General features: G+C 32.4%; 2 protein-coding genes across 2 annotated transcripts; both read left to right on the top strand.

Annotated features, from left to right (window-relative positions):
• The first annotated feature begins 28293 nt into the window (after positions 1–28293).
• Positions 28294–79870, top strand: LOC124359337 (proteoglycan 4-like). The gene is made up of 11 exons (XM_046812003.1): positions 28294–28427; positions 52217–52281; positions 63681–63907; positions 64690–64777; positions 66235–66339; positions 68937–68979; positions 72140–72378; positions 73553–73694; positions 75956–76625; positions 77407–77646; positions 78766–79870. Exons 2-11 carry the CDS (start codon positions 52218–52220, stop codon positions 78904–78906), a joined length of 1959 nt encoding a protein of 652 aa, XP_046667959.1. The 5' UTR covers positions 28294–28427; position 52217; the 3' UTR covers positions 78907–79870.
• Positions 79871–128964: 49094 nt separating this feature from the next.
• On the top strand, positions 128965–244571 carry LOC124359336. Its single transcript, XM_046812002.1, has 4 exons — positions 128965–129336; positions 233658–233794; positions 239053–239113; positions 241066–244571. Exons 1-4 carry the CDS (start codon positions 129261–129263, stop codon positions 241200–241202), a joined length of 411 nt encoding a protein of 136 aa, XP_046667958.1. The 5' UTR covers positions 128965–129260; the 3' UTR covers positions 241203–244571.
• Positions 244572–276703: the final 32132 nt, after the last annotated feature.

The raw sequence follows: 276703 nt of genomic DNA, 5'->3' as shown, positions 1-276703 counted from the left end.
ATTAATTATAGATTACACTGACATGATTGTAAATAATAATAATAGTAGAAATTGTTTACCTAATTTTAAATACTTATAGAAATTACTGTCCTGATTGTATATACTAAAAATTATAGAAATTATTGACCAAATTGTAAATAAGAATAGTATAGTATAGCAAATAGTATAAGAATTAGTTTTAAGATGCATATACCATGTATATAATAGCCCACAGGCGCAAAAGTGTTTCTAAGTTGCAGAACATAAGACACCACCGCTGACCAGCAGCCATTGTGCAATTAGCACAGAAGCTGCCTATTGAGGGGACAAGGACTCCCCGTCATCCCGTCGCCATCGCCATCGCCATCGAATTTGGTATGTGATAGATTCACATTAAAACATCAAACAGGGAAAAAACAAGTCTATAACCAAGTGGTTTAGGAGCCTCCAAATTTATAAGTACAAAGAAGGAATCAGGTAAGTCAGTGCGTACAGGGAAAGAACGAGGTAAATCATTTCTACTTAGCCAGCTGTCTCACGACCAACATGTTTTTGGTGCAGTCCTCTGCTGTTTGTTGAGATAGTGTTTTATTTTAGATGTATTATGTAAAAGTTTTACGCTTAGACATTCTGTACATTTTGACCTCAATACAAAACACTGTAATGAATTCAAATTTAAGAGACGACATCTTACCCTGTTATAAAGAAAAGGAAAGTAACAGGTCGAGTTTCAGATGTAGGAAAAACAGATTAGGTAATGTTCAAATGAAATGGGTAGGGGGTTGTCAATGTTCTCGTTTAAAATGTTTTAACATTGTATCTTTAAATGAAAGAGAGGACACATTACGCAACTTTAATAGTCTCAGACACTACATGATGATGCTGAAGAAATTAAACTGTTTTATGACCCCGCTGGAGGTGAGAACAAAAACTTTACCATAATATGCTTTATACACATTGTTACCAGCAAACAAATTCATGAGTTGAAAAATATCAAGATTTCTGTGGTGTTCGGGAAAAAGGGGATAAGTTCATTTTTTGTGCAAAATGAGTTAAGTATAGTATCGTGTTCATGAGATTCCCAGCTGTGTTTGGGTATAATGGGATAAGTTCTAAGAGAATATTAGGAGGTTCTATTTACTTGTGAAAAAGGAGTTACTTCACTGAGGGAGAATTACTGTTTGGGAAAAATGGGATATGTCAACTTATCCCGTTTTACCCGAACACAAAAGGCGACACTATCAAACTCAATGTTTGTGTAAAATGGGATAAGTTAGAGAAACACATGTTGAAAAAAGCACTCATCTGATAGTTAACAGCTGAGAAATTGATGAGAAAACCCTGGTTGAGGATGCATTAGCAAAACATCATGAGTTAGCAGACAGAGCTTACACATCTAAAGAGAATGACAAAAAGAAAACCATGAATGATGACAAATCTACTACATTAACCTTTGACCTTCAACAATGTCTCCCAACCCCTCATCTTCAGTCTTCTGTGGTATTTTATAAACGTCAATTATGGACTTTCAATTTGACAATCCATAACAGCGAAGTCAACCAAGCTTACTGCTATATGTGGAGCGAAGTAGATGGAGGAAGAGGCTCAAATCAGATAGGGTCGTGTGTGGCTAAACACCAAAACAATATTCCTGAACAGCTGAAAGATGTTATTTTGTATTCAGACACATGCAGAGGCCGAATAGAAATTCAAATATGCTTGCCATGTTCCTCTCAACAGTGAAAAATCATACCCATTTGGAAACCATTGATCACAAATTCTTGATACCTGGAAATACACATATGGAATGCGATGGTGACCATGCACAAATAGAAAAAAGAAAGAAAAAACAAGATGCACCCATTTTCCATCCTCATGATTGGATGTAACTAGTTCGTCAAACTGGAGGAAAGACTAAATTTAAAGTTGTGGAAATTCAAAAGCAGGATTTTTTCCAGTACGCTGGCCTGTATGAAACAAGTCAAGAAAAGACTAGACCCCTACGGATTCCTGTGAGGAATGGAAAAAATCTATGATGACAATGAAGACCGTTTTTATGGCGAAATGTAAAGTGGATGCGATTTACTAAAAATTCACATAGAGTACTCTACAAAGACACTTTGGATGAAGATGTACCATTCAAATCCATCTCAGTGATCAAAGCAGGGCAGTCAAGAAACAAGTTGATGCCACCGCTATCATATAGTGGAAGAATCCCGATCTCTGAAAAGAAGAAAAAAGATTTAATCAGTATTCTAAATCTCATACCAACCGTATTCCATGACTACTACAACAACCTTCCATCAACTGACAAACCAGACATTCTCCCAGATATAACCAATGAAGGTCAAGAGAGTGACGACTGATGTAGCCAACGTACATGTACTAGTCATGTAGGAAATGTTCATTAAAGATTATGTACTGTATTTCATGTTATTATTCACCTGTCTCAATGAGATATAAATCACAAATATTTAGAGAATAAGGGGATATGTGAGGAAATTCCTATTTAGAATGCGGTAAGAATGAAGGTCTGTGAAACTTGAAAGAGAAATGGAAACTCCAAAAGATTTTATATCTATGATTAGAACTCATGGAAAAAGCCCATATCCTTTCAAAACAGTTCATGGTAAAAGGCAAGTTGTTTTAGTTTGGAAATCATCATTTGGTGTAAAGTATGGTATAAAATGCCCCTTTAAGACCAACCCTACTAAGGAAATATCATATTCTAACTACCATCCTCACCTAATCAGCAGGAGATCAACATAAAATGGGCTAGGTTTTTATTTCCATCATCAAAAATATAAAATGAAGCAACTCTATAGAATTGAACGTTGGAGAGTTTTAACTACATACACAGTCCTATTCAAATTGGCCTAAATAAATGGTCGCAATAAAATTTATTGTATTAAGATTTAGTTACTTAACTTGAACTTAAAATGAATATTTAATTGTAATTAAAACCTAACACCACCCATTTAAGATCTGATTAAACATTCGGATTAAAATTTGAGACATAACCTTATTACAGGAGTTCTACCACTTTAACATGTAAAGTACCAAGACATAATAAGTCTTATGATGTGGCCCGGGAGCAAAACTTCTCTTCAACGGTTTACTCCATGATTAGAAGGACGGTCTGCAAATAGTGCATCTTCCAACGAGCATTTTCTATAGGCTAGGTAAAACACATTGTCAACTATTGTGATACATTTATAAGAATATACACAAATAAACTGTGTGGGCCTAAATAAAGACGTTTATTTTTTCTGCCACCTGCCTGGTATAACAGTTGTTTTGGATAACTTACCTGATTAATTTCTTGAAAAAAAGGAGAAGATTACACAATTTACCTCTTTGTGTAGACAAAATAATTATGATTTTAATGTTATTATAAACATCAGTAATCTAACAAACAATATTGAAAAGCTATAACTAAATGTTTTTTAATTGAATTTTAACCTCTGGGAAAGTTAAAACTTTAGAACTCCATTTACTCGTTACTTAATGTTTATGACTTACCTGGCTTTTCCTGCATCCTTCATATGCAATTCCAGTGTCTCTGTGGATTATCGCACTTGTAACGAACCATGGAGCTTGAAGTATTGTTTGTTCTCAGCAGTTTGGATTGGAAGCGTTAAAATATTTTCAGATTCGATAAAAATGCAGTACGCCTCAGTTGAATCCCAAATGTCCAGATAGGTTTCAAAACAAGTATGGTAACAATTTACTTTTAGGAGAGAAATGTGATTTCCTTCCAAAGAGCCAATACATTTTCGAAAGCTTTGTATTTAGCTGCTGTCGTTTGTTCCTGATGTTCCAATTAAAAAAAAAATGTTTCAGCGCTTATCGGTCTGTATGGAGAAATCTGAAGGGGGCAGTTTGCCAGGTTTCGGGATAACAACTATTTCGGCTACCGGCTACCTTCAGTTGCGATGGAATGTAATCAAGTCTTAGAATGGCATTAAACAATAAAGATAGATAGGAAATGAATTCCTTTTTTGGGGAGTTCTCTTAACAACTTTCTTATAATGAGGTCACAACAGGGAGATATTTTGGTATTCAGCTCTGATTGTTTTCTTCACTTCCGAAAGTATGAAAGAGTTTATCGGCATTGAAAGCTAGCTAGTTTGGCAATTCTAGGAATTTTTCGCCGCAGGGCTTTTATTACAATTCTTGTCTGTATGGTTAGGTTTGAACACGTTAACAATGGTCGGCAAACAACTCTGCGTTTTCTATCCTAGAGATAGGAGGGATTGGGGCTTGAGTCTGTTTCATCCTTTTGGTCACTTTCCACAATGAGTAGTAAGTCATCTCAGTAAGGGAAAGATAGACCGTGAATTCCTGAAACCATACATTGCTTCTGTTTTTCAACATTCCTTTTAACTGTCTTGAAGCTCTATTAAAGTTTGTTTGATAAATATTATTCCTTGAATTTCGCCAGAGTTTTCGTAAGCTACGTTTCTCGACAATCTTTTGTTCTATGTACAATGGATAATTAACTATACTAGTAGTTTAAATGTTTTAGCTTAGGAGTTGATTTCTAGACAGAATACTCTACGGAAGAAGAAAAGATTTTAACAGCATTTTCCTTGCCCTCGCCAACGGCATTTTAAGGGAGTGTTCACCTTAGAATACCATTAAATACATCCCCAAATTGGTTTCAGTCAGCACTTTTGTTTGTCAGTGTAAAAGGTTTTTCTTTTAACATAATATTTGAGCTGATGGTCAGTATCAAGGGCGAATAACCCGATGAAAGATCAAGGAATGAGTTGATATCCATATAGTTCTGTTGATATCCATAAAAAACTTAGAAAGCTGGAAAACTGGTTAACCCATTGTTTTGGAATGTTAAATTTAGGAGGGTAATAGAGTGATTAAATAGTTAATGTACACATTCAATCTTCCAGCACACCACTGGTAGTTCGTGATGTCTTATAGTCTTCTCAATCAGCACAGCCATCTTAATGAGCTGTGTTATTGGGATGATTAGTTCTTTAAACAACAAAATTAGTAATTTTAAAGTACGGTAATTCATGTCCGTGAAATGGATTTCAAAAACCAATATTATATATATCTTATGCATTGGAATTTTAGGGATCAATTTTACAAAAGTTATTCATTTTAAGTTTCGATGGTGGTTGTTAAGAGATTAATGAATACAGATACAGATACAGATGGATTTAGGCCTTGGGAAAATTTATTAGCCTTGCCATTTTCTGGTGATGGAGTAGGTGTTTTGTTAACACTTGGTTTTAGAGGTGGAGAAGATTTATTTTGTGTGTCCTCTTATACAGAGCACCCTTTGTAATTTGCTGGGTTCTCACCACGACATAAGACGCATTTGGGGGGAGCAGTCGCAGATTTGTTACAACTAGTAGTATCATGATCAGAACCACATTTTACACAACGGTTTGGATGCCAGCAATAAGACTTAGTATGCCCATACCTCTGGAACTTTAAACTTTGTATCACATCATTACGCTTTTGTGGAGGATCAAATACAATTTTGGTATTTAGTAAGAATTAGACGTTGAACACTTCATTGTTAGTAGGCGTTGGCTCTATATCGATAAAATATAGATAGAAGATCATTAGAACTTGCATCTCTTAGGTTTGATATATTTCTTGTGTACGATTATAAGCTTCAGTAGAAGCTTATAGCTTGGTAGAGAAGTGAATGTTTTTTAGAAGAACCCTGTAGGCCCTGTTTTCTTGAGCGTTAATATTGTTGGATTAAAGCTCACGTTAAGCTCAGTTAAATGATTAACGAGAACACGGTATGCATTAATGGTCACAGTGTTAATTTTCACACAAGTGAAAATGGTCACAGTGTCTCTAGTAATCCATTTAAACAAATAAGAGTTACTCGTTATTAATTTTTCAGTACGGTACTTACAATCATAGCCTTTATATGAGAAATGTTGGGGACAATTATAGGAGGTCTTACTTCCGTAGATTTACTACTACGTTCTTCCTTTTCGGAGTTTACTTCAACATACAGCTTGTTTCGTACTTTTTAGTTCTGCAACACTATTTTGTAAGCTGATAACGTGGCTTATACCACACCCTTCACAAGATTATTTAGCATTTGAATCATTACCTGAAGGCAAACGTCTCTTATTTCTAGTTGGCACCAGTTGTAATCCAGTTTTTGTCTTCTTCATTTTCACCAAGAAAAGTTGTTCTGGGCCTTTCATGAAATTTCGCAGCAACACAATAACTATGATCATTCAAAATACTTGTAATTAACCTTTGTTAACGGATGAAGGTTTAAGGATGATGAGATATCCATTTTGTTATTCTCAAGTTCAAGCCAGTAATTTTCGTAACCTAATAAACACTGACCAGGAATTTTACTACACACACTTAAAAAATAGTATCAATAATTATAAATACCACCAGCAAAAGAATAACAACCTATGCTCTCAAATCACTGGGAAGTGGAACTTTACATTTACATGTCCCAGCTGACACTACCAACATTGCCACTATTGTTTTCCCAGTAAAGAACCTTCATCCCACCTTGTCAGATACCTGGGTTTCCGGGGCGCCTTCAATAAATATATACTATAGCGGGACATTTATGTCTTGCTAATTGCGCTGCAAGGTGTCTAAATAGATAATAATATAGACTTTGTTTAAAAAATATAGTATTTATATTACTGTTTGTTGTCTACAGTACTTGTCTTGTTCAATTAAAAACTACAAAAAAATTAATTTTGTTAAATTACATTTAATAATTGGTTCAACTTAGTTAAATGTTGCTAGTGTTGGTTATATTTTAAAATAATGTTTGGTATCTATTTATCTATTTATTTTATTTATTGAAGATTTTATTAGTGTTAGTTGTAAATTAAGCCTAATAGCTGAACGCCTTATGCCTTTTTTGTAATATGTAAAAATGTTTTGTATTTTATTTGAAAAATAAAAAAATCTAAATAGTTTTCTAAGTAATGAATAAAAGATCTAAAACCCCTAAAATGGTTTGGATGCGTATTTAAAATGACACTACTTTTATAAGTCTAAGCCACAAATTCTGTTATTAGAAACCAATTAACTAATATTGTCATCAACACAATGTAGATTCATGGAAAATGAGTGTGTACTTATTTCCTAAGTCATTTAGCATCGGACTTAAACATTGTGCTAACACATATTGAATTATATTAAATTGTTTCATTGGAATAAATATAAGCCTATTATAGTAATAAAAATACCAGTTCTCCTGAGTAGAATTATTAAGGCTAACCTACCACTCTAACCACACCAATTAAAAAAGGTATTGATTCTTAATGGATTCTATACGTTTTTCCATGGAACCATATTTGCACTGATTTTCCCCTCTAATTATGAAAACATGTCGCCTAAATAAGGTAACACGAGAGCGTTCAAATTCGGAACAACCCTTTCAATGTACAATTAAAATTATAATTCTTAATGTGCATAATGTTCTAAATATTTGCATTTAGATAAAAATTACCTGTTACTATGTTAAGGTTCTATTGAAAATTTTAAGACATTTATATTTTCGATGACACTCTTTTTACAAATTTTTGTTTTACACTGTAAAAAGGCCTGAATAAGGAAAGAATTGTCGCTTAAATACGGGAAGAATGATCCTTTCTATGTCTACTTTTCAAATTATAATTCTCAATGTCTTAATAATTCAGAACTTTGGGATTTTTATATATTACTTAATATTTATTAGTCGTACTATTTCGAGAGTATCTTTCGATCGACGTCGGCAGGGTGGGCTGTTGCAGCTTGCACTGGTGGCCAGAAGCGTTCGAGGTAAGATCTTTAAAAATCGATATAAAAGATTGATATAAATTTAAATATGCTTACCATTTGAAGTAACCACAATATGCAGATGAGATTTTATTATTCTATACACTCTCTGTTAAGGGGGATACACAGATGTCCATGCAAATAGGCCTAGCATTAAGCAGGTTAGAAAAGTCTATTATACGAGTTCAAAATTGGATGCTAATAAAATGAATATAAATTAATGACATTCACTCGTAAATGAACAATAGATGATAGTGCCACTCAAATCAGATTAAAAATAACCAACACATTCATGTACAAAATGAGATTAAAGCACTTAATCATATATTGGAATATGCTATCTCAACCATATAAACAACTATTATTACATAAAGAATCATACTAAAGAAATAATTTCTTTTCTTACTATACAAAATACAAACAAGCACACAGAAAATAATACGGAAAAATCACGAATTTCAACAATACATACTCGTTATGCCAATACTTAAAAAATACGAAATATGTTATATTCCTCCCTACACACAAAGTTTAAAGAACAAATATACACGGTTTAGCTTTAGAGGTTACAGGTATAAAACTTTATACTCCCTCCCCCTACACTGATAAAATTTGAAGTATTTGGTATGAAAGACGACCATCCAAAGTTTTCATTACGTATCATAAGAGCCCAATCAGGATCAATATACGTAAACCTTCCCCTCTCCTTATTTGGGCTCTAGCAAATTATTTGTTACACAATATTGATGATATTTTGAACAATGCAAGTAGGTTATAGGTTGGAGCTTTCTACCTACCTTTCTAACTGATATATTGTTGAAATCATATTACCTGTGGGTTTGTAAAGAGCGTACAGTTCTGGAAGGTGTTGTTTATACAGTAGTTACATTAATTTATGACAAATTCACGACTCAAATTTACGTTTGTATTACATAATCCTTCTCTCACACTACTGGAAACATAAATGAAAGCCTCACTATATAAAGGCTATCAATAGATTAAGGGCTATTTGTCCTAATAATGTTGTTAATAATGTAACTTAAGTTGTGATCATGAACTAACTCCGCCTAGGCTTATGATATGTATTGAAAATTTGTACATGCTAATTACATTATGGAAAGGGGATTAAATAAAGCTAACATCAATCAAAGTAGATTTTTAAATCATAAACATAACATGTTAATACCATCTTTATATGTACATTAATTTGTTTTATTATGTTACTGACACTGTGATGTCATTTTGTAATAACAGTTATGACTAAAGACATTTTGACTTATATGATAACTTTACTTACATTTACATTGATGGTTTCAATAAGAAAAGTTAATGCTACCTTCTGTATCCCTCGGCTATCGATAACTTTTAGAATCGAGTCGGGGCAAGTGCCTTCGAATTATATTTCAAATTATTATATTAATAAATTATTAAGTTATGCACCACATACAAATTAGTATCTTTAACAATACATACTAGCTTGTAAAATAATTTGTTACACGATTAGTTATGTAAGTTGAATGGCATCATATTAGTACTAAAATAAGAAATTCTTAGCTTTATTAATTTAATGCCATTATTTGTCTAAGCAGCATACAGGGTATTTTGTATGATTTCTTCTGAACTTAACGTTATGTAAAGGTACTGTTGATAATAAATAAATATAGGCGCCGGTAACCAATTCGCATTTTACAAACACATAAACTGGTTTTCACGAAATCAATAGAGACATATTTTAAATGAATGAAATCTATCATCAGCCACGTTAGTTTTAGTGGAAGTCGAAATGGGAAGGTATCATAAGGGTTAAAGATAATATAAAATGATAATAATTATCGATACAATTATTTTCCCTGTAGATATTTTTCCTAGCTTGATACACTTAATGCCAACCGTCAGACACAACAATAATAGTGATGTCACCGTCAGATAACTAGACAAAGAGATTGAAATGTGTTACTTTAAGATTCGTTATAAGGTCACCTCATGCTGATTTCGCATTTATTTAAGTTTCCGAAGTGTTTAAGCTAAAAAGAATGTGATCTGAAAAACATGACCATTTAATATTTTTAACCTTTTTGATACCCTCTCATTTCGACTTCCACCAAAACCAATGTGACTGACGATAGATATCTTCCTTTGGTGATGTTTCTCTATCGATGTCAACAAAATCCAGGTTTTGTGCTGGCAAATTTGGTTTGGTTGCAAATTAGTTCTCGGATCCTGCGTAAAGCGTATCCATAGCTTCAAACCTACAGATATACCACTGAGTTTATCAGTTATCTTAAATAGCCTACTCATAGATTCAGATTCATAATGGCTCAAGCTCAATACAACACCAGTAAGGGTAGTAATGAATGTGTATTGACAATATTTCTAGAAATCAATAAAAATATTATCCTACAAAAGATACATTTTAATTCTGAAATAAGGGGTAAGGTAAGATCCGCTAAACTAGCCAACAATATTATTTTCAGTTTTCACAATATCACAATTGATCTTCTTTATTGCCTGAGTAGTTATAATAACTTAACTGGATTACATATCCCAGACTAATAAGCATGATTCAAAGCTTCAATTAAGCTCAGTGTTACACAAAATTATATAACAAATGTTGTCTAAACCATGGTGTGCAAGTTCTAAACTTAGTAGGTAGATGCATGTAAATATTTGAAGAATGTGATTTGGCAATAACATAGTTAGTACAAATCTTTATCATAACAGTAGTTATTTTTTCTGTATATTATTTTTATACTTCAGATGTTTTAGTAAGAATGTATTTAGAGAAACAAGCGTATGCAATCAACACAACAAAATATTAAAAAGTTTATTATATTATGTTTTCTGTGATTGTTATACTGTGATGTGCTCAAGGATGTCAGCATTTATTTTAAATTCATTAATAGAGCAAGAAATAATGCATTCTTGCCATTGGAACCAATTTGACCATTTCTCAGACTTTGGGTTTTGTCGAATGTAGCCCTTTTTACCACAACAGACGAATGTGATGAGCCCCTAACAAGGCATTTTTTTATTATAAAATGTTTCTGTTATCATATATTCTAGAACAGTTATCATTTAGTAAAGGTAATAAAAATAAAAAAATAGTACTAAAGGAAAGAAATAAAATAACATGGCAAACGTACTATATTTTTAATCACTAAAATGTACACAGTCGTACACTAATACACTAATAACTAATACACTAATAATAATAATAATACACTAATAATACACTAACTGTACACTAATAATCTGTGTAGCAAGAAAACATTGTTTATACGAGGCTATATAGACTGTAGTTCCTTAGTCTGTCTTTGTACTAACTGGGAAACAGTATTTTTGTAAGCACGGGTGGTAATGATAGTGTCATTTGTTCGTGGGAGTTCGTTTTAATTTCATTTGTTGATGTCTATAGGATATTTGAACTCATAAATTTCACACATAACGTAGAACGTAGAGGTGGGAAGGGTTCATTCAATGTGAATTTTGAGCTCCAGTTCACCTTCCACTTGGTGTAGAGCTTGGAATCTGACGCTGTACAGACTTGACTCCTGGAATCTGGATTCATGTTGCATGAAGAGTTAAAGAAGTCGGCGAAGAAGAAGTTTAACATGAACTGTTTACATTGTTTGGACATCAGAGACACCTAAACTACAAAATATTATTATTTTCCCATCAATTTCACAATTGAGTGCACTACGATGTTTAAGACACGATCTCTAAGCACAGTGGAGCAACCGCGTCTTCTACACATAGCGTAGCTATGGTGGATAGCTATTTCTCATCTGCTACAAGTGATAGCAATGCTTGTGGTATGAGTTGGAAACTGAATTTATTATCCGGTGGAAGTACCAATCTTACACAAGACTTATGTTGGACCTCCTATACTTCTACAATCTTGGTTTTATGGATTAACTAATTAAGATTGATTCCCGTTAAGCCGGCAATAATCTTTTTTGCTTTGATACAGAATATCCTCCAAAACTTACAAACGATGTCGGCAAATCTCTTTCCTTCAAAATAATCACTGAATAGTCTCCATGTAACACGAAGTGTATAACTATGTACAGGTAAACACTACATCACCACGTATATTTTATGTCAATAGTCATAACAGGCCACAACCGGTACTTCTACTCTATAATGACAAGTAATCAATCATTTCGCTCTAGAATAGTCTGCTGCGTGTGAGCAAGGAGAACAGCTTTCTTGGAACTGTTTAAATCATGCTGAAACAAACGCATTGAAACGAACACGCTCAACTAAAGTCCATGGTTTGACATTCACCATCATAAAATACATTCTTGAGCATGTAGAAATGATTATCACGGAGAATTTAAAGTCAACAGATGAAATCTTTCTGGAGATCTCTTGTCACGTAATGCATTTCTATTTCCCGCTATTTTTCTTTTTACTTTATGAATAAAATTCACACGTTGAAATATCAAGGATTTTTTAAAGTTTGTTTGCAAACTTATTCATTCTGCTATTGTCCCGTTACCCATAAGCTCGATATAAAACTATTTACTAACGCCCACCCAAAATCCCATGGCGTGAAATGCTCCATTATCGAACTCAGTGTTGCTAATTTATAAAATAACGAATTTATACAACATTTAAAACCTATTAGTCAGATTCTTTTAGAGATATCGTCCGGATAGACATATAGAAAGACAGGGAGACAGAAATTAAATTTTCACAGCCCCACGGGCGATGGATTCTCTAAAGCTCAGCCAACTAAATGAAATTTCTCTGTAACATTCCATGTACTATACGAGTATTTAATAGAATAGCTCCAACGATTTCGGTAACACCTAAACTGTTTTCGACCTTAAGTCGAAGACCGTAGCTGTCTGAGTGAAACTTGTAAAACGGAATTAGGTTTTAGGTCAAAGGTTTTATGTTTTAAGAATTAGGTACAAAAAGGTATATATATATATATAGTAGATATGAATATGGCGGTTCTGGCGCACTTTTTGGGACAGACAGAAAATCAAGGGAAAATACTGTTTAAAGGACAATAAACGAATCTGTAAAATCAAACAGTATGGCGGTTCTAGCTCACTTTTGGGACAGACAGAAAATCAAGGGAAAATACTGTTTAAAGGACAATAAACGAATCTGTAAAATCAAACAGTATGGCGGTTCTGGACCACTTTTGGGACAGCCCAAAAATCAATACAAATACTGTTCAATACACCATAAATATGTAAAAAACAATTCACAATACCAATTTACTTAAATAAACTATGGTAAAACTGTATTCAAGCAATTTTTCATGACAGTATGACAACATAAATTGTGGAATTTATAATACTCGAATGTTGAATTTAGAATATGTTGGCATTACCGTTGAGCGAGAAATGTTTGGTAGCACTGCGCGGCACACAGGAGAACTTAGTTAAAAGATTTTTTCTATAATAATAAATAGAACAATCTGAAAACATTTGACCAGAAAATTGTGCTGATTTGTGTCAAGTTGTCACAAAAATCACCACTTCTCAAAATTTTAGTTTACAAATTTTTGCTCTTTAAATATGGAGCGGAAAAAGATAGAGTGCCCATACTGCAAAAAAGACATTTTTGAACATCACTATACTCGTCATTACAATTCGAAAAAATCATTTGAAGAACAAAGATATTTATGAAAAAGAACTAAATTATTTGAGGACTTGGGCTAAAGAGAATCAAATCGATGGTCACGAAAAGATGTACAATATAGAAAAATTGCGTGAATTAAAGAAAAGCTTTAAGGAAGATAAAAAAGATCTCAATCTATTTAATGATGAGAAAATTCAATCAATCGCTGAAAAATTGTCCTTAGAAAACAAACGATAAAACTAAGTCTGAAATGATCGAAGAAATTGACAAAACTCTTAACGAAAAACCTAAAAATATCATTGATGTAGAAGTTTTATCCTCAATACACGGTCTTTTCAAATAGGTAAGAAAGGAGGGTTACTATACTACTTTTCAACTACTTTAAAAGAAATCACATTTTTTGCAAAAATTATTGAGAAAACTCTTAAATATAGCACATTTTCCCCTGAAAACTTTGTGTTTTTTGTTTAAAATTTTAGGCAAAAGATTTTCAACTACTTTTACTTTCTAGACATTTTTAAGTAAATTTAGAGCTTTTTAAGTAAATATTTTAGAAAAAACAAAATCCTAATTAAAAATTTTTGCTATTTAAATGGAAGTTGAAAATAAAATCTGCACTACTGGAAAAATATTCTTTAACAGAACTTTTTAGGAAATAAAATTAAACCAACTAACGAAAGATTTGGACTATGGCTTTTAAACGAAAATTTACATAACGATAATCTAATTACAAATATTGGAGATATAAACTACGTAGAAAATGAAGAAAGAATGGGGAAATTTAAAAGAATTACAGAACCCTTATTGCGATAATATTATGATTGTTAAAATAACAGATTCTACAGATTTAGAAGGAAAATTGTTAAAAAAAGATGCTTGCGGATCATTTAATAGTTATTTAAGAAGCAAATTTTCGAGATTTCCATTAGCAAAACATGGTGTAAAAAGCGAAATTGCCACAATTTTTAGATTCTAATACAATAACAATAAAAGGAGTTAAACAAATTATACATAAAGATTTTAAAAACCATAACAAATAAATATAAAAAACCAGTTGCAATACCTTATAAAATTGAGTTAGCAGATGTAAAATTATTAACACTCTTGGAAGAATTACCAGAAATACTAGAACAATTAGCTATAGAACACTATTATTTGCGCTAGACTTAGACATAACACAAGATTTTTGCTGGTATCTGTAACAAACAAGAAATGACCGATTATTTAATAGAAAACTATAATTTTTGTAAACAAGGAGAAATTAAAAATAACTCTAAAATTATTGTAGATAACGACAAAACTGTTGGAAAAGATTGTTTAACTTGGTTAAGTTCTAATTCTAGGGTAAAAATATATAATAAATTTATCTGCCAAATAACGAGTCCAGGAATTAATAAACAATTAGGTAACCATATAGTAAATTTTGCAAATTGTCCCGACAAAAGATTAAAAGAAACATTCTCTTGTGAGTTAGCAAAAAATAATGGAATTACGAGATTAGAAGCAACTATTTACAATTATGTAAACGAAAATGTCCAAACTGATAAAGAATATGATCCGCTAGATGATTGTATAAGCTTATTAAAACAAAGTAGAAGATATTTTAAGAATGCTCTCCATTTTATTCTGTATCTTTATCGAAAATGTGGACAAAATTAAACGAAGGCATTAAAAAACAGTTGCTGTATAGTTTTTAACGATATTTTACAATATGCTTATTGGGGAAATAAAAATACGAAAAAATTAACAGGATTACAGATCAAATTACCAACAGATAAAGAAGAAAGAAGCAAGTTGATTACATACGTAATATCTGCATTTAGCCTTAATCTTTTACCAGTTAACTTAATCTATGTAAAAGAAGACAAAGATGACAAAAATTTGGTAAAGATTAAACATAAATGCTATTTAAAAGAAGGCAAAACATACTTTTCTAAGTCTCTAAATACATTATTTTCGACGATTCCAAAAGAGATCGATTTAGAAGAATTAGGACTAATAAACACCAAAAATGTTGTTCCACACATCTGTCGAAAGAGATTTAATATTACAAACAACAAATTATTTCCAAATACATTTAAGAAAATTGATCCAATAAATTCTATATTTTTAAAAAGTATTAAAAAAAAGAGAACAAGAATTGGAGGAAATAAATATGGAAACTAGGAAAAGAAACTATCTAGAAAACTTAAAAGAAGAACAGGAAAAATATAAAGATAGTTTGGAAAAAGATAAACAAATTAGAGAAATCGAAAACGAATTAGTTGATCAATTTTCGAAACAATGGAAGGATTTAAGTACTAAAGGACACTATAAAATCTCTGCATTTGTAGTTAATAGAAAGACTAGATTTAGCTATGTTGGAGTTTTAGCAGAAAAAGACGGTAAAAAAGCTGTATATTTTGTTAAAGGACTTTTTTAAAAATAAGTTTATCGAATTGTACAACAACAAGGAAAATTTAAAGGAAGAAGGATTTATTTTAATTCCATACAACGATCTAAATATAATTTACTATCCAATCGATAAACCAATTATGGAGATAAAGACAGACGGTTTAACTTCTTTTAATGGCAATACTTTTCCTAAAATTATAACACTAAACGCTTTAGATCTTTTTACAAATAAGGAAGATATTATTTACAAAGAAGAAGATAGAAATCAAGTACAAAATCTAAGAATGAATAACATTCTTGGAACCATAAAAGTAAAGGATTGTAAAAGATTAGAAGATTTACAAGAAGGATTAGAATTAAAAATAACTGCTTTATCTACAATAGTTTTATAGAAAAACTGAAAGATATATCTTAAAATTCGAAAATGTAGAAGATTGTTATATTTCTAATTATTGGTTAGAAAAAGAAATAAAAGATAGAAAAATTGATCTAAAATTACAAGTTAAAAATAAAGTTAGACAAGATCAAAACAACTCCTAATAAAAAATAAAGAAAGATTCGTATTTATTGGATAAATGTATTAAAATTAAAAAAAATGTTTAAAAAGAATAGAAAGACGTGTTTAGAATTTTTAAATGTTGTCTTAATCCACTACCATACTTAGAACTTCTAAATCTGTATTTATAGAGTCTTCCTCCAGAAATATTATGTAAATCGTTAGAATCTACATCAATTGTGCTGTTAACAACTTGTTTAATAATCTCTAATATTTTATCTTCGTCTTCTGTATCTAATGTAAAAGAATCTGATTCTGTATTGTTTAAAATATTTACAGAGCTTTTACTATTTTTAAACTGTATTTCTAACGAGTTTTCTGGCTTATATTTTTCATCTAGAAGATTGTATAAACTTGCTCTTAAATTCTTAAAATCTGTCTCGGCATTTTGTATTAATTCTAAAATTTTATTATTTCTTTCTTCTTCGATTTTATCTTTTTCGCTTTGTAATAATGTTAGTGCTCTATCCATTTATTAAGAAAAAAATTTGGAACGTGGAACGTGAAACGTAGAACGTGAACGTAGAACGTGGAACGTGGAACGTAGAACGTGGAACGCGGAACGTGGAACGTAGAACGTAACATGAACGTAAATTTTGTGTTTTTACGTTTAATTTAACGTGATTTTACATGTAAAGGTTCAGGTTCCACGTTTCTACGTTCCACGTTCCACGTTCTACGTTCACGTTCCACGTTCCAAATTTTTTTCTTAATAAATGGATAGAGCACTAACATTATTACAAAGCGAAAAAGATAAAATCGAAGAAGAAAGAAATAATAAAATTTTAGAATTAATACAAAATGCCGAGACAGATTTTAAGAATTTAAGAGCAAGTTTTATACAATCTTCTAGATGAAAAATATAAGCCAGAACTCGTAGAAATACAGTTTAAAAATAGTAAAAGCTCTGTAAATATTTTAAACAATACAGAATCAGATTCTTTTACATTAGATACAGAAGACGAAGATAAAATATTAGAGATTATTAAACAAGTTGTTAACAGCACAATTGATGTAGATTCTAACGATTTACATAATATTTCTGGAGGAAGACTCTATAAATACAGATTTAGAAGTTCTAAGTATGGTAGTGGATTAAGAACAACATTTAAAATTCTAAACACGTCTTTCTATTCTTTTTAACATTTTTTTTAATTTTAATACATTTATCCAATAAATACGAATCTTTTCTTTATTTTTATTAGGAGTTGTTTTGATCTTGTCTAACTTTATTTTTAACTTGTAATTTAGATCAATTTTTCTATCTTTTATTTCTTTTTCTAACCAATAATTAGAAATATAACAATCTTCTACATTTTCGAATTTTAAGATATATCTTTCAGTTTTTCTATAAACTATTGTAGATAAAGCAGTTATTTTTTAATTCTAATCCTTCTTGTAAATCTTCTAATCTTTTTACAATCCTTTACTTTTATGGTTTCCAAGAATGTTATTCATTCTTAGATTTTGTACTTGATTTCTATCTTCTTCTTTGTAAATAATATCTTCCTTATTTGTAAAAAAGATCTAAAGCGTTTAGTGTTATAATTTTAGGAAAAGTATTGCCATTAAAAGAAGTTAAACCGTCTGTCTTTATCTCCATAATTGGTTTATCGATTGGATAGTAAATTATATTTAGATCGTTGTATGGAATTAAAATAAATCCTTCTTCCTTTAAATTTTCCTTGTTGTTGTACAATTCGATAAACTTATTTTTAAAAAGTCCTTTAACAAAATATACAGCTTTTTTACCGTCTTTTTCTGCTAAAACTCCAACATAGCTAAATCTAGTCTTTCTATTAACTACAAATGCAGAGATTTTATAGTGTCCTTTAGTACTTAAATCCTTCCATTGTTTCGAAAATTGATCAACTAATTCGTTTTTCGATTTCTCTAATTTGTTTATCTTTTTCCAAACTATCTTTATATTTTTCCTGTTCTTCTTTTTAAGTTTTCTAGATAGTTTCTTTTCCTAGTTTCCATATTTATTTCCTCCAATTCTTGTTCTCTTTTTTAATACTTTTTAAAAATATAGAATTTATTGGATCAATTTTCTTAAATTGTATTTGGAAATAATTTGTTTGTAATATTAAATCTCTTTCGACAGATGTGTGGAACAACATTTTTGGTGTTTATTAGTCCTAATTCTTCTAAATCGATCTCTTTTGGAAATCGTCGAAAATAATGTATTAGACTTAGAAAAGTATGTTTTGCCTTCTTTTAAATAGCATTTATGTTTAATCTTTACCAAATTTTTGTCATCTTTGTCTTCTTTTACATAGATTAAGTTAACTGGTAAAAGATTAAGGCTAAATGCAGATATTACGTATGTAATCAACTTGCTTCTTTCTTTCTTTATCTGTTGGTAATTTGATCTGTAATCCTGTTTAATTTTTTCGTATTTTTATTTCCCCAATAAGCATATTGTAAAATATCGTTAAAAACTATACAGCAACTGTTTTTTAATGCCTTCGTTAATTTTGTCCACATTTTCGATAAAGATACAGAATAAAAATGGAGCATTCTTAAAATATCTTCTACTTTGTTTTAATAAGCTTATACAATCATCTAGCGGATCAAATTCTTTATCAGTTTGGACATTTTCGTTTACATAATTGTAAATAGTTGCTTCTAATCTCGTAATTCCATTATTTTTTGCTAACTCACAAGAGAATGTTTCTTTTAATCTTTTGTCGGGACAATTTGCAAAATTTACTATATGGTTACCTAATTGTTTATTAATTCCTGGACTCGTTATTTGGCAGATAAATTTATTATATATTTTTACCCTAGAATTAGAACTTAACCAAGTTAAACAATCTTTTCCAACAGTTTTGTCGTTATCTACAATAATTTTAGAGTTATTTTTAATTTCTCCTTGTTTACAAAAATTATAGTTTTCTATTAAATAATCGGTCATTTCTTGTTTTGTTACAGATACCAGCAAAATCTTGTGTTATGTCTAAGTCTAGCAAATAATAGTGTTCTATAGCTAATTGTTCTAGTATTTCTGGTAATTCTTCCAAGAGTGTTAATAATTTTACATCTGCTAACTCAATTTTATAAGGTATTGCAACTGGTTTTTTTATATTTATTTGTTATGGTTTTTAAATCTTTATGTATAATTTGTTTAACTCCTTTTATTGTTATTGTATTAGAATCTAAAAATTGTGGCAATTTCGCTTTTACACCATGTTTTGCTAATGGAAATCTCGAAAATTTGCTTCTTAAATAACTATTAAATGATCCGCAAGCATCTTTTTTTAACAATTTTCCTTCTAAATCTGTAGAATCTGTTTATTTTAACAATCATAATATTATCGCAAAAGGTTCTGTAATTCTTTTTAAATTTCCCCATTCTTTCTTCATTTTCTACGTAGTTTATATCTCCAATATTTGTAATTAGATTATCGTTATGTAAATTTTTCGTTTAAAAAGCCATAGTCCCCAAATCTTTCGTTAGTTGGTTTAATTTTATTTCCTAAAAGTTCTGTTAAAGAATATTTTCCAGTATGTGCAGATTTTATTTTCAACTTCCATTTAAATAGCAAAAAATTTTTAATTAGGATTTTTGTTTTTTCTAAAATATTTACTTAAAAAGCTCTAAATTTACTTAAAAATGTCTAGAAAGTAAAAAGTAGTTGAAATCTTTTGCCTAAAATTTTAAACAAAAAACACAAAGTTTTCAGGGAAATGTGCTATATTTAAGAGTTTTCTCAATAATTTTTGCAAAAAATGTGATTTCTTTTAAAGTAGTTTGAAAAGTAGTATATAACCCTCCTTTCTTACCTATTTGAATTGTGTTGATAAATCTTGATACTTACAAAAATTCCTAAGAAATTCATCAATTAAGTCTTGATTATCTTGAAAGAACGTATAATATGGGAAAAAATGTCATAAAAAAACGATGAAAACTCTCTGTTTGTTTATTTTTTACTTTCTTTCAATATCTTTCGTAATTATATTAAATATATAATCCCTTACTTTTTTAGTTTTTTGCCGATAGTAAAACACTCCATTAGACGTTTTTTTCTGCAAAAGACTTTACAAGTTCTTTGAATTCTGTATCATTTAAGGAAAGTATCAACTGTTCTTTAAAATGTTTTGGTAATTCGTTGAACTCGTTAAAATTGTCTTTCTTTGTAAGTTTTTGAAATGCTAGAAACTGAAGAGAGCTTGGTGAGTTCATGTTGTTTATTTAGTAGAAAAGTTTTTTATTACAGTACAGTATGTTTTTAGTAAAAATGTTTTAAATTGATTAAATTTTATTAAGATAAATCCTTTATTCGTAGCAGATATGACAACATTTTACAAAGCACAGCTTAAGAAAGTAGAAGCAAACAGCTGTAGATTTGGTTAATTTTTCATTCCACAGAGTAGATAGTAATGTACCGATCGCTTTTTGGAGACGAACGACTGTAGATTCGGTTAATTTTTCATTGAGATTTGCTGTGTTATTTCTCAGCTTCCTTTATGGTACATTGAACAGTATTTTACATTGGTTTCTGTCTGTCCCACAAAAGTGCGCCAGAACCGCATACTGTTTGATTTTACAGATTCGTTTATTGTCCTTCAAACAGTATTTTCCCTTGATTTTCTGTCTGTCCCAAAAGTGAGCTAGAACCGCCATACTGTTTGATTTTACAGATTCGTTTATTGTCCTTTAAACAGTATTTTCCCTTGATTTTCTGTCTGTCCCAAAAGTGCGCCAGAACCGCCATATTCATATCTACTTATATATATATATATATATATATATATATATATATATATATATATATATATATATATATAATGTATCAGGTACACATTTTTCAGTGTTAAGGCAATCAGAGTTCAAGCGAAATTACGAGTGGCTCTTATTTCAGGGTTTGCGCAAATATTACCACATCTAATTAGGATTAATTATATTTCCGACATTAAATTTGAGTTTGCTTTTCATCCTCGGTAAACAATATATCATTCAAGTCTCCAAGACACAACCACAAAAAGGTTTCCATCAGCTCTTTCTATACAATATTTATAAGTTTCGACTAATAAAGAAACTTTAGAACTGGAGCTAAACTCAACATCCGCAAAGAAATAAAGATAGAAAGAAAAGAGGTGCATCATATTTTAGTAGTTACCCGCGGTTTAGCATGCAATTTTCTATTGAAAAACAGGGACACTATGATAAAATTCTTTTGTAATGCCATTTTAAACACTCATGAGACATTTCTGGTCATTGAATGATAATCCAATCTCCTGAACTATTTTAAGTTTGGGTTTAAAGAACATTGTTTTGGAATCCCGAAGTTGGAGAGAGAAACAGTATTTTCTAAGTACCCGTGAAATAACTCCAATTGCTCCACAGCATTCCATGATACTTGATTGAATAGCTACAACTATTTCAGTAAAAATTAAACTATTTTGAGCCACTGTGGATGAATCCTAATGTCAAAGTCCTTGTCTTTTAAGTAATGCATGATGGGATCTGTATACAAACTGAAGTAGACATATATTATGGCAATGTTCATGGTTAAAAGCTTGAGATGTTAAGCGAAAGTGCTAATAGGGCTCTATTTAGGTTTGTATGAGCACTTCTAGTTTGACTAAATAATTATATTTCAGAGGCCCCAATCAAGAATGTGTATATATGTATAATATATAAAACTCTATACTTATGGCCGATGCAATTGTGAACTAACACTTAATAGGAGATTTTGTTCGTCACCTTTTTTTTAGACATACGCTAAGCTTTTGATCAGGTGTGGCTTTCATGGCCTGCTATTTAAATTGAAACGTTGTTTACCACACTCAATATATGCTACTCTTAAATTATATTTAAGTAACAGGTATTTTTAAATTAAATTTTATGGCATGTAGCACCATTGGGTCAGGCGTTCCTCAAGGAAGCATTCTTGGCCCTTTACTGTTTATTTCCGTCGGGCATACCACCTTAAATTGAGACAATGATAGCTACGTTTGCAGTCATCACTGCTATATTTCATGCTATAGATATGCCGCGTCTGCTTCTGAAAGTTTATAAAACATTCTTGATGAATTTTCCTGTTAAAAAAGTTGGAGGGTATGTGTCATTGAAATTGAAATTAATCCATGTTACGATCTCGTTAAGACATTAGATGTGTCAACAAGCCAACCTCAATAACATTGTAATTTCAGAAGCTCAAAGTGTTAAATATCTTGGGCTGAACCTTGATAGAAGACTGTATTGGCGTCATCACATATGGACAAAAAATAACAACTAAATACAAAATCTCGTAAGTTAATTGGCTTCATGACAAAACATCCCAACTAACTGTGAAAAACAAGTTACTCTTGTACAAACATATTTAAAAACCTATATGGACTTACGGCGTATAACTAAGGGAAATTATTCAGAGTTTCAGTTAAAAGTCTTAAGACAAATTGTAGATAATCCATGGTAGGCCTACATCTTAAATAACACGACTAGATTTCAAAGATGTTACATACTGGACCTTCCTGACTGGTTATGGTAAAAACAACCGATATAATTAATTCATTGTTGCTCTTTTGCACTAAAATTATTAACTTTTTGTAATGCCACGTGAACATTTACCCACAAAAGTATTTACTTAACGTTTGTTGTAATATATTGCAAATGAAATATTGTTAAAACAAGTTAATTATATTAAGAGATTTCTTTTAGGTTACAGAAATATTTTAAATTTATGTTGGTAATGTTAAACTCATGTGCATGTAAGAGAGTGCACAGAGATAGTAATATTTCGAAATATAGTAATCTTTGTTGGTGAACAATATCAAACCAATGATTAGTTATTCTACAATAAAACTCACTTAAAAGAATGTCAGTTTTACCTACATAATTATTGGTACAAAATGTACATACCTACATAAGTTGGACTGGGACGCCTACTAGTCAAAAGCTTCTACCATGCTTTATTCCACTTCGAGTATAAGGGGGGGGGGGGAGTGAAGAATCTTACCTTCCGGCTGTAATTTATTTTTCAATGGACATACATTGGTGCAACCCCTCTCCATGTACAGCCAAGCGGAGCTTGTATGTGATTGTTCATGTATTTCAATTTTGAGTCTCCAAACACATTCATGAGCACTTAGATACCTCTTATTTGAAAAACTCATTATTATTTCGCCATAATTTGTTAAATGTTTCACAGATGCAATATTAGCCACATAGTCACCATTGTAATCATATTTAGACCAATATATGACGTTTGGCACAACATAACGGTTATCCACTATATGCAATCCCTTGTATGTTGATCCCATATCTCTTTTGTTATATTTTGGATAAAAATCATTATTTAAAATAGTATCATCACAAAAGTACTTTGGATAACCTATTGAAAATGTTCCATACTTGGTACATAACGTAACATAGTTTATGTTTCGATATCCAAATGCGCTATGAATCATTGTACTTCAACCATTAATTCCATTAAGTTTTGGAAACTCTTGCGGATTGAGTATCTTTGCGCAAACTAAATTGTTAATATATTCTGGTTTGTGAAACAGCATTATCTGCATGTAGCAATGATTAAACCTATTTTCTGAAACTTAGTAACGTGTACATACGTCACAATCCTTCCAAATGCATTTCAGTTTAAACTGTCATTGTTTTATTTTGTCTAGTACTATTAACTTAAATACTCAAGATAGAATATCTTGTCTGCCAGAAATCGTTTAGTGGGAGTCAATGACTTTATTGTTGTTATATTATACAGGTAATTGTTATAAGAAATCAGGATTTTCATATTTACGTGCTATAGCGGTCTTGATACCTCAGGAGCACATTTCTCAGAACCCCTCCCCCCACAAAATGAAAGGATACAAATTTTTCCAGCCCAAACGTTTTTTTGCTGAATATGGTTCATCACAAAGTTTCGAAGTCCGTTGTATTGCTCTTTCCTGAGCTTACTGTACTCTTGTGTAATGTTAGACTTAAATCTAATTATTGCTCTCTTTATCACTCAAATATTGTTAAACCTGGGTTTTACTCGAATGTTAGTGAGAAACACCATCCCTAATAGCTCTTCTGTAAACTAAAACATTGCTGACGTATTGATCTATTATGTGTCATATCCTTATCCAATCCCTACACAACATAGGACAAAATCTAAGCATACTGCCATAGACCTCCTTCTCGTCCATGCACAACTATATGACGAGTTTCTGGTGATTCTCCATCTCTAGATGTGAAAATCCTGACTATCTCATGTACAGTGGTTTGATTATAGCGGCGGCGTTTATCCATAGGCTCTACCAACAAATCGTAAGTCTAATTTGTTGTGGTGGGTTTTGATATCATTTATTTAATAACTTCTCTCTTGTACTTATGTATGCTTGCCTGTAAGGATTATATGCTAAAATATCGGTTAGCACAACAAAGTTTAGCAGCTGTTTTGAGTCACTACTAATGTTTTGCGAGGGAATTCTATCTAAATGGATTTAGTTTTAATTTTCTTTGGTGCACTGGTAAGCATGTTGCTTTACTCTAATTCGTTAGTGACGTCCCAGTACACAATTGGACAAGTAAAGGACGGTGCAAAGAACAGCTGATTGAGTGGGCGAGTACGCACACATTCAGCGCCAACCAGATCGGGCGGAGTGTAGGCATACAGGTGCTGTATATGGGTATACATAAACACCCACGGCCGCCTTGGCTTTCTAAAACCTTGTAGGTTGAATTAACCTCTCTAGGCTGCTCGGAAGGATTTCCGTTATTTACTTGAGATTGGGACCTTGAGTATACAGGGTGTACATAAAGTCCTGCACGGGTATAATATTTTCTGAACGATAACAGATAAATAAACAAGATTTGGTACATCAATACTACACCTAAAAATTTACTTTTTGAAGGAACTATCAGTTTTCTGTAATATCATGGGGGACGTCCCGCAAGGAGTCAGAAGGAAATCTTAAATAGGAGCATAGGTCAATATGGACATCATTTTAAAGGGCTTATCTAGCAGAGTTTAATGCCGCAAACCGCACTCAAAAAGATTGATCCAGTACAAAATGGCGGCTGTTCAAAGATTTTACTTGGTTACATTTTATTAGTAGCCATAACCCCAGTAAAGCAAAAACTGCAACCAAACAAATACTGCAGCTAACTACTACATTATGCTTGTCAGTTGTACAAAAGTGAATTATGACATTAGTTATCCTCAAGGGTTACAAATTTGGTCCTAATATATTGATAACGGGGAAAACCTGATAACAGTAACAATTAGAAATCTCAGCGACCTATGACGATCGGAAACACTTCCTGTTTTCATAAAGTGTTGAACAGTTCTCCCTACAGTTGTTCTAGAAATTGGCTGCCTCTCGTGAAAGTAGTCATTAAATTAAATGGCATGCTTCCTCGTGTGATCGTCTGTTATTTCCCCAACCAACCATCATAAGAAGTGTTATACGTTCACGTTCGTCAAGCGACATAGTGTAGTTGAAGAACTACAAGCAATACGACAAACTCTTTTGTACTAAAGCGCACTGATAAAATGGATGGACAGCACTGCTAAAACAAGAAAACTAGAATAGCCTACTATGAATAGACTGGCTAATAGGAAAGTCCTAACTGCGACCCAAAGATAAGAGATTTCTAATTGTTACTGTTATCAGGTTTTCCCCGTTATCAATATATTAGGACCAAATTTGTAACCCTTGAGGATAACTAATGTCATAATTCACGTACAACTGACAAGCATAATGTAGTAGTTAGCTGCAGTATTTGTTTGGTTGCAGTTTTGCTTTACTGGGGTTATGGCTACTAATAAAATGTAACCAAGTAAAATCTTTGAACAGCCGCCATTTTGTACTGGATCAATCTTTTTGAGTGCGGTTTGCGGCATTAAACTCTGCTAGATAAGCCCTTTAAAATGATGGATATTGACCTAATGCTCCTATTTAAGATTTCCTTCTGACTCCTTGCGGGACGTCCCCATGATATTACAGAAAACTGATAGTTCCTTCAAAAAGTAGATTTTTAGGTGTAGTATTGATGTACCAAATCTTGTTTATTTATCTGTTATCGTTCAGAAAATATTATACCCGTGCAGGACTTTATGTACACCCTGTATATGTAACGCATCGCATACAAATTTATTAAATACATACTCTTATAATGTACGAGTGTTATAAAGGATTTACCAAAAATACTGGGACGAAATGACTTACGTGGTATCAACAACTAGTTTTTCACCTTCTCTGGGGGAGTTTAGTGAGTATTCGGTGGAAATTCTTTACTGTAAGCTTGGATCAAGATAAGTTAAAGTGTCTTCATGAGACAATATCCAAAACAAAATGGCAGCCATTTAAAGTTTATAAACATTCAACCTAAAGATTAAATTAGGGTAAAGAGAGCTAAAAATGTTATTGCCAGAAGTACAGTTTCTTTCAAAATAAGTTTACACCTTCAAATCTCTCTCCCCGAAAAGAATATAAACCATTTTTAAGATTTTACCGTTATTTACATATTTTTTGATTCGGGCCCACTCTAATCAATCGGTAGATTTAGTTAATATTTGTTAATATATAGTTTATAATATGATTGAGATATTTTTCTACTTGTGCATACTGAATTTTGTTGAAAGTTTCAACGTTTATGAATTTAGTCGCAATGCTATTAGTGGGTAGGGTACGATAAGCGGAACCGGTTTTTTATATCGAAGAATGTAGTCATCGATACCTAATATTCGCATCTCAAATCCTAGACTATCAATCGATATCAAATTACCTATAGTATTGTCTTCAATAACAATCATATGTTTTAAATTAAAATATAAATTTAATATTTACAGTGATCAAACAAATTATTATAACCAAAATTAGGAAAACTGAAGACCACATTTGCTCCTCTTACAGTTACAGTGTTGTTTCTTTCCCTCAAATTTCACATAATGGGTTTTTCGGAACGAGTCCAACATGAAGCCACGAAGAACATGTCTTATCATCTTTCAAAGCAATGTCGTGTAGTTTTCTAAAATTGACTGCCATTTTTAATAATCAAAATTACTTATGTAAAACTGAAATATTACTCTATGTGTACTATTTTTAAAGTGTTTACAGCTGTTGAAATAGATTATTTAAGTTAATAGTTCAAAATAATGAATCAGTATCGATTAGTTATATCGATGGTTATGATTAAGTAATATCGTTTTCCAATTTCTATATAAAAAACCGAGTCCGCTTATCGTACCCTACCCCTATTAATTAGAGTAGCAATAAAAAATCTCAATAATGATGTGAAATTGACGTTTTAATTTGGATTTAAAATATTTTGATTGTTACCAGAGTGAGACCCTCCATGTAAGCACCTTTCTTTATTAAAATTGGTACTGCATCAGTGTATGTAAGCTATGAATTACTCGAAAAGATATTAATTTCTATTTCATCCTAAGAGGAGTTCTTATATCTAATTTAATAAAGCTACATGTGATCACCTCTAAAATAATTGCGTCTCTATTTCTACTGAAAAACTGAAGTCACTAAACTTATACCATATACTGTACTAATTCTTTTGTTCATCAGTGAAAACTTATGTACAGAAAACAGTCATAACTGTTTCAAAATGAAAATGGATGTAGCGTTTTTGGCTATTTAACGTCCTGCAAATAAAGATAACTGTGGTTGTTACTAAACGCACACAGGAAATTATTGTAGAAAAATGCATGAATGGCAAGTCGGGCTCTGTCTGATCATTACTAGCAACGATGCAATGGAGGAGGCAGTGCACTGGAACATCTGTTCTCATATCCACTGTCAAGAGCTTCAGACGGTTCACCACTATTGCCGAAACACGAGATGATGCAAGCCACCAGCTGATCACAAAATATAAACAGCTGTGCTCGGCTTCTTCTATCAACGTTTCACTTGTCAACACGGAATATTAAACAGAGTCAAATAAAGGCGCCGCTAAACGGAACTGCCTCTGCGCGTTTTTATTTTCGCGCCGATGTTGGCGGATTCCAGCGCCGACTGTCGACTACGCTGTACCAGTACCAGTGTTCCTCCCGCCGTGGCGCGCACTGGATGCCTGACGCGAGGTGAGACGCGAGTGTAGTGTTTGTCAGCTGTCACCAGGACTAGAGGGATACTGACCCAGGTAAAACAGGAGTTATTGTTATTCAGCCAGTTATAGACGCGGTCGAGAATATTAACAATGGAGCGCAGATTGTCGCAACTATATATGTGGCCGGTGTAGACGCCGGCTAAAATAGCTGCTGCCTTCTGCATATTTATACGCAGCTGATTTATTGGCATTTCGCTCACAGAAGTTATTATGTTGTTTATTTCATTCTCAAAGCGAAATCATCACACTTGGATCTGTGCCGTAGTCAAGAACGCAATCAACACATCAACTTGTTGCTAAATAACGAATATATTTAAACATGTAATCTAACCACTATCACACTATTAATTTAATAATTTAAACAGTGCGATCTGTGGTGTTAATAGAATCATTACCGTCAGTCACCACATTATTTGTAAAGTATCGAAATGCAACAAAGGGTTACATGTTCTCTTTCAGTGGAAGGCTTCAAGCAAATGTTTTAAAGAGCTGTTGCATAACGAAGTCTTTTGATGTGGTGCTTTTTCTTTATTTGAAAGTATTCACAACAGTATTGTTCCATGTAATTGTGGTTATCAACCGTGTTTTTTTCAAAACATACATTTCTAATAATTTATAGCAAGCAAATATTTCTGTTTCCGTTTCAAGAATGCTGTTCATTAGGCCGTACTAATATTGATATTTTACGTGGATATTTACCGAGATCGCTGAAAGTAATAGTTTATTAAAGCTTTACAATACGTGACAAATAAATGTCCAAGCAATGTATTTCTATTATGATGTAATAATCAACACTTTTGTGTGACAAGTGGCATACACATATTGTGCATGTTGTTAGGTTCTGGATGTATATTTTACATTTGACTTTTCAGGAAATACAGGTTGCATACATATAGAAATTGTGTGGGGGAAACTCTGTTCGGTGGAGCTAGTTCTGCACTTTAAAACATAGATAGCGCTACTGTACTAAATGTTTTGTTCAGCATTTTAAGTAATTTTAATCTTATAATAATAATCTTAATTTTTTAAATTAAATTTTAGATGTTGAACGTTTCAAGTGGTACAGATTTTAGCGTTGGATGCAATATCTTTTCATAGACTGATACACAATCAGAGGTTTTACGAAGCATGACACACTGAGGTCACACTCATGACTGCGCATACAAATTGGTTCTGTCTCCGAAGAGCGATACGAGGCAAATAGCATTGTCTCCTCATAGTGCAGAATAACCAACCGGGGAGTTAGCTATCATGAAGCGCGGTGTTCTTGGTGATTTTGGGTGTAACTCATCGACTCCTAAAAGGAATCGCGATTATGGCTATCTGAGGTAGCCATTTTAACTTCAGTAGGAGGGATGTCATGACTAGGAAAGCTACAAGGGTTGCATGGATTAGTAAATCCATTCACTTCTACGCATGTAGTGTGTGGGTGGGTGAATTAAACAGGTGTCGTTTTATAGGTAGACCTACCTACTCCTAGCCTACCTCTCTTATGTATTTGTGTCTTTACTCATCCTCGTCTCCGATAAAAGGAACGTTTTTAGTTCTAGAGTTTTTTTCACATTTTGCTTAAAATGTTTTGAGAATAAAATATTAGAAAAAAAAGTTATTTTGAACTATGCCAGTGTCAGACGTATCCTTCAATAAAAGTCAAATGTGTCATTCAAATTTAGCAATTAACGTAAATATGTTACACATTCTTACAACATTGTTATTTTTTCACTGAGCACTTTTTACATATTTGTGTGTTTTATAATTTAATACAATAAAGACTCTTAAAATTGAAGATTAATAAAAAAAAAAACAAATAAAATGTTACCTTGATTATTAAAAGAGATTTGTGTGTGTTGACAATCAAAAAAATACTAAAAAATTATAAATTAAATGCAACGAACCCACTAAAAAGAACCCCTTACTTTCAACATATAAAAATTATGTTATTTTTTCGGTATACAAATTTATTGATGACCGCCAGGTTAATCGTATTGAATTATTGATGACTGAATTATTGGTATTGAATATTAGTTGTGTTTGCAGAATGTACCGCGTTAATAAAAGGGACATTTTAAATGTAAATTTGTATAAAATAAACGTAAAATACGAAATGTTATATTTTTGATATGGTATCGTATTCCAAACATCCACATTACCGGAGGAATTTCATACATATTAAAAAAGTCGGGTTTCCAGGACCTGGTAATGTAGAGGGGGTGGGTTACCGAGGGGGTCGGTTGAGGTTAGAATCCCAACAGTTGACATCATATCTGGAGACCTCTCCCAGGGACGGAAGTATAATTAGAGGTCTCAGAGATTAAAAACTAACTAGAGCCAAGACTAGCTCGCATGTACTCATATTACAACATCGCCCGAGCTTGACATAATTTTAACGAAGAAAGCGCGTGTACACGGCTCGGTGCTACAGTACAGAGCGCTCTGTACACCTTATCAGACTTGCGATTGTGATAGTTGTCACCAGACGCGGGTTTATGGGTAATATAGAATAATGTCGTTTTGTTTGCCAAAACGTGTGTCGACCAGATAAAATCTCTAGCGTGGCTGCTGGAGAATAGTTGAACATCGATCGCGTACTATCTTTCACCTTCATGTACTAGTAAGTGACTGCCAATACTTTCGTCCGCCCGTCAACACACACACACACACACACACACACACACACACACACACACACACACACACACACACACACACACACACACACACACACACACACACACACACACACACACACACACACACACACACACACGCACGCACGCACGCACGCACGCACGCACGCACGCACGCACGCACGCACGCACGCACACACACATACACACACACACTCTCTCTCTCTCTCTCTCTCTCTCTCTCTCTCTCTCACGGTTATGCTACAGAGTAAGACATAGGATAGCTAGGAACTCGGGTCGGGGTTTGGGAATCTATTGTATGAAAAGACGTTCTATAATACTGCAACTAGAAGAAAGTCAGGAAACCTCTACGGAAAGGAAAAGGCAAAGACTTGTAAAGTTGCGACTTTTGCTAATATTGGGATTGACTCTGCCAAACCTGTATATTTTATACTGAAACCTCTTTATATTGTATGTTTATATGTGCTTTGACTGACTTCCGAGATGTACATTTACACGAACCTAGAGGCTGAGGTTGCTGTCGGACATTGAAACACAGGACGTTAGGTCCTGGACTCTTGCTTGGCTTCACAGGCACATTCAGCTCATCAACACTTTACCAAATGAAATAAAAATGAGCTCACGTTCATAAATTTTAAAACTTGGTTGAAACGCTTTTTAGTATCAAATGCATTTCATGATGGAAACGAGTTTCTGGCGTCTGATTGAAACTGCACAATCATAACAATGACTCGTGCTCGAAGAATGTTTTAAATTATGTATGAATGGGTGTTTGGTGTGGTTTGAGTGCCTAAATATATTTACGTTTGCTATACGAATATATTTTTTCTATGCAATAAATACTTGACTACTTTTTCTGCACATTCATAGTTGGTTTGCGCAACGTTACTGGATGTATAAGAAATCCACTTCTCTTATAAATTTATGGATGCTCTGTGCAAAAATTCAATAACGTTAAGTGTTTAACCGAAATTTCAACAAAGCTATTGGCTATTGGTTCTACTGCAAAGTGCTTGAATTCAGCATTAAATATTTCAGTAATCAGTATGCGTTTTGATATAATATCTCATCACCAAGAACTGTATTAAATCGTTACTGTCATTTGGTCATGACATTGAATCTATTAAAAAAATCTCAGCGTTTAGGAATAAATTGAAAAATTAAGAAATAAAATTGAATGACTAAAACAAATCAACATGGCCGTCAGTAAAGAGGGATCAACCAAATCATTGGCACTCACCGATTTTTTTTATCTCTATAACAGCTCTCTCTTACTTAAGCTCTAATTACGAAGGGTAAATATTATTAGAAAATGTTTGTTTAAACAACTTATTAAGAATTGCACTTTTTTATTTAAAGGCATATATATATATATATATATATATATATATATATATATATATATATATATTTATGTACACAACAAAAGCATAGCAATTGCAATGGTCAATGCCGTTGTTTTATACTTTTCAGTCCCCTAATTAACTTGACTTTTCCACGAATCTGTTTAGATTGTCAGTAATTGCCAACACATAAACCAACATCTGACTCTCGCGTGTCTAACAGCTATTTCAGTCCCCCATTCATCCAGTTGCTCAGGCGGAGTGGCGACACTGATGATGACCCCCGCCTCCAGCCGGATACAGATGCCATCTCTGTGACGGATGTTGCCTCTGGAGCTGCACTTCCGGTCTTGGCCTGGCGGTCACCCTAGTCACCCTTCCTTGACACTTCCCCACCCCAGTACTAACCACGGCTACTACAACCACTGCATCTGAGTGATAATAATTTGGATGTTAAAAGATTACCGCCATTAGTTCCGAATGAAAATTAAATGTTCTTGAATCATAAAACTAAACAGGAAACTATCTTCGAGTTTTTTGTTGTTTTTGGCTGTTCGGGAAGCCGAATCATCCATGTTTTAAATTTCAACGACATGATAATGAATGCTCCACACGTTGGGCAGGGTTGGGTAGTTTGTTATGTGCTAGAAGGAATGTTGTGAAAAGTGGACAGTATTTTATGGGGAGGGGGGGGGGCTCGTTCATATACACAACTTAGACAACTGCCTAGGTTGAACATTTCTATTTGTTTGGGACGTTTTTACATAAACTAAATATACGAGTATATGTATTACTTCTGTGCGCTACTAGCATAGGTAGTCGAATTAATAACTAAATAATGGTGATGTGTATTTTATTTTATATCTTCCAAAATAGAAAAGTATGTCCTAATGCTAATACTACTCAGTTTAGCCAACCTCCCTGTGCGTAGCGGAGTTTAGAGCGTCAGCCCTTACTTTGCCCCTTAGGGTTACCGTTTACCGATTTTCTGCAAAAAACTCAAATTTGCAACTTTTTTTATTTTCGTACAAAAGTGCAATAATGGATCCAATTATTGTAAAGGACAAGCTGCCATTTGTACAGTACGAGATGGATAGGTAAAGCCTCTATTAGTTCTCATATTTTTGATAAAAACTCTTAGGATTTATAACAATTTTGGTTGAACTATTACTAATTGTAGCGCATTACATGCTTAAGAAATGTATACAATTCGGATCTCAATAACAATTCTCTGTGAAGTTTATAAGCAATTCAAGTTCAGTTTATGTTAAAAATACATTTAAACCTTAATATAAGTTTGTACTTGATTCAGATGAATTGGATAGTAAACTTTTGGTAAAATTTTAGATTTAGCTTTTACTTTTAACAATTTTATTGATCAAAAGTAGCACATTGCATACTAATGGAAACAGCCCATTAGAAAACTGCACACTAAATTTCTATGAAAACATATTAAGTCTGCAGTGAAAAAAACCCGAAGCCATGCTGTGCTAAAGAGGACGGTTAGAATAAGCACACAGATTTCAAGATGCATAACACGTAACAGCGTTTTTATAGAAAATATAGCTATCTGATCACGACCTACAGGGAAACTTCCAGATCATCTTTAAAAGTTATTTCCCTGCACAGCTTCAGTTAATTGCTATATCTGAGAATTTGTAGCCTCTGCTCTATTCCAGACCATGCTGGCATAATCATTATGGTTTCAGACCAAGAATTTATTAAACATAGAAAGAAGTTTCATCGTCCGACAACATATAGAAAGAAAAAATGAAAAATTTCATAAGAGAAGGATGTTTATTGTTGTGTAAACAATTGAGAAATCCAAGTAACAAAACCTATGTTCCTCTTAGCTTTCAAAACAACTTTGCCGTTTTAAATTTTTTTCTGATAGGTCTGTTATAGTAATAGTCTGTGAGTCTCAGAATATTAAAATTGGTGTACGAAAAAATCATCAAAATTAGACCGGGCCATTAAAAATGACAGTTGCGTATTAAAAACATACCAGTTTCTATAAGGTGAAAATTTATATTCATAATATAGATTGTAGGTGTTTAGACAAAGTGAAATGATCTTGAGCTTTCCTTCATAAGAACAATGTTAAAGCTCATGCTTTTAATTTTGTTATATTTTATCGTATAAATATACGATAAAAATGGAAAGATTCTCCTCTTGGATTATGTCTTTCTAAAATCCAATCTCTGTATACTTTTTCTTTTGTAAAATGTATACTTTTCGAATATTTAAAACGGTTAAGTATAAAGTTAATGTTTTCGTTTTTTATGAATGACGTATTAAAAAACTAAAAAGCGTTTGGACTCGTGTTGTTTAATATATTTCAAATGAGACATCCCATAATTATACAAATAAAAATAAGTTCGTAAAATCGCACCAGGTTTAACATTGTTTTTATAGGGCTATAATCAACAATAGGAACTCTTATTTTGTCTGGCTAGCAACCAGTACAGCCGGATCTTAAAAGCCTAGTTGGAGAAATGAGGATTTTATGTCGAAAATATACACACGAATGTGACAAATAAATTTAGAACTTCTCTGCGACACAAAAGAAGTTCTTGAGCTGCAAGTAGTTCTAGGCGGCAAGACGCGCCGCGGTGGCGGGAGGCGTGGGTACTGTATATCAGCGTGACACTTCAAATTGGGTCAAATAAGTGTCACAGAAGCTAGCTATAAAACAATCAAGATAGTGGGTAATTATTTAGCAGTTAGTGCTAGTGGCGGGAATGCTTCCACATTTCTTTCTATTCTCCTCTCTGAAGCGGCGATGTGTAAACAGGGCGAGCAGGCTGGTATTCTATTCTCTGCTTGAAATCCCGTCTTACCCGCCCATGAATTATGTCAGTACCCACATAAATACATTTGTAATCTACGTAGGGCTCCTTTTGAACTATGAAGTTGTCTACTTCTCCTAACGTCAAAATTGTTGTAACGTTGATTCTTTTTACTTTGTATCTTAATTTATGTTCTGATATAAGTTACTAATGTCTTATTACAACTTTAGAATATTTTAAAATAAACCAATACAACGCAGTATGGAAATGATACGATAGAACGTAACGAAAGTCTTAACCGAACTCACTGTAACTTTTTAGTGATTAGTGCCCTTTGTAATGTTGCTGACCTTTGAACTTTCATCCCAGAACCAACAAGAGTTCCTCCTTGGACCAAGATGAACATATGTACTACTCGCCAAGTCTCTTAAGACCTTTATATTAAGAGTTATCGAACTGATATACATACATAGAACGGTACGTCGTTAAGAAGGAGCTGTCGGAAGGTAGAAAACATTTCCATTGGTTGTTAATCTAACTCGTTGCTCTATAATCCAACTATTACCTAATGTTAATCGAAGCATTTAAAGCATTACCGCTTGACACATTTTCAAACTAGTTGTACACATTTCAGTTACAGTAATTCCTTGGTATAAATGAGTAGAGAAATCAGGTCTGTAAATCGACGAGACGTTCTCAAATCTTTAGCAGACAACAGTAAAGGTCTGTCCTAATGTTTATTTTGCAATCAGAGATGAGCTGTGCGGAAAACAAAATCAAACAAACAAAACGGTTTGTTACTACAGTCTCAAGTATAATTATGGTTAAAAAAGAGAATATAATCCAAATGGACCTAAGCTGTTTCACAGATGGGATGGTGCCACTCAGATAAATGTAATACTTGTATGGTAGACGTCTGCCAACACACAATGGAGGCACGACACCGTGGAGGGCCGGATAGAAGCACTGTAACTGATATAGTAGAGCAACAGCTGCCTGTAGACGTGACTGTTGCTTGGCAAACAAACACGTGTGACCTGGCGTTGTGGAGTGTGGAACTTGGTATAACCAAGGTATAAGTATTAGATCCAGTGTTGTGCCATTTATAACAAGATCGAGCTGCAACAAAAGTTAAATGATTGTGATCGGAATAAACTCTTGAAATAATTAAACACATCAATTGCATATAAATAATTGTGAAGCAGATTTATACAACAAAATACGTAGGTTCTGTCTCTATTTATGTTTGCTATATATTTGTGTGTGTGTGTCAACAAATCAATTGATATTTTAAAATTGGAAATAAAAAGGATTATTTTGTATTAGTTTAAATTTTGTCTCATTATATAGGTTCCAAAACTTGAGTGCGTAATTCTAGAATTCCATCTTGGAATTAGTCGACCGGTTTTGTTTTTGTATACGAATTCTTTTACTTCCAGCTCACTCTACTCCTAGTAACGAAAACCGGACAGTTATTGATTGGGCCGAATTTTCAGAGGATGGCTTGTAAACCGGATCTACTAATGACTGACTACGCCAACCTGGTAATGGCCAGAGCGTGACTGCCAAAGACACTCCTTCAATCTCGACACAGTCTGCCGTTTCACCTCTTCCCTCCAACTGTGTTTGTTGGCGTATTTATTTTATCTTATCATGCCAATAAAACTCCAACATGTCCATATTTTAGTTCCGTTCCACAAAAACGTAACAATCGATTATGAAACATATTTAATTATTTATAAACGTATTTTCAATTTAAACATTCTTAGAAGAAAATAAATTTCTTGTGTTTCGTACAATGTATATTAGTTAAATTAATAAGGTTTAATACATTATTATCCGAAACATAAAATATAGGTTTATTTTAAATACTTTGGTACGCAGTAATTTTAAAATTATAGCACAGTCTTTGTATTATTGTAGTAAATATGAGTTTTCAATAATAGGATATTCCACAAATTCAACCAGTGTTTATAAAGTTGACCTGTTATCCTTTAATTTTAACGTTTATAATCATTAAGAAGTCTGTTTTATAAAATATGTAATACTGTACAATGGTGCCACATATTCTTTCCTGAAAATACCATTTGCTCTATAACTGCAAGGAATCAAAAACATGCTGGCTGGACATGTTGTTATATTTTCTTAATTTATATATTTATAGTTATTGTATAAAATAATATTTGCCAATGGATAAATGACCCAAGTATGACAAATACTATGTGACTGAAATGTCCCCCCCCCTCTGCTCCTGGAATATTTCTGCTTTAAAGGCTGAGAATAGACACTGATAGTTTTGTTTCTTTGTCATAACCACAGAGAAAAAAAATCATAAATCAATATTCCTTAATGTTACAATGATCATTTGAAACATGAGTTATTCGTGATGGCCATACTTTCAATAGTAATTTTGATATAATTAGTTTAGTGTAGAAAGATGTTAGATTTGAGACTTTTAATCGATTTGTTGTAAATTTTTCTAGAAACTATAGCTTCCTATCTATCTAGTGGTTAAATCATTATTTATTTTGACGTAATTCATGATACGCACGGATTAACGATTAGTGAATTATGCAGCATAAAAGTACAATCTGCCATAAAATAATAGCAAAACAACTACGCTTTTAATTTGACTACGAAGGTCTATTATGATGAATAGAAATGTTCCTTGTATACAGAGTGTACGGTGCGGTGCATAATTTCTATTCTAATACATAATTTATATTTTAAAACTAACGTAGGCCTACATCAATATGTATTGACGTGTTTAATTTTAAGTTTTAGGCAGTTTATTTAAATTAAAATTAAAAATTACGGTTGTTAGGTCGTGATCACATATAAACATCAACAACTTCTTAACTAAAAAATTTATGCAGTATTTAAATTAACGAAGGAAGCAAAGACAAAACAAATACATGAAGTCTACATCACTGGTCTATACCATAAATAACTTCTGAACACACTCTTTCCAGAAATATTTATAATTATATATTTAACTCTACAGAATGTAGTTCTTGGTAATATTCATTTGTTAATGTCTATTTTTATGGGAATGTACCACATACGGCCAGTTCACCGAATGCGTGGTCGCTTGTTCCGCATGAGCGTAGGGTGTTCCAGTCGTCCGCCTACCGCAATGAAGGCACTGTCTACTTGGTACTTGCATTCCTAGTACCGCCCAAGAACCAGCCAGTCATCTAGAATTTTTTACAATATGAGTGTTAAGATTTTTGCCCACCTTCTAACATTTTTAAGTTATGTTAGTGATGTTTTCTAATTACGCAATCCAAACAAAGAAATATATAATTCTTTTACTCATAAATAGGCTACGTAGCGTACAAAGCAGGGAAAATCTCGTTTTAAGTCAAAACAATTCCCTTCAGTAATATTTTAAATTTTATATTTGTTAAACTTCTTCTAAATTCTTTTTTCATTTCCAAAACATGTTCAACATCTACTCAACATACATACAAAAAACCTCGATTTTTCAGAAAATACCTTTAACCATCAGTACAATACCCGTCACAATGTTAATACTGTCTGCCCGATCCATAGATACACCTAAAAACCTATCCATCTTAAAACATTTTCTAAGAAAAATTAAACCCATTTTGCTGGACAGATATCCATTTACTATACAAGAATTCCTGTCAGATCTTACCAATATGTAAATTATCTACCTTATCTGATTACTATTATTTTAGTATGTGTACATTTTGTTATTACCAAAATAAATGGGTTCTGATTTTGCCACATCTTTATACAACATCACTGTTGGTTTGAACAAGTATAACACGTAAACAGTTTATATAATAGAAGTAGAACAAATTGTTAGACATGTTTGATTCACTAAGAAGCTTTTTGATGTCTCCCGTGAAAAGCAATGCATTATTGATGCTTCCTTCTCCAGCACAAATTAACAATCTGCCGCCTCCACTCTTGTGACCGAGTGTAGCGGAAAATGCGGGTCGAAAATAGAGATGATTTAATGGGGGCTTAGAGGCCGCCGTATTTTTAAACGAGTTCTAAAATAGAGGCACTTGGATTGATCAACTGGGTGAAAAGAAATGGACGCGCGGCGCCGCCATCTTGATGGCTTCTTTATTGGATCTGCCAATGTTCATTCACAACTCACGAAGTTCAGAGATCAGTGCCATCCAAAACACTTGAATAAAATAGAATTATGAATAAAAATATGGCAGATGTAGTCATGAAATATAGAATTATGTTTTATGATTATACTTGAGTTATTTAAAAGTGGAACCGTCATAAGACTTTAATATTGTTCGAAAATTACATAAATACTCGTATTATTCCATTTTTAAATTTCCCTACGTGTCTAAATTGTTATATTCAGGATTGTATATATTTTTTGTTTATTTTCTATGAGTACCACTATAAGTATTAACAAACGTTGGAATTAGAAATGGAATTTCTAAAATATTATGATTATTAAGAGGGAGGACGGTAGAATAATTATGTATTCATCGATCTAACTGTTGATTTTAAACGCAATTTCATCTCGAACACGAAAAGGTGACAACAAATGCAGTTAAAATTACTAGAAATGCGCATAACAACTTTTCTCAAAGTATTTTTGAGTTCTAGGTAGAGAATACCACTAGTAAGAGCTGGCTGTAATGAAAAGATTTTGAGTTTACACCGTGGGAACAATATTTAGCCTGAACGTCAAACAGTTTTTGGTCTTACAATAAAAAAAAAAATATTGAAGATATCTCATTAAAGCACATCCAAACCCTTTTGTTCTCATATAACGTGTAAAACAGTTTGAGATTATTTAGAAGAAGCAATGACAAATTTGGAAAATATTTGAAAGCATTTGGATGAGTAGCCTACAAATGACATGTATAAAATTATTACATATTCTCACAGCACATATCATAAGAGCTGTAAAGACAAGCAACTTGATTTAGCTCTATAAGAGTAATATTTAAACGTTTACCCTTAGTTTGGATTATAGAATAACGGAAAGTCAAACGGTTTGTTCGATACGGTATTTATTGGTTATTCTGAAATAAATCTCAAACATATTTGTACTTTACTGTATAAATATTAAAAAAGTATACAGTTTACGAGAAAACTACGACAAAAAATAAAAAAGGTTTGAGGTTAAACATTGATTTTTAACGTTCTAAAGGACGTGCTAGAACCAAACAGACGTTTCAAGCAAGAAACGTTACGCATCATCGCGCCAACGTATGGGCTAAATCAGGTCCTCCTAAATCGGGGTTAGAAAAGTTATTCATGCAATTGACAGTTTAAAATCAAAAGTAAACAATATCCTAAGGATATCGAGCTCTTACGAGAGGAGACGTGCTCAGCTGAAGTATAATTTATCATATCCCGACAATATGCTTTGTTCCACAATCATAGCTGACCGCGTCACCTGTGTTTGTAAATACAGTATAAAGGATACAGCCAGCGAGCGTAGCTAGGCATTCAGTTGAGTAATTCTGATAACTTCCGGTCGTTTACGAGTGACCGGATAGCTCATGACGTAGTCACGGTACTTATGCCCAATCTCAAGGTCAACCACACAGTGGATGAGTGACTCGCGCTGTTCGTGGTCACTACCACACAAGTGAGTCAGACGTGTGACCACAAGTGATTGTATCCGTACGTCGATGTTATCAGAATCAATCGTCATACAAGAGTGAGCACGTCTTCGTCATACTCGGTCGGAAGTGGAGCATCAGAACCATCTTAATTTAGATCATTTGAATCATCTAACTATTTCTCGATACTACCAGTACGTTAGCTGATTTCCCATTCTATATACTGAATAATTTCCAAAGGAAGTTAGTGATATCCCAAATAGCCGAGTGTAGATATGATATTTTTACTAGTGGCGAAATATCGGCTATGTTATAAACCATACTACGTATTAAAATTCATTAGTAATGCTAAACGCATGGTAGGTGTCCTTTGGTTTTCGTTTTAAATTTTGGGATTGTTTTAATATGTTTAAAAAATATAAATTACTAGCAGTAACTCGCGGCTTCACCCGAAATTCCTCTGCTTTGGATTGCATCTAATAGTCCATGTTTTTGATAGAATATTTACACAGATTTTAGTACCACTGGATCTATGTACCAAAGTCGAAGTTCTTATTTTTTTTAGTGAAAGCATTTGTGATATAATATGATGAAGTGAAACATTTATGCAATGTCCTTCGTCGGCTTCCCGTATGTCATTAAATAATTATATTTAGTGTCTGGTGTGTTTCCTTGAGATTCTACTTGGATTTACCCGCGGTTTCGAATACAAGATTTCGTAGGCATTGCTCGTGTATGAGCTCTTATTTCCTACGCCAATGTTGAGTTTGACTTGTCACGATTAGGGCAACTAACCAAAAATTGTACATTTATGGCTATTTATCCGGCCTTAGTATTTTTCCATTGTAGATTTTTCCTTACTTCCCGAGCAAGACCATATATACGTACGAAGTTATAGAAAGCCTACTGTAAAAAAAGAAAATTGGTCTTATAACGGTCTTAAAATCTATAGTCAAAGCTAGAAAGTAAGTTTGTCTTTGATATCTACACTACTAACCATGTACTGCATCTATAATGTTTGCTCAAATGTACTGTTAAATATATAGTTTTACTAAAACGTTCAATTTTATCATCTGGAGATAAGGTTGAAATAATAATAAGTGTTACACTCAACCTTATCCCATAATTAAAAACTATAAATTGATACATTTATCAAATTGGAAATAAATAAACAAAGCATTTGCTAGTTTTGTCATAATACAATGTTTACATAGAACAGTTAATTACATTTAATATGCTCTTCCCATTGATATTTCAGAAATTTCCCTCTACTCCCTTCTCTCTCAAACCTTTGCGTCGGTATTCTATTGCCAATATTCATAATATTCATCCATATGACATGTTCATCCATATCCGGGAGTTCATCTCATCAACAATTTGCCACATGGAATATAAATGTTGCTTACGCTTAAAGCGTTCAATAGTAGTGTCGAAAGCGTTTTATAGCGTGAATGTTTTTATGGCGTATGACTGGGAGACCACATAATCAGAGGACTTACTACCGAATTGAGGTGGGAGAAACTGGTCATGAATGGAGCAAAGCAAGTGTCAAAATGTATGAATGAGAGTTTGATGTTTGATGAGTGTTACATTATTTGTTACATATTGTTAGATATTTGACGTATTGTTTTGTTCCCGAAATAAATATTTTACTACTTTTAATATGTATTTTCAGTAAAAAACTTCTATTATTTTGATTTAGAAGTAATGAATTTGCATGGCTTATGTGCTTATTTGCTCCATTCAATATAAGCTACAGACAAAATTACCTAAGATAAGTTGCAATATGTCCAGCAGTTTATTTAATAAGCCATTTTTAAAATTCGGACCATATTTATACAAACGGCTTGAAAATTATAATAAAATTTGTAATAAGCAAAAAGAGGTTCAAGTATGATTATCATCTTCCCGGTGCGGTGTGAGACCGTGGTTTGAGGTCGCCCTTCCACCCTAAAGTTATATCCTGGACACATCTTATAATTATTGTTAAGATATTAGGATAACTGAATTTTTGGAACCAATTACAATAAATTTAATTCTATAAATTCAGTCTTGCAATATGGACAAGAGGGAGATTATGAGCTAAAGAGGGGGCAGGATATAATTGCAGGATTCCAAGAAGTCTGCTAGGCTTGCTGCACGCACATCCACAGCGTAGGTGCCAGGGCTGTGCCTGTTCTGCCTACGCAACATCTGACGAATCGCCAAGAGTCAACCACTCTTGTTGGAAACCAGTTAATAATAGAAGTTTCTAATCCTCTGGAATTGTAAATAGATATTTAGAAACTGTGGTTTTGGATTTTCCTTTTGTAAGTTGAAACGACGCAGTGGTAGTATTTTAGTCTTAGTCTAGAGATAATTTCTTTGAATCGTATGCAGTACCATATGTTCCTATAACCGATCTCCATCGTGATGAATTTACGGTCACGCCTTTCTCCTTTTTGAAAATTGTATCTGATCGAAGGGTATATATATATTATATAAGACAGATTTTTGTATTTGTAAAATAAAGAGGCCGCATTATATAGGTAGGCCTAACCTAAGAGGAACTTAGAAATCACTAAGTATCTTTTTATAAAGCACGCTTTCATATACGTAGCAATGAAAGTAGTTAACATCCTCGGCACAGGAAATACCTACCTAGCTAAAAGCAGGTAGAGCTCTCTAGGATTGTATATGCCTTAGTTTCTTTGTTTTGTTTCTTGATGGTCTTAAAAGTTTGCAGACATGTAGTGAAAAGTGCTAAGCTCGGAGAGATGCCTAGAAGCATCATCCATGAAGCGACCACATCCGTTCAATCAAGAGAGACACACGGTGTCAAATCAATTTTCCTCGGTTGGCTGCACTAGACGGAGCAAGTGAACAAAAAACGACCACAGAAATGTGTCATGGCTCTGTGGTCAACTCGCACCTCAACTAATTTTATGTCATAGGAACATCTTTATGGGTCATATAGTAGTGTTAGATGTTCGAACATGTCTTGTTAGAACTGAATTATGGTTGTGATATTAACGGATAAAGTTGTTCATGCAGTGACGTGGATCGAGTGAAAACTCGATTGTCGTGATCTAAAATAAGAAGCACCTTGACTGAGACTAGTGCCTACATCCTGTAATTCAATTAGAAGTCAGATTTGAAGAAAGGATGAGGTTGAAGTGCATTGGAATCTACTTTCATGTCATTTAAAATCAGAACTAACCCTTTTAGTGGCATATTTGTTTATAGAGTCATCAAAATATTGGTGAAGGAATGGAATTTGAAATGGGAAGCTGAATTTCAACTATGGTCACATGCCGGTGATCAGCATGTTAAAATTTAGAACCCCTTAGTTGACATAGATTATGTTATAGGACATTTAATTAATGAATTATAGATGCAAAAATGGTCAATCTTAGTATTAAAATGAACCTTTTGTTCATTTTAGCGATCAAAAAACAACATTAACAATCTTGTTTAAAGATGTGATGAAATTTACCAACAAGATAGAAAGAATAGAAGGTATAGAAGAAAAAGCATGCAAATGAAATGTAATAACTGAATTATTTTGCTTATTCTTACAGTGAGTGGAAATAAGTTCTTGGTTCATTGAGAAAAGGGGAGTTTCCATTACAGTCTCTATGTACCCCTTCAGATATATCTATTCTAAAATAGTTATAGCCTACTAGTAGTCATAATATAATATGGGATATAGCATTAACATATACAGATACAAGAAATCACATACAGGCGTACTAATACCTACAAAATGGAATAGATCTTACATTGAGGTATGTCGAAACTACATACATTATATCAAGTTGCATATTAGAAATTGAATTTAAAATCTATAACCTAAAAGTAACAGTTTCAGCCTATTCAAATTTACACGAAGAGGATTTTACGATGAGTAAGTGAAAGAGCGTCTTGGAAAAGACGTTTCACCTTTCACCCTTATTAAACTGCCATTGGCGCCTGACTGTTTAACTTAACAACAGCTGTCGTCTGGACGGGGTTCTGAAAGGTATTATCGTAGTTGGCTTCTCTTGAACACCGCCACTGAGTTACCAGTTGGCTGCTGTGGTTGTCGGGCTGGCGGCCAACAGCGCGTCACAGGGGTATTTCTGGTCCATGACACACTGACGCTCTAGATCTGAATTATACTTTGTCGGTAAATAATCTGTGCCTAGAGTACTGCATCACTTATAACTGCCAATCAGAATGTGATTTAGGGATTGCTGAAAATAACTTGCCCGAGACTGAGAAGTGTCCTCGCCCTGTTCTAGTTATGCATCTGTCATCTTGAAATTATCCGTCACGTTTGCACTAAATTTCCAAATATGCCCTTTACTATACGGACTTTTCTTTGCGAAAGTCTCTTTGGCTCTTCTAGAGCATACAAAAATATATGTTTTAACATAAGCCATATCTACGATTTTTGAAAACTTAAAGTTACCATACCAGCAGTTAGAACCAATGTTAGTAAGCGTATACAGTGCATCATTCTCCATATTGTATACAAATAGGGATGGAGCAGAGTAAGGATTGTCTCTTATAAAACGTTTTAGGTAAGGATCTGTTATCCAATACATCAATTTTATGAGTTTAGAATAGCACCCAACAGTTTGCTTGAAGTTCTGTCAAAAGGATTCAGGATCTAAACCACTGGTTCTTGAGGAGTTTATAGCCTTGCGCTAATGAATGTATTAATTGAGTCTCTTCAGGACCTAGATTTTAAATTAGTAAATGTTCAAGAAAATTAAAGTGATGTGTTGAAGACGTTTAATGGATTCATCGATAGATGCTCGTGTTCCAATTTTCCAGCCTGCCAACTTAGGTCATGTATGTTTCCCCTTCAGCAGTCTCGGTCGCTTGTTAACTTCACTACATGGCTGCCGATGCTTAGTTTACACTGAAGTAGACCGGCACATTGAACACAATTCCACGACTTATTAGATTTGTTCCTCATACGATTTCTGAATAAAACTTTTCCTCTTCGGTACCCTATGCATCTTGTAAAATTTACTGAGTACCTCTTTGATCCCTCTTACTATAACCTTGCGGCATCTTTTTTCCAAGAATGGGCGTGCAGAAGTCAGTGTTCCACGAAAGAGGTTAGAGTTGACTGTATCGTCTCTACTTACAGCTGATGCTAACTCATTGTTGGAGCGAGTTGCTGACGTCATAGCTATTCTTAGAGGTCAGCTGTTCATTTCATATCCCCTCCTTCTAGTCTTCGCCTCGTGTAACTGGTTATGCTAAGTAAACACGTTCTTGAGCCTTCTCAGGCATTAAAGTGAGGTTTAAGTCGAAGCTGAAAAATTCTTTCTTTTGCAACGAGGCATTTGCATTTGTAATATCCCTTCTAGGTAAATGTGTTTTAAATATGAATGGTGGTGCAAGTTTAAATACAGACTATGGTGATCTAAAAAAGAAGTGCAGTTGTAGAAGAATCTAACGTCATTGAACATGTTAAAAGTGACAAATACAACTTGTGCAGAAATATGTGCATTTCAATTAACTATCCATTCTTATTGTATGTGAAACATTACTATTTTAGAATGAAGAGTGAATATTTAATGGTGTTTTATGATTCGCAAACCAACAGTATTTTTTTAAAGTCTGATGCTGGAGTTTGTTGATTCGTATAGTATTAGAAACGATAATCCAAATTAAATTGAAAATTATGTGAAATGAAGCAAAATAAATACTCTAGGAATGTTAACCAAAGTGTACAAATTATCATAATGAACGGAAAGGAATGTTACTAATTTATATGTAATTATGTATAGATACAATGATAAAATCACAAATTTCACCCGAGTTTCCCTAGGGTTTCATAAAAATCTTTTCTACTTTCCTCAGCAATATTTCTTTGCAATTCTCCAGCAAAAAAATTCAGTTCCGCTTATATTCTATTGTTTTCAGCAGGTTTAACTTCTGAAAACATCTTTTGGCAGAGTAAAATCATGCCAAAGAAAGGATGAGCGAACTTTGGAAATTCAGCACCTTAGTGGTTTTGGAAACGCAAGCTTAAAGAATCGCCCCTAAATTGTGATGGTCAGAACTTTTCCAGCGATTGTCTGGTATGTTGACTCAAATTATTGGCCCAATTTGTAGCGGCACCGTATCGCGCAGATTGTGTTGACGGACGGTGAGGTCATGTGTGGTGATCGCGGACAGATGAAACTCAGAGGCCGTGGTTGTGACATCACGCCGCACCTTAGCGTCCCACACTCCAGATATAGGAGGCCATGAGTGAAGCAGTGGGCAGCGGAGAGTGCCAGCAGCCACGGCCACCGTCGCGCTGCGGTGAAAGGCGGGTCCTTTCTTGGAAAAGCATGTTGCGTCTAGTTATGTCAGAAAATCCTTGAAAGCTGTAAGGATTCTTCCTAATATGCTGGTTTATTACTCGAAGTGGGTTGAAATATTGCGTATGAACAAAGAATGAAATTGTAGCTTTCGTGAGGCACTAAACCTTCTGTAGAGATGAGGGTTCAATCGATTTTGGATTTGGAAAATACTTTTTGGAAGTTAAATTCGTGGCCTTTAAGATAACTTTTCTGAATACACAAAGAATAGAAAGAGATTAGGAATTGTAAGGAATGTTTTTGCAATCAAGTCCAAATGAAAACAGCGAAAGACAAAAATGTTAAATTCGTACAGTTTGTACATGCGTTATGACTATAGGGGGTGACATGTTTTCATTCATTTTCATTTATCTAAGGGATGTAAAGAAATTATATTTTTTCAAATTAAGAATTTAAGAAAATTGGGTTTTTATTTTATTTTCTTTATGAAATTACATTTTTTTAAATAAAAACATGTCACTCCCTTAATTATCATCTACATACTGTAAAAGTTTTAATTTTTTACCTTTTACTTTCTTATTTGAGCTTAGTTAGTAAAATTGTATTAATTTCGTAATTTAAATGCCTTTGACGTGGGGTAGTGAAAATCTACTTTTCCTGTATCCAGGAAAGTTATTTCAAACTATAAATTAAAAATTCCAAATCTGAAATTGGTTGCTTTACATCCTACCAACAATGTTAAACCTCAGGCATTTTACGCTCTTATATTCGGTCACAATATCATGAGAGATGTCTAAAAGAACGAAACTCATCCAAACGCTCTTAGGCTATCCTATTTAGGCCTACTCACACCGGAATGTGTGACGCCCATGAGCGTGCCAATTCGAACTGCATGGCGGCGTATTTATAGGAAAAGTGTTATTTTCCTGCCCACTGCCTTCTGCAGTAGTTATAGCCGACTGCGCATGTACTTCCACTCAGATGTCTCCGGCTAATTACCCTTCGAGCGATCTGTGTGGTCACCCGATGACTTCCATATACGTCAGTATGAATGGCTTTTAAGATATATATTGTGGCTTTATTTCATTCCCAATTCCCATTCATGGTCTGAAGTTGTGTCCAAAGGATATACTTTTTAAAAATATTTTTGCCATGTAGTAAAATAAGTTTGCATTTTTCTGAATGGTAAATAAAAATATTCAAAAATCTATAAATCATAACCGTAGGACATCTTCCATAAATTGGCCATCAGTACAGCCGCCACTTATGAAAAAAGGCCAAATAAATTATCCCTTGCGTATAGTGGCTTGAAATGAATATATAATTAGTAAATATCATAACTTTATTATTTTATTTGTTGTCAACGATTTGAATAAGCTGTGTTGCTTGAGAGGAGATATGTGGGAGAAGCAATGAAGTATATTTAAAATGTAATACAATTTATTTATTATTTGTATTTAATGCATTTTGCAGAGTATTTCACTTAACATAATGCATGTTTTCAGCTATCTTTGTTCTAAGCCATAGAATTTTATTTTACTCATATTTCCCGTACCTCACTGTAAGTAAAAGTTGAACATGTGAAGTTGGAGTTTGAATTTTGATAAATCTGCTTTTTTCGGTATACATGAAGTAAGTTAACAAGTATAAACTATTACCTACTTAAATTGATACTTTTTTTGGAAATTGATAGCCTTATAATACATTTTACAGTTCCAGAAGTAAAAATCGTTAGGTTTCTGTTTGTAACTTCTAACAATTGTTCAATAATTATTCTGTGTAATTGACAACTAACTGTTCCAACTGACAACTGAATTGTTCCGAGAGTATTACCTGAAGAACTCACATAACGTCAACATTACCAGAAAAGGTAAAGTGTTGAGGACTCCGGAACCAGATGATGCCAGCTCAGGAATGCAACAAGTGCAAGGTCAAAACTCCGTCCTTGCTTTCAGTCCGACTCTTTGACGGTAGAGGCTGGAATACTCGGAATGAGGATGGCCCGGATTCCTTGAATCTCAGTAGCTCGGCAGCTTCTTGTCCGTGCATCAGCTATACTTCCGGATGTCGTCAGAGTTCGCCTCTCGCACTTGTAGCCGGTATATTTCCGGCCCCACTAGACAGTCCATTGACCCTTCACCTCTGAGAAGCGTCAAGAGGCAAAACAATCCCGAGATAAAAAGATTCTGGACATTGATTTATTTGTATTAAAAATCAAGATAGATCAGTGGAAGATCGTCTTTTAAATGTCAGGACGTTGTATAAGAATTTTAAAAAAACCCTAATGGATTCAAATTCATAAAAAACGTCTAATTTAGATAATGTACACAACGGTATGTATAAAGTAGCGATTTAATGTCAGTCGCATTAATTCCAGTTATTTAGCAATACACTGATATATTTATCTATTTTATGTAATATTGAAAAAAACTAATTAGTTCTCGTTTATCCATTAACGTATTTTTATATTGTTTATTACTCTTAAGAGTTTTTCTGAAATTGATTTAAAACATTTGTTACGGTGTAGTGTTGAATATTGAAATTTCGATATTGTTTTATATTACTAAAATGGTTACCCTAAAAAATTGTGATATGAAGACATCTTTAGCATATTAGCATTAGCGCATTTAAAATTCATAGTTTATCTCCTAGAATGCTTAAAACGAGCGTTGTCATCAGTGTTGCTGCAACTATGATGGTACTCCATAAATAACAAAGTGACGTCTTTTTATTACATACAAAGAGAATAAGTGTATAGAATGATACAATTCCATTGCATTAGATTTTGTTCTCCCCACGCATTTCCTCGCAGAAAATCAGTCAGTTTTCATATTAATATAAAATCATGTACACTAGTGGATGTAAGTATTTTCTTTGTCTCTGTCATATCGTTACCAGGTAAGATAAAACACGTAACGATTAGTATACGGTAACACAGACAATACTGGTTGATCCGTACTGGTGCTGCAGCAGATTCCCTCTCCTTGCCGAGATCCAAGATACAAGCCAGACACAATATTGTAATGCTCGGCCAGCACACTTGTCAGAGTGCAGTGACGTAGCGGCTGCGGCTGGGTCCAGGAGCCGGGCAGAGGTCCTAATATGGTCCGTGACCTTGGGTCCGGTCTGCAGATCCCCTATAAGGAGTACCGCCACGCTGTGATGTAGGCCGAGGCTGCAGCGTCTACGTCACTCTGGACCATCGTCGTCACTGTCTGAGAACTTGAGGGTGGGGTTTTCATCGTAAGAAGGAAGAGGGGTTCAAGGATTTAATGTAAACAAGAAATTACTTATTTCAATAAATCGATTTACACAGTCATCCCACATCGTGGAAAGCGGGCCCTCGCGGCTCTGATGGGCTGAATGAAGGTAATGTGACTAAGGACGTTGGAACTTTGACGAAAGTATAGTTTATTGTCACTGTTCCAATAACTCATTATCTGTTTAGTTGGTTAAAATTATTTATACCACTTTGTTCAGTAGAGGAATATAATATTTAAATCCTCAAATGTTAATTTCTGAAAAAAATATATAGACTGATTAGTGTTAAAAAGAACTCTTGTTAGTAAAAATGATAAAAGAGTCATATTAAGAAGAAACCGTATACGATTATATTTATTTTGATGAAGCAAAAAATAACGTAATTTAAAGATGTTAGCTTTTTAATCGATTAGGTATGCTAGGATTTAAACAATCCCTATTTGGTATTTTTGATAAAGTTTATGTTTCAGAATGGTGTGTTATTCACATTAAAGGTGCTTAAATATATTGAAAACCAACGGTACTGATTGTAATACACAGTGAAGGTGCGTTTTCGTTCGATCAGTTCAACCAGACAGCCCAGTCTCGCTGAGACCAGTGACTATCCAGTCATCAGAATTCGCTAGTGTTGTGATTGTGATAGGTCTTGTCAATGGTATATCGTCTCATCGCGCTGTTGGTTGAGTAATTCGTTTTATTTATCCCATGGGAAAAAAACTATTTGCTATTGGTAATTGTGCTGTTTAAAAATTATTGCTGTGTTCGTTTTTTTATTTTTTATTCTATAAACAAGAAGAGGAGATAACGTTGAAATATTTCTTAATGAAAAAGTGAAGAATATTATTTGAATTTTTGACATACTAGAATGTAGAATCTAAATGTGAATTTCCTCATAAAATACAAAGAAGCAACGAAGGACATGTAAATAGGGGATAATCGCTTGCGAAAGCATCACCAACCGGTCCTGGAGCTGCAGATAAGCCGTATAACGTCATACGGCAATTTGTTCTAGTGCCTGACGATGAAGTTGTAGGTTGCTCTAACGTCTAGTGCTGAAAATTTAGGTTGCTACAATGTCTGATGCTGAAGGTGCTATAGTGTCTGGCGCTAAAAATGCACATTGCTGTAGCACCTAACTCTGAATTTGTAGGTTTTAGTGTCTGAAACTGGAACCCCATTGAAATCATAAGTACAATTTTATGTAACTTAATGGTGAACCCCATCCGCCCTGAATCCGTCCACCATGCCACATGAAATGACAAGTGTACAGATACCGTGAGTATAGCGGTTTTTGGTTCATTTACTTTTTTGTGTGTAGATTTTTAGGTGTAATGTTGATGTACCAAATCTTGTCGATTTATCTGTTATCGTTCAGAAAATATTATACCTGTGCAGGACTTATGTAAACCCTGTATAAATATTTAATGTAATTTTTAAATATTTCTAAAGAATGGCATTCAGATGAACCCCTGTTTAACGACGTAGATAAGATATTTTATGTAAACTATAAATAAGCTCTAGTTTACCATGATGCCCTTTAGTTTAAATTTTACTACGTGAATCTTGCAGTGATGTGGAAGTTGGACAGAGGAAGTAAACTAGATGCTAGGTGTCTCTCAATCTTTGTTACTCTTCTATCCTCTTAGTTACACAACTTAGCACTTACTATTACACAAACAGCTTACCCAGCTTACAGGAAATCAATATTCATTAAGTTTTGTATACTATCTTGCTATATTATTAGTAACAGGAGTTTAGATGAGACTGATGAGGATCTCAACAGAACAGTAGTTCTCCCACAGAAGACTTACCACTTAGGGTGCAGAGTAACAAGAACGGTGTATTTCTCATGTCCACCATGATCTAGAGATTCTTCAAAATTCTAGTAAACAATATACTGATTACTTTAATGTTTCAGGATGGCGAGCGTCAGACAAAATCACGTGACCACGATGTCCACTACCAATCACGACAACAATCTCGGTAAGTCACTGATAAGGAATAATCTAGAATTTGGTTAGATTGCTAATTAATATTTGACCTTAAATCCCGTGGAAGATTGGGAGAACGTTGTTTTAGTAGGTATTTCAGCACTTAAAAGCAAAATTTAAAATCCATGAAACATCTTTTTATAATCAAAATACAATGTTTTACTTACTAGTGGTTCTAGTTATTGGAATATATACCTTATAATTATTTTTGTTAGGAAGAATTTAGAGTCGAAAATCATGCAGAAAACGGTAAAGACGTTAACGTTGCAAAAGAACAAGTATCATCTGAACTAATATAGTACTAGTATAGTACTAATATATTTTAGACAATTTTGAGTTTTAATTTAATTTTTTATTTCAGTCATACCATAGAGTATATTCAAAATAATAGTGATTATTCAGTAATAATAATGTGGGTGAAAAATCTTTAAGCACTCTTCAAAGCCCTTGCTTCATATTGGTTTCTGAAATGTAGAAGGTCTGAGAAAAGCTACAAGTTTGTTGTACCAATATAATGCTATAGTGTTGTGAGTTCATGAATCACAACACTAACGATAGTCATTATTAGAAATATTCCACAAAGATTGCACATTATAATCGAACTGATTACTTTTAACATTCAAATCCACTTGGAAGCGAACGAAATCTCTATTTCGGTTGCATCAACAAAGTTGTTGCAAGTTTTTGAATTCCTCATTATCCCTCTTAGTCTAGGAATCAAGAGTCAATTTGCACCGTACATGTCCTGTATACACTCAAAACCGAGCGTCAGGCACAGAATTATATATCACAGTCAGACAAATAGATAGATTGTATATAATTAACTGACGCTGATTTAATGTTTATTTACGTTTCTCGTGGTTGGTTTTAAGTTGATGCCCTCACATTCGATCTCCATGAAAACTGGCGTGGCAGACGATCGATCCTTTCCTAAGGGAAGTTCAGTATTGATTTCAAGAAAAACGAAATTGTGTAATTTGCAATGAAAAAGAGCTCTCAACTCATGGACCAGCAGTAGTGTAACTAAATAAATAAAATTTATCATAAATTTTAATATTAATAACGCAACGTTGTTGTTTTTGTATAACTGCATATATTTATGTTGTCTTCATTAGTAAAATACTAATTTAAATAAAATCACTTTAACTACATGTATTATAGAGAGCCAGGCAGTTATCGTACAGCAGTTTAGCTACATGTATTATCCAGAGCTACACAGTTATCCAGCTACATGTATTATAGAGAGCCAGGCAGTTATCGTACAGCAGTTTAGCTACATGTATTATCCAGAGCTACACAGTTATCCAGCTACATGTATTATAGAGAGCCAGGCAGTTATCGTACAGCAGTTTAGCTACATGTATTATCCAGAGCTACACAGTTATCCAGCTACATGTATTATAGAGAGCCAGGCAGTTATCGTACAGCAGTTTAGCTACATGTATTATCCAGAGCTACACAGTTATCCAGCTACATGTATTATAGAGAGCCAGGCAGTTATCGTACAGCAGTTTAGCTACATGTATTATCCAGAGCTACACAGTTATCCAGCTACATGTATTATAGAGAGCCAGGCAGTTATCGTACAGCAGTTTAGCTACATGTATTATCCAGAGCTACACAGTTATCCAGCTACATGTATTATAGAGAGCCAGGCAGTTATCGTACAGCAGTTTAGCTACATGTATTATCCAGAGCTACACAGTTATCCAGCTACATGTATTATAGAGAGCCAGGCAGTTATCGTACAGCAGTTTAGCTACATGTATTATCCAGAGCTACACAGTTATCCAGCTACATGTATTATAGAGAGCCAGGCAGTTATCGTACAGCAGTTTAGCTACATGTATTATCCAGAGCTACACAGTTATCCAGCTACATGTATTATAGAGAGCCAGGCAGTTATCGTACAGCAGTTTAGCTACATGTATTATCCAGAGCTACACAGTTATCCAGCTACATGTATTATAGAGAGCCAGGCAGTTATCGTACAGCAGTTTAGCTACATGTATTATCCAGAGCTACACAGTTATCCAGCTACATGTATTATAGAGAGCCAGGCAGTTATCGTACAGCAGTTTAGCTACATGTATTATCCAGAGCTACACAGTTATCCAGCTACATGTATTATAGAGAGCCAGGCAGTTATCGTACAGCAGTTTAGCTACATATATTATCCAGAGCTACACAGTTATCCAGCTACATGTATTATAGAGAGCCAGGCAGTTATCGTACAGCAGTTTAGCTACATGTATTATCCAGAGCTACACAGTTATCCAGCTACATGTATTATAGCTTAACTGTTACTGAAAATACTTGTAGTCACTCAGCATAAATTAGCAGAGATGGTAGTTGAACAGAATGAGCAAATAATGAAACAGTGGAAAAAATAAAATAAAAAAGTAAATATAAAAAACCAGTAATATACACAATATTGTATTACAGACAATACAGTTTTCTATACGTTATGGCTGTAAAAGAACAACGAATAGCACAAAAATCGCATACAATAAACATAAAATTTACAGAAATAAGTATATTCTGGCTAATAATGTATTTTATACATGTCGGTCTCTTCATTATCTTGCCAAACGTTAAGAGCCTTCGTGCTTTTGTGTTATCTGTATTTAGTATATAATAAACACAAATGCCATAATGGGCGGACTTCACACACATCATTATCGATGCATTTCTAAAGTACACCCAGAAATAATATAAAACGGGGTTTAACGCTAGGTCACTCGACCCCTTGACCTTTTATCGCGCTTATCTTTGACTTCAGCTCATATCAATTGACTTGTTTGATAAGGCGATGAGGATGTGGACAATGTGCAATTAATTATTGAAAGGGACGGTACGACACTAAATATTCAATTCAATTCAGTTTGGACCCTTAAGGGTCCTGGTAGCCAGGTTCTCTGGTGACTGGTCCAATGCCGGAAACAAATCTATATAGATCCCTTTTTTGTAGGGCTTACCACCGACCTCTTTAAGGCGATTAGGACTCTATAAATCAGAAGGAACGCTCTATAGGGGTTGCGTTCATGGTTTTTGTGATGTCACCGTCTGTAATGTATGTTCCCATCCAGAAGCCACGGACGAGCAAACGAATTCAAAGATCTTCAAAAGGTATTAAAAGTCGCATTCAAGTTCAACAGACTAACAAACTCATCTTAAAAAATTGGGTACCATTGTTGTGTGTCTATAATCGTCCTTCAACAACGTGATGGTTGTTCATTGTTTGTAGTAGTTAAACAAAAATAAATAATTTATCACTATTCAAACGGTAATAATTGTCCACCTGATGTGCAAGTGGGAATACCTTCTCACTGTATTACCCTTCATGGCTGCTGGAAAACCAGATATATCTCTTTTTGTAGTTTATGGGCTCTGATGTCGAAACTATGCTAATAGTTCGTTTTGAACTTCATCTTCACCGACTGGTTTTGTATCTCCTCAGACATAGACTCCAGATTTCAGGAGTCAATTCTGTAATAGTGTCAGATTTTAGAAGCGGCGGAAGGTGAAATAGAACTAAACTCAACATTTGTTTTGAACAACTCTTCCCAACATAACAACATTATTTGTAAAACAAATTACTCAAAATGTGTCTATTCTTTCAAAACGTTTCTTCTTGGTACGTAAACACATGTAATCTGCCTAATGATTGAGAGAGAAAAAAACATTTATCTTAAGGAACTGAAAGTTAATCGGTACATATAATTCTTTGGAATTTCACATATTACGTGATCATACTGTAAATTTTCCATCTGTAATTTCAAAATTTATTGATTATTCAAAATGTAGAACATATATTTGGCAGCCATTTTCAAAATTATTATTTATATAGACCAAAATCATAAAGTGTATAAACAGTAGAACCAATAGTTGTATATTGCTAATGGTTTCTTGTCCAGAAACTGTCGAACGAACTCAAGTATGCTTGAAAACAAGGGAAAGGTCAAAGGGTTGGCAGATGGGGAATATGGAGTCTTCACTCCCTTCGACAAAAGCCCTAAATATTCATTAAAATTTCTAAAAGTGAATTAGCAATAGGTATTATATTATTTTATGCACGGAAATTACAAATTATATTTTTAAATGAAAAATATTACAATACCTTACAAAATTATCAATTCGAAATTCCGAAACTTTTATACATTTAATATACTTAGTAACCCTTAAATGAACATGTAAGGCACTTAAGTTTGAGCACTTCTTCATTGTTGAATTTTGCCTTATAAGAGCAATTTTAAAATTACCGTATTTTTATAATGGTGTTACTTTCTAGAATTTTTACTCAAATTTAGAAACGTAAAATTTTTGAAGCGTATTTTACTCTTATACGTAGTGAGCGTTATAACATTTCACAAAACCCTAACTCGAGTAAAATAATAAAATGTTATAAGGGTTTCTGGTGTCCATAAAAGGACAACACTCAACATTGTTTTAGTATAGCAGAAACAGAAATATATCATAATTATTTTAAAGACCTTTAACACTTCAGTCAAAAATAAAAGATATTTTTATGGCCTTATGGTAACAGTTCAAGCGAAAGTGATGTCATTTTCGCGTAATGTGCATGAGTCAATTCCCGCACGAGCCACCACACTCGGCACCGGTTTTAACCGTGACGCTGGTACACAACAGTGACCGGCACAAATGCACAGAACTAGTGTGTTTTGGCACCTCTCCTGTTTACAATGGACCCGACCCCCAGCCAGGAATAGCTGGTAACAGAATACCACCTCCACATTAGTATGGTGCCAGTCGCTGCAGACTTAGGCTGTGTTTACAAAATTCGCCGATGAGCGCCCTTGTAAACATATACAGAAGAATTCGTTATGGGAATTACATGGAAGTCGTGATTTCTGATATGATAGATTTATACGCTGTAAGTTGAAACGACCATATGTATGAAAGTAAAATTGAGCTAAAATTCATAATTGACGATTGATTATTTGAAGTGATATTTGACATAGTTAAATGAGTTTCTGTTAACGATGACAGATATCCGTAATCTCTCAAGTAAAACAAGTCCACGGTTTTAAACTGTGGACCACATCAAAATACCATTATAAAACGGTTAACAAATAACTCTTGTTTCTGGCGCTGGATAAAAATTACGCAAACTGTAAAAGAAATCACAGTCGCCTGAGAGAAACCGTTTAGGCCTCAGAGACCTTCTTCTCAGGAAGGTCTCTGAGATGACAAAAATATCGTATACAGGGTTGTGAGCCTTAGCCAGTTCGACGTCCCCTAGGGAAATGTCTTGGCTGTCCCTCCATTTCCGGATATAGTACTACGAAAATTGCTATTGTGGACGTTACTAGTAGATAATCTTCGTGGGAATAAAATAATTTAAAAAGCAAGAATAAAAAAAGCACAGTCATAGGGTCGTCCTACAGCCAGATATAGTAACTACCATTGATCACATGCAGCGTAACACTAGCGAAATATGCTTACAAAACAAACAGAATAAGAGACTAATAACAACGCAAGTGTCATAGTGAAATATTAGATTGAGAATATTTTTAAACACTTAACAGATAAATTAATTAACTGTCAATATCCACTAAAATACACTTATAAAGTTTAAAAAAGCGATTTGTTGCTATGGATATTCATAGCATTGTGAAACCAACGATTTTAAAAGAAAACAACGAACATAGGTTAAATTCCAATTAATTGTAGTATGTTATGCATTCTGAGAACAAGGTACGCCACGTTACGTGTCGTGTAACAGACTTCGCTAAGGTTGCATGCTAAACTTCAAGCCTATTGCTCATTTAACTATGCTACAAGTGTTATTACGTAACATGTAAAGGTGTCATATGATTTCACTCAGTATTATACAAATTTATTTATTTTTGAATTATCGTTGGTTACCCATCGTAAAACTTTTCACTAATGCTTAACAACATCATATGGAGTGGCATTCACCATATCGAACTTGATATTATCTGTATAGAAATGAAGTTTCATGCAAAATTTCGTCTAATAATTAAACTGATAATTTATCAAACTACACATACATGGAGGTTAAGTGGTAGAGAGGACTAAATTCGCCTCTGTAAATAAAGACATTTTTCATTTCATACAAATGTACGTTGCAGGAAATATAAAAATGAAGTTAAATATACAAAGAAAATAATCGAATTGGTGGCTACAGTCTTTTACAGGTTAATAGACTACAACGTCACGTATCATTTCCTTGTTTACATAATTTATCATCCAAATATGGGAAGCTTACACCGTTCGTCATCCGAGTAAGGAAAGCATGCGCTTACGTAACTGTATATTCCTATACTCGAATAATACAAGGCCGGACACTTCATTCTCTCACTCACCCAAATACCTCTCACTCTCTGTCATAGAGAAAGCAAGATTTCGTCACCATCGCCTTGCCTATTAGTAGTGCCTTTACCACGAGAGCGGTCAGGGTTTTCAAAATTGTTTTTTAAATAAAATTATTTTTCAAAATTAAAATTTTTGTCATACTTATTAGTTATAGAAACAGATAGAACCGCTGTGACTTCTGCTGTGGTCAAAGGCTCTTGACCAAAGGCTGCTGTAAGGCAAAATATTGGAAAATAGTAGAAACTTTATTCGAAGCGTATTTTATAAAGAAAACGGCCTACGCTAGTAAACTGTAGTAGGCGTAACTGGTGGAATTATAGATTTATTATAATTATAAATCTATAAAACCTTGTTGAGACCTCCGTAGTATGAATGAAACGTCCAAGTTTAGGGTTCTGCAACTGCCGCTGCCGTCAACCCATAACATTCGAAGGTTACACCAAGTCTAAAATTTCATTTAGTGTTTAAATAATAGGACATCTTCTCGTAAAAGAAAAGTAAATTTCATATGTGGATTACATCTTAAAATATCAAACTGACCATACATTAATAGTTTTAAAGGCCAATCTGTACAACATTACAGTCATGAGGATACAGGCTGGGATGGTATTATGGTACAAGATTTTCCCCAATTCGGAAACTTCCACATAGGAAAACCTTACAAGATATTTAAGTAGTTAATGCCACATAAGTTGCTGCTAAAACTGTATGGTTTTAAACACTGTATTTTAAGTTTTTATGGGGTAACAAATTATATGCAATTTATGTATGAGTGTAAAACAATATAAATTTCTATAAATTAGTTAAAGAATCTATATTTTGATAGAACTAAATGACACTCTAAAAATATTATTATTAGCCTTTATTCTGAAACGTTTTATTTAGTTTTAGCTTACAAACTTGCTCAAGGTTTAATAAATACAATAGTTCCAAGTTTGATTATAAACATATAGAAATTCTTACAGTAATCTTGTTCACTTGAATTGCTTCCATTTTAAAACCTTAATTTGTATAAAACTGACAAGAAAACAGTTTTTTTAATTAAGCAAAGGAATTTATAACACTGTTTACTTTTACTACATACTGTGTTATAACCTATCTGAGACAAAAATCTGCATATGCGAAAAGCTGCTATATTTAGACCATTTATCCGATAAAATTGGGTACATAATGAATTTATCCCAGGCATGTGTGCATAATGTTTCCGCACCAAGTTTTGCCTGATTTAGTTACTTTTGGAATCAGGGAGTCATTATCGTCGAAGGTGTCCTGAATTTTCTGAAATTTCACTTTATGAAACGTCAAAACTCGGCATTTGGTCGGGGCTTAAGTACCTAAGTATTTGATGGGAGTGTAATCTGTCAAAAGTATTATACCTCATTATTCGGTCGGAGTGTTGTATGTTAAAAGTATTATATCTCAGTATTTGGTCGTAGTGTAATCTCTTAAAGTAATAGACGCAAAATTTTTTTCCGCTGTTTACACATCACGTATTAGAATTTTAACTCAATCTTTTTCAGTAGATTTTATTATTTCTATACACCATTGTTGTTTAAATCTGTTTCAATCCATTTTGCTCAAGGACCTTCTCGATGCAAATCAGTAACTATTTTAGTATTAATTAGGACTAAGTGGCTGACACTGCAAGTGTTAGGAATCATAATCAACCGCAAGGTCTGTCTCAAATGGTGGCGAGTTGTGTTTTTCCAAACAGAGTGTTCTTGAGGATTTGTCCACTCAAAAGAAGCCACAGTCCAGACGACCCTGCTGCCGAGGTCGTTTTACGACACTAGGCGAGGCGCTATGACTAATGAGCTGACGAAGAAGAGCGAACCAGCGAGCTGTGGCTGCACTAGTGCCAAAACTTGAGAAGTGTGTTAAGGTCGACATCGGCAGTCGGCGCAGCCAAGCCCTAGTGTTGGTTTGTCCAGTCAGAAAGCACACAGCTGTCTCGATTCCGCCTTTGTTGGCGAGGCACATTTTTACCTTCACCATGAATTAGCATTTCTTCACCTAAAATACCCAACGCTACTCTTGGGGCTTGCGAGCCATTGTATCTGATATGGCAACATTTACATCTACAGTACTGAGGATAGAAGGCAATGTTCATCATACAATATGTTAACAATTTTTAATTGTATTGACTATTTTTACACCTTTGTTCTACTTTTTATATTTAAGAACCATATCAGCAGCCGACGCGACGCTGAGCGTAGTGTATACATGAATGTTTGTAACGCAAGTTTATGTAAATACATTTTTGCAGTGACCCTAGTCTAGCTTCTACAGTTTATTTCCAATTTTAAGGCAGAGATAAAGCTAATTTATAAATGGGAGGAAGGAAAAGAGTTTTATTTCACAAAAATACATATTTACACTAATATATTTATTTATATATCAAATATTGAACTGTCCAACCATATTTATATGGACTCAGATTCGTATATTTAATCATTATTATTCTTAACAATATACAGGGTCGGATCAACCGTGCAAACCTGTGCCATTTCGGTAAGGGCACCAAACTGAAAGAAGTATAAAAATTTGCTTCTTTCATTTGCCTTTGGATATTTTACAATTATGATTCAATCTTACAATAGACTACATCCATAACAAAATATTATACCTTTCCATAGTATCACTAATCTATTGTATTCCGGTAAGCTCCTGCGTAATAAAACCTTCTTTCCTTCCCCGTTCTTCTAAAAATTGAAAAGTAGAAAGTTAAGTGAAATCAAAAGTTGATAAAGAATATCACACTACCGGTTTATGCGTGATATAGCAACATATTCAGGAGCCACAGGATGCCCTCCTTCCCCAAAACTGTTTGATAAAATACAATCCTCTAACAAGGATATTTTAATTTCTAGTTATAACTATTTTCGAATGTATTGTTCAATTCGTAACTGAAATATGCTAAGTCCTCCTTTTATTGATTTTAAAATAATAATGTCGCAAATTTACTGTATTCTAACCTAAGTTCAAACATAAAGTTCAATACGCAATTATGCTTTTAATTTTGAATATCAATAAAGGAAACTAAAAATAAGTTATTTTCTCAATAATCCATATTTACAACCCTGACTGATTAATTATCATTCTCATTATTACAGAAAAAATAATCAAATATTTATATTTATAACTGAGTCAATGATGTAGTGCAATTTATAAATTTGTAGCAAATAGCAAATCGTATACACCTTGAATTTGCTTCCGCTGCATTCGTCTTTACACGTCTAATGTTACAAGAACAATTCTACAAAGCATGTTTAGTAAATTAGGGTACATTTTAGCAACAAAGGATATCTAGTTTTAGTTGTAAAGTAATTACTATATGCTTTTTTCTGAAAAAATATATTCTCCATTAATACCCCTTTTTCAAATTAACCATGTTGAAAGTGTTCTAAGGTACGAAATAATGTATGACATACAACGTATTTAGTACTATATAAAAGTGTTTAATTAATTATAATATTAAATCACCATTACAAACAAACCAAGTTACAAACGGTATTCTCATCCGTTGGAACCACCTGACCGTGCATTGGTGAATCACGGATGTTTGAAGTTCCTTCAATTTTTATGTTCCGCTAAATGCAACACACGTTGACAAGCTTTTCACCTGTATAAGTTAACCGGCGCGGTGTTACAGCTACTTTACTCTGCTCTGACCTTTACCTTTAGTGACATTTCAACACTTTCATGGACTTTCTCACATTAGAGACTATATACCGCTACTTGTTTCTTCAGTTTACATCAATATGATTGTAAAATCCAACTATTATTTTTTCTTATTTTGGTTTTATGCATTCTCAGTAAAACTGTCTTTAGTTATCGTCTACATGTAATAAAATAACATTTTACTTTAATTAAGAATGAAATAAAAGTACAAAATATAAAAGTTCATGATGATATTATAATCTTTATTGTTTGCTTATATCGACACAAAAATATAAATGTAATAAAAAGGACCATTAGGATGTTTATAGGATTTTGACAGTGCAAATAATTATATATATATATCAATCACAATATGTATATATATATATATATATATATATATAGATATATATATATATATATATATATATATATATATTGTGATATATATATATCACAGTTTTTCTATCTGCCAAATTAAAATGAAACCATCTTTTTGGTTCTTATCAAGATTTCAATTTTACTTGGAATCAAATCTAAAATTGAATATAGATTAATACATCTGCAAGTTTTACAGAGCATAAATGTTTTCTATAATTGGGATTTTCAAATAAAAAAAATAAAATAGAAAAGTTTATGAATAAAGAAGTGGAAATTTAAAAACCTTGTGTTTATAAAATGGTCTATTTACATAAACAGTCATACAATCATTTATCACTTTTGGAGTTGTTCTGAGACAACTTTTGGATATGTGATGAAAGGCAAATACGAGAATTTGTCTCGTACTTGTCTCACCTCACTTGTTTTATTATTAACTTTATTTAAAGATTTAAAAAGTGTTTTTATTGCAGTACTTTTATGAAATTACTGGTAGGAATTCTATTCTAGGGATGTAGAATTTCAGAATCCTTGTGGTTTGTTAATACCCAGTATTCTCAGTGCCAATAACCTTAAACTATAAGATAATCAGAACAAAATATTCCAAACTAATAAATGGAAAAAACACTCATTCTCTATATCTTGTGAATAACTGTAACCAAAATTTGATTATCTCATTTGAATGATTCCTATCACTCAATATTATGTATCAAACTAACAAAAACCAGATATCTTTGGAACTCTCCAGCACCGGCAGAAATATAGGTATTTTATTTAAATTTGGATATTTTTCTTGAAAAATTAGGAAAGATTTGTCTATACAAATTATCTTCCAATTTCTTAACATTTGATTATTCCACCACGAGGTACTTCTCTCACCCGTCTCATAGTTTCTTTTCCTAAATGTTTCCATTTGTGGTTCTGGTAATGAAAATTAATATACGTGTATCTGTACTAAAATACAAACTAATGAACAAATCAATGTTTGGACAGATGCACTGCTGGAGGAACTACAGACCAGCGTGTCACGACCTGGGTCCTCGTTGGGTCACTCTGTGAATGGGCCAGTGACAGGTTACCGCCAGGTGACTCGCACCGTCACCACAGAGACCGATGGCCACCCCACCGCCAAGACCTCTGAATACCAGATAGAGTACCTCAACCCCTCCAACAGCACAACAGTTTTACAAGAGCTACCACACCGTGATCTCGCCATTATGGTGAGTTCATAGAGGTCTAAGTTTCCAAACTCCACGATGTAACTGTCTGGAGCAAGAAAAGTAGTCCAGTAAAATTTCACTCATGAAAGTCATTGATCAGTATTAATGTTACTCCTGAATAAATCCGATGAAAATACGATCAACCCTGATGTCAGGTAATCAATTTTTTAAAGTTTGTAATCCTGATAAAAGTTTTTCAAAATTGTATTACAAGAACCAAACTTTTGGTTTTATTCAACTTGATTACATTTGAAATAGTTCAGTAGATATTCAGTTTTGATCTAGAAATTTTATTACTATATAATTTTTAGAATAAAATTAATATTTAAAGGGGATTTCCACCAAATATAAATAATTAACCGGATGCTGCGAACAGAACAACTTCAATCCAATGAGTTTTGATTTTTGATTAGGGAAAAATGCTCACCCAGTGTAAAATTATCAAAGCAAATAAATTCCTTGGTTTGAATAATTAATTATGCCGTGCTGCAATTAATTTATCAGTAACTAACTCATTCAAATCAATCTGTGTTGACACAGAACATGACAGAACTATAATCTCAAACCAAAAGAAACTACTTTCCCCACATGTTTATAAAATTAATTTCTGTTGTCTATTAGAATAAAATTAATAGCACTCCATCAGTAATAACTGTTCCATTTTCCATTCAGTTGTGAGGTTCTATTAATTGTATTAGATAACTGATAGTAAATACTCTGTTTTATGGTATATCTGTAATTGGCACTAAGTGTTTCTACAAAGTTTATTGTTATGTTGATAGCATGATGTACAACCTGGACGTAACGTAGCCTACAAAACAGTCCAGTACCAGTACAATACTTCATCCACATCTGGCTCATCCCTTCAAGGTAATTTTAGTAACCTTGATCTAAGTAACTCTAAAACTTCAATCTGATATTTTATAATGGCACTGTTAGTGAATCAATATCCAAAAATAAATTAGTTAAGAAAATATCTGTGTGATAAATTGAAAAGAAGATTGAACTAAATAAAATGGAAAATAATTTCTCCAATAATAAAGATTTATAACTTATAAGACAAGTTGTGTGTATTTCCTTTACTCTTAGATGAAAACAATGTATTAGCATCATAGATTAACATAGTTACAATCATATCAACTAATTTTCACCATTTTAACATGCCAAATATTCAAAACATTTCAAAATTAATAAGGTGTATATTATCTATGGATTTGTATGTATTTTAGTTTAGGTAAAGAGTGGATATACAAGTACATCTATACAAGAGAATTTTCATGTATTAGATTAAGGACAACAAGGAAATATAGTTTTACACCAAATACATGCAATGGGAAATTTTACACAAATCGTATTTTGTTTACAAAAGTTATATTTTGACAAAACTGTTAGTTTTTTTTGTTATAAACAATGTAAACTAAAATATTGTGTAACCTAGATTGGCTTCAATCTCCTGAATATAAATTTTCATCTTGAGCAACAACCCTTAGGAGGTTGTTTGATGATTAAAGGGTGTATTAAAGTTGGTTGTCCTTCAGTGACTTCTGATGTCTTATATTGAATGCAGTAAATGTATGATGATCTAAATCGGAACAAATTATAAAAACAGAATAGAATGGGAAATGGGAAAATCTGTAGTAGCGTAGTACAGGAGGAGTCTAGAAATTTGGTTTGGCCCACTGCCCAGAGCAGAGGTCCAGACATCCATTCCCAGAAAATGCTGAAAATTTAAGACTTCAAAATGTTGTATATAGCCACTTTTAGACCTTTGAATAAAAAAAAAAACACAAAAACAAAAAGAACTGAATCTTGTATTAGTTTAGGTATTGATATTAATAGTCTACATATAATTACTATAAAATAATATTATGTTACAATGTACTATTTTACACTATTACTATATATTTTGCATGTTTTGACTGATATGTCATTAAGAATACTGGAAATAAGTTTAAAAGTCAATGTGATTTCTATGATAATAATGATTTTGAATGATTTGTGAAATTTTTGGATCTATTTATTTTAACTAAATTATTGACACAATAATGTCAACAGTGAATTGCAAGGATCAAAAGTTAAAAGTCTGAAGCATTGAAAGTTTCAAAGATTTAAGCTAAAAAGATATTCCAGTGATGTCTAAAGATAATTAAATTTCTTTTTGTCATCATAAAGTTGTCGGGAGTAAGAAATGGCTTTAACTTGTAATGGTTAAAAAAATAGGCTATAAAGAAGCAGCACAGATAGCACAAAAAAAGGCTATAAAATCTTATAGTAAAGTGTGTGCTAGTATTTTGGGTTGTAAAAATGTTTATTGGTTGATCTTCCAGATGCCAGTTTGCCAGTGGCAGATGCCCGCATGCGGCAGAACATCACCGAACTCGACTCTCTGCTCGACGACCTTCACACTGCTCAGAAAACAGGATTTGCAGACGGTAAGACCTTGACTGGACTCTGTGGTCTTTATTACCTCCTGTTCTTTATTGCTTTGGTTTTACTGCCCTTATGCTCACTCATCTGAGATACATTAGAGGAATGTACCTAACCATTCTCTCCAACTCTAAACATTGCTTTTAAACTTTCTGGAATGAGGCTTACTCACTTGAAAGTATGTTAGAAGATTGCCTTTGTGGGCAGAGTGAAAAGTATATTGGTGTAGTATAGTTTCTTGAACTTGTCTTCATATTAAATATTGGCTTTTGTTTTGGATGTTCAGTTATAAAATAAATTTTTCTGGCAAAATCCCTTAAGTTTCTCCTCATGATGTACTTAACAGACTTATGAGTAATTATGATATATAATTAAGGATTATAGATATATCTAAAGTGTGTACTTTACACAGACTTTTAAGTAGCTACAGTAGTTTTAAGGACAGTTTCAATTATTTAATTAAAATGTATGGAATGTGTACTAAAGTATGCATAGTTGACTTGAGAGGTATAATTAAAGGTATATATTAAATAGAGTTATACAAGGCTGTATAAAAAATAATGGGACTATGGCAGTAACTCAAATAACATGTTCATTCTTTTTTGTGATTCTATCACAAACTTCAACAAACTCTACTTGTGATGTTATATAATGATTCCCATTCTCTCTACCAACTTTTCAAAACATTCACTAAAGCTCTTCTATTAAAGTCTGTTTAGTATACCCGAAAGAGCTTAACTCACTCACTGAAAAGTGTGTCCCTGAAGGTCCCTTTTCACTTGTGGGAGTCACATGGTGCAAAAACTAGATAGTACAGTGGACAGGGTTTGATGTTAATGATTAGATCCTTTATGTTGTCTTGTGTTACTTTCTCTCAATAAGCAGGGAGATTATCCTGATGCAGAATCCATCCAACTCACTGTGGATTATGTCTTAAACTGATCCATATAAAATATGCATCGTCAGCAATCTTTTGTATTGCCAATCAGTGATATTTCCATACCATGATATCAATGGTATTGATGTTTACCTTGTGTTTCTCCCTCCATAAACATTTTGTATCATTCAAAAAGACGTGTTTGGGATATAAATTTGTTTCCATACTCTTCTTGAATTATTTCCAAGGTGTTGGTGGGAACTTTCTTCAAAAGAACACAAAACTTGATGCAGATCTTTATACCTAAGTTGGGTACATGGTACATGTCCTTACACAACAGCTCCCTCTTATCGATGAATATATCCATGCAGATGGAACACATGCCACAGCGTGAATGAAGGTCAGATCTTTCAAGGACCACAGATCCAAAATATTAGAGCAAGCATATTTGAAAAGTATTATATAAATTCTGTTATTTTTTAATGCACTCTTGTAAATTTTGCAGTAGATGAAGCAAAGGAAAAATATACAAATTTGAATATACTAGCTAAAATTATATTTAATATTTTGATCGGCTAGTAAAATAATGTGAACTATAATATATTAATAACAAAATGAACTGAATTGGACGTAAAATTCCAAAGTGTTGTGTACCAGTAATTAATTTTCTTCTTCAGCCACAGTAAATTCTAATACTATCAATAATTATTCAATAATAATTTGAAACTGTGTTTATAAGTAGTAAGTAATAAAGAAAAAGTTGTAAGTTCATGAAAACTGACCCCTAAAACTATAACTTAAAATGGATATAATGTTTTCTGTAAAATATTTAAGCATAACTTTTAATTGAAATTAAATATTAAAATTAATACAATGACTGCTGTGGACACAAATCATAACTTCTCCAGCTGTCCTAAAATCAGTACATGACATGTCACAGTGTTAAACCATCACAAAGGAAAGTTTTATTAACTGGGAATGTGGTTTTTACTATTCAGTATGTTACAAAAGAGTGAAATGTCTCTATCAAATAAATATTAGATCCATAAAGTGAAATCTGAATAAAAATATATTCACATAATGTAGCTATGGTGGGAAGGGCCGATTCAATGCAAATGATGAATTCAGCTCCATTTCATCTTCTGCTTAGTGCAGTGTCTGAAATCTGACGCAGACTTGAATTCTGAAATCCGGAGTCCAAAGAGATCCAAATAAAGTCAATGAAGTTCAATGATCCAAGAGCAACATTGAAGTTCAAAATGAACTTTGCTTTGTTTCGACATGAGAGACACCTAGATTGTGAAATCAAGTGTAATCTAGGTGAATAGTTGTTCTCATTGTCTAATCAGTGCACAATTAATTGTGAACTTTGATGCTGCACTACGCAGAAGGTTAAATGGAGCTGAAATCAAAATTCACAAACGTATATTCTGATTTTGCTGTTACTAATACCAGAAAAAAATCTTTAATATGGAATATTTCAAGCATTTTAAGGACAGTTTTACAATAGGGAGATCGAAATTTTTCAAAGTTAGAGAAAACTTCATTATTTTCATAACCAATAAACAATGTTTAAATATAGTAATCATTGGTTGATAATAAATGTTAGTGATTATAATTAAGGCTAGTACTGAAAGTATTAGAGTGTACATTCACATCTTTATACAGTGATAGTTGTCATTGTGTTAGTTATCTCTGATTTCTAACCAAACAATGTTTTCACAGGCAGCGTTTCAAGGCACCATGGTGGAATTGATCCTGGACTACTGTAAGTCTGATTTTAAAATTACATTTTTAATCACTGAGACACAGTTCATCATTTAAGCAAACATTTTACACTCTATGTATTATAATCATAAGGTAGTTACAAGGCTTTTATGATATTCAGAAAATAACACAGTAATGATGGTACCTAAAATTTAATTAGTGTTGTACTTTTGATATAGTCAAAATTCATTATAGAGTGTGAGTTAAAAGTATGGATACACCCGTTTAGTTTTTGATGGATAAAGATGGAAGGATGGAGTTTTTCTAGGATGGGGCACCTTTCTAGTAAATAGAAGTGAAGTTTTTAGTCACTGTTACAACTTTGCCCATTTCCCCAAAATGGGATTTGAGGGGAGGAAATTTTTAATGTAAAGACCCATTAAGTGGCACCTCATTGGAAAGGTCTTGATAAAAGAAGAAGAACAATGAAAACTAGAGCTTTCTATCTCATCTCTGTACAAAATGCAGCGCATTGAGGCAAAACATGAACATCCACGTTCAGAAGGTAAATAACTTCTATAGACAACCACTTTCCTTCAAACTCAAACCTGTTATACAGTTATTTCTTGATGCAGGGCAGGCCTCCCTTATCTTATCAGTTTTGAGAAAGTGCAGTATCATGTTCAGTTTCTGGTTGGAATTAACAAAGTTAAGATGTATTTTTGTGATACTTTAGATGAAATGGAGTGTTTAAGTGAACAAGAACGTATTGTGATCCTGATGATCTGAGACTACTGAGGTTGGGAGAGATCTTATGATGAAATAAGGAATTTATTTAATGACTCTTATCCCAATCAAAACCCTGTATCTAAATCAGGAGTTTATAAAACAATCCGATGTTTCCAGAAAACAGGCAGTGTTAAAGTCCGCCCCAAATGTAGATGACCAAAATCGGCTACAAATGAAGCATTGTCACTTGATGTTCTACAGTCTGTTGTAGAAGATTCTCATGCCTCAACAAGAAATGTTTCTCCAATATTAAGTATATCTCAAACATCATTTTGTGAAGTTTTACATGACAGGGGTTATAAAGCGTACTCATTTTGTCTAGATAAGTGTGGGCGATTTTGATTGGCGAGTAGTTTCTGGTGAAATAATGATGCAGAACATTGATAATAATACAATTTTATTATATTAAACAAAATTGCTTGCTAAGATGAAGCAACTTAATTGTTAAAGGTTAACAGACACAATGCTCATTATTGAGCTGATGTTAACCATCATTGGAGGAGAGAGCAACATACAAAGCACCCTGAAAAATTAAGCATTTGGCTTGGCATTATGAGGGATTAGTTTATTGGACCCTTTTTTACTGATGGAAACCTTAATGTCAAGGTATACCAGGAAATATTACAAAATCAGGTTTATCCAGCTGTCCAAGTAACAACCAACAACTGCAATGAAGTTTGGTTCCAACAGGATGGAGCATGTCTACACTATGGCCTGCATGTCCGCGACTATTTAAAGAATATTTTTCCAAATCTCTGGATAGGCAGCAGAGGAAGTATGGAGTGGCTACCAAGATCGCCAGATCTATCTCCACTTGACTACTTTGAGTGGAGTCACATTAAAAACAACGTCTATACAATGAAACCTCATTGCATTAATGACCTTAGGGACGTGAATCAATATAGCATGTCATTTCAAGTCCCTACAACAGGCTTGGACATTGTCAAACTGTCCTGGGACAACGATTTGAACATCTGATATAAAAAACACAGGTTAGTAGGTTTTAGCCGTTTTATTGCTTAACATAACTGTAATTACTAGTAATTAATAAAATTTTTAAACTGTCCTCCAAAAAAAAAAAAAAAACATTTTGGGTAAACGGTTCGCTTTTGTTTCCTAGAGGGATGTCCTGAGTTTCATTTTTCTATGTTTATCCATTGAAGGTTAAGCAGGATCCTCCCATGCTTTAAACTTAATTCATTTCAATGAGCTGCCATTTTGTACTGGGTCGAGATAGAACACTCTAGTGTTCACTGTTCTTCTTCTTGTTTTAAGACCTTTGAAATGAGGTATCACTTAATGGTCTTTACATTTAAGAATTTTGAGCCGCCTTCCCGAAATCCCATTTTGGGGAAAAGGACAAAGTTGTAACAGTGACTGTAAAATTCACTTCTATTCCCTAGAGAGGTATCCCGAGTTACATCCCTCCATCTTTATCCATCAACAACTAAGCAGAGTGTATCCATACTTTTAACTCCCACTGTATTCAAGCCACTCATCTAATTATAAAATTGATTACATACTGCGTGGTATATTTTGTGCTCTGTGAAGAGAGGTTAAATGAAAATTTACTACTGACAGACGAAGTATGTTAGGATTTTTTAACATAACCTAAAGTCCAGTATGATTGAAAATATTGTGACCATTATGGAAGTTTCTTCATCCTATCTTTTCATATAAAACTGTTGTTTGCTGGATTGTCATCATTGTACTGTGTGAAGTTTAAAGAATACTTCACTTCTGTTTCTAAGTTATATTTTGATGAACAGTTTGATTCAGCAACTTGATATAATCTAAAGTCCAGAAGTGCTGGCATTCAGAGGGCTATCAAATGCTGATAGTTCCCTTGGCAAAATTTTGATACATTTATTATTGAGTCATGACCATAATAATAGCTTTTAAGAGGTAAAAAACCATACATACATGGCTCAGGATTTTCGACACATCACTGAATATAATAGCCGGGGTTGAATGAGTTATATATCTGTATTCCAGTGACAATTCAGTTTATTTATTTAGAGCTATTAGAAAGTATTATTTCAACTACACTGGAGGGGGTGGCATTTTCTTGCATTCTTTAAACTCACATTTACTTCTAAAATTTTATGTTGAAATACAAGTATTTTCTGAAGAGGGTGGTTTATACATGAAGCATTTTGACTTTTTACAGTTAATTTGTACTAATTTTCTTAGCATTTCTTGAAATGTTTTAAAAAATTTCCAAACTGAGATTCTTACATATTCAAGTAGTATTATTACAAATTCACTGCCACCATTTTATAATTCTTTTAAAAATAGAGAACAAGTGCACATTTCCAAAGACACACAGGTTTTCTTACAAGAGACCAAGATTTCACTTACGTGTCACTAAAAATACGTGTGAATCAATATGATATATTCAGTAATAAGTAATATTTCTGTTCTGATGACAGTGAGCCAATAGACACAAGCACTCCTAAGTCTGGCCACGTTTCACGTTCGCTGGAGAAGAGGTCATACCAGGAGCAGCGCTATGGCAGCGTGGGCCAGAACCGATCCAGTCCTGCTCCAGAAAGGGATGTGCGGAAGGAATTGGTCTTCACTGGTGGCAATACTAAGAGAGAGCAGCCATCACCTGCCCCTGTTGCTCGCAAAGAGATCTACCATTATGAGAGCAAGACCACACGCTCAGGTATACCTGTTCGAGATATGATTAAACTGGATTTATTAAATTCATAGGCCAGTTGATGATGATTGTTTTGTTTGAAAAATGATTGTTTTTTTTTGACAATCATTAAGGTTTTGAATGAAACTTGAAATTTACTGGATTTTTGTTAAATGCTTTTAAAGAATTTTAATTTTTAGAATAGTTCACCATTTAAGACACTTAACACTTTGAAAAAAAAGAGAAAATGTTTAAAGATTAATATATTATTTTATTAACTTGTCATTTATATGCTTATTATTTTGTAGTACACTATAACAACTGCTGAATAAAAGTGGAGATGTCTTGTCATTTGTTTACTGAACACCTTTAGCTTTAAGGTTAAGTTAATATATGCTTTTTTAAATTTAAAAGGTAATATAAAGCTGCAATTCAAAATTTGAAATTAGAACAATTTAAAAGTTAAATATTAAGTCTTCTGAATATTTGTTTTTGGCTTTGATAAACAATATAATATTGAATCATGACCCAGATTATTGCAGTTGATTGTTTCATTATGACCAAACTCACTATCCAGTAAAAATAAGAAAGATTTATTACATATCCTCACTGAAAAGTGTAATGAAACATAGCTATAATCCCAACACTATTGGCTCCTGTGCATTAAAATTGACTCACAACGTATTCAAATGTTTTCTAGCCTCACACTACAACAGAACCATAATAGAGCCAAGTTGTTGTTATGTACTTCAAGCATACCCGTACTCAGACTGGTTTTTCCAGACAATTTTACGGAGCCCGGGCTCTCAGGTGGCAGGGCCATGCCAAATATCTATTTGAAGGGATCGTGTTGATGGACAGGTTGTGAGACATGATGGGGCCCGGTCAAATTCCATTTCTGGGGCCCTCCAAAGCTGAGAATGGCCCTGACTTCAAGATGTTGTGTAAAATTTAATGGAACAACTAATTGTTATATTTTTCAAAGATTCATAAAATTTTTTTAAAATCAAAGTTGAATTTTATTGATGTTCATGTAAATGCTTCAGGATTTATTATAATTATTCTAAGAAATATATTGTTTGTATAAATTATTGTCTACCCGTATTTACGTAACAATAAGAGTATTCATGAACAATAACATAAGAAAACACAAGGAAGAGTAATTGTAGAGAAAGAATATCAGGATTTAAATATTTTGCAGGAAGTGCCAATTCTCGAGACTTGTCACCTCCCCAGGATCGCAGACAAACATCTCCTTCTCCTGCAAGGCAACAGCTGGCATCCGTCCGCACCTACAACTACTCCAGCTCTGATGAGGTACCCAGGACACCTACACTGCACAGGTTGGTCTTACCCTATCGTTAAGTTAAACAATGTTGTATTTTTACAAAACACATTTTAGTGTTACATGTATACTGTATTGTTATAATGTGATTACGATTATTGTGGAAACAAATTATAATTGCAATTTTTGTCTATACATGTACATAAGCACATGGAAATTGCAAACAAGTCATTATGTGTGGATAATACACTTACAAAAAAGGAGTGTACTGTTAATTGTCTTTTTGTCTTTTGTTTTTTTTTTTTTTTTTTTTTTTTTAATAAAAAGGAGAAGCCGATCCCCTTTTAAGCCTTATTCTGCCCGTCCTCATGGGCCACTGGCCTGTGCGAGGATCTTAATGTAATATAATTACATTGCATTATATTGTAGTTTTCTTGCCAATTATTGCTAAATAAGGAAAGTAAGATTCCATTACGATTCCAGTTTCTCTGTAATTATGTGCTACAGAATAGGCTCTCATAAATTTTGTCGTTGTGGAATACATAAACAGGATTAATTCTAATCAAATGCTGCTTGGATGCAAGCCTCCTCAATAATAGATTTTATATAATTAATTAAAATATCCTATCAAGACATTGTAATGTAGTTTAAAAACCTTCCAATCTTTTTTTACTTAATTCTAATACTACATGAATAAACTGCATGGAATATAGAGAGCACTCACCATGTTGAGGCTTACATCCATGACTACAATTTATAGCAGACAAGTATTGTTGGTGTGAGTAGACTCAGGGATGTTAATAAGGAATTATGGCTTTAAATAACAAATGGAAACTCATTTGGTATATGTCTCATCGCTCACATTTAGTATAGTATCAAAATTGCCATCAAACAATATTGTTTACCATATTTTATTGGATGGAAATAATTAATTTGAAGTACATTAAGGAAAATGTCAATCTCCCCACTTGGTGACCCATTACAGAAATAATTAATATTCCAATATCACATAAATACCAGCTAATTCTAGAAGAAGAAGAACAAGAAGACGAAGAAAAAGTGCATTTATTCATACAAGCTATAACTAAACCATTTTTTAAAGTGTTCAATCAAGTAGTAGTCAATTGGATCATTTGTTTTGTTTGTATGACCTGTTTATAGGGTAGAGCTCCCATCAAGTCAGTAGGTCATTTAGGACATGAAAACAACTGAAGATAGCTCCTTTTCCTAGTTGTCTGTTAGCTTTTGAAATCTTCTCTTGACACAACTGTTCGTAAAATATACATACAGCGATAAACCTTTTTAACACTTTTTGACCTTTTTTTATTTTTGTTCACTTTTATGATTGTAGGAAAATAAAAAAGATCAAAAAGTGTTAAAAAGGTTTATTACTGTATTTATCAAACACTTTTCGAGACTACATCTCTAATATATTCATAAAAATCATATCCACTAATATTATATTTACAGGCGTGGAATACTGATTGCAAGGAATCTCATACCCATAAGATTTTTGTTAGCAGTTTATTATTTTGTTGCTAATTCCTTGATGAAGATGTTGAGGTGGAGGAAATGCATATAAATTGAAGAAATTTGAGAAGAGATGAAGAGGTGCTTGATGATTTGGCCAAAGATAGGGAATTCCTGCTGAAAAAGTAATTCCAGAATATTAGTGTCCATTGTTAAACAATAATGACCTGTTCCAACAGGTTTGCTGATTTGTGCCCAACAAAGTTCCTTACAGGCATGGGTGTGTCCTTCCTCTTATATATGGTGACTTGTAGGGAGGTTCTCACCACTTAAACGCCTTTCTTTCCTTTTTTCTTCCATCTGCACTTGTTGGGATCAATTCTAGCTTCTTTAGCTCCTTTTGAAGCTCTTTCATTCAATCTTATGTTTGGCTTTGGTGACTTCTCAAACAATCTTTTAGTTATTAAAACTTTTTAATTATTCCTAATAAATGCAACTCTGTTCAGTCAGCTGACTTTCAATCTATGACTTTCAATCTATATTATTTAAACTCAGTACAATCAGGAACATAATTAAGTTGTGCCAAATAAACTTTATCAATTAATGTGTTGGAAATTTCTCAGTTCTAAGTTGTTTCTGCAATAAAATTATTTGATACAATAAAAGAACTTCTTGATACATTCTAAAATACTTTGATTTAAAAACCTTAAGTTCTGTGACCATCTCCTTTTAATTAAAAATGTTTTTGTAAAGTGGCAATGTTTAAGAAAATGTACACTCCTCAAAAAACTAAATTTTCTCTATATTTGGTGATTTATCTAAGTAACAAAATGATGATTTGTAATACAGGTCACCATCACCTGCAGGAGGAAGGAGCTCTTCCAGCACAGCAGTCCGCCAGTATAACTATTCCAACCGGGACTTCTCTCCTGACAACCACCGTCAACCGCCAGTCCGCTCGCCATCCCCTACATCTACTACCAAGGTGACCACTGTCCGAAACTACTACAACACACCACAGGAGCCTCCCAGGAACACTTCTAAGATCACCACTGTCAACAGCTACTCTTACAACACGTCTTCCCGTGATACCAGACAAGAAGTTCCTCGCAGCCCACCCCCTCATCGGTCACCTTCTCCTGTATCTTTCACCCCTCCACCACTACCCAGCACGAACAAATCGACCACTGTTAAGACTTACAACTTTGAACAGTCATCTAATGCTCCCTACGTAAGGCCTAAATCGCCACAGCCAGTTCAGAAGTTCAGTCCCTCTGATCCCAGTCGGACCTTAACTTACCAAGTGTCACCGCCCCCTCTTCAGCCTTCACAGCCCACTGTTATCACCTACAAATACTCCAGCCAGACCACTCACTCTACCAAGTACCCTGGAGAGGAGAATGTGCCACTACTGCCAAGACCATTCCCCACTCCCTCACCCACCCCAGACCAGCAGCAACAGCAGCCACCCAAGAAACTTGATGAACTCATGGCTCAATTCTCTGATACTGACATACAAGTTAGTAGAATTCCTATTTTTCAATAAATTAACTATTAGATATTCCATCAAAATAGAAACTGTTAGCTTTTTTCATGTAAAATGTTTAATTTGTTGAGGAAAATTATAGTTCTAAGATATTCTATGGATCTGGAGAACAGATGTTTTGAATTTGTAGAAATTTATTCCAAATTGATTTAAATCTCACTGGCTATTTAGGAAGTTCATTAATAACACCTTCTAAGAAACATTAATCCTTAAATATTAGCGATAGCTCCATCCCATCACAAAGATCGTTCAATCTTTATTTTCTTGAAATATGAATTACGATAAGCTGGCAGCTCATATTCGTATCTTCCAGAACTCATCCATGATATAAGCCACTCATGGCTTATATTGCTATTATTGATACTGAAGGAATTAACAGTCATGGATTAGTCCTACAATTAGGGAAACAAGCTTAGGGTTCAAGTTGTGAGAGATTTGAGGTGATGAAATTAAACATAGAACTAGTGTGTGTGTGTGCGCATGCATGCGTGTACATGTGTGTGTGTGTGTGTGTGTGAATTGTCACACAGATCCTTAAAAGAATGTTTTTATAATTGTTCCAACATTAAACTAATAATATAAATGAAAATTCAAAACATGTTTTGTTTTTATGTTGATATACACTTTCACTGATATTTTGGAATAGTTTTATAAAACCTGACTCTTGTGTAAATCAACAATTTTTTTTAATATCGAGGATTAATGTTACTTTTATGTGTATGGTGTAGAGTTATAATTTTTATTTCCGTTTCAGCATCATCAAGAAACATCTACTCGGTACTTGCCTGTGAGGGAACCGGCAGTTCAAAGGATGGAAGCGTCCCCACCAGTAGCTCCTGCAGCTCCCCCCACACCTCCACCCTCAGGCCCATCTCCTGCTGCCACTGCTGCGGCTATGCAGGTCAAATCCAAGAACATCGCTGGACCACCAGTATACTATCCTCCAGGTGTTGAATTATTTGCCAAGAAAGAAGAGTCTATGATGCAGTCTCAGGTAAATTTTGTCCATAAAGTAGATAATCTATGAAAACCCAGTTTAATGTTATCAATAAGCAATAAAAAAAGAAACGTAATTAGCTATTTTTCCTAAAACTTACATTATCACAAATGCATATTGAGTACAATATATGACAGTATTAATTTACAATAATACTTTATTTTGCTCTTTTATTTAAGTTAAAATGTTATTTTTAGTTAATTATTAATATGACATCCTGGCAGTGTTTATTAACTTGCTTTAGCCATCATTGCAACAATACTTTACAGGCAGATGTGAGTTAATGTATTCAGTTTTCTCTAAAACAAGAAATTTAATTCACTCCATCGTTGTATACACCAGAACCTTTAGGGGTCCAGTTGAACTAATCTGGTAACAGGAAAATTAATCTTATTTAAATTTGGGCAATGTATTGAATGGACATAATTTAATTTTGGAACATAATGCAAGGTTGTCATACTTCATTACACTGTAGAGCGCGTTGGTTGGAATAAATGACTTCTTTAGTCTCAACATAACTGAATACCGTGTAACAGATTGATATAGTATGCTAAGCATGCAAGTGGGCTCACTTTTGTCTGATTTATAACTACTGTCCAGTAACACCTAAAGAGAGTACAACAAAACTGTTGCTGTCACTGAAGTTTCTGGGCAACTAAAAAGATGTCCAAGAACAAATGTCATAAGCTACAGAGAAAAAATGTTGAAATGAGTGTTCATTTACTCAATACAATAAAATTGGTCTTGGCTAAAAATCTTTCTTCTTGCCAGGTAGGAATAACTGAAGCCAAGATTATTTCACAATTTCCCCATAGTTTGTTCTGACGGACCATGTGATCTGAGCAGTTCTCTCATGGCCCAAATTATTTCACCTGTACATTTCTTGTCATTTAGAAAGTACCATTAAATTCCTTTTAGTTAAAGTTTAATTGAAACCGAATTTGTATTGATTCCTTGAATGTACCACACAAGCTATGACCTTTGGAGCAATATCATCCTTAAACAGTTGATTATATTCAATAACCTTAAATAAATTAAAATATGTCATTATAAATTGGTGTTTATTACAAAGCATTAGGTAACAGTTCTGTGAAGTAATAGATAATTACGTTGCAGAGTGGTGGTGGCAAATACAAGGCAAAGGCAAAGTATGAGTACGAGTCCAGCAGCAAAATGAAGACGAAAGAAAGTTCTGGAAAGGCCGTAGTTCCTGTGTGTCTTCCTGTTTGTTGTGCTATGCCTTGTGTTATAATGTGAACCGTCCATAAAAACTGTTTTGTGCTTTAAGTCAAAATGTCTGTAAATTTATAGAACCTGCCATTTTTGTGGTAAGATTAATATTAAATAATATTTTTATGAACATAGTAGATTATATTTAATATTTTTCTCCTTCTATATAGAAAACTTTTAGTGGACTTAGTATATCTGTTGATCAGTTTAGGAATTTTGTTCAACTTGGTGAAGTGTTCAATTGTTCTAAATAAACATGCTCACTACTCTGCTTAATTAATTACATCCATAAAATGATTTATCCACATGTAGTTTCTGTATTTTTTTGTAATGTAATTTTTTATATATTATAATTTAATTTTATAAAATGTCTCGTTTTTAAAATTGGGTTAAATAATGTTTTAGGATAAATTATACTGTAGTTATGAAATTACATTAAAGAAAATATTAATTTTTTAAACTGTAAATTTATTTTTAGACAGATTTCTATACAAAGTGTAATATTATATATGACTCAATGTAAACTTGACCTTTGCAGTAGTTTATTTGCTTATAGTAACATTATTTTTAGTTTTGTAAAGTATGTATATATGTATTTTATGGTTTATATTAACACTTATCATCATTGTAACATACCCTACTGAAGATTTTGAATGAACCTTATTGATTTTCTAGATTGTTATACTCTACAACCAGAGAATACCATTCTTTTCACTACATTTTATGTTTATTTAAAATGCTTTTGAAGAAGAACTTGGGGAAACTATATTCTATGATCGATTAGAGACGAACTCATGATTATAATGTAAGTTGATGTAACATCCTAACATAGTTAAGAATAGAAAGTAAGAAAACCCCTTTTATTCATTGAATTAAAGATGCTTATTAAAATAAATAAACCTTTATATATGCTGTCTTTAGGTTTCCAAGAAACGATATACTTTGGAAATATTATATAATGTAACATAATAAAAGATTTAACTGTTGATTATTAAATTCTTTTTTTTTCATCTAACCTTACGTAAGTTATGTTTTTGTTGTGTACTGACTTGAATCCAGTCTTTATGAAATCCTCTTATAATATACAATGGTCACTTGTGAAATAGGGTTTAAAATAGCCACTGAATGTAAAAAAAGTAAAATAAAGAAATAAATATACGTTATGGCAAATATACTGAACACAGAGATGGGGGTACACTAATAAATATATTATCTTAGCATTTATCTAAGCGGACTGTAAAACCTGTTGGGGATAAAAAAAACATCTGATGTTTTTGTAAATTTTATGATGAATTCTCATGATTCAGTTGTATGGTTAGCTTCTGATTCAGAAGCGTCTGGCTCAACGGTTTGGATGATTCTAGTAGATAACAACCTGAAACCTTTTCGAATTTCTTTACATCAGATTCTCCAAGAAGATGACTGCCTTCATCAAATGAACTTCAGCACTTGGGCAAGAGAATAATCCCAGTAAAATGCATTATTTTTTATATAAGTCCTATGGTGTGATGAGTTAATGTTCTGTAGCAACGGAGAAGTAAATCAGCATAACATGAGGTATTAGTCTATTGAAAATCCCCACTGTATGAGGGAAGTAAACAACCAGTGGTGTTGTGGGCTTTTAACATGTGTTGTAGAATAATTAACAACATTATTGGTCAACAATTTTTCTAAGTTAATTGGAATGGTGAAATGTACAATCACTTTCTGCAAAATATTCTTGCATGGTTGTATGGTACTTTCTAGGCACACTCGTCAAGATATGCGGTTTTTGATATAATTTGATTTTAAGGACTTTGAAATAATTTCTTTGCTTACAACTATTTAGATACAGTATCCAGCAAGATTTCGTATTCCAGTATTTTGTTTTTTTTATTGTGGCAAATTTTTGAATATAATAAACTTTTAGTATAAAAGTTTTAGAAATATGTCATTCAATAAAGAATCTTCATGGCATTAACTTTATGAATGAAATATACTTATCTATTTGTTTACATAGCTCTAATCTGATATTTCATTATGTCAGCTACACATGGAATATGCCTCTCTTCTGATGGGGCCGGAGGGAATTTTTAACTTCAATTAAGTTTTTAATAATCGGCAATCTGAATATCAATGTAATGGACACCCCCCCCCCCAAGGGGTGACTTCACAATGTTCTAAATTCCTTCAGTCTTAATTGATCCATGAACTCACCACCACAACTATCACCACATTTCTGACAATACAGTTTTTTCAGTGTAACTAATAATACTTAAGCAATTTTCCAAAGTAAATTTATGTTTTGTGTGTTAGAGCTTTCAAAATAAAATAAAGTATTATTTTCATGCATCTCCACAAATAAATATCTATATAAATTTAGATCCAAGACAAATAGATCCACAATTGATGCTGGCTAATTTTGGGCAATTTCATTTATGATTGAAAATGTCACATAATACCGGCAGCAAGCAGAAAGTGTTTATTGATCCGTACAAGGTTTTTTACTGTGAACGGAATGAGTGATCTGATGAACTAAAGACCTAGAGATCAGGTGATTCTAGATGATTTGATGAGAAAATTGAAATATCCATTAAGCAGGAAATATATAGTTTACTTAGTGCCCAGGACAGTTGGTTTATGGAAGATAGAAGATAGTTACCAGTAACTTTTTTAGGATCCAGGTAGCCTCACACACCAGTGGATCCCAATTAGTACGTGATTTCTGAAGCAGAGTGCTTTCAATAATAGGATGATATCAGAGTGAGGACTCATATAGATCAATCAGTTATGTATACCAGGTAAATATACTAGGCTGAAGGTTTTAAGAGTTGAGGATATTTCAGAGGCTGGGTGCTCCCAGAAGCCATATTACCCAGAAGTTGAAGATTTTCTGAGGCCAAGGCTCGCCAAATCTGATAACCATACATTTATAATAAATACCCTTGGAGGCAACACTACAGCATCTACAAGATTTGGTTGTGGCTAGTGTCTTCTGCAGACCAGAATGCCAGAAAATTCATAGGCTAGAATCTTTGGAATATTAGCCTCAGGGTTTGGAAACTTTCAGAGTTTGGAGGCCTTCAGAGAATTCGTAATTACTCAATTCAACTCCCTGGTGTCTCAACCAGGGTTGGAGTGTTTTTAATCATTACCATTGAATCCACTTGACACATGAGGCTTCTAGATGGTTACAGTGTTTCGGTGCTTTAGGAGCTCAGATACATATATCAGCAAATGAGCCTCTTGGTGAGCAGCGACTATCAACCGAAGACCTTTTTCCACTCAATATATTATAATTAATTACTTTCCATTAAAATTCATATGTTAGTACAGGAAGACCCAAAGGAAATTTTGATTCAAACTCCAAATAGTTTGCAAATAAATCTTGCCTTTAATTCATAAAACAAAGTAAGTAAAATTATATAAGCATCATTTATTAATTCTTTCCGTAATATTTTCTTCCTAGATTATTTGGATTAGCCAAGATGACAGGCAAAATATAATGCAAGTATGAAATATTAGAGAAGGAAATAATCTAAATTGATCATTCTGTATTTATAACATTTAAAATTTATATCACCAGAATGATAGTTGTTTTAGTAATTTACCACATTCTTTAACAGAGAAATTGTAGTTAATATTCATGAACTAAAACCAAATTAAATGACTTTACTGAATATTACATGAAAACCGGCAGTTAGGAGGGGAATATTGAAAGTATAATAATATACCCACTCATTAATACTGCAAAGTGTAGTGCGATAGGATGCAAGTAGCGAGAAATTTTAATGATGGATTGTTATTGTTTTCGCCACAATTGAAAGTGTCCTCTAAGCCCTGTTCACTTAATACTTCAGTTATTTGAGTAAACCATGGATTTACCAGTTTACTTTGATCTTTTATGTTCCCTATACTGCATGTAACTAAAATATTTACAGTTGAAACTGTACTGTAAATAAACAGTTATTATTAGTTGTGTCTATTAAAAATTGAACTATATACATTTGTTTTTTTAATTACAGTGTGCGTTGGAATCTGTTTAAAATTTAATTTAAATATTAGCCTTGCTCTAGAAATTATGCACTTTGTTGTGGTGTAACGTTATTGTTAAAAATACACAAAATGAGCAATAAAAAAAAACTCAAACTCAGTTACTTCTTGACTAGTTACAAAAATGGTTGATAGGGTTGTGTTGTGATGTGTCAGTTGTACTAAGAATTTGACAAATTTGACAATAATTTTCATATTTCTTTATTTATGACCTATATAAGAATTTATTAAGGTTTAGTCTATCTATGTTTTAAAGTTCCATTGAAATTGTTAAAGATGATGATAAGTAAATAGTAATTTTTAAATTACTTTTGATCCTAGATTATCAAATAATCAGGCCAAATATTCCTAAATAGCGAGATAATGAAGGGTTTCTCTTAAAATAGACAGATATTTCCAAATCATTTACAATATACTTGATGGATTGTGAACATGAAGAAATTTATAGAAAACATTTACGGCATGCTTAAAGAGAAGGAAGGCTAAGCTCCCTTAAGATTTTTGTTCCAACCTACACAGGAAACTTGAAAACCAACTATGGTAGGAGTTTTCATGACACCAACTCAATGCTTTATCTATGTACTTTCGGTCTCTTTTCCAAGCATAGTGAAGATAGTTTCTGACTAAGATCAGCAAAATGTCACAAAATAAATAATATTTGCTGTAGAAAAATCAGGACAAATACATAATATCGCCAAAACTCCTACTAACTTCTGATAAAAATTTTCCTTATATTTTCTTAGAACATTAGTTTTTATACAATGACAATAAGATCCTGCGCGCCATGAAAACATTTTTACGATTGAAATGAACTACTACAATTTTTATGAAGTCCAGGGGTACGTGTTGGATTCTATCTACTCAACAGCATAATTAGTAATCACTGGAGGAAATTTCGGTGATCGGTATAAAGATCTTATATCACGAACAGTAGGAATATGTGCAAGATATTAACTTATCGGTTGATACTTCTTGAAGTACTAAGCTATATTAATTGTAGACTTTTTGTATACTCCTTAAGTTTGTTACATACGTGTAGGTTGCAGCAATTGAGGCTATGCAGAGGTAATTCTTATTAATGGTAGTCTGAAACTTTCTAGTGTTCATTTAGGTATCTAATATTGGAGTATAAATATGATAGATAGATTTGCAAAAGAGTTAAAGGTTTTGCATGGTGCTATTTAAAATCATTGTTGTGTAATTGTATTGATTTGTTTTTTTACGATTTTTGTTTGAATGCAATGTATTAACATATAGACCTAAGAGTTTTAGGATACTACTTTCAAATGAGACGCCGTAATAAACATGAAAACACTTTAACAATAAAACATTTTTCGATTACGACTTTGGAAACATGTTGGGAATTGTAAAAACTGATTGTGAAACTGGCATTCATGTGTTAACATAGTGATTAACACTAATTATTAAGTCTTTAATTCAAATAGTTGTTAATTCGTGATGTTCTTATAACTCTGAAAATTACTTAGTTGGCGTAGGCCCAAACGTTAGGCCTAATAGGATTACTTTTATATTCTCTCCCATATATTAACTAGTGTAGGTCAAAATATTAATAAAATATGTATGGTTAATTATGAGTATGTCAGTAATTTTCTTGGCCCTAATTGTATGGGCATCACACTGAAAAAGGCATCAGTCTAGCTACCTTGTTTATTAGGCGATGGTCTAAAATGAATTAATAACTAATTTGGAATTTTAAAAATATCAATGAATTGTTTTAATATTTTCAAACCACATTGTGAATGTCCGGTATCGTACCTGTAACTTTGCGCAGATAATAAAAATTACATATCTTATATAGCTCATCGGATTTTGTACAATTTTAAAACTGTTTTATAAATTAAAAATATATGTTGAGTATGTTGTCATTGACAATTTTTTTATTTCTTTCGATATTTTATATAATTTAACTTAGTGATATTTAATGGTTAACATTTTGTAAGGGGTAAATTCACAATACCAAAATAGCAACCAAGAATTCTATTCTGTGGCCTAAAAACTAAAAGGAAAAAAAATCATTATACGCAGATTTACTGGACGAATTTAATTCTATTATTAGATTCTTTTGTTTAGCAAGTTGGTAACGAGGTTTGGAAATGTAACACCACGGTAATTTGTGTACACCACTACAATACACAAGAGGTGAACACAAAAGTCAAATAATGATAATTAGCCAGTCTATGTGACAAAACAGCTGCGGCGAATCAAACACCCGGAAGTAGGAGAATTATTTGGGACAATTCATCACTCGCAGGAATAACGCAATGAAATATTAGCGGACGATTCAACCTTCTCTTTGTTTGAATATTGTGAGGATTTATGCTTGTAATGAAAATATGTCAGCACGATATTATTATTTCATTCAAATAAATTGTTAGTGCTGTCACACAATTCGCAAACATATTTTATCGATGCAGACTCTAAGTTTTAAACCTAATAGGATTTAGTCTTGTTCATGAGAGTATTACAGTTCTCTTTGTAATAAAACCTGCAATGGTACAATGATCTTTGCCAATCTAAAAATGTTTAGACATCACTGAATCTCGTATTGAGGATATAGACGAAGCGAGCGATGTCTGGACAAGGATGAAAATTGTATATTAGTTTACTAGCTACTTTTATATTAGTTTTAAACTGTTAAGGTTTGTCATACCGTGGACGTACAAGTTTTGAATAGTAGCATATTCAGTACTATTTTGGATATAGGCCTAATGCAGCAGTTTCTAACCGAGTCAAACTGAACTTGGTACTAAGTTACTTATACGTACAATGGTTAAATAAGCTGGCCTCACCCAATGTTGTTTTAGTTTTGATATGGCGTCCATCCAAATTTGTGCAAAAGCTTTATCTGACGGGTTTTACAACATAAATAAAAGAATCCATACAAAAATACAATTGCCAAGCAATTTAAGGTAAATGTTATTCTTACAAATTATGCGATAACTGGTATGATTCAAGAAGGTAACTGTTCATATGTTTTACAAGTATACGATAACATTGATTTGTTATAGGAGGATATATTTACAGATAAAATTTCAGATACATTGTATTAAATCAAGTTCATATAATTTTATATACAAAAAATCAGGATTTTGTTTTGCAAGGTTTATAAATATTTTGAAGTTTTACAGTATATTAAAAATAAAGTTTTAGAGTCATCACACTGTCAGTCTTGTGCAAATTAGAAGTCTGCACTAATAATGCGTCTATAGCTGACATTTCGAGATGACAGCCTCATGTGAAAACAATGTTATCTCTGAGTAGGCCGGAAGGGATATTTATAATTGAGATTGATTTCTCGGTTTGACAAGAATTGCCTTTATGACAAAATAAGTAATATCTCTGAAGGGTACGGTTTCCAGACTCCCCCCCCCCGTCCTTCCATATAAAAGCACTGTAAAATTCCGATCTCATCAAGAGATTTGAACATGAAGCCACTATTACATTAAAATCAACCAACCGTAATTACTACGAGTATCATATTTGTTCAAGCCCAAGACTATGGCTTAATTATTAATTAATTCATTATATATAATCTTCGTACTCGTTATTTAGATTGCGAATGAAAATATCCCTGATATAACTAGGCCCTGTACTCCCCCTACAAGAACATTCAGTCGCCCCCAGGCCCAACGCCCGCTCGCAGTGATCTCGTATCACGGAGCGCATTCCGCTTGCCATGGAATACAGCGTATCCCGTGCCCCGGTTCTCGGGGCGACGGATTTGCCGGTACGCGCGGGGACGGCAGGTCGTCCAACTCCACACGGGCACAGTCGGCAGTCGCGATGAAGGCGCAACTTCACCTGGCGTCACTAGTGAACATGTCGTTTTCCCAGACCAAAGATTTAAAATAGAACTTACGAACACTAGTTTATTGTAGCTCTTTACTGTTGACCGTGCAATCTTCCTGTATAAGATTTTGTTATGTGAATGGAAGACCTCGAACTTATTTTTGGCCCTTCGCATACAATCTCGTGACTTTGCTATTCATTGGGGTGGTTTCCGTAGATGCTTAATATGTACCAGTAAAGATTGCTATTTGTTGCAGTTACTGTGGTACTCTAGAATCAAGAACTGTCAGGAGGCACGACGCGCTTGCGGCAGCGCATACTTGGCAAGAGATAAATACCAAAAATAGTGGAAAAAAGGTTTTGATCGAATTATTCAACCAATTTGAAAAGTACATATTTGAAAGTCTTTAAAGTCTACAAAATGACTGGTTACAAATTTTCATTTTACAATGTCAAGTATTGTTTGTTAAGTATAGTAAAGTTGTTATAATAAAAATATTCTCTGCTTCTATACATTATGTTCTATAACGTTATAATTTACAAATCAGTAAAACCGTAAAATCGGGTATTCATCCGAATTCAAAAGAGAAAACAGAAAAATCAATTTTGTCAGAGATGTGCTGCCCACCATCGGATAAATTCCCTAACATTTTCCGTTACGGTTAGCCTTAAACGGCCCTAGACTTCGTAAATGGAACATACGCGTTAAAGAGAACGTTACTCTTTTCCTGTATACAGTTTATTTCAAAAACCGATTCATGTCGTATCAATATGTGTACTTCATTACAAACTTCAAAGCAAAGTATAGTTCGACATATGTGTTTACTTTTAATTTCTTCAAATTTTTCAAAATAAGTACCCGGTCCAAGGAATTATAATTTTTTATTTTAAAGATGAGGATATGAGATGTGAAAGTTCCAGTTCATATTATGCTAGATATAGTAGGGAAGCAATGACTTATAGATAATTTGTCACAATTATTTTTGACCACCAAATGTAGGCAAATACACCCTCTCAAACAATTTCACATCGGTAAAAAATTAAATATTATTAAATTGTATAGGCAAAAAAATAGTTATACAGACAATAGTCCGTTTGAGTGTAATAGCGTATTGGAGGAAATCGAGTGTAAATCCTGCTTTGTAGACGACAATCGCTGCCCATGTGCAATATGCACTGTTGCATTCCCGTTCTAACTTCAAAGGCGGATTGTTGGGACAGTGTAACAGCTCTTTGCCCTCCAGATACTCATAGTTTCTTTTAAACATGCGTGTAATCTGTTATAGCTGTTTCCATATGAACACTACATTTTAGGCATAAAACAAGCATATTTTAATACAATTATCGACTGGTAAAATATACAAGGTAATCAGTGATCAATTGATAAACCGTAATTTAATATAAACAGACCTAGGTTTGTGTAAAAATACGTTTTTACTAAATTTAGCAAGTAAATTGCAAGTAATATAATAGTACCCTTGTCTGGTATAAGAAATCTGAGTCGAAGTTTGCATGGAGAACACTAAAGGTCGATGTTATATGTGCAAGTCAAGATGGAAATTAAGTGTACGAAAAACACGAAGAATAGATGTTCAAATGAATAAAAAAGGGAATATTAAAAATAAAAAAAAATACTTACTTAAGAAAAAATTGTCTGTCAAATCATTGCTACCTTTTGGAGAATTGCGCGTTATGGGTACGTGCTGATATTCTACACATTCGTATATCATATCTTGTTCTATCTGCCAATGGTTGTACATAACGCAACATTACAAAAAAAAAAATCTGAAGTTAGTTATTTTTATTGTATAAATGATATAATTCTCCACTTCGCGTACATTAATGAATAATTTCCTCTGAGATATTTTAAACCACTTTTGGGTCTAAACGTATAGAACCTCTAACAATAAGGACCGATTTTTAATGGCAATTTTCGAACTCAGAATGAGAATCGAGATATATATATATATATATATATATATATATATATATATACAATATTATACAATATTATATATACAATATATATTTACAATATATATATATTATATATATATATATATATATAATATATATATATATATATATATATTGCTTCATAAAATTACTATTCATTGATCTTTGTACTTGCCAATACTGAGAATATTAGTAAAGCTTCTTAATTCCACATTGAGAGGAGCAAGACAACTAATGGTAATTTGGTTTAACTTTATTTCTATGGTTAATGAAAGTGAGAGGTTTTCCTTAGAATATAATTCCACGAATTTACAAACAAGATTCACTTTCAAACGACGTCCGAAGTGTATCGCTCCATAACTACTGTAGGTCATTAACTGAATTTGTAATTACAGCAACACACACCCACATGTGCATGCTTTACATAGTCTTTACGACCAGATTAAAGTGTATCTAAGGGTGAAGTCACCTAAGTTCCGCAAGCGAGAAGTTTTAATGATGGTATTGCTTTCTGTTTTATTGGAGTTGTAAAACGTTTAGACACAAAATTTATATTTATTTGTAACTTACTCATGAATAAATTGTGATGAATGTAAAATTGATATACTTATTTAGTACTGTTATATATATACTTATTAAACAGAAGTATTTAAACATATTATTGTATAGTCTTAGATGAGTGATTTCCACCAACCGATCACTAGAGTAGACCGCTGCAAAATAGTCTAGGGACAAAATGACATTGAGGCGGCGTTGCCATATCGCGGTTAACCACCAGCTGTTCGTTTCCACTATAACATACTATGGTCATTACTCCATATTTGATATAAATGTCGTCTTCAAAACAGATAAATGGCCAAAACTCAAGATATAAATAAAATAAAGAAATGAAATAAACTAGTTGTAAGAAAAGGATGAAAATCAGTAGTTAAGCCAAACATAGGCGTAGTGCTATACAGGTTACAATAAAGCAAGAGCTTAGAATGTAATGAGAATAATTATATTCTACTGCTTATATTCACATCCTTACTAAACAAAACGCCCTATGTCCATAATATTATATAGATTATGCAGTTAAGGATCCTTCTCTGGGAAATGAGTCATTAGTGTCAGTTCCAGCCACAAGGCGGCACTGGGTGTGTATGTGGTACCTCCATTCTGTTCATACTTGGCAGGAGCCGTAACAGCTGGGACATGACCATAATCCATATTTATAACGTATGAAAATAACTAGAACAATTTTTATTAAATTATTACGAAATACGGTATACTCATTAATATTGTATTATATACTTCGCCTGATAAAATTCGACATTCTCTACTTTACATTACTTTTACTATATTATTATTATTTTTGAGAAATGACATTGGAAGAACGTGATTATGTCGCACAATTATGTGACTTATTATAAATTATGTGGAAGTTGATTATAATAATTATGATCATACTCAAACATTAACTTAAGCTTTAATATTAAACACAGTTACAGGTTGAATTTTCCAAGATCCTTTCTTACTACACATCTACAGTCTATGAACAAAATTTGCCATGGTCTAAAGCCATATAGTCTTTGAAAATAAAAGTGTTTGGTTAGTTAAAGGCTTTTGTATATTTGAACTCCATATAGGAATTACGGTGCAAATAATACTTATTTCGTAAAACGACATGACAAACTAGACGTGCAGCATTCATTATTAATTACTTTATATGTTCTTCTTAGGTGGTTTTATTACCTGAGATTACAGGAATATTTTATTTAAGGAAAAATTATCAGGAAAGGACAAAATCTAAACTGCTTCTATTTTGGATTAAAATTCCCATAGTTTTGTTGTTATATTGTCTTAGTATTTCACCACATTCGCTAACATAGAAATTGTAATTAAATTTATGAATTAAAACCCATTACATTACTTTACAGAATTTATCACTTCATAAACAACAGGAAATATGTACGTATGTATGATGATAATGAACCATTCATTAATACTGTAAAGTGTAGTGTGATAGGATGCAAGTAGCGAGAAATTTTAATGATGGATTGTTATTGTTTTCGCCACAATTGAAAGTATCCTCTAAGCCCTGTTCATTTAATACTCCAGATATTTTAGTAAGCCATAGATTTAATGATTTACTTTGATCTTTTATTTTTCTTATACTGTATGCAATTGAAACATTTACAGTTAAAAGTGTGTGCTAAATAAACAGTTACTATTAGTTGTAACTGTATTAAACTTAAAACTGTAAACATTTTCTTTTTTATTTAAGTTATAATCTGTTTATAACGTTATATATCAATATTAATAGTTTAGCACTATTTTAATTTTAAAAATGTATCTTAGCCTTACATTTTAACTCCCTCTAATTTATTTCAACCTGCACAGGCAACTTGAAAAGCATGTACGACAGGAAGTTCAGCTACCTACTCAGTGTAGGTATATCAATGTAGTTTTGGTCTCTTTTCCAGGCATACCCAGATATTTTCTAACCAAAGATAGGCAAAACAGCATGCGATGCATAATGTTTACTGTAGAAAAATCAGAGATTCACATAATAGGGACTTTGCTTACATGTTTCGAGGAAATTTGTTTTTATACAATAAAAATTTTACAATGCAAAGTAGTTACCTCCGGTTTTTCTGAAGTTCTGCGGTTCATTGATATTTTCTAGATTTTAATCCAGTATACAGCATAGTCAGTAGCTGGAAAAAAATGTCTGCGATTAGTGGAAAGATTTGTGTATCACAAACAGTAAGAATGGGTGGAAGATAGTAACTTCTCGGCTGATATCTACTTTTTGAAATCTGTACACATATTTCTAATTATAAAGATGTCTTAAGTTAGTAAAAACCAAGAGGACTAAACATCGTTGACTTAAACAAGGAATTGGTTTGATACATCTGTGTAAGATGCGGAAATCTAGGCTGTACAGAGAGAATCCTTATCTAGGGTGGTCTGAAAATTACCGGTGTTAATTCATCCAAAATATAATTAACAGAATTGCAAAAGTGGCAACGTTTTTGCGTGGTGCTATATCAATCTGTTGTAGTGAAATTTTATTAACTTGTGTTTTGCGACTTCTGTTTGATCACATTGTATTAAAAATTAGACCTATTAGTTTCAGAATAAAACTTTCGAATGAGAGCCACAATCTTTTATGTAGGCTATACCTGTATGTATGTGACCCCGTAACTTTGAAACAACTTTTAACAGAACAACAATTTTTCGATAATGTAGCATTACTAACTCATGTGTTAACGTAGTGGTTAACACTAGTTAATAATTTCATTCAAATAATTGTTAATTTTTGATATTTTCAGAACTCTTTAAATTACTCAATTAACTTATAGGTCTAATATGATTGCTTTTATATTCTCTCCCACATTTTTAGTATTTAGTGTTGGGCACAATATTAATAAAACATCAGTTATGATTATATCGATATTTTTCCTTGATCCTAACTCAATGAATATCACACCGGAAAGGACATCAGACCAGCTACCTTGTTTTTTAGACGATGGATTAAAATGAATTAATAACAAATTTTGAATTTTTAAAATATCAATAAATTGTTATAATATGTTCAAATATTTTTATGAATGAGCGGTTAAATACCTGTAATTTTGCGCAGCTGGTACAAATTACATATAATTGAGGTCATCGGATTTAATACAATTCTTAAGCTTTAATACAAAATTTAAAAGTTGTATCTTTGACAATTTTATTGCTTCTGGCCCTTAAAATAATTTAAATTACATATATAAAACAAAGTTTTGAAACTGATACATTTATAAAGACGCAAAAATTTACGCAAAAATGTCCTAATATATAAAATGCAATAATAAATATTACAATATGTGCAGATTCACTGGACAACTTTAATTCCATAGTTATATTCTTTTTTAGCAAGTTGGTAACGAGGTTTATTTATGTAACATCACGATAATTTGTGTACACCACTACAATAAACACGAGTTGAATACGAAAGTCAAATAACGATAATTAGCCAGTCTATGTGACAAAACAGCTGCGGCGAATCAAACAACCGGAAGTAGGAGAATTATTTGTCACACGTAACAATTCATCACTCGCAGGAATAATGCCATGAAATATTAGCGGACGATTTAACCTTCTCTTTGTTTGCGAGGAATTATGATTGTAATGAAAATATGGCAGAACGATATTATTATTTCATTCAAATAATTGTTAGTCGGTGCTGTCGCATAATTCGCAAAAGTACTTTTTCGATGCAGACTCTAAGTTATAAACCTATTGATGTAGCCCATTTTGGTTTTGAATAGAAATATATGGTTTCAGAAATTCATAAATATGTATTATGTGTTATATGTTTGGCTTAACTGTAGTAATAACCATAAAAAAGAATGTTTTATTAAATGTAATAAAATGGTTTATTTTATAACATTTGCCCTACAAGAGTATACTTATTCCTCACAAATGAAGTTTAGAAAAATGTAAAAATTGAATCTCTTTGAAAATGACAAAGAATTGGATTTTTGTTACAGGCTAACCTTTTTGTTTCTAAGTCCATATTAGTACACACATCGTAAGATATTCTGTTAATTTGTTAAAGACTGTTAATTTAAGAGATTAAGTTGAGATTGCAACTCAAAGGTCTGGATTTTTATTAAAGGTTAAACGAAATTAAAATCTAATTTAGACTATTTCATAGTTTGAATGTTTTGCTTGTAAGTCCATATTTGTACAAACATTGTAATATATGCTCTACATTTGTTAACGATTATTTATTTTAAGAGGTTAAATTAATGTTCCATCTCAAAATATTGGATTTTTATTATGGGTTAAACGCAATTGAAATCTAATTTATACTATTAATTAATTTTATCTAATGTACAAATGTGGACTTACAAGCAAAATATTTAAACTAAAGTTTAAATATTTTGCTTGTAAGTTCACATTTGTACAAAGATCGTCAGATATTCATTTCATTTGTTATGGATTTTTAATTTTAAAAGGTTAAATTAAGCTAGCAACTCAAAGTAATAACCCATCCGCGTGAAAATGTTCTGAGAAAGATTTAATTTGACTAAGGATCCAACTTCATCCCGAGGAAGACTCTTTACTATTTAGGAATAATTTAACATTAAAATAAGACGGTTAGATTGTAAAGAAAGGATTTTTATACATAATTTGTCAGCACTGATTTAAAAAATGCTAATAAAATTTAATTTAGAAGACAACTTTCGTGGCATTAAAATATTGAGTTGCCTTGTTGCTTTAATACGTCGCGATGGAGAGTTCTCTCTGCTCCAATGACCATGAGAGTATTACAATGCTCTTTGTAATACAGTCTGGATTGGTACAGTGGTAATCTATCCATGATAATATAAAAACGGTTTAGACATCACTGAAGTTCATGATGAGGATATAAACGTGATGAGACCCGATGGCGGGACAGGGATGAAAGTTGTACTCATTTATAAATTTGTACTATCATCTTGACACACAAAGATGTGGAAACCGATTGTGCATTTTAATGATTCATGTTCCTGATACAAAATTTGTGCTTCAATGAGGGATGTAAAAATCTCATAGCAATTAAAATAATAAGACTATAAAATAATAAATTAGCTTCACAATAAACCATGAGGATCAATAATAAACTAAATTACTAATTTAGGATGTTCTTAGTCTACTCCAGGACAAAGTTAAGAGATCGGTTGTTTCAATGCGAATATAGAGTTTAGCTTCATTTCACCTTCCGCTCTACGTCTAAAATCTGACACTGTCATAGACTTGACTGCTGGAACCGCATGGCGCTGCACTTAACGGGAATCTTAGCTAAACGTACCGGGATTAGTTCCAAACTGAGCTACCACTGAGCAGCACCAAAATGATGCAAATATATGTTTCTGTTTTCCCTTAATTTTCAACGGATTTGCATTTTGAAAAGTGATTTATAAACTATATGTTCATAGAAGATGAGTCTGGAAGCAGAAAGTTATTTTCTACATAATAACAAAATTGCTCTACACAACTTCTATTCAAATTTGAAAAGAAAATTTGCAAGTACCATTTCATGAAAAATATATATTTACGATTTTAGAATTTCTTTTAAAATAGGTTTAGTAGTTCGATGAGACTGCTTTTTTATTCGGTAATTGTCCATAAAGTATGCGTTACCGCATCAATCATCGACTGCTAATAACTTCCACTGTATACCTGTCCATGAACTTGGACTCTCATTATCTCATTATTGTAATAACATTAACAACTGACCTAGGTAGATAATATTGTTCAGTGCCTATAGGTCATTGTATAGCCTCTAGAATCTTCAGCTTAGTACAGGCAAAGCCTCATTAAATACAGTATACACATATATTTGTCACAATAAAAAGTTCTCTTACAACACTACTTGAGTACAAAATTAATAGTATTATAGAGCATGTAAGGAATATAGCAAACCTCTATTTAATATTTTTAAGCGAGCGTACATATTACATTAGATTCATTAAGAAGTTGACCCTTATCCATAGATCTAAAATATTCTAAATAAAATTCAGGCAACATTTACTGATAAAATTAGAAGATTAGTTGATGAAGTTGAGAAGATAAGTATCTTGTGAGCACCATAAATTGGCTATTGAAGCGCACTCTAATTCAACATTCTGAAACTCTTTTATAATGTAGGAAGTATCCGATTTAAATGTTGTTTCTTAAATGGGAATCACAAGTGCAAGGATCTAGATCTCGAGTCCTCGTTTTGGGCCAGGCGCATGTCACTTAAACGGTCTTCAAATGAACTCTTTAAAACTAATTCCAAATGTAACTTTTGAGTATGTGGATCGAAATTTGAATCCAGATCATTATAAATATCGTCAGATATTCTTTTCTTGTTAAAGATTGTTCATATCTAGGAGTTTAGGTTATGGCTGCACCTGGAATGCATGGCTCATGCGTATTACAACGTCACGAAAAAGATTAAATTTGATTTAGGAATGAAAATTAAATTAAAACCATAAGATCCTAAATTCATTCCGAGGAAGACTGTATTATTTACTATTAAGTTAACATTGAAATAAAATAATTTGTATTTAAAGAGAGGATTGTGTATCATACATTACCAGCTTGATGTAAAAATGTCAATACTATTTAAATAAAAATAACAAGAAAAAAATCCATTTTTTGATTTGCTCCTAAAGACATTAAGTTGCTTTATTGCTTCGATACCTTGTGGTGGGGTGTTTCCCCTACTCCAAAATACCATTAGAGTACTACAATATTTATTGTAACATAAACTGCACAGTTACAATGATCTATGCTTATCTACAAACTGGGTAGACATTATTGTGTCTCATAATGAGGATTCCTTGTTGTGTTCTAATGAAGTCTTTGTTCAATCATCTTTCCGCATCTAATGATTGGAACCAGGTCGTAGATGTGCAAGAATCATTATATTTTGTGTACAATCCAACTACTTCAAGGAGGGATCGTTCTTCTCAAATCTCATCGATAAGATTGTAAATAACGAACCTTCAGAAAAAAAACAAAATTCAAATATATTTTAGTATATATTTTGTTCTATAATTATTTGCTAATTAAAGTTTAATTTTGCACTGTCGCAAATACTAAATAGACGATACTCCGTTTGAGTGCAATAGCGTATTGGACGAAATCGAGTGTAAATCCCAGCTTTGTAGACGACAATCGCGGTTCATGTGTAACATGCACTGTTGCATTCCCGTTCCGTCTTCAAAGGCAGATTATTGGAACAGTGTAACAGCTCTTTGCCCTCTAGATACTGATAGTTTCTTTGGAACATGTATGTGATATATGAAAGCTGTTTACATGAACAATAATTTCTAGGCATCAAACAAACATGTTTTTATAAATCCATAAACAAGCAAAAAAAAAAAAAATTAAAATACTAGGAAATGCAATGATCAAGTGATAAACAGTCAATCTAAAAAAAATTTGGATTGTGTATAAATACATTTAGCAAGTAAAGATTTTGCATGGAAAACTCAAAGGTCAATGTATGTCAATCAAGTCAAGATATAAATAACTATACGAAGAAAGTATTGAATAAATTAAATTTTGAAAAAAATTAATACAAGCAAGTACTGTTAAAGGCAAATGGAAATATTTTAATGATTACATTACACATTACAAAAAATGTCTGCCAAAGAAAGGGATTTTAGACAAATTCTGATATATACAGGGTGTTCACCAAAGGGTGTACAAACTTCTGTGGCTGATACATGTCATATCGATATAGGTAAAATAATGTGTCGTTTAGCCGCTAGCTTCCAGTTTGTATTTTATAACAAATTAATATCCCTAGAAATATTTTAACTATGGAAACCAAATTTACCACATAATGAAAAAATTATAAAAAAAAATAATTGTGTTATTTCTTAATATTAACAAAATGGTATTCGTTGAAAATATTTAGTCAAATAACAAAAAACTCAAATATCTATAAAAAAGGACTAGATACCAAATATTCGAGCAATTGTACTACAATTCCAACCGTACTTGTTTCGACGAAAACCATCAGTGCATAAGCGAGCACGACCACTTTAAAGTACGCTGGCATAAGCCGGTTGCATAAACAACTGATACCTGTCAACTGTGACATGTTTGGCGCTTATGTAGTTAGTTACTTTTACTGTATAAACGATATATAGTAAAAGTATTGAATAAATTAAATTTTGAAAAAAATTATTAACTTATTTGCGTTAATTAATGAAACATTTTCACTGACATATCTTAAACCAGTTTTGGGTCTAAACGTCTTGAACTTATAACAATGAGACAATTTTTTAAAGACGACGTAATCGCTCTGTAACTACTGTAGGTCATTATAGGAATTTATAATTACTGAAATACACACCTACATGCGCGTGCTATACATAGTCTTTATAACCAGACTAAAATATATTAGAGGGTGATATCATGCGGTTATGCAAGCGAGAAATTTTAATGATCAAAGGGCATTGCTTTTCTATTTTCTTGGCGTTGGTAAAGAATTGTGACACTAACGTTTTACTTATTTGTTGTAAATAATTTATAACTTGCTCATGAATACATTATAATATGCGTGAAACTCATATATGAATTGATATGAATATAAAGAATTTAAATTAAATAAATAGAATTATTTAAACATGTTATTGTATAATCTTAGGTCAGTGATTTCCACCAACCGATCATTAGAGTAGCCCACTCCAAAATAGTCCGATGACATTGAGGCGGTGTTGCCATATCGCTGCTGACCACCAGTTGTTCCCATTATGTCGTCACTATTAGCCCAGGATTGATTTACATGTCGACTGCAAACAGATGAATGACGTCAAATATATATATCCAATTATTTTAATAAGCTTATGGGTAACTATAATGGTAACGTGGAAATTGCAGAATAATAAATTCGGTAATAAATTGAGTACAATCATACGAAATTAAAGTATGTGACATGGTAACATGTAGCGTGACTATCTGTAAGATATCACGAATAGGATTTTATCTGTAAACTTCTTTTCTAGAGATAAAATCTGCTCATGATGGTGGATCCCTATGAGCTGCCTAAGAGTCATTAAAATCTATCTCTTTGAAGGCATGCAAAAATGATCATTTGCTTTCGGGGGATCTATAGACTTGAAATTTTACATTCAAAATTATCAACGCAAATATACGAGTACAAGCCTGTTACGCAACAAATGGTGTGGCGTACTCCTTATTTAACGTTTTAATAAATTTGAAACCTCACTCCACTGTTAGGTTTGAAGCAATAGATATCATGCTACTTGTGCCACACATGATTAATATCAAGGTTTACTTTTTATTAAAGTTTAGAATATTAATCTCACAGTGAGGAAATAAAATGAAATATTTAACAATAGTTAACTTCCTGTTCCTTAAAAACCAAGTGTAACTTCAAAAACGAACATTTATGCACTCTTTGTATTTTGAGAAGAAAGTTTGGGGTTATCAATTGTATATGCTTAAATGGTAGAAAATAAATTAAAACTTAATATATATTTTATAATAATCAATAAAATATTGGCTGTAAAATGTTTGGAATAACTTTAATACATTTTTTATAAACCATATCAGATAAAATCTAAAATCTTTGCACAATATTATACGGCTATCTTAACCACTTTCTTGTAAAATTATCATCACATGCGTACATTGGAGGAACGATTGAAAGGTTCGATATTGAATCCATACACGGCCGTCATTTTATGTAGGATTTATCAATCATTCAATCTGAGAATAGAGCACTTTATTTATTGAAAATATTGAACATCGCGAAAGTATTAAAACTTTCAGTTTTGAATCTAGGCTATTGTTACGTAATATTTTGGTGTTTTGAGATATTTACCACTTCCGAATATCTATTGGAGTCCTTCAGACATTATGGGTCAATACTCATAAGTTTCTGAGTAAAGGAGCCCTAAGTGATGAAATAGGCTTCAACGACTCTCAGGCAAATTCCATGGTTGGACATGCAACATCATAGAATTCTTTCTTGGTTATTTATAAATGTAATTTCATGGAAAACTTTCCAAGTCTACAGATGAGATCTCTCTCGAGACATCATATCAATGTTTAAATAATAAAATCTATACACGAAGTCACCATAAAATTATTTTGGATGTGTTGGGATAATTAGACTATATGTGTTAATATTACTCATATAAAATATCTGATAAGTGTACTTGTGAGTTTGTTAACAAATTTATTTATTCAGCTATTTTTTGTGGCATTATGGTTACTCATATGGCTCATGTGCGACAAATTTGTACACCGAATTTGGAACGACTGGGCCCTAATTAATTAAACGAGGTCGTGAAACGTTGATTGGAAGGTAGGCCCCACGATATTAACACCAAAACACCGTGCCGGTTCGTCGAGGGAGCGGGCAGCTAGCTTTGATTATAAAACTCCGACCACTAAAACTCTAAGACGTCCTCGCCCTACGGAAGCCTGAAGAGAAGAGAGCAAGAAACCTAATTCCAGAGATCTAGAAACCTGAAAACTAGAACCAATCAAAACAGGCAGAATTCCACAGAAACATCTAGAAGTGGAGGTTAACCATCTGGAAAAACAGACGACTCGACCAGCTGTAGGGAAACTGCTGCCGGCTGCTGCCGGCCCGTCCAACGGCCAACAAAATAAAGTGGCAAACGCCACACATGTACAAATATTCGCTAACTCTTCGAAAAATGCGATTAAGTAACACGCACTATAATCGAACTCTGTGTTCCACATATAGAAATGAAGCTTCTAATTTAAAGTTAATAGGTCAGTTAGTTTTCGAGATATCGTGCGGACAGACAGTCCGATAAACAGGCAAACATACAGAAATGAAATATTTCCAGCCCCACGAGTGGTAAGGTTAGCTAACGCTCAGCCAAATATAGCTTATATGCAGGTTACAATAAAGCTAGCGTTTAGAATTTAATGATAACAATTATATTCTACCGTTTATATTCATACCCTTACTCATTAAAACGCCCTATGTCTATAATATTACGTACATTATGCAGTTAAGGATCCTTTGCTGGAGAAATGAGTCATTAGTGTCAGTTCCAGCCACAAGGCGGCATCACTGTGTGTATGTGGTACCTCCATTCTGTCCATACTTGGCAGGAACCGTAACGGCTGGGACGTGACCATAATCCATATTTATAACGTATGAAAATAACTGGAAAGTTTTTATGAAATCATATCGAAATTCGGACTACTGCTTAAGTATTGTAGTATACTCGAGGTTAAGGGGTAGAGAGGACTGTATAGTCCTAAATTCGCCTCTAATAAAGACATATTTAATTAAATTAAATTTCATTATACTTTGGTTATTTTTTTAGTAATGGCCATTAAAGGAGGGGAGATTATTATTCCAAGCGTTTCGTATGGGATCGTTACATTACTATTTCTATTTCCTAATGGTGGTCCCTCTTAGATTGAAATCTAAATAGTAAACGTTATATTATAGAAAGCGATATAGTTTAATATTTTTATATTACTTATTTCCACGTGTTTATATATATAAATATTCATTACACTTTTGGATGTTGCATTACCATATTATACATAATATTAATTAACTATTTAATATGAAAAATGAATAAAAAGAAACACGCCGTGGTTCATTAAAACTTGAGAACTCATAATAAACAATTCTTTTATTTGGATAGTTAAGATTTTTTTCTGATAAATGTTACTTTAGTAGAATTCCCTAAGGTCTTGTGAATATTAATGGCTCTTTTAGTCAAATTTCAGATTGCTGAATTATTGAAAAAATATATTAAGATATCTACTGCATAGCAGGCACTATCCGGTCAGGGGATACAGAAAAGGCAACGGTTGAATTGTTTTTGATAATTTTGATAGCTAATGTTTTCCAGCCTTAGCAAATAAACATGAACAATGGCGGAATTTCAAATTTCCTAAATTTATTACCAACTTAAAAAAACGTAATTGGAATGAATTTTAAAATGCATAGAAAAAAAAGAGAGCTGCTATTAACCTGAGTTCAGCTACATTAGAACTAGGACACTATAGTCATGCCATACCTGAATAATAGGAATGCGATACATCCATGAGAAAAGCGATAGCTATTTGAAGATCACGTAAACAAAATCTCCTAAACTATTGAATGTCTAAATTAATCCTGAAACGTGTAATATGTGGAGAGCTTCACACCCTAGACTGCGACAGACGCTTTCTATGAGATTAGGTACTTTACATAAATCGGTATAGAACTATAATTTAGGTACCATTTCCTCCATATAATGCAAAACACAACGATGTGGTTATATAGTCATGTGTTTCGGAGCAAACACTCCATTATGGTCAGTATAAAACACTAACTGAATACCAGTGCTTTTACAGTGTTTAATTACCAGATCAATACATGAACTTCTTTAAGTTAGTGTATTGTGTGCTAGCTATTAATGTGTGTCGAATACTGTAAAAAATAAGTCACTCGTTAATATTTGTCAGTTTATCGTCTAAGAAACCTCTTGAGTGACACTTGCATTACACTCCTATCGACTTTCAAGAGAGCTCATCTTACTCAATAGTAGGCCACATACAGCCGTGGGAGAAACAGGGGCTCCTAAAAGTAACTCCAGCTATTTTAATGACTTTTCGTGTACATTGTCATTCAAAAGAGTTAGACTTTGAGCAGTTAAATAAAGTTGAGACTGGTAAATCTAAATAAATCGTTGGCAGAGATGAAGACTCTTTATATATATATTTTAAGATATGTGACGAAATACGCGAAACTTGGTCCCGAAAAACAAGTTACATTTAGGTTTGAAGCAGATTTACTATGTTAAATGTACAATAAACACAAAATATTTTTTCACGGTACTTGTAGAAAATTTAATTTCGAAGAGAAAGATGTAAAATAAGTCTATAATAGACAAACGCAAACTTTAAAAAATAATCCTTAATTACATACAAAACGCATGAAAAATAGACAAAATCTGTTAAGCTCTCTACAAATGTAATATTGAAATTAAAACAGCTGTTTTATTAAAATATTTGATTTGAGAAACAAAATAATTTCTATTTAAAACATATGTTTTAACAATGTAACATTGTTTATAATAATTTAAATAAACATTACAAGCAGCTATTTTTCCATTGCTCATTAAGTGCGTGTGTTGATCTGTACTTTAATACAAGTTAGTGCGAGTGCCGTTGAAGTTAATTTTTGATAGCTAATAATATCTTATTCATCATGGCAGGTAATATGAATATTATGTACACTAATGGTGAAATGGCAGACATGCATTTAATGTACGGTCTTGCACATTGCAACAGTCGTCAGGCTAGACGACTCTATCAGGAACATTTTCCTCATAGACAGTTACCGACTCATAAAATGTTTTCTTCCATTCATAGAAGGCTAAGCGAGACGGGAACCTTTAAATCTGGAAAAGTTGGTAGATCAGGACGGCCACGTACAACGTGTACAGCTGAATTGGAGGAGGGCGTGTTGGAAGAAATAGAGAATCATCCTGGAAGAAGTACTAGAGAACTAGCCTTGGATTTCGGTGTTAGTAATTCAATTGTCTGGAAGATTTTACACGAGCAGCAGTTGCATTCTTATCACTATCAAAGGGTCCAGGCTCTTTTGCCTCGAGATTACTTTCCTCGTGTTCAGCTATGCCAATGGCTTATCCAAAGGTGCAGAAATCCACATTTTTTAAATTACATTATCTTTACTGATGAAGCAAAATTTTCAAGAATGGCTATTCTTAACACCCACAATACTCACATGTGGGCAATTGAAAATCCACGTGCTATTTCAGAGAACCGTCACCAATATCAGTTTTCTAAAAACGTATGGGCTGCTATTCTGGGTGATAACATTTTTATTAGTTTTTTACCTGATACGCTCAATGGTGAAAATTATTTACATTTCTTGACGACTAATCTGAATGAGTTACTCGAAGATTTGCCACTATACACACGCAACAACATGTGGTTCATGCAGGATGGAGCTCCAGCTCATTACACATTACAAGTAAGAGAATTTTTAAATGAAGCATATCCAAACAGATGGATTGGTCGAGGAGCCCCAGTAGCATGGCCTGCAAGGTCACCTGACCTCAATCCTCTAGACTTTTTCTTATGGGGACATTTAAAGACGCTTGTCTACGACTCGCCTGTGGATACCATAGAAGAGTTGCGAATAAGGATTGTTAACGGGATTAAAAGGATACGTGAGACACCTGGGATCTTCGAAAGAGTTCGGCAGTCTATGAGAAGACGGCTGGATGCTTGTATTTTGAATGAGGGGAAAAATTTTGAACATCTACTGTGACGTGGTTAGTTTTTTAGGACAAGTGTAACTTTTTTGTTGAATGATAATTCAGATAACTTTTTTGTGTATGATAATGTATGATTGTTAAAAATATTTACTTGATAAAAAATAATAGTAACTCATTAATTTGTTTTAATAAAACAGCTGTTTTAATTTCAATATTACATTTGTAGAGAGCTTAACAGATTTTGTCTATTTTTCATGCGTTTTGTATGTAATTAAGGATTATTTTTTAAAGTTTGCGTTTGTCTATTATAGACTTATTTTACATCTTTCCCTACAAGTACCGTGAAAAAATATTTTGTGTTTATTGTACATTTAACATAGTAAATCTGCTTCAAACCTAAATGTAACTTGTTTTTCGGGACCAAGTTTCGCGTATTTCGTCACATATCTTAAAAATTACTGTAGCTACAGGTCTGGAAACGGTTTTATTCAATTTTTCAGTTCATTTGACATAAAGTACGCTAAATTGTACATCTTAATTAACAGCCAACAAATACCCGTAGGGCTTCGTTGCAGCAGGGGAACTGAAATTCAGACGAAATCTTTCACCCTGTATAACTTGGTAACTAAGCATTTTCGGACCTATGTTAATTAGACCTTTTTTTCTTATTTTGATATGAGGAATCACGCCCTGACTTATGGGCACCTTTTTTCAGAACACCCTGTATATATATATATATATATATATATATATACACACACACACACACACACATATTCATGTTGTTTAATAGAACTTCTCTGGAAGCTGATTTTAATAATTATTGTCACACGGCCAGAAGAAATAAACTGGAGTCAGCTGGACCATTAGTTAAATTAAAGTAGAGAACAAACACGTACGTTTTTTTTTTTTAATTTTACACATTAGAGCCCAGAATTTTCTAAGATCTTTTCTTAGTACACATCTAGAGCCTTTAAAGAATAGTTTCATGACCTTATAGTTTTTGACCTTATAGTCAGTCAAAGGCTTTTATATGTCTGAACTCTAAATTGTTTCTGTTAGACATAATATAAACTGATAATAGGCTACCGTTTTCCAACATTTTAAATATTAAACCCTATAATCATAGTAGATTTAGTATTTCACCACATTCCCTTACAAAGAAATTGTAGTTAATATATATATAACTTAAATCCAAATTACATCACTTTACTGAATGTATCACAAGAAAAAACTACAGTTAGGAAAAAGTATGTATGTATAGTAATATATAATTCATTAATATTGTAAAGTGTAGTGTGATACAGATGCAAATAGCGGGACATTTTAATGACGGATTATTATTGTTTTCGCCGTAATTGAAAGTGGCCTCTAAGCCTTATTTATTTAACACTCCAGTTATTTGAGTAAACCATGGATTTACCGGTTTAATTTTAATCTCTTTTTTCTGTACTGAGTGTAATTGAAACATTTACAGTTAAACCTATATATTAAGTACGCAGTTAGTATTGGTTGTTTAATACAGGAATTTGTCTATATATACTTGTTTTAGAGTTATATTGCAAGTTACAATGGGAAAATTATACTTCAGTATTGGCCTTGCACTTTAAATTATGCTTTTGTCCTGGTATTATGTTACTATGTAAAATATATGGTCAGTATCTCCAAATATATCAGAATCTGTTATTGTTCTGCTATTGTTAGAACAATAATAATTATTTCAGTACAATACTCGCACTTGATCACTTTTCAAACTCAGTTATTTATTGATACTAGTTCTAATACCAAACAAAGTGGTTGATAGGGTTTGTGTTGGGATACCACAGTTATACTGACTGTTTCACAAAAATAATATTCCTATTTCTTTATTTTTGAACTATATGGCATACTTAATAGGGTTTAATTCATGTTTGTTTTAAATTTTCATTTTTAAAGTCACGATTGAATGAATCTTAATTGCCAAAGTATTGGTTTGTTATGTTATTTCCTCACATTGCTATACCAAATTTATATAGATATTGGAGAACACTCCTAGAGAGTAAAGAAATGAAGGGTATGATATAGATATTTTCAAGAAATATTTGACAGTATTGCAACCTGGTGGGTCATAACCATGAAAAATTCTATGCAAAAAGGTCTACAGTGAGCTTGAAAGAGAAGGAATTCTAAGCTACCTTTATATTTGTATTTCTACTTCCACAGGCAATTTGAGTACCATCTACGACAGGAATTCCACTACATCGTCTCAGTACTTGATCTATGCAGTTTTGGTTTCTTTTCCAGACATACTCAAGGAAGTTTTTTAGGCAAAACAGCAGACTGTAAATAATATTTGTTGCAGACAAATCTAGAGTTTTACATAGTAAGAACCAAGTTTCTCCTAGTTTCAGATGAAAACGTTGCTTATATGTTCAAAGAAGATTAGTTTTTAATAAATGAGAAAATACCCTGCGTGCTGTGCTTGCTTTTGTTATTGTTGCCTTACTTCAATAAAAATAAAGAATGTTTTACAATTAAATGTTGCTACCTCTGTTTTTCTAAAGTTCTGTACTTCAGGGATATATGCTAGCTTATAATTCACGCAACAGTATAGTCAACGCTGGAGAAGATTTCTGTAATCAATATAAATGGTTTGACCTACAAACAGAATGTCTCGATCAAATTTTCTCGATTTATTATAAATTATTAAACTATTTGCTAATTCTGTAGATATATTAAGTTAGTAAACACAAAGGGAATACAAAATCAATGTATACAAGGGTTCAGCAATGGAGGCTGAATAGAGGGAATAGTTATCAAGGGTGGTCTGGAAGTTTCCGGAGTTCATCTATGTAGTGTTGGAGTATAAATAATATTTATGCAAAAGAGGTCAATTTTATGTATGATGACAATTCAGTTTGAGTGTCACTGCATTGTCTTATTTTTTGCGACTTATTTTAGATCACAATTCAAAAACACATAGACTTAAGTGTCAAGATACTACTTTCGAATGAGAAACACAATTGCTTATCTACACTTCAGTGTGAGTGACTACGTAATTAACTTAGAAACACTTTTAAAAATAAAAAAAATTGTTTCTTAAGACTTATTAAAAAAAAATAAAAATTAGTTTTTGAACTGATGTGATAACTTATGCATGGTTAATTATGATTATGGCAGTAATTTCTACGCTCTTGGGTATGACTGCTACTTTAATAGGTACCACACCGAAGAGGGTTGATGTATTGGTATCACAACAGGTACCATACATTTCAAGCTGCATAGTGTTGTAAAATGATCAATTATCAATGAATTATCAATACATTTATACATTTAAAAATACCATTTGTTGTAATAGTATCAAAATTTTCATTCTGAACGGCCCGTAGACATGAGTTTTAAGCCCACAACACAGTTTTAGCCCTACAACTTTGTGGAGCCGGGCTAAAACTTTCCCATCTGAAAACTTATCGGATTCAGTTTTGAAATCGTAAATACATTTAAAGAAAAAGGGTTCCTGTATTCCTTCTGGCCTTTATATTATTTAACGTGAATATGTTAAATGGAAACATTATGAAACCGATAAACTTATCAAATCAAATAACCATGGAACATTTGAATCTGTGTTCAAACATTATGAAACCGATAAACTTATCAAATCAAATAACCATGGAACATTTGAATCTGTGTTCAAGTTTTGAGTAAAAAATTATAAGTATAAAAAAGAAAACAAAATTTACAATATGTTTATATTCACTGGGCGAATATAATTATATAATTGGATTCTTTTGATTGTCAAGTCAGTAATGAGGTGCAGAAAAAACGTAACATCAAGGTAATTTGTGTACACCACTACAATAAACAAGAGATGAATATGAAAGTCAAATAACGATAATTAGCCAGTCCATATGACAAAACAGCTGCGGCGAATCAAACAACGGGAAGTAGGAGAATTATTTGGGACAATTCATCACTCGCAGAAATAACGCAATGAAATATTAGCGGACGATTTAACCTTCTCTTTGTTTGAATATTGTGAGGATTTATGCTTGTAATGAAAATATGTCAGCACGATATTATTATTTCATTCAAATAAATTGTTAGTGCTGTCACACAATTCGCAAACATATTTTATCGATGCAGACTCTAAGTTCTATTCTGTGGCCTATAAGAAAAAAAATAAAAATATTACAAAATGCGCAGATTCACTGGACGACTTTAATTCTATAATTCCATTGTTTTGTTTGGCAAGTGGTAACGAGGTTTAGTAATGTAACACCAAGGTAATTTGTGTACACCACTACAATAAATACGAGGTGAATACAAAAGTCAAATAACGATAATTAGCCAGTCTATGTGACAAAACAGCTGCGGCGAATCAAACAACTGGAAGTAGGAGAATTATTTGTCACACGTAACAATTCATCACTCGCAGGAATAATGCCATGAAATATTAGCGGACGATTTAACCTCCTCTTTGTTTGGCTTTTGCAAGGACTTGCGCTTGTAATCAAAATAAGTCAGCACATTATTATTATTTCAATCAAATGTGTTACTGATACATACGTAATTTAACGCATTTAATTGGTACAGACCCTAAAATTGAAAGCATAAGAATTAAGAACCCAATTCATTCCGAGGAAGGATGTACTATTTGGGAATAAGTTAACGTTCAAATAGAAAAGCATGTACGGACAGGATTATGCGTCACAAATCACCACCTTGATTTACAACAAGACCTAAAACTTATAACTTTTTAGTAAGATCAATTATTATAAAAATTAGTAAGATACCGCACATAAATATGATGTATACCAGACGTGCTTCACATAGCAATTATATACGCATTCATTTATTGCCATCCATTTTTATACTTGCGAATACTAAGAATGTTTATTATTAAAGCTTCTTAATTCTCCTTTGAGGGAAACTGGATGATCCTATCTAGTTAGTCCCCAATTTGAATGAAGAAGATCCTTTTTAAAGTAGAATCCCACGAATTCATCAACGGAATTCATTTTCAAACGACTGTTCGAAGTAATCGTTCCTTGACTACTGTAGGTCATTAACTGAATTTATAATTACTGGAACACACACACACCTACATGTGCATGCTTTATATAGACTTTCTAACCAGATTAAAGTATATCAAAGGGTGATATCATGCGGGTTCTGCAAGCGAGAAGTTTTAATGATGGAAGGGCATCGCTTTACTGTTTTCTTGCAGTTGGAAAAGCTTTTAGTTAATAAATTTATATTTTTTTGTAATGTATAATTTATAAATAAATTATTATCTGCATAACGTTCACATGAGTATTAAAATGAACAAAGAGTTTAAATGAAATAAACAGAACGTTTAAACGCATTATTGATCTTAGGTCAGTAATTTCCATCAACCGATCACTATAGTAGACTGCTCCAAAATAGTCCGATGACATTGATGCGGTGTTGCCATATCGCTACTGACCACCAGCTGTTCCCGCTATGACGTCACTATGGTCATTATTCCATATTTGATTTAAATATCGTCTGCAACACTGTCGTCTGGATAACCACTGGTGGTGTTTGTTTATTGCAACATGTAATGCGATTAATCAGTAGTTGTTCATGTACGTAAAACTTGCAACAGTGTTTGGCGCCTGGTTCTGGTTCAATGGGAAATATAGGCACAACAGCCAGCAATCAGACTATTCTGGTGCAGGCTGATCTAATTATTAAATATGTTTAATTGAAGTGACAGCGCGTAAAATGTATTCAAGAGCGTTGTTTGAACACAATAGTTTAAAATACAGGTTGTGGCATGTAACAAATGTTAGAAAGACCATTAAAAGATTAATATGGTTGAAAATAAACTAGGTTAGTAATATTAGAAATAACTTATGAAAATTACCGTAAAACTTTACAACCAATGCCATTACGCTAAAAAATGCTATTTACGTTTCACGGACATGTAAAAGTTACCCGGGTATGGAGAACCAAGGGAGCAAGTTCCCATCACCTTTTGTGGTCGTTATTGAAAAATGTAAATCTTTAAGATATTGATTTAATGGAGGAGTTAAACTGGAGTTTTAGCTATAAGGAAGCGAGAACTAATTTAAAAGCCACAACAGATTCCAAGACTCCAAAGACTACTCAATTCTGCATCAAATGACCGTACATCAAATTGACATGGTGTTTAAGACACAGTTTTAATTTCTGTGAATGTTGGGTTCAGCTCTCTTTTTATTCACTTGTTTGTTTCAGCTCACGAGCTACATTGGACCGCCGTTACCGGTTCGTGTGACCATTGCTTGAATTAATTTATTTTTTAACCAATTTCGTGTTTCCGAAGACCGATCAATATTCTAAATAGCGTATATTTCACTGAAGTACGGAGAAATTCTTATATTACAATTCAGTGAATGGATTTACGATGGGACCTCAGAAATTTATCTCGAAAGCATCTTAAAATTCTACAAATAACGTAACTATGATGGGAATGGTAGTTGAATGTGTTGAGTTTAGCTATTTTCACCTTTTGCTTAGTGCAGCATCTAAAATATGTCGCTGTCACAGACTTCACTCCTGTAATCTGGAGTCCACGTCAGTTTCAAGAGATCCAAGAACGTAAACGACAAAGAATCTCAAGACGAATTCTGCACCGATTCGACATCAGGAACATCAAGATTCCCTGATGAAGAGTTCTTTTCCGTGTCTCATCAGGTACAAAATTGAGTGCACTATGGTGTTTTAGACACGGTCCAAAAGTACGGTGAAGCCACCGAGATTTCATCACATAACGTAGTAATGGTGAGAATCAAGCTTTCCAGTAGCATCTGACAGATGACTAGTTTTCTTGTATGGCAATAATTAATATATTGTCTACTATAGTTATCTACTACTCGTATATTTTTATCATTAATATACATTAATGCATTTCTCCTCATCCTCGCTCTGATGTTCCCAAGTTATCTGGCACATGATTACCAAAGAAAAAACTTAATAATGAACTAATTAAACTTGCAGAGAGGAAAATATGCAGTGTACATCAGTCACTAACTCGTATTCAATTATTCATTCACTTTTGTTGTTAAACTCTGTGCCAACTTTCACGAGAGTAGAGAGGTAAAGTTCGCAGTTTACGTTGTTGTCAACTTGTGGAGTATGGGTCCCCTCGAGCGCACCCTAGTTATACACTGAGTACTCGATTAACAAGCAATCTCAAACAGAACTAAAATGTATCGCTTATAAAATAGCAATGTAGCTCAAAACTTATAACCGTGCTTTTTTCTATACGTTCCATTATTATTTCCCATATATAATTTTACATACTAAAACACTAAAGTATTCTTAGTAATAGCACCACGAAAAATGTTTCATAAACAAAACTCCTGGCAAATGAGAAATGAATATATATAATTATAAGTTATATAATTAAATGGATATTTACTTTATTCCAGTACGGGACCTCCACTGTAGAAACCGTAATAGTATACAAAACTAATTTTGTAAGAATGTCAATTTTAATAATGTCTCTTAAAGGAATTGAAAAATCTTGTATACTCATCTCTACTCGTATTTTAGCTTCACTATATTTTATATCCTTACAAACATTATATATAGACAAACAAAAAAGATGATAAAATAATACAATTAATATAAGTAAATTGTTTTCTTCATAGTAAATTCAGTGTAAAATAACCTAAATATTGCATTTGCTATATTTATACCTATACAGCTGGCTTAAGTGCTCCTCGTATTGTCTAGAGAGTTTTCAGTGCAACATGATTTAAATTTTAAATGTAGTGATATTTAAATTGTAAAATAGATCAATGTTTGATCAAATTAATTTTCAGTGTATTTATTTACAAATATCTTGAATTAGTCATTAGTTTAATATCAAATAACTTAAATCTCTGTCCTCAATAAGTTTTTGTCTTTTTTAATACTACTCTTTTGTTCTTTTATTTATAAACAGCTGATTTGTAAATTGCATTTTTACGCAATCCCAATTTCCCAACCATACATAAAGGAAACGGAGAATGAAGCAAAATTCTAATAAGAATCAACTCCAATTTGTCTAAAAATTAAGACAGAAAAATATAATATATAGGCAGTACAGATATAAGAAATAATCCTTTATAATTATAATAATCTTTATAATAATTCTTTATGTCCATTCCTTGTACTTGTACAAGATTCGTAATTATGTATTAATGTTGTACCGTTATTATAGCACATATATTTTAAATTTATATGGAGCAAATACTTTATAAATTAAACAACTTTTCGGAAATACTTGCTTTATTCCGAAATTTAAGTTCACCCAAAAGTTTACAAAGTTTACAAACTTTTGATTCAATTTTCTTCAAATGTCACTCAATCGAACAAATCTAATTAAGAGTCTGATTAAAAGGTATTAAAATTAAAATTAAACTAAAAATGTATACTTCTCCAAAAATGGTTTAAATTAACAAAACAAAATAAAAAGTTCTCTTCTCAAAATACTCAAAATTAATATAACACAAAACTTGATATTTACTTTATGACCAAAATTTAATTCACAATACTTCAAAAATTGAATTAAATTTTCAGACTCTGAAAGATGGGAAACTTTAGAAATTTTAATTACAGTATTATAAAATAAAAGATATTAACTATACGCTGGTACGGGACTTACTACTTTGAAGATTACGGAGGCAGATCAGAAAATTAAACGCACTAAAAATTTAAATACAATACTTGAACTTGAATTTACACGCGATAAATAATTACTCTAAATCCCAACTATAGGGTTAGAGGAAGAAAACTTCAGCTTCGACCGGTACACCTTCTCGTCGTGGCTTCAAGACTCGACTGACTACTTCTGACCCTCTCCAGGCTTGCCGGGTCGGAACGTAGACCGATCAGCTGATTACCGGTTCAACTAAACAAACAATGTCCACGCACCGCGTCTAGTTAACAGGAGCCTACTTCCTACCGCGATTCAGCATAAAGAATTAGAACTATGGTACATATTTTCCCTAGCCCGAAGCTGCAATCACGGTAGGAACCTAAACCTTTAAACACTCATCCCGGACTAAGTACAATCATATCCCTCCACATGCACACTTTTAAATAACAATTCTTTTGTACTTATCACTATAGCCTGCCCTCTTCCTGTTAGCCGAAATGGACTTTTTTAAGTTTAACACAGTTCTTTGAAACCTATCCAAATTATCCGGCTTTGACACATCACAGTCCAATAAATCATTAATGTTCCATCTGTTGGTCAATTCCAAGTTAGGCCTATTTCCGAACATAATTTCGTATGGTGAATTTTTGGTAGCTTCCGAGGTCGCACAATTTATCGCTAATTGTAATTCAGTTAATTTGGTGTTCCACTTAGTTTGATCCGAATTAAAGTAAATTTTTAACATCTGTTTTACTGTCCTCAACTGACGTTCACTTTTGTTTCCCTGTGGTACAAATGGAGTTACAAATTGATGATTGATTCCCCGGGCGAATAAATAGTTCTTTAGTTCGACACTTCTAAAACACTTTGCATTGTCCGACACTATATTTTTGCAATATGCAAAATTTTTAAAAATTTCACTTTCTAATACTTTTATTATTGATTTACTTTTCGCGTCTTTTATCGCGCTTAAAAATACCATTTTTGAATGGTCGTCAAGTACAATCAGGATATTATTATTTCCACTACTGGACCTGGTTAAAGGGCCAAAAATGTCTATGTACAATTTGTCCATGGGCCTATCTGATACACCAGAAATCAGTTTGCCATGAAAAACCTTACCGGTTTTCGCTAACGCACAAGCTTCGCACATTTTTACCTTGTCTTTTATCAGCCCGGCAAGATCCGCATGGTAAAATAAATCGCATATCTTTCTGGTAGTTTTTAATATTCCATAGTGGCCCCCGATTTCCGACTCATGGTAATACTTAAACACCATATCTACTAAATGTTCTGGTAGACATATCTTTGGCTTACTAGTAGGCTTACTTCTATACATCACAACTCCCTTACACAAGAAATATTTTTCAGAGTTAGTACCACCTTTTATACTATTATATATTTTTCGTATTATATTGTCCTGGGTTTGGTGAACCTTAAAGTCCGTATAAGCTAGTGGAAAATTACCTACACTATTTACATTTTCTTCCTTAATTGCTACTCTTATACTATTGTCCGCTACACTATCATTTTCTATACCGTACTGGTATTCTTCAATTTCCTCCACACTTTGCATCTTATCTCTACATTCAAATAGTCTAGATAAATAGTCTGCCACCGCATTGTCTTTTGATTTTACGTGTTTAATTTTAAATGGTAGGCTCAAAATTGTAGCTGCCCACCTACCTAATTTTCCTAATTTCCTAAAATTGCCTAGTACCCACGCTAGTGCACTATTGTCCGTTATTAGCGTAAAAGGCCTTACTTCTAGGTAGCTGCGAAATTTGTTTATCGCGCATACCACTGCAAGTGCTTCCTTTTGGTACACAGTCAAATTTCTTTGTTCGGATTCATTAAATTTTTTGGAATAATAAGCCACTGGTTTATTCTCACCTTCTATTTCCTGCATTAAACAACTTCCTGCTGCCTTGTCACTCGCATCCGTACATAGGATAAATGGCTTATTATAATCTGGTATTATTAATACCGGTGGTGTACTTACACTTTCCTTTAAGCTGTTGAAGCTCTCCTGGCACTCCTGAGTCCACTCAAATTTCCTATTCTTTTTTCTCAATTCATTTAGACATGCTGCCTTGTCTGCATAGTTTGGGATGAACTTTGCAAAATAGCTCACTGCTCCGATAAATCTACTTACGCCTTTTGCGTCCTTTGGCTCTCTCGCATCTCTAATGGCAGAAGTTCTATCCGGGTCGACTCTTATCTGGTCCTTAGAGATTAGGTGACCTAAAAACTTGATCTCTTTACATGCAAAGCTCACCTTATTCGGGTTAACCGTAAGTCCATGTTTGGCCAGCCTCTCTACAACATCTCTGACATGTTCTATATGCTCTGGTAAACTTTTGCTAAATATTATTATGTCATCTACATAATTTAAAGCATACTGAAACTTTACACCTTGCAACACTTTGTTTAATAAGCGGCTCATTGTTCCGCTTCCCAAGTGTAACCTATATGGTACACGATTGAATTCATATGATTCAAACGGCGTAACAAAACCGGTTAAATGTTTGCTTTTTTCTGTAAGTTTTAATTGGTAAAACGAATTACTCAAATCCAAGTTTGAAAAATACGTACATCCTTGTAAGTAGTGGTATGATTCGTATACGTCTCCAATTGGATGTTCCACTCTCTTCAACTTACTATTTAATTTTGAGTAATTAATCACCATTCTAGATTTATCACTTCCCGGTTTGGTTACTAAAAATGCGGGGCTAGCATAATTTGACACACTGGGTCTAATTATGTTCTGTGCCAACAGTTCATCTAAAATTTTTCTTAATTCTTGCAGCTTGGGGGGGGGATAGCGGATACGGCTTCAATCTCACTGGCTCGGGGTCGCTGACTTCTAGGTCAATTTCGAAGTCAATAGCTTGCCCTATTTTATCAGTAAAAACTTGAGGGAATTCGTTAATAATTTTTAAAATACCTTCCTTTGCCTTATTGCACCCTACCACAATACTCTGGTTCACATTATTTATAAGGATTGTACTATTCTGAAATAACTCGATTGTAATTTTTGGTTTAAACTTAAACCAACACATATCCTGTTTTAAATCCACCACCATGCCAGTTTCTTTTATAAAATTTGAACCCAGAATTATTGGCCAAGACAAATTTTTCGAAACTAAAAACTGAACTTTCCAAGAAAAACATTCTATCTTTATTTTTACAATACATTTACCCAGGATCGATAATTCATTGTTATCTGCCGACAAACATTTAATGTCAGTATGTTCAAGAATACTGGCCAGTCCTTTCTTTAATAATGAGTCGTAAATGCTTTCGCTTATCAGGTTCACTCCGCTTCCCGTGTCCAATAATACATTATGGTATGTACCCTTACCAACAAACACTTTCACAACGGGCAGGGTCATCGAACCTTGGCTACGTCCGGTCCTTTTTACATTCATACAGCAATTTCTCACATTATTCTTACCCCTTGCCCTCATTTGTTCTCGACCTCTTCCATAATTATAATTATTTTTAATTTCAGTGGGACGTGACCGGGGAGATTCCACTCTCGCACTACCTTCTTGGAATTCTCCCCTATTTATAAGTTTTTTGAGACCGCAGATTTTTCGAATCTCGGTATCTGTGCTCTCTGAATATTTTTAAAACAATCCCTAGCGATATGTCCCGGTTTATTACAAATAAAACATTTTATTATTGCTTTCTTTACCATCATGGGATTGTTTACATACGAGTTTGCAGTTGAGTTTACATTACTTTTCAGAACAAAGTCCGATTTACAAACTTTACGTTCCTCGCACACCTTCACTTCTTCATAGGCTACGTTCTGCTCATATATACATAAATTGTCAAGGTCGGCAAAATTTTTCGGATTTGTACAAAATACCAGTCGGGCCCTTACTTGAGATGAGATACCTAATTTTATCAATTCCGTCAGTTCGGTCTCAGAATAATCACACAATAGCAATTTTGCATTTTGCTTAACGTTTAAGATATAACTGCTCAGTTTTTCATCAGGTTTTTGTGATCTAGTTACTAAGTCCCTCTTCAAGGCTTCTCTATGACCAAATGGAACAAAATAATCTAATAGTCCTTTGTGTACTTCACTAAAATTACCTGCATTTACCTTAAATTGAAGCATTTTATTGTAAAGTGGACCAGTGGCATAACCTACACTCATATTTATGATCTCACTATCACTTAAGCTAGTTTCACCCTTAATTTTTAACATTATTTCGATATAATTCAACAATTCTGAAACATTTAGTCCGTCTGTGGGTTTAAACATTTTTAAAAATCGCTCTAGGGGATTTGGCAATTTTGCAAAATTCCCTTCTACATGTTTCCCCTGGGGAAGACTCAAACCTAAAATATCCTCGTTTCTCGTTTGAGATACGGGCTTGCTCATCTCTTCGAATTCTTCCTCTTCCAGGCTTGTATTTAAAAGACTGGTTTCAAAATTCACTATTTCCTCCTCGCTTACGCCAAGTTTTCCTAATTTTGCCTTAATTTCAATCAAACCATCCTTAAGTTTTGAAATTAAGGTTTCAGACGCTCCTTCCCACTTATACAACTCATATAATACATCAACTCTCACAGTGAGATGTTTGTGCCTACACACTAGTCTCAAATACTCGCCTGTCGATTTTTCCTCGGACAAGTTTCCTATCTTGACAGATAATGCCTCCAAATCAACTTTTATTTCCTTTAATGCAGTGCTAGGTTCTATACGCCCCTTCAGATTACCAGCGTTGGCCCTGATATTTAATTTCAAAAGGGACCTCAACATTTTTCTAAGATTCTGGACGGTGTCGCTTTCAGAAGCATTTCCGCCCCTAAAATTTATTTCAAATATTAATTCCTTTTTGAGCAACAGATCCACATGCGCTAGCTCCATTTTTATTTTAAAATAATTTTCTTAAAATAAATCAAATATTCCAAACTCACAATATTATTCTAAGTCCTAAGTCTTACTCACTACACAAAATTATGCAGGTTTATACACAATGTTCAAGTTCATACAAGTCTTATACAAGGTACACACACTTTCATGAATTATACAAGTTTATACCAGTTTACAAGTTCTTTCCTGTAAATAACCTGTTGTACAAGTTTATGCTCAAAAAGAAATAGCAGATTGGCGCAAATTATGTACCGTTATTATAGCACATATATTTTAAATTTATATGGAGCAAATACTTTATAAATTAAACAACTTTTCGGAAATACTTGCTTTATTCCGAAATTTAAGTTCACCCAAAAGTTTACAAAGTTTACAAACTTTTGATTCAATTTTCTTCAAATGTCACTCAATCGAACAAATCTAATTAAGAGTCTGATTAAAAGGTATTAAAATTAAAATTAAACTAAAAATGTATACTTCTCCAAAAATGGTTTAAATTAACAAAACAAAATAAAAAGTTCTCTTCTCAAAATACTCAAAATTAATATAACACAAAACTTGATATTTACTTTATGACCAAAATTTAATTCACAATACTTCAAAAATTGAATTAAATTTTCAGACTCTGAAAGATGGGAAACTTTAGAAATTTTAATTACAGTATTATAAAATAAAAGATATTAACTATACGCTGGTACGGGACTTACTACTTTGAAGATTACGGAGGCAGATCAGAAAATTAAACGCACTAAAAATTTAAATACAATACTTGAACTTGAATTTACACGCGATAAATAATTACTCTAAATCCCAACTATAGGGTTAGAGGAAGAAAACTTCAGCTTCGACCGGTACACCTTCTCGTCGTGGCTTCAAGACTCGACTGACTACTTCTGACCCTCTCCAGGCTTGCCGGGTCGGAACGTAGACCGATCAGCTGATTACCGGTTCAACTAAACAAACAATGTCCACGCACCGCGTCTAGTTAACAGGAGCCTACTTCCTACCGCGATTCAGCATAAAGAATTAGAACTATGGTACAATGTTTACAATGTATATACGTACATAAGTAATCTGGGTGCCCTCGATCTTTATGTGATCCTGTTATTATGTATATTTAGCGTTTACTAGAAGATTTCGTCCTCCGAAAGCTCCTTTTCAATGTGATATCCAGGCAACTAATATAATCCATCTATGCCTAGCCTTTGGAACCCCTGAACTCAGGTATTAAAGAAACATCCAGACTTAATAGTTTTCGTCCTCCAAATATGTACTTTCGGGAGATTACAAACACCTAGTCTGTACGTAAAAATATTCATTTATAGGCAACTAGTGGAAAAGTTAACCAATTTTTGGTATTTTAAAAATTTGTTAAACCAAAATGATTTTATTATTTTGAACGGGTTTATTTTTTTATAACTTATGCAAGTTTTAACCCCTAATGTCTTGTAAAATATATGTCTACAATGTAAAGTTTTATTGAAGAAAGATTTAAACACTATAACTAATTATAATAAAATTTCGGCCATTTTCCAACGTAATGTGTTATAAATGTAGAAGACTAAGTTTGCAGGGTTGAGGTTAGGACCAAAAATAAGGCGAAAGTTGCTGCCTTATCACTTCCCTCCCGACTATTGCCTTCAAGTTCTCATTGTTTCTGATGACTCGCCGCGATACCACAGGAAATGTTGACATTGATTTCCTGTCAGTGTTCCACTTTCACTGGTGTATGAGTGCCGTGTGATTTGTGTTCTTGACTTCCGTGCAGTGTCATCGTTAGGACTTCTTATTCTCTAGTCTGGAGTTCAAGCTGTTGCTGTACCTGTCATGTATTTAAACCTTTTTGAGTGGTATTCCAGTGCTACCATTTTTAGGTTTTAAGTGTTTCGTTATGTATTAAGGGACTCCTGGAGAAGCGATTAGATGTCAACCTTCGAAACGTTGTTTTATATATTTTGTAACATATATCGATGACGAATGTTCGAAATTCTATCATTTTTTCAAACAAACCATCGTCAATAACGATCTTTAAATAAAGAACTGAATATAAGTAACATTACTTTTACTTAGGATTAATTTATATATCGAATCATTGATTATCCGCCATCATATAATAAAATCCTAAAACAATTATGATGCAGACTGACCTCAAATAACAGCAATATTTACAAAAAGTGACTCTTAAACGTTTAGTGATAATGACATCTGGATAATTGCAGCAGATTCCCTCTGGAAATAAAGACGCTGGACAAAAAGTGAGAAAAGTTCGCACCAACTCGTCAACTGGCGGCGCTGCAGCGATAATCACTTCCCCCGGGCCGAGCCGGCTGTTAATTATGAGCCGTTATGTGTTCAGTTGATGCCCCTTGTTTTGTTGCACAAACTCAATGTTGTTGTTGTCAACAAAAAGTAGAATAATTGCTCTCTTCACATTGTGTGTTCACAAAAATTGAAGATAATTTAACTTGCCTTTAGCTTATTTGTAGGCCTTAACACCAACAGTAAAGGGAAGGGTTGTGTGTTCGACGTTGTTATATAACTCTCTCCTTGATATTTCTTACCAACCCGTTTTTCAGACACGGTTAAAACATTTTAATACTTCCGGACGTGTAAGTTAAATTATGTTTGTGTTTAGGATGTAATAGTTAATACAATTTTTGTAAACTTCATGATACCAATATTGTTCCTTGTCGAGATCTCCAAGTACACTGAGATACTATTGAAAGTTCGATCGATTTATTAAGTGATATTATTAAGACAAAGAATCCCTTTTCAATCTACCAATAACCAAATGTTTTACGTGCATTGCTCTTTTTAATTGACAACATATTTTCAATATTTTTATGTAAAATTATAAAATAATAAATTATACAAAAATGTAAATATAATATGTGAAAGTGTAAAAGAGATAAATATTCATTGTTAAGAAATTAATAAACTAGAGTTTACGTAATATTGAGTGTGACTTTTCCTTTTCTTTGTGTGTATGTGTAAGTTATATTTAATTTATTTCAATGAATAAACAAATATTTATTTACAGTCCAATATATAAGTTACAGTAAAGTAAAATATGTGTTTTGATCATTTAAATGTATGTGGGTGAGTTGTGTGAAATACAAACAGTACACAACTGAATTGATAATTTGCCACAAAAGATAGCAGGTTTCCATAAAATTAACTACTACCTGATAAAACATAGATAGAGGGTATATACCCAGGGGATTAACAATGGGATTACAATAATAAAGTAAGACAACTCTCAAAAATAAAAGTATTAATATTAAATGTTTTAAATATTACTTTGATATAGAAAAAGTGAAACAGTGCAACAATATAACAAAAATTATTTATTTAGTAGATAACTAAGAAATGAATTCATATCATGCTACTAACAAATTAGAGGAAAATAAAACAATGTCAATGTTGCAGCTCTTCAATACATATTATGGAGTGAAATGTCGAAATCTAAATCAAGAGAAAACTACCTATTAAAAACGCAAAAAATCAAATAAAAAAAATTGAATCAGGTGTGAAATAAGAAATAAAATAACAAAAAAATGAAATAACAAATAACTGGGACTATTTAAGAAATTATTCAAATTAATTATGTGTAACGTGAAGAAATTAATTTTTCATGAATCAACTAGAAGCATGCTAAAGGGCGGGAAATAGTGAACATGACGAAATAAACACCAACTTAAGTTATTGCTGTAGTAAGGGTTGTAAAGCCCTTCTCTTAAACAATAAGTTAACGAGCCAAGAAAAGTCATCCTGAAAATTAGTAGTACATTAGCAGAATTACCAGAAACGGGACTGGTAAACATTTTGTTGGTAAATAACTTTATAAACATTTTTTATGTGATTCGCCAGCTTTAAGCAAATAAGAAATGCCATAAAGTATGTAAATGCCTGGCTGAGCGTTAGTAAAGCCCACCACTTGAAAACTAAAAAAAATATTATTTCTGTCAGGCTGTATTCCAGCGATATATACATATACCTGAAATCTTGCATGAAACTTAATTTCTTTAAAGATAACATATAAATAAAATTTGATAATAATACATGCAATTCCATGAGATTTGGCTCAAAGGTAGAGGCACGTGTGTTACATTGGTCTTATGGGTAACCATGATGCGAACAATAAAATAATAAAATAAATAAATTTGTAAACAAACTGTGTAAAATCATGTAACATAGTAAGTCATGTAGCCTACCTATCCGTAAGATATCTCGAAACAGATTTCTTTTATAGATTTTACATTTTGCTTGGAACATATATACCTTTCAAAATACTAAGATTGGGTTCTATGATGGTGCATGAGCATTCATTAATATGAGTGGATGAGCTTCTTTGAAACCTATCATTCAGTCGGCTTGTCACACTTTGCCTTGTCTGACGGGGAATTGAACATTCGTTTTTTATACGATAGTCTGCTTATCTGTCTGTCCGCAAGAATCTTGTCAACGAAATAGCAATAAAATTACTATTTCATATTCAACTTCAGGAATATTTGTTACGCAACGTGTGGTTTAATGTTGCAATCAATTTTTGAAACCTCATTCCATAGTTTAAACCTAAACTAACATTCTTACGCCGCTTACAATAAATTCAATTAAAATTAAGATTAACAACATTCAAACACACACACACACACACACACACACACACACACACACACACACACACACACACACACACACACACACACACACACACACACACACACACACAAATTCATTTATTATTCGCGGATTTTCTTCAAAATTGAACCTGTATAAAAATAATCAAACCAACGGATAAACACGAGGTAACACAAATTCTAAAAGGTATATAACATTTACACTTTAACCCAGTTTGTTAAGTAGTGGATTTTAAAATAATATTATACAATTTTACAGTTTCGTAAATTTCCTTGATAAGGATCTCAGGAGTCATGAGGAATACAATAATGTTGCGTCGTAAGCAAAATGAATCTACTTTATACCAGTGATTCCATAGCTATCTTCAAAACCTCTCTTATGGTGAATAGCGTGTATTTTCTTTTTTGTGATTTATTGAAAACGGTGACCAAACTTAAAAGCTGGGAATTTTTGGTCTTGGGAAAAAACCTACAGGTTAGGTGGTGAATTGCACCAGCACCAGGAGGTACAGTCCAATTTACCTGCTACTAAACAACGTTTTAGGTGACGCTACTTTTCAATTGATCATATTAATAATTTTGAAAATACCGCAATGTAGTTTGTTACGATGGTTTGTTAGAATGATTTCTAATTTACATTTTTGCCTTAAATGCATACTCTATAAATATTGAGGCCTCTTAAATACTAGTCTATGTGTTCTAGACAACATGTCAAACACGAAATTACCACACAGAACTTTTTAAAATCATATATACCTCTAATAACCATGACACGCTACATTCTGGGGCGCCCTATAAAGGGATAAATATTGAACCCTTAAATGACTGCCATTTTGTGTATAATAAACGTTTAAGAATTACTCTATCATTCCCAATAGCCAATAGATTCTGAGCCAATTGCGCAGTATACCGGGTAAAGCGAGATAACCAAATTTAATCAAGACACGTCGAGTTGTTGCTTGGATGGGTGACCGCTGAGCAATCCTGTTCTTGGAAGCAATCCGCCTGCCCGACCATTAGTGGTAGTTCGGAAGTCACCTTTAAGGCGTAGGCAACCAGGTTCAGTGTTAGAGAGGGCTTCTTAGCCTTAACCTCACCTGGTAAAATAAGACATTACTTTCAATAAGAAAATAGAGCACTTTGATTGTGGATAGTTTAGAACTTGGTAAAAATATTAAAACTTTGATTATTAAGTTTTGGCTATTACAAAATATATTTGGGCGTTTCCAGACACAACTCCTGTATATATTCCTGTGTAAAGACCTTAGGTTATGAGACGGTGTCTCACTAAATATCAAAAAACTTTCTGAGTACAAAAGCGCGAAATCATTAAGCTGAAGAATATATATTTTTATAATATGGAGCCTTCTGCCGTAAAGATTACAGTGTTGAGAATATAATGATAATAATTATATTCTACTACTTACATTCGTATCCTTACTCATTAAAACGTCCTGCGTGTATTATAGCATGTGAATTATGCAGTTAAGGATCCTCTGCTGAAGAAATGACTCATTAGTGTCAGTTCCAGCCACAAGGCGGCAGCACTGTGTGTGTGGTCCCTCCATTCCTTCCATACTTGGCAACTGGAACCGTAACAGCTGGAACCTGACCATAATACAAATTTATAACGCAATAAATTAAATAGAAATTTTGTATGAAATCATTAGGAAAATATGAAAATAAGTATTCCGCTAAGATATGGATAATTTTGACATGGCCATGGGAGGAAGGAGGTTTGAAAGTATCTTTACCAAATGGTTAATACGAGTAAATCGTAATAATGTTTGTAAAATTGTTAAATGGGATTTTTGAGACTGAAATTGATGTAGGGAAGTATTAAAAGTAATTGGAAAAAAATTAAGATTTATATTATTTCCATGAATTATTTAGTATAGTTTAAAACACTTTAGTATAAAACAATACTCATTATACTTTTGGACTCTGCAAAGATACATATTATTATACAACCCGAGTAATTTTGAGTAACATAAATCCAAGAGCTGTTTATAAGCAAATGCGTGAAATATGTCCAGGATACCATTGTTATGATACTAATATACATATGATTTGGTCCTAAACACTTTATTGTAATACGATTTTCGAATTAAGATCAAAAAAATCTGTTCCCTTGTTATGGTTTATGTTACTTCTTCCCTACAATAGTGGTATTACTTTAGTTTTTTACTGGCAAACACACTACCATTTTACGTTAGTTTTCTTGGGTATAAACGTAAAATGAACATCAAATTTCTGGATTAAACAAAGTTGTATATGAATATTTTAACTGTATATTAGTAACTAAAGTTCATTAACATAAATTTTCGTGTGACTTTAGTGCCCAAATCATAAAACTGGAGCCACTAAGTGTACTTCAATACCCAGGCTATAAACCAAATTATTTTATGTAACATATATACTACGCGGTTGACCTGAATCTCGATATTTTATTTATCTATGGACATAAATATTAAAACAAAAAAAAAAAAAAACAAAAACGGGATTTGATTGTAACTTGACTGTTCATAATAAACTGCTATTCTACAGGTATTCGTGCATTCAAATAGCATCACTTTTTTCGGATAATTTTGACGTTAGAAGAATAATCTATTACAGAATATTTGACATTAATGAAGTTAATTAATCTTTTACTGAGTGTTACCTTATATGACTAAAATTAATCAGAAATCTAATGTATAATAGCCACTATCCGGTCTGGAAACACAAAATAGGAAATGGTTGAATGATTCAGTGATTTTTATAGCTAATTATAATGGGCCCCTAGCTGACCTAACGTGAGCAAATGATGACAGTTTGAATCTTAATATTTCTCTACTGACCTCAGAAACGCTGAAGCGATTGGAGAAAATTAAAAAACGTATATACTATGGATTAATATCAGTTAAATAATGTGAGTTATTTAAAACAAGTTAACATCTGTTTTGCAGCAGATATTAACCTGGTTGCACTTGTACAAGGACACCGTGCGCGCACCATACTCGGGTAAATGGTATTCTATACATTCCTGAGGTTAGTGGTGGTCATTGAAAAATATATAACTCCATAAGATTGCATGTATTATTGGATGTTTAACTTTTTAACATTTTCACCGACAAAATGGTTGGACAAAATTTGTGTGGATGTTACATCAACTGCGGCAGATATGTTGAAAGTACACGTATTTTGCCAATCAATCAGACATTCATATCTCTATTTTTTATAATATTTCGTATCGTTCTGATAAAAAAGTGGGTGATGTGGCGCCACTAGTTACATGTACGACACTCCATCATCGTCAGTTTATAATATAAAATTGAATCGGCAAATGGCTTCGATTGTGTGGTTACGTAACAGAACACACACAACAATATATAATTACTCCATTCACATAGACGCATTAAAACCTTTTAGGCTTGCATTTACACGACACAACAACAAACTGTGACATGAACGACGACATGGTGAGTAATCCCCACCCCTGCAATGCACACGGCGTTATCAGTAGTGACAGCAGGAACAGCTGATGCACGTTCATTAACTGGTCACTTTAAACATTATGTTGAAAAAGAAATTTTATATTTCATTAAAATGTTATACTTTTTTGTATTTGTTATTAGTATCGGTAGTAATTTTGGAATTAGTGGTAAGCAATGAAATGAAAATACTTGTGAAAACATTTTATAGGTAAATCCTTATTATATTCAAATGTAATTTTGAATAAGCGTTGAGTTCTAAGAGAACTTCTCACCCTATAAAAAGTGTTATATTAAAGTATGTGTATGATTAAAATTCACAGAGGTAAACATATGCATGTAATTGTAAAAACATATGTAGATGTATTTATATAAATAATCATACATTTAAACTGATATAGTAGTTTTCAACGAATACAACATAAAATATAACTATACAATTTATTATTATTATCATATAGTTAGTACATTAGAAAGTCTTAGCAAGCGTATGTAATTTGGAATTGAATTTATTCCAGAAAATTAATAGATGCATAGAAGTATATTTGTAGTTTTCCCTTTTTGCCTTGTTTTATGGTTAACAGTCTAGCTCTATACTTTTGTAGCTGTTTTTGTAATTCGCCTGTACAGGTTGGTGGTAGATAAGCGCGAGATGTTGAATTATAATACTTTTGTAAATACAAAATTACATAGTATAATCTTGTGAAATCTTGATATTGCAGTATTTCAACTAGTGGCTGTATTGTTGTTGACTGTATTTTAAAACTTTTTAGAGGTACACTCGTCATGGTGTCATAATATACTAAATACAAATGGACAGACTGTCGGACTGACTGTACTCCGAACTTTAGACCTGAAAATCTGTATAGTTCTTCCTCTTGAAGCAAGATAAATATATATACCAAGTTTATGTACACACCCTGTAGGATCTTTCTTTCACAGACGGAAATACGGTCGGACAGTGAAAATTTAAGAAGGCTTTGTCGGTTCCTTAACAATCGTATATTTTGGGATTGCAATATAAAGTTTCATGGGGTTCATTAAATAAATATATGAAATCAGTAAATGTTTAGAAAATGAAATTAAAAATTTCAAAGTGTTGCCATTGAAAATGGCTCGTTGGAAAGGAAGTTAATTCTTTAACAGTAGGGAGTTATTTTGCCTTTTCTAACGGTTCATAATGGTAGTAACCTCTACCATTCGTGGATGAAGGTATGGAAGTGGCTGGAATCACTTTTAGAGAATTCCCTCCTTTTAGAGAGTATAGATGAGAGTGGAAATATTTCCTCCAGAATTGTCAGAAAAACACTTTCTGTCAATTTGTATAATGATATGTTCAATATGAGAAATAAACAAACGTGTAATACAAAAATTAAATTTTGTATGTATTAGTCAATTGTAATCATGAATTACACCAGATGATTCTTCATAAATGAACGAGGGTCGTTAAATCTAGACTATGTCTAAAAAGCTACCTCTGTAAAGCAATCAAATTGGAGGATTCCTAAAACCAATAATAACAATAATTATAAGGAATATTGTTACATCTATAAAAACTTCTAATTATTATACAAGAAACTTAACTGTTTGTCTACTTTGATTACCTAATTACATAAAAAAATGTTAACAACTTAATATATTGCCATAAAAGCTCAGCAAAATGCATTTAACTACTATTAATTATTTTAGAAGCTATACATGGCCAATTATGCCCCCTGAATTGCATTCAGAAACACTAAAACACGTTTTCAGAATAAAAGAATGTTTGATAGGTCAGACGAAGGCTAGGTTTTATTTATTCCGTTCCTTAAGTGAAGCCTTTTTAAATATATATAACGATTGAGTATAGTGACACTGTGAATTGACAGTTGAATAGGCAGACTGTGTATACACTATGCAAAGACATTAGCCTACCGTGTTTCCTTAAGTTTGGCTTCTCCGTCTTAACTTTGTAATGAGTTTAGATATAAATTTTGAACCTCATTTGTGAACTTTCAAAGTTTTCAGCACATGTCTGGTTTAAATGTCTTGTACACACAACATTGCCGTACAAAACTAGCTTATCAGTTGAGGCTAGGTATTTCCCTTACAGGTGCTAAGGCCTTCTATAGTGGGAAGATTATAGAAGAGAAGAGAACTTGTTTTCAAGTTATATATGTTCAAATGGACGTAATATGGACCTGAGAATAATAAAGTATATATATATATATATATATATATTATTATATATATATATATATATATATATATATATATATATATCTTACTCTTGTTTTTATTGTTTTGTTATATTCTTTATTTGCGCCTAGTACCAGTAATCGGTATGCTTTACCATCTGACAGTGAGAGTTGTCTCTCTACTTCGTTACAATAGTCATTTACGTTTGGAGTTATAATTTTGATACCCCTATTTTCTCGTAGTAAATACTATTCTTAGATTTTTTAGCGAATTAAAAGCTTTTATTTGAATTATACTGCATGAAGGAAAGTAGGCCACGCGAGGAAATCAATACATAGTTCATTCAAAAGAACAACCCAAGAAATCACAGTCTTCTTACAGCAGCCATTAATAACTATGGTCCATTCTGTGTGTTAATATTGCAACATGAAGAACTTCAGCCTAAAGATGATTGTTGAGAAGGGGTTTCATTGGAAGGTAAGGGTACCAAATAATGGTTTTTAGTATGAAATAATAATGAATCCTAATCCTCAATGGTGCAAAGTATGGGGATGTGGATGTGGGGCTATTCGTGCAAAATTTTATATGTACTCGTATAGCACAATTTGTTTTCGAATACTCTTCTGGATGATAAGCTTCTGTATAAGTCAGCCAAATCCTATCGAGGGACATGCACAATCATCCAACTCGATGATTCTTATGTAGAAATTAAATTTAATGCACAATTTGTTTTCGAGATATCTTGCGGGAGGATTTGTTAGAAAAAACATTTTACGCAACTCGTGTGTGAACGCTCAGCCAATAAAAGGTTTTGACATAATTGGAGGAATATGAAAATAATAAAATCTCAATATTTGAGTTTTTGTTAAATAGTAATATGATTGGTTTTTGACCATCTTGGATTTTCAAGATTGTTATGGTTAAATCCGCAGTCAGGGATTGTGTGTCGCCTCGGATTGTGATTTATAATGCACCTGATATATAATCAATAGATTCTTTATGATTGTGAAAAATCATACATTTTTCACAGAACTTAGTATAAAAAAATTTATAAGTGAATTGTGTTCGGTGTTTAAAAGAAAATTATTGAATAATTGATAAATAAATGCTGAGTAAGAATATGTGGCAATGGATTCAATTTATTCATTTAACTTTAAATTTTAGTATGAATGTAATATAGTTTGTTGTATGAGCATCCAACTATGCATGGCGACCATTGAAACATGTTAATTTCTGGATTGCTTTTCTAATTCTTAGAAACTTATGTCCGTCGTTGTTGTATGAAGAAATGGATTTAAAACGTACGCACTAAACAAATGTATCATAAACAATACCCGAGGTTATACAATAATTACTCAAATGTAAATCAATAGTTACTGTGTTATTTTTAGGTTTTATATTTCGTTAACTATCCTTGTGGCCTTACAAATTTTCATTTTCGAAAACCTTCATTTTTTCTGCTTTAACTTCATTGTTGCGCTAAAAGAATTGGTCCGACCACAGGGACTTTCTAGTGGCAGTTAAGGTCCCCATTAATGCATCAGATATAAGGTTAGCCTGACGGGTGGGTAAAGATAACATTTGACGGTAGTTTATCATATTAGTAATGATCCACCGCGCCGTCTGTCTTGTGCTGCTGTGCGCGCGCAAGCGGCGACCCCGCGAACCTCCCCGACCGACACCACTCCAGCCCCGCCTGTGGCGCGCTATGTACGCTCTATACCCGCCGAACTGCTCCCTATGAACACGCAATGACGTATCATCGGAATTTATTGTTGTGAAACTTGTAGCTGTTTCCGTAATTTTACCAGATTGTTCATTGGAGACTCACTCGATTGTTAAGAAGTTTCAGACGTTCCACTGGCTAACGGTGAAGACTTTTAAAGTACTTTTAAGGTGGCATTTCCTATACAGTATCCTAATTATTGTGAAAAATAGAACCTGAAAATCCCTGTGCGATGCTTTAGATGTGAGTTGTTATTTGAGCTGAACATGGATCACCTCGGCAGCATGATCAGGATCTCCGGCTTACTTCTTGTTGTTATTTTCACGTTATTTGCGTTATTTGGTAAGTCGAAACACTGATATTTCGCACTGTAGCTATTTGCTTTTAGCATTAATTATTTGGCTCTAAATAAACTTTTGTAAATTATTAAAACTATTTTTCAAGTACCTAATTAAAGTTTTCTTGGGCAAAACAGTTTAGTTGCAAAATCTCAAAAATACAAAAAATGACACGTTTGACAATTTTTTCTTTATACAAAGACAACTTTATAATCGTAGCAAAGATCACTACTATTAAAATTTATATTAAATATTATCATAACTAGTTTCGTGACAAAATAACATAATATTTAGACTTTTGGGGGTTTTAAATAGTTAACTAATAAAGAGACCGGTTTCCTCTACATCCTGGCCTAAGGGACCGTAACTACCTTGTAATGGTAATAACCGGTTATGGAAAAAGTAGAGAGTACAAAAATACTCAAACTAGGATTTCTCTGCTATAGAAGTTCTTGACTCGTTCTGATAGTCAAAACCTTTAATCCAAAAGAGAATGTTAATTTCATAACGCAATATTTATTACTGATCCAAAATCTTTCCAGGGCGTATCAAAGCATAACAATGGAAATTGACAATCCTCAGGATTATTCCATAATTTCGTTACCGCGGAGCCAAAATACCGAACCAATATATGATAGAAAGTGTCCGGGTTTGGTCTAGAGGACTATCTCTAAATCTCAGATATACTGGAACAGCCTAAGTTTCTGCATAAGCTATGAACATGGGATATTTATAATGATGTATGAGGTGTTCTGTTTCTCACAGGCAATAAGTGAAAACTTGTATAAATTATTAAAATTCTCATTTCTCAATGAGGAATGTTAAGAAAACTTAATCAGTCAAAGGTTACACCGTATATTACACAGAAATGTGTTAAGATAAAGTTGTAAATAAAAAAATCTGGTTTTGTTAGCACAGCTTAATGTAATAAAAATTCAACAAACACTAGTATTTTACTACCACTGATAAATAGATACAAGTTTCCTAATATATATTTTTTTATTGCTAGGCCTTTCTATATCAATGAATTAATGATTCACTTTCTTTGAGAAGCGCCCGATGATGAAATCATTGATTCCAAAAGGCCTATAAATAAAAACATAAATATCGGAAAATTTGTATTTATTTACTAGTGATAGTAAAATAAATTTTTTCCAATTCTCCAAGATTCTTCAAACCTTAGTATTAATATATTTACTGGTGAAATGGCAATACAAAAATAAATCAGTAGACTTGAAAATGAATACTTACTCGTAATGTGTTTCACGGAAAAAACATAACTATATTGAAATAATACTAATCGTCTAGAAATACTAATTAAACACAATGTAATTTAAACTTCAAGTAAAAAAATGCTGATTGAGTTCCATTGATGAGTAATTCCTTATAGTTCCGATGTCAAGAAGTATAAAAAGATTTAAATATTAAAAATTAAGTGCTTCGAAAGAATACAGAATTTATTCTTGCATCTTTTTCTATGCGGTATAAAACGCATAAAACTAATGAAAGATGCGGTATAAAACTAATGAAAGATGCACTCAAGAAATTAACTATAAAGTGTAGTCATGGCACAGTGGTTTGAATAATTATTCACTAGTTAAAACTTACCCTTGTAATAAAAAAGCTGATGAAATAAGTGAACATTATTCTTTCACTTTTGGTCCTAAATACAACAATATCTACTCTCTTCATCTGAGAAATATATACCGAAACCAAACAATTCAGTTGAATAGCAATTTGTTTACAAAACCAATTAAAATAGCAATGTATAAAATTAACAATATTTAAAAAAACCAGATTCGAAATGTGAGGCACATTGAATTTAATGTCCTATTAGGCAAATATACAAAACTGTGTATATTTATGTAATAGCATTCTTCTCACAGACAATTTTCACTACTAAATGATTTGGAGACCAGGTTGTGTATAGTGATGGTGTTATGTCGTCGCCCATCACTATACCATCAGTCATGAATATCATGGGTTATTAAAGTCTACCATCTTTGTTAGACTCTTTTTGTATATCTAAACATATTTAGATTAGATAACAAAAAGTTTAAATTTAAAGTTTTAAATTAAACAAAAAAAAATGTAAACAGTTTTTAAATTTTAAAGAAATTCATATTTAAACCGCGAAATATTGTTACATTTTAACATAATTTTGAATGCGTTTAAAGTGGTGTTCAACTATTATTTTCTTAACCAATTTCGAAAAGAATTCTCTCTAAACTAATTTTTTCAGAACATTTAATAACGAATTGGTTGTAAGTTAAACAGCTCCTAATATACTGAGTCTCTATAATTTATAAACAATGTTATTCAGTTTTGACGTGTTAATTTATATAAATTGCTTTTAAATTAAATGAAAGATTCTGTCATATTACTAAATACACTTATGCATTATATTATTCATCAGCGCTGAAGGATTTGAATCTCAGGTAGATCTACACCAGTAAAATTCTTTAATTAAAAAGCTATTATTTAGACTGAAGTACTGGAAACTTGAAATTTTCTATGTAGTTCCTGTGTAGCTTAACTATTAGGCAGCGTATTTCTTTTCTCTTTTCTTCCGGATACAGGAACTTCAGTTTTCGAATGAATATTGCCTTAGGAATCTAGGTAACGTAAACCAAGAAAAAAGAACTGAAAAGAACTGACAGTTGTTGCAGAATTTTTAGTTCATCCTCAAATGGAGCACTAATAAAAGTTTATAATGAGTATAAACCCAAAAATAATGTATCATCAATATATCAAACGAAAAAAAAAATTATGCGATTATATGTGAATAATTTCTTCATTTAACTTGGTTCCTTAATTTGAATGTAAACATTAAGTAAAGATGAAATTTAATAATGATTAGAAGTGCTTAAATTAGATTTTTTCCCCATATTGAATAAAATTTAAAATGCTATCTAGTTCACAGAACTTTGACATGGAAAACGAATTTGTTTTCTATTTTACGTAATAAACCATTAAAACAAGAGAAATCATTAGTTAAAGTCAGTATTAATTAAAGTGCCTACATCCTTGAAACCTAAAGTAAGAACAAATATACTTTAATAGTTTTTTCTATAAAAGAGAAAGTTGATTTAGTACGTTATGCGAATGTTTAATAATACAATTTGGATACTGTTGAATTTGGAAAATTGAGTTCCATTTAACAATAAAATATTAATTGACGTTTAGTGTTAGTCTTCAGATAATTTTAATCTCCATGAAAGTCGTATATTATTTTCAGGCGAGATACTTAGAGATACGTATATACCAGTTAGATGTATAAAGATTCCAGTGTACTTCTTGAAGTCCAAGTAAGTGTAAAAGAGTAAAAACTGTAAAATATCCAGTGGAAACGTACATTCCTATATGTAATGCTACGAGTTACCAATCACTGATATGCTAAGTAATACAGACCTTCAGTTACTTTCTATATTAAAAATTTGGCGTTCAGATCAGCTTTGTTCAGATATTTTAAAAACAAAACCGTTCCTTGATTTCTTATTATAAGTGCCTTTAGCAGGGTTAAGGTATCAAAATAGCTTTCAGAAGTAAACTATGAAGACATTCAGTGTTAACAGACAAAGTATATGATACATAACATGCATAGTGTACTCATAGTGTTTATGTACCGTTCATGATAGAATAGTGATACAAATTATCCTTTCCATAACAATTTTGTTTGGACGAATTCAATATTAAAATTTTGAATCTGCCTTTGTTTGGAATCTGTGAAACATTTCGAAAGCATTTAAAACTACATGAAATGTCTACGTCTACAATCAGTACGCAATAATCGGATTGAATGTAAGATTAGATTTAACATCGTACTGTAAACATACGTTTCCTGTTTTGTTAATAAATATACCCGGTTATAATCATTAGTAGCCTATAGTTTTGTATTGATTTAAAAACTTAAAATTCATGAAAAGTTAATAAGAGAAAGATTATTCAGGTTGTTATTGTAAAGGTTAAAGCTGCTGGTAGAATCTGAAACTAAGGCGAAATATTGAAAAGCCTTCACAAAAAAAAATATTATACTGTACATTAAAGACCGAATTTGAGTCTGTAAATAGATTTTTAATTTATATTAATTGACGTTCCTTAAATTTTCCTGCAATATTAAGTAGACGCGATGGACATTTTATAAGTTTGTAGCTTGTAAAATGTGTAAGGACAAGGTATCTACGTGCTCTTATTAATAAAGAGTTCAATTCTACCATAAAAATATATAAATAAAAATACACCCAAATCCCTATTTCTTAAAAAATATAATACCTGCATAGCTTAACACGGTTTTTAAACGATGTAGTAAACACTATAGAAAATAATTGCAGATAGTCTGAAATATTTATATTGTAAAAATAAAATTATAATAAATTAGTATACTAAATTGAATAGTTAAGTTTTTGAGTTTAGAAACTGAATTCCAGTCATATTGGAATGGTGTTTTTAGTTTAAAGTACTTAAATTCATACTTATTAAAAGAGTTAGTTTACATTTTTCAATTTCCATACGGTATCTGTTACATTTCAGAAGAATTAAAAGCGAATTATTTGTGAATCTTGAAAGTCTTCCGTTGTTATTATTGTAATTACATACATTCAGAAAAATGTAAAACAATACAAATGCATTCGAATTAATTCGTAAAAGAAGTCTGCATTAGAACTTTACTGAACAAATGAGGTTCTTTCATTATATAGCGGCCTTCAGTCGACGTTCATGTGGTTCAACATAAAGCAAGGATATTTCTGAATACACAAATATTCACCTCAGGATTATCCTTTGGGGCTTATCTTTTCATCCTGAGAGAAATGCAGCTTTTAAACCTTCAGTGGATTTTATCTCGGCCTTTATTTCATTGCGTATTCTGCAGTAGTCACTTACAAGTTGCCTATTTGAAAATTCCTCTCTAAAGACTCTTCTGAGCGGAATTGTCCGTTACTACAGGGATTGCTCTGGTATAAATTTGAGTTCATTGAGTATAGTCTGATTGAAAAAAGTATTTGAATAACTGTAATAAGTAATTTTACATTATTTCAATAGTATTAAGATTGAGACAGTAAAAGTATAATATAATATTATTTACTACTTCTAATTGTATAATGTACTGTCAATTATATTATATACTATAAATAGCAGAGTAAAAACTGTTTATGAAACATTATTAATTTTAATTAACCTTCTGTGTCGATGAGGTTTTTCGAATGAACCAATTAACTATAAGTAACATAGTATGTTACTTATAGAAGATTGTTAATAACAATTAGATCTTTTATAATAATGCTTAAACTGTTAACTAACATTCATACATAAAAGGAATTTACCATGTAGAGCCAAAGCTCTACCTCAATACTAAACTGATTAGTGTAATAAATCACTAAGAATTAGAATTAGTGAAAGTGTAAGAATTAGAGTGTTGCACATCAATTAATTCTAAAATTAAGGTTTTTAAATAAAATTGTATTTCAATTTCAAAATGTAAAAATATTATACACACAATTTGTAATAATAATTTTTTTGTTATATTATTATTGGTTTGCGTTATGTTTTTTATTAATTCGTGGTGTTCTTCAGTGGCTATACTTTCGAATGAATGTCCATTTGCCAAAATAATTGCTCGTGGAATCTAATTGACTATAGTGGTTTTAAAAATAAATCCTGATGCCTAGCCAGTACTATGAAGGTAATTTTTGTAACTATGTTATGAGAATATTTGAGATTTCAAGCGGATGTTTGCTCTGACGCTTCCATGCGTTTTCTTTCCATGATGTTTAAGAACAGAACCTTACAAAAACAACTTAAATTTCTGGTTGTTTGTGCATGGCTAGACGTGGTATTCTTGCACCATCAAATGTGAGGAGGTATTTTAAATTCTACTCTATAATATTGACAAAGTGGTTCAAAATCCAAGTTACATTTTAAGATTCTTAGAATTTTTGTAATAATGAAGATTTATTTCAGTTGCCTTTAAAATTACAATACTACTCGTGGCCTCCTCACTCATTGTATACATGTTTATTATCATGTAAAGAATAACATTGTTTTCCAAATAAACACACCAACAAAAATATAAAATAGTACTTGAGTTATACCATTTGAATAAATTAACTGATAATACTCACTTTCTGCTCTGATAACATTTATCAACACAATCACAATTTAAAAACTGATCTATCGTTTTACTTATCTCACTTCTTGGGTCATAAATTGACTAATAATAAATACATTTTTATCGTGTATTTTAGTTGCCTAAATATGCTATTTTACTTCAAAATGATATATTTTATCTGATTTTAAAGGAAATCTAGTTCAATATAACGTTTATTATATTGTTCCTATAGTACAGTCGTTGTCAAAAGAAAACTTATGGGATTATGAAATTTATGTAATAATTGTATTTGTTAAATTAGAAAATGAAATAGAAAATTAGGAATATAGGAAGTGAAATATGGTGCTACTTGTAGAGAAATCAGTAGTTCCAAAAATTTCATGAGAAAATGTTGCTTTCACTATCGGTTTTCACTATCCTCGGTTTCCGGCTGGTTTGCAGCTTGTGTTATTTTATTGTTATTATGTTATGCATCTTTGCATCTTGTGTAGGTATTCGTCAACCAATAAACATATAATATTAGTGTTTGTTGACATGTGTACGCAATTTGAAATAAGAAAGGGAAAGATAATTAATGATTTTACCGTGAAATTTGATTTCCTTGGACTTGCTTCATAAAACTATATTGAAATGGGTTCAAAATCTTAGTAGGCATCTGTAAATATAAATTAACCGTTACATGGTGATATGCGATATACAGGTGGAGCAGTCAAGATTATTAATATTGATAAGAAATTTTACAGTCGACGTTTATTTCATTATATCTAATTCTTGTGGCGATCGGTTATTTATGGATTTAATTATTACATCTTATTTATTATAATACATGTGGCACCAAAGATTCTGTAATTAACTATTATATCGTGGTACTGCAATATTATTACAGTGTTTAATACATAAAAATACTCGTATATCCCAAAAGTTATATTCATAAAACTTATGTCCATTGAATTTCAAACGTCGCTAAACTACAGTCTACAATATACAGTACATTACAACTTACTGACTTTTCCGTAATAAACTAAATACCTCGAATACATGAATGAAACTTTCATTCTCCGTATATTTGTTTTTCTCTTTACCACGGCACAGTTGTTCATGTTGGTCCAAGTTGAATCGTTCCATAATTTCAGTCTTTCTAGCTTCAACAGAATTTTGGAAAATTGAACAAATGTAATGGAAACACATATAAAATGCAACTGCTTGGTTGTAACTACTGATTATTTCTTAAGGTCTTAATTTAAGTTATTCTAGAGAACGCCAGTTTTCTTCGTGTACTAACCCTGAGCCGAAAGAACCCGAAAGAAAAGTATTACATTTCTAAATTTTTCGATTCACATACAAGAATCTTCAGTTGCCAAACCAATAGCTGTGTACTAAAATATATTTCTAAAACATGAGTTAAACATACTTGATCATTAAGTAAGTAAGGCAAAAAAATTCAAGATTTGTGGTTACGCTTAGCTTCAAAATATATAAACGGCACTTTAATATTATTGATTTAATATTGGTTGTTTTCACTTTGATTGTGAATATTTCGGAGTGAAACACCTAGCATAGTATTAATATAAATATCTGTTATTAAACTGTACTATCAGTTTCATGCAGCTTCTTACCTTATTTCTTTCCACAAACAGAGACATCATGATCATATTCTTCTTGATAACATTATAAACACTCCCAAGACAAGTGATAGTAACATTAAAGACATTCCAATCTCCTGATATATTTCAGATATAAGTTTGATAAACAGTGTTTTGGGACCCAGAGCGTGAAGCAGTTTTTATAAGTATCTGTCAAATAAATCGAAATTGTCCTCATTATGTCAGGATGTATCATGAAATACACATCGTATTTCGTGATATTTGATTGAATAGAAGCAAAATTTTGGGAGTTTCTAAAATCGTAATTCTTAATATACTTATGATTTAAAACGTGATACCTCTCAATTGACAAAATCTGTCTTGCGCCTGGATTGTGCAATTATAAAAGTGATCGTGCACGCTTGTACGTTGACGGATTTCATTGAGAAAGTACCATTGAAATTTTTATAAAATTAAAAAATAGTTGGTAACTTGTAAATGATATATAACTATAATGGTTTTTGTTATTTGACTTTAAAAATGTTCAACAGGTACTATTTTATTAATATTAAAGCACATCACACCAATTTCGTTTCAGTTTCTTAGTAATTATTAATGCCTATGTACCACGTTTGGTATATGTAGCTTTATCATTTTTAGATACATTGATTTTTTTAATTAAAAATACAAAATAGTGGTTATTGGCTAAAATAAATATTCCTCAAACTATGTTTATAGGACATTTTTCGTTTAAAATGTTAAATAATATCAGCCAACGAAGTTTTGTGACGCCCTTTTGTGAACACCTTGTATACATGTGTCTAAATATAAGATAATTATTTGCGGGACTTTCGTTCTCTAGCTAATTCAATAATGTGTAAACGCATCCATAAAGAAATTTGTTTCAGCCGTATGGTGTTGCAAATATGAACCAAATAGCTTACAGTTATAGTTACCACAGCAGCGGTCATTATAACACTTTTATTGATTTACCTAATATATTACCTAATATTTTATTTTTTAATAAATTAATTTACTAAATTAAATACTGAAATAATTTTATATATTAGTATTAATTGTAAAAATTAATATTATTAATAAATGTTAAGAAATTCCATCGTAATATAAATTTCATCTCTTAACATTTCATTAACGGGTAAATAATGAGCAAGGAATGAATTATTGACTTGAAGTTCTGAGAATGACGCATTTTACTACTATACGTATTAAACTTGATTGTTATGACAGATAATTATATTAACAAACTATGTAAGCATCTATGTGATGTAGTATTAAGAGTAAAATTGTACATTTTTCAATATCAAATATATCCAGTACCTATAGGACATTATAAAACTATTACAATATATCAATAAAATGTACCCGCATAAAACGTATACTAAAAGATATGAGAATTTACAGATGTAGTATGATTCTTAGAGTTAATATTGAATTAAATTTTGCTACATTTGTTAAAGTTGAAAATAAATTTACATAGATATACAATACTGTAAAACAGTATATTTATTAAACAGCTGATGATTTAAAAATCCCTCATAGCTATCTCGTTTAAAACAACCTTTTTACTGTTAAGTAGGCCTACTAATTTAATGTACTCTAAAAATTAATGTGATAAGTGGGTTTTTATTATTTTATTTGGTAAATTGTTACGCAAAAGTTAATGATCAGTTTTGTAATTGGGAAATAATCAAGACAAGCCATCATACAGTTTACGTTTAGAATGGTTAAATGTATATGTGTCTCGATAGCAGTTTTTTTACTGTTAATTTACGAGTAAATTAATATTGCTTAAATTTACATGCAGTAATACGTGTTTAGACTGGATCTTTATTATGTCCCAATACGGGCATTGTAGTACTTAGAGAGACCCAGAAAAGTTTCGTGTTGGCTTCTAGGCATAATTCTAAAAAATTACCAAGAATAATTTTTATGCTGTTTAACTGGGTTAATGAAGGTTATAATGTTAAACAAAATAAAGTTCGGAATTTCTCTATCAAAAACTACTAAGCTAAGTGGTGAAGATAAATGAAAAATTTGTATATTCATGTAAATGTTTAGATCTGCATGAATTTTCATTTAACTAAAGAACGAAACATAGTTACTAAATTATAAATTTTTGGCAGGAAGATTGTAATTTGATAATACTTTTGTTGTGACATTATCAGGTGAATAATGTCACCGCAATTTCACTTGCGCCTCTGAAGAAGGAAATTGCTTTTACCCTTTTGTCCTATGACAATTGAAAAAACAATTACAAAGAGGTGAAATATAGTTATTTTTTAGTAATACTCTTATATTGTATTAACTCCTTTGTTAATTACTAGAACATTCCGGTCTCTTGCAACAAGTTAGATAACAAGTTGAGTTAGTAACTACCCTTATAGATGTTACCGTTATTCCGTACCTAATGAAGTTAGACAGTTTAGGGTATGGGATTGGGAATTTACCGTAATAAACATTACTGATCCTGGAGATGTTCAGGGACATCTAGCCGTCGTCGTTATAACACTGGAGTACACAAAGTTCTAAGTGGTGTTGTGGGTGAGGGGGGGGGGTAGCGTAAATTACAGTATATAGGACTATTTACCCACTATTATATATAGTAAATATTCTTAGTTATTACTGTCACAATAATGAAATATAATTAGCAAAATTAATCAAACGCAGACACAAGTTCTGGGATTAAAACTCGTTGTTCTTAAACAAAGTTACGTTTAAACATTTCTGGGGGTGAGAGATATTCTATACCTTATTTATACGCCCAAACGAAGATCTCCTCAATTTGGAACGAGGGAGATTCGAAATGGGTGAAAATGGATTTATTTTCATTTCAACATTTCACTATAGCGATAAAGTGCTAATTGTGTGATTTACGAATTTCCGTATAACAAATGCTTTATTTTTCGATAAGTATCAGTTTTTTAACACCAAAATGTCAGTGATGAAATATTTCTACTCTTATTAAATAATTTAAAATAAAATTTAGCTAAGAAATCATAATTTTTTCCAGAAATTTACATTCAGAGATAAAAAACATCGGTAATATTACGTTTCCAGATCTGCAATATGATCTGTTCCTTTCGTGAACAGCTAACCTTACATATATCTACAATCAAGATTAATAAAAACAATTCATACCGAAGACTCGCATTATTCAGGAATCGCACTTACTAACTTATTGTAAACTAAATATAAAACATGTACTAAAATTGCATTAATGTAAGAAAGTTTAAATTGGATTTTTTGATTTGCCACGTAGATTTGAGATTTCCTGCTTCATACTCGTATTAACTCCATATAACAAAAAATTACACAAAGTAATTCGTTACATTATTTATTTCGGGATTTTCACTGATCAATTTGACAGCTAGTGCAAGATTCCATTGACGCTAGGCTGGGAAACCAAATTCCTGGAAAAATTCTGGGAAACCAACAATTATATATTTAATATATAATAAATCCAAACTGAATGTGATTGAACATGAATGATAGTTCTGCAAAAACACGATAGCAATATAAATAGTTACAATGTTTTTTTGTATATTCATCTCAATGGCCACCATGACTATTTGATTCAAATCTCAAAAAGTCATGAAATTAAATGCAGGTGCCGTAATAAATGGTTCAGAATATTTATAAATAAACGGATTTTGCAATAATTATAAAATTAATTTGCGTATTAAGTTATTTCTTTAACTTATCGTGTTTATTGGGGACTTGTTACAAAATTGCCTAGCTTTTCTAGGAATTTATTTTCATTGACTAAAAGGAAGACCATTCTTTTGAAATTGGTAGTCCCTTAAAGAACTACGGACTTAAAGAAAATTTCAAGATATTATGTCAACTGAGAAACCAATTAGAATAATAACCTTAAGAATACACCAATTGATTTATTTTAGTAACTGAAACATCGAGAGAAAGGTATAGCTCTGAGAAATGTGCCTTTTGACAAATTAGAGCTAGTATTTGAAATGTTAATATTTTATAAAAAAATTGTATGAATTTCTAGTGTAGACAGTATTTCAATAATCGTTCCATAATTAATGGAAACTGTATGCAGCGGCAATAAAAATGGAAAATATGAGGCTTTAGTAAACAATTAGGGTTTAACGATGTTTTGACAATACGTTAGACAAATAAGTTGTTTATTGCTAAATACATGACAAGTAAGAGGTTAAATGATCTGTAGTCTGGTATTCTGGCTAATTGACCATCCCAAAATATGGCGAAAATAACGGATCCAGCGATTGGAATATTATATTTAATATATATCACATCCAAACTGAATGTGATTAAACATGAATGATATATGCATAACAGTTTGAAGATATACAGTATTGACAGTATACAGTATAGTAAAACAATGTATTACAAGCGTTTATGAGGGCCATTTTATTTTGTAATTGGGAAAATTATATATATCGTAAAAGAGAATATAGAATTTGTTTCGCATATATTTTGAAATACGATAGCAATATAAATGGTTACAATGGTTTCTTTTTGCATATTCATCTCAGTGCTCAGTGGTACGCTCGCTTCTGACCGACAGCAAAATGATCCAGAAGGTTTATTAAATCGAAAAGTCAACAGGGTAGACTTAATTTAGAGGTGAGAATGTCTATCCAATGGTTACAATCGACTAAATGGGTTTCTGTGCGCGGGATTATGATTAGGAATTCATCAAAATGTACATTATGGAGACTTTCTTCTTCCAAGTATGAATCTTCATCGTACCAGTTTTTGAAGATAAGCTCTTAAAGATATCTAAAGTGAGGCGGAATTAGATGTAAAATTGTGTCCTTCACTCACTATCCATTGTTGACGAAAGACGTGTGTTCAAAGATATGTCACTTTCAGGAATGTCCATACGTGCACTTCTGGTTACAAGTTTCGAGGTCTGAGGAGTCAGACCTGGGGATTTCGGTCAACTTGATGGATTTCTGGAGTACTTGGGGACATCTTATTCAGGTCGGGGGTCGATTATCCTTCCTGGATTTCACAAGTTTAAGGCTTTCGTTGAGTGTAGCAGGAAACCGATGGAAGTGAGTAATTTTCTTGAATGCCAATTCCCATTTTTATTTTGATCGAAAGGCTGTTTTGGAACATCTAAAATCCAGTTAAAGATATCTGTGAGAGGTTTTAAGCTTGCATGTTGCAACGATTTTGGGATAAAAGGGACATTTCAATGCCCAATAAGGGAATCTCATGATGTCATTTTCTTGAATGATGAGATCATGACTGTAGCTAAGTAACCGATAAGAGTTTGAAGAGTCCTACTACCACGTACACGTACAGTAGATATACAGTAATGAATAGTGTGTTATTGATGTGGATAGTATTTCCTTTAGGAGTTTAAAATACTTTCTTCCAATTAGTAGAGAAAGATTCAGGACATATATGTTATAATCAATTACTCTTAATATTTATATTAAGCCATTACAATTATTGTCTAACCAAGTTTCATTTTATTCGATATCATTCTCGTATGTTTTTCTTTAATTCTCATTTCATCTTAAAAGTCATATGTTGTAAATTCCTCGAGGTAGTTTATTATAAGAAAAAAAATAAAGGAATGAATGTTGAATTATTGGTAAAATAATTTTGATAATCCTTTTCTTTTTAGTATTTATTTTCTTTATAATAGTTTAATTATTTGTAGAGCATAAGCTTTTTGTAAACAAAAGAATTGTAAATATCTTTTTTTACAATAGTTTATCGATTCTAAGCAACTGAATTTCTTTTATACTTTATTTTAAAGTATGTCTCACAAAACAGACCAAGCAAAGAGTCAAAATAGGTTTTAAAACAAATTATAATTATGGTATAAATTATGAAATAAATTTTCTTCTACCTTAATTTATATACAAATTATAAATAACTTATATTAAATTTGATTTAATATTTTAGTTTTCAATAGTCGTCTGTGTGGAAAATAGAGAACAGCGCAGTGACCGTGTAATTGTTAGAGGCTAGAGTTAGCTGGTATAGCTTGTCCTGACACCATTTGTCTTTGATAACTTCCCGGAATTTAATTAAGATTCTTGTTTAAGTAGGTATATGGATGAAAATTTCTATTATTTCATTTTGGAATTGAAATGATCTCTAAATAAATATTTTAATGCAGTGAAATGGTGTGCATAAGAAAAACTTCAGTGATAAATGTTTTAAACATGTTAATAGTTAGTTCAAATGTTACACTTCTTAGTTAGATTTTGTTTCTCGACGTATTTAACAAAAACAAAACACCTTAAACGCCTTTATTATTTTGTATTATACTGTGTACATTTCGGTTATAATCAAACTGAATTAACAAGTGTTAAAACTACATTCACGGCCAAGTTTTGTATTTAGTTCATGTATATACTACATTGATATATACATAATTTATGTAGTTCTTGATATTTATTTTCCTGTTAACAACAATAAACAAATATATCGTGTATAATATACGATATATTATAATATATAAACGTAAAACTAACCTTGTAATTTACGTAACAAATTTACATAGTTGGACATATATTTGGACACTATTAATGCATATTTTAAAAAGGATTCAAATAATATTATATATTTTTTAACCATTAGTGGTATAATTTTAAGGTAAATAGGTAACAAGAATAGCCGGCTTAAACATTCTAGTACTCTGTCTTTTCAATGGCGAGGAAACTTGGGGACATCAATTCCATTAGCATTAAAATAAATACTATATTTAATAACTGTTACCGAAATTGGCCTTTTCCGTGAGGTGATAGTGTCTTACGGGTGAGGTGTGAGTCAAGCTCAGAAATTCGATCATGAACCTGAAAACACTTTAGATACTTTTAATCACAATTATATAATAATAATAATAATAATAAATAAAGCATAATACATAATGCAACTAATCAAAAACAATTTTTATCCTAAATAATGGCAACAAGTGTTTAGGTTTATAGTACTAAATAAATTAATACACAAATAAAACAAAATATAAATGACATGATAGAACTAACAAGAGTTATTGCAGACATACACATGGACTACAGCTTGACTTTTTCACACAATAGAGGTCTTACTTGAAATCAAGAGGAACCTTTGTGCCAAGTTTCAAGTATCGAGGACCTTTCTGTCAAGCATTATCGCACAGACGGACAGAAAGCGAACGGATAGACAAAGAGGCGATTTTGAGAAGGACCTGTCGTAAAATCTACACTTCCACACTTGATAAATTTTCATCTGTCTAGGAAAAACACTTAGGTCATCATCGCCCGCTCATCTGTCTAGGTCTAAAATAGGAAAAGATTACTTTATTTACACATGATGGGTACCGGAAGTGGCTATTTTCGGCTATTGGCAGTGGGATGAAAATATTTAATGATTATATTTAAAGCAGATGTTCTTGTTTCCCAGGTGAACAAAGTTAAAAGTCAATAAGACTTCCTATGTTCATGAAATTGCTTCAAACAAATCAATACTTTTTAGATAGTATGGAACGAATTATTTTCATATCTGTTTTTAAACATTGTACTTAACTGTTATTGTTGGTGAAAATGAGAGTAAAAAAGAAATCATTGAAGAAATCGAAATATATTTATGAACTGGAGGTTGATACTTGGCCTACATTTTGAGGCTACAAGATGTTTGTTTGTTTTTGCTCTGAGATTGTAATATCGGTTGTTCCTGGATGTTGGATATCAGGTTGGAATTAAACAAGTTAGACATTCTAGATTTTCTTGAAGATCATCTAGGATACATTGTAGAAATCATAGTAATATTCTGTATTCATACACTTATCTCAACTTGGATGAGTTTCTTGGGTCATCTTTCGTGAGAAAGATTGTTTTTTAATTTGACGGCCAATTCTATGAGCAGACATTTTGCAAACACATAACATAATTAATTGCAAAACTACACATATTTGATCACTTCATTGAGTGTTATTATTAAAACTATAATACAAACTCTTTTTAAACAATTTATTTAAAGAATAATTAGCAATAAAATGTTAAATTTATCGCCAATATAAAATGAAATATTGGTTGTTGACTTTTTCAAACTTTGTCAAAAGCAATAGCTATAAATATTTTCATACTCGATTGATAAATGTCATGGTACTTTTAGAATAAAATAAACTAAAATTAAAGCAATTTAATTTAATTACAATGACAGTCCAAAGTATAAGGTTTATAAAATAATTGATCGTAAATTAAGTTTAATTGTCTAGAATTACCAAGATTTGAGGTTTTTCAACATTTTACGTAATGTTTTAAAATAAATTTATCCTTAATTAGAGTTGAAGTATAATATACTAAGGACAAAATTCTACTTTTAATTAAATTTGAAAACCCAATAAATGTTTCAACTTGGTTTTCATTGGTTTTTTTATTCCTGTGTAAAATATGAGTTATACATTATTAAGTACTAGACTTAATGAATTGCACTTTAACATTAGAAAAAAATAATGTTAAAGTTAAAACACAATTTTAATTAGTTTTTATGAACAATTAACTTAAAAAATACAGGTATACACGCTTTTACAGCTAAAATTATAATAGTTTTAAATTGTCACAGATGAAATAAAATTATACTGTAATATGTATAAAAAAGTTTGGACATTGAAAAAGATACTAATAAGAACTTTTGAATCTCAATAATCTATAAATTTTTAGCAAATGAGGCAACATTGTGGAGTAAGCGAAATGACGAGTATAATTGTCAGACAGTGTCACTTGTCAAGTTGGCTCGTTGGTACGTGACATTTTTGGCTGTCATTGTCACACTTTTCGCCGCCACGTCACGTGCTGCACTGTCACAAATTCCGACCCCAGTTTCGCATAACTCACTTTTAATAAAGATCCAAAGCCAAATTCGTTACCACAGAGTAGGAAGAGTTATAAAATGTTTCCATCGCCGACTGCTGAACTGCATCATGGCTTTGCAATTCAGCTGTGAACAGCGGCGATTAGAATTAAAATTGAGCTAAATTTTTAAATTTGCAACCAAGTTTTCATCAGCACGCAGAACAATTTTCCATATTCGACAGTAGTTGAATTTTTACTTATCGTCTATAAAGGAATAATTACGGTGTTGTTTATAATGAATTAAAGAACGTCTATGTAAAATTAAATAATACACTAGAAAGAGAAACATTTTTACTGTGTTTGATCTACAACATGATACACAATCTAGTGAAGTTGTTTCTTATTAGCAAAGCACAATGACATAATTTTACAGGAACTATATATAGGGTAGTTTAATACAACCAGTATGTTTTAGGCTTATCCATGTTTGCACTACAAATAAATAATCTATATTACATCCTTGTATAACAATCGGTGTTGAATACTTGTTTTTAAGTGAAAAATACCATACGACTGGCTGACTCAATGATCAAGGAATTTCAAAAAGTGTTAAACTAAATAGCAATACATTCTGCACAAATAATCGATTAATAGAGGTGCTCTAAGAAAGATACCAACAATAAACCTTCCCAACACTAGAATTTTTAATGGTAACTAAATGAAATGTTTGGTAATTGATTAAATATCTGTCTTAATTAAAAAACGTATTAAAAAATTAGAGCAATCATTATAGATATAATAAAGAAGTTCAAACTCTGCAATATTTTTAGTATGCAAGATATGTTTAGCAAAATTTAAAAATATGTTATCTCAAAGATGTTATGTCAAAATATGTTATGACAAAGCAATTAAAATATGGATATTAAGATAGTTACGTATATCAGAATCAGAAAATCTTTATTTATTTGTAACCACACATTACACTAAGAATGAATAACCACATAGGACGAATCTTGTTCGTGACTTTGAGTTCTGTTAAAACATTGTGCGCTTACTACATATATACATACCTATAAAAGACCGAAAGGAGAAAAATAATCTTAGCACTGAAAAATAAAATAAATTTAGAAATATATTTACAATATTGGTTAATATAAATACGGTGGATGTATATTATTATATAAAAGTCTACATCACAAGACCTGAAAACTATTCGTTTTTCTAAGACGAATAAATAATACAAATACAAAAGAAGGTGGTTACTGAGGTGATTAATTATTCATCTGAGGAAAATTTAAGAGTTTTTGTCTTTAGACGAGGTGTCTTTAATTCCGTTTATCAAGACGGAAATTTCCATAGCACCTTATCCATTCGAATGAGCGTACTAAAAATAAAGTTTAACGAAAGAACATGCCTTGTAACAGAAAGTTAGCGTTTATACAATGGTTGGGAAATGTTGCATCAGTCGTTATCTCTACAAAGTAGCTCTGTTGAAACAATTGCAAGATAATTCCTTATTCAAGTTGGCAAAGAAGTTGACTAAATTCCTCTTGAAAATAAATAATTGAGGAAGAAACGTCACAGTTATTGGATTGCATCGTCAGTACTACCGGATCAGAATTTTATCTCTCATGTATACTTTTAGTTTAAATATCCACTTAGTTCTTGTAATGACTTAGACTGTTTCTGAAGTATTATTATCATAGCTTTCGAACTTTTTATTTATATCTTTTGTTTTTTATTTGAGCTTACATTGAAATGCTTTTTATTTCGTAAAATGTAATTTAATATTATTCTTATGTACAGTATGTTTATATAATACTGCAGAATCCAATTGACGACTTTACTATACAGTATATGAATAGTCAACTTCTGGATCTGTACCGGATAAAATTCTATTATTTAGTCAGACACATATTGTCATTAACCAATGCTAATTTAGCATCCTCGAGATAATCTCCTGGCGTTCTCAGAATTTGTATTTGTTAGGTAACCGGACATTTATATTTACACAATCATCAGTACGGAAGGCAAGGTTTTTATACATCATACATCCAGATAATCATCTGGGGATTTTAAAGGGTTAACATTATATATTTATCTAGTCGTATAGTGTCATATTACGCTAAGGATATAATTATAACATCTAAAATCATCACCTAAGGCTGTAAGAGTTTATGTATGTTAATCAAAAATCCTTATGAAACTCCTATGTCCAAGGCAAAGTTTTAAATTACATCTTCCAGATCCCAACCTGGGATTCAAAACGTATTGAATATTTTAGCTTCCAATGAGATTACTAAATTGAATTCAGTTGCTGATAAATAGTGATATTACGTTATGTGCGTAGTAGTTGCGAGTTCTCAACCTGTGGAATGAATGGTGAGCGAATGGTAAAATCATAGTTTGAATTTAATTTAATTATTGATTTCTTTATCTTTATCTGATTATTGGCGCTTAATTAATGTGAAACCTAAGCTCGCACCTCTGATTCTTGTGAATGATTTATCTCCTGTTTAACTAATGCAATGTAAGTTTGAACTGAACTTGTGAAATGAAGAATTTAATAGCAATTTGTATTTGTGACAGTGAAAATTTAACAGATTTAAATACATTATTTGTCTACGTTTATGGAATATTTTCCTTCGTCAGCATTTACATCAAGCGTGTTTCGATAATATACTTCTTGATATCTATAAAGTATCTTCACAGTCCGGTTGTATATAAAGTAAGACGAGTGGTATTGCGTTACAACATATAACTAAGTATTTCCACGTTTTTATATTCAATAAGAACGCGATCTGGCGACCATCCCGGAAATTATAGTTAAGGTCGATATTTTTTGTTGGCGTGACCTGTCAAGTGTCTGAGTCATGCAAACCGCCAGTCCTACTGTCAGCCAGGAGTCAGCAAAGCTCACTTCCTGTTCAATACAAAACCTTTCCGCTTGGGTGTGTATATATGGTGAGAGAGAGATTTTTGTCCGAAATCAACTAACCCCTTTAAAAGTTCACGGAGGATCAAAAATATTACCACACCTGAGTTTCTCCGTTACCAACTTGTAGAGTAACAATGTTGAAAATCTTGACAGTTTCTATGATTATAAGTAATGCCTAAGCTACAGCATTACAAATATTTCCAGGAAGCTAAACGCAGTTAGAATAAAAAAAATAAAAATAAAAATAGTACACAATAACTAAGCCTTCTTTTTCTTTTTTATTTTAATAGGAATATTATTGGAAATTATACATTATGTTTACATGAGAAAAGTTTGATCATTTAAATGAGAACGTGTTGATCTTAAAGCTCTGTACTAAAAGCTATTCTAAATATTACTGTTGTTTTCATTGCTCAAAACTTCTCTGTAATCTTGGAGAGTGGATTTCTGAAAAAGTTTCCAAATATTGCCTAGAAAATTAGACGTTCATAATACCTTAGCTTTTTTAGTTCTAGAAAATTTTTTATAATTAAGACCTGCATGGTAACATGAATCATTGGAAAGAATTCATATTGCCACATTTAAGTTACTTCGTTCAGTAGTTCTCAGAGATTAAAGCTTGTTTCTATTAGGCTTTTGACATAGAAAGTGAAATAAAAATACTAGGGCATGTGAAATATAATTTTTTTATTCAAAACTTTGTTTCTTGTTATTTAAATAAGTTAGGTTTCCTCCCTAACTTCGGGAGCTCTTAGTCCTGAAATGGTCAACAAAAGATATATAATCTTAATCACTAGCCTACTTACATAATAAGTGGTACTAATTTTACACAGATATTCATGTAAAACAATATTTTATAATATCGAACTGGTATTTATCTACGACTTTCAATTGTATTCTACTACTGGGGTTTATAATGTACTCTTAGAATTATACTGAAATATATTTTAACATAAACTAATGAAATGACATGTTGCAGGCATACAGTTTACTTCTTACTTGTACTTACTCACTAAAAACGGTTTTGTTCTTGGACTTAAAGAATGTGGCACAACTTGATGGCTTCAAGGGCCTACCTTTAGGCATCGCCAAAAAAAGAAATGTACATTGACCAACGGCGGAGACATACACTCATACTAGACTAGAGGCAGTGTAAACTTCCGGACTGCAAGAATCAGGAACAAGACACACAGGCGATTCATGAACGGTTGCCCTCGCAGACTGCATTTCATTTCACCAACAGACAAAAATGATCAATTGATTGCATGTTTTTCAATTGATATCAAAATGCTCCAATTCAAAGCATTTAAAACTCGTTCGAAACGCTGTTTAGCATCATACCCATTTTTAATGTGAACGAGTTTTTGACAATAAACTTGGATACTATATAATCATTAGAATTATCCCGGATTGAAGAGGGAGCAATTGGCGATGAATGAATGGAAAGAACTAAACGTCTAACTTTGTTAGAGAATTATGGTATGGAAGTCCAAATTTTAGTATATTATATTCAACATGACGTTTGCTATAAACTTTTACTGTCGATGCAAATGAGATTTTAATGTTGAATTTTGGATATATGCGATCTCGATAAGACTACTACCGATTTAGAATTTCTCAATATAGTCTAAAATAGTTAAAGTGTTGATGAAACTTTAAAGCTATCATTCAAATATTATATAATGTTTCAGAGATATTCATTTAATTCTTTGATATTCACTCATAACAACTGTTTTACTTTTCGAGCGCAGGGTTCCGAAAAATTGCTCTTTAAACTTAAATTCCAATTATTATGAAGTGGATTAGGGGATTGGAATATCTTCTAATTAGAATAACTTATTTTCATGAGTGGTTATTACGCCAATTAACATAAACACAATGGAAAATCTTCCCGTAATTTAAAATTATCCAAGTCTTTAAAATCCCAATACTGGAAGCTAAAACAGGATGAATCCTGAACGGATCCTAGACCCGGAAATGATCCGTAATAATGCTGGGAGTGCAGAGTCAATAAAGCCGAGTGAATGATATTAGTGAATCTGCAATGACGTTTGACTCCCTCTATATAACTGACACTCCTGCGATTTGATCCATTCACCAGCTGTGAACAAGACTGAATAGTGCAATCTGCTTTCCAGTCAGGCAGCGAAATTCATTAATGGAAATGTTCTAATTATAGGAAAACGAGAGAAGAGACTGGAAATAAAACTTACAAATCCCGCACAGTTTGTCGAGGAAGGGTTTACTGAGGCTCTAGATGATTTCAGTGTTCATTTATAGCAATATCGTTTACCTTTAGTGTTGAAATTAGAAAATTTACATTTATTAATACATTTTATGTTATTACATTGCTGACTTAAGAGTTTGATTGGTGGTACCAATCTGAGTCTTTTATCACTTTTAAAATGATGAAAAACAGAGTTATTTAATTATTTGTGAACAATTACGTTAATTCAATACAATGAAAATACATCAAAGAATTACTGATACATTTTTTATTTTATACGGCCCTGCGATAGCAAGGATGTTTTCTTCAGACTATTCACAATTAATTACGTTAATGCATACAAGTTATAATTGGAAATAACATATTAAAAACCATAAAGATAAAACGATAAAATTATAAGCGAATTGACCGATAGCAGTGTTATATTCTCTATTAAAATATAAACCTATTATTCGGCATCTTTCTTTTTTATTAAAAACTGACTAACTGATAGTTCCATTTTGATCTGGAAATAATACTAAACAAACTTTCATATTGTGAAATAAAACATATTTATTAGAATGGTAAAAGACTAATATTACTAGCATTAAATTTTAAAAGAATTTATTATTTAGACCCAAAAATAGATTTAAGGTACACTATTCGCACATTTTTGTGTGAAGTTAATCATCAATAGATTAAAAAATGAAATTGTTCATTAAAACAACCGTATGACACAGCAGTGGAAACTATGCATTTATTTATATACGTGATTTCTACTAAATTATCTCTCATATACTTTTTTACTGTTTATTTGACGACAAGGCTAAAGGAGAACTTTAAATAAGTCTCAAATAAACAATTTTTGAATTTGAAACCTTATTAAGATCCCCAATCTTACAATTCTGATAATTTTTGCCTTGTGGAGCGTTAAAACTTACATGATGCACTGATATGTCAGTAAATAATTAAAGAATTAAAAAACAATGTTTAATTAATATACCGTACACATCAACTTGAATGTGTAACAACGAAGCCACATTAATCAATGATTTATACTTACTAATACTTTACTGTACTTTATATTAACCTAAATATTGGTGCATGGGTTTTCCAAATGTTATAAATTTTAGCAAGCCCTTGTCCACGTAGAGGGACAGTAATTGTCCAATAAAGAATTTTCAAAGTACGTGAGATAGAACATTGTTCTCTAAGTCAATACTTTCTCAAAGATAGCAAATTTGTCCGATTTCGTAGCAGCAACACATTCCTCTCGAGTGTTGCACTTTCAATCTCGGAAACTAACGATTCTTTTGACGGAATTCCAGAGAGTTCGTGCTAGGAATATTATTTTAAGAAACTTTTGTATACATAGAAATTATGTAATTCAATACTAATGCACAAAATAATAGTAATACTAATACTAATAAATCCAACAACCGTATTTTATATTTGTATTTTTTCGATTCTGAGAGTTTTCACTACGCGTAGCTTTAATAATACATGATAACACATTAATTAGTTAGCTGATATAAAAAAAGAATAATGAAAGAGAATTAAACAACAGCATTAGCACAATAGATAACGCTAACGGGATAAAACTTTAATTCCGTAATTTGCATGCTTAAAATTTAACACAAAACCTTAGCCCCATAATACTTACTACAGTTTAGAATGCCACGACCAAGCTTATTTATGAAGTAGAATAATATACTTAATATCTATATAATAAAAGTTTAATATTGTAAAATTTGAACAAATCAATAAAGTATGGTGGAATTTTAACAATACAATTTTACATGAACTCTTTCATCGTAAAAGGCAAGGGTCAGAACCTTCCTCCTTTTTTATAAGTAAGCAAACTACTCTTGTATCACAGCAGCAAGGAAAGCTCTCCCCACATCTGCAGGAATAAGGATTATAAAAATTTATTCTCCCCTCATGTTGTTGAAGAACTAACTTTACGTATCATAAGAAGTAAGTTCTCTTCAGGTCTCAGAAGGTAAAAAAATGTTTTACACATATTGTGGTATTTATAAAACAAACCAAACAATTTTACGACTGCAACCCTTACATGAAAACACCCTGCGCTTCTATCATAAAACTTTTTCCAGCCAGTTGAAATTGACTAATAACACATAGTAGTATGCAATGTGATATGTCTTTTTAAATTTTATTTTATATAAGTAACGTATTTGAAGGTAGCTTTTAATTTTTATCACAAGGAAAGTAGTAAAATCAATTACAATTATTTCAAAATGGCATTCAAGCGAATTACTAAAATCCAGAATAAATGACTTCAAAACTGTTCAAAATTTACACTTGCTACAATGACGTTATTAATTTATTATTGCTCGTATTTTAAATTGATAAACCTCTTTCCAAATATTGGTCACATTGTGGACTTAACTTCCTAACTTGGCACGAGTTTGTTAGTGGTTGGTCTCTGCTGGAGTTTTGGCGAGCTTCCAGCAAGTCTCGCATTTCCATCGATGACACAGACATTCCACGTGTTTTACACGCACTGCATACCATATTGAGCTCTCGGGGTAACCATCATTATTTGTACATGTATACATGTTTTAAGACTATAACAAACATTTTGGACACTGAATACTGTACTTTTATTTATTTTGTAATTGTTCAGACTATTTGATTGAACTATTCAACCTAAAAGCAAAAGACTACAAACATGATTAAATATCTCATTTCACTTATGGCAAATTTTGACGTTATTTGGTAATAATGCAAGATGTGAAGCTTTGAAAGAATTGTTTTGTTATATCAGTATAGAACAAATGTAACGCCTTTATACACAGCCACTCTTGGAATTACTGATTTTAATTCGGGTGGTCCATGTGAGAAATTACTACCTTCTCTTACTGTTGAACTAAAAACTGCTGAAGTTTTGAATTAGTAGATTAAATCCATTTCTCAGCAAGATAAAAATTAAAACAATGTCCAAATTAGTTTCTAAAACTTCAGTGTTTTATTTGAAGGTCATTTGATGGAACTCCCTCTGATATTACAGTAGTTTTTAAAAACTTATTATATCAGAAACGTAAAACATAAAGTAAAGCCACCTCTTGTGTAATGTATTACAAACTAAAACATGTAAAACAACAAAAATTATACTGCGCAATTATATATTACTTATTATAAACGACTATTTTAAAAAAGTAGAGTGACCTTAGTTTGTAGGATTTCATCTATTACACATATACCGGAAGTAAAATACAAGTGATGGAATCCAATACTTCTCGCCTAAAGTAGTATTTTTAAATTTACGTATACATAACTTTTCTCGATCAGGGTAATCAACAAAAATCAAATAAAGGAAAAAAAACTGTTTTAGACCAGACGTGGATGCTTTTTAATTAAAGTTGTTTTCCGAGACCTTCATATCTGTATATTTTATTGGTCGGGGAACGTCACAAATTCAACTGTGAAAAAGTAAACAAATCAGACAGGAGGTGAATGAAAAAGTTTGAATAGACACTTTGTGACCTGATTAATGTTTTAATCATACGTGATTATGTGTATTTTCTGAATCGTTTTGAAAAGGCAAACCCGTCTTAGCGCTTTAGAAATATATTAAGCTGGAAATAAATTACAAAAACTGGTAGATGTTTTGTCTAAAGTGGTCTTTAAATACTACATATGTATTTACTTTCTTGAACAGGTCATCATCTGTGGCACCGTAAATAAATTAGACTGGAATTAACTTTAAATGGTTGGAGTACATTTTAATACGGTTTGTTAATAAAAAGACAGTAGAGATAGGGTTTCACAGGATTTGTGTTTATATATAATTATATATTATATTATATATAATATATATTATTATATTATATATTATATTATTCATATTTGTATATATATATATATATATATATATATATATATATATATATATATATAATCTTTTTAGGGGAAATAAAGCAAAAATAGACATATTTCAGACTGGACCTAGATTACAAGGGGCGGAAGTAGTCGCTTTTTGATTAAATAGGTTTCCCTTCCTTTGTATGTATATATTTTCTCGATGGAAGCATTAGAAAGGCAAAATAAACTGTGTGTCAAACGTATAGTCAATCAGAACCAGGAATGTACGGTGGTATATCGCAAAGCAAATATTACATAAAATAAATATGTATAAAAAAAATGTGTTAAATATCGTATTTAACTTTTGAATTTATTACCTGTGGAGACTGAAATAATAAGTACCAGATATATGCCTACTTCAATAAAAAAACTATCATAGATGCTTTTACAAAGAAGGCTACCTATCTATTTTGAATAATGCGTACGAAGTCGCGTTTAACAGCTATTTCAAAACATTTTTTTAATCCATATATAAATATACAGGTCTAGGTTTTTTATCACAAGGTAATTTGTGTATCCTTTGTTGGTGCCAAATTTTATGCTAATAATGTGGAATTCTTACTTATAATCTTAGTAGGTTATGTAATATTCAGAATCACAATAAAATATAATTACTGACAAAAAAGTTCTTTTGACGTTTACATACTAATAATTAAGGAAATAAAGCTATTATAAGTAGTGTTGTTATTTTAGAATCTTAAAATCCATAATGATTTTCGTAGATTTTCATAAACCTTAAGCCAGAGAGATGGAACTCTAAAACCATGTATCAAAACTATTAGTTATTTAGGTTAAGTAACACATCATTGTACAATAGAGTATGAGATTAAAGTTTCGTGAATTGGTAGTAAGGGATAGGATCATCGAACCAGGCTGTATTCAAATGTCTGGTGACGTCATGTATAGGAATACAAGTCCATGCGGGAGACAGGCAGGACATTTCCATTATCCGGTGGAATACCACGGCGCCTGGAGTCAGATACCTGTTCTCTTACATTGATGATACTCAATACAATTGAGTCAACATTTTACTTGAGTAATTAATGTCAATGCACAGTTTAAATAATATACTGCAAATAATCAATGTGTTAGATGACAAAAGACGCCCAAACCTCAATGTTTAAAGTATGATATGTGTATCTACACAAGAATAATATTTGTTTTTATTATTATTAATTTGAGTGCAGAAAATCCGGATGCAGTAGGATTTCATAAATGGTCCCCTACCTTCGACGCTCAGAAAACTCTAAGGAGTTTTTCAAACTAAGTATTTTTCATGTAGAAATGAAGCTCATTGCACAAGTTTATAGGTCAGTTCTTGTTCGAGATACCGTGCGGATGAACAGACAAAGTATTCGAAATTAGTTTTTTCAGGTCTATGAGTGATAAGCTTCGCAAAAGCTTAGCCAGTAAATTTAAGCAACAAAAATGTCATGCAAAGTTTGTGAAAATATTTTTCTCCGAGAAGCTGAAAAAGTAGACACTGTGCAATTGAAATGTTTTACGAAAACAATTTTTTTATCGTCCGTATGGATTTTGTTAAATCCAAAACAATATATGTATAACAATATGCTACATCCACGTGAAATGTGATCTTTGTCAGTCTTTCAACCTTTTAATAAGAAGCTGCTAGACACAGGAAAAAGTCGCACAAGACTAAAATTTGGCAGGAAACAATTGATTTGAATATATATGTGTATGATAATGGCTCAAAATAGCTTTTGGCCTCCTAATATCCATAAATAATATTTCATAAGCCTCTATTTTAAGTCATAAATAATAGCTCCACTCAGTCGAATATAAACTAAGTCATATTACAATTTTCTTGTTGTTATAAACTTTTTTATGACTACTAAGAATTATGGCATCCCCAGACATACACATAAATTAATTGCAAAAATGTAATAAGTCTCATTTGATTAAAAATGAAACCTTTTTTCACACTCTATGTTCTACTATCGAGGAAGAAACTGAGCTTTAGTATATGTTTTGAATCCATTAACATTTTCTATACGTAAGACTTGGAATATGATCCAGGAAATAAAACTTTATAGTGCACTGTTTTATAGGATAAAGTTTCTGTTTGGATAGCGATTGACCTAAAAGGCGCTCAGAAAACTTCTTCTAGCTTGGAAAGAACTTTTCTTGCACTGTTGTGGCTGATCTCTTCGCTCGTCCTTTTTACTCAGATTGTTTACGAAGTCACTGTACAATCATGAAACACTTAATGTTAAAATTGTTTAAAAAAATTAAACCTCAGAGTAGTGAAGTTTAAAATATGGCCCAACAATGTTTTGAGTTCCATAAATTTTGATTGCAGAATACTTTCTAAATTAAATACTAACTACACATTCTACTCTAAGAAATTTTCTTTCAACACTCATTCCGGAACTATTTCGGAAAAAATCTCACCCACAGTCTTGAAATAAGGTAATATTATGACGATGATGGATAAACGACAGAACATAAGTATTAATGACAGTAAAATATTAAATATCCGTATAACCAGCTTTCATAACACATTTTGGGAAATGTTATAATGCATAATATATAATGTTAATACATGTATTAAAAACATCCATTTTGTTTCAGAGTTATGCCATTGCTAATTATTTTTCATAACATGCTTTTCACTGAATACAGTTTTTTTGGAAACATCCTCGCTTAAAGTCTTGACATAAGGTAATATAACTAATAAACGATAAAATTTATATGAAAAAAACGTAACCTAGTTTAAAAGGAAAACATTTTTTACTCATAAAATTATTCCAGTTGTTCAATTTATTACAACTGGGATTTGGATTTATCCCGCATAAAATTGCCTTTCTCAACCTGAGTATTGACGTTTTGCCTTTATAAAAGGTAAACTGAGTACGCTATACAACGTGTTGTGTAACAGGCTCCACTGAAACTGCAAAAAAAACGTCAAGTCTATAAATCATTTTATTAAGCAACATGAAAGAAAAAAAAAGAAAGAAACACTTCTTTATTGAGGCGAAATTAGGACCACATGGTCCTTTCTTACATTTAACCTCTTAAAAAATTAATCTTAATAATGTAAATTAAGGCTAATTAACTATAGCTTACACTTACAGTATTCCATTCACTCTTCCATTCACACAGTCACGATTCAAAGAGTAGTCCCGCCGCCCGCCACGATCATCCGGTCCAGGTATTTTCGTCTCAGCTCCGCCAACAAACCGTTTTCGGCTCTCAATTTGTTTGACAGGATCTGGCAAGGAGTTCCATAATCTACATGCGGTAACAGTGAAGGATCGGTTATAGGTTTTGGTTCTGTGTATTGGAATTCTGAGACTTAGTGCACCAGACCGAGTTTCTCTTGCGCCACTCCCCGCCAAAAACTGAAAGTTTTCAGATAAATATTTTGGTGAATCCGTATTAATAATAGAGTGCAACAATGACAAAATTCTAATCGATCTTGAATCAGCTAATTTTAGAATTGATGATTGAATAAAATATGGTGTAACATGATCCCTACGACGTAAATCAAACAGAAAGCGAATGCAGTAATTTTGTGCTCTTTGCAGTTTAGTGCTAAGGGCTACAGTCATGTCATTGATTACAGAGTTGCAGTAGTTAAAGTAAGGAAACACAAGTGACTTGATCAACAGAAGTTTAATGTGAAATGGTAGAAGTCCTTGCATTCGTTTCAGTGTGTGCACAGCAGCGAACACCCTGTTACAGGTGTACACCACTGCATCGGTCCATCCAAGTGTCTTGCTTATGATTAGTCCTAAACTTTTTACCCTTTCAACGTATGGTAAAAGTTTTCCGTCTACAGTTATTGTCGGTGTATTTTGTAGGTCAATGGAGTTGGCAAGTCGTTGATGACAGACAATCATGGGTTGGGTTTTATCCGGGTTAAGTTTAAGTCCATTTTTTAAAGACCATTGAACAAGTCGTTGTATGTCTTCATTCATCCACTTCACAGTCTGGTTTATGTCGATAATGTTAAAGTGTGAGTAGATTTTTAAGTCATCAGCATAACAGTGAAATTTGCAATGTCGCAATACAGTGTTAATGTCATTTATGTACAAAATAAAAAGTAGTGGGCCAAGTATTGATCCTTGCGGAACTCCGCAGGTCACAGTTCTGAAATCAGACATTGAGTTGTCATTGCACACACACTGCTTTCTGTCCCTCAGATATGATTTTATCCATGCTAAAGCATTTTCAGAGAAACCTAAATTTTTAAGCTTTTTAAATAGAATATTATGAATGATTGTATTGAAGGCCTTGCTGAAATCGAATAGAACTAGTAAGGTATAAAGACCTCGATCCATGGCTAATCGAATGTCATCAGTTATTTTCAGAAGTGCAGTTTCTGTACTATGGTTTTGGCGAAAGCCAGACTGAAAAACATTAATAATATTATTTTTAGACAAGAAATCTGATATTTGGGAATGAACTATTCGCTCAAGGCCTTTCGAGAGAGCTGGTAAGATACTAATTGGTCGGTAGTCTTGGGGTTCAGATGGAGATTTAATTTTATTTAGTGGACGAACTAAGGCGGACTTCCATTGTGTGGGGAAAACACCTGTTGTGAGAGATTTATTATAAATTGCTGTAATGACAAGGAGAATAGCAAAAAGAATTTTCTTAACTAATAAGATTGATATGTTGTCTGAACCCGTAGCATTCGTTTGTATACGCCTGATTGCTTTAAGGACATCTACCTCTAATACTGGATTTAAACGAAACTGGCTGTCTGAGGGAATATTATGTTACTATATCACGTGTTAATTTTAATACTTTTACTCGGTTATTTTACAAATCTATTTATTGTAAAAAAATGTCCCATCCTGATTACCCACAATCAAACTCGACGTTACTAAAGGAAAATTAAATGTTCATATAATAAATGTTAAGTTTAATTTTTCCTACGTGTTATTGCACGTGAGATATAACAATTACCTTATATATTATTTTGAAAATGTATTACCTTAAGTATATTTCCCTATCTTTATGTGCTGAGAGATGATAAGAATGTTGTCAATACCAAGGAAACAGGTTTGTCCACTTTATTTAGCTTTTGTATCACGTGACCGGACGCTAGTTATTACGTAGTAAACTAATATTTACCCACAACTCCGCACATATTTTCAATCCCTCATCGCAACGAAACCTTCTCTCAGTGATACACATGAAGTAATATCAATGTTATTTGAGCTTTAAATTTTAGTGAGGATTATTCACAACATGAAAGTAAACTTGTTATGTGAGCTTTCTATAAACAACTAGCTGTTTCGCGCGGATTCGCACGCGTTTCGTAAGCTTTGCCCGTGTATGTGCACTTCTGGTTCAAGTTAACTATATTTCCAACATCGATGAAGAGTTTGCCTTGTTTCCACGATCAAAAAAACCTGTAAAAAGTATATGTTTATAGCCATTTTCACGTACATCTATTTTATTATAAAGTGGCCTAACACCCAAGCTTTACGTTCAACCTTAAATTGATTTTAAAGACAAATATACATCAAAACTTAGTGCCTTCAAGTAGCGTTTGGCTATTAATCTATTATATATCCATGTATAGAATAAATATTTTCTCATTTCCACTAATGCCCTATTACTTAACGTAACTTAATGCATAAACTTTACATAAATACTTGTTTTATTTAATACATATATGTAATCACTTTATTTTTATAAATTAGCAATATCACAGTGATATAAATTAAAATACATTTAAAGCTCCCTATTAATGATCATTGATGACTTATCAAAGTAAATATGAATAGGTCAATTAATTAAACATTTTTAAATCTAGTAAAAAGTTCATAATATTTAATATTTTGCTCTGATCTAAAGGAATCACCTTATCTATATCTTGTAAATTGTATTACATATTAAATTTTATTTCGATTAAAGTATGTAGAGATTTATCCATTCAATATTAGTTATTTTGTCTATTAAGAAAATGTTATCCGTAATTATAGTTATTAATGTTATAAAGCCATGTTTTCACTGTGTTTAAGAAATAAATATTAAGTTTGCAAAATATAATTACTAGATGCATGTAGCTATAATTTATAACACTATTTTACTTCTGAAATGTTTGTAAATCTGACGGATTTCATAAAACGTTGGTGTACAAGGAAAGATTTCTTCACTGTTTACAAGAAAATGCAAAAGGCCGTGGCCTATATTTCTTTATGCCGACAGCTGCAAGTTTTCCCGGGCTGAGACAACAGATAACCAGCCCTAAGGAGAAAGCATCATTTATGAAATTAATTCACGTTCTTCTCTACGTAAATCTCATTTTATTCAAAAGATTTATTCGAAAATCTATATTTTATGATAATACGAATATATGTGTAAGAAGATTATAAAAATCAAAAACGTTTTTGAATTTATTTCACCAACAAAAGCTCATCCAAACACAATACAATTTGAGAATATTTGACTTAATTTGTAATAAATAGTAGTAATATTTTTCAATCTTGTTACTCTTTACTAATCTTGTTATTCTAAATATACCAATGTAGTTACTTCTACACAAGCAATGAAGTATTGTAAAACATTCTAAACAAAAACACATACCCTTCCCAACTGCGATAGCAGCAAATTCAACATGGAAAAATTTAAAACCCACATATCCTGTTACAAATATCAAATTTTAATAGTTGAAATGCTGCCTTTAGAACGAATAGGTTTTCTGTATTGTGTTTATTTTTTTGCACATTCATAGAAAATATAAGGTTTTTCCCAAAATATATCCCTTGATAACTAGCAAAAAAGTATTTTCTAAAGTTTCTGCAATGTATTTTCTACGAATCTCAAGAAAGACATATATTATGTTTTTAATATACTATGTTATAATGTAAACCGTAGTACACTATATAACAATATTCATGAGATACCCTAGAAAGAAACAATGTATCCATAACTTAAAATGTAAATCAGAAATTACATTTAGAAAAACTAGTCAAATGAAAGAGTAGAAATAAAGATATGCGAGGCTTAGTTCGGCGTAATAAAAATCATTTCAGATGATCAAATAATTTTAAACACTGCACTTACAATACTGTAACAGTAAAGAGAGATTTAAAATATTTTAACCAATTGTCAAGTTATTTCTGGTTATTAAACTGTTTGACAACTCTGCTTTGATTCATACATTTTTAAATACAAAAAAAATAATTTTTTTTACATCAAAAATTCATAAATCTCTCGCCGGATTTGAATCTCATTCCCGACTGCTACCTCAGTGACATTTGCTATACCAACCACTTAATTCAACATGTTGGTTTACTTATATGTTGAAATTCCGTATTTATCATTATGTTTGCATGAATGTCATAAAAACGTGATGAAAATATTGGTTAAGCTATTTGTAGATGAATATGACTGTGTGTTAACTGAATGGTAGGAGTCTTATTTATAGGTGTGTGTAAAGTATTACGTTCCGCTAATGAATTCAGGGAGCATCAATAAGGAAATGTGCGGTGTTGTCATTACAATTGGGGGCTAGTACAGTGAGCGGATAAAGTTTTAGTTTAACAGTAATTCAATATTAAGCTAGCTAACTCTTCGAGAGTAAAAGATTGCTTACATAAATCAGACTGTATGGAATATTTCATGGAATTTTCCCAGAGACTACCAGCTAGAATCTCTCGACGGGGAAAATTGAGTCCTAATAATATTTTGAGTGCATTTAGAGAGCATGTAGTAGTGCTATTTTAAAGACATTTTGAATGCTGTGTCCTAATTTATTTCAAATAGGGATGTATTTAAAAAAGAAAATAAATTCGATATAAAATCAATCTTAATATCACTATTATTATTTTCAACGTCATAATCTGTCCTTACAGAATGACTTGAAAAAGAGATTTGTGTTGCACCAGAGAATTATGTTTCTCTTACAAGAGTTTTGAACACAAAACTAAGTCATTCACTACTATAGCATGTATTGATATTTCAAGATTTAAAAATGAATGCCGAGATTCTACCAACGTTAATCTCTTACATGCATATTGAAACCGCACGACAAACGTTTGTCACATATATAGACAAAATGGAAATTTTTTACGATAAGATCCTTGCATTAAGAAAAGCAGATGAGAACAAACTTGTTTTATTTTATAATATTATATAAAACAAGTTAGATAATATTACATTATCTAAGTTAGAGATGAAGAACTAGAAATTTCACTTAAACACAAAGGTAGGATCACAAAGTAGTTATTTCTGATCCTAATTAATGAAAAGTAGTTTCTATTATACTGTAGATACTCATTTTCCAGAACTTGTATAAATCCTCCAAGGCACGATATACGATATAAAGGTGCATGAATTTCTAATATTTCCTTAACCCATCATTAACATTTTTTTCATTGCCCCTCACACTATTCTATGCATTTCACTTAAGATACCAAATGAACGAATGACTGAATAATGTTTAAGTTAAACCTATTTCATAATTAGTGTTCCTCCTGATATATGTTGTCTATTTATTACGTTTATAAATAATGTCATGGACGAGTAATGTGATATTATTTACAGTATATAGTATATAATACAGTATCAAGCGGTTTTAAAACACAAAGTTTAATAAAAACATTAAGACTTTAATGTAAAACAAATATTTAATTACAAAACGAACCAGCACAAATAAACGGAATAAAATTCAATGTTTTACAAGTAACAACAGTAATAAAATAAACATTATATAATTAAATAGGATCAGAAATGAGTCCTTAGGGTACGTAACAGCTTTATATATTGCTTAATATTTTATGATAACATCAATACTTAGCAAAGTTCTTGCTAGAAAAAATCTTTAATACAATTATATTTCTTAGAATTTTATAATTTGGTAACATTTTAGAACCATAGCTGTAAAAGCACAAATGGTTCAACTGTACGAACTCCTGTAGGGCAGCAGGCAAGCAAGGTAAGGTCAGCGTCACGTACTGCCTGAGGCTGTTGTCCTTTCATAACTTTCCTGTACATCTTTTATGAGTTCTGCTCTCCTGATATGACGAAGCTCTTCTCCTAATTACGTTTAAAATTAAGTGAAATGACAAATTGTTTCAATTTTTAGTTTTGTTCCAATATGACGAATTGTTATTGTCTAAATACAACTTAATACTAAATATTCAAAACACATTTAATGGGTTAATATGCCGCTTGAGAATAGGTTTAGTAATAAATGTCTGACGAATTTCTGTGAAAGAATAAGTGTTTCCAATAAATAAAAAGTTTTGACAAAGAATATTCAATCCTAAACTTAGTAAACATGACATCCGCAATTTTAGAATAACTGTGTACTTTTGATAATGGGTTTGGTCTGAAGTAAATAGTTTCTAATGATCTGAAAATGCAAGGATTTATAGTTCAAAATGGGTTCCTAACTACCCACTGTAAAATTGTAAAATTTTCCATAATTTCTGATCACATTACTTGCTGAAATTTGGAAACAGTCCTCTGGTTAAAACAGGCTTTTTAGACGGAATAAATCACGTAACTAATCAAAATACACAAAGACAGAAGAAAAAAGTTTCCAGTCTGACAAGTGACAGAATTCCTAACGCCTATGCTTGGACAAGCCTAAATTTCCGTAGGACATATCCAGAATATATATATATATATATACATACATATATGTATATTTTTTTTGGAGGACTGCAAAATCATTTTTTGTCTTTCTTCCGAAGGTTTTATATACGGCAAAACGAGAGACGGATTTGAAAGATTCATTAAGTTTCGTTTCTATGTAGGCAACATTGAGTTTTGATATTGGTGCAAGTCCCTCAATGGGATCTGACTGAGAAGAACGTCAGAGTAGCCTATCTGTCTATAGGATATTTTGAGTCAAAATCTTTGTTTACATATTTTAATACTACTTAAGTGGCAGGGGAAATATACATTCTGTATATCTGTCCATATGTATGACTGATTCCCTCTTTATATTTGAACAAACAAAGCTAAATACTTAATATTGTAATGAAACTTCTGATAAGCCTGCTACGCTACATGTGGTGTAGTGTATTTATACCTTGTTACTCGAAGCTAAACTAGCTAATAATAATAATATATTATATTACTGGCAGGAAGTTACAATGAACTATATACCAAAGCTGTAGATGGAGCTTATTATATTGGTTACTGTTAAGTTACATTAAAACATAAAACCAATATTTAAGACTTTTATTTTTGTGTGAGGCCTTTCGATAGCGAGGCTATATTCTTTTGTGAAATCGAAAGGCCTCACAAAAACAATAAAAGTCTTAAATATTAGTTTTATGTTTTAATGTAAGTTATATACCAAAGGTTAGTTCTTAATAAAAATAAGCTAAAATGTACTCGTATCACTCATTCATACAGTCAAACACAAAAGTGCATTCATTCAGCTTTCATTCGCTCGCTAATTATTTTATATCTTTGACGCCATATTTATATGTTCCTCCGAAATCATTGGTGTCCCAGTTATTATACGACAGGATCTCGTCCAAGCTATAAGCCTTTGAGGCCAGAAGCCGTTTGAGGCCAGTCTTAGATGCCTTGAGCATATCTCAAATTTTGAGTGGGTTTGGCAGTTTATTGAGCAGTACAACACCTACTTGCGAGGAAAAGCGATTAAATGCACGTATGGACAGTTTAAATGAAAGGTTGTCATTTGTCTACGACAAATTTTTAATTTTTGAAATATATTATATCCCTACAAAAATGCAGCTACATTAAAGAGTAAAAATATATGGTTGTGTTTGTTTGTAAAACCACACAAGAGCGAGAAACACTAGTACAGCAGTGTTGAAACAATGCTTGGTAGTTTCATATGCATCCAAAGCCATAAACATAATTTTTAATCTTGATTCCTATCCAATTTCTCCAAGATGTCTTGGGGAATGCCATGACATTCACGCCCATTTTGTAAAATCATAGTGTAGACATACTACTTAGTAATTTGTCAGTTTGGTTCTACATACTTATGGGTATTTGCCATTTCACATTTCAGTTGGCCATTCTTTGTTACTTACAGTAAAATTTTACAATACAATTGAATCGCTTCCCTTGCAATTCTCATAACTTCTATGCGTTTTGATACGTTTGTTTTGAAGCTGCAATAGTTAATAATGGGTCAAATAAAAAAGCTCAACTGGTTTACCATTATATTTGTACGTATAATCCAACAATATGCCCTTCAACAATGGGAATGCATAACAAGCTTACTACAACTACCATTAAGGCCGCTTAAGGCAAAATTGTTCCAGTTTCTAAACACTTATATATGACAAAAAAATAGTATAATGTACAGTCCTATTCCAGACACTTTTTCCACATTTTTTCAATTTTTTTCCGATCGAAGGAAAGTCAGGGGGTTTAACAAATTCAATTTCTACCTATATATCTGTCCACACGATATCTCGAAAATTAATTGAAGTATAGACTTGAAATTTTGCACTATGCTTTATTTTTATATAGGCAACATCGAGTTAGATTGTGGTGCATCTTAACCCGTGGGATTAAGCTGAAAACTGAGTCCTACCTTTTCGCAGGATATCACAAGATCAAAATGAATAATAGACCTGGAATGTTTCAACTTTTGCTATCACTCAGTTGGACTGTCTAAATCACTTTTTAAATAAAAATTTTTAAGAATATTTTTTTATCTTTCATTCATAAATTTTGTTTTAAGTTAGAATTTGACTATTATGTATACCCATCTACGGGATTTATTTGAGTGTGTGTGAAATCTAATACTTAGGGTAGTACTTGGAAATATTTAATTGGGATTATCAAAAAAATACATTATGTTTCGATGTATGCTCACTAATTACAATAAAAATCAGTTTTAAATCTTCAAAACACATCTGGTATTTTTACAGCGCTGATGAGAAAGATACATTGATGCCACGGAAAGGCGGGATGTTACTACTGCAGGGAAGCAAGCAGCGCGTTGAATAAACTAACAGTCAGAGACCTTTTTATTTTCCTCCTTGACAAATTTACGGACCGAGACTTTGTTTTATCACTTTCCTCACCTTATTATCCAGCACGAAACGCCTCCTAGTAATTTTATTTCTTTTGCTGTTACTCTTGCGTGAGTCATGCTGTGCTAAAAATTTATTTTCATTTCGGTTGAAGAGATTATAGTCAATTAGAAGTTTACGAGACATATTTTCTATTGTTGTCTTTACATAAATTATTATAGATATTTAATTTCTTTGTTACAAAAAAATTTCGTAAATCACATAACGTAACTAAGATGGGAAAGGTTGATTCAATGTGAATGGTGAGTTTAGCTCCAGTTCACCTTCCCCTTATGGGGTTCTGGAGTAATGTTCTTCTGAAGAGATCCAACAAATCTCTGTGAAGAAGGAGCTCAAAATTAACTCTGTTATAAAATATTTGGATACTACTTTAATGGCCAGTGTTGGCCAGTATTGTACAATTTTTTAAAATTACTTTAAGTTACAATTTTTGATTTTCGAAGTCGTGTATAGATTGAATGTTGTACTATACTAATAAATTGTTATATATTTTAAATTTCCTTAGATATAGATGTAAATAAAATTATAAGTGCCTTATTACACAATTCACGTTGTGCGTTTTGAAGCTAAAATTAGCTGTTAAACTAAAAATGTCAGAGATATGAGCAATTTCACTATGGTTAGAAATAAAGCTCTGTCTATGTGTCAGAACTCAAGTATAAGCTACCCCGGGAAGTGTCTCATTAATTCAGAGTTTATACTGCGTTAAACTTCCATTCATAGTTGTATATTTAATGAAGTTAGGTAAGCAGCGTACGTTATGTAATGGAGTAATCAGCTAAAAGGCGAAGTGTAATCGTGCCTCAACTTGTTAGTGATAACATTTCACAAGGTTATAATTCTGCCTCTAACTTGATAATAATGCTCTGCGGGAGCTATTTTACAGCACTCTACATTGTTGGTGTATGCTGCCCCACTTTTGCTGTTGGATCGTTAATGTGAACGGGTGCAGTTACAAGTACAGTGCCGTACAGCTACAACAGGTGTTAGCTGTAGCTGTAATGATCGTGATGACGACAATCTACGCAGTGAGACTTATTTTACAGCACTCTACATTGTTGGTGTATGCTGCCCCACTTTTGCTGTTGGATCGTTAGTGTGAACGCGTGCAGTTACCAGTTACAAGTACAGTGCCGCTCGCTACAACAGGTGTTAGCTGTAGCTGTAATGATCGTGATGACGACAATCTACGCAGTGAGACTTATTTTACAGCACCCTACATTGTTGGTGTATGCTGCCCCACTTTTGCTGTTGGATCGTTAATGTGAACGGGTGCAGTTACAAGTACAGTGCCGCTCGCTACAACAGGTATTAGATGTAGCTGTAATGATCGTCATGACGACAATCTACGCAGTGAGACTTATTTTACAGCACTCTACATTGTTGGTGTATGCTGCCCCACTTTTGCTGTTGGATCGTTAATGTGAACGGGTGCAGTTACAAGTACAGTGCCGCTCGCTACAACAGGTGATAGCTGTAGCTGTAATGATCGTCATGACGACAATCTACGGAGTGAGACTTATTTTACAGCACTCTACATTGTTGGTGTATGCTGCCCCACTTTTGCTGTTGGATCGTTAATGTGAACGGGTGCAGTTACAAGTACAGTGCCGCTCGCTACAACAGGTGTTAGATGTAGCTGTAATGATCGTCATGACGACAATCTACGCAGTGAGACTTATTTTACACCACTCTACATTGTTGGTGTATACTGCCCCACTTTTACTGTTGGATCGTTAATGTGAACGGGTGCAGTTACCAGTTACAAGTACAGTGCCGCTCGCTACAACAGGTGATAGCTGTAGCTGTAATGATCGTGATGACGACAATCTACGCAGTGAGACTTATTTTACAGCACTCTACATTGTTGGTGTATACTGCCCCACATTTGCTGTTGGCTCGTTAATGTGAACGGGTGCAGTTACAAGTACAGTGCCGCTCGCTACAACAGGTGTTAGTTGTAGCTGTAATGATCGTGATGACGACAAACCCCCACAGTGGACTTATTTTACGGCAAGAGTCTTGGATTGTTACCGAACAAACGATTATTACCACATCACAGAAGTCCCAAGCGTGATACGAGGGACAGGCCTAGTACTAACACTGGCGGGATATAGTGCCGTTTTTTCTAGTATTAGTACCGTGGTGATACATCTAGGTTTGGATTTTATTTGATCATATTGTCCACGCTTTAAAACATCATTAACTCAGTAAAATAAGGCAAAATAAGGATGCAACCTCGGAATGAAAGATAATAAGCTAAAAATTTGCTTACGTCTTTATTTTGATGCTATAAAACTTACCTCAAAAGTCTCATATAATCACGTGTACGCGACTTGAGATATTTAAGGTCAAAGGTCACGAAAATCAGTTTTTTGCAAATATCTCGTTTCCCTTACGCTATATGACTTTAAAGGTGGTTAGAGAAATTGTAGAACGGAAAATTCTCTTCGACTTTTGTCTGAAGTAAATTTGTGTACGTTCAACCCTTTTTGAGATACAGCGCAAAGAGTAGGGGACCGCTTACCTGTATATGCGATAATGCGAGGTCAGCCAGTATAATACAATAAATAAATGAGTTATATTCGTTAATTATTATTCACTTACTATTATTATTGTTATTATTATTATAATTACTGTTACATTTTTATTATTTATTATTTAATATACCATATTTATAGATATTAATTATAAATTATATATTCTCTAAATAATACTTATTTTATATTTACCAAACATACAATATTAAAAGAAATACCTTCCGTCCATATTACTATATTACTGTGAATATTATATCTCGAAATAAAAATCCCTTGTACGACGTTTGCTGTTTCTGCGAAGCTGTAGCAGATGCTCCATTGTTATATGACAGGATTTTTTACTTTCTACACACCGTAACGAATGAGTTTGGAATTTCTATGTATAAGTCAGTAGTGGTGGTGAGATATTTTACTTGATGATGGTAATGGTAGGGTATTTCTCTGTGTTAGTATTTCTATACAGATAAAAATTTATTTTATCCGTTAGTTGAAAACGACATCTTAGCATTAAAAGACGTACGATTTTGAGTGTATCTTTTAATTGCAAAGGCTGATTGTTGTTTTATTTGTAATAAATTAATATCAGAAAGTGCTTCTGTGGGTGTTGTGTGTTGCTTACAAACATTAAAAACTGCACCAAAACAAGAAAAGTATAAACGCACCATCAGTAAAGTAAGTACTCTTGATTTTAAAAATAACGTTTTGACGAAAGCTGAAGAAAGAGGCGACTTGTTAGGAAAATTAGTCAAAAATCGTATACTTTTTAACATGACTTGATAGCTGCTAAGGCTAAATATCATGCTATTTGCTACTCTCATTTTTTAAATCGAATACCTACTGATAAAAAGCATCACAAAGATGATAACATCACACAGGCCATGAAAGAGATTTTTTTATATAGAAAATAATAATGATTCACAATTTACATTAAAAGAGTTGAAAAATATTCCTACCGAGTACGTACCGGATGATAAGACTATCATTTCTAAATTGAGGGATAAGTATTTGACTGATATAATAATTACAACTAAGGTTGGGTCAGTCACTATTATATCTTTTCGTGACACACAGTCAAATATTTTATCCAAAGCTTGGTACGAGAATAAAAAAAGCTCACCCGAAGAAGAACGATTACGAATAGTAGAAGCTGCTGCGGCGATTATTAGATATGATATTCGATCATCTGTAGTTGAAACAAAGTCTTATCCACCTCCAAATAAAATGCTAGACGATGTTAATGGAGAAATACCGAACAGTTTAATACACTTTTTGCAAGAAGTTATTATGAAAAATAGAAAGGGAAAAATTGATCATTTGAAGACAAAATGCACATCATTAAGTCAAGCTATAATGGATTCACTACGGGAACGATCATTTTAATCACAGCTAGTATTAGGTATGTCTGTATTCCTTCATAGGAAATGAACAAGAAGAAAATTAAAACAAAAATATTAATCATTAATAATAAAAAATTAATAAGTAAAATTAATAATAAATAATATTTTACATTTGTAATTTTAATAAATTTATTATTGGATCAATACATGAATATTTAATTAAAATTCATTTGAAATATTTCTTTTAATATTGTATGTTTTGTAAAAATAACACAAGTATTATTTAGGGTATACAGCGCTGTATCTCAAAAAGGGTTGAACGTACATAAAATTAGTTCAAACAAAAGTTGAAGAGAACTCTCCGTTCTACAATTTCTCTAACCACCTTCAAAGTCATTTAGCATAAGGGAAACGAGATATTTGCAAAAGACTGATTTTCGTGAACTTTGACCTTAAATATCTAAAGACGCGTACACGTAATTATATGAGACTTTTGAGGTAAGTTTTATACCATCAAAATAAAGACGTAAGCAAATTTTTAGCTAATTATCTTTCATTCCGAGGTTGGATCCTTATTTTACCGGACTACATTGGCTGCTATTGCAATGTAAATATAATTAAAATGCTCAAGTACATGTGATTAAAGATTTTTTGTTCGTTAAGTTTCACTTGTTTTTTACGTTCCATTGGACCTTTGACATTGCATTAAATCTTCAAATTGTCTTAAAATTTTCAATGTTCGGAAATATATTACATTTTTAGAGCAATTAAAATTCATCGTTTATTATTTAGAACTCCTGGATAGAAACCTCTCTTCAAATTTGGTCTTTAATGAGAGTTTGACACTGTTCCACATATATCTTGGTTTATGACTGTTCCCATACTAATATCATGTGCGTTTTGTATAGTCTACGTCTTCGTTCCATTTAAAATGTCTTGCACAAATTCAGTGGCTGTTAATAAGTCAGTATCGCTAGTAGTATTTATTTAACTATCCCTTGTTGCGATCACTTTAAAGCATAAACGTTTTCCTAAAAAGGAAGTTACTCATGCAAAATGATCGTATACGACGGATTTCGAGTATTTAGTCAGATCATAAATAGACGAGGCGTCACGAAGACAAGCTTAGACGATCATAGATATTTTATCGTTTTTTACACTCATACTTTTACATGAAGAACGCGAATACTTGTTACTGCCGCTGATATCGATTACGTCACAGTGTGAAGTCCTAGAAAAAAAAATAAGGTACCGAAGTAGGATGCATGTGGCCAAGAACTTTCATACAAGGAAATATATCAAACAACTGTTGGGTGTGGGTACTTGGGAAAAAAATTATGTGTAAGATTCCTTCCATTCCTTAAAATTCTAGGGCAAGTTTGTGAAGTGGGGAAGATATAGATCGTGATAATATATGACTTTGAGCAGTTGGTGTTTTGTAACTGTTACAAAATAAGCTTTTCTCAGTTTCAAAATTATTCTCACGGAAATTATGTGAATTAAACAATAGCTTGTTTTTCCTGTTTAAGATGCAGAGACCAACGAATTCATCCACGTATAAGGCTGCATAACGAGTATTATCTCTCTATATTTTTGTCATCATGTTCATCATTTCTTTAATTCCACTAAAATATATTGGTATTAATACTCTTAATATACAAACTCCAGTTTGGAATCTATATACAGTATTATTACCCTGATGTAAGGTTTACATCAGTATTTTGTTATAGTATGGTCTATAACAAAAATTATAATAGAAAACATGGTGCAGAACATAAATATTGTATACTGCATTCATTCACCGAGTAGAAATTCTGCATGATTATGTTTTTCTTAATATCTGAATAAAACGTTCAATTCAAAATGAAGATAATTGCTAAAACAGCCTTGAAAGTAAGTGGGGAGCTAAGATTTATAAAATGTATCTGCTTAGGTAAAATGGAAAACTAAACAAGTTGCTTACTGTATTTATAAACTATAGAGCAGTTTATATAAGCCATATTTATTTCCCCATTTTTCAACCCGTTGGATGTAAGTACCTTTAAGTACAAAAATAAATTGTTTTCCGAAATCTTTTGATGTGTAAAATATCGTGTATTTTTACATTTCTAATGTGTAAATGTGGAATCTTAATAATATGTATAAAATATTTACATTTATTATAAGGTATGAAGTAGAATATATATTACTAAAAAATGCTGCCATACTAACTCTGGTCGATAAACATATTTTAGTACTTTTTGTAATTTGTAAACTTTTTTACATTATTGATATCTCTGAATATACAGTTAATATTCAAATATTATTTCTAAAGATTATTTAGTACAAGATAATGTTTACATAAAGTTGGAAAATATTAAAACCCAATGTTTTAGCATAAATTGTGATCTTTTAGGACATGTAACAAAATAATAAAAATTCCCAGAATTCATTGGAATATAAAATAGAGTAATAAGTTTGGATCGATCCAAATGATACAAATAGTGTACATGATTAATGGTTCACTAATAATGATTCTAAGAGAAGTGATAGAGTTTCATGTTCTATATTTATATGTGTACAGTTGGGAAAGCTAAAAATAACCATAGTTACGTAAAGCTGGAGGAGGCAGGAGGATGAGCTTGAGTACTGAGAGCGAGTGGGCAAATTATGCAGAGTGTACCTGATGTTAGGGCTGATGTACCTCGTATTGTGATGTGGATGTGACGCCAACAGGCCATTTATTTGATGAGATGCAATGTCAACTGTTATCAACTCAACATTCCGTCATGTAGCTATATAATGTAACGCTAGAGTAGGCATCAGGATGAGTTGGAGTATTGACAGAGATTGGGGAAATTATGCAGAATGTACTTTGTGTTACGGCTGATGTACCTCGTATTGTGATATAGATATGAAGCCAACAGGCCATTTAGTAGACGAGACGGAATGTCGACTGTTATCAACCCAACATTCCGTCTTATAGCTATGTATAATGTGACGTTAGAGTAGGCGTTAGGATGAGTTGGAGTACTGACAGAGATTGGGCAAATTATGGAGAATGTACTTTGTGTTACGGCTGATGTACCTCGTATTGTGATATAGATATGAAGCCAACAGGCCATTTAGTAGACGAGACGGAATGTCGATTGTTATCAACCCAACATTCCGTCTTATAGCCATGTATAATGTGACGTTAGAGTAGGTATTAGGATGGGTTGGAATTGTGACAAAGAGTTGCAAATTATCTAGAGTGTACCTGATGTTAGGGCTGATGTACCTCATGTTGTAATATGTGTGTGACTTTGCGTCAAGCCATTTAGTTGACGAGATTCAATGTCTACTGGTTTATACTCAAAATTCTGTCGTGTATCTATTTATAATCTAACGTCGGAGAAAGCATTAGGATGAGAAAAAGTACTGACGAAGAGTAGGCAAATTATGTAGAGTGCAACTGATGTTAGGGCTGATGTAGCTCGTGTTGAAATATGATGTGACGCCAACAGGCCATTTAGTTGACGAGATGTAATGTCGACTGTTATATACCAACACTTCCGTCGTGTACCTGAATGTAACGCTGGAGGACAAAGATGAGCTGAGTAGTAGAGCGTGGGCAAATTATGCAGAGTGTACCTGATGTTAGGGCTGATGTAGCTCGTGTTGAAATATGGATGTGACGCCAACAGGCCATTTAGTTGACGAGATGTAATGTTGACTGTTATATACCAACACTTCCGTCGTGTACCTGCGTTGAATGTAACGCTGGAGGAGGCAGTAAGATGAGCTGGAGTAGTGGGAGAGCGTGGGCAAATTATGCAGAGTGTACCTGATGGTAGGGCTGATGTAGCTCGTGTTGTGATATGGATGTGACGCCAACAGGCCATTTAGTTGACGAGATGCAATGTCGACTGTTATCAATCCAACATTCCGTCGTATACCTGTTTGCACATTTTAAGCTAATAAAGTTTTAATTCATTTTAGATAAATAATTGTATATTGTTGTATAAATTCAAATATATTTTAAGCTTTATATGTGGATTTTCAAATGAAACAGTTTAAAACAAATGTTTAAGATTTTTATGTCTTAATAAGAATATTCAAGAAAATATAAAAAATATTGAAGATGGTCTAGGGTTTTTTACAATTAAATCAATTAACGCATTAAAAATATTTGTTATGAAATTTACTGAGTATATCAGTATTTTGTTTTATACATGTCATAGATTTGTAAATAGCTGTATTAAATTTATAATTTGAAAGAAGTTGAGCCCATTTCAGTTTGTATAAATTGGTGGGCTATTTTACTCCTACATATTCAAATGTAATATAATTTTAATGATTATATAATTTAAATAAAGATCGAATCACGAAATTTCTTTGTGTAATTTAATTTTTATTGAAATTGAATTAAGTTCTTGCCACTTCTACAAATTTAATGTATGCATTATATGATATTAGTTGTTACGAAAATAGCAAGAACTAGGCAAATATAAAATATGCTTTTCTATTTGGTCGATTTTCTGAAATCAGTGCACATAACAGAGGAATGAAATAGTACTTTTAATTTTTTTTTATAATATAATAAATATCAGTCATAAAAAGCCAAACCATTCAAAGCATAATGAACAAAAACATTCAGTAGCAGAGCCAAATTTAATTAGTTTCAAACATTAAACTCAATGAATTCACATAAACTGGTAATGAACAGAGTATTTTCAAGTATGCGTATTTCATAACTAAGCTATTTAATTAGAAATTTGCAATTTACCCTGAATAGAAATTACATAACGGGTTAATTTAACTGGATCAGAGGCGATTCGTTGATTACAAACTCACGTTATTTGTACATTTAGTTTGCATAATCATTGTATTGATGTTTATTTCATTAGGTACACTCAATGATTGCGGGTGGCAGGTCGTTTAGCACGAACGAAACAATTGGATCTTGAATATAATTTAGGTGCATTGATGAACAGAATCTGTCATGTAAATTAATAAGATTTCTATTAATACGACACAGATACATGTGTTATAATGAAATAGTCACTTTCCATGTAGGAAGACTTGGCAATGCATTCTTAAAGGTTATTTATGCATTTATATATTTTTAAATCTTTGATATTAAAGAATAATACAACTTTAATTTGCAAACTAGTTACTTTAATTTGGGTCTCTCTTTGGTATTTTAATAACTGACGAGATCTTCTCTGGCTGTTTACAGGGCATAGACGAATGACGTTTAAAGTTAAGTGTTATATGGGGGAGGAGGGTTTATGATTAAACATTTTTACTTGTCCTTTTCGTTTAAAATTCTGCAAACACCTGAATTCTGAATTATTATTATGCTATAGAGTTCATCATATTACTCATAGTGAAAGGCAAAAGGGGTTTATTTATTATTTCCATGGACTATGTTGCTCTCATGAATAATATCCTATTAATATAATAAATGTATATTTGTTTATTTAAAATTGCCTCTGTGTAACGTACACCATCATAATAATGGAATAATGATGTGAAGGCTATAAAACTGTCCTTGGAGTGGTTTAATCACAAATGCATTCCAAAATGTATACCACTGATTGTGTTTTGCTTTTGTGTGAGGAAGAAAGCGAGTAATAGATGATACGTGATGTCCCATACGTAGGAACTGTAAAACATACAGTTACCTACATGAAATTACAAACCTATTCTGTAAAAAGTTCTATAATAAATACAGCACAAGTTTATAAACCATTCACATATGGATTCACGAACTCGAATGTTCTGACTCTTAGAAGGAACACAACTATAGACTACATTCAGAAGTAGTTGTACGCTGCTTATCATGAATAACTAAAATATATTAACCGTATTTTATTTAAACTAAAAAAATACAATTTTATTACATTTATAAACAACTGTGTAATATTTTAAACTCCAATATTGAGTGATTTTACATTAATTAAATGCAGAATTTCAATAAGAACGTAGCTTCTGCAATATATTTCAAATTATTAATATCATCCCTAAAGTATCGATTCTTGTTAGTCTCTTAAAAGTCATCACTGGAATAAAAATTGGTTGAAGTCATATGACTATACAATTTAATTAAAAAACCGGAACTATGTAAAAATCAATAGACTATTCTAATAATATTATAAATGCGAACGCAGCTTTGTTTGTTTTGCTTTCACGCGTAAACCTTTTATTACCGATTGTACTGAAATTTTCCACGGATACTCTTAACGTCCTTGCCATGAATATAATCATATTCGTATTTAGAAAATAAGAGTAACAACACTGCTTATTTAAATCTTTTGCAATAAATTTATGGAACTGCTTATGATCACAGAGTAAGAAAATATTGATGTACGAAAATTAAAAGTTGATCTAAAAATTTACTTTTAACTTAGTAAATATTAAGTTTGTGGTAGTGATTGGTGAAAACTGGTATAAAACCAATCTTAGTTGTCTTGTGACAGAAGCATGCTTCTCAGACCTGTGTATATTTTCTTTATCGGGAAACAACCTAAAACCAACTAACATTGAAGTAAATTACAATGGCCATAAATATATATATATATATTAGATGGCAAGGAAAACTCAAAATTGGTGTTGGAAATATAATTCAATCTAACCAGAAGTGCTCATGCAGGTGCAAAATCTACGATGTTGCGTGCGAAGCCGCGGGTAACTGCGAGGGATTTTATAAAATTAAAACATACCAATTTGTAATTATTATTATATATTTTACTTAAAACTCTAGGCTTAAAAGAATGCATATTGGAACTATTATTTTAATGTACATATGAGTAGTTTCTTTATCATAAAATAACTAAGCAAATATTTATATGGGCCTTTGATCATATTAACCAAGTATCCTCTTAGGTTGCTGGAACTATAAGATATAGCATATACTCTCTCCAAGCTATTAGGAAAGAGATATTAAACATTTAATGCCTTTATTAATCAATCGGCTTTATTAAAACACACCTTCAGTGTCTCTGCCTGTAATACGTTTTATAGTGTCGTCAGAAACAATATCATGTTTTATAATAAGTCTCTCTAGATTACTTGTTTTTATCGAGGTAGCAGCAATTCCACAACCTCTCTTTGTAAAACTTCACTGAGCCACTCCTTACTCTTTCTTGTTCAAAGCTCTCAGGAAAATTAAAATTCTCAACATAAATGAAGTTTATTGGTATTCTAAATTAAGGAAAAAACAATATATATTTCAGAAAATCACTTTAATATTGCATAAAAGGAGGACTTATTGCATAATAGTAATTCTGTAAAGTGTTAAGGCTTGATTGAACACATATTATTTAAATACGCTTAAAACCGTTAAAAAGAAATAGACCCCACATATAAATTTGAAAGATTACTTATTAATAAATATAATAAATGTACATAAAATACTTTTTCTAATTTAGTACGATACAAATTGGTTGAAAACAATGATTTTCATACTATTAGTATTTGTTACAATGTATTTTATTTCCTTAATTTAAATCTTTGTTTTGTTGTATATTTTCACTCCGGAAAGCAAAATTATCGTTGAAAATATTTCTTGTAATTTAAATGTAAAAAATATCAAGATGTAAATAGTATTATTTCACCTTTGCTCTTTAAATAACTCAATGTTCTCTTTATTGAGTTAATCAATTTCATTGCTTAGAATCAATATATTTTTTAGTAACAAATGCTAAGTTTTATTAGATAGTGTTTATAATGTGCCAAAAACCAGCATTGAAGTAACAACATCAATAGAATGGATCACTGTGCCAGCACAAAATTATGTATTCCAGAACAAATCAAATAAATTACTGCAATGTTTACATACTAACATTATGTTACTTTATAGATACACATTATATTGCCTAAAAATAACCCTACCAATATTCTTGCAATTTGAATAAAATAATGCTCTTGTTCTCTACCTACATTATTTGATGCATATTGGTTTGTTAAAAATGCCAATGGATGAAATAAACCATTGTGAAATATAAGGAGGAGTTCTAAACGTGGTGACTAAAATAAAAATATGGCACAAACAGTTATTTTTATTTTTTCAAACTCTAGGTCCATGAAGAGTTTACTACTAGATAATAGATTAACTAAATGATTTTGCAAGTATGATATGAATTAAGTGAATTATGCTATTTAGCTTGCTTAAAAGAATATAGACTTTGAAATGACGGCAGAAGATAAGCAACCCCATCCATGTTCCTTTTGACAATAGCGGTTATACAAGGATCAAGATTAAAGAGAGGTTTGCCTGGAGAAAAACGAATGTACTTTCATTCCACCCTTTGATCATTCTATCCATAAATGGCTTCCTTGCTTTGGAATTGAGATGCTTTATTAAGGGAATTGAACTTCTTTAAAGAGAAAGAGTTTCATACATAAATGAGTAAGATGTATGCATAATCATCTATTGCAACTTAATTATTTATTTTTTATTTTAAAATAAGTTAATTTTACATTTAACTAAAATTAAAATGTTTAAATTGCCTACTTATAAATATAAAGTAACGAGGGAATAAATGAAGTCGTGGTAATGACAAATAAATAAATTTAAAAATGTAACTAAATAGGTCTATTAAAGACAGGAAAGCTAATTGTTAAAATTATACATATATAAAACATTTAAAGTACCTAAAAGCGGCCTATTGTGTTTCCATTTTCAATATAAAACATAGACTTTCAACGTTCCTACCTAAGCAATTTAAATAACATAAATGTAAATGAACAAGTATACAAATAAAAAGAGCGTAGCATCTACATAACTGTTCTTGCTAGTAAAACAAGCACGGGTCATGGAGTAAGCAGTTTATACACTGATGTCGTTTTGCATTTCCACGTCATTGAAGGAGTCTCAATATAGCCCGTAGGTGGTTTGGAACTAACTGGAAGTAGAATGTATTTTTGAACATTAAAACTTACATTCATTTGATGAAATACAAATTTGAAACACATACTTCTCCTTTTATGAAACTGAGCACTTTAATTTCAAAGTCGACACCATATTTTAAAATTAGATCATTATTATATTTTTAATTTACATTCTACGTCAGGTCATATATCCTAAGGAAAACTTATTCAATACTACTACGGCAGCATTTACAACTTTTAAATATGCACCTATTTGAATGCTCAAGTAGAAACCACATACAGATACTTACATACAATTTACATATAATGGACCAGTTGTGGTTTAAACTTATTTTATTCATCAAACAAGTTTCTAAAATATCGCAGATTTAATAAATACCTGTCATGTTTGGAACGGTAGCATTCTCGCAGATAAATTGAGGGAACCGAATAGCAAATTACATACCATGACTATACCTTAGGTTTATATCTTACCGTCAAATAAACCAATTTAAGTGTGTATCACATACATAACGGTTGTTTAGAAGGGTCCCCATCGTCGTTCTCCATAAAATCGGGCCTTTAAAGAAATGGTGGTGGATAGCTGCTGTGATAGTAAGTTAAAATAACAACACATACACAACTAAATAAATATTATAAAATCATTATATTGATAGGATATAAAAGTAACTTTTAATCGATCAACAATGAATTATAAATTAAATTCCGTCATAATTCAAGATATTAATGAGATGAAATACATAACATAAGATAAATGTAAATGAATAAGTATACAAATAAAAAGAGCTTAGAATCTACATAAATGTTCTTGCTAGTAAAATAGGCACGGATCATGGAGTAATTTTCAACTCAAAGATAAAGTACTAACACATTTCTTCTACGGATAAATCAGCATATTCTTTAATCAGTTGACTTACTTATTTTTACTAAGCAGTAATATTATAAATGATTACATAAATAATAATAATACTAAAATTGATTTAAAAAACCAGCAGAATCAATTAAGAAATACATAATTGATAAAAGTCTACACATTTAAAGAATAAATCCAGCAAACGACCCGTATTTTGATCTGTACAGTTTTAAATCTGCACAAACGAAAATGGTAGCACCAGTTCACGATATATGATATACTCTGAGAGCACGAAGGTTATATGTTAGACGGATGAATAGGCAAACATCGAGAGCAGGAATATAATACAATTGAAGAGATGTGTTATCCTGCGCGCCACCTTTCTCATACTGTTATAAATATTATGATGCAGTTGTGGAATAAAAGTTTTGCCAGTGAATATAGATAGAGCTGCCGCTGTAAGGTTCACGATATACTCTGAGAGCACGAAGGTTCTATGTTAGACGGATGAATAGGCAAACATCGAGAGCAGGAATATAATACAATTGAAGAGATGTGTTATCCTGCGCGCCACCTTTCTCATACTGTTATACATATTATGATGCAGTTGCTTAATAAAAGTTTTGCCAGTGAATATAGATAGAGCTGCCGCTGTAAGGTTCACGATATACTCTGAGAGCACGAAGGTTATATGTTAGACGGATGAATAGGCAAACATCGAGAGCAGGAATATAATACAATTGAAGAGATGTGTTTCCCTGCGCGCTACCTTTCTCATACTGTTATACATATTATGATGCAGTTGCTTAATAAAAGTTTTGCCAGTGAATATAGATAGAGCTGCCGCTGTAAGGTTCACGATATACTCTGAGAGCACGAAGGTTCTATGTTAGACGGATGAATAGGCAAACATCGAGAGCAGGAATATAATACAATTGAAGAGATGTGTTACCCTGCGCGCCACCTTTCTCATACTGTTATAAATATTATGATGCAGTTGCTTAATAAAAGTTTTGCCAGTGAATATAGATAGAGCTGCCGCTGTAAGGTTCACGATATACTCTGAGAGCACGAAGGTTCTATGTTAGACGGATGAATAGGCAAACATCGAGAGCAGGAATATAATACAATTAAAGAGATGTGTTTCCCTGCGCGCCACCTTTCTCATACTGTTATACATATTATGATGCAGTTGCTTAATAAAAGTTTTGCCAGTGAATATAGATAGAGCTGCTGCTGTAAGGTTCACGATATACTCTGAGAGCACGAAGGTTCTATGTTAGACGGATGAATAGGCAAACATCGAGAGCAGGAATATAATACAATTGAAGAGATGTGTTATCCTGCGCGCCACCTTTCTCATACTGTTATAAATATTATGATGCAGTTGTGGAATAAAAGTTTTGCCAGTGAATATAGATAGAGCTGCCGCTGTAAGGTTCACGATATACTCTGAGAGCGAAGAAGGTTCTATGTTAGACGGATGAAATAGGCAAACATCGAGAGCAGGAATATAATACAATTGAAGAGATGTGTTATCCTGCGCGCACCTTTCTCATACTGTTATACATATTATGATGCAGTTGCTTAATAAAAGTTTTGCCAGTGAATATAGATAGAGCTGCCGCTGTAAGGTTCACGATATACTCTGAGAGCACGAAGGTTCTATGTTAGACGGATGAATAGGCAAACATCGAGAGCAGGAATATAATACAATTGAAGAGATGTGTTTCCCTGCGCGCCACCTTTCTCATACTGTTATAAATATTATGATGCAGTTGTGGAATAAAAGTTTTGCCAGTGAATATAGATAGAGCTGCCGCTGTAAGGTTCACGATATACTCTGAGAGCACGAAGGTTCTATGTTAGACGGATGAATAGGCAAACATCGAGAGCAGGAATATAATACAATTGAAGAGATGTGTTTCCCTGCGCGCTACCTTTCTCATACTGTTATACATATTATGATGCAGTTGCTTAATAAAAGTTTTGCCAGTGAATATAGATAGAGCTGCCGCTGTAAGGTTCACGATATACTCTGAGAGCACGAAGGTTCTATGTTAGACGGATGAATAGGCAAACATCGAGAGCAGGAATATAATACAATTGAAGAGATGTGTTATCCCTGCGCGCCACCTTTCTCATACTGTTATACATATTATGATGCAGTTGCTTAATAAAAGTTTTGCCAATGAATATAGATAGAGCTGCCGCTGTAAGGTTCACGAAATACTCTGAGAGCACGAAGGTTCTATGTTAGACGGATGAATAGGCAAACATCGAGAGCAGGAATATAATACAATTGAAGAGATGTGTTACCCTGCGCGCCACCTTTCTCATACTGTTATAAATATTATGATGCAGTTGCTTAATAAAAGTTTTGCCAGTGAATATAGATAGAGCTGCCGCTGTAAGGTTCACGATATACTCTGAGAGCACGAAGGTTCTATGTTAGACGGATGAATAGGCAAACATCGAGAGCAGGAATATAATACAATTGAAGAGATGTGTTATCCTGCGCGCCACCTTTCTCATACTGTTATACATATTATGATGCAGTTGCTTAATAAAAGTTTTGCCAGTGAATATAGATAGAGCTGCCGCTGTAAGGTTCACGATATACTCTGAGAGCACGAAGGTTCTATGTTAGACGGATGAATAGGCAAACATCGAGAGCAGGAATATAATACAATTGAAGAGATGTGTTACCCTGCGCGCCACCTTTCTCATACTGTTATAAATATTATGATGCAGTTGCTTAATAAAAGTTTTGCCAGTGAATATAGATAGAGCTGCCGCTGTAAGGTTCACGATATACTCTGAGAGCACGAAGGTTCTATGTTAGACGGATGAATAGGCAAACACCGAGAGCAGGAATATAATACAATTGAAGAGATGTGTTACCCTGCGCGCCACCTTTCTCATACTGTTATAAATATTATGATGCAGTTGTGGAATAAAAGTTTTGCCAGTGAATATAGATAGAGCTGCCGCTGTATGGTTCACGATATACTCTGAGAGCACGAAGGTTCTATGTTAGACGGATGAATAGGCAAACATCGAGAGCAGGAATATAATACAATTGAAGAGATGTGTTACCCTGCGCGCCACCTTTCTCATACTGTTATAAATATTATGATGCAGTTGTGGAATAACAGTTTTGCCAGTGAATATAGATAGAGCTGCCGCTGTAAGGTTAACGATATACTCTGAGAGCACGAAGGTTCTATGTTAGACGGATGAATAGGCAAACATCGAGAGCAGGAATATAATGCTGACCTATTGCTACATACCATACTCATAATATAGATGATGTATTGTTACAACTTTGTTAGGACATAAAATAAATATCGTAATATACTCTAGCTAATTAAAAAAGCTGACTATCAAAATTTAAATATTCTAGAAACGAAGGTATGAAAGTGTAATCAATACATACATTACTAAACACCGATGTGGAAGGATTGGAATCGAGTGAGAACAATCCACTTGTAAATCTACAGTAGCGAGGGATTCTCGAGAGACAAAGTAATACCTCCATCGGTAGATGTATTGTTGTGTTCGGAGCTCTACCTAAACTACCGCTATTTGTTTACTTTCACGTAGCTGAACGGTTGAAGATTACACATCTATTTACATAAGTGGTAGCAGCGGATCTATATAAGAATTGTTTCACATGTAAATCTATAGTACCACAGTTTATCCGAGAAACTTAGTAGTACTACTACAAGATATGTTGTGTTCAGAGGTCCTCCTAAACTACTACTAATTGCGTATTTTCTTAGGGCTGAACTAACAAAGATCACGCATTTATATAAATAAGAGGAGAGATCAGATCAATGTTAGAACGATTCCAATGGTAAATATATGGTAGCATCGGTAATCCGTGAAGACAAAATAGTCGTACCAACGTCAAAATTATTTTGTGTCAGAGAGTTTCTTCAAAACCACCGCTACGTGTTAGATACATTACTTTGTTACAAGTGTCCTTTGAAGGAGGTTTAAAGTGCAAGTTAATTTTTTAAACATTATTATTTTACAGATTTTTTGTTCTCTCTATCACATTTCTGTTTGTATAAAATCATACATTTTTTCATATTCAAATCTGGAATTATCTTCTGTTATCATTGTCTTTTTTGTGTAGTGGCTTTGATAGCAGGGAAATGATTTTATGTGCTCAACCGCATATGAGTCATCAATTTTACGCGACGATGCTTTTCCCTTACGCCAATAACAGTAGCAACTTTAGTTATATGTGGTCTTCATCAAACCAACAAAATCATGAGGACAGTATTTAACCTACTTACTAAAGACTTATTTTCCAAAAGTTCACGAGTTGTATTTAAAAATTCAACCAACATGTTGGGTCTGTATTAATGTTATAAATAGGAAAATAGGGATCACAGCCCTTTGGTTGTAACCGTTTCCAAAAAACCTTGTTGCTGAACCTGTAAGATCATGTCAACAAGAAAAAATTCCAAAAATAATATAACCAAAAAATTATATCCTATCAATGAAAATATCAACCTTCTGTGAAAAACAGTGTGATTGGCAAACATCAAATCCTTTACGCATAAGAGTAACTGACCATTGATTTGGCACTGTCAATAGTGACATATAAATCCTTTAGCCAGTAAAAATCATTTAGAAAATTTTTACACCATCAAATGCATACATAAGATGAAATTAAATGTCTTTTCATGAGGGCTATCAAGCCCTCTCTACCACTCAACTATTATATATATATATATATATATATATATATATATATATATATATATATTATACAGGTCGTTGACTAATATCAGAGATAAAGTTGAAATTATCGGAAAGATGAACTGGATATTTGGTTTTGATGATTAAATTTAGAAAAGGAAATATGTGGAATTTACGTAGTTGCCGAAGTTTCATGAGTGACAATTGCTGGAAATGTTGTGTAACATGGCTATGACGTCTGAGATTGAAGATAAATCTAATACAGTAGTTCTGAGCACGCTGGCGATCTCTGTGAAATTTAAATGAAGACCTTAATAGATTAAAATTGAAAAAAAGTTAAACTGCATACCAACTGGTACTTCAAACAAGACATCCGAGGGGTCTTAATTTAAGATAAATTTAACGTTTTCTTCTTATTCTCACGCGTCAATGTCATGGGCTAATAAACTGAATTTTTTTATAATATCCGTTTTTCTTGTTTGTTTCATAATTTCTTTTTTTAATATTTGTCGTAAATATTTATACAAATTATAATTATCAGAAGGAGCGTTCTTTGATACATGAAAATTTTAAAATGGTTTGAACCATTATACGATGGCTTGTTCTTGATTTGATGAAGGGAATAATGTGGGTGTGTGTGTGTGTGTGTGAGAGAGACAAAATAACCGTAATTTTATGATATGCAGACTTTCAAAGGCAGCAGTTCTTGGATGATGTCGATTATCAGTTTTAACCATTGAAAAGTTTAAAGATGGTGGTTATTAACAACTGCCAAACTATTTAACTCAACTAAATTTCAACGCTTAATCGAATACATATGTTACTCAAATATAAACCACTTTTATTCTTTATCTATTTTCAATTTTCATGGTGGCCAAGGTATAGAAGTACACAATTTAACCGTTAAAAATTAATACGTTTATTACAACATTTTTGGTAAATAATTTAAACTGATAAATTGTTTAATTGATAAACTTCATCAAGTCCAGGTTTTACGAACAAATTTATACAGTGTGCTTTTTTTAAGTGTGCTATTATATTAACAAGTCAATATTGATGGTTTTTGTCCCACCAGTGGTGTGAAAATCAAACATCAAACCCAATAATGCATATTCAGTTTGTAGTTTCGACATGACGGCCTCATGTGAAATCTACCTGTCTTCCGACTAAGCTGAAAGAAATATTTTCCTTCTTGCTGCTGCACAAGTGAACTTTACAATTTATGTACATAAGAGAAGGGATCAGATCTATGTGAAAACAATTCTACTTGTAAATCTTCAGTAACACAGGTCGCTCAGGAGATAAAGTAGTCCTACCAATGCCAGATGTGTTGCTGTGTTCGGACCTCCTCCTAAAGTACTATTATATTTCTTCTTTTACGTAGCTGACCAAAAATGCCTAGGAATTAATTTACAGAATGAAAGAACCTATATACTTGGTTTTGTGCCTCTTAGCTTTGAAAGTTTTATGAGCTAAGGATAAAAATGAAAGAATAACATACCCTGCCAATAAAAAAAACCAATTTATGTTACAATATTATGTGTTTCTACTTAATAAAACAACTTTAACGTCGCATAGTGTTAAGCTGAAATGTTTGATTTATTAAGTGCTTAGTTTGCATATATGTAAGCAGGTTAACTTGTATAGCATCTTCTGTAAAAATATCTAAGCAAAGAAGAAAGAAAGTAACGTATATTAATAGTTGGATTATTTCAAATTTAAATATTTGCTGTGTTTTGAATTTTAAGCACTTAAAATATGCTGATTATCAAAATAATTAAATTTTCCACCAGAAGGTCCTTTATATTTATAAGCGTGTGTGTTTATCGATACCATAAACACTCGTAAAATTTGTTATTAAAAAATGCACAGTGGATTTGGTTAAAGTTTGGAAACTAGTAACATTAATACACTTATTATTCCCAAAATAAAATAATAAACATATAATATGGAATTAAAAAAAACTTATCTATATCTAATTGATTTCATTTCTCGTACTGAGCATTTGGTTCTAACTATTCCCCTGACAAGTGCAATATCACCGCTCCAAACTACATCAACTATTACGAAAATACATCTACACATTTGTTTGGATAACGTATTTAATATTTCTTGTATTTTTCTATTGCCATATGTCGTCTCATTTGTACGGAATAGAAAAACCACTAAAATACTATAAAAAATAAAAAATTTAACTAGTCGTGTAAAGGAATAAAACAAAATTCCTCAAATTAGTTTATTTAACAATGCACTTAAAATTCGTTTGATGAGCGTATAAAAATGTACCAAAATATTAAAATTATATTTCATTCATACGTTTAAAGTAAAATGTTAAAAGTTCTGAGCGTGTTAGATCATGATTACGAATCGAATATTTATTCATAAAATGTACAGTAGAACTACTTAAAAACATACAGGAGTAAAATTTCTTAATAGTATCAAATTTACAACTACTTTTCCATTTTATAAAACTCTTATATGTTTACAAACAAAAGCAACAAAATATGTTATTAATGTTGTTCTGAGATTTACAGAACAAAGATAAAAGTAATCTAGGTTTTAGTGTATTGGGACTGAAAAGATCTCAGTCAATCAGAGTAGTTGCTTAAAAAAAGAACCAAAGGTAGTTTACATAACTTGATGTGTAGAGAGAATAAAAAGGACTGTCAATCTCGAAGAACCAACTGCCAAGAACGTTTTTACTCTCTACCGTGACAAATCTACTGTCATGGGTCTGAATGTATTGTAATCTTCAACCCTCACATCATAAAGATTTGTATACTTTGTTGAATTTTAGTTTAGTTTATAACACGTTAAAGTTTTAATCAATGTGTTGAATTAGATGTTGTACAATAAAATTTACAAAATGAATGATCCGTCAATAATTTTGTCATAAAGAGCCTCTTTTAATCGGTGAAAAGTACGAAGATAGAACCTAATTAAATCTTTAGTAACCTATGAGTGATATATTTTTTCTATAAAGAAAATTATTGAGAAGAGAACAAGTAGGTGGTGAAAATGGTAGAAGAATAAAGGGCGTGGAGAGTCAGCCGTTGCGCTAACACAAAGTCAATGACTATGGATTCATAAACCATTCAGAAGTATAAATGTACCTTAAGAGGAAAATTATTAACACCTAGAATCACACACACACACACACACACACACACACACACACACACACACACACACACACACACACACACACACACACACACACACACACACACACACACACACACACACACACACACACACACACACACACACACACACACACACACACACACACACACACACACACACACACACACACACACACACACACACACACACACACACACACACACACAGTGGAATAAATTGCTGAGTGCTTAGTTAATAGATTGCAATTCAACATATGGTAGTAGTGAAATTACGATTCTCTGTAATAGTGACATCCGTTGTATTTTATTTGTTTTAATATAGATGAACAAGATGAAAATAACAGATATAAAAAACCAAACCCAATAGATCTCTGTCGAGAATCCAAGATGATTGAATTGTAAAAAGTAATAGCTACTGAAGTACCAGTTGCCTATTGGTCACCATGGCCCCGAATGCCTTGGTTTATATCATGGTCTACGAGAATATCGAGAATTCTATTATTGTACGATATTCTTATGTATGATTAGTTATACCAATGAAATGCAAAGAGCAATTAATTGATACAAAATCCACGCCAATTTTGATTAAGATTATTGCAAATTACAAGCGTAAATTTATCGTAATGACAAATCCAATAACTGGGTAGCTGTCCACACAACCCTACGCTAGTAGAAATCTGCTTACATCCAAAATTGCTGAGCTTCACAACACTGAGACACAAATACTGAACGCAAATTGCACAATATCGACCCGTGACTGATCTACTAATGATGTTAGCTCTGTGGCCACACTGAGTGACATATGATCGAATAATGAACGAACTGACTGATACATTTGCGAAGCTTTCCACATATACGAGAGTTTATCATTCTGCATATTGTAAAAGCACACTAGTAGTAATTGGCAATGGTTTATTGCCGGAGTGATTATTGTTTGCAAACAAAGTAATGTAATGTTTTCTAGTTGCTTGTAATGATTACCTTATATATTTGAATATTTAATACGTAAATACTTATACAGGTATACTTAAATATTAATATATACCTAATTGGTCTATTTTTGGCTTAAAATGTAAATTATAAATAACATTTTTGCAGTTCATAATGTTATTTTTTTCAACTAGACGTTTCATATTATTTGAAAGATGTCACAAAATTTTAAAACTAAATTTTTATGTTTGGGCACACAAACTTAACTATATAAGTTATTAAAAGATAATTCATGTCATCATAGTCTTCATTCTTATAAATGGAATTGTTCCTCGTAATAATAAATTTTCGATATAAAACCAAAACTGATTGTTATTTTTGACCTATTTGGTAATATATAAAATAGCTGGAAAATGAGACAGTGGTTCTAGCCCACTTAAATGCCAACAATAAATCAATGTAAAATACTGTTAATCCATGATCTGTAAATAATCCAACAGCAAATTTGTTAACCAGTATTTATAAGCGGACAGTAAATTAGTGTATGATACTGTTTAAGTGACAAAAAATATAATTTATTAGATAAATTTCAAAGATTTGTTGTTAAATATCTTTAGGAAAAGTCTTTTAAAAATCTAAACTGTTTGTAGAAGAATTATTCAATTGTCACCTAGTTATGCGAAAAGAAATATTATAAAAGAGTTTAATAAAATTTATAACAAATTAGATTGAGATATTTCATACATAAGTCGAGATTTGGAGTAAAATAATTTCATGTTTTTTATTTAAAGATTCTTTCATTGGTTTGTAAATATTTACACTATTTGGATCACCAAGGCTCAATAACATTTACATTTCTGGATAATCTATTGCAAGTTCTTTCAATAGTTTTTGTATTTCCCTTTTTCGAGCTCTGATTACATAATAAGGATATTCCCAAATATGATTCTATTTCAATAAGATCAATAAATTACGTTATCGTTTATCAAAGTCTTTAAAGATAAGATCTGGTTTCATTAATTCTATTTTTACACTTTATTTTGTAATTATTTCAGTACTTATTTTGTCTTTAATTTGTAGCTGGTTTATTTGATATTTTAATTGATTATTTCCGTTTTTGAGTCTACACTGACAAACTTCTTTAATTAAGGGTAAAACTTCTTCCAAACCACGAACTTGAACTATTATTTCTGCCATTTTCATTTTGAGTTTTAAGATTAGAGAATATAGATCTGGTTTATTAATAAAAACTGAGCTGGGACAAAAGTTTAGTAAGAGTAACAAATCTTGTTTTCTTGAAATTTTCAAACCTGTTTTTACATTTCTCTTTAAAATGCTCTATAACAGCTTTTATCGTATTTTCATTTACTAAAATTAAAAAAAAATCTGTAGTTTTTAACAAAATTTAATGATTTTCATCTAAATTTGTCCAAATATTTTTGTTATTGAATTTGATTTGGTTATTTGTTAGGTCTACAGCTTTAAATAGTGATTTCTATTTTGATACACACATCGATTTATTGAATAAATATGTGTTTTTTTATATTTTAAAGGTTCTATTTATATTCAAAATACAGTGATTTCTTGAATAAATATAGTGAAAACGATGCCATTTTTGAAGAAACATATGTTTTATCAAAACTTTACAAGCTAATGGTCAGATGTTCATAGTGCTGGAACATATATTTTTAACTCAGAAAAATTATCATTTCTTCAGTGAGTCGATTCTAAGACTATAAGGTAGATCTAGAGAATCCTGTAGATTTCAAGATGAACGAAATCTTGCTGATTTTCAGTATGAGATATAAATGGGCAATTGTAATCGATCCATGCCACTGCAGTCTGCTCACATAGAGACAGCGGAAATGCGCTTTATCCCAGCGTCTACATGTTGGATCATTTATCCGAGCAGCTTGGTATATTCTTGTTTACGCAGGGTACACACGTCTTTTCTCACTACCTCGAGTCTCTTTCCATGTAGTTACATGCTTTATTATCTGGGGCGTGTAAATTTGGTATTATATTTGTTCAGTGTAAACACTGTAAATACGAGGGAATATTATTTTTTATTTAACAATTCCAGGCAAATTAGGATTTGGTGCTAGATTTTTGTATTTTATTACTGATGATGACTCTTAATGGATTTTTTGGAAATTTGATTTAGCAAATTGAAATTTGGGACCGCTTCATATGAGGAATCCTATTCTAGTTCCATTAACAGAAACACCGAGACGACATTAGAAAACCTTTTATCCTATCAGATTAAAATAGCTGTTCATACAATTAAATAATAAAGAAAAATTCTTTTGGATTCTATGCCAAAAGTCTTTTACTATTATGTGTATTAATTAAAAAAAACCAAATTTTGTATAAATAATTCGTTTCAATAACATTGTAACATATATATTACTCTTATTTTTATTAGGAAACGAAAATAATAGGTGTTCAAAATCATTCTGTAAAATATCGAGCGAGATAAAGAGAAAGAGGGTCAGGAGTAAATAAGGCTTGTGTAAACTGAGTCTTCAGCGTGTCCATCCCTGGCTCAGCCCCCGGCCAGCACCCCTTTGATCCTCTCCCTATACTAGCTTTGTACCTGGCTCTTTCGTTTAATGAACCTACACTATTTATAACAATGATTTGACTTTAGCATGCTTTAGACAGTCGAAATTTTATCATACACAATATTTCATAATAATCTGCACTGGATTTTAACGATAGCCATTTAGACTTTTCTCGACTTTGAACGGTCTCGATTAGGTTTGAATCTGAATGGGTGTCCAATCTTTACCTAAAAATTCCCAATACAAAATCACAATCCGGTCTCGTTACTTTGTATTATCTACTAAACAAAATATGTACAAGTTTGAATTTTCGTGGTAGTAGTACTCTACACCCAACAATCTTTTTTAACCCAACAATAAAAGATTAAAATTCCCATAGTAGAATTTGAAGACAGTGGTTATACATTATTAAATATGACATAAATACATTAAAATAATTGGTAATCACCCTTTTCGTGACATATCAACAGATTTTGCAAAGTTACATTGTGTGGCGCTCTGCCAGACAAACAATTTCAATTCCGTAACATGGAATTGGAATACCGGTATTCCAGATAGAGATAAAGAACCCCTATTTGTACATTTACACACGATTTGTCTTACGGTAAATGTGTGACAATGTATACAATTCAGATCACTTTGTATATAGGAATAACCCCGAGTAGGAATAACGGGTCAATTTACATTCTTTCATCTTGGAGAATTTTAGAACGGAAAATTTTAATGGTACACTCCTATTTTTCTATATAATAAAGGTAAATTACAAAAATTATTAAACATGTTAGTAAGAAATAATAGAGTACTTTAATTAAAGTAAATCACAATTAACACACCACCCTACACAGTGTGTTATAATTTTTAAAATAAAAAAAATGATCGATACTCATATTTTCCAGTTTGAGTTGTCACCGTAGTATGTAATAGTTCACTGTTACTGGTAAAAAGAACTCCTCGTTAATAATTATTTATTTATAAATATTTCTAAGGATTTTAGCTGCCAGGGACACAAGCAGTCAGTGAATATAGTTTCCATGGCAATCCAATGACCGAGAGAACCTAATAGGAGTAATATTTCAGAAATATAACCTTATTGAATTCTACATTATATTAATGTTTTACGCTGATATTATAAGACTTATATACTTTTTAACTTGGTTCGTAGTGTTATATTGCTATTTTACTGCAATAGTATCTTTAGTGGATTTCACGTATGCTAGATTTAACTTTTCATTGCTATCACTGATAAATGCCTTCGTAGAAATTAAAATACTATGCGGTTGCATATTTTAAAGTTTCTGTAGGGTTGCTTTTCTGTCGGCTCATTCTATTTTTACATCATATCTGAGCTACAAGCACATGTTAAAATTTGATCGATTATACAAATGATCTATCTTTAGTTCAAGTAAAGGAGGTCTTGTTCCAACTTTAGTTGAATAAGCAAGGTGCAACTTTTCCATAATATACGTTTTATATTATTATTTAAATTCTCAGAAACGAAATATATAAAGAAGCAACCTTCATTTGTAATAAAACTTTGGATGATAAATCAACATGAATTGTAGTACTTAATCACTACACAAAAATAATTCCTTTCGTTTCAAAAGAAATTGTTGTAAAAGCAGTGAATTATGAAAGAACATACACAAATTTACAGAGTTCCAATAATTGGATTGTACATTCATCGAATAATATCGAAGTTTTCTTTTGTAGAGCAAGTGACAGCTGAGCCGTGTATTAGTACTGACGAGAACTGCTGTCGGTCGATAAGGCCTAAGTCCACTAATTGGATGTGTTATTTCGATAAGGCTAGATTTCATGAAATCAATTATCGCCTTTGGTTTCGAATTCATTTAGGACTAACAAAACTATGTTTTTTTAGAATCAAATTAGATAGAGTTATAATTTTTGTAACGACATGCTGAAAATTGCCGCCAATATACAGCGATATTTATGTGTTTTGACCGGATTTAAATAGGGACATTAAAATATAATTTCCGGAATTTTTATATTTGTAGGAGTTAGGCCTATATAATTCAAATCTAAAGATAGCCTTATCTTGAAAACAAAAACTAATCTAGATATTCTCGAAACACAACACCGTTAATAAGGTAAATGCTACAACAATAAATCAGATTACAAAATTAAATGAAATTGAAAATATAGTACACAGATATACTTATTAGCATATCATATTTAACCTGAATCATCAATAAGTATAATCGTTTCAATGAAGAAACGATTACACAAATTTGAGAATTTATTAATCTTAATTTTATATGTAGATAAATAAAATAGTCATAATGGTTTGAAATAATGAAATAAAACAAAATATAGATATTCTATAGTTGATGACGATAAATTAAAAAAAAACACACACACACATATTTATATATACGTGTATATATATATATATATATATATATATATATATATATATATATATATTATACTTATTCTCTAGTTTTTTATTTACATAAGATAACTACGTATTAATTGTGAATTATTACTAATTATTAATCGAATTATTCTAAAAAAATACACATAAAAAGTAATAAAAAGGTTATTTCTGACATTAACATACAAAAGCAAAATACAATATAAACTATTTAATTTTACGATTTTCGTGCACTGAAAAAATAAGAGAGAATGTGACACTAGTTTTAAGCGGAACAATGTAACAGTTGTTTGTGATCAGAAGCTTAATCCAACCAACTGTAAAATCCTCAGCATTGTACGACATAGGCCTATTGTTACCGAACTGATGGGGTGCATTTCACGACTCTCTCGGCCAATCCATCGTATATAACAGAGACATAAGAGGTGATGATGTCGAGCCAACTTTTCTGTTTCTCTTGCTCAATATATGTCCTATAAACTGCAAATTTTTCAAGATTCCTCATGAAACATGGACGATTTTTACTGGACTGATGATGTGTACTCCAAGAAAATCCATGTCAAACCAACCTTCTTAAACAGAGATGAGACACGTTATTGACAAGTATACACGTTCCTCGAATTCGGTAGTTAGTTGTACAATTCTAAATAGAATGTTTTACCAGTACACAATTCTTTAAATAGTAATAAGGGTTTTTTATCTGAATTATTTTGGCCAACTTAGTTGAACTATAAAATCTAATAAGGATGGTGTGTTTCTAACAAGGACAAATGTTCTTGGACACTTTTAGATGGGAAATGTTTTGATATTTGTAAAATTCATATTGTTTAAAAGTAGATATGCATTTTTTTACTAAATTAAAAGAGATGAAGTTTCTTTTATTTTCTATCAGTAGGTCTTAAGATTTTATATTTCACTATTATGGTCAGATCCTTAACTAAATACCCTTTATCTCTATATGCATTTTCTCTGTAAATAGATGAATTGGTACCAACACCTATCCTAGTTACTATTGGTAATAAGAAAAAATAGTCATCAGTTCTTAAGAAATGAGTAATGGTCAACATTTTAGCACATTAGTAGATTATACCCTAAAATTAGTAATTAACTTGAATGAAAAATATGAAGAGCAATCGGTGGTAGTAGCTCCCTAGACATGACATATTTATTTCGCTAATATTATTTATTTTTATACTTTAACAAATACAAATACTTAATTATAATTGTTCTACACAACAGTTAAGATAAAAATACATTTTGGGTTTTACACAAAGAAATACAATTATTGGCTGTGAAGATCATCTCAGTAAATATTTATACTTTGTTTCGAACGTGTTTAAATACTTTTTTTTAATACTTTTCAAACCCGAAGTCTTCCGCTGAACACTACAAGAGAGGTGAGGTATTGTTTTCTGGCGTTTCCATTTTTTCTCCAATTTGCAGTAAATCAGTAATGGTAAACCGATATCTAGGACAAGAAGACATGTGACAAGACAAGAAGATATTGTTTACGGGAGACATGAGGTTGGTTGTAAGTCACAAGTCACGTGATATCACCTGTCACTCACGTGGCGTGTAAGTTACAACCTGCGTGGATTCGTACATTTTTGCTACTAGTACTACTTCTATATGTGGCAATAGGTATTGAGCGTAATAAATATAATAGATCCGATAGGTCGAGTAAGCAGAAGAAGTGACAGGCTTCTTTAGAATTAGTCAAGCTGTTTGTTTTTAGAATTGTCTTTTAAATAAGGTTATTGAATGGAAAAATGTTACATATACCAAATTTTGTCATAAAGAAAGGGTTAAAAGAATATATTTGATTTATTACGTATATTGAATATTCGATCAAGAGATTAGAATATCTTGTAGTGACCACAACAATTTTCACGTGTCTTTATTACACAATTTAAATAGTATATGCCTATGGCGTAGCTGTTCTTGCATAGGAAATAGCGTACAAATCCTCGGGTAACCGCTAGTTATAGTATAAGCTATAAAAGAGAAATTAAAAACGTTTTAATGTGTATTTATTATGTCTGTAAATGATACATTTTCCATTGTTTTGCGACTAAGTACATATTAATGTTGAAGTATAATATTCTTATGGGATTAATTATCAGTGTTGTTATCTCCAAATGGAATCATTAATTAAAATACCATTTATTTAATTTATGAAGAACTGATATTAATTTATATGCATGAAAACAACCATATATATTTTCATCATTAGATGGAACATTTATAATAATTAAATGATACAGAATAATTATAGCGTTATCATTATAATAATCACAACGTTTAACTACTTTAATTTGATACTTAACTACATTATTAAATGTAGAATGAGTAGTAACGATATCGGGTCCGAGTTAAGCAGTAAAGGCAAGTAAATTGAGTATATTTCCATATACAGAAATAGAAAATGAAAAAAGGAATGCATTAGATCTCTGTGTTTTTAAATTTATCCTCTTATCTTGAAGGTACCTATATTATATGAGAGTTGAACTGAATTGTTTTATAGACCACTCAGGCTGTTATATAAAAATAACACTTAATTGTAGCAATTAAATTGTATTTTATTAAATATCCAATTTATTCTAGACCTTAATATACTGGCGTGCAAGGTCTTATTGTAACAGCATATTTCGAAACCTTAAGTTTAGATTTTTTGAAGTTCATATATAGTGAACTTCAAAAAACTTCTCGGTGATATCATGAGATTATCTATCACCGCAAGTTATGCCTTTTTGTTGGTCACAACAAAGACTAGGTTTCAGCTACATAATATGAAATTATAATATCTCATTAGGTGTATTCCTTCGCACATTTTTCCACATTGCAGAGGTATATTTGATTATTTTTTATTGCAAATCTTATAATTATTCTGCAGCATCAGATCGTGTTTCCTTCACTTTACCGGAAAATTACAAAACGCCAAATTAAACAAGAGCATTGTGATTTACCCTATTTTAAATTGCAATATTTGTAATCTAAAAGTATTTTATGTAAGTTTTAACTTTGTAATATTAATACAAAAAGCGTGGTAAAAACCGGATTGAATAAAACCCTGACTAGTGCGATGGGACGGTCGACCAATAAAACAATTAAAAACGAATGAAATCAAACCAATCAATTGGAAACCTAATAAAGCTCAATTTCATCCATTTTAACCAAATTTAATGAACAACCGAATCATCTCTTTAGCTTTTGAGATTCTTACGAAGTTCACAGTAACAATAGATTTTGTTATTGCATATATGAATAATAATCTATTTATTAGTGTCTTTTCATATCACGTTTATCGATTTTAGGTTGAGCAATAAAAATAGAATTATAACCAGGTGTACAAACATATGAAACTATTAATTAACTTTGTAAAAGTAGTTTTGCTGATTTGGATATAGATAAATTAACTCTTGATGAATATCTCATTTGAAGATTAATGTGGCAGTCATTGTACAAAATAGTTAATTATACCTATTTCCATAAAATAGAAATTAAGTGTCCAGTTAATTAATATAACATTAATAAGTTGAATAATACTACATTTTATTACTTCGAACTCCATTTCAGATTAATAATACATGAAACGTGCAATTAATATTACCTCTTTACATAGCGGTTCAAAACTGTTTAAGTAGTTACACACAAACATGCATGCATTATTAAAATCATCGATGTGCATAATAATAAATGCTGCTTCTACCCCTTGGTAGCTAATAGAATTATGCTCGCTGTTGTAAAACAACCTTTGAAATACAAACAATAATTTGAAAGGTAATCCTTCTGACAAAACCCGCCCTTTACGCAGCATGTTTTAGTTAATAATTTTAGCTGCACGTATATATTTCACATATTTTTTATTACATGTACTTAAATACTACATATGCATTAAATAATTGTATATACTGTAGTTGATATTGTGTTTTTTTTCGTTGTTTGCTTTAATTCGTTTTACGAGTACTATATTACCTATTTAAAGATATAAATTTTAATACGAGTATATCATTTATTATACCAGGGCAACTCAACTTTTCAGTCTTTATGCCTATTAAACTGACATTTGGTCACGCCTCTCTAACTATTAAGATCATATTATGTGGTGATAAAAAGTACCAACATTAACTATGTAGGTTAATGTATAGGTTAGACTTGCACGCTTTATGAAATGTTTGATACATTAATTACACAACGTGCATTTTTGCACATAAATTCATTTCCAGCCTTCATTTTAGTATTTTATTTTATAAATCAATGAAATACAAAACTAAAACTTAAAAAATACAATAGTTAGTTAATGACACTATTATGTCAGTTATTTTGTAACGTAGGCAGAAGTTTGGGACTGTTGTCTTTTAATATTTTTTAAATTTCTGGTTGCAGCAGCGATAAAGCATATCACAGCTCACTTGCAACGTCCATCTTGATCGATATTTGTATTTTAGATAATCCATTATGTAAAATACAGACTCACAGAGGTATGTTGATGAAACTTGCACTAAAAGTTTGCAGCTTCCAAGCAACTTGCGGGTAAATTAGATAATTAATAAAAAACCTTCAACACCAATATTTTATTGAAATTCTGCCAATGTTGATGGAATGTTCCTGAATGTGATCAGAAAATACATCTACATCGATTTTAAATAGATCTATTGTAAACTTAAATTCTCAAAATTCTCTGTTTTAACATCTAGAATCACAGTGTTCAATTTATAAATTGTACCAAACGACGTGTTAAAAGATATTTTAACTACCTCATTATCTGAATCGGTATATGTATCTTTAACAGCTTTCTTGTTTTCCATTCGAGAACTTAAAATAAATAATTCCTTTTGCAGTCGTTTGGCCATTACAGGCCTACTACAACAACTGATGCCTCGGTTTTTCCACTCTTCATGTTTACTAGTGCAACAAACTGCAGAATACTTCACTAACGAACATACAGGCGTAAAGAATCTCAAAACAAACAATCTGGCACGATAACATTGAGGGAATCGCTTGTAAGCCGTGTTCCCTCACTATTTGTTTACTATTCTAATAGACATCCAGGTTGGGAACCGCTATCTATATATTTGGTACATTCTATCTTACGAATTTCATATATAAATAATTATTTTTGACTTTAGTAAACATTAGTAACTCATTTCAATGAGCCGTCTAACAGCAGCCGTCGGTAATGGCGGGACGTATTGGTTGGTGATTGTGTGGTTTCATTTCATTTTTACTCATTTCACATATTTTGACAATTTTTTACTTTGGACAGACTTCGTTTTGGACTCTTCAACATAAGGTGAGTAATTGCAAGAATAAGATCACACCATCCATTGATCTCACCAACCACACATGTAAATAACTCAACATAACCTAAACCTTCCCGCCTCGCAACAACACTACGCTACAGACATAACCTCACAACAACAACAAACATCAATGATAGAATGTCTGCTGAATTTGCTGTTAAATAGCGCCACTACGCTGTTTTTCTCCCTGTCCACAGCCTTTATGATAGCATCGACACAATTGTCAAGCTGAACTATAACAAGAGCTTGTTCTATATGTTTTCACCATCTTAATAAACATGTTTCTTAGATCCAGAAAAGCGCAACCTATTAATAACTCTGAAATGTCAACCTGCCCAATATGTGATAAAATAGTTGGAGAAGATGAGGAAGGTGTCCTTTGCGATGGGTCATGTAACACCTGGTATCACAGAGTTTGTATGGGCATGATGCCTGATCACTACAGTAACATCCAGAAGAAAACTTATGGCTACAGTATTTGGTTCTGCCCTTTCTGTGATACTGACGGAATTATTGACATTCAGTATGCCTCGTTGCATTGCAATAACGCCAATAAAACTTTGGAAGAGCTAGAATTCGAGCTAAGCACAGTAAACGTCTCTGAGCAGACTACTGCAAACGACGACTTTTCTCTGAGAATGGCGGGAGAAATCGGAAAGGCGCTATTGGAAGAAAATAAATGTTTGAAAGCAGATAACCTCCAATTAAACAACAAAATCAGAATACTAGAGGACCAGATATCGGGTCTTAAAGCTAGAAACAACAAATTTGACATGAGACAAGAAGAGCTATGCCTTTTGAATGACAGTGACCAACACAATATTAGAATGAGAGATGAGAAGGCCTCCTTGCAAGACTTCTTTGAAACTCGTGACTCAGAACAACTTAAGTTAATCATGCAACTAGAGAGTGAAATTGACAACCTTAAACAAAAACTCAGGGTATCCGATTCTAGGAGGAAGGAGAGTACTTGTGATTTTATGAATGAATCAGCTCTCAGAAGATACATTTATAGACGTTAGCAGAATAAATAGAAAGTGGACACTTCTGGATAAAAGAGTGTCAGACATTGAGGATAAACACTCACTTCTATCATCTCGGATCGAGTACTTACAACGTAGCACCGAAAAAATGCATACTCCAACTCCGAATTCTAATTCAACAAAGGATACCAGTCATGTGCAGATTGTCAATAGGAAACCACCATCAAGTGCTAAATTCGCCTTGAGGGAGAGTCTTTAGAGGACTTTTTCGAGAGAAATTTAGAGTAATACCTAAATACAAATAGAAAATCTCTATCACATCATGACGCAGCGAGTATGACCAGTCAGCCTCCTACTAAAACCAGTCAAGAAGTGGAGGATTCTAAACACCCTAAGAATGCAGTGACAACTCCGGAAAACAACCGTTTTTTAGATGTCAACAGCAAAATAAAAAGCAAGTGGAAAAGGGCCAAACAGGGGAGACAGTTTGTAAACTCAAGCAGAAAGAGTCTAAGAGCATAAGAATTTTTCACCAAAACGTGGATAGAATTGGCAATAAGATTGAGAGACTGAACCATCTACTTCACTCCATGCGCCCGGACATTCTTGTTCTCACCGAGCATGGACAGAGCGCAGAAAAAAATCACCAATACTAGGCTTAATAACTATAGCCTAATCTCAGCGTATTCTAGAGACAGCGTTTCAAAAGGAGGAGTTGCTATTTACAGGCATGACGATCTCAAGAACGAGGTGTCTACGTTAAACGTCGAGCATATGAGCATTTCTCAGATTTTCGAGGTCTCTGCCATCTCTATTAAAATCAATAAGAAGAGGAATTTGTATATGGTAGGAGTTTATCGTCCTCCCAACAAAGATGAAGCATCTCTTTTAACCGCCCTGCAGACCTTATCAAACACCCTGGATTTATGGCATGCTCATAACCAGACTATCGTTATCATGGGAGATTATAATGTTGATCAGCTCATACCAACAAGAGCAGGAACAATGCTTAACGAACTTCTGGCAACATTCAACATACAGAGAATGACTTTACCACCTACAAGAGTGTTTAAGGACTCGTCCTCGTCGATCGACATGGTTTGCACCTCTTCGGATAGTTTGGAAATTGCAGAAGTTAATATTATAAATTCTGGCCTATCGGATCATACCGGTCAAATGTGTAGCTTAGATTGTGCAACTGTAAGAAGAGTAGCTACCACAACTATCCGTCGGCACCTCAATACTGACAATTTGCAATGCTTGAAGAATTACTTAGGAGGACAAAGTTGGGATGAGGTTTTCGAAGCTGAAAATGTCGAAGATGCTTACAACCACTTTTCGGCCATCCTCTCCACCGCTCTTGACGTAACTTGTCCCTTGAAGAAATCTCGCTCTAAGCCGTCGTTGTCCATAAAACATATATATGACGCTGATGCCAAGATCCTTAAAGATCAATTCCTCGCCGGTCAAAATAAGTACATGACTAGCGGGAAAGGAGAAGACAAACAGATTGTAAGTCAACTTAAAAAAAACTATGACATGAAACTGAAATCACTCAGACGTGAGGCAAGTTCTAACTTCATATCCAACGCTAACAACAAGAACAAAGCAATTTGGAGGGTGATCAACAGCGAGAGGCAGCCCAAAGTGTCAGCGGGATCTGATGCTTCACACCTGGTCGTGTCCGGTCAGCCGGTGAATGATCCTGTTGAACAAGCAAACTACTTCAACGTATTCTTTGCGTCGGTAGCTGACGAAACCCTGAAGAACATACAATCTAAGAAACCACTCACAATCTCAGACAATTGCATACCCTTTCCTGGAAGAATTCGAACCAACCACGAAGAAAAAACTACTGAAAATCATAAGTTCAATGAAAAATAAAACCTCCTCTGGATTGGACGAATTTTCGTTGGTTATGGTCAAGTGCTGCCTACAGGAGCTTTCAATGCCTTTGATTGATATCATTAACAAATGTTTCCGTCAGGGTCTCTTCCCCAGTAAATTAAAACATTCTAAAGTTATCCCGCTTCATAAAAAGGGGAGCAAACATGACGTTAGCTACTTTAGACCCATATCCTTGGTGTCAACCTTTTCTAAGATTATAGAGAAGGTTGTCCTCAACAGAATATTTGAGCACTTACAAAGGAACAACATCGAATTGAAGGAGCAACACGGCTTTCAACAAAGAAAATCCACCCAAACTGCTCTAGTGAACTTTGTGGAACACGTGATCGATCGGCTTGAGGAGGGAGAGAACGTCATTAGCCTTTTCCTGGACCTGAGTAAGGCGTTCGACTGCCTTAGCCATGACACGATCCTAGCAAAGCTCAGGTCTCTTGGATTCCAGAAATTTACCTGGTCTTGGTTTAACAGCTTCCTCAGGGATCGAGATCAGTTAGTAGAGCTCAAATTCAACATCAAGAACACAACCACCTCTTTTAGATCTCGCCAACTTCCAGTCTCAAGGGGTGTGCCCCAGGGGTCGGTTTTGGGGCCCGTGATCTTCGTCCTGTATACTTTTGACTTGCCAGCCTATACCTCCCAGTACTATAGAGCTATATTGTACGCTGATGACACGGTCCTCCTATCCTCAAACCGTTGTGTGCAAGAACTGGAGGTGCAGTCATACATTGCCCTTAATATGGCTGTTGAATATTGTAACTCGCATGATCTCGTATTTAACATAGACCAATCAGGTAATCAAAGGAAGAAAACGAGAAGAAATCTCTCCCCTCCCCAACTTACAACTCATGGAGTCTACAAAGCACCTTGGCATCATTATAGATAACAATTTGTCATGCGTTGATCATCTGGACAATTTGTGCAAAAAATTAAGCAGCGCTCTGTTTGCCTTGAGACGAGTAATGTCAATCAGCACCATGGAAGCAGCCAAAATGACCTATTTCTCATTGTTTGAGAGCAACCTGAGATATGGGATTGTGCTTTGGGGGGCGGCTTCACATCACAACCTTCAACGGGTGCTGATACTCCAGAAAAAAGCCGTGAGAATGCTTGCCGGTTTGGAGTGGAGGGAGAGCTGTAGAGAACCTTTCAAGAATCTCCAAATCCTCACGGTGATCAACATCTACATACTGGAAGTCATCACTGCAGCCTGCCGCTCCAGCATTCCTTGCCGCAACGAGATGGTGCACAGCTGCAACACCAGACATGCTCGGGATTTTAATCTCTCAACGCACAACGCCTCAAGATTTGAGAAAAAACCTTCCTACGCTGGTGCCAGACTCTACAACCGGCTGCCTGAACAAATCAAGAGCTCCAGCCCTCACATACTGAAGTCCCGACTCAGAGACTGGTTACAGCAAAGACCATTTTATAGGGTTGCCGAGTTTTTATCCTGGTCAGGTACATGACCTGAACAAGGCAGTTCTCTTTGACAGTGTGTAATTTATCATTGACGCTATTTCATTCTTGAAGTCTGTAAATAAAGTTTCTCTCTCTCTCTCTCTCTCTCTTCAAACGTCTTTTATTCTGCGATTTTCATTTTCGTTTAGTATATACTTTTTAAAGAACATACTGATTTGTAACATTCTACATTTATATTTCCTAATGTTTTTTTATCAGTAAAATGAAAACAGAAAGACTATACCGTGTTTTACTGCCAATTTGTGGTTTATTTTTCTTTATCCATGACAAGTATAGCCGTCAGATACATTATGAAAAAATTATTCTAAAAGAAAAATGAGCAAAATATCTTAAGATTGGCTACACTATATTTAGTGCAAATTTGCACTAGCAAGCAGCAATAAAATTGTGTTAGCTGAGAGTCCATTGTGAAAATGTATTGAGCCACGCGGCCTCGAAGAACTTCACTTTTAAAGAGTCCAAAATTCTAACATACCCATCATTTCATATTGTGAACCGCGTGACATTGCTCACAAAAATCTCTTCATTTAAAAAACCCATAATCCCCAACATCACCATAGTATACATCACTCCAATAAATTTAACACTCCTGTCCATAGAACTTGCTTTCTTACAAGACATCGGTGGAATTAAATGTTACAATGTTCTCTCAGACTCTGTAAAATTAAAAAACAAGTTCATGTTTGAGGTCAAGCCGCTGTTGGTGCAGCAGACGTATTACAGTGTCATGGGCTATTTTGAGTGCTCTGATCAGACTAGTTCATCGCAGGTGAAGGACCACCTGAATAAGCTTTAACTTATTTTAACATTAATATTAATAATTATTGAAAGCTTTAGTATTATTTTAATTAGTCTATCTTAGTTTTATATTCAACTTAATTAGGGTATTTTTACATAATCACCTAATATAAAAAATTAGCACATATTATTGTTGGCGATACTCTGCTGTGTTATCCTCTCTGTCAATAAAGAATTTCTAAGTTCTCTATCTCCGCAGATAGCTGTGGAGGTGTGGCTTGACCCAAAAGACTTTATTACAAAACATTGTCTATTATTAAATGTAGATCATAGTGCAAATAACTCAGACGAAAAATACGGAATTATAGTACAGATAAATAACTTATTAGAAATTACACTTAGGTTCGGACCTACACTTACGCTACAAAGAATAAGGAAGTGATATGGTTTTGGTTGGAGGACAGAGAAAAAAAAATTGGCGGTTTACGCTTTTATCCTTCATCGGAACAGGCGAGCTCAGATTTCACAGCTAACCACAAAGGAATCCAATTACAATTGAGCCAGGTGTGAACTGGCAGCTCCTAATTGGGACATTAACTAAAGGATTGACAACCCTGCCTTTCTACCTTCAATACATACAACATATTAAATATAGTTTACACATACACCATACATACAACCTTGTCTAAAGTTTCAAACTTACCGCACCTCCATCCCTAATGTGACACACGTTGGTCAAACGGCGGCCGAGGTATCGTTGCCGGGAGTACGGGTCTGCCCAGGAGGCCTGAGACACTACGTCATTGTATACAAATACTTGTAGGTCTATTAAGCAAAATTCCGAGAGCAAGAAGTACCAACCTACATAAGTAAACCAATGGTATAACAAGAGAAATTTGTTTTAAACTAAATCACCAGAGCTAAAAAATATTCTTTTTAACAAAGCTACTTTAATGTATTTATTGTTTAACAAAGTTAAAGTCGAGAAGCTTACAAAGTTATGGTTACAAATATTCAATAAATTCAGAAAACAAAACTGTTGCTAAACATAACAGGTATGCCATTATTGAATAAAAGATACTTAAATATAAAGAGAAGTTTTTGTAAAAAGAGCACTGTTTAGCGGGGACCATTTAAGTTTTCTTAAGTTGGATAGTTGGCCAATACTTAATTTGCAAATTATTAAGATATTATGATAAAACGATCATTTCAATTTCAAAGCAAGGACAGCATAAATATATATGATATATATAACTATATAAATAAATAAATAAATAAATATTTTATATATATATATATATATAAAATACTATATAACTTACGCCTTCCAATGCTAATCAGAAATCTTCATAGTGCACCTGCAGTTACAAAAGGAAGCAGGGAAGCCGGAACCACCATCTAGTGTTAACAGTAAAGAAACTGTGTTCACATAGCCAGAAATCAAAGAAATAAATCACTGAAAATACACACCGACTATTGCAACAGGAAATAAGTAACAGAACTAACCTATAACAGGAGCAGTTTAGCGACTGTAAATCAGTTCGGCCAAAACCTGTCATAGGTCATACGGCGAAGGTTAACAGAAGAATGGGCCGTAGCCACGATGCAGTACCTTATATTTACGTGTACGTCGCATAATTGGTCTATAAAATAAGGTAAAGATCACGCCTCACGTAACAGGCATCGTTGAGGTTGCATGCGAAACTATGTAGAAATGAAGTATCATGGTAAATTTAAAGGCCTACAAATAAATTTGGTTTTCGTTTTTCATTACAAATGTTATGAATCGACAAATTAATCTTTGTTAATCAAATTAGGTTTTATAGCAGAGTTGAAATAAAAGCTCCGGTGAGGTAAGAGGGGTACTACAGCGGAAGAGTTCGCTGAATCCAATCTTGTCAAGGACTTTTAACATTGACTTTCCACTCTATTATTTTTCCTTTGTATCATACGAATAACAATTTTACCCGTTATAATCTCATATTCTTATATTTAGTTTGTTTACTAGTTTATATATTATACTATTTTATCATTGTCACCCTGATTACCCATAAGGCCAATGTAAAACTGTTCCCTAAACGCTCAGTGTAAACGCCATCATGAAACTTAATGTTGCTCATAACGAAATTAAACATCGTGCACAATTTCTATACGGGCAACAAGTTTACAGTATAGGTAAGTTAGTTTTCGTGATATCTTGTGGAGAAACACATATTACACTATTTACAGCCCCTCAAGTGGTAGGTAGGCTTTGCTAAAGCTCAGCCAATGAATATTGTAAATATTAATTTCAACTTAAATGGAGGAAAAAGGTACAATAAAAATATACATTCTTAAGTACATATACGATTCAAACGATCATGGAATTGCAACGATTCCTTTTTGTGAAACCATCCGACGAACTACTTTGAAATAATACATTAAAAGGTTAAAGATTCACTAAATTATCTTTAAGTTTCAGAAGGCTTCGATTGAATTTGAAGATACGTAGATAACCTTTTTTATCTTTCCAATGCGCAACGGTGATTACTGTATAATATATTTTCTGACAGTTTCTACGGGACGATTAGAGAATGAAATACATTACATTCATAAATTTGTGTTGCTAAAATGTTTTTTGTACTGTCGGCCCGTGAAATTGTTCTAAATACAAATGTGCAACGAAGCAAAACAACGTTCTCCTCATCCAATTACACTGTATAATGAAATCTGGCTCGCCATTATTCCCATTATTTTATTGCCACCCTGAAACATAACGAGAAGTTATTTACAACCAAACTATGTGTTTGAAATGATATAGTATTTGCGCTTTGATCTAATTAGACGTTGTAATTTGGTATGTATTTATTAGTAACAATATAAAGTGTAATAAACTTAAACATTTATAACCTGCAGCAGCTAAATTACTACACATTGCATAATGAAATGTTTCAAAGTTCATTTGGAACTGAATATATTGCAATATTAAAGAGTGTTTCATTGGTCCTGCGCAAGTAAGAAAAATCTGTACTTGACTGGCCGATAATGTTGTAAACATTAGCCTAACAAAGATCATAATAAAGTTAGGAATGCCTTTAAAGACACGGAATATTAAGAAGCATAGTGGAAGGTATACCAAAATCAAAAGCAAATCACATGAACATTGAATTTTTGTCACACTTCCTTGTTGTTTTGTTCCAAAAATATCTTAACACTGGTCTTTTTAATTTACAAATAATTCTCCGTCTGCCATCGTCGTATACCTAATTCTACACTTGAGTAATTTTCTGAATAAATTTTTATTATGAAGAACCTTAAGGTTCGTATAATTAGCATTTCTTTCCATAATTTAGAAGTTACACCATTCTTTTTTCCAGATTTTTCAACAATTAAGTTGTTGTAGGAACATCATTGTAGAACATCATTTAGTTCTAAATTTGCAGGCTCTGTAAATACTTGATATCCATAAATTGGGTTAAAACATAATTAAATGTTCATATGGTTTGAAATTTATAATAGATAACTTATTTACAGATAATTTATGTGATAAATTTATAGTCAAATGGAAAGTACAATGTACGAGAAGATGTCTCTGAATTGAAATGACCACCTGTACAAGTATATCAAAATAAAATTATCTTTATTTGTATAGTGATGCTCCTTTTCGTAAACTGTTATTCTTACAGCCTTTAGAGGATACCTTCAAAAGGTGACTTTTAGGATATGAAGAATAATTATAAAAACAAAATAAGTTATAGTAAATGGCCTAAGTATCCTTATATTATTTTCAGGTTTGTTTGACGGTACCGAGTAGCTGATATATCACTATGTAGTTTTGAAACTTTAAATATTCCCCATCTTGAATCCTGAAATCTGAAAATTCTTAAAACCAATTAAAAAATATCAATTTCAAGAAATAATAGTAAGCAAAATAAATTAGAATTTTAAGCACCGCTAGGATTGAGATTGAAAGGGGACTTATTCGTGTTAGGACTTTATTTTATTGCTTTTAAAATGTATAGTCTTATAATTGATAAGTTAATATTTTGGTATTTATTTACAATAGCGTGACCATGGAAAATGGACTTTTTTTCATGGGTTGGGCATTTATAGCCAAATATTATTAACACAGGTGCATATAAACTGGGGGGAAAGTATGTTATTGTATTATATTGATGCCTTTCGGGCATTATTGCGTTAAGGAGCAGAGGCATCACGTAATCTGGGATTCGACTTTTGCAAGCTCGAGTTAATTGTTTTTCTAAAAAAGCAAGCAGTGCGCAGCACTGCGCAGCGGGCAGGCATCGTTGACAGGATTAACGTACGGTTCAGCATCATTTCAGAAACTTATCACTCACCTTAATGAACATCCAACGCAAAGATGTGCCATTACCACTACTGAACTAGGAGGTTAAGAATAGACACGGAGGAATAAAATAGTTCAAAATGGCGTCCCTTCTTTATTTGAGAGAGCCGCGGAGTAATGACAAACTGTCAAATATGGATAGTATTGCCAGAGGTACTGTCAGAAACAGAGTTTTCAGAGGATTAAAAAAAATCATAACTCGTTTGATTTTCGTTGCCGACGAATTTTTTCTTCACTATTGTTTTCAGGAAAAATTGTCGTTTACAGGAAAAAAATGAACATACCTTTCCATGGTCACGTTATTGTAAATTTGATACCAATACTTTATATCATAAAGGCTGATTAAAATAGGCACTATGTATTAAAAGTACCTGAAAAGCGTTTCATAGAGAATTCATTATGTCTTAGACTGTCTCTTAATATATTAACTAAAAAAATTTACTCTGTGACTGAAATAAGTTAATTCTCACTCATTCAAAAGAATATTTCCCGCCATCATATGTTTATGTTCGCCAAAAGGGCTAAAATTAATAGTTCAATGATCTTTGTCTAACTAGTGAAACTTACAATAAATCACATATCATTAAAAAAAATCTCGTTCCAACTTTTACTGAATTTACAAAATTTACCGAAAAGAGGAATTCTTATCGTAAGAAATTATTAATGGTTAATGAAACATAGTTTGGTGCAAAATTACGTATTTGTTTAAACAGAGCAATATCAATAGCAAAAACTAAACAGCCTTTAAAGAAAAGAGGACTTATGTAAGAACCATGCTGTAGGTGTCACACTATTTCAGAATTGAAGACACTACTCTTGTGCGTGGCGTAGTGAATATAGAAACAAGTTAAAACAATTTTAATTCTACATCAGCCAAGAAAATGCTTAAATTGGATAAATAACAAAACAGAAATCTCCAAGAGTGAAATAGATAGTCAATCCCTTTTTGATCTCTAGAGCGTGAATAAGACGATAAGTTGAGGGCTCGTGTCAGAAGTGATCTGACGTTAAAGTAATTAATGACTGAACTGCTACTGTGTATGTGAGGGAGTAAAACAGCGTTAGTTTTACATTGCTCCATAGCGAGTACTATCTAGAAGGGTAGTTTACAGTACGTGTTAGGCACGCCAAACGTATTGATACAGCATTATAGTGATTAAAGAGAATAGCTCGGTTTGCTAGTAAGAGAGTGAAGGAGAGAATGTTAGTTTCACATTGCTGCACTAGATATTACCAACAGAGTGGCAAAGTGACAATTCGTTCATATATGACATTGTAATAGATTGTAATAAGTAAATTAAAACTTCCTATTAATCCCCAAAACCGGGGTGATATGTCATTAGAGTGATTATGTTGATGTCCTGCTAGTGTGCTAATGAGAAATTGAAGGAGAGAACGTTAGTTTCACATTACTGCACTAGATATTACTAACAGTGTCAAATTCACCATATATGCCATAGTAATAAATTGTAATAAGTAAATTGATAGTCCCTGTTAGGACACTAAACCAGTGTGATATGGTATTAATATAATTATGTTGATGTACAGCTTGTGTACTAGTGAAGAAGTGAAGGAGTCAGCGTTAGTTTCATGTTGCTTCTCTAGGGAGCGCTAACAAGACGGTAAATTGACGGCTTATGTCAGAGGCACCAACACGATATGTTCTGGCATTAGAATGATTAAGTGGCTAACGTCTCGTGCGTTCGCGCATGAGAAAAAAACGAGAGAGTTCTAGAAGGAGAGAGCGTGTCAGGTTTCCCGATCTGATAATTGGTTGTATTCATGAAGCTGCATGTATTTTGTAAAACGGTATTTATAGATTTAGCATTAGCAGCAACACCACTTATTGAACATACTTACCCATGTAGCAGTTTGAAAATATAATTGATTAATTAAGGGAAAAGAACTAAAAATAAAATAGTTTTAAAGTTATAATTAATATTGTCTTTATAATTGATGATTCCATGCATTTAGGAGCAAACACTTTTCTTTGCAGATTCGTGAAGATAAATTACTTGTTTCTAAACTGTGTGGAATATAAAAAAACGACAACTGAACTTAGATATGTTTGAAAGCTTAATAAATGTATAAAATGTTATTTTAAGTCTTCCTAAATCAGGTTACTTTTATAAATTAACGTGTTAATATTGTAAATTAATATCTTTAACAAATATTCGAATTTTTCCTTTTGTTATGTGTTGTTATCTAACTTTTAAACCGATAAACTATTTTCTATGCGAAATTTGGTTAAACATGTCAAAAATAAGGTAAGTTTTAAAAGTCTCATTGATCCTGTACTAGTTACAAATCTGAAACTTTGATTTCATCACTTAAAAATGAGTACTGACTTCCAGTTAAGGTAAGGCTCGGCGTACACCTCACCCGGAAATTTCATTAAGGAACGGAATAACACTCTACTTTTGATTAAAATGTAAATTAAATTGGCTAGGTGTTATAAAAGCCTATCTTTCGAGAGTTTTCATTTCAAAAATTTAATTTCTGTCGCTCTGTCTGTTCGCACGCAACTTGAGAACAAACTGACCTAGGACTTGAAATTTTGCATGAACCTTATATATAAGCAGTGTGGATGATGGTACATGCCAGTCCATGGTATTTGGCGGGTACCATCGATAGAGTGTTAGCGAAATGTTTAAGTGCGTTTTAAGAGTAACTATGATGACAGTTAAAAATCATAGATGAAATAAATTTGCAAAGAAACTGAGTACAGTCATACGAAATTCAGGGCGTGACTAATAACATAAGAAACCAAACTATCCGTAAGATATCTTGAGAAGAGTTTCATCAATAAATGGTCGATTTTACACAAAAAATAATTTCTACATAGAAAAGAATGATTGCTAAGATGGTTCGTGTCCATCATTGTATTTGGCTGAGCGTTATTGAAGCATATCACTTAGTAGGCTTGTCCTATTTTGCATGCAGGACAATGTTACATTTTTTCTGTACGATTGTGTGTCTGTGTTTTTTCTGCAGATATCTCAAGAATAAAAAAGATCTATATAATTAAAATTGTGTATGCAACTTCAGCAAAGCCTGTTATAAGTGGTGCAGCGTACACTGTACTAATACAACTAGTGTAATTCATGTATAGATTGAATAGTGAGTATTCGTCTCAAACAATGATGTTAATACTTTTTTGTAGTTTACCAGTATAATTTATATCTAAATTAACAAGAATGGCTTGTTTTAAGTACACTTTCACTGGTGTATGTGATAGTCTACAAGCACAATGTTATTAGGATACATAACTACAAGCAGTACGGGAAAATATATCCATTTGTTTTTCCCAGAGTACGGTGAAAAAATTATACCTTTGTTATTCAAAATCTCGGTTAAAAACGTATACTTTTAGTTAAACGCGATAAAATAGTATATTTCATCACAAGCCCAGAACAGATCGCGTTTCACGTGCCAGTCTTATTTATCAAAACGATAGAATGCTGTAGTAGCTTTTTAGACGAGTCATGAATGATACTTTTCATTGTAATCAAATATGTATATTAAATATATTTGACATACAAATTACTTCACTTTATTATTAAATTAAATTTTGTATTTATATCGCAATACTTAAATACTTTTTCACGCTGTAACAGAATATTTTAGGACGATTTTGCGTATTAAAAAGTGATTATTTAAATCAATGTATAATTAAAACGTCACTAAGATCAATTTGAATTAAATGAAAAGTAAATGATAATATTGTAGAATTTAATTTCCACTCATGTCAGTAACGAATAGTTCTCAGAGCGAAAGATGAACAGCTGTTGCACTAGGCTCGGAGTGGAGAATGTAAAATTACACATAATACGTTTCCAGGTCCCTTCCACCATTTGAATTTAACACCATTTAAATAAAACATTAATTTGATTTTCGTTATTTCAATGATTGTTTGTATTTAGCTTCGAACATTGAAATCTAACAATGTTTATGAGGAATAAAATAATACTATAAAATATAATTCAATTGTGGCCATTATTTGTAACATATACTTATGAATTAGATTAAAACTACTGGGAAATGATGGAACTAAACGAAAAATTTATCCTATCTAAGTGTAAAAAATATCTTTTACAAGAGGAACAGGATTGTGTCCAAAAGATAAATCACTTGTACTGAAAATTAATAATACATGTGTATAGTTGCGTTTTTAAAAACAGTATGGAAAATTAATTTATTTCCCTGTGTAATATGGATATTATTTCCCGTATGCATGGTGTTAGCTATTTCAGAATACAAAAAATGAAGATCAGGTACAGTATAATCATGTACGCTCTGAAGTGAATCAATGAAACAACTTTTTATTAGTGCAGAATTTTAATCTTATTGCACTTTGGCGGTACGAAATAATAGGAACTGGTTGCGTCTGATTTTAGTAATAGCTGCCTCTTTGATTTCCTACTTTTTGATAGTAATACTTATATTAGGTTATATAAATATTAATTCGTCAAATACTTACGTTAAGTGTAGAGAAAATAATATTATTACAAGCAAATACTAAGTTTAAATATGGAATTCAATTTTGTGACAAAATATTTTGTACTAAAAGTAGATATAAAGTACCAAAATTTGTTATATTTAAAACGGATAATTAGTTTCACTTGACCCTAATAAAAAAACGAACATATATTTGGCTAGTTTTAAGTTTTTTTTAATTATAGCAAATCACAGTTTATAAAGTTGCTTTTAAAGCACTGGAAATACAGTTGTAGTAGCTAGATTACATTTGAAATTTACTTCATTCACTCAAGATATACCAACGGGGTAGGAATACAAATGCGGTGTTATCGACTTGTCAAAGTTGTCCGTAACAGCTGACGATACTGTCCCCGACATGCATCAAGCATTCCTCGGAACTGTCAACACACTGTATGCGCATTTCTGTACGACACTATGCGTTTATCTTCTCCTTCTTTACTGCCAGACAGACTGTTATTATGTTGATGCTCATATTTTAAATAATAGTATGAATTTATAAAAAACGTATTTGAAAAGCAAAGCAATTAATTGTTGGTGCTTGTAAAAATCTTGTGTCGATAGCCTAAAAAATAAAAATAAAACTATGGAATAAAAAAAGGCCCAACCGAAATATCGAATCGTTTTAAAACTTACAGTTAAAATGCGTAAGTACTAATTGGGAAAGAATAATTTTAAAAACTAACTATGAAAATGTTATTACTACACATATAGACTTAAGAGCACCTGTACTTGCGGCTTTTTTAATTATTACTCAGTAAGAAAATTCTTAGTATTCTAAGAGCCGAGAGCCAATTAACATTGCACAAGTATTCAACCTGGTTTTTTAAACTCGAGAGACGAATTTATTCTAAGAAATAATTTGATTTCCAACCGTATTATTTTGGTTAGAGGTCAAACTGGGAGCGTCAAAAGTTGAAAATATGTTAAATGATAAATTTTCTCGTATAATATTTACTCAGCCTGATACAATTACAGCCAACCGTTAGCCACTTGAATATTTATCTAAATATTTATTAAGACAGCGAGTGCTAACTATATAAAGACCCTTAAAGCGGCGACTTTCCGTCGCTTTATTTAGTCATTTGGTGACAAAATTATTATTAGGCTAGACCGTCGGTTTTAAGTGTTTCAAGCTAGAAAAATATTTTAATTTCATATTTCAACCCTTCGATACATTACTATTCGACTCCTTACCTTGACTAGCGCGCTGACAACATTGTTCTCTGGAAAGAATCCTCTATCAATTTAAGCTTCTACTAAACCGATTAATATCTCTGTATTTTTAATTATCTTAGATGTGATCGTTAACTGGCTAAATCCTATTTAGAGAGGATTTTGTTTAAAAATATATGCTCCATCTAAATTGTTTTCCGTATACATTTTGTTCTATTTAGGCCTATATAACAGAAAAGCACTGAATTTTAGGTCCTTAATCATATTTTGTTTAATTTTATTTTTTTTTTATTTTAATGCATTACTTAATAAACAAAACATTCATATAAACGCTTTAATGTTTTAGATATTTTAAGACACTTTCCATGATTTTTAAACAAATTTTATAGATAGCTTTGCACTTACAGATTATTGTAAAATATCTGAAAGTTTTTGTGAGAAGTTACTTTCCTAATGTTAAGTAGTATGTTATGAAAAATAAGTAGTACTTAAGTAAGAGTGTATTACACTGAAAATTTCCGATACTCAAGAATTTGTTTGTTGCAATAGAGAGCTCGAGTATTCATTACGTGTTGTTTCTGAAACCTCGCACTCTTTTTGTAAATGTCATTGAACTTCGAACACTCATGTTTACTCTTAAGAGTTCATTAAGAAAGCATTTCCCTTTTGAACGTCACAACTCAATCTCAGCAGTCTACGAACTTTCAATTTAGAAAGTGAAATCTCAGAGATTACAGAACCGAGAACTGTAACATGTCATTTTAAACTGTTCATGATACCTCATTGTGCTTTCTGATTTCAGAGTTTCGTCTCATTAATGTTTAAAGTTATAAACTAAGGAAATATCGTCACATACTAAAACAATCATGGTATTTTAAACATTAATCCTGCCTCAGAAACTCGTGGCCTTGACCTTTACTGAGTCACCACATCGGCGTAGAATATCTGAATAGCAAATAGTGAAAGCTTATCAATAACTAATACCGTTTCATTTCACAGCAACAAATGGTTTCTAATAATGTAAAAATGATCACGCATACCATTTTAAAATGGTTTCAGCCAAGAGTTAGAGCCAGTAGAGGACTATGGAACTTAATGACACAAAATTAATCAGCAACACTAAATTATATGAAAATTAAGGACCTAATTTTAACAAAATTAAGAATTCAAATACTATTAATCGTATGTTTCATACATATTGTGTTATTTGTAACTACTAAAGACCTAAGAGTAAGCGTACACACTTCAAAACATGTAATAACAATAAATATAAACGATCTTTATGCTGTTTATTATAGTTATATTAAACATTTGAGAGTTTATATTTTAACATATAAATGTATCACCAGCATACTAACACATAAATTGTAAGGTAAAATTGTAATAAGTCTTATCCATACATTTTTGTATTTGAATGTACGTCAAGATGTTCAAATACAATTCTGCCACCTTTCAGGAGTGGTAGGGAGCCTCGTCAGTGTTTCCGGTCCAGACAATTCTCCTGCGTCTGCTGAGCCATAAAAATGGAGCATTGGGAATAACAAACCCCTCCTTGCATAGGAGTTTATTTTTAACTTTGTATACATCCTGAATAATTTATCAAATCCTTGTAGTTGAATAGATCTGATTATATTAATCAATCCTAATAACGGTTGAAATATATTGTCATAATGGAATAACAAAAATAAAATCAGATTAATATTAGTTTCCAATCTATGTGTTATTTGCTTTGAGGAAAAAAATAGGGTTTTAAAAATATTTAAAATGTTTCTGACTCTGTTATATGTACAATAAATAGTTTAAACTGATTCTAATATCGCAATTAATTATTATTTAAATAATGTATATAACAACTCCATTCAACTTCATATTTACATGAAGTCCTTGTTTACATAAATTAACTTTTCAAAGAATAATCGATGTTTTACATGTTCTGTGTGAAGATTTATAATTATAAACGCCATTACTCCTTTTCTAGTTTAATTGGATATGGAATAAATTGTATCCTGATTCTCATGTAATGTTACAAATTAATATATTCCCAGGACCAATTAATACAACGATAGTCGAAAATGTGTTGACTTTATCAAAGTAGAACCACGCTTTTGTAATATTATGTTTGTTTTACATAATGAATCAAGTCTACATATTTTTTATGATTAAACGTGTTTTGATATTAAAAATTAAAATATTTTTATCAGATTTATTAAGAGAAATATAAAAAATTAATAACAATGTGAACGAACAAATCCTACTCTAATGATCTTAAAGATTGTCCCAGGGTAAGGTGGCCGGAGACTCTGGGTACACACCTGCAAGCCTGAGATAATCTGATTTATTAAGAGAATTATAAGAAATTAACAAAAATGTGAATGGACAAAACCTACTCTAATGATCTTAAAGATTGTCCCAGGGTAAGGTGGCCGGAGGCTCTGGGTGCGCACCTGCAAGCCTGAGATAATCAGATTTATTAAGAGAATTATAAGAAATTAACAAAAATGTGAATGAACAAAACCTACTCTAATGATCTTAAAGATTGTCCGAGGGTAAGGTGGCCGGAGACTCTGGGTACACACCTGCAAGCCTGAGATAATCAGATTTATTAAGAGAATTATAAGAAATTAACAAAAATGTGAATGAACAAAACCTACTCTAATGATCTTAAAGATTGTCCGAGGGTAAGGTGGCCGGAGACTCTGGGTACACACCTGCAAGCCTGAGATAATCAGATTTATTAAGAGAATTATAAGAAATTAACAAAAATGTGAATGAACAAAACCTACTCTAATGATCTTAAAGATTGTCCGAGGGTAAGGTGGCCGGAGACTCTGGGTACACACCTGCAAGCCTGAGATAATCAGATTTATTAAGAGAATTATAAGAAATTAACAAAAATGTGAATGAACAAAACCTACTCTAATGATCTTAAAGATTGTCCGAGGGTAAGGTGGCCGGAGACTCTGGGTACACACCTGCAAGCCTGAGATAATCAGATTTATTAAGAGAATTATAAGAAATTAACAAAAATGTGAATGAACAAAACCTACTCTAATGATCTTAAAGATTGTCCGAGGGTAAGGTGGCCGGAGACTCTGGGTACACACCTGCAAGCCTGAGATAATCAGATTTATTACGAGAATTATAAGAAATTAACAAAAATGTGAATGAACAAAACCTACTCTAATGATCTTAAAGATTGTCCGAGGGTAAGGTGGCCGGAGACTCTGGGTACACACCTGCAAGCCTGAGATAATCAGATTTAGAGAATTATAAGAAATTAACAAAAATGTGAATGAACAAAACCTACTCTAATGATCTTAAAGATTGTCCCAGGGTAAGGTGGCCGGAGACTCTGGGTACACACCTGCAAGCCTGAGATAATCAGATTTATTAAGAGAATTATAAGAAATTAACAAAAATGTGAATGAACAAAACCTACTCTAATGATCTTAAAGATTGTCCCAGGGTAAGGTGGCCGGAGACTCTGGGTACGCACCTGCAAGCCTGAGATAATCAGATTTAGAGAATTATAAGAAATTAACAAAAATGTGAATGGAACAAAACCTACTCTAATGATCTTAAAGATTGTCCCAGGGTAAGGTGGCCGGAGGCTCTGGGTGCGCACCTGCAAGCCTGAGATAATCAGATTTATTAAGAGAATTATAAGAAATTAACAAAAATGTGAATGAACAAAACCTACTCTAATGATCTTAAAGATTGTCCGAGGGTAAGGTGGCCGGAGACTCTGGGTACACACCTGCAAGCCTGAGATAATCAGATTTATTAAGAGAATTATAAGAAATTAACAAAAATGTGAATGAACAAAACCTACTCTAATGATCTTAAAGATTGTCCGAGGGTAAGGTGGCCGGAGACTCTGGGTACACACCTGCAAGCCTGAGATAATCAGATTTATTAAGAGAATTATAAGAAATTAACAAAAATGTGAATGAACAAAACCTACTCTAATGATCTTAAAGATTGTCCGAGGGTAAGGTGGCCGGAGACTCTGGGTACGCACCTGCAAGCCTGAGATAATCAGATTTATTAAGAGAATTATAAGAAATTAACAAAAATGTGAATGAACAAAACCTACTCTAATGATCTTAAAGATTGTCCGAGGGTAAGGTGGCCGGAGACTCTGGGTACACACCTGCAAGCCTGAGATAATCAGATTTATTAAGAGAATTATAAGAAATTAACAAAAATGTGAATGAACAAAACCTACTCTAATGATCTTAAAGATTGTCCGAGGGTAAGGTGGCCGGAGACTCTGGGTACACACCTGCAAGCCTGAGATAATCAGATTTATTAAGAGAATTATAAGAAATTAACAAAAATGTGAATGAACAAAACCTACTCTAATGATCTTAAAGATTGTCCGAGGGTAAGGTGGCCGGAGACTCTGGGTACACACCTGCAAGCCTGAGATAATCAGATTTATTACGAGAATTATAAGAAATTAACAAAAATGTGAATGAACAAAACCTACTCTAATGATCTTAAAGATTGTCCGAGGGTAAGGTGGCCGGAGACTCTGGGTACACACCTGCAAGCCTGAGATAATCAGATTTAGAGAATTATAAGAAATTAACAAAAATGTGAATGAACAAAACCTACTCTAATGATCTTAAAGATTGTCCCAGGGTAAGGTGGCCGGAGACTCTGGGTACACACCTGCAAGCCTGAGATAATCAGATTTATTAAGAGAATTATAAGAAATTAACAAAAATGTGAATGAACAAAACCTACTCTAATGATCTTAAAGATTGTCCCAGGGTAAGGTGGCCGGAGACTCTGGGTACGCACCTGCAAGCCTGAGATAATCAGATTTATTAAGAGAATTATAAGAAATTAACAAAAATGTGAATGAACAAAACCTACTCTAATGATCTTAAAGATTGTCCCAGGGTAAGGTGGCCGGAGACTCTGGGTACACACCTGCAAGCCTGAGATAATCAGATTTATTAAGAGAATTATAAGAAATTAACAAAAATGTGAATGAACAAAACCTACTCTAATGATCTTAAAGATTGTCCGAGGGTAAGGTGGCCGGAGACTCTGGGTACACACCTGCAAGCCTGAGCTCGTTAAATATTCAACGGGACTCTTCTTCACTTGTGTAAGGTTTCCCTGGAGTTTTATGTTCTCTAGTGAGCTTATAACGCAATTGTTACAACTGAATAAAGTCCATAACGTGCCTAGTTTTAATATTTATTTCTACATAAAGGAAGGGTGTAAATAATACATTATTTGTAATAGAAAATAAAGCACCTTGTATCATGTGATTTTACTGCAAATTGATGTCGTATGCAACAAGACCCTTAACTAAATTTATAACTTTCCAAATAACAATAAAATGAGTAAAACTACTATAGCCACAAACAATAAAGATTTTTCAATAAATAGTATTTAAAGAAAACTGAATATCTTGGTAAACATTCATTAAATATAAATTACATGCTTTTCAGTACTAAGCCGTCTTCATATGATAAATGACTTATAATAAAACAGATAAGTAAACAAAAATTATCCACAAGTAGAACATAAAAATATTTGTAGTGAAATAGTTGAAATTTAGATGAGTCAATATTTTTTATTTATATTTATGTTTTGAGTATATTGACTATAATTTGAATAAATATTTAATTATTCTTATGGATTCAATCTTCTCCTTTTATCTCAATATCTAGAAGCTCCGATTCAATAATTTTGTAGTGAGTTTGGTTTATAATAAATGTTTAACGAATTTTGATATTATTGCAGACATGTTATGTTTTCAGTGCTTTTATATATATATATATATATATATATATATATATATATATGTATGTATGTATTATGTATATTGCAAATATTCGGTATTAATATTTACAAGTTACTTAGTTGCCAATCCGTCCCGTATAATTGCTGCTGCAGTCACTATTATAAGAGAGTATACAACCAGGTTACAAGGTTTCCGTTGAATATTTACCAGACTGAACATTTGGAAAAATACATAGAGTAACACAAAATAACAATGGAGTAACCAAAAATCGCATCCATTCCGTCAAATAAGTTTTCCAAATGAGCTTTATCAATACTTTGTGACACAATAAGCTAGGCGGATAATATTGGCAATAGGTCTCTACAAGTTATCACCTCTTAACGGAAGAATTCATCTACTCAGTGACGTAGATAAAAGTCGATCACACTCAAGAGTTCAAACTAATTAACCTCGAAAGGGTATTTAAACAGCTATCCAGCACAGGATAAAGATGTATTTTACTGTATCCAGTACCGGGGGCAAATAACTAGGACAGCAATGAAATGGAGAAAGAACGGATATTACATTTTAAATAATCATAAGCCTGTACAATGGAGCACAAGGATTTAGCAGAATACACGCATACACAAAGCCCAATTATTATATCAATATGGTGACCAAAATCCGAGCTATATTGGTGCAGAATGGCGCTTACTGTAAAATTGCTAAGTTTTGACCATAGACCGTAAAATAAGTATGATTCTTCCAGTGCTCGGTTTCAAGTTTCTAAAATTTTTATATCGCAGTTAGCATAACGAAACGATTTTAAGAATAATTTGTGGGTCCCTTTTAAAGCAGGGCTTAGTTTTTTCTGATTGAAATATAATGTACAATGTACATTCGAGAATATTTATAAACTTCAGTATTTATAATCGACTTTCAATTAATTTTCGTTGGTTTTCCAATCAAAGGTAATCGAGTAACGATAATGAGAGTATGGATTTAATGCTGACGCAAACGCTGTGGAATGTGGCTCTCGTTTTTGCGTCAGTTTGCGGTGTTAACAAACGAGGTTATCAGTGCCGGCCCCGGACCAAGCAAAAACCGCCATTGCCCTGATTTGTTACAGCATTACCGTCGAGCCGTATAACGCATAGTCAGTCATATTGATACCGTTGTATATGTTTGTGTAGGCCTGCTTTTGTGCTTTAAGGCATAATTATTTCTTTGTATTTGTTTCATTAGAGAAACAACAAAATAACTAAGTTTTAGAGTTAGTCATTATTTCTTAAAATTGGTGATGAAAATAAAAACAATATGAATGTATTCCAAACCACTAACTATTGTGGATGGTTATTCATTTTTTACTATACAATATTAGAATAAAAATGTATAGCAGTCAAATAAATATCATACATATTTTTACAAGTTTGTTTATTCTATATTTTTATTTCAATTTTAGTGTTTTGGATTATTGATTTATTATGTTGCTAGTTTGATATATCCTCATGTTAAGGATACTATCAAACTTAATAACTGGGGAAATCGGTTTAGTTCGTAATGGTGTACCAATACGATTAAACACACACACACACACACACACACACACACACACACACACACACACACACACACACACACACACACACACAATTTAACACAGCGTTATATGTAATGCAAGGTCAAAATAAATTTGGTGCCTTATATCGTAAACATTTCTCAAAATTATACAATAACTTTAGTCTGAATGTTAAAAGTCACGTCTTTTGAACACATCACACGCATAAGCAATAAACTATTACCCTTCAAAATAAACCTTCAATACACACTTGTTGCCCTGCGATTTATAACGTGTATAACGTGGTGATTTGCCTCCACGTTGATTGCAAACTGTTGAAGTAAATAACAGAGTCGAACACATTCATATATTCAAATAGAGCTAACTAGGGGCGCCACATTTGAATAGTTAGAGTGTGCGATGTGCGACAGGCGGGCGCAGTTTGTAACTAACTGACAGTAAGTGACAACAGACTAACTCGCATTAATCCGCTCTGGTGCCTGTGGGTGACGACCAATCATTGTGCATTTTACTTGTGTGTAGTGTCCCACAATTCACACGTAAATTTTGTGATAATTAAAACACAATATTATCATTAACACGCAGATTCGAACAATTAAATACTAGATTTAATGCATTATTTGTACTCAAGTAAAATTAGTCACCATTTACGTTACTATGACACGCCATTGTTGAAATTCATAGGGTCAGTAATAACCTCAGAAAATGCGGTCTCTTGAGATTATAAACGAAATAACAGAAAGAAATCACGTGACAAGGCCTAAAACGGATTTGGTCACGATCATTTAACGTAATATAAATTTCGCAATATTAACTGTCTTATTAGAATACGAGACAAAAAAAATATTTTATGTTATAAAATTATATAAGGTGGTGGTGGCACACCACAACACGTAGCGAGTAACACGCTTCGATGAGGATGCACGTAACATTTTAAGTACCGTTATATAGCTTCATAAGTTACGTAGAAACATTTTGTATACTCTGTTTCTTTACAACGAGATCTATTCTGATATTTTATCTTAGACACAATAAAAAATAATGTAACATTTATATTTATTTACCAATGATGGTAAACAAAACTTTTTTCCAATGCTCCAAGATTCTTCATTAGACACTATAGTTTAATGACCTATAAAAATTTTAACAAAAGTTAATGAAAATTCTACGGAGGAACCTGCGATTACCTTTGAAGTCGACGTTGCCTATACAGTGATAAACGTTCAGGTGAAATTACAAATAGTTTAATTCGTTTTTAGGATATAGCGTGGCTAGACAGACAGATATGACATTTTCCCAGCACCACGAATGATAGGCTTCGCAGAATGAAAGTGAGTGAGAAATAGTAGAAATAAAAATAAAATAAAGAAATGAGGTGATAAAAAGAATTTGACAAATAAAACAAAATAAAAGACATTTTCTCTCTCCCACCCCCCACCCCCCACGACCTTCCCCTCCACCTCTCACTCCCTCTCCCCCTTCCCATCCCTCTCTCTCTCTCTCTCTTTCTCTCTCTCTCTCTCTTTCTCTCTCTGCGAGCGTGTTAACGCAAACTCACACAGAGATACTCGAGCTTTGTACATACCATTCCAGGAGCCAACATGGCAGGTTGAGTTGAGAAGCAGTTACTAGTTACAAATCGGTTGAGAACTGCTGGACTCACAATATGATTATTTGACATGGTGGAGGTCGATTATTTATTAAGTCTATGCAGGACATGTGATGAGTCAGAGCACGCAAAGTTGTGAGCTAAGTAAGATTTCAGATGTCATAGCCTAGACAGCCTGGCTGGAATTTACTTTCCTTGGAGTTTTTGGTAGGGATTATATTTAATTCGCCCAAGTTTGTAACGACGACCTCCCAACTACAAGGAAAGTGATCAACTTTAAATAACAAACTATAATCGTTTAACACGTTTTAAAAGAGAAGGCAGAGTTTTTACGTCTAGGCTCGTGCCGATTGTTATGCATTACGTTGCTGCTCATATAGTGCCCAAATAATATACCAGAATGCAAGTTCTGAGGCTTCATAGACTATTTCTATTACGATACTGTGGAAGAGGATGGCCTTATAAGATACCTGCTGTATTGTTTTTATATATTTCGTTTTGGAAAAGAAGAGTACGTTCTTCTTCTAAGCCTTATTATTTATTTGTCCGTCCTCATAGACCACTGTGCTATGCGAGGATCAACTGAATAAGAGCCGATACAGTTCAAGGTCGATAGTACTGATATAAAGTACAATGTCCAAAAACAGGATTTGAACCTACGCTATCTCTAACTCAAAGTCCGGCATTCTAGACCGCTCGGCAATTAGCACTCCCAAGACCATCAGTTATGGCACAAGAATCCATATCAGTGCTGAATATTTCGAGATCTTCAACAATAACTGCGGGGTTCACCGTCTATGTTGACAGCCTATTTTCTTAATACACAGACAGTTGTAGTGAGTATGGTGATTCTATTTTGTATGATTTGCATTCCAGGAAGACGGTAATTTATCAGCGTAACCAGGCCTTCAGGCGGTTCTGACTCGTTATTAAAATACTGAATTTATTAATAAACAGATGCATCGGATTGCCGAACAAACCCGACACAACGTACGGAACAGTTAGAACAGAAGTGGCTAGTTTTATGACAATCACCCTCTAAGGGTGTGAATGTATTTTCAAACGATTGATAAGTAATAAGGAACGAGGATTATAAATAAAGCGCAATAGCAGACCTTCGTTGAGATTTCATTAATTTTCATTTTTCTAACATTGTACATCATATTTAAATTGTGTGTCAAATTTATTTTTACAAAGAAAAAGTTACATTTCCACAAAGCTCATGTACAATGAGTTTCTCTTCCACCATACACATGTCTTGCATACATCTTTGTCTTTCTAACTCACATGACATGAAGTCCAAAAACCTGTGTACATGTTCTTTGTACGCTGCACACTTGGTGAGTCTAACAGTATTTAAAATGAGATAGCCTAACAACTGGAAGTAATATATTATAACATATTCGTACATTCCCAGCAATGTACAACTCGCCTAAATAAATAAATTCCTTATTTTATCAAGAACATTAATGTCTTGAAAATGTTTCTTTTTTAACTAACATAGCCTATGGACGATATTTAGCCTAAGCTTTGCGACATTACATACTCATTACAATGTTCGAATCAATTTCTCTTCTTGCCAATGGACATACATATTGCACCACTATTGTTGCTTTGATACAGGCCGAGAATATATCTGAAACTATAAGTGATTAAAACATATACGTGGAGAACCACCCTTGCAAGCAATACATATATTTTTACGCTGACGAACAACTGTATAACACAAAAATTTACTCTGGTTAAAACAGTTCAAAAATGGACATTTAATTTCAAATCTCTTCATAAAAAATTACTAAAGGTAATTTCCGACATTTATGCACATATATTGATGGCAAAACAATCGGTTTGATCAACATAAAAGAGCAACATTCAACAAAAAAATGTAGTTTTTTCATTACTTTTCCGCGATGAACTTATTTAGTTTTAATTACCTAATTGGGAGATCAACTCTGAGTTACCATATGTTCAAATACTGTGTGGAACGAAACAAATTTATGACATTTCTTAATCTTACACTGTTAATCTTAATTTTTAGTAATAAATAATTTATTTACAGCTATAGATTTATATTGATTACAACGGGGGAGCAAGGTTATTAAGAGAACAGGAAACATCGATTTATCATCAGCACATTACAAATAGAAATCTTCCTATCGAAAAAATACAGTAAATAAAATTAAAAATTATAATCCGTTACACATTGGTTTTTTAAGTGTATTGAATTTAAATTTTTCCTAAGAAAACAACATGGTGGATTAAGTGACGAAACCTTGAATCAATTCATCGTAGGCTAAACAATGTTTTGAATAATTATCCAGAAAATAATGTAAAATATACACCAAGCAGTATGTTTTAATAGAGGATGCATGAGAATGTGAAAGGATCTCTGAATATGTAAATAGAGGGAGGAAACAAGATAAAGCAATCTGGGGCAAGTGCAGGGGCTCTTGACCGTGGGCCTTGCACCCCAGAGAGAATCACTAACGTCTTTCTTACTGAGTTCCTAAATAGGTTTGAAAACCTGAGTGTGATAAGTTAATGCACGTTATTTATGACTATAGTATACGGTACATTTGGTAGGATATAAACAGTGTAAAAAATTACTGCTAATGTCATAAAAAACAATATTTTTCAAATATGATCTCTTAGTGCTTTATAATTAGCTTTAATAATTGAGTAAATTATATTCAATTTAATGTAGGTAAAGAAATCCAAATCACATCTACTACAGACATATTTAATATTAGATATCGAGAATTAAATTTTAACAAAGATTTATTGACTAAGTATTGTATTAACTTTAAAAAATGTTATAATTCTACATTTTATACACTTCAGATTAACATATTTGACCTCCGCTTATCCCGCATTTTGCATTATCAAAACGTCACTCCGGTGTATAAAAGGTAGTGAGACATCCATGGCAAATGTCTAGTTTTTGCTGTCATTGACTGTATAGTAACACCAAAACTTGGAATAAGGTATACTATTGTTTCAGTGCTAACACGTTATAGGCTGTTTCATAATAATGGTTGGCATCTTAAACCAAATTTTGTAATTATTTATTTATTACAACCCATTTAAATTGTAACATGGTTGGAGTAATAAAATATATTTATTAGTTATGTAATGTATTCTCTGGTGGAGGTACTAAATGACAAATAATTATAACCAGATTATTGTTCATCAATAAATAATAATATTTAAATGGATTTGGTTTTCTGGATTTATAGTCCTGTCATGTTAGCAATTCTTTTTCTTATTACTGTTATTTATCTTGTAGTAATCTTCAATTTACAATTTTGTTTTTGTACAAACTCAACTAAATTATTAATTATACTTTTTATACATAAATTTTAGTAAGACCGCATTTCAGAATAATTTCTGAGCACAAATTATTTTATAGTTACTGAATTTAGCTTGAATTTGTATATCCTAACAAAAAAATAAAGTACTTCTTCTTATTAAAATTAACTAAAGCAACTTACACCTTGTTTTGGGGATTCTTGTCCGGTTCACCAAAAACCCCGTAAACTGGAGTCTTCTTTCAATCCGGATCTAACTCTCTGCCTACAAGGCTAAACTACACTAGAAAGTAAGTAGAGCTCTCTAGTAGTTTTGTTGTAGCATAACATCACATGAAATAAACTAGGCTTCCTATTGGTCATCAAGTTTTAAACCTCTGGATTAATAAAATAATTAGTTATTATCAATGGAATACCATTGTTTTAAATTTGCAGAATTCAACTTTTCAGATTCAAGCTACTTCAGTGATTACTTGTTCTAAAATTATATAAATCTTACATTTTATATTTATTCTACTAATCTTATTACATGTGATAATTTTTGGTTAAATTTTCAAGTTTTTTACAAAACAATGTATAATTGTAGTTATTTGGTAAATACGGTACAAAATTTATACCACGAAATGGTTAAAAAAAATCGATAATGAGATATCAGTACGATCCAACACCAAGCAATAACAATTACTAAGAAATAACCAACAACTAAAATAGCTAACGTAACATAAACAAGGTAAACCATCGAAATCCTAAAACAATAGCAATACAGAAACAAAAAAAGTAAACTAGCAGGAAATAAATAATAAGTATACCATATAAAATGCAAAAAAAAACTTATCAATGCAATAAATAACAGTAACTACTGTTACAATATTCAACAAGAAACATTAACATTCGTTAAAAATATACAATATAACAATAACAAACCAAGCAACAATGTAATGGAATGCTAATATAATATAACAAGATAACTATATTTGTGAGAATGTGTGTGATGTATCATAAAAATACAAATTACTACTAAATGATGTATTGGTAGTTTTCTCTTGTATAGGTTTGAATATAGGGTTTTAAAATAATAGCTTTGGTTTTAGCCTGATTTATTCAAACAATTTCCTAGTTTTCATACATGTTCTCTTACTTAAAGTTTCGGCCACTCCCCTATGTCGACATTCTGCTGAAAAAGAAAAACTGTCTATCTTGAAATAAGATAGTGGCACAGACATAATAAAAATTAATCATAAATTTTGAATAATTCTAGTAGTAGAATTAATCAAGCCAATCCCTAACACCTTCGAGGTATTCTTATAAATTATTAGAAATTTTTATAAAGTGGTCACCCATTTAACTGCTATAATAAATGTATGGATCCTTTCATGAATTTAGTAAATGAATGTATGGAGATTGAATCAACAAGAAGTCATTAGTTAAATGCTCGGTGTTCATAGAACATAAGGTTTAATCCAGCTATCTAGCCATTTAGTTATTACTTTAAATAAGTTGAAATCCAGTATGCCCGTCGATTAATAAAAGAACGAGTGAATGATTTTAAAGTATGCACATTTTTCATCGAACAAAATAGTTGAGTAGTTAAAGTACTATTAATTATTACGATAAAACACAAATGCAACTGAATTAAAGGAAACAAAATATAAGTACACTAATTTAAAAATTAACAAATTATACCAACTGAATTCATAAGTGAAGCAAAAATCATTACACTTGTAATTTTTAAATTCAGTACACATCTTGACATCTCAGGCTGAAAGTATATGAAAATTTCATAACGTAATTTTCTATTATATGAGCCTTTATGACACAATAAGTCCGCGAAATGTGAATGTAAATAGTCTAAATTCTAAGAGTTACTAAATAAACTTGTGCAATTGATACCCGTAGACCCGTATATAGTTGGCTGAGCTTTAGCGAAGCCTATCTCTCAAAGGGTTGGAAAAAATGTTATTCTTGTCTTTCCGTCTGTCTGTCTGCTCGATATGTTACTGTTATTTATTGAATTGTTACGTTGTTTTGTTTCATTATTAAATGGTATTCGTATTACTTACTGATAGTTGAGTTATTTTTCTACTTCATCCCTACGCAAGAAGTAGGGATCATCGAGTTCAATTGACGATGCATGTCCCTCAAGCGCTAGCAAAGTGTATTGCTCAGGGTGATATCTCTATAACGAATTGAGCTATATCAAATAAACTTAACATTTTGTATAATTTGTTAGTTATCACTAAGGGCACTAAACAGTTCCTTTTCTGTCTGTCAACCTGCCTGTGCGTATATTATCCGCTGGATTTCGAAATAACGAAATAAGCTAGGAGCTTGACATTTTTCATGTTATGTCATTTCCAGATAGTAAAAGTAGATTTCAATGATGGAAATCTGACTATGTCAGAAACTAGGATTTTAGAATTATATACGGTTGATATGTATTTTGAAAACTTTTAAACTCTTCAAATTATTTTGGTTGACATACGGTATGATTTGTTAACGGTTAATTAATTGTATAAGATATAAGAAAAGTATTAATTTGAAACTTCATGAAGTATAAGCGAAGGCTCTTAAAAGACAGTTAGTGTGGTACACTCCTATTTTGACTACCATTGGAGAATTATTACATTTATACTATTGATTCCATTAATGTTTTGAAAATTTGTGTCTGCATTGATGAAATATATGGTTAGAATAATTAAATATAGTTATTATATGTCAATATATCAAACTTATATTGACATAAGTAACCTAATAAAAAAATGCACCAAATTACCTTTAGGAAGAGTAAGAAAAATTAAGATATAAAGACGGCGTGACAAAAGTAAGAAGAAACTTGGTGCTAAGAAAGGAGCCAATATTGTTGTACTAAAGATAGCCCGGCGGTGCAACTGTGAGCGGTTTCCACAATGGAGCAATTATGAGGCCAGTTAGAGACAAGGGCTCGCCGCATGCTCATTTACCACAGAAACATACTGCAGCCTTAACTGTAATTTGATTCCTCCTCTCTAACTGAGTTACTCGGTGCCTATGTTCCCGGCCTACGTGACTGTAATACCTCCCTAACTCCGTTCCATCTTTAGAACTAATCTAGTCAAGTTCCGAGACTAATTTACTTTAGGAGATACACAGAAGGTTAGTTTTATGTTAGCTCTCTAAGGTAGCCTTTACTCAATTAAAAATATTGTGGGTGTGTAAGAGAATTTCTGTCACGATGTGGTTGAATGTTACGATAAATTTATTCTGTTATTTTTTATATTTATGCGACGTCTTAGTCAGCTAATTACTTAATTATGGCAGTGTTGTGTTCATATAAGCACTATGATCACATGACTGTTCTTTAGATTCAAGATTTGGTATATTTAAAAAATAAACAACCATTTAATCCTAACAGTATCAGTGTACAAGGAACATTGTACAAGGAACAAAATTAAACACTAAATATTGTAAATGAGGAAATGGAAGATACATAAGTACAACTTAATGATAATGTTTTATAGGTTACTATTAATAAAAGTATTGGTCTCGGAACAGAGAGCAAAGTGTTATATATTAAATAACCAGGTTTACTCGAAATCGGTGTAGGAATTCCTCCCTTGCCCCAAATATCGCTAGTCGCGCTAATGTTGTTGATGGTCGAAAGGAATGGCATCAGAAAGGCTAAAACACGAAATAATAATCCTCACGTAAAGGAGCTATGGTGGGAAGGTTTGGTTTCATGTGAATGTTGAATTAAGCTTCAATTGAGTTGAGTGCATCGTCTGGGATCCCAGACTCTGCATTTAGAGGAAGGTGAATTGGAGTTTAACTCAAAATTCACAATAAGTTTCACTTAGTAAACACTACAACACCAACCGTAAGACACGTCGGCTAACCATCAAATAACCATTATATTAGTGACTTCCAGTCTGTTTTTCTAGTTGTCTGAAGCAATGCAACTATTATTTATGTGTCTGATCATCGGTTTTGAGTGAATAAACCTATAACATATATAACCTCCTAACGAGTTATCGTATGATATTTACCCTCCCTCCCATTTTATCTTCACCAAAATTAGCGCGGAAGACGATCGATTACTTTCTCAGGAAATATTCCTTTATCTAAGAAAAAGTAAGTTGTGTAGCCTACTTATGTACTTATATATTGGACAAGAGCTATTCTTAAAATCATAAACTATGGAAGCAGCCCATAAAAAGTATTTTAATTAGTTTAATTTGGACATCACGATTATATTTAGTTTATCTATGAGCCGTCGTTATATTAATATAACACTAAAATTTCTGTTTTTTAATATATATATATATATATATATATATATATATATATATATATATATATAAACTAAAAGAAGCGGGTAAGCACCATATAAAATATTTTTGAAATTCCTTTGGATCATAAAATTGCAATTACAATCAAGGCTGATTAATCAAGTTTACATAATTACATACAAAGATTTTAAACCACAGCATTAATTATGAGAATATTGCATAGAACAATTTTAAACATATATTTAAAGTCGCTCTTGCCGAAGTTTCGCAACAAACACTTCTCCAGACATAGTATACGATGTTGACACTATGAGTAACGAGTGGCGCAGTGGCTAATGTAAGGAATGATGGAATGGTCCGCTTCTGTAAAGTGTGGTAGTGAATGTGTAAATAAATTTGTTGAACTTGGCGGGTAAACAAATAAAGTATACCGATGGACGTATAAAAAAGTTTATTCGAAGCCTTAACGAAAGTTGTAGACGCTGCTAACAATGTTTGATACAAGTAGAATTGAAACATTTCTGTATTACAGATGTTTAAATCCCATTGTTTCAGAATACTGAATTTTAACCACAGTTAGTTTGTAGTTAGTGAAAAAAACAATCCTATATTTGGATGGACCTAAATCTTACGTACATTTTGGAATAAAATGGTCATAAATATATGTATAAAACCATCAAACAGCGTAAAGAATCAGAAACGATATATTGATAAATGGAGTTAAAAAGTAGTTATAATCTATAAGTTTTTATGTGTTTAACATATTTCGAGATTTCGTTTCTTCAAGTAAAAGTTATTAACGTAGGTAGATGGAAACTGTAGGATTTACTTTATTGCAGCTAAGAATAATTTTAATTCTACCTGTTAAGTATGTATATAAATATTTTTCTTTTTTCCTTCTTATCATAAAGTCGTAACCACTCGATAAGGGATGTACACAGCTGAAATAATCCTTGCTCACCTTTATAGGCTTTTCATATTTTAAAATTCTTATCAAAATCCATGAGAACTCAATAGAGAGCATATAATAGAGTTAAAAATCGTAATTGGTTTGTAAAACAAATTAAACATAAAACTACTATTGTCAGGAAACAGAGACTTTCATTATCATTTGTTATCAATAAAGAACTAAAAACAAACTATTAAGGATCCGACAGGGTTATACTATCGTTTCGGTATCTGTCCGTCTGCATTTCTATACAAGAATACTAGAGACTTGGAATATGGTCCATAAGTTGTTCCTTGTCCAAGGAGAACGACATTGATTTTGAAATAAAAAATCGTCTGTATGTCCCCCTATACAGTAATTCCTAATAGAAAGATCATAGAGACTTGCAATTCAGTACATAGGCTCCTCGTGATCAAAGGAAGAATCTTATTGCTTTTAAGGTGCAAAGGTCAAAGAGCAGTCTGCCCTATTGTGTGTTATCTCTTTATTCACCTTATCTTAGATCCTTCAAATACTCCATTTTGTTGGTTTATTCGCATAGCTTTCCTTCGCTCATGAGCAGCACAGATAAAACAGCCTTTAAAAACAATAAGCAATTAAAACTTTTTCAGAACAAATGGAAACATTACTTAAAATGTGTTAATGTCAGAAATAGTTTTAGCGTGATAACCAACTTGAAGTCTTCAACGTTACCAGCTTGATACGGCATTATTATTGTTGGTTTTATTATACCATGCATCAAAACAGTATCTTCACCTTAACAATGGTCTACACATAATAATTGTTACTATTTAACGAAGTACAATGGGTGTACACTAAATAAATCTTAGCCTTCAGAGCTGGTAATAATAATTTATTATAACCCTCTGGTGTTATGTACTGACACTTTGCCTGGTATGAATATCGCTGACTGACCCTTTTCAACTGACTCATCCTTGTTTAGAAAATAAATCTTAAAAGCCCTAATCCTGAGCATTTACTTCTTGACATTGGAACGTGTTCCAAATATATTTTCCAACAAAATACTTCGTTTTAACAGCACTATGCATATTTGCTCCATAGAATGATGCCTCACACTGCATCTATGGTGCTCCACAGATGCTGACGGCCATGAAAAGCGATAACCACAAATAAAACCACGAAAGTTTTGACAATGAACACCAGATTAATTAGCTTCAAGCCAAAACAATATTATAATAAAAATGCTTCACCAGAAGGGTTAATCACGTGCAATTTAACTAATGGCTAGTGTTGTGAAAAAAGGCTATGAGTTGAATTTAATTTATTATTTACAGTATTTAAAATTTATAAGAAGTTCACAGCTTGATAACTATAACTATAGACAAAAACAATACTTATGGATAATTCTCACGAAACTTTGTCTTTGTGGCTGGGACAGGCCAACGGATATATCGTTTTTACGGATATCACCACTCTTATACCGGAAGTGTTTGTTTAACACATCCACATATAAAAAGTGTTTGGTTGTGATTTTCTTATTGTAACATTCTATTCTGTAAACTTACTATAATCTTTATAACTGATTGGTAATGTTTGGTTTCAGTGATACCAACGTCAAGTCTCAAATGTTACCAGTGTGGCCAATACACTGACGGTGTTGGGTCGATCACTCCATGCATCAACTACACAGAGCGTCTCCACCTCAAGGATTGTCCGCTCGCCACGTCCCAACAGTGCATTGTGGGTATACAGAGTGTCCGTTTTACCTGTGCCACCACTGATATTTCAATAATGACAAAATAAACTGGAAAGTTTGGAAGATTTCACGTACTTTTCAAGGACAATGAAAAATATTAATTTAGGATTTCTAAATTAGTTCTCCAATCAGACCTAAGGAAGCAAATAACAAGTTTTTCATCATGGTAGCAGGTTTTAAAATCTTACTAAACACCCTATATTTTAGAGCATTTTTTTATTTGAAACGTTAAAAAAGACAATTTCTTGAAAAATTTCTCTTAGTTTAGGAGGTGCCTCTTAGATTTTTTTTAATGACACGTTTTAATATGTTTAAGAACTGTTTTTAATAATTTCAAACTTGTGTTCAAAAAAGTACGAATTAGGTTATTGTTCATTGAACTATTAATAAATTTAGTGTCCAGTGTCCAGGTTCAGTAATAAGATTTATAGTAATTAATTAACAACAACGAATAATATTGTCAACATGAATATAAAACACTTTTGGAGACGTCTTTATATATTGCGAAACATGATGCAATGTCGTGGTTATATTATTCCATATATCCAAGATCAAAGTTATTGTATCCAAGTGGACTGCATGTATTTCACATATTAACTGGTAACCAATAAGAGATACCATGGCAAAAGCGGCTATTGGTACATATAAGGATGGTACAGGACATCCTAGTGGGCTTCAGTCAGACAAAACAAAAACTAAAAATGCTATGTTATTCATGGTTGTTAATTGTTGTAAACCCTTGTTTTATATCTTGGTATCGTAGTTTTTAAAATAATTAGTAACTGAATGTTTTATGTGCCTTAGAAGAACTTTAAATGTAACTAAAATTGTGGTGGTTTTATAAAACAACCAAAACTTTAATTGACCATAAAATTTGATAGGGTAAGAGACCTCTAGTTTGTGGCATTCTTCGTTATTATACAGGGTGAATTTAAGGTAGTGTCGACAAATTTTTTGGGTGATACTACTTAGTATTATAGACCAAAATATGAAAATAAAAAATCCCTATCCCATCTATCTTTTAACTACGACCAATTTCGCTATTTTGTTAAAAAATCATGTTTTGTTTCAATAAAACTCAATTTCCTCCATTATTTTTAATATTTTTTTAATTCTGAATCCATTTTTGAAATCTCCACAAAATTTTACATGGGAATAATGGAGAAAAACTATCTTGAAAATAAGTTTGATACAAACAAATTGCTAATAAATCAAATTCTTAAGTTTTCGGCAAAAACATTAAAAAGATATTAGACCCGAGGAATTAAATGAAGTTAATTCTGAAGAGAGGCCAATACCACAAAAAACTTGCCCATTTTGTGGGCTTTAAAATGACATAACGCATTGTCATATCTTATCAGTTTTTACTCCTGAATATCTTATCTCTACAATCACAAGTATGAAGGAATACCCCATTTTTCAGGTTTTATTTTGTCTTTCAGCTGACTTTACCTATCCACTTAAAAATAGTAATTTGAGCCGTAGCTATCATGGATTTCACATCGAGAGAGTATGCAGAGATGCATTTTGTATATGGTTTTTGTGGCGGGAATGCTCTGGCTGCTCAGAGAGAATACCACGCTCGCTACCCAGATCGTAGAGTTCCTACTGATAAAGTTTTTACGAGGCCACATCAGCGTTTGTTGGAGAGAGGAACAGTTCACAGGCAGCGTAATGAGGTAGGTCTTGTTCTTCGAGATGTTGGCTTAGATGAACGAGTTCTAGATTTAGTTCAAGAAAATCCTGAGGTCAGCAGCCGACAACTTGCCAGAGAAGTTGGTGTTTCTCAGAGTAAAGTGTTAGGAATCTCACACGAAAATAACTTCCACCCCTATCACTTTACAAAGATTCAAGCATTAGAACCAAATGACTTTGGTCCAAGAGTAGAGTTCTGTCGCTGGCTGCTCAATAGTGATATTGAACAATATCATTTTTTTAGAAACATTTTGTACACCGATGAGTCTACCTTCATTAGGGCTGGTGTTTTTAACACGCATAACATGCAACATTGGGCCGAACAAAATCCCAGGGCTTCAAGAGAAAGTTCCTTTCAAAGACTTTTTCATCTCAACGTATAGGCAGGAGTCATCGGAAACCAACTTGTGGGTCCCCACATTTTTCAAGGAACCTTAAATAGTAGAGTTTACTTGGACTTTTTACAGCATACCTTGACCACACTTCTGGATGGACTTGATATGGACCACAATCAGAGGGATAACATAGTTTTCCAACAGGACGGTGCTCCTCCTCATTTCAGCAATGAAGTGCGTCAGTGGTTAACGGACAATTACCCGACATGGATAGGTCGCGCTGGAACTGTAGCTTGGCCGGCCAGATCTCCTGACCTATCTCCTATGGACTTCTTTGTTTGGGGGACTATGAAACAGGAAGTTTACTCGACCACTGTAAACTCTGAGGAAGACTTAAGAAACCGGATTGAGTTAGCTGCCCAAATAGTGAGTAACAAGTTATCTTTGAACGTGACGGTTAGGGCCATGAGGAAGCGTGCGAGAGCCTGCATTAGAAACGGAGGCAGGCAATTTGAAAACAATTTTTAGATTACTTAATTTTATGATTATTCTTTTTTGTAACTGTTCTTATGTGTTTATCCTATGTTTGATTTATTTGGCACCGTGATATTTTAAGTAGACCTTGTTTTCCAATACTGATTCTTTAATAATCAGTAGAAGATGAAAATAAAAGTAACGTTGCATTATGTCATTTTTAAGCCCACAAAATGGGCAAGTTTTTTATGATATTGGCCTCTCTTCAGAATTAACTTCATTTAATTCCTCGGGTCTAATATCTTTTTAATGTTTTTGCCGAAAACTTAAGAATTTGATTTATGATCAATTTGTTTGTATCAAACTTATTTTCAAGACAGTTTTTCTCCATTATTCCCATGTAAAATTTTGTGGAGATTTCAAAAATGGATTCAGAATTAAAAAAAACATTAAAAATAATGGAGGAAATTGAGTTTTATTGAAACAAAACATGATTTTTTAACAAAATAGCGAAATTGATCGTAGTTAAAAGATAGATGGGATAGGGATTTTTTATTTTCATATTTTGGTCTATAATACTGAGTAGTATCACCCAAAAAATTTTTCAACACTAACTTAAATTCACCCTGTATAATCAATTGCTTGGGGTTCCTATTAACATTTTAACTAACCCCAATATACCCCATTTGGGAGGGATTTTTAGTAAAAAATCTTCATACATAAAAAATTCTTCAGTTGGTCATAAAAACATCCCCTAAAGTAAATCACACAATATCTATTCACGAGAAAATTATAAGGGATCTGAGAATTTTTTGACATCCGGTATGTTACAACTAATCAGCTGATTTTAAGTTGGATAGTGGATTGAGATTAAAACTACCTGAGGAAACACCTATTTTAGTAATTAGCTGTTTTCATCTGAAAACAAATACTAAAATACTAAAAACAAATCTTAGTTTAATGGGTTTTGATTGATATCAAATATGTGTATAAAATAGCTTTAGACATTCAAAGTTCTAAATAAAATTGGAGAAGTTCTCTTAATGGTATAGATGATCATATATATATATATATATATATATATATATATATATATATATATATATATATATATATATATATATTCGTATTTTCGTAGTATTATACGTATAAAATAAGTTTCAAAAAGAGTAAATAACAATATTTTCCTCGGAGGGTTAATCAGGACGTTTTAACGATACAAATAAAACTTAATAATAGTTCCAAAGAAAACTGCATTCTTGTACTAGAGCCTCGGAGCTGTGTTAGTTGGGAATTTCTTAACTATTATGATACTGCAGGGGAAAATATGAAATAGCAACATAATAAACTAATATATTTTAATGTTACTTACATTTGGAACCCACTGTTAAGGTTTGTTATGCGACTCGTAGATTATAACGCAAGATTTTCTACTTAAGTTAAAGAACTCAACGAATCTAAATAAAACATTAATTATCGAGTTATCTTCACCGTAGCGTATTGGCTTTCTAACCGTGAGGTCAAGGGTCCGATTCTCATAGAGGTCAATAAAAATTTGCAAATGGGTGTGTGTGCAGTTTTTACTTTAAAAATTAATAAAGACTGATAAAAATGTCACTTATTTAGAACGAATCCAATTTTTTCCTTTTAGATGGTTTAAATTGGTAGTGTCCCCCAAGGAACTCTCATTGGATCAATCATTTTTATTGTTCTATTTCAATGCTGTGAATTTGGTGAATGAATAATGAAATTGTAGTTCAATATGCTTGTAATACAACCGTCAGTTTCAATGCTTTTTTTAGTTTATGCATTAATTTCAAAATGGGCAAGCAGACCTTCAAAGAAATGTATACTATATATATATATATATATATATATATATATATATATATATATATATATATATATATATATATATATATATATATATATATATATGCAAATAGAATTCAATTTAGTTAGTTCAGATATAAATGTAAATGATAATGGTAAATGATAGATAAATACGATAAATGATTGAAATTTTTTATTTTAAAGTAGATAAAAATTTATTAGAGAATAATTTTTCATCAAGAGGCTTCCTTTTAAAAACTTTTACTCGTTTTTGTCAATTAAAAAAAAGATGAAAATGCCACATTAAAGTTAAATATATTATCATATAAAATATCTTATTAGTGTATAAGGAATCGGTGCCAAATGAAATAAGTTCAAAATTAGATTTAAAAAATTACAAAAATGTATAATTTAGGTTAGAAGTATTCTTGCAGCAATATTTGGACAGAATTTAAGATTTTAAAACTACCTGTTTAAATTATTGTAAAACAATTAATTTGTTGTATTTCAATTTTTTATAGGTATTACTTCACAATATTCATTAAAGTAAATTAGCAAAGGAATAGGTTTGTTAAAAAATATCGTTGATTTATCAAACTCACATACGGATGTTTAGTCACTCCAAACGAAATATTCATAGTTCTTTAATATATAGATTAAATTTCAAAATCTTGTTATTTAACCTTTTTATTATAATGCCACAAAGTATATAAACTAAAACATTTTATCTTACTTAATTTACATAAACTTCAAAATACTGGGAATACAAGGATTGATTCCTGTTTTCGAAAATAAATTACTGTTAATATTTTGTAAGGATCGCATTTACACGAATTATATTTTACTTGAATAGTATATTTATATTGCGCTTAGAATAAAGTTAATTAAGAAATAAATTGTTGCAGAAATACGTAAGCGAAGGGAGCACAGTGAGGGACTGCGCGCCAGCAGAATGTGTCGAGAGAGGTAAGTAGTTAACATTTACCTTCCTAAGTCAATTTATTAACTTACAGTGCTTAAGCGTTTCTCAACGTTTCTACCTCTGTTAGCTAAACTCGAATTATGTATTTAAATTATTTGGAAACCTTTTAAGAGATTATTATACAAGGTAACAATTATGCTTACCAGCTGTCGAACGATTACAAATAAGAATATACTACTTGATTTTATCAATATTATATTAAAAATCCACGTTTTGGAACAACTTTCTGGTTTTCATCACATCCAGAGAGGGACGTCCCTCTGAGGAAGTCTTGAAAAACTTAAATGCAAGCCTAGATCGACTTGACAATCAACCACGCATCATTTAAAGAGGCATTCTTTCGCGTTCACTAAGTAACATTGTGAAAATAAAATGCCACAAAATAATGTTGAAACCAGAAGTAAAACGAGTCAGCCAACCAACAGTGAAACCTAAAGAGCAACTGCTGATTTCAGTAGGACAGATAAGGACTATTACTGTTGAAATCTATTGCATGGAAATACCGAAAACACTGTTTTAAACACTGTTAATGTAGTAGTGTCTATCTACTGAATTTTTGCATCATAAAGTTTCTTTAGAAAGTATTAAGTAAATATTTGCAAGGCATAAGAAAGGAATTTTTAGCTAAATTACTAAGACGATTCGTGCCTTAGTAATACGATTGTAAACATTTCTTTTGTTAGTATAGAGGATAAAACACGACTGCAGGGTAAAACTTTATACGCATGAGATTACAACCTCTGTAACCTTTTAGAGCCTTCACAGAAAAAGACAATTGGATTGAAAGATGCACAGAAGAGTCAACAAAATTGTTTGACAATTCCAGTGGACTTCAAACTTTAAAAAATCATTTAAAGTTTTTGTCCAAGAAGATTTCACAACTTAATATGTTCATGAGATTTTTACATATTGTAACATCTATCTCTTGGACATCTACCGATACGAGACTAGAGGCAGGGACTTTCGGATTGTACAACATAGAATAACGGATTTGAGCAACAGCAATTCCAAGAAGTCGTGAAACTGTTAACAAGCAAGTTTTTTTAATAAACTAATTGGTTTGTTGCAATAGGTGGAATTTTATTGCTTTTTTTCTGGTGAATTTAAATACATAAACATCACTTAAAACAAAACCAAACAAGGGGCAGTATGGAAATTTTTGGGTTTGAGGCTTAACCTTATGTCTTAGAACTTTGGAAGCCTGAATTAGAAGATATATTCTAAAACTTTAAACACGATGATCTAGTTTTGTAACATTAACACTCTTAGCATCAATGTAACACACTTATACTTACTCTAGAGTAACACAGACTTCTGTGGCTGAAAGTGTTGCAAATATTCGAAAACCTATTCTTCATTCATTTTATATTATTCAAAACTTTGGTTGGGTTCCGTTAACTGCTTTTAAATAATAAACTTTGTTACATAGCATCTAACTCTGTAAAAGTTTCATACACTGTTTTAAATTACTAAAGACAACCAAAAACCAGTTCTACGTCGTTATTGGAGAAGATATCAGAGTCAAAGTTTTATCTACGATATAAAGATAATGGACTTTAAACTGTTCAGGCGGGCTTGGAACTACAACTCTTTTCCATCGAATTACAGTTGTGCAATCAAATTTGTATTAATTTAATTTCTCTCACAGGCATTTGTTATCAGTACCAAATTTATTCTTTTATGTAATAGGGACTACCTTGAGGGATGTTATTCGTTCGCCGCATCATGCTCTAAAGGCTGGAGGCATTAGTGTCAGATCATTTGAAGAATGAGAATACTTTTTTATTCTTGTTCAAACAATCACAAAGACTGTTTTTCTTGGTTTAAACTACTGTCCCAGTAGTTAAAGCATCATCAAAAAAGTTTTGAGGGAGAATATGGAATTTAATTAAATAACGTTTTATTTATTATGTACATACTCTCCTCTGTATTTTAGGCGAGGGTTGGGGGACGAAAGTGTTCTGCTGCTCCGAGGACGGGTGCAATGCTGCCACCACCACAAAGGCAGGAACTGTGACGTCCGTAGTAGTGGCAACGCTGATGCCCGCCATCCTGCACATGGTTGCCAACTGAACCGGACCCAGGTTCGCCAACCCACGTACTAGTGCTGACAACTACTAGTAATAAACGCTTTATCTTCATTATCTCGATATGTAGCCAACAGATGATTATTGGTTTGAATGTTATTTGTGTAGATTTTCCTAATGTTTTGTAACTAAAATAGCAAATTACTTTAAAAAAATGAATCTGAATACATTGCTGTAGAATAGACTATGTAATGTAAATTTTTAATAATAGCATAAACAATCATTTAAATAAGTAGTTTTAAGATGTTTCTCTAGTGCATGATAGGAGGTATGAGATTTTGCTACCAAGGACAGAATCCTCCACCTACAGTGAAGTGTACTGTATATTAGTGCTTAGGGCTTCACTTGTTATGCATTTATAGGTCAACACTGCTGGAGAGTCTGCGCGCTAGAATTTACTCCACATTTGTAAGAATATTATCCGTAAATATGCTGTACAATATTTTTATATGACCAAAGACAGTTCATATCAACGTGATTAATTTTACGTTTTATAATTAATAATGAATAATACGGAATATATTATTATTAATTGAGCGTCAAAAGTTACTGCTTACTTATACGAATACCAGACTGTACATTTTTATTTTACTGAAAATAATTTAACTATTGATTGAACTATTCTTTTAGGTTTCAAACGTTTATATTCCATGCATGAATTTAGTCAAAAACAACATTTTTTTAGCGTCCTCAATCTTAAATGATAAACTTTCGGATGTAAGCAATTATTATTTCTATCAAGGGTAAAGCGTAGGAGAAAGATTGTAAAATTGTTTTGTTTAGGTTATTTTACAATTATTTTTTTCTTGTCCAGCGAAATATTTTTTATTTAAAAGTTACAGTAACATAGTATTACAGTACAAGCATATGTATTGCATACTGCAGAGGTAGTAGTTAAAAGAATATTATTTTCTTCATAACCAAGCCACAGTTTTATGACGGCACACATTTTACAAAAATATTTTAACAATTTTTGTGTCGGGAATTTAATGTGGAAGTTTTTTTTAATTTCTTAACACACTTTTAATAATAAATCGGTTTCAGGCTTGTCCTAACCCATTTTATTTATTACAATTACAAAATTATAAAATCAATGGCCCGATGATTAAGAAAGTTTCTAATTAATTAATTATTTACTTATTAGAATTTAAATTCATAAAATCATATAGGTTTAAAAACCTTTATCGTTTTGAAACGTTTCAAATAGAACTTAGTTAATAAGTCAATGTTTTAGTGTAATATAATGCTACAATTATAAATGGGTCCGAATTGAAAGTTTTACTGAATTTATAATTTATTTTCCAATGTAACCTCAAACAATCTGCTTTATTTATGCACATATTGTGTTATTGTGTAAATAGTATTATAATTAAAATTATTGTTACAACACACTAAAGTCACATGCTTTTCTGTAACATTGCAATTTGTAACTTGCTTAAAGCTGCTGCTCATAGAGCCGACTCCCACACTTTGGTGACTGGCTTTATCCACTGCTGTAGTCCAGCAGCACTTGCAGGGGTTTCTAAATGTGACGATAAGTCAAAGAAAACTGGATTTTAATGTTGTATTACTGAGAGATGTTTCTATCTCAAATTCAATTAACTCTTGAGGGTAAATAGCGACATTAGGAAACATTAAACACACTATGATAAAGAATTCATGATTTCGGCAAAACGGGTATGGCCTCATGTATGTGGGGTTAATTATAAATGCCAATTAATTGATTATTAATTAATTTACAGTTAATACAAATTTAAGTATTTAATAAATTATTAAATTTAATTAAGTTTACTTTTATAAGTTGATTTTACCTTTTCATAATTATAATTCGCAATAAAGATAAATGTTAGATAAAGATTAATATTTTTTAAAAATATTTGTTAAAGTTTATAAATGTGTATTATTATGGTCTTATTGTATTTATTCATTTAAAATACTTTCCTTAAGCTTAATATATCTTTAGTTATGATGCATATCTTTAAAGTTATTGAAAGTAGTAAAAACTATACACTTAATTTATTACTAGTATTTAGGAAGGTAAAATTTTAGATTAACTGTAATTATTATTTGAATTAAAACCTACACACTTGTGATAAAATGAAATAACATAAAAATTTTGCTTTAATGTAATATGAAATGATTTTGGCAACTAATGCTATACAAATTGAAACTATTCCAACGTTTATAATGACCAACACTTGAACCAGTATCTTGTAGATAACTTGGAACGTTAGAAACTCAAGCTTGTGCTTAGAATAGATTTTATCATTCAAACCAATAATCAATAACGGCAATACTGAAGGTAGGGCCTTGGCCTGCTTTAGGAAAATTTTATGTAATATGTTTATGTATAAATTTACCTATGTTATATCCAATTTTGAGACAAATGTACATAACAACTCCAGTTTGTTACTAACCTAAAACAGTTTCCAATTGGTAAGGTACAGCCGTGTCTTCCAAAAATAACCTACTTTCATGTGGCCATCATATTCATTAATTTAATATTGAGTTCTTAAACTTATACCGTTGTGACTCTTACTAAACATTTTTGCTACACGTTACAAAAAAAAATAAAATTATCAAGCTTTGTCTACGTGAAGTCAACCAGAAAAATGGCATAACGTAGTTAAAAGTAATTTTGCTGTTCCTATCGTCATACAACAAACTTATAATTTCAAAGAAACTATATATTACTTTTTAGGAGAGTTTTGTAATAGCCAAATCAATCATATAAATTTGTGTTTAAAATTGAAATAAAATTAGTTTTGTGTGAGAATATTATAAAGTTATGTTTAAAAATAAAATTACAAATGTTAGTCCTTACTTTATTTTTGTATCCTTGTAAATCCCATACAACTTGACTGAACACATTACCAACCCAAAACGTTAAGTAAATACTCGTATACAAGGCGCATTATTATAGATCTATAGAAGCATTTAAGCATGTAAGTAAATAATCTTCAGACAAAAAAGACTTACCAGTTTTAATATAAAATGTATTGTTTGACATTAGTTTTATATATTCAAAATTGAAATAACTAAAAAGGGTTACCTTCAGTTTCTCAAGACCACCAAATGTCAGCATCCCTTGTTAAAATAGATGTTTTATTTGTTGTTATTATTGGGTTAAAACTTACAGATCTACACAATCTGTCAAATCTTGACGGACACTACACCATATTCTAAAGTAATCTTAGAACTAAGCCTATATAAGTATTAATGTTTATGTATTCTAGTTTATATACTAATATATATTGCTATATTATGTAGGGAACTATAGATTCAGGTTCCAATGCAAATATTATTGTTTCATATTTCACTTCAATAACGAATAAATCAAATCTTTTAACATGTATTCATTTTCGTGTTATTTTCCCAAAGTTGCAATCATTTTCAGCTATTTGTTCTGCAAGAGCGAACTATTATGCCTTAAACCGTCTCTATTTCAACAAAGCATCAATAGTTTCTCTTTCGAAATCACGAACTTAGAGTATTAAATATTCATTTTGAAGATTTAAGAGGCTGCACGGGCTGTATATTTTTAGATTGTAGCCTATACAGAATATGAAACGTATATATTTCATTGAGGGATTTTATCTCTGATTTTCTTGCAGATATCTTCTTGTTTTTTATTTAATATACAGTTTTTTTACGATTTTGAGATACTTAATCAGCACAATTTTATGGATAAAAAATTTAATTAGTTACGTAAAGATACTGAAAATGAGTGTGAAATGAGGGATATGAGAAAGTAGAATTCACGGAGTATATACTCCATGATTGAAGGAGGTATACCACAATCTCTCTCATCTGACTTTCTGTCTGTGAGTGTTATTTCTTCTTTTAATTTGGGAAAATATATGGGGAAATAATATTCATTTTAAACTGAGAATAGTTTAAGTTTATTCCAATTATGAGAATGTTGAAATTGCTGTCTTTAAGCACTTTACTGCAACTAAAAGGGTAAAGCGAGAGTACGTTAAGAGTGCCAAATATATATTTGATAATACAGGAAAACATTTCTCATTGATATTATTCATTTGAAACTTGAAATAATTATAAGAACTATTTAAGATCATATCTCATAAATTCTTCGCATGGATTCTACATCAAGCCCTCCACTGGGTGTTATCTATTTTTGGGGGTTCATGATATTTTATATAAATATGGGGAGGTTAAAGAGGGTATAAGATAAATTGGATCAACATATAACACATAACTTGTCTTCATTCTGTGTGATAGTACTATTGACTACGTATAGTGTCGGTTCTAAACTAAAATCTCTAGTTTGGCTACTGGCAGGTCAGAAATAAAAATTAAACCCATAATGTTTTATAATCACAATAGTATATCTGGGAAATTATTTAAAGAACACAATGCCTATTTGGAAAAACAATATATTGTTGAGCTTCCAGTTTTTAAAAATAAATGTTTTTAGTTGTGGCTAATTCCAATATCTCCAATCGGTAACATTAAGGTATAAAGTAAATAATTACTTCCTATCCCACAGCACTTGCGCTAACTGTCACTGGGTGTAAGTATAATAAATGTCTTAACATTATCTTACTTTCAGATACCATTTTATTTAAAACCCTGACAAAGATAACTTCTTGCTTTTCTCATTCCACTTCTTCCTCTGAAACTTTTCAGCTGATTTAAATCCAGGACAGCTGCTCCGATAGCGGGAGGCATGCCAGGAAAGTTTGCGGTTTAATAGATTTTGTGGTCCCTAGGAAGAATAACTCGTCGCCTCGTCTCAAAGTTCACAAGAGTTCTGATGCGTTTATTGTTCCGTGTTGTCTGTTGTTGCTCCTGAGCTGACAAGTTTAAATCAAAGAATAATTTGGAACGAATCAATAATTCATGAAATATTTATTAAATAACACGTAATAAATACAATGTAATAAGTAGTAAATATATTATTCATTATGTATTTTTAATTAGTTTCAATATGCAAAGTAGCCTATTATGATTAAATTATGTACGGTTGTTTATTCAGTAACGCACTATAATGTTAGTAATTAGCATTGTATGCAATGAGTAATCTTAACTTAGGATACAATAATGAGTTGCTTTTTCAATTAATTCATATAACTAGCTTAATATGTTACAGTATTAAAAAACGACTGGTATACAATGTAAAACTTTTATTATAAAGTCTGTTAATATAAATAACCTAATTTATGTAAAGTGTATGTGATATATGAGTAATACGTCATTAATGGTAATGAGAAATAATTTAATGTATTCATAGATATATAATAGTTTAAACTATATATACACAATGAATGTTTGTCTGTATGTCATTTATAGACTCAGAAACTATTTAACCGTTCATTATGAAAATTTGTATGTATATGTATTTTTCCACGTAGAAGGTTTATATGCTATATTCATTGATATAACTCACCACGAGGCGCTGCAAAATATAAAGGTTATCAAAGCGCCTGCACATTATAAAATGCTATTATAAAACAGTTACGTATATTAAATAGCCAAACACTATTTGAAGGAACTAAGTTTTGATGTATATTTGTCTTTAAATAAATTTATGGTTGAACTTAAAGCTTGAATGTGACCACTTTATAATGAAGTAAATGTACGTGAATAATGGCTATAAAAATACACTTTTGACAGATTTTATTGATTGTGGAAACAGGGCAAACTCTACATCAGCGTTTGAAATATAATTCACTTGAACAAGAAGTGCACCAGAAGCTTCGAAAAATGTGCGAAACCGCGGGAAACAGCTAGTAGTAATTAAGAAAACTTGCTGGGGTTTACCTGAGTAAATGAAATCGTTTGTCACTCACTTTATGTTTTCTAACGTTTCCATGGTTTTTATCTTCGAGACTATATGAAAATGAACAGACTATATATTTCGTTATAGCAAAATAATCGTTTACAACCATGGATATTTTATTGATAGTTCTATTTGGTATGTTATAGCAATTTAAAATGTAAGCTTTGCTCGCACTCAGGTCTATTATCATATGTGAGCCATTATACGGCGAGAAGCAGTGCAGCGCAGCGGCGGCGTCGACGTCAGCAGCTTAGCAGCGTTTGTGTAACAGATGAAGTGGAAATGGCGGTGGCCCGCTTTAGAATTTCTATACGCTTTGTTGTAGTGAGATCAATGCTCGACAAGGCATATGGGTTCTGCAGCGGTCCGCAGCATAACTTCGCAGCACCCTTCAACAGCGTAAATCTATTTAACACCTCCTGCAGCATGACTTCTGCACCATACTTCAACAGAGTAAATTTACTTAACACCTCCTGCAGCATGACTTCTGCACCATACTTCAACAGAGTAAATTTACTTAACACTTCCTGCAGCATGACTTCTGCACCATACTTCAACAGCGTAAATTTACTTAACACCTCCTACAGCATGACTTCTGCACCATACTTCAACAGAGTAAATTTACTTAACACCTCCTGCAGCATGACTTCTGCACCATACTTCAACAGCGTAAATTTACTTAACACCTACCTCCTGCAGCATGACTTCTGCACCATACTTCAACAGAGTAAATTTACTTAACACCTCCTGCAGCATGACTTCTGCACCATACTTCAACAGCGTAAATTTACTTAACACCTACCTCCTGCAGCATGACTTCTGCACCATACTTCAACAGAGTAAATTTACTTAACACCTCCTGCAGCATGACTTCTGCACCATACTTCAACAGAGTAAATTTACTTAACACCTCCTGCAGCATGACTTCTGCACCATACTTCAACAGAGTAAATTTACTTAACACCTCCTGCAGCATGACTTCTGCACCATACTTCAACAGCGTAAATTTACTTAACACCTCCTGCAGCATGACTTCTGCACCATACTTCAACAGTGAACATCTACAAAATAAACTTTGCATAAAGTTAACAGAAAAGCTTGTGTAAAATAACTTCTGCAGCATGTTTGACGATTATAACTGCACAGAAAAACTTCTACGTAATAAATATACAGTATTTTTGTATCTAGTAACTCATGAAACGTAATATATCTGCAATACAAATTCTGTGACACAAATAAGTACTGCAGTAAAATGTCTGTATCAATATTTTACAACTTCCGACTCTCTGGCATGTTATAGTGTAAAAATATTGCTATAGTTTAATTTACCATTAATAATAGCTTTATGATCTAATGTAATTATGCAGTATCGCATTATCTTAGTCTTTGATACAATAGTATACGATTTCAGTAATGCACGTAAATTGTGGTTGCTTCCTATGTGTGTTTTACTTTTTGGATATTGATTATTGATAATTATCTTATGCAATAAGTAAATATATAGGTTAATCATTTGATTAAGTATTTGTTATCTAATTCAAATAAAGAACGATCTGTTGGATTATACATATTATATGTTTTATTTTTTTAATATATTTTTGGCCTATACTGTACGTATATGTATAAAGTAACTTCATACCACGTACATAGGTGGTTTTGTAATAGTGAAAAGGTAGTATTAGCACTTAATCTTTAATTAAGATGTACAGAGATGTACAAATGTTAACAACCGCTATTTTTTAAATTTTGGAAAGTAATTGATGAAATAACCAGTTAAAATATTCTCATACAACATAAACGGACTGAAGCTTTTAACTAAACTGACGTTATTCCTTAATTAAGGTATATCGGGTTTATACAATTATTTTATACGATTCTAAACATCCGAACTTTTATTATATTTTTGAGTATGGATAGTGATTAACGAAATAGCCAGTATAAATACTCTCATACAGCATAAGCGGCCGAAACTTTTAATTGAATAGATATAACTAACTAAACGTAACACCTTTTTGGTTACGACCAATTCGAAAATAGTTTGGAAGAATTCTTTTCAATCCGATTCTGATCTCTTAACAGTGTCTAATCTTCCGAAACGATGACCAACGAAAGAAAAGCAGCACACATTCGACACCTTGAATACATATATGAACTAGATTCGTTATTGTTTATAAATAGCAAAAATACACTTTCACAGAATAAAAAAATGGTTTTGCTCGCAAGAACTTCATAAGCTATTAATGCCACGTGATCTATTATTTCAGCGCAATGGTTTATTATTTGAACCAACTTATTTTGTGGATACTTAAAATTCTAGTAGTAGGATTGAGAACATGGATGACAACACTGCTCTCTTAATAAAACAATAAAGGTAAATTATTATACAATTTACTCGCTTTCAGTTATTACCAAATTGTATTGAGATAAAATAAACAGAAAGAAGGTTTGTATGAAATAAATGAGTCCATTAGAAAATGAATTACCCAATACAAATTAAATTGGATAGTGCAGAGACAATAATAAAACTATACACTTCACATATTTTTTGTAGACTATTCGCCAACAAATATTGAAGGAAGTTTGCCAAGAGCTGTTGGCGAAAGTTTGCAATTTATTGCTATATTATTGGCAGCGGAGATTATATGAAGGTTCATGATCTTACAGCCAGTTATGGTGATATGTTATACTATCAGGATACAGTCAACCACTTTGTGTTAAAACTATTATCTAATAACTGCAGTAAGTTCATGACGTAAATGAGACTATATTATAATAAAAGTTTAAATAAAAAGTTAATATGAGTAATTATTGTAAAATAATTCACAGTTACCATTATATGGTAGTTTGTTTTATTTTCGTCCTTGATTGTTTGTTGATACATTGATTGTTGACCTGCTTACAGTATACCCATATAAATATGCTCGTTAGTATATTATATTATTCTCATACAACACATTACAAGTTTCATCTACAAAAATACCTTTATAATATTATGGTGTTTAAATATTTTCTAAAATATGAAATGTGAATGTTATGTGTTTTAAAATATACCGGAGACAACTGGACAATACGATTTATAAATGAGAACATGTTACTTAGGACATAAGTAATAGAAATAAGATAAGATTACCATAGTTTTAAGAATTTTCTAGACTATTTTTTTAATTGTAATATAGGTAAATGTAGATTGAGTCTGTGTGTCAGTAATACAAGTAAGATACGAGTAGTATTATATCAAAATAATATAAATAGGAGTTATATTGTCTCAATTAGTCGACTAGAAAGTCAAATGTTTGATATAACTATGTATTTTACTTATAAACGTTAAAAACAAGTCAAATCTTCTTATGACTTGCTCTTAAGAATGTAAGGGATAAAACTATAATACCGTTGTAGGATAAAATAAAAATAATAGTTCAGTGCCTTTCAGTTCTCTTTGCAAGTATTAAACCCTTCACTTTTTATTAAAAGTTAATAAAATCTGTTCTACCAAAAGTATCTCAATTTCTTTCAGAAAATCTTTCACTTCATTAAAAGAAATTATTATCTTCTTATTTGGCTTTGTCGTCCAAGCACAAAGTGTTTTCTAAAGCCACTGTTTCTAACAAATATATTTATACAAGGCATTGTGTTTCCACCTGCAAGACAAAATAAATGCTAGCGAAAATGTGATTATGATGAGGAGTAAATTTTGTTTTCACAAAGAAAGCTTTATGGAGATTTGCATTTTGCATGAGTATTCACGCGCCGCACCAGACAAAAGATGGGTTGGCTGTTAGAGAAGAGATAATTGCTTCCACCGTGTTGTGCAAGTTTGCTTTGTGAATTTCCCGTCAGGATCATGAATTCGGCTCACAACAATGCTACTGATTGGTGATACGGAACCCGCTTCTTGGATTACATCTCGGAGCCATTCACTAATTTATCATTTCATATTCCAATTTGCGTTTCATAATTATTCAGTTCTTTTCACATCTTTATGATAGGCCACTACTATTTCATAATAAAATAAAATTACCATATGCTTATTACTTTTGAAAATATTTGTGCAGTGTTATAGTGAGGATAAAAAAAAATATGTTCTAACAATAATCCAAAACATTGCAAGAAAACGAAATATTTATTTACTATTTTTAAAAATTAAAATTCAGCTGTGGAAAAATGACTAAAAGGACTGTTGAAAGTAACGTTTCAAAAATATTTATATATACATTATTTTACTTTAGCTACCATGACATTGCCACTTTGAGGGTTTGCTGTCATGCACAAAAGTTAATTTTAGTCAATTAAAACGATTTAGAAACATTAGACTGTTTACTGATGTATCCAAAGTATCGCATATTCCTGATACTTTTATATTAGAGTTACAAATAAACTTTATAGTTTGAGCTTGTCGTTGAGGAGTTTTAGCTAGGAATAATGCTGTTTAAAAAGTAGAGCCATTGTAAATGGGGCGAGGCGCGACGACTACGACTTCCCGGCGACGCAAATACAGGCGTAATGTTGTAAACCCCCCTGATAGAGTCTCCTGACTCCATAAAAACAACTTCATATCATTGTAGAATATTATGAGACTGTAGTCTGGGTGCTAGAGAAAAAGAAAACTCTAAATTAATAATTTGCAAAGTGTTACGGTCCACGTGTAACTCGTTTACGTTTATTATTTAGAAGCATCTATCTAACAAATTATATATATATATATATATATATATATATATATATATATATATTTTCTAGTATAAAAAATACAATAGAAATCAAAATTTTATCATATTAATTGTTGCAGTGTCAATTAAAGGTTTATAAAAAAATTAGTCCTTATACCAACTGTATGCCATTTGGAAAATATTCTAAAACAATTTTTAGCCATTTCTTTCTGTTGTGTAAGTCTTTAGAGAGCTGTTATATTTAATACCAAACGTAAGAATTTATATCACACCTTATATCCGCAGCTATAATACTGGATGTTAAATTTAAACTCATTCCAAAATTCATGTCATATTTTTATCCCGTATTATTAGCTTTTAAGGGTATACTTATTTCGTGCCATAGACCAAACATTTTAGATAAACTTCACTACTAACCATTGGGAGTAGCCGAATAAACATCACGGCCAAATTACACATATATTAGAAATTAACACCACCTTATTTTATTTTACCGAGAAAGCTTCTAGAAGGAGGAAGTTCTCTTAGATAGATAAATCAGAGGGTAGAAGCTTCAATTTGCTGAGTTCTCATTGATGGAACTTGAAGTTCAAAGTTTCCAGAAACCCCCAGACGTTGAGAGGTTACTGGAATCTCCCAAAGTCCAAGACAATAAATGTCAGAAACTTCTAGATGTGGAAAACAATCAATAGCAGTAATACTGAAATATCTAATCGTTCTGCTAGCCGGGAGATCCAATGGGCTGATATCTTCAATTGACCATAATTTAAAATAAGCTGGGTACTCACTCTCTAGAAGCTATTGTCTCAAAGGCTACTTTTAGAGTCCGAGAGATTGTAGAGCCTGGAATATTCCAGAAGCAGATGACTTTGAGGGACACGAACAACCAAAGATAGGATTTAAAGTCTATAGTTTGTCAAACTTGTTAAAAACTTTGCAACTTCCTGGATGACATGCTGAGTGTTGACTTGGTGAACTTGCTAGACTATTAGTAAAACAAGTACGTTTCCTTCTTTACACGTTAAAAATAAACTGAGCATGTGTGTAACGATGTAACGACTTGTGTAAAGTTACTATCAAGAACATTTAAGTCATCTGGAATGAATATTTAAACATGATCTAAAAACCACCTTATCTTATATGAAGTTGTTTCACGATGTAATTTGATCTTTGAAGGAAATGATGAGCCAGACAGCCTACTCAGCGTCGTTGTCAGAGTTGTATCTACGCCTTTTGCTGAGAAGTAAGTGGGCCATTTGTAGCATCTGCACGACTCAACGCAACGTCTCCGCTAAGTTGATCACACGTTCTTATACTTTCGTTGCTTCTATCTCAATGGCTTCACTGCCTCACTTCTTTCTTAACATAACCTACCATAGGGGTTCCACGAGTATGTAAGTTCGACTAATATTATTCGACTTATATTAGTTTCCTTTCGCAGACAAATTTGCTTGAATATGTCTTTAATTCGGGAATATATAATATCTGGAATGAAATTAACCTTTCGCGGATAACAGAAAGTCGTTTCAGTCTCAGTAGAAAAGGGGTTTTATGACATAAAAAACATGCCGATATATGTTTTTGCCAACGCATAATATAAATTTCCATAAAAGAATAAAGATTCAATTCCAGCCTAGAGAGAAATTTTACTTAACATTTTCTTAATTGTCGTTTGCTAGAAAGTCGTAAATTGGTATAGAAAAATTGATCAAAATTGATCAAAATTGATACTGTTTTGCTTTAATTCAACGGATATATCCGAACACCGTTCGTTACAAACGTATTCTTGAGCGGTTATAATTTCATCCGTCTGCGAAGGGTTAAATATCAAAATATTGAGACTTCAGACGTAGTGATGTATAGAGTTGAAATAAACTGAGTACTTACTATTTAAAACTGTACCTAACTGTGTTATACTTTAATTTGTCTTACTAATTAGAATTTCTTCTTATCTTAGTCAAATATAGTAGATTGAGCTAAGACACTTTAAAAAGCAAAATCTTCATTAAAAAACCTATTGCTTAAATTTAAAACTAGATATTCCGTGTAAATATTTTCCGCATTTGGTAAACAATCCGCTACTATCAATGTCATACATAAATTACCAATACTTGGGCCTTTGCAAGATATAATAGAAAGTTATATTTGATTTTGTTAGTAATAGAAATAGTGGAAACAAAACTATTTTTGTGCGGAGAAATTAGATGATTTTGCCTCAGAATACGAGGAGTGTCTTACCTATGAGCAACAGTAAACACAGTGTGGCGTAACTTGTAACAAGGTGGTTATTATCACTGGTAACATCTGCGAGCACAAACATCACTCGCAAGTCACCGCAGATCTTCTATCAGAGCAATATAAACCAAAAATAATATCTGATAAGTACAAATAGGTTACAACTATATGAATCAACCAAATTACCCAACCATTTGTCTTAATTTTTGTTCCATACTTAACTTTGAAATCAAGACATTAATCGTACATAAAGACTTATCCGGTTGTTTCCTGCCTTTTATGTCCAAGCATGTGTTATTTCCCTCAACGTATGATTTTATATTACTAATGATGAACTGGATATTTACATATAAAATAAAATGGAATATTTGCTTAGAGTTTTTGACGAAGCTTACGCGCAATTCAGAAACGCACTCTTGTTTTATCGAGAACCATGAATAGTGTTATTTTAAGTTAAAAGGGTTTTGAGATTCTTGCAATTAATAACATCAATGCCCCATTTGACGAAGACAGCCTTTTACCACCTTAGGCTCAGTCTCAGGTGTAAATATAACACACTCCACGTTTTTTACAGTCAGATCACTCGAAACCTTTGGAAGATTGATTGAGCCTTCCATTTAACTACCAAGATCAATACAGCAGTCGTATGGACGGTCTTCTGTACATATTCTAGGAGAAGAGAGCTAATGAAGGAAACAAAAAATGTTCTGTGAGCTTATAGAATCAAGTGATGTTAGATCTTTGATCGACGTCACATCAAAGTATTATTTGTTAATATTTTTCAACTGGTAGTATATTTCTTGTATGACTCAAGCCCTTATTCTATTATATAGTGCTGACGGTCGAGTATTCGTGTTGGCAGGTAGCCATGACAAGAAGCTAGAAATCTATCAAGCTCTGGATAACATATTCTCCGTACACTGCCACAACTTGTCTGAAGCATCTCTCTGATACATGTTCATTCATCATCAAGATACGCTTTTTAATCTCACTAAACAGGATTCACTAGTAATCAGTTGTCGTAGCAATACTTGGCCACAGTCGTAAGTAAATGTGGTTTTTATTGTAAGTATAATAAAACAATTAGTTTTAGCGAAGGATACAAACGCTTATTTTGAGTTACAAAAAATGTAAGACATAAGCGTAAGCTATGTTTTTAAATTTTATAAGACTATGTATAAACTAAACTTATAGAAAATTGCCACTTTCTTTGCTCAGTTAAAGTTTCTTTTAGTAGTGTTGAATGCGACCTGGTTACCTTCAGCCAACGAGATTCCTTCTGCAGAAGCAATATAAATGACCTATGCCGAAAATAAGTGACCTATCCATCTCTTCTGCTCGGAAAACCGAGATCTAAGAATGTGTGTCACTTAGAAATTAAGCATAATATTAAACTATTTCCATAAGCGATCATTCTGAAGGCTGTACAAATAATATAATTTTTAAGTACTTTACAATTTCTACTTGTAGGAAATTGTTTAATATTTTGGTTTCAAAATAAGTGTGGTTGGCCTCTTGTGGTTTTATAGTGTTGTTGTAACTTTAAAAACTGAATCATTTTCGGCTTTTATTCAAAATCAAAATTAACCGTTTATCATAATTAGAGATTTTAATATCTAGTCTTAAATCACGCAGACTACCCCAACTAAACGAACTCTAGTAGTGCTAAATTATTTAAGATTGGAATCATCTCTATAGTGTCCCACTTCGAACACAGCAATTGATAAGGTTATTGCAAATATTTCTACTGCTCTATTATAATTTAAACAACGCTATTAATGACCGTATTGTACAAGAGATTAATATTATTGGAATAAATCCGGCACTCGAGCATAAAACAGAAACTTTAGGCGGACTTTACATTCTAGAATATATAAATATTCTCTGTTGATTCCTTAACCGAATGAACTAAACTTTCTAACTATATAACGAATACAAATAATTAGGTTATGAAGAATTGTATTTTGACATCTTTTGTTTTCAGTATATTGTAAATCGGGAGTTCCCCTCTAGAAGGAATGTATTCTTCAATAATTTGAAAATCACAAGAATGCTTATTAATTTTCAGAAGAATGAAGTGAATGCAAGATCAAGATATGATAAAAGTATGCAAGGATGAAAGAAATTTTACAATAGAAAATTTTTCTATTTTATAATATTTCAATACAATAGTATTTAAATTTATATTTTAGTGTTTCAATAAGAATTTTGAACTTTTAAACTTATAAGTTTCAGATTTGAATATATTTGAAAAGACACAAGGAGACAATGTAATGAATTTTAAAATTGCCTGTTATTAATTTTAATAGTTTGCATTTCTATTTTTGAAAGAAATTTACAAAATTTTTATTTTGTTTTTTTAATCTAGAAAAATATTATCTTGTCCTATTATTTCCAGAGGAAATGCTATAATTTGAAAGATGCTATGAATTTAATTATAAGCTATTTATATTGAATAACAAATATTTTATTTTATTTTAAGAGATCTTATTTAAATATTCTAAATGTAAGGAAATATGTGGTCATGTAATGATATAATGTCATTGTGAATATATTAGTGACTTTAACTCTAACAATTAACTTTATGTTCATTAATTTTTGAGTTGAATTCTCTCCAGTACTCTTAAAAATGGATAATTCAAAGAATTAATCTAATGTTTTCCAGCTCATCATAAACAAAATGTTAAATAGTTTAAATGACAATGGTTGAATTAATTAAATCCTGAAAACATCTTACTGCCAGTTTTACATAAACACTAGTAAAAGAACATTTCTAACCATTTGATTTTGCAGTTTAATCTGAAAAATAGATCCTAGTTCACAATATAAGTATTTAATCAGACCTTGATCAAATAACTACTCTATATATACACGTACTGTGCCAAATTCTAGGTGACCTGAATTGGTAAGGAATTTGGATATATTTCAGTCAATCAGTTGGTTTCTGTCTTCAAATAATACAGAGATTTTATCGGTAGAACGGATTTACAGTAAATAAAGAAGGTTGTTGTATTTGAACGCTACACCCACTCGAAACTTCATGTTATATAATGATTTATGATTTAAATATCGCTAACAAATTTATATTTGAATAATATAGATTTAAAGATAGGCAACTACAAGAAAACATAATATTACATCCCTGTTAGCGATAACGTTTATAAACGGAAAGAAAATCATAGTTCTGAGAAGAAGTTTGCATGCCAACAAGTTTCTTGATGTCTGCCAAAGTTTCTTCCATCGCCCAACTTAATGAGGAGAAGTTGTTCAACTCGGACCATTAACGCTGTTGATTGTTTACCGATAATTTATGGGTAACCAGGGGATCATGCTGTGGTGAAGGAAATGAAAGCTGGACTAGTAGATGGAGATCGACTGTTAACTGCAGTTTTGGAATACAATACGATATCATACTGTCGTCTTAAAATTGCAACAAAAACTTAAAAAAGCAAAAATTAATTAATCCTTAATTAACCTTTGAAGGAATTTTGTTAATAGACCAAATACCAAAGACTCCTTCGCAACTACTAACCCAAGAGTTCTCCACAAACAATCACTCTACATCAATAGCTTGTAGTGCCACAACACTACTGGCCCTGACCAGTTTCAGCGTTCGTCACATATTTTGTTTGTAAACTTATTATTTGCGAAAAAACATGTTAGCGAAGCCATCACTCAAAGGGATTAGCTTTTTCTGATACTTGCCTGATTGGCTGTCAGCCGACACAATAACTTAAAAACGAACAGCCCTGCATACTTCACATTTTGCACGAAGCTGCATTTCTGTACAAGGGACATCAATTTTGATGATGGTATATTTAAGTCTACGAGATTTGTCTGAGAGCTAGCTATAAACTTAAAATTGTTTGTCTACATATATTACTGTGTGTCTGCGATCCGCAAGATATTGCAAGAACGAACTGAGCTATGGGCCTTACATTTTTCATGTAAACATTTCTACATAATGTAACGTTGTGTTTGATGATACGCTGAGACATTACATAGCCTAACTACGCGCAAGACATCTAGAAAACTGTTATATCTGTAAAGTTTAAATGTTCCACGAAAGTTCATGTGTATAGATAAGAATTAGTTCGATGAAGCTGTATGTTTGTTCTTGGGATGTAACTGAATGTAAAAGCTGGAAGATATCCTCTTATCTTCCTGGAAGATGTAAAAGGTCTTTTCCTGATTACTTTTCTGCTTGTGCGCAGCATATGTCGAGAATCGAGTTATAGACCCATAGGCAACAATAATAGTAATGAAAAGCTTGTGGGATAAAAAAATGTAAACCAAACAGAGTACTATCACATTAAATTTTCACAGTAGACATAATAACAGAGATAACCTAACTATCAAAATGAAATGAGTTACAAACTTGAAATGTTGTATACTACTTCATTTATTGGGCGATATATTTAATTTTTGAACGTCTAGACTTTATCAAAATTTTTATCATTTAGACGTAAAAAGTCTTACAGTAATGAATAGTGCTAAAATGAAATAGCAATATCTGGTCACTCATTTTACAGTATGTTTTGAGTAATTGCAGTATTAGTACATAAATATTGTATTATTCATCTTGATAGATTTTACACCATAGTCTCAGCAATAAAAAAGATTATATCAATAGTGTATTGCAACATAAAATTAAAAAAAGTAACGTTACATATTAAAACTGTAAAATTAAGACAAGAAGAAAATGTACAAAATTAATTACTATTGAAAATATTAAATCAAAATCTAGTCGTACTTGAAATGGTTGTAACAAAATTTACAAGTATGAAAGCCAAATAACCTCAAACACTGACTGGATTATAATCACTTGGTGATCGAGTTTTATTCAGTCTATCCCTTGGGTAATACAAGTATAGTATAGTTTAGAGATAAAGTGAAAGAGACACATTTTAAGACTGAATTTCGCCTCTATAAATAAAGACGTTTTGAATTTCATTAAATGTTTTAGTAATTTTTACAGGCTGTTACTTTATATAGTTAACATCTCTGAAGTATATATTTTGTTTTCTCTAGCTTTCCAACGTTTTATTTATGGGGAAACTTCAGATACCATACTATAACTTAGTACCGTATACTTGTAATGGTAGTACGTTGTATTATTTCTAAATGTTTGTATACCATTTTTTGAAAGCCTTTTACAAAATGTCCAAGAAAAAATTAAAACCAATTAAGAATTTAAAATTCAATTACAAAACAATCCTGAAAATAATTATACAACTCTTTTCCCTTTGCGCTTTTGTTTCCACTGGTACAGATAAAACTATTACCTTCTAAACGATATAAAACCTTTTAACCATGTAAAATGTCTTGAAACTCTTGATATCAATTGTTACTGCGATAGGAATTTGCATCATCATATTCGAACATGATTATGTATTGAATTTATTCAAATAGTCTGGCTTATTCAAAGCATTTGTAATTTAAACTCCCATTTTCATGTTTGGGTTCAATCAGTGATGAAATAGATCGGTTATCGAGTTTACAAGGCCAACTTACATTGCATATGCTAATGTGTATGTTATAATATGAGAAATATATTAAGGTATTATAGATTGCAAGTGAAAAAACACAATCAATTAACTAAATCTAACTTTGGTAATAAGAAATAGAGGCTGAAACTCAAGAAGAAGAAGGAAAGTCGTTGGTTTAGTACATTGTTTGTTCATGGAGATGATATGCCATGCGTTCCGGAGAAGACAATAAGGGCAAAATTTAAAACGGTTATATATTAAAACATATGAAAAATACCGCAATATGCCGTAATGAACACAGAAATAAATGTAATTTGATAATAACTGAAACTGTACAGCAACTACATTAAATTCAAAATTCACTTTTCGCTTAAATGTTCGAAAGTAATATTTTCATATCCTTGCTCTTTGCCATCTCTGATTACACATCAGCTGTGAAGTATTTTGATCTTAGTTTTATTTTAAACTAATCACGGTTTATTCCTGTGTAATTTAAAGTTGTAAATATTTGATTTGTATATATTTTATGTTTGATTAAACGAACGATAGTACATTCAACTGTTATAAGTTCAATATATTTGGATGCACTATTCATCTCAAATTTATCTCGTTATTTGTTTTTATACTTATTATAATAAAATAATAAATGTTAATTTCACATAAATCTCAAGCAATATAATATATATCCTATAATGTAATAGGAGTTAAACCGGTAAATGGATCTTGAGTCTCAACTAAACAACGATTTAATTTTTTTTAATTTCAAGATTGTGTGCTCGTAATGCAAATTGGGTCTCGGCTCCTGGTCTGCAATAGATAGATATGGTATTGACATTTTGTAATTGGGTGAAAGGACGGTCAGCTGATCGTCCAACTCCACCATTGAGTCCAGCGCCAACACTACTCACCGTCAAATTCAGCTTTGTCACGTTATGATCAGTGACATTGGGCTTAATTAATTTTGCTTTACAGTTTATCCTGTAATTATAGTGTCGTTTATGATAACTGTGATCAGTGCGCAAATTTTACCCTGATTAGCTGATTTATAAACGATTGCACCGAAATATTGTCCACGATTATTTTTTATTTAATGACATTATTATTTTCACATAGTTATACGAGTAAATACAGATTTTGAACTAATACTAACGTCAGGTGTCCAGTAATATAGTATTATTTGCTATTGATAAAAAAGTTATTCATATTGAATTGGCGCAATTTGTAAAAATATAAACTTGGATTGTACCGTTTTAAACACTACTTACAATTTGAAGGGGTCGGGGGAAGAAAAGAGATAAGTCCACTTTTGAAAAATTTTTTCAGGAACAGCAGTTTACGATATCTAAACCTAAGTACACAACTGTTTTCAGGTAAAATAAAGAGTTAAAGCCGGTTTTTATGTTATAAGTTATATGAAAACATTATACTTGCGCAAAAAGTGCATAAAATCTTTGTTAAATACTTTTTGTTTAAGTATTTATGAAATATTTTACATATACTGGGGGAAATAAGGGGATATGTACAACGGACTTATCTCTTTCATTCCCCAGTTGTTGTTCATAAATGACTAGACCATGCACTTTCAAAGCAGAACTTAATTTTATTGTTACATTATTATAAAATAAGATACATTTAAAAAAGAAAACATCCTAAAGAAGTTTTTTTTCACTTTTACTTATATTTCAACTTCCTGAATATGTCCTGTGCCTCTGGACCACAAAACTTTGATAAGTGCTGCAGGTCAGCATACTTAGCCGCACTTATGGGAAGTGGCCCTGAAACATAGCACATACCTCCTAAGTGCTGTAACAATATGGAGTAGTTTTTTTTTAATGTTTATATTATTGACAATTTAATTTTAAAATTTTAAAACTTCAAAGGCCGTTTACAGAATTTAGTTTAGTTACATCATTTTATCTAGGATACAAAGAAATACAAAATATTGTATTAAAATAGTAACTCACCATTGTAGCTAGCCTCAGGCAGTGTGAATTCAGCTGCAAGATTCTTTGATTGATTCCTCTTTATTATTCCTGTAGATTCCCAAGCTCCATGATATGCGTGCCGATAAAACATGTTTTCAAAGCTCTTATCATCAAACATAATCTCCCTTATTGGCCTAATTTTTGAAATTCTCTCTTTGCATAAAATGATTCGAGATGTTTGGTCCAACTCATAAAAATACACTTTGTAGCTGGATTTGGTCATCGATTGGATCAATGGAGTTTACAACGAACGGAGTTGGTTTCCTTCTAGCTGCCTCAAAATGTTCTTGCCAATCTTTTTGTGTTTCCAACCACACGCTTTAGGGTTTAGAAGAGCCATGTGCCTGTCGCAGTCGAGGTAACTGTGACCACGAATAGGGTATGTTACTGTGACACTTGTAAACCGCTTCTCAAAATGTACAAGGTAGTGAAGAAAGAAATCTGAACATTGTAAAATTCTTATTTTGGCCTCCACAGGCATCGGAGAATATGTGAAGCTTTTTTACATTCATTGATAAGTGATTGTAAAGAAAGTCGTGTACAAGGAGAGCAAAACATCATCGCTTCCTTTTTTCCCTGCTGCTTCAGTAAACAAGTAAAATATTGATTCACCTGTTGACAAGATTGTTATGTTGAAAGCATACAAAGACAATTGTCGCTTATAATAAACGTCATTCGTCGAGACATTTGGGATGGGCAGGTTGCGTCCAAAATCAATACAAAATTGCTTCTTCTTGTGGATTTTTTTCTACACATCTTTGTCACAGCTCTTTTCCTATTATAAAAAGCATCTGCTTTTCTTTTGTGCAAAGTTAGTTCAGTTTGTATTTTCCCTACTTCTTTTTGTAGCTCATCTCTTTGATTTAAATCACTACAATTATTTATTTCCAATTCAATGGACCTAACTTTTGAGTTTAGCTCATCGCAAGCCGAGCAAGTGTCTATACGTGGATATCCAAATCCAATGTTGAACTCTTTGCAAAAAAATCTCATTATACTTGTCAAAAGATACTTTAACTTGGGGGTTTTTCTCTTGGAAAAAATCTGTGCATTTTTGTAACATTGAGGTTTTGGTCAAGGTAAAACTTTTTTGGTTGTCCCTCAGCCCATAGTGAGAGTTTATAGATGAGAATGACGTAATATGAGTGCGAATCTTGTCTAAAAACGTCATCACTAATTTTATGTGGGCGGTTCCTCATGTTTTCCTCTTCTATTTTTTGGGCTGAATCCAGTGTCTTTAATGCAGCAGCAATACGCTCAACTCTCTTTTTACCTATTCCATGAAATGACACAAACGCCTTTTTACATACATCATTCATACTCTATTTGTTTTCACCTTCAATTCGCCCCCTTACTCTGTACTTGTAAGTAGCTTCATTTTTTCTTGCCTCTTCTTCAGGTTTCCTATTCCGTCGACGAGCAACAGGTACAACAGAGATTAGCCCGGATAAGTAGGAGTCTTGTTTGTCAGAGCTAGCCATCAAGTTTAAAGGCATTTAGGACTGATTTTTTTGCATCGTCTGGCACTCTCTCAAAACATTTTAACCTACAATGGCAGTCTTCTCCTAACTCATGACTCGATAAGTTAATTTTTTTCATTACATCAGAAATTCTTCCAAAGGCTTTTCTTTTTCTACTTCCCCTACTCACCCCATTACCTTCATCAACATCAATGTTTTCCATGTCACTATACTTATAATTTGTACTTATATAACCTACCAACACTTCACTCAACACAATTACTATACAAAACAAAATCTGAATTGAAAAAAACACTTCACAACACCATAAGGAAATATACTAATTGAAATTCACACAATAATTATCTTATTATCAACTGTTCTGCAAGAAAGCAAGCAACAAACTAAGAATATTGTCCATAAAAAGACAAGTCCCAACCAGTCTGTGGCGCAGAGGACCATGGGAAATCCAAATGAGCGCGAGGACTGATCCCTTTATTGCAACTTCGTAGTTCGTTTCATGGACCGATCTCTTTCTTTGCCCTTAGACCGTGGACTGATCCCTTTCTTTGCCCTGAGCGTAATTATTTATTTATTTTTTTTCTGGTGGACTGGTCCCGTTTATTGCACAAGAAATCATCATAAACTGTGTATTTGCTACCTAAGAATAAAGTGGGGCAATTAATATCTCTAATTGAAAAAAAAAACATGGACTTATCCCCCTTTTCCCTCGACCCCTTCATTTATTATTCACCACTGAAAAATCTGGAAATACTAAAACCGAAACTGAAGCATGGACAAATGTATGTTATGGATTTAGGACAATAGAAAAAGAGGGAGTTTAATGAATAGGATCTTTAGGGTCGAATAGATCAAAAGTTGATTTTTCTGACCATGTAAACAGTTACTTCAAAAGCTAGAAGAAAGTTAAAACTTGATGGATTGAAATGAAAACGTGCCAGATACGTTTTGTAAATATAAAACATAAGCATGATAACTAATTGGTCATGCACGATTGAAATTGTACTTATACTTTGGTGTAAAACTCTTATTTTAGAAAGACATGCAGTTCTCAGTACAAGCTGGAGTAAGTGTGAAAAAAAACTTTATGGGAATGTTATTTCGCGCTTCTTCTTTTGAAAAATTCTATTTCCTGAATTCTACATAGATAAACCCACAGATATAGAATTCTGTAGGTTTTTATACACATAGATAAACATATAATAATAAGTTTTTTGACATATTTACAGAGATCGAAAAACTGATATTACAGATCTGAAGGTGACGTATAATAGCAAAATTAAAAAAAAAACTTAAAATCCTGAAAGTAATAAAATTCTGAAATAAAAAAGTGTAGTTGAAAAGTCCAAATATAAGTACCGTCTGTTTGCGAAATGGTATTTCTGATTTCAAACTACAACATTTCAAAACTTTTCTAATTGAAATTCTGTCCATTGAATGAAAATCATACTTTCAGATCACGAAAATACAGTACAGGTGAATAATTTACTTCTAGGTTTCCATTATCTGTTTTTATTGATCACAAGAAATCTTCAACTTCGTACCGATGATCGCCGATGTTTGATGACTTTTTTTCCAGTATGACTAATACTTATTTTCCAAAACATGAGTATGCACCTTTACACATGATCCCATGAGAAAACTGCAATGAAATCGTGTTACTTTGGCATATATTTTTATATGTAATCAAACACCTGAAATATTTTACTGGTTTTATATTGGATAGCCACAATTACGGAGGCATTAAGCTCCTTCTTCTTGAAAATAGAAGGTGATGAGAAGGTATTAAGTTTATATAAAGGGAAAAAGGCAATATTTACTTTTAGGGAACTGAACAGATCTCGTGAGTTTAGTACAGGCATACAGACAGGTGGTATGCCGCGCGGGCCCGAGCCAGATTAAGTTGATACGGATGTCTGCATTGTAGAAATAGTAGAAATACAATTGCCACATTTTTTCTCTTCTCTCACCTGGTTGTGTTCTGCTCACTTCTCTCCTTCGCATAAATCCACCCCTTAGTAATTTCTAGTGCAGATCAGTTCAATTGCTAAACGTTAACATTAGAGGTTGAGGTATCTCTTTTTCTCCAAAGGAACGCTTGTCTCATACGAAATGTATACTCCAGAATATTTATATTTTCGTGTTGTATATAATAAACATCTCTATAGAGATATACTTTGCCAGCAAGATAAGCAAGTAGGAATATGAAACTCTTAAAATATTTAGATCACTTTTAAAATATTTAGAGGAAATAAACTGTTATCCTTAATAAAACCCTAAACTTGTTATCTCTTTATATTTATACTCCCAAATCCAATAAAGAGTAAGGCAGGATTAGTAATGTGAGGAAACGTAGCTACCATCCCTTTCCGAGGTTCGAGTTTTATATGATTGGTTTCAGCTTATTCTGCAACAGAATCATGGCTGCTTGCATAGTTCGCTTCTTTTTCATTACCGTGGCCCATCCATCCCCTACGGACGCATCATCCCTGCTTTTGTCGGCCTCGGCACGTAAACAGCGTGCCTCGGTCTCCAAAACCTCGATGGTGGTCCTTTGGCAGCCGCACATCCCTTGTCGACACAGCGGGGCGCAGGTAGGAGGTTGCAATGCACCGCGCAGTTTGATGTTGGCGTAGGTGACGCGCTGAGCCGTTATTTAGGCACGAAGACTGTATACTCTAGTAGACGTGCGACCGAATAAAATAATCTAGGATGCAGTTCACTTTTTTAATAAATTGTTTCTTCTTTTAGTCTTTAGTTTTCAGTCCTCAGTGCCACGATTGAGGGTGAGGCGAGTGTGGAGTCGATCCATCCGTGGTAGACGGTGGCGTCAAGGCCATAGGCGTTGAAGCGCGGTGGTTGCCGCGGGAGACAGCGCTGAGACAACCGCGCAGGTCGCAGCCGCGGGCGATCGGTTAGGTGTCGGGTAGGGCCGTTGAGGACTGAAGGGCAGGGATCCCATGGAGACGGGAAGAGGGCCTTGATGTTTAATGCTAGATGGGATGATCTCCACAGCTTCTAACCAGACATCTACAAGCTCTCTCATCATTCTTCAATATTCTTCTCTCTATGTATTTGTATACTGTAAGATTATCAAGTTTACAATTTTGTTTGTCCGTTCGACTGTTAACACTATTCTAATAAATATATAATTTAAAATGATTCAAATATTTTAATCAAAATAAATACAGTACAATAATGGTTAAAACATGTGGAACCCCACGTGATACATTAATGGGTAGGGTTGAGTTGCTCCTGAAAAAAACCGGTTGTCCAGCCGGTGTCTTACTCCGGTGGAGCGCGCCGTAGTTAGATGATGTGGTACCGGGTATATCTTATCCTTATTCCGTTAGGCACAGTTTTACTCAGAGCTTAAACCCAAATATTTTTAATCTGATTAAACCAACCAGGTGAAGACTTTTCATCGGAATTCTGGGTCATTATATAAATATTCTGGTAGCGTTATCAAATATTCATTATTTCGGACTGTAACCCGCCTACCCGGGGATTTTCGGTTTTCCACTGATAGTTGATTATTTAAACACAGGTTGTGAACTGAAATTTTGAACCACTGTAATGAAATAAATTAATCAAAAGTTGGAGCAGAAATCTAGAATGTTTTATTGCAGACTCCAGGTTTGCCAACCCTTCTCTTTGAATAAGCTAACAGAAGATTCAATATCCGAAAGCTTTCTCAATAAGTAGTGATGGGAGTACTTGCCAAACACCATTTAGAAGTAAGCACTTCGTTGCTTATTCATGATTAGCAGTGCGGCAAACGAAGTAAATTGTGCCACGAGGAAATATAAACTAGTAAGTATAGTAACATACTAAGAAATATGCGGTAAACCTTTCATGATAACTTAAGTCTACAACAGAAAACGGGTAAATCATAGAAATAGAAATTTAAAGACCCTTACATTGATTTAATAGAAATATTTTAGTAGGTTAAGTTTTATCTTCATATTTAGAATACGAGTTTTCGTCATCATTAAAATAGTTCGGTGCATTCCATTAGAGAAAATCAATAAACTGTTTGGATCTGACTTTGCCGTCCGACGAGGCGATCGTTTCTTATTGGTGGGCTAATATAGCGAGAGGTCTGCCTGTCCGAAAGAATCATTAGACTGGACGGTATCCCCCGCGCCCGCCCTGAAGTCCGTCTCAATAACATAGTGAGCGGTTGGTCATAAATCTATGGGTCTCGTTTTTTATCTCTTATTAGTCTCTAAACTATACCAACAAACACATATAACAAGTATAAAATCATTAATCAAAAAATTATTTTATTTTATTTACTTGTGGAACTAAATTTTCATAGTTATCGAGATCATAATAGCATACAGTTCCAATTAAACTTTAACAAGTAGTTTGAAATATATTTAGAACAAAAAACACATTTATGAAAGTTACTACACATTTTTGGCAATCGATAATCACCAAGATAGTACGGTAGAAATCGAAAAGGACGAAAACACAAAAATATTTTTCCTTTACAATTGATTTTATTTTTTAGAAAATTTTTCCTTATCGATTTCAACAAAAAACTAGGCTATGAGCTCAATCAATGCAAAGCCTGACACAGCCCCTGAATTGTAAGGTGTTTTCATTAGCCACGTTGTGCTCGGTTTGATACCTAATATACATTTAATTTTTTGTAACCATTAATCCAAAAAATGTGTGAGATATAAACCTTTAATAACGCTGTTTGTATATTGAGCGAAAATTGCCTCCGCTTAGCTGGTCCAATCAACAGTGAATAGCTAGGTACCGCATGCCATTAGTTAATTAATACGGGATATAATGGCCATCTGACCGCAGCTGTGGTTTACTCCGCCACGTTGTCTGAAACCACTGCATAATCTCTCACATCCCACACTGTGGTTTATAGGTTACAATATAAACATAAACAAAGCTCTCATTAAGATATTTGTATTGTAAATACAGATTGAATGCTTCGGACCACAAACTGTGGTTTTCACTAATTGAATGTTTCAAAATAAAATGGGGGAATGTTTATAAATGAAACTATTTTAATGTTACCGTTTAGACAATAATTATATTTACAACGTAGATGGTAGCCTTACCTTTAAACTTATCTCAATAGTTTCATACAAGACAAAAGATCACAAATCGTACATTGTACACGCTAAATATATTTCCAATATAAAATTAAGTAGTAAAGTAAGTGAGATATATGTACAATGTTTTTTTCTGTTCACAAATACTTTATACTATACTAAAAAATCATGTCTATTAAAAATAACCAGCAATATTATTAGTTAATGAAAACTTTCATTCTATAGAGCGGTGTTTTGGCTTAGCAAAAGATCAGCATCATTACCGCATAAATAATTTCAGTCGAAGAGTCCAAATACAGTCAGAATACACAGACTACTCTCTCGTCGTAGTAGATATATGTATAAGATTGATGACGTCAGTAAACATGGTCATGAATATATTCGGAAGTAAGGAAAGGAGTTATCGAAACACTATGTTGCAGTAGCCAAGATATATCTCTATACCATAGGATTAATTTATTTCTATCTTACCAGATTAGGCGGTGGTTGTAGTGGAAGACAATAAGATTAGCTAAATACGACCGCATTTACGTTTTTAAGGATGCGACCCATTACTGCAGATTGGGACCTATTAGCTTAGAAATAAGTTCTGCAACCAAGTTGGAGAGGGCATATACTGTGTTGAAAGACCATTGTATACAATAGTAGTAGTAGAAAGGAAGATTGGTTGAAAAAGGTGGAGAGTTTTGTTTTGAAGGATAAGAGCAGGAGGAGGCACATTAACATACAAATGGGTTCTGCAGCCTGAGTGGCCCCACTCGATCAAGCAGTATATCTGTGTCGGCAAACCACTATACATATACTGTAGTAACAGTATCAAACAAGCCTATTTGAAGTTATTAGTGTGTACGTATTGAAGGGCGGGAGCAGAAGGGAGCAAATTATTTTAAAAATGGCTTTTGCAGCCAGAATGGTCTCTTTGGTTACGGAATATACCTGCGATAGCAGTCCACTGTATACTACACATATGTAATATGGAGGTTTTGGAGTTAGTAAAAACGCTAAGTTATTCAAATTGCACCAAGTAACTTAATAATTACTTAACGCCACGTAGAACAAGGATATAAAGTCATTAGAAAAGGCTAATGTTTTGTGTATGGTGGTAAACATATGTCGCAAATTGCATGATGAGGACTGTATTTGCTTCCATTTTGGAAGTAGAGTCCCATTACAAGAATGTACAAGACAGTTGTCGATGAATCTACTGAATCTTTCAGGACGTTTCTACTTCTAATTCAGTGGGTGGTATTCGCCACGTCCTATCTATTAAGGACAAGGCACATAATTTATACATGCTAATTTTAAAGCTACATTTCTAGCCCCGATGCAATATGATCAGCTGCGTAACAATACGGTTTGAAAAATCTTGTAATATATAGAAAACCTGTTCTTCAAAGATGTTCACAATGTTTTGCTTCTTTACTCTGGCCAATTAAGCTCCTGGTAAAAGTGCATGTTCGCATTTATACTTGGAAGAATCAGTAGTATTCTCAATCATACTTGGGATGAGTTACACACCCTTTGGGCTTAATCGTCACAAAATACTTAGGTTTGTTGTTGCCACAGCAAACCATTATTTTCCAAAAGAGAATGTACTGTATTAACGACTAAAATTTCATTGTTACTTGATGATTTATTTTGGAAAAAAATTATAAACAGCACTTCTAAAGGATTTTATTTGTTTATATAGTTTATTTTTTTATACATTGTTATTTATTTGGTGTCAGTTTATACTTTTTATGAATATGTATCGGTGTAATACACTTTAGTGGCAGTGTTTACGTTTTCAAGGTCAAGAGCAGAAGGGGGACATTATCATACAAATAGGTTCTGGTCAGGATACATACCAGCATTGGCATACGTTTGTATATTGTAGTAGCAGTAGCAAGAAAGATTGGTTGAAGGTGGTAGTGTGTTAGTTTTGAAGGACGAGAACAGAAGGAGGCACATTACCATACAAATGGGTTCTGGCCAGAGTGGCCACTCTTGGTCCGGGTTTTTTCGATGAAACGTTATCTTGGGATAAGCATATATTGTTTTTACAAAATAAATTAAAATCTTGTATCAGAAAATTTTATTTAAAAAAAAATTGTTGTGACGAAAAGTTATTAAGAATCTTATATTACGCCTTAATTCAATCTAGGTTGCAATATGTAAATCAATGTTGGGGCGGGACTTTTAAATACTACGTAGAAAAATTGCGAGTTGTACAAAATCATTTTATTCGAATCATATTAGGAAAATCTATTAGAGAAAGTTCCTATCCTCTTTATTGTCATTTGAAAATTCTCCCTATACAACACCTTTTTGTATATAAGGTACTAAGATTATTTTATATCAGAAGTGATAATACTGGAACTTTTGAATTAGTTTATAGTGCAAGACGTAATTTTCAGAACATCTTTCGAGTACCTAAAGTCAACACATCTTCATTTAGGCAATCCTTTAATTATCTTGGTCCAAAGTACTTTAAAAAATTACCGCTTGAAATAAAATTATGTAACTCATTTCATAGTTTTGATAAATCTGTAAAATTTGTGGTTGTTCTCGTTAGAGGATACTAATTTCTTAAACAGTATATTGATTTAGTAACTTTTTGTTTGTAATTTTTCTTTTGTATATAGCCTAAACCTATAATAATGTAAAACAAAATTAATAAAAAACAAATTATTTTTTGTTTGTACATAGCAAAGTTATTACTTTTTATATATAGATTTGTATATATTTGTGTACAGGGATATGTTTATGTATGTATACAGAAAAATTTTCCAATATTTAAAAGGAAACTTTTTTGTTCTTTTTTTTAATAACTTATATGTTTAAATGTGTATTTTATTTAGTTAAAGCTACACAGAAGATGGCAGTTAAAGTGATGGACTGGACTGTGTTTATTTATATATTATATTTTTAGTTGCGCTGCCACATAACTGGAAGTCGTGGCAGTGTAATTCCGAGGTTTTGTAATGTTATTTAATTGTTTAGTTATTATGGAATAAATCATTATTCTCATTATTCTTATACCAGTGTTGGCAGGCCTTTGTATATTGTAGTAGCAGTAACAAGAAAGATTGGTTGAAGGTGGTAGTGCGTTAGTTTTGAAGGGCGAGAACAGAAGGGGGCACATTACCATACAAATGGGTTCTGGCCAGAGTGGCCACTCTTGGTCAGGGTACATACCAGTGTTGGCAGGCCAGTGTGTTGTAGTGGTGTCAATGTAGACCTGGTGAGTGCATTTTGTAAAATGCATTTTATCAATCGTAATACATGTTTAATGTTATAACTAGTTACAAAATAATACGTTGATTCACAGTTAATTTTTGCAAGATTTTAAATGTCATAAGTTTGAATTTTGAACTTGTGATACATTACTTTATACCTTATTTTATATTTTTTTGTCGACATTTGTTAATTAAAACACGATTACATACAGTGCTACTTCTGACTTTCGTATTATAACATTTATATAGAAATATTGTTTACATATTCATTTTTACCTTCAAGTGAATTTAGTAAAAAACTGTGTGTATAAAAACTATTGTACGAGTTGCAATATATGCACATCTTAAATACACTAGATTAAGAACGGTATCTCCGTGAGAAATTGGATAGGTAGCTACTGAGTTGAAGGAACGTTGCCAGAGGAATTTAATTAACAGTGAGTTTACCTTGTTAAAACAAGAATGTCGGCACTTTTATCTGGAAAACTAATATACCGCTGGTAAATTTAGGATAGGGAAATGGTAAAAACTGTGTTTTGTAAATATAATAAGTAGACCATAACAAGTAAATAATCATAGTGAATGTAGTTTACATATAGTCTTATAAACTGAGCAAATTTAGTGAATTTAAGTTTTCTTCAAAGCAGCAAAAACATTAATTTAACCGTACTTCCTTTTTATAAATAATAGGGTTAAGTCAACAAAATGTAGATATATATATATATATATATATATATATATATATATATTTCTTGTGTTCGTGTGTATGTAACTGAACTCCTCCTAAATGACTGGACCGATTTTGATGAAGTGCTTGATTAGTAGTGAAATGCAGATTAGTAGTGTAGACGAAGTTATTACTTAATTTTAAATTTAGATTGCACCAGTGATCAATAAACTATCTAATGCAATGAAAATACTATTGAACGCTGTTATGTAAACCATCTCATTGTACAAAGCCGTGAAAGTTTGTACATAAGGTAATCGAATTTGGTTAGATCGAAGGTAAATGAAAAGAGCCGAAAGAATGATATGAGCGAAATTGGTTTTCATTGATACATTTTCTTGATCGGAGCACAAGGCAAACGCCACAATAATACTGGAAATATCTTAGACAGAAAATTAATTTTAACAAACCGAATTTGATTCTTTATAACCAAATTAGTTTATCGAAATTCATGTATATAAAGTAATTGTACAGAATAACTTATCAACACCAAGCAAAAACCACGAAAGACAGATGCAGGAAATATGGTTCATACCTTCATAATGCGCCCAAGAGGCTCACGAAGGAACGACTATCGATTATCTCAGGAGTGTTTATGAATGTGACAGAAAGAATACGTGAATATAGTGTATTGTTTTTCAACAGGAAATTGCGTGCGAGGGCGCGAGAAACTGCTAGTATGTATATGTATATTTAAATTTTTATATTTTATTATATTCGTAATTAATTTTAAAATAAACCGATTTAAGAAGAAGGCGTGGGCAGCATATTTATCATTAATATGACTGTCGAAAGTAATTTTCTTCAAAGAAATGTCTATCTAACTTCGGATTCCTTAGGAAATTTTAAACACGAGTTTTACTTGTAATTGAGGTCAACTATCACACTTTTGAGAGTGGTCTTTAGGATGGGTTTATCGTGATGTATAATAGTGTAAACTATGTATCTCGGGAAAAACAATCTGGGAAAAATATAAAATACTAAATTATTGTACAGAATAGTTAAATAATAACTTTAATAATAAGCTGACAATGAGTTACAAAACTATTTCAACATACATTTACAAATTGTAATGTACATTACAAACATATTTATCATATGCGAGCAGCGTTAGATAATAGGCGAACGGTGCGAAATTAAACAGTTGGTACTCTTATTTGAATGAATTACAAAAGCTTATTGTGGCAACAATTAACAGGTAATGTTTATGCGTTTGTTTTTATACTGTTATATGATGTCTTAGTTGTTTGTTTGGTTAATGCTAAACCGTTTATAAATATAGTGTTCGATTGGACACTATGAATAAAACCCAATTTGTTATATAAACAAGTTTTTATGTGCATTACAATGTTGTTAGTACATAACCTCTGTGCGCTCGCCTCCACGATCGCCTGACTTGTGTTTTTTCCTTTTGCGAGATCATCATATACAAAATTTACATCCTCTGCCTCAAAACATGCAAGGCTTAAGACAGCGCATATCAGAGCAGTGTTATACATACACAGGGAACGTCGCGGAGTGTGTTGGTGGGGTTGAAATGTCATCTGGATATTTGCGGAGTAACGTGACGGTACACATATCTAGCATTTTTAGTTCATATTCATATTTCCGCAAAGAATATTAAAACTTGATTGTGATTTTTTTCTGTTAATGAATTAACATTATTTTTGTACCATTTTTTAATAATCTTATGTATTATTAGGTTTTAATATTGATTTTTTCTCAATATAAAATTAGCTTTATAGTTAAAACAAAAGTCGTGAGAGACGGTTTGTAAAGAAGCTAGGTACTCCAAAAATTTAATATATTCAATAGACTTACTTGTTCTTTCTTGAGTAAAATGTTACCAAATACCAAACTGTTATTGCTCGCAACAGGGTTAGCAAAGATATAGAGTTAATAAGTGGTTCAGTCTTCTAACCAAATTTAAATTCCTTGGCTATGTCATGGATTTCACCTGGCTCTTACTTGGTTTCTTACATGATATCGTGGAAGTACTACATCCCTTGTAATATTTGTAATTTTTTGGATTATTTTGCAAGCCTGAATTTAGAGACAATGGTTGGCTGGAAAGGCACTAGTCACATTACCATCACTAGTCACGTAGGGTAGCACTAATACTAACACCCGTATTAAGCTAACCCTGTATTTTATTTCCTGTAATCCATTTTTTAAAAAGGAAGGATTAAATCTGCATTATGAAGTACAACTAGAACAATCGGTGTGATACTTTTGACAGCGGAAATGACAAGCACCGAACACCACTGGAACCTACAAGACTCCTCAAAACATAAATTCAATGATATCAATTATTATGTTCTATTAGGACAAAAGGTTGAGAAGTCCTAAAAGGGTCTTTGTTCTGCTTCTGGAGCAACAGGATATTCTGGATGGGCAAGGTTAGGGGCAAGGCAACCTCCTGTCAAGATTCATGACGAAGGATTTCGTGCATTAATCTCAATAATGCCTCCTTGGTAGAAGGGGAAGTCTGGTCTTTACCAGCCAATATAGCGTGAATGCAGGCAAGGGCAGCACACCATTAAAACCAGACTAGCAACAGCGCGTAAAACGTAGATAGGGCCACTACCTCCAACAATCATCTCCCGAATTATATTTGCACCTTAATATCTCGAAATTTGTGATTAGTGATGTGCTGCTTCTGGACAGACATAAGGTTGCCTAGATTTATGTAATACATCGGGATTTGCTTTACTCAGTCTAGAGTCAACTGGAAGGTATAAACCAGCTAGAAGGGAACCCTACGTGAGTTAGTATTTTCAAACAATCATCCATATGGAAAAAACTCATCTAATGAAGTAGTGGAAAAGTATTAAATAGGTGTATAGGTAATAATGTACTTGCACGGAGGGTAAACATGACAATGCAAGGTTTGCAAGTTCTTACCAAAGGGTCTTGGCTAATCAATCAAGTGGTTTGAAGTTTGAAGAACGACCCCCAAAGTTTGTTGACTTTGCTTAAATATGTAATTTGCATGCTGTTCACTATATCCTGTCACTGATTAAGTAATCGATAAGAATAATAGTTCCGTTACTGTTAAAGTTGGTGACCACTGTGACTCGACAGCGTTTTCTTGTCTCTCCTAGTTGTGATAATTATAAGTATGAGAAAATTTTTGATATAAAACATTTAATGATTACAGAAATACACGACTGAAGCTCTGCAATGTTTATCTACGAGTTATTCCAATTAAACTGGTGTTTAGTACTTAAAATGAAGATTTTAACGTACATACTTTATAGCAGGAGTGACTAATTCTAGAATAGTGATTCAATCGTTTATTAGATTTATTCGATTTGTTCTTTTTAGCTTTGATAAGATTATTATATAACTCCTATTAATAATCTTAGAAAGAAGTGGACTTCAATCTTTGGTGGTTAGAAGAGAATTATCTGATGCTGTATAACTTCGTTAAGATGGTCATACCTATCCCTCAGCCCTTTCAAATACATTCTTTTGCCTGAATATATTTACAAACCAAGCTTATTCTATCAACGGAGTTTTAACAACATTGTTCCAAATAAATGGGGACCTCCCATCCCACACATTGATCTATTCAATACCTCAGGCGCTGTTTGAAACGTCAACGTTCGTAAATTTTATTTGATAGTTAGCATTGAATGGCTAAACTACCAATGTCAAGTAATTTTACGACTTGTATCGTTATCATAGTTTTCTGTTTATATTGTCATGGCTTGTTATTTCTGTGATTCTACTGCTGTAGCCACTGGAGTGAGTTATGTATTTTCAGTTGGAGTTATCATCGCCATTAATATTTTGCAGATTAGTTTGTAATAGTAATGATTGTAGTCGTAAATGGTATAATTTTGTAATATAATGTTTTTGTTTTTACTTACCTACCTATTATTGCTGTTGTTAAAACGTTATTTTCAGTTCTTGTCATTTATAGCTATAATTGTTTTTAGGTTATTGTTGTTGTTAATGTTTATTGCTTTTTATTACCTAGGAATATTATTTAATTTCTATAGACATTGGTATTCTTTTTACTGTATTTATCCATTTGTTGACTATTAATGCTATCACAAAATATTATGTAGTATTTTTTTATAGTCAGATTTGATATCCTCATCATTTAATTTCTGTATAGTAATACGGAGCATTATTGTTACCGATCTGGATTCTCCTTAGAAATTAAAAATAGCCTATAACTTAACCTTAAAATATGTGGTTACACTAGTTTTGGTTATATCCGGAGGTGGACGGATAAGCTGCAACTTATGTACAAGGAGATTACACGCAACATTTCAAGCTTACTTGTTATTTAATTCCCAAATTCCTTTGCGCACAGACAGAATAAATATTTATCACCCCGGCAGACAAAATGACATTGCTCAGCCTACTGAGTTTAACAAGCTTCAATAACTCTCAGCCAATATTTTGTTAGACATGAATAACAGTAGAGCTCATTCGTTTCGTCAGGCCCACTCTGTTGAATATAGTCTCCAGATGGGTTTATGTTGTTTAACAAATAAAGTTACAGTTATTCATATATTTTACTGCTGTTAAACTGTAAATTTATGAACTATCCTTCATTAGAAAAAATATACCAGTTTAGTTAACTACAATAAACGTCTGTGAAACAGTTTTAGTTGTTAAAAGGAGTCGTTGAAGTTAAGGAATTAGTTTGGTTCTAGTACAAAGGTGGACAAAGAAAGGGTAGTAGGTAAAGAAGCTGAGGTGACAATTGGGTCTGGAGAGGACTGGAGAGAGACTGGAGTATTCATTATACCTTCAGCTCTTCTTGAGAGATCACCTCTCGACT

The sequence above is a fragment of the Homalodisca vitripennis genome, chromosome 4 (genome assembly GCF_021130785.1).
Source record: "Homalodisca vitripennis isolate AUS2020 chromosome 4, UT_GWSS_2.1, whole genome shotgun sequence".
NCBI lineage: Eukaryota > Metazoa > Arthropoda > Insecta > Hemiptera > Cicadellidae > Homalodisca > Homalodisca vitripennis.
The sequence above is the reverse complement of the archived record's forward strand: the minus strand, read 5'-3'. Positions and strand labels throughout refer to the sequence as shown.

Excerpts from the sequence above, each read along its gene's own strand:
- LOC124359337 (XM_046812003.1), top strand. The coding sequence starts at position 52,218 with ATGGCGAGCGTCAGACAAAATCACGTGACCACGATGTCCACTACCAAT. Across the intron at positions 72,379-73,552 it reads GAGCAAGACCACACGCTCAG|GAAGTGCCAATTCTCGAGAC; the intron begins GTATACCTGTTC and ends AATATTTTGCAG. Across the intron at positions 73,695-75,955 it reads AGGACACCTACACTGCACAG|GTCACCATCACCTGCAGGAG; the intron begins GTTGGTCTTACC and ends TTTGTAATACAG.
- LOC124359336 (XM_046812002.1), top strand. The coding sequence starts at position 129,261 with ATGGATCACCTCGGCAGCATGATCAGGATCTCCGGCTTACTTCTTGTT. Across the intron at positions 129,337-233,657 it reads CACGTTATTTGCGTTATTTG|TGATACCAACGTCAAGTCTC; the intron begins GTAAGTCGAAAC and ends GTTTGGTTTCAG. Across the intron at positions 233,795-239,052 it reads CCACGTCCCAACAGTGCATT|AAATACGTAAGCGAAGGGAG; the intron begins GTGGGTATACAG and ends AAATTGTTGCAG.